Source organism: Anas acuta, chromosome 5, assembly GCF_963932015.1.
Source record: "Anas acuta chromosome 5, bAnaAcu1.1, whole genome shotgun sequence".
NCBI lineage: Eukaryota > Metazoa > Chordata > Aves > Anseriformes > Anatidae > Anas > Anas acuta.
Window position 1 is genome coordinate 12973633 of NC_088983.1, and position 280566 is coordinate 13254198.

A 280566-nucleotide genomic window follows, 5' to 3' on the forward strand; every position below is an offset into this window, starting at 1 on the left:
ATGAACAGGAGCAAGCCACACGCTGTGCCCACTTCCAGCTCCCCTCCCAGCCCTGCTGCCTGCCCTCGGGGTCCCCCTCACTGCTGTCCCCACGGGGACAGGAGCAGGACACCCCGCTGCCTGCCGCGCACACCTCAACCACAGCCTGTCACTGACAGGCATCCCCATTCCTGTGCTCCTTCCTCACATACACCTTACTCAGCCTGCCGGAGACAGGATGCTAAACTAGCTGGATTTTTATCACGTCTTCTTCTATTTTGCCTCCTGTGGGTCTCTGACATGTTTCTCAGTAGGAGTTTTCATCCCTGCTTTTTCCAGTGTGGTGCCTTTCCCGGGTTGTCCCGCAGCGTCTCCCGCAGGCCCATACCTCTCCGCAGTAGGAGGGAGAGGCTGTAATTCATAGCACACCTCACTTTGGTCCATCTGATGCAGAAATCATCTGCCAGGTACCCCCAAGGTCAGCTCACTTAGGTTTTCAAAAGGAATGACTTTGCTAAAAGGCCACGATCTGCAGGTTTTCCTTGGTCTTCCTGCGTCATTTCTCCTTGTGTGTGAGACTAGCTGATCAGAGATAGCAGGGAAGGGCTGTCAAAGCAACAACAGCACATGCTGGTGTGAGAGTTTTTATCTTTATTTCGTTTTTGTTTCGCAATGTAAATAGTTTTGAATGGCCTGATAGTGATAGAAGGACAGTGGAAAGTCAATGGTGAAGGAGAATTTAAGGGGCACCTATAGCACCTGGGACTCTTCTATATGCTGCTTTCCTGTGTGTATGCATGTCTGCCTAGCCCCCACTAGCAGCTTTGTGGCCACAGAAACATAGATCACCAAAAGCTTGAAAACCAGGCAGATAAAATAAATTGGACTGGCTTTGTGATGTGAGTGAGGCCAAGGAGAGGCCTGGCATGGCAGATGTCAGAAGATGACAGATTTTCTGTTGGGAAGCATAACTTCTCAAGGCAGACATGGCCAAAACCTCCCTGTGCTTTGGTTCCTTGGCCTGGAGTTGGGTGATATCAGTACAGCAGGTCCCTGGGGAGGCAGAAAGACCAGCTCAGGCAGGCTTGTAATAAACCCATGGAAGCCAGGCAGGAGCTCCTGGGCTTTCCTCAACCACTGAACCCCCTACTTCAGCCTGCAGGTACAAGGGCTGCTTCGTGGGCATGCCAGCGCTCTTCTGGCCTGGCATTGCATAGCACAGGTAATGAGTTAGGTGGTAACACCACATCACAACCTCTGAGAGCCACCAGGACTTGACAGTGCTCAAATGGTACAAAATGCCAGAAACTACAGTCACAACTGTCAGTACACAACTCGGTTGTATTTTGTTTTAATATTGTTTGGATATCTGTTAAATTTAATCTTAACATTGATTTTTCTTGAGTCAGTACTTCTTTCTTTGGTTTGAAGTAACTGCAACAACCCTGGAATGATATTCCCTTGTGTTTTGAGTACACATTTCCACTTTTTTTTTTTTTTAATCTGGAAATAGTCTAGTTGGTATATTCTCAAAGACCAACGCTATTATAACCTCTTTTTTTTGTTGTTTTATTTTTTTTTTTTTTGTTTTTGTTTTTGTTTTGTTTTGTTTTAAAAAAAAGCTAACATTCCTTCCCATTTGGTCGGGCAATATACATCATAATCTCATGATGTGAATAGCAATCACTGGGGAAGATATAGATGATCACAATAACAGCACCACCCCAAGAAAGTGCTAAGAAACTAAAGCTAGGTCATGAAACCCCATCTTTAAAGCCACTCAGTGAGCTTCCTGATGAAGTATTGATTTTCTGAGTTTCATTGATGATTTTTTTTTCAGAGTTATTCAGGAATAGATTGCAATTATTTGTAGGGTTCATTCATTTGAAAGCACCTTCAAAATACTTCTGATAGAAAATTTCTGCTTGTACCTCATCTGCAAGCAGCTCACGAGGTGTATTTAATAGGTGATAAAATATTTGGTGTTTTATATGTTTTGATGGGATAGAGAGACCATGCAATATAGTTCTCATCCCTGATTGCAAAAGGCACATTCCCAGAATGAAGCTTCTCCCGCAAATATAATTATCAGCTGATAATTCCCCTTCCATAAATACTCAACCTAGGAACGCAAAAATTACCTTACATTGCAGTCTTTAAAGATAAGCGTTAATTAAAAAATAAATAAACACTTCTGTTTTTATTTTAACATGCTTAAAAACAACAACAACAACAACAACTTTTGCTTGTATTCTAACATGTTTTCTGTACCCTGGAGAGAGGGACATGATACAAAGGCACTGCGCTGTTGGGTTTGCCCTCTGCCTGGCACCCGCATGCTGCACCAAGCAGGAGCAGCGCCTGTGCCCGCTGCCTGTGCCCGTCTGTCGCTTTCCTGCTGGGGACTGAACTGCCATCGCGTGGACGTTTTGCCAACTTGCACCTTCCCAGAAACAAAGAGCAAGAGCAGAAGAGAAGAAAGATAGGAACTGCTAAGTGGTGTGAAGCTACGAGGTGAATTCGAAACATTAATCGGACCTAGGATTCGTGCAAACTCCTCTTCCCTTTTGTTTGTCTTTTCGTAGCCATTCAGCTAGAAAATGTTTACTGCTCTCTCTCTCCAGGTCCATCACTGTACAGGCTGCCAGTGCGGACAGCAAGGAGAGGGCAGAGCAGAGGCTTCACTTGTGCTTGACAATACCGAGGCTGGTATCGTGTGGCAATCTCAATTTGCCAATAAATACATCTCTAAATAAAGAGCTTTTAAGTTTACCGCTAAATGCCTCCATCTGTTGTATGCCACTGGTTCAGTGCAGATGGTGATTAAATTAGTGCCACTCCTGGAGAATTTACAGTCTTTATAAACCCTCAGCCCCCTGCATTAAGGTCCATATGGAACTCATACAGGCCTGGGGCTCATGTAAGCAATGCACTTCACCCTTGTCCAGTGGAAATGCACATTTCAGGGCTGGTTTTACTAGGTGTTCCCTCCTTTCCTGGTCAGAAACATGGTCTGGGTGGAATCTGAGGACTGAGTGCTGTTTTGGGATTTTGGTCCTTCTGGCCATCTCTGCTGCACCTCAGGAAGCCTGCACACAGCACTGTGCCAGCACTCTTCAGCTAAGACTTGAGGATTTAGCTGTGCCCAAGGGGTCCCTAGGGCACATGGTAATGCAGAAATTAGGTAGGGGTGCAGGTTTTTGTACACAGGCAGAGAAAAATCAAAACATTTTGTTTAACTGAAGGCAAACAGCTTTCACCGTGTCTGCACACAGTGTGCCTTCACTTGCTTCTGACCGTCTCACATAGCTGCTGTATTGTGGCAAATAGTCATTTGGTTTTAGTAGTGCAAAAGCTAAAATTCTCTGCTCCAAGAATTGCAAAATTCAGTGAACAAAATTTATCTTCTCAAGCTTTTTTGCTACAGGATTGCAGCTCAATTTACCATTGAATCTGAAGAGCTTAGACAGAAAAATATTCTGTGTATCTTTGAACATGGCACTAGGATGCCACGGTGCCAGCAGACAGTTATCCGGCTCACTGCAGCACTGTCTGAAGGATATACCCAGATTTCAAAATATTCATTGAAATAAACTTCCCAAATCTATCTTGTTCTCCTGATAGTCAAATAGTAACACCTGATGTCCTTGTTTTTTACTGCTATTGTGACAGCCGATGTGAAAAATACGGAGGCAGATGAACTTACAGAGAGTAAGATCATATGGAACAAATATAGAGGAGAGAGATTTATATTAATTTCTCCCCCCCTTAAACAATCAGCAATTGCTTCTCTGACACTAGGCATTTACCATATACAGGGAGATAGTTGTGTTCGTCCATACATTGTCTCACTGGAAAAAATAGAATACATACTTTGATTTAATCATTTGGTTATTTTTATTATATAAAACTGCAATATTATAAGTAATACTTATTATGCATGACCTTATTTTAAATCCAGCTATTAATAAAATTAAGTCGCTTCTGTTAAAAATAATTACATAACTTTCTTTAGCAGATGTATATGTATATGCATATAATACGGATATAAAATGTAAAGCTGGAGGCCAAATTCTGCTGTTAGTTGCATCAGTGTCAATCATAATTAAATCTACACAAGCCAAAGCTAGTGAGGGTAGTGAAGGTTTTGGAAACTAACCCGTTATTTTAACCTAGTTATTAAGGAACCCAAATGGAAAAGTGACGTCAAGTCAATAACCACCAAATGGCCTTCTGTTTGCAGCCGGGACAATCGGCTCCCCACATGCAGGGTCCTGAGCCACAGACCCTGCTGGGGAAGACCAGAGCATCCTCGCTGCACACCAGGGCTGGGCTGGGGTAGGAACCCCCCTGCATCACCTTTGCAGTTCAGGAACTATCCCCATCCTCCTGTGCACAGCAAGGAGGAACCACTTGTCCCCCAAACTGTCCCTGCTGCTTCCTCCAGGAGCACCTTGTCTCTCCCTAAGGCATCTGTAAGTATCACATTGGAAAGCTGGGCACAGAAAAAGGGGATTCAGGTCTCGGTTTAAAGAACTTCTACGTACAAGCAATGAAACACCTTGAGGTCTGCAACAACTCTGGCATTTACCTAAAAACCACAGTAAAAGTAAGGGGAAAAAAATGAAAAGAAAGAAAAAGAAAAAGAAAAAGAAAAAGAAAAAGAAAAAGAAAAAGAAAAAGAAAAAGAAAAAGGAAAAGGAAAAGGAAAAGGAAAAGGAAAAGGAAAAGGAAAAGGAAAAGGAAAAGGAAAAGAAAAAAAGAAAAAAAGAACACTCTAAATATCACTGATACATTCACTACGCCCAAAAACAGGTGCACAAAAATCAAAGGATACCATCATTTTGCCTCCTCATGCTTTTGATCAGCTGCAAAGAGATTTTTATTTCTGCATCGTGCACCAAACGGATTATCAAAGGCCCACCAGGAAGGGTCCTGGACCACTGCTAACTGCTGACCCAGCCCAGGATCATGGGGGAAGTGTTTCCTGGAGCCTCCTTTATCAGCGTGACTGTAGGCAAAACAAATCCTGCTTTTCAGGGCCTGACACACACTTGTACTCCAGTCCTCTCTGGAGAGCCAGACTGAGTAATTTTTCTCTCTTTCTTAACACCAGAACCTTTTTTGTGAACAGTCACCCAAACTGTGCTGTCCAACAGATTACTGCCTGCTCCACCCAGCTTTTTGAAGTGCTGATTCTTCCCAAACCCAGCCAGATGGAGCTGTTTCCTGCCCAGGTGACAAAGCACCTTTGGGCCATGATGTCCTGGCTTTATCAGGAGAAAGCCTTTGGCTTTCTCATTCTGCTTGGGTGCATGGAAGTAAGGTCCCTGTGGGCAGTGCTGGACCTATCAAGGCAACCAGAGCCACCTCACTCAAGCAGGCAGGACAGGAAAACTCAGAAAAAATCATGTGTGTAATAAGGAAACTGAGTTACCCACAGAGATTTTGCCACAAATTAAGCTACCCTGGGCACAGGAGACAACTGAACATTTGCAGAACAAAACTTCAAGTGGGCTTAGGTCACCCAACATGGCCCATACAGCCCTTTGGGCCCTTTCACCCTGAGTGGCCTGCCACCCAGCTCACATATGTTGAGCTCAGTAGGACTGGAAGAGCAAACTGATCCTTCTCAGTCAATAAAATGTTCCAGCACAGAGTTAGCGAGTGATTGGCAAGGCTGTCAGTGCTGAATGAAGACAGCCCAAGGACTCAGGCGTTGCCACCAGTTAATGCCCCTGAGGTACAAGGTACTTGTCAGTGCTTACACCTGGCTGACCACTGAAGCTTCTTTTCCTTAGCAATGGTGTCTCCATTTGCTACGTTATTGTTAAGGAAGGATTGCAGTTTCCATCCTAACTGCTTCTCTGGCTGCATTAAATGGTTGCTGGAGGCAGCTCTACAGCTGCACCCGTGCCCCTGAGCAAAGTCTAGACGTGAGAAACCTTGGGAAAGTCATGTACAAGGCAGTGAGGTATCAACACGTGGGCTTGGGGCCTTATTTAACAGAGAAGAGTGTAGATTCTTAAATATTACATTTGGCATATAGCTGTTAGTTCCCAAGCAATGCTTGTGCACGCCTCATGCCAAGCTCGAGTGATTTTGGCCTAAAGGAAACGTCTGCACCACAGACGGCAACGCGGCACAGCAGTGCTTGGGCTGCAGGTAGGGTAGTGAAAAGAAACAGCTCAGCATGCTGCTCCTCTGCCTTGGAGGTGGAGAAAAAGCAGTGGCAAGGCTGTGCCTGCTCTGTTCCCACAGAGATACGATGGGCTCCCTACCTGATGCAGCCGTGCCAACGTGCCTCTTTCGCTTTGCACCAGGGTAAGGAAAAAAGCAGCTGCTCCAGACCCAGTCATGGAAGTGAATCAGGAGAGAAGGCAGTGAAAAATGTTACTATTTGGCAAAAGTCTGGGTTTGCCATGTAACACGTGGAGAAAAGCAGCTGCACTCTGGTAGCCAGCATTATTCTGGGCTATTTTAAGACCCTTACCTTGCATCAGCATCCAGGCTGGGACACCAGCGTGTTCAAATGTAGCAGGAGGGTTCATCAGTTTGTCTACAGCTCAATTCACCCGACATCCTGGTACATACATGTAAATGCATTTTGAAACGAAGAGAAATGCTACCTGTAAGCACCCTATTAACTGGCAGGTAGTATCTCAGGTATTTAAATGCAGATATATTTCTGCACTTTGAATAGTACAGGCTCATTATTTAAGTACCTGGGAAGCAGCCTGACAAATGGCAGGACTTAGAATAGATACATTTTAAGCTTGGAAGAGAGCACGATGATTGGAACCATCTTCCCAGCATCACATCAACGCACCGAGCTGGCAGGCACAGACCCTTGCATGCACACGTGTACTAAGCTGGCAGGCACTTGAGTGCTTTCCCCACTCGGTGTAGGCTAGGAGAAATGACAAGGGGGAGAAAACACATTCACAAGCCTCCTCTCTACCTCTGCCAACAAATATTTCCGCGGTGATGCCTGTGGCACAGGGTAACTCCAGCAGTAAGCACCAGGGGGACGCAGTCCTGCGCCTGCTGAGCCGCTGCGAGCGCCCTGCTGGATGCTGGGCGCCTTCATTGGCACCAGACCCCGAGCCACCAAGTGACCGTCACCTGGGGCGTGGTGGCAGTCAGACCTGCAAGCAGGAGGTGGCCTTCACTTCTGCTTGGGACATCCTCATGGGCTATAGGAGGCATGGGGAACAAAGAGTTAAGTCAGAAACACCATGTACCTGGAATTGTTGGTGAAATTCCTGCCTAATTGGTCTGTGGCAGACATCCCTGATTCATCTCAATTTTAAAATATCTTCTGTTACTCAGGACTTTTTTTTTTTTTTTTTTTTTTACCCACACATTTTTAAGCACTACTGTGATCATGAATTTCCTTAAAATCTCACAGCTAGAGCTAGCTGAAATTTGGCTAAGGAACCAAAAGAAATGAGGAACTCTGGAAAAGAAAGGTGTCTTTGCCTTCAGTTTTCTTCCAGCCCTCTAGTCCCATCAGCTAAATAGCTGCCAGCTCTTTTAATAGAATTTACAAAGGCCTCTCTTGTTTCCTGAACGTTTTGATGTGCTTGAAATGAATTTCTGCACTTTAAACAAATGCACTTGCACCTTCCCTGCAGTAGGAAAGGCCTGCTGGCTGGTTCCTGGCAGCGTTTGGGGGTTTTACAAAGAAGAGAATTATTATGCAAAAGGCACTTTATATGTCTCTTTTCCCCTTTAGACTTAATAAGAACTAGGGAAGCAGCATTAGTTTCCTGTTCATCTGCTTTGTATAGTGAAGGTAACTCTTTAATATCGAAAAGCATTTAATGAAATATGAAAAAGTTCAGGAAAAGCCATTTAAAACAATGTTATTTACCATACACATTACCATATACATCTATGTTCTGGGCTTAAGATGATACCGTCAACTTGAAAGTGGGGAATTGAAATATCCACAGGAAGAGCTTCTGATACCAGGTCTTGCTTATGGACTTTGCTGGATGCACTAGGCATTTTGCACTTGTTTCATTGTGTCTTCCTCATGTTTTTGTGTGAACGGTAAGAAAAAAACCTACCCCAATTACATCAGGAAAAAAATAATCAGGCAAAATCCTATCCAATGCAGACACCTCAAAAGATGAATCCATGTCTCCAGTCACTACACTGGTGAAAAACACATTTCAGACAAATTTTTTTGTTTGTTTGTTTTAGTTTTTAATATTCTTTCAAAAGGGGTACATGTTACAGGATTACTACCCCACAACATTGCATCTTCCACAACTGTGAAAACGGAATGCAAAAATCACATGGTTTCACAATGCTTGAGAAAGTGGAAAATGTATACAAAGTATCTTCAGGGTTGAATTGACTATCAATCCTCTTTGTGTACAGAAGACCAGATTTTCTTTTCCCTTAGACTATGGTAACCTGGAGAACTGTTTTCCAGGCAGTATGTTAGGATGTTACAACTTTTTCTGATTTACCTGACTGTTGCTTAGACATGGTTATCTTCAGTAATCCATAGGCTTACACCAACATTAAGCATTACAAAAGAACCATTTTCCTTTAAACTAGCACATGAAAAGTTAACAAAAAATTCTACTTTTGTATTCTGCAAAGAAAGGCACCGATTTATGCATACTTAGAAACCACCACTGAGAACTACAAACAGCAAAGCAAGGAGAACAATGCAAACACCTCCATAAGCAAAAGTGAAATATGGTCATTTGGGAATTTCTTTTTTGGCTAAACATTGTGAAGCATGGCTGGGCAATGCTGCATTTTGAAAGGTGAAAGGGCAAGAGAAAGGGCATCCTTTTTCTTATGTGTAATTGCTAAGGTTTGGATTTGTCTGCTTGGAAAAGACCCCACACAAATCTGTTAGTTGCCCACAACGCACTCTCGAGTCACCTCTTCGTCCTACTTTTTCTTTTCCTCCAAGGCAGATGCATGGGGATGAAGGTGAAGAAAACCCAAGATGACTTCAAACAGACGTGGCATCCCCCGGGCAGATCACACCCTCCTCAATGCTCATGCTGCTTTAGAGGGTTGGGCAAGAAGGGGACGTGCTCGTTGTCACTCAGCTGCCTTCTCCAGCTCCCATCACCAGTCTGACACCTCCTCCTGGCTGCACACCACACCGGCATCCTCCTCGTGGGAGCAGTTGTGCGTACCAACCTCGGCGTGGGCGCACTCCAGCAGCGTCTTCTCCTGCCCCGAGCACTGGACGTCATCCAGGAGGATACGAAGCGAGGTCCCTTCCCCAAATTCTGCCTTCTTGCTGGCCCTCACCACATGGGGGAAGCCCAGCTGGCGGCACACCACGGCAGCGGCCACCGAGCTCCAGCCATCGTCACACACTGTGCCCCACTCTCCGTCGATGTAGACCTCCACCCGGCCCCGGTTCCGTCCACGGCCACGGTGGTCCATCAGCCGCACGGCGCCGTTGCGGGGTTTCTTCTTCCTGCGCTGTCCCTTCCTTTCCCCCTTCCCAGGCTTGGGGGCCCTGGGGCTTGGTGCTGGGGTGGGGACCGGCATCCTGCTGTTGTTCACTGGGAGCACTGGGATTTGGTCCACTCGGTCCAGGGCTGGCGTGTGGGACGCTGCAGGGTCTGGCCAGCCTCTCCCCGGGGCCTCGGTTGTGGTCTTCAGTCGGGGACGTGGCGTTGGTGTTTTCACAATGAGTTCTGTTGGGGAATAACCCAGGAAATTATCAGTGTGACATTCGGAAGGTACTGCTTAAGGATCACGATACAAATACGGTGCTGATTTTTGACTGATTTAACTCCTCTCTTGGAATTTGCTTACTTGGTCCTGTTGAGAAGCAAAAGCGTTCCCTGTAAGCCAGTATTTCATCAGCTAGAGACGCCTGCTGCTTTTAGTTAGCGGAGATGACTGCACGGCTTAATGCCAATAAATAAGACTCTTCCAAGAAGGAAACATTACCCAATTTCCAAGCAGTCTACTGGCAAAACTTCAGGATGGACATTAAAGGGTCGGCGCTGGAGTTCCACAGCCAGAAGAGGAGTTCCCCACCGGACCCTTCTCCCCTGCTGAAAGCGCTGTAGAGAGACACACTGTTCCTGCCATTCTCCTCATTACTAATGACGGGATCATTACAAGAGCGAGCGCTCCGGCCTCCCCACTGTGCCAGATGCTTTATTCAAGGGGCTGAAATCGCGAACATTCAAAATCAATTCTCTCTGGTAACTGGAATGTGCAAAAAGAAGGGAGTTGCCAGGACAACACATAAAACAGGATTTGGGGTTGTTTTTTTCTTCCTTAAGAGAAAAAAAAAAAAGATCCTTGAACTCCAAAGAGCTGAAAATTCTTTACTGTCACAGTTTCCAGGCGTAACTGGACTTGCTTATTCACATATGCTCTATTTTTAGCTTAAAAACAAGTTTTAGCTTGTCAGAAGGAAGCAATTCAGAATTATTTGGAACAATAATCAATTGAGCTCTGACAGTGTCCATACATCTGCAAAGACATCACAACATTTGGATGATTTCCTAGATTTATCCATTCTCATTCATCATTTGTTTTGTAGAAGAGACAGGGAAAAATACAGTTGTCTTTTCCATGCTTAATATCCATTGCTCTCAAAAGACAAACCCATGCAGTGGTTTGGTTTTTGAAAGAGCCTCCCAAATAATGTTTTTTGGGGAAAAAAGGTATTGCTAGCATGAAAAGTTTTGCCTTCTCTGGAAGCTGAGGTTCTGAATGCAAGACATAAATGTGAAATCCTTACCTGTGCACACCTCGGGTGCTGGAATCTGATCTGGAAAAGCACTCCCAAATCCCAGAGCTCATAGAATGGTATGTAGCAAGTCTCTCAATCAAGTTGTTACCTTTATGTTACTCTTCAGTGGACTGTTTATTAAATACACTTTGCAACAAATTCATTCTTCCAGCTAATGCAAGCTGAGTGCTTTGCTTATTCTGTCACACTCACAGTAAACACTAACCAAACAGCAACATATTTACAGCTCTACCTCCTTGTTTTCATGCTTCTGAATCAAATTTTTCATGCTTAGTTTTCACCTGAATGTGAATTCAGTTCTTGAAAGGCTTAGCGGAATCTCTCCACTGCTTCTACATTACAATGTGATGAAAACTACCTTTTAAACAAAATCAAAAAGATTTAGTTATGTGTATAGTTTAAAAACCTGAACTTTGGACTTGCATAGAGAATAAAGCTTATGAAGAAACAGAGACAAAGCTGGCTGAACATGAAAAAAGTTAATAATGCTTGGAAACTGCATTCACAGCTTGCAAAGGAAAATGTTTCTACAGAGGTGCTGAGTGCTTGGGCATGTCAACAGTTAATAATTACCCTTAGATCTTGTTCCACCCTAAAGACTCAATCTTAAAAGGTGATGAGTGCCCTCATTCCTCTGTGAAGTCAAAGCTGTACAACTCATCAATGATTCAAATGCAGTGTAATGCGATTAATGTAATTAAAAATTAAATAAGAGGAGTCTGACATTAGAGTTCCTACAGTAACACTAACGTCATTACGAAGTTGTTAGAGAACTGGCTACGTACTTACACGTGTAAACAAAATGCATAGAGGAAAAGAAATGTAATGCTGCCTAATCTAATTTTGAGAACTTAATGGTGTATTTAATTCTTTGCATTTAACACAGCGCTTGGGTTGCTGCAGCTTCATCTACATCTTTGACTACTCCACTTTTAGCAGCACAATGCTTCATTCAGTATGAAGCAATCATGAAGCCCTGGAGGGTTTGGATAAGCCAAAAGTTCACCTGAATGGCTGATCACTCGAGTCTTTTGTGAGCATTTTCTCATCACATATTCTCCCTCTTACAACTAACAATGACTCAAACCTCGCCTTGCTCAATGAGCTATTTCCCAACCCTTTAGCCATAATATCCTTCATCTCCTCAAGTGTTCCTCACTTCCTGAAGGCACTGCAAAAATCATTTATCGCTGAAAAATGCCACAGAGCACCGGGTCTCGGTGCAGAAACAGTCATGGGGAAAGCGAGTTGTTGGTAATGAAACAGTTATTATGCAGCACAGAAAAGGGTAAGTGTACAAGGGCAAAAACTGCAGAGATTTCACATGGCTCGGAGAGGGGAAATACCTCCTGCCTCATGCCTTATTTGAACCAACTCCTCGGATTCAAACCAGCTGGCAAGAATTAATTTTGAGGATACTCTGAAGCCTGCAGTTCTGGGTGGTCTCCACACACAGGGAGAGTGCAAGCTTTGAGTTTATATTTACTGCCAGCTAACACACACCCATAATAACCAGCAACAATGACACTTACTCTCCTTTGGCACAAACTTTATGAGCTTGCTTTTTACTTTCACTGGCACAGGCTCAACTCGGCATTTTCCTGGTGGTGCTCTCCTGTGAAAAAAGGGACACATAGGGCGTACAATTAATTCCTTTCCAGTGGCATCATGAGCCTTTGCTTCCCATTGTTTTTCGATGAATGTAATGCTCACTGGAAAAAAAAATCTGTTTAAATGATCCAAGAAATCTCTTACAGTAGAAAACATAATTAAACAATCACATATCTCCATTGATCAAAGTCCAAATATTCACAAGTCAATGGAGTCCTCTGGCTGTGTTTTCACTTGCCATTGCTGAATCCATTAAGGAAATAAAACATTGGCAGGTCCCAGCAATCCAGAAAGAGATTAATCAGACTGAAACTAGAAATCACAAAACTAGACAGCGTATGTTGAACATCTGATACAAAGGTCATACTAACGCAACTTTTCCGGCTGTCTTCAGAGAAGCGAAATAACAGACTATTATTCATACACAAAGCCAAAACAAAATACTTTCCCTTTTATCACAGTCAATACAAGCGTGGAAAGCAGCCAGGTGGAGAATAAAGAGGTCTGTGATTTGTCACTGCTGATGACTTGCCATTTTAGTAGTACCAAAAATGCATTAGTTTCAAACAAGAACTCGAAGCGTCTCCTACAGAGGCTTTCTCTTAGAACCACACATTATTTTGACACAGATCTGTGTGCCATGGAATTACAGCTCACTTCTGAGAAGTTACATCCAGCTCGTAATCACTTTTTCCTATGAAGGTTGCTTGTTAATCTGTAGCTTCTTCAGAGGTTTTCAAACTGGTTCAAAAATGCATGATGCATGTGTTTGGAGGATATGACTCCTTTGTAATTAGGATTGTTTCCATTTGCATTTCTGTGGAAGGCAAAAAGTTCTTCTTGGTCGTGCCACAGGGATATTATATTCCTACTTTTATGAATTTCCCTGTGAATTCTTTCTTATTCATATTGCTACTGCCTACAGACTAAAGAAACTTCTTAAAATTGAACTTGCAACTGTCTTTTGACTTCTGCTTTCTTATTTTTGCAAAGGTTGTGTAATACAAGCCTCTTAATACACAGTTTACAGGAACTATTCCACTGTGTTAGCTAATGGAAAATGCTCCTGACAGAGGACGAGTCAGAGGAAAACAGGCAGCAGCGCTGGGGTCTGTTTCAGTTTGGGGTCCCTTTCCAACATAAAAATAGAACAGTGGTTTGGTTCAAGAGAATGCTCAGATAGCTAAAGCTGTAAATTTAATTCGTTTGAAAAAATAAAAACGAAGTCTTAAAAAGTCCCATCCTGCATGTCTAGCTAAAAATATTCTGGGGTTTGGCCAACAATAGTAATGTTTTAAAAACACCAACTTGGAAAAAACAGCTATAAGTCTTCCCGTAAAACACTGCTCTTCCCTGCCTTGTCCAGCCTTAGACACAAGCCCATGGGATCCCAAAAGTGTGACAATGGCCCGATTTCCTCGCCCAAGCCATTTTCCCTCCTAAAACACTCAACTAAGACTGTACTTTTTCGACATTCCTTTTTGTTGTCCTTCTGCTTTGTCTGAGCAAGCACAGCAGGGTCAGCTCTGGCTGCCTGGGCACAGGGTACCTGGATGCACAGCATCAAGGTTGGGCTTCGCAGCAGGAGCATCCCTTACCTGGAGGTGTCCACCACTTTGTACACCACTCCATGGGGAGCCGTGGCGCTCGGTACGCCAGTAGACATGAAGTAAAGTTCCCCTGGGAAAAAGATCACACACAGCCATGAAAACTCTCTGTGGAGCTTCTGTCCTGCACAGCACAAAGGCGCTCAGCATCACAGGTCATGGAGCATCAAGAAATGATGAGACTGACAAACAGGGGTCTGGCTACTGAGGCAAACAGTGCGGCTTTGCATTTGGGATTGTAATGAGTGTTCATCTGCATTGCAGTGGCAAAAAAAACACACTCAGTGAGATGGAACTTTTACATATTGCCTTGAAACTTATCTAAAGGGGGGCAAAGAAAGCTGGGGAAGGACAATCAGGGATTGTAGTGATGGTACAAGGGGTAATGGCTTTTAACTTAAAAGGGAGTAGGTTTAGATATTGGGAAGAAATTCTGTACTGTGAGGGTGGTGAGGCACTGGCACAGGCTGCCCAGAGAAGCTGTGGGTGCCCCATCCCTGGAGGTGTTCAAGGCCAGGCTGGATGGGGCTTTGGGCAGCCTGCTCTGGTGGGAGGTGTCCCTGCCCATGGCAGAGAGGGTGGAACTGGTGATCTTTAATGTCCCTTCCAACCCAAACCATTCCATGATTCTACGAAACATTATTTTGACAAATTTGCGCTGCATGTTTGGTGGAAAAATGTTTAGTGTGTCCTTTAGCTTCACTAATGTAAAACAGTAAAACCCTAAATTCCTTCTGTTGAAACAAAATGAAAGGAAATTAAGACTGTTCACACTCCTTTCTGCCTTTTTCAACGAAGCACTCCTTTGGGGTGAATTACAGGAGAACAAGATTTTGTTTTTGCTTTCTCACAAAATGAAATGTATCTCACAAGAAAGGCATTTGGATTTGTGACAGCTCTGTCAAGCTGCATGGGTAGGGCTCGACCTTCAGCCAAACAATTTCCATCACCATTTACTTGACGTATTTTCTCTTAACTGCATTTCCATCCCTCTCCTCCCACTGTGCAGCAGGGGCCAGGACAAGCAGTCCACTCCAACACTCTCCTTCCACATCCCAAGTTTCTCTTCTGGAAATTACCAGGCAGAAATATGGATGTGGGGTCCCTGAAGCATACAGGCTGTCACATGTGCACCCTGCAGACACAGCATGGTACCTGGGGTGTCCCTGACACGCTCAGCTGCCAGGGGATGGGGCTGTTGCCTTTCCAGTGGGTGTGCAATCAGCCAAAAATACAGGTGTCCCCACTATGTCAATACATCCACTGCTCTGGCTGGATTAACATTCATCAGTACAACAGCCTCAAAAATAAACATTTCTGTGAAGAAAAGCTTCCTAAAATAAACTGTGTGGTAAACCTGTAAAACCAGGCTGCCTGCACACCAAAGACGTGCTCACTGCAGGGAAAAAACTCACTCAACTGTTATTGACAAATTCCTTTCCATTATAACAAAACAAGCTCAAGGCAAAACTACCTCTGAGAACAGACTCCAGCCAAATATCCACCTGGCTCTAAAACACTCGTTTAAGCCATGTCATCCTGATTTTAGGGTGAGATATTCTTCTCATCACAGCACTGCAAAACAGCTGTACCTTCCATGAACACTGGCAATTAAAGAAAATGGATTTTAACTTGAAAAAAATTCCAAATTCAAACTTTTCAGCTAATACTGAATTTGGATGGTTTTAATTTCCATTGTAAAACAGGAAAGCACAATGCATGATTCCCCAACATCCACATGGGGAATGATCTGTACAACTGTATAGGAAAAACAGACATTTAAGAACTGGGCCATAACACACCAACTCTGCATTTTCCCAGCCACACCTGAAGCTACTTAGCAACAGAGCTTTCACTGCAGGGCTCATTCTCTCCCTGTCAGTCTGTCTGTCCACAGCCAGGAGCTGCACACTCTGCCTGCCCATCTCCAGTGCTCGGTAATTAACCATGTTGCTGTACAAAGGTAACAACCAGCAGGTTTCATCCCAGGACTGGCTTCTCAATGTTAGTTGAGAATTAAAACTTCCATTTAAAAATTACACTTTTCATAAATACACTGACTTTAGCATTAAGTATCTTATATGCCACTGAAATATATATATATATATCTGAAATACAATGTAAATATCTAAAACATTTAAAGGTTGGATGTGGTGCTTAGTGACATGGCTTAGTGGGTGATATTGGTGTTAGAGGGATGGTTGGGCCAGGTGATCTTGGAGGTCTTTTCCAACCTTAATGATTCTGTGATTTTTCAGCAGTTCCTTCCTGGAATGCAAAATGTTACAAATACAGCTATGTAAAGCTCCGCTGAGACTACATCTGTCAGTCCTACGCAGAGCAAAATCCCAAGTGACATTAAGAAAATATGCTCCTAAACAGCCCTTTGCAGATGCCTCATTCGAGATGTAACACAGAGCTTTCACTCTGTTGCACTTTGAGAGGCGCAAATATTCCAGGTCAGAATGAGCAAATTCCTAATTACTGCCCATTACATCTGCTTTCCTGCATCCATCAATGGATGGCCTCCATGGCCTCTTCTCAGGTGTTTCACTGCAAAGAGAAACTGTAAGCATGTCATTCAGGGTGAGATAAATTAAATGATTACCTGCTTCGTCTTCAGCAAAAGAGATGATGTACTGATAATAGTTATTGATAAGCCCAGGGAACATGCAGGTTTGTCCCGTCCCCATGCAGATTTCACTGTACTGCCACTCTCTGGTGGTACGATCCTCCTTCAAAGACATCAGGCGTCTGCAAAGGAAAAAAAAAATAAAAAATTAAAAAACTTGCACCAAACAACCAAGAGGATGATTTATGAACGTTAATTAGGAAAACTGAAAGGATGTTTAATGCTTTCTACCCACATTAGCTACAATATGAGCTGCAGCTCCTCTGAGAAATGAAAAGCAAAACAGATACATTAGACACACCCACAATACCTTCTCTTTCAGGGGCAGCACAAGCCCTTGAAATAGGGGAGAATTTAAGGGATTTTAATGGATTTTTTTTTTTAATATCTTTGGTGTCTGCAAATGTTGCATCAGAGATTTTTTGGGGGGGTTGTTGTTGTTTGGTTTATGTTTTTTTTTTTTCTTTGTCTGTTTTCAGGATGTATTTGTATGCATTTTTACACTATTTTCTATATTCTAAGTGAACACCATATCGTTGCCCCTTTATTTGTACTGACACAGTGTGAACCAGTGACATCAACAGCTGCTGGCACACGGAGATCACATTCCTGTAGAGCAACGTGGAGCAAAGGCTGTATAAAACGTGCCACGTGAGCCCCCTGCCATAAGCTGCCGGGCTCTGCACGCTGCTTGCAAGCAGCACGTAGCAGCAGGCCAGCAGTGGTCACGCAGCACCAGCACTTGCAAGCAGGTGTAGCACCACTGGAGGACTTCGGCTGGAGGTAACAGCTTAGTGTCAGAAATATTTACTTACCCGCTCATAAAATCACCAAATATGTACAGGCCATTCAGGTTTGGAGACTCACAACCTCGATAGACATAGCCTCCCGTAACAGATTTCCCCATTTTGTGTGGGTACGCATAGATTGGAAGCACGTCATCTGTCAAAGAGAAAACATCTGTGGTGTGCCTTGTGTTGCGTATGATGCAGACTGGTTGTTTCTGTAGATGGGTCTGAGACTAGCACAGTACCATTGGGTTCACCTGAGCACCTTTAATCAAATGAACTGCTGCTGGAGACAAACTTAGTTTGATTTTCTCTTTTCTTAAACAAATTTGATAGCCCCATCTAGCTGGGTGAGCTAACAAAGGACAAATCAGCTCAGGGAGACCAGTTGGAGTCCCACCTGCAATATGGGATGAATTCCTGATAAGCCCGAGTGCTTTCCACCAAAACCTGACCATTCATCTGAGCTCTTCTCCTCCACAACCAGGCTCTGTTAGTGCTGCTTCTGGCCAACCTCTAACCAGCCTGCCTGAGTCTGCAGGCTGCTTTCAGACACACTGCCTCTGTGCAGGAGATGCTTGCCCAATGCAGCTGGGTTTATGTGGTGAAAGGCAAGAAAAAAGAGACAGGTGACTCCAGACTGCAGGCACTGATGAAAGGATATGTCAGATGTCAGTGCGAATAGCTTGTGTTTCTCTCAAATGGGGGAGCTCAACCTGAAAGGGCCATCAAATATTTATGGTATGGCACAGGCAAAATGTAGCTCTGGAACATTCATTGCAAAATTAAGTTAAAACACAAGACAGAGGCAAAACAAAGGGAGATGACTTGATTTTGAGGGTGCTTCCTCTTTCCCCCTTTCCCCTTTTGAAACTCCTGGTAACAGGTATCTCCTCGTAGGGCCTACCCCTCCTTCCCCTCCTACCTCCCAGCCTTCCTCCCTGCCCCTGTGTCGGAAGCCTCAAGTCACAAACCTGGCAGCTGTGCACCAGGGGCACTTCATCTAAAGCAGGTGTTTCCTACGCTTACGCTGCACTTATCGCCGTACAGGGGTTGTGGCATTTCACTGTTCTCACAGAAGGGTCTCTAAAGACATCAGAAATTGTTCTGAATCCCCAGAGACCTCAGTAAAGCACTCACCATGAACGCTAGCGGAGGTGCTGTCACACAGAGAGCGCTAAATGGGCTCTCTGACAACTGCTTCAGCAGAGGGAGCGCAAAAAACCTGCTCTGTGCTCTCAAAAGTTTTATCAAAAAACACTTAAGTGCTCTCACTCTGCTTGCAGCTACGTTAATAAATGGAAGTAAGTGCAACAACATCACAGAGCACATCACAGAGAAAAAATCAGAATCTCAGACAGCACAAACCAGTGCCAGCCCTGTGGCCTCCCTGGATCTACACGGAGATGCTCCAGCACACGACGTGGTCTGGGCCTCACACACACACCAGCATTTAGCCAGCCAGCCAATACCTCGAACCCAAATTTGAAAAGTAAAAAATAAATTAAAATTTTCCTTTTTGGCATAGCTAAAAGGAATCCAAACACAATGTACATCCAGTTACCAGCAAAGCAGGCAGTGCACACAGAGTTTGGCCAGCTTACAGACTGCATTTGTTCTTCTTTTTCTCTAAGGTCACCACTTGTGAGCTACGGAGAAAAACAGAATTTCTCCAGATTTTCTTTGCTTCTGCAGTAAAGCTTATTTTATGTGGAAAAGATGAAATCATCCCTCAATATCACAGAATCACTAGGATATTTGACTAACTACATGTATTGCCCAGAAAAACAACAGCTAGCACATTTAATTTTTCTCCTAAATAAAAAAATGGCAACATTTGGACTTTCAGTATTTATCTGCAAGTCAGTTTCATTCTAGACTGAACCCATAAAGACCTACATCTCAAAAATGGATGTTTTCAACCAAGCAGTTAGGCTTTGAGGACAGGAATTAAAAATGAAGGTACAGAAAACTGCACAGTGTGAGATGTAGCTAATTTAGAGATAACTTATATTTACCCATTGAAGAATTGGTGCAAAGCTTTTTGTCATAACAGCTGAATCCTTCCCTTGCCCTCCAGCCGTAGTTTTTCCCTTTCTCCACGATGTCGATTTCTTCATATTTGTTCTGTCCTACATCCCCACAGAAGAGACGCCCTTTCCCTTCCTTCGTTTGAGGTTCACCCCTGTCAAAGGAGCAGCGCCACATATTTCTCACTCCATAGGCGTAGACTTCGGGGCGAGCCTGGGGGTCATCAATGAAAGGGTTGTCTGGAGGGATTCTGTACAGCGGCCCCCGGTCGTTATTGTTCACATCGATCCGCAGCACTTTGCCCAGCAGTGTTGATCTGTATCGGGAGAAGAAAGAAAATAAAGAAAGAAAGAAGGGAAATAAAACTAGACCTCAGTTTAAGGGGCATTTTCATTCAGAGATGGTTTTTAAAAGCCTTGGGTTTTGTTGTTTCTGTTTTGGAAAACACAAGTCCCTCCATGGGAGGTATGCACGTATATCAGTGTGGTGTTAGGGAAAAAGTAAGCCCAGGACAAAAAACACCCCCAGTTTTACCTCCCCCAATTCCTCTTCTCAACCTAAGGGCAACAGGGGAGACACGTGGAGCACACAAAGTTTTAGGGGCTCATACTTGTTCTGGGCGTTTCCAAAGGTCCCGAACGGATCCCCAGCCATGCCTCCATCTCCAGTAAATATATAGAGATAGCCATCATCGCCAAAGAGCAGCTCTCCTCCGTTGTGATTGGAAGCGGGTTCCTCGATTTCCAGGATTATCCTAATCGCAAACAGGAAGGAAGCATTACCTATTGCACGAGTCCTAAGCAAAGGGCACAGAAACATCTGCCCAGTTTGTCCTTGACACATGCAATCGGCTGCAGACCAGCTTTGACGTGTCCTCCTCCGTATCCATGTTGCTGAATCTTACTTGGGCACAACTGATTTTCCAACCTTATATAATTCCGACATATTTTCTGGATTACAGAAAAACCAAATCGTGTAATAAGGAAAATCTGGGAAAGTACATGGCAGGGTATACTTGTAATGATACTTTTCTTCTGATTCTTCCTTCCTCTTTATTAGGCTTTTTTTTTTTTTTTTTTTTTTTTTTTTTTCCTTTAGAAAAGGCATCTCAGCTCAAATCAGACTGCAATCTGCAAGGGAAAGGACTCCGGTCCATCTGTGCATCTGTACAGCATTTGGCATGATACTGACGTGACAGGCTCTTTCAAGGCGACCTAAGACTTTGCAAACCTTATGCAATAGTTAAATTGTTAAAAAGGGAAGAATCCTTAAAGGACAATTACATACACAGGACTCTGTGAACTTCCAGAACTGTTAAAAGCACTACCACCAACAGATCCGTGTCTTGACAAAGCAAAGGTTATTCAAAGCAGTGCCAACAACCTTTACCTTCATTTTAAAACCTAATCACCTCTTGCTTTTATATCTTTTGGTTGTTTTGTTTTATTCTTTTTTTTTTTATGCACCTAGCTTCTCTTTCTTACCAAGAAAAGAGTGAGATACATGAAAATATACATTTATAGAAAGGTAAAGCCAGGAATACATGCAGTGGAGGTTCCCAGGTGTAACAACTGAAGCTTATTTTATTCCACCTTCTAGAAAAGCCCAGATTTCATGCTGGTCTTTTATTTTTAATATCTGCAAAAACATATGACAATAATCACTTGCAACACCTCATCTTTGGTGAACTTTTCCCCTTTTGAAAGCACAGCTAGTTACAGCCCCGACCAGACTGTAAACTGTGGGAAGGAAGCCAGCCGTGTAATTATCCTGTCACCTGCTGCAAACTTTGCCACTCCTGACCGAGCACACGGGCTGCAGCCGGCAGAAGGAGCGAGGGAGGATCCCGTGTGATCAGAAATGTGGATTTCCCTCAACCTCCCGAAGAAGATGGAAAAAAAACAAAATGCATTGAGCAGGAACCTGCAGGCAAGCAGGCACAATGCACACAGAGCCTCAGCCCGCAGCTCCCTGGTGGACAGCATCTCAGGATGAAGTCAGTGGGAGCCGTGCCTGCACAAACACAGCAGGACCACAGCTTTCTAAACAAGACAGCTCATGGGTTTTGACATCTGCAGGTTTGAGCTGCTGACTGGCCATGTCTACAGGCCCTTCCTGAGAAGCACATCTACATTTTCGTTCCCTGTCATGTACAGTGCTACTTCCACTGAATTGCTACAACTGCTTCAGAAACCAGCACCCCCTTCTGTCATCAGCCTATCAGCATTTCTGAGCTAGAACCACCCACGGCTGAGTGACAAGAAAGCCCTAATACAGCCTGTGTAACAAAGTAAAATTCTTAAAATGAATGCTGTTCAAGGGCCTCTTCACATGGTGGTTCAGTCCTGTGGTTCTGCAACAAGTTATAAGCCCATAGACTGCCACAAACAAACCCCTAATTATCTCTGCATATTAATGTGGATCAACTGCAGGGTCAGACCCAAGCAAATAAATTTTCCAATCAAAATACTCTCAGTAACAGCATGGTGATTTGCATTTTATTTAATTTGCTATTAAATTTGTAATGTCATGGGGTCGAGCTCTCATTCAGATAAAGAAACACGAGGACAAATTCATCGCTGGTACAGTATCACCGAGTTTGTTTCCATCACTTTGGGAAACCTTTAGCACTGGAATGAATTGCACTCATGCTTTGCAGAAGTCCATTGTAAAGGATAATCAAGGTCCTCCTTACTAAATATATGTATTTATATGTAGTTACTATTTATATATTTATGTTTACTTACTATTTATATATTTATACATAAATAAAAAACAAAACAAAATTGACTAACTGTAAATAGCATTCAATCAAAGTTCAGTTAATGTTTCCGACACACTGAACTGAGAAACACGAATGTTTTATCCCTGAGCACTTGCAGTTCATCCATGGAGGAAGTGTTTTCCCCGTCTCAGTGTGCTAGGCATGGACTTGGGCTAACTTGGTAACAATCTGGAACACAAGAACAGTAACGAGCTAAATAAGTCTTATTCGTTAATAGTCCTTAAAAATGCACAAGCTGTCTTCTGAGATCTTAAATACATAAACGTGTGTACAATACCTTTCAGAACCATGGTCCAAAGTATTCATGTCACCGGGAGAAATTCTGAACTCACTGATTCGGATTCTCTCTTCATAACGAACTTCAACCGAATAGTAGACATACACTTTACCAGTAAATTTGAATTTAGGATGGAAGACAATACCTAGAAAACCTCTCTCGTCTCCTTCCCAAGGCGAGGTAAGCACGGCTTCACTGATGTTCAGAAAGGGCTTTTCGAGCCTGGACCGGTCGGGGAGGTAGGTCCACACCAGGCCGACCTGCTCAGCGATGAAGAACCTGTGGGTGCCGTCGTTGGCGTGCACCATCGCAACGGGGTTGCGCAGCCCGTTGGCCACCTCCATGAGGCAGAGCTGCAGACAGCCCTCCGCATCGGCCGTCACCAGCCCCAGGTTCTGGTTGAGGTTCTCGTTCGTCAGCAGGTGTGGGAAACAGTAGTCCGTGTCCTCCAGGGACAGGTAGCGGCAGAGCTTTGCCATGTTGTTCTCCAGCGCCACTAACTCCGGGTCTGACGAGAGGTAGCGAAAAATGGAGCGGCATTTTTGCCACACTTGCTGGCAGTAGTCTTGGCAAAGCCCCGGTATCGTCCGCACGGGGGTGGAGGGATCCTCGGCGTCATACAAGTGAGCTGCGTATGGAGAGCATTCCTAGAGGGGGAGAGAGAGAGCCTCGAGCCATTTTTGGACCAGATCTGAAACAGCTGAGCAGCAGCACTAATTGGAGAAATTTCTCCTTAATTACAACATATGTTGTGGCTTATTCGGAAAATATATTAACAGAGGAAAGGATCTTAGAAAGTGGGTTTATCTCAGCATTCACGGAAATGATCTTCGATATTCCTGGAGAAAGCTGGCTCCCATGTGCGGGTATTCATTTATTCCCACCATAGCACTAACAAAAACCAGTGATGACACTTATCTTGCTACATCACCCTAGTAGGCTGTACTGGGGAAAAGGAGACTTTTCTCAGAGAAAAGGAGAAAAGAAAAAGAGACAGTCCCAATCCACAGCCCCTGGGAATGGCTGCAGCACAACCCTAATTCAGAGAGCCTTGGAGATCCAGCTAAGGGCTGACTCAAGTCCATCTAGCTCGTGGTATTCTCCACTACAAAAACTCCTCCAGACAGACACATTTTCTTTCTTTGCCACTGCAACCCAGTACAACACTGTGTAAATTACAAACTGACCAAAGTGACTCGGTTCTGCTTTGCAAGGGCTTTTCCTTGCAATAAACATAAAATGTTTTCCAGTTTCAATGTATCTTCCCGACAGGCATCTCAGAAGTGCTCTCCAAATAATGTAACATGACTCAGTGGAGGCTTGGTTATTTTCATGGGGTAGATAAATAACTGAGTCAAGAAATGCAGTAAGAGAAACTATCCTTCCTGAATAAAGTCTGCACTTTTTAAGTCCTAGATGGCATTTCTTCTGAGCAAAACCAGCTTAGCTAAAACAAAAACAAAAGCTACAGGAGCTGCTTAATGCAGATTACAGCACTATTCAACAGCTGAAGATAAAACATCCAAGATACTGAAGTATTTAAATTAGCAGATCAGTGCACACAATATTTAATTTTTATTTTCCATTACATTCCACAATAAACTGAGAGGCCATATAACAGATCATTAGTGTACAGTAAGCTTTCCCCCTGTAATGTCAAGCCATTCATTGCAAAATGAAGGTTATTATGCCTTCAAATGAGCAGCAATTAATGTGGTAAAAAGAAGATTACGTGTGACACAAAACACTGAAATTACATACGCAGATGGGGTAATGGCACTCAGCTCCGTTACACGAGCCCAGAGGTGTGCCAGGGACAGAGAAGAGCTGCAGCATTTGCCAAGGCAGTTGTCATGGCTGAAAATTTGGCCTTAGAAAACCAATTTAAACAAGAGAATTGGGAGTGAGGAGTGGTCGCTTCCCTTTCTGCGTTTGAAGGTTTCCCACTCCGAGAGAGGAGGCACCCTGCTTGAGCACCAGGATGGGTCTGCTTCTCTGAAAACCTATTTCAAGGCAAGCAGCGAGCTCATGCCAGGCTTCAACAGCAGAATTCAGGATTGCACAGAGGTACGACCTCCCTGTCCCTTGGCCACTGCAGGTTGTTCGAGTACAAGAAGAAACACTTGTCAAAATAATTTGATTACATTTGAGAGAAATCATGAATTGTGTGCAGAAAGGGACAGAAGTGTGCTGAATAATTCACAGAAAACCAGAAAACCACTTACTAATTCAGGTATAGGCTATAAATTTTATATAGTGAATAAATGAAAGCAGAGTGTTCTGGAGCAATTGCGGTGCCTGGACTCCCATTTTGTGCTTGTGTGGGCAGAGGTGCAACCATTTGTAGCCACGTCTAGGGCTGGTGATGCACTGAGCTCATTAGAACATTTCAGTGAATCATTTTTTCCACACTGAAATACCTCACTGCTTCTGAACGAGTTTTCAACAGGCAGGTTTCTGACATACGCAGGAGACTTGCTTATCGTTTCCAGAGGCAGAAATATTGCTTAGCAGGCACTGCTAAATTCTCTTCTCCTTGCGAGTGGACTTTTGGCCACTGTTTGTTTCAGGAACACATTCAAAGTTTTTTTGCTTTCAGTACAACGTGAGATGAACTGAAAGTCAAACCTCTAGAAGCTCTTGTGGGAAAGGGTTGTCTTTTTCTCTTCACACTTTCAAAAACACAAGAGCTCCCTGCAAAATGCTAAGAGCAGGATTTCTGAAAAGCCACTTTGATCCCATCTGAGCACAGCAGACTAGACTCCACTGTCTGAATTAATTTCAGATTTACACTTGCACGGCACAGAGCTGCCACTATTCTGTCTCAGGGGCATTTTCATACACACGAGGCCACTGCTGATGATAGGGTCGGACGCTTTGCACCGCACAGACTGGGATCACCCTGTTACCGTACCTGGCCACAGAACACAACCCTGTGGAAACGCTCCCTGCGCGGGATGGCTGCCACAGAGGTTTCTAGGGCACATCCTCGGGCATCACTCTGCACCCATCAGCAGGACTGCTAACACCTGGCACATGCTACCGGGCTGCTGCAACCCAGCACAACGAAACCCCCGATGCCGTGAGCTGGGTGTAGCGAGGGGCACGCTTTGTACAGGCAGCTCCCCTCCTGGGTGTCTTCAGCAGCTCCAGAGAGGGTGCGGAGGCTCTGCGGGATGTACCTGCCCGCACCCCCAGCTCCCAGCTGCTCACGGCTTGGAGCAGAGCAACATCCTCAGACACCCACCAAGGGCCCAAAACCCCACCGAGCAAGCTGCTGGTGCACAGGTGCTCCTGGGGAGCACACCCCGGCGGATCCCCCGACCCTAGCGCACCCAGCCGTGGGCCAAGGCAGCTCCGCCTGGCTGCGGGCGCTGCTCCCCCTGTGCCCACGTCGCCCTGCGCTCAGGCACCCGGCGGCTCTGCCCACCTGAAGCCCCCCTGCGTGCCACAACCCCCCCGTGCAGCCGCAGCCCCCCGGTGCCGAGCAGCCGCCCCTCACCTGGCAGAGCAGCTCCTGCAGGTGCCCGGCGCAGGCGGCGTACGTGTGCCCGTCGAGGTGCGCGCTCAGGCGGTAGAAGCGCTGCAGCAGCTCCCGGTCCCGCCGCGGCTCGCAGCAGCCGAAGGCTCCGTAGCGGCGGCAGAAGGAGAGGCCCCGCGGCGGGCGGAACGGCGGCTTGAAGTCCAGGCACTGCGGGTGCGGCCGGGCCGGGCCCGGGCCCAGCGCCGCCGCCAGCAGCAGCGCCAGCGCCGCCCGCGCCCCGCGCAGCGCCCGCATCCCCCGGGCCGCCGCCGGGGCCCCCGCAGCGGCCGGGCAGCGCTCGGGAGCCTGGCCCGGCCCCGGCACGGCACGGCACGGCCCGCCCCGAGGGGCAGCGCCTGCCCGGGGCTTCCCCCGGCCCCGGCGGCTGCGGAAGGGGCTGCGGGGGGGGGAGGTGTGCGGAGGAGCCGGGGGTCTGGGTTTGCACCGCTGGAGTCGGAGACGCGAAGCCCTCGCTGCTTGGCCAGCGCTCCTGCGGCCTTCGGTGGTACGAGGGCTTTGCTCCTGCTCGGGCTGCTCTGGTGCAGCCCCTCGTGCGTGGCCCCGCCGGTGGATGTGCCCTGTGAGGATGCCCCTCGGCTCAGGACCGTGCCCGGCGTGTTGGCCGCATCACCCCAACACAGCCAGCGTGAAACTGCCAGCCCCCTTACCTCTCCCCTACCTCTCTGCTTCACGGCATGCCCCTTCGGCATGCTTACTCTTTGTTGCTTATTTTTTGCATCCCGTGTCATGTTTCACATTAGCAACCATTACAACCAAGTCACAAGTAGACACGTGTGGTTTGTTTTTTTTTTCACTGTTGTTTTTCACTGCACCTAGCCACAGTGGCCGGTGCATTTCAATATTAAGATGCAGACTGTCCATAACAGACAAAGAATGCCGAGTTCATGCTGACATGCTATTTTTGACTCCCGCTTTGAGACTAAAGGACTGCTGCACAGTGCATATGGGCTGTAAAATCACTGCATGGCTTGGAACATCCTGTCAGGAGACCATATGTGTTACAGCATTTAATAAGAGTTTGTTTTTCTCTCCATATGCTTATGTAACTGCTACTAAGGTCACTAAAAACTTTGCATATGTGCAGGCAACAAGAATACCTGATGATCGTACTTCAGAGTTCCCTACCTTTTTATTTTTGTCGTTAAAAATAACAAAAACCAAAAACAAATTAAAAAACACACTTTTTTCATGGATGACCTTGCTAAGCACACTGGAAAACAAATAAACGAGCCACTGCCCTTGAAAACTTTGCATACCGTGAACAAAGGCAGTTACGCAATCCCGTATTTCTGTAGAAACACCAGATATAAATGAAGCTCCTACTCATCCCAGATAATCTCTTATTCCCGTGGATAACGCTGGCTGTTGTCTCAGAGTTTGTGGTGATATTTAAACATCCCATTACAAAAATACCAAACACATCCTAACATTGTTAATTAACATTGTAAGATTAATACACAAAGAAGGGATTGCAGTAACCAAACATTTTCTGTGATAATGAGATTTATCCTATAGCCTCTTGATTTGCTATTATAGCCCCTGATTAGTTTGGCATCCATGCATTTCATTCAGAAATGAATGGAAAATGAAAGGCTGTGCATATTTAGCAGAGAGTTTTTGAACGATAAGAACCATAGATTTGATCTCCTCGTCACTGCGAGCTGGCATAAAACAGCTCCGGGAAGTCCTGGGTGTGCATTCACAACACACCCCCTGGAATTCCAGTGCTTTGTTGCGTACCCCAAAGTGCCACAATTCCCGGTGCCCTGTTTGTTCAGACAGGGCCATTTTTTGGCTTCCTCCCAAACTGGGGACCACAGAGCAATTCATCTGCAAGGCGCTGCTGAAATGGAGACTGGAGCTGCCTCAGCCTCAGTAATGAGCTAGTTCTGTCGAGGACGGCTGTATTTCAAATCGTATTGTGAGCTGTATTTCAAGGCTTCCCAGGTAGGATCACGGGCTGTGTTTGAGGAATGGTTGCTGTGGCAGATAGGAGCACACACACACCTCTAGCTTTTATTTCCAGCTCTGCCTGGGGGCTCACTGTGTGATCATTCCCAAGTTACTGTTTCTCTGCCTAGATTCTCCCAGTTGGAAAATGGCAATCTTTCACGGTGTAGTTTATTGATATTTTAAATTGCTGTTTTGTTATTTTTTATGAGTTCCCTCACTAAAGACAAAGCTCAGGAGTGGAACCACTGCCCTTGACCTGAAGTTCCAAATTTAAAAGATTGCCTGCCCTTGTTGTTACCTGGGAGCAGTAACATGTGTCTGTCCTCTGTGGAGCAATTACAGAATGGGTCTGGGCTTTGATTTAGGCACTGTTCACCAAGATCACAGGGCAGTTTGAGAACTGGCCACTCAGGAGGTTTCATATCAAAATAACTCATTTTTAATTTGGATAATTTGAACAATTGTCCTTGTGCTTAATGACCCAAATAAATCAATTGAATATTTTGTGCTGTATATCAGCTATTGAAAACATAGTGAGTTTTTTTTTTTGTTTTTTTTTTTTTTTTTGTTTTTTGTTTTTTTTTTTTTTTTTTTTTTTCTCATTTGATTTGTTTTTGTTTTGTTTTGTTCTGTTCTTGTTAAGGCATTGGATTACTCCTATTCCCTCTGAAGTCTCTTGGAGTTTTACCAATTGATTCTCAAAATCATCATTTGTATCGATGTATGAAATTGAAGCCAGGTATGGAAATGCAGAATTTGCTTGCAAACAACACAAGACAGAAGAAGTGTTGATCGGTTTGGGGTACTGAACCTGCAACCCTTAAGACAATTAAAGCAACCAATACTCACAGATACTCTGCAGCTCAAAAAACAGTCTCATATCCCTCAAGCTGAGCTCCTTGAATGTGCAATGAACAGATTTTTTCACTCGTTCTGCATACATTAGAATTTGTTAGCATTCATAGGACAGATTGCTTAGAAATGTGATTAAATTGCATTTGATCAATGACCAGGCTTTGACCCAGAGTCTGGAAACTCCACCTTCAAGTGCAGTTTGGGTCAAAAGCAAGGAGTTTAATGCAGTGAACCTTAACAGCCAAAGGACATTTCACTACCCAAGCCAACTGTGATCACTATGCCTGAAAGCATAGCAGTTGGGAATTAAACACAGAGCTATAAGTCTTTGTGGAGGAAATTAGGCTTTGCCTTCTCATTATGTGTCTGATCACTAAACCCTTCTGTTCCTCATTTGTTTTCTAAGTGTTTTGTTTTCCTTACTTGAGGAGATACTGAGAACAGATAAATATTATGAGAACAGCAGCAAAAAGATGTGTGTGCATGTAGATAACATAGCCCCAGACCCACAGATACACACAGATGAGAGCAAGGTAAAGCATTCCTTTCATAGAACAGGATCCACGCTAGGCAGTAATATAGTGACCTGACATGAGCGCTGCTTGTTCCAAAGGCTTTTAGCATTCTACATGAACAACACAAATAAAATACATTAAGTCTTTAGAAAGATGCTTAGAAGAATAGTTTTACAACACAGTCAAAACCAAATGGGCATCTCCTCATTTAAGCTGATTGTCAAGGAACACAGACATGTATTGGGCAGCAGCTGAAGCCCCGATGACTGCACCAGGCCTTCTGACACATTTTGGCATTAAGGCAGCACTTAACACAAAATCCTAAGGAGCCAGCCCAGTGCAGGCAAAATCACATGCTACATCAGGAGTACCATCAGAGGGTTCGATAAGCAGAAATCCTGCTGCCTCTAGACATCCTAGGAAGAGTCAGATGTGGAATGAAATGTTCTGCTGTAACATCGGAGACCTAATTTCTCCTGGTAATGGAACTATGAGTTCCTCATATCCTTTAATCCTGTTGTTATGAAGCACCTCCTACTGCTTTAGCCATACCCTCCGGTGCACATTCCTATGCCCTGTGTCATATGTCATCGGAAGTGTTTGTACAGAACACCAGGACAGCCCTGCATGTGGTGTAAATCAGCATAGCTCAACCACAGCTCTGCGCACGATAACCAGGATGCACACACAGACAGCGCACTGCTAAAAGTTTTCCCTTTCATCCTTATGCTTGTGTTGTACACAAGGAGGATGGAAATATCATCGTCATACAGCAACCAAATAACTCCTTTGCTTCTTTCGCTTCACAATTCGCTACCATAGGAATTCTAACGCAAGGGCCCTAAAGAGACCATATGGGTGGTAAGCGATTCTTATGTGTGGCACGTACCGAAAGAACGTATTTTCTTATCAGCTCGTGCACCAGCAGATCATGCAGAAATGATTTTTAAAAATTACTACTATTTTCCCTGCAGTAACAGAAACAGAACAATAAGTAGCAACCCTTGAATGATTTCTCTCTATCCTACAGTGCATGGATATTTTCCCCCTGTTTGGTCACAAGAGGAATAATAAAGCCATTAAAATGTACATTTCTTTTCAGAAAGTATTGTATTGATTTTATGTAACATCTGAACGCTTTGTGTTATATATTACATATAACCATATAATTTGTTTGTAACAAGAAACAGACCAAAAGACTTGCTCACTGAGTTGTACAAATGAGCCTTTCCTCATCAGTGATCCAAAACATTATAAAATTGCCTGCTTTTTAGTTTGCTCTGAGAGGTGAAAAAGCTCGCTTACAGAACCATATGCATTCCACAGAGAGGTAAGATGATTTTTTTTTGTAGATAGAGACTATACTGAAAAAGAAAGGTCCAGTTTGAATCCATGCTGTTGTTCCTGGATCATTCAGCCCCGTCAGTAGTCTGAAGATAACAACATTTTTTGATTAATAACCACGAAAATGTTACTTTTATGGAACAAAGCAAGCAGCAGCCAACTCTGCTGTTACTCCACCCTTATTGAAGGACATGGAGCTGTAAACAGGTTGTTCAGATATTTTCTAATAGCTGGAAATAGAAGGCACAGCCAATAAAAGCAAGCTCCAACTTGAAAAATTCTTCCCCCAGATAATCTGCATAGGAAGGTCTTGCAGCAAAAGGGAATAGATGCCATCCTAAAAACAGGGAGATGGGAAATTTACTAGTTCTGAACCCTTTCTGACTGAGCGAGGAAGGAGGTAACACTGCCAGTTATACCAAGCCTTCAGACATGCTTTTAATAAAAGACATATCTGGGGATCAAGCGACCTTTCAGGAAGGACAAAATGGGGGGGGGGAAAGAAGTTACATGAGTCTATGTGGATGACTTAGTAAGGTCTCTTCCAGAGGGACAGGGAGTATGCAAGTGCAGACAATGCACAGCTTAGGACCCCCAGAAAATCCTGACCCCCGTGGGCAGCTCCTGGGTTGCTGTGTCCCTTGCATGACTGGCCCAGCACTAGCAGGCTGCTAGTAACCACATTTTCATGGATTCCAATCAAGTACAGTGTCTTCATGAAATATGCAAGGAACAACATTTTCTGCTAAGGGAATATGCATATTGTCAGTCTATTTAGGGAAGTAGGGCATTTAAAGAAGGTCAAGGGTATCACACTTCTCCATCCAGTGATTTTGTGCCTTCTCTTTCACATTCTCTGGGTGAAGCTGAGAAGAAACACGTGATCATTTCACAAAGCAAAGGAGGACTTTGGCCAAGGGCTGCTATCTGCCACCATGGAATATCTTCAAGCCTCTCTCACAGTAATAGCAAGTAGTTTGGGGATGCTGCAGAGCTTGGCAGGTTGACTTCAGAGAGGCTTGTAGCCTCATACAGGACCTGCATAGGTGCCATGAATGCAGAATGAAAGGAATTCTGAGCAGATTCAGATTGCTTCCCCTATTACGGAGCGATATTACTGCGGACTGTTATATTTTCTGGTAGCCTAACTCTGGCTGAAGTTCATGACTAACAGTATTTTACAGAGTCCCAAGTGAGTTAGGTGCTGGCCTTCCAGCCATCTCAATGAGGACTCAGTGTCTGATGTGCTTCAGCATCTGGGAAATTCCCACTGGCTGTACATGTCTGTAAACCTGTGCAAATCCAGATCTCAACGCTTACTGACTTAAATCATAGAATCCTGAAAATAAAGAATTAGTTCCTAACTTTAAAAAGAAAAATAAATTTTAAAAAAGGCATTCAGACAGTTATTTTGCTGTTATCCAAAATTCTTGTATGCTGTATATCTGTTATGGTTTATGACTCGATCTGACATAGCTCAAAATGCTAAAATAGATGTGGCACTCACAAAGCAACTCAGCAACACAGCAGTGAAAGCAAAAAGTGGCAACTGCAGGGACAGTCCAAGATAGACACAAACTCTAGGTGTTGCACAGAATTGCACTGTAAATTAAGAGCTGTATTTATCTGATGTTTAAATCATGAGCAATTTTATCTAGTGCTGTAGCTTATGTGTGTTTAAAGTGATTTCCACCTTTGGCTCTTCCCTGGCCTCCCCCTTGGCTGCAGCATTTTCTGTGGGGACCTGAGGGGTGTCAGGGGCTGGTGGCCTCGGCTGTTGCAGGCAGGAGACAAAGCCCAGGAGCAAAGGCTTTCCCCAGCAGTGCCCTGCCACCTGCCCTGGGCACGTGGCACGGGGCAGCCACGGTCTGACACCTCCTGATACCCACAGCCCCCATGGCCAAGCCATCCCTACGAGGGGGAGGTGAAGCAAGGAGGTCTTGAACCAGCTGCAGAGAGTGTATGTCAAAATTAGCAGCCTGAATTACACCCAGAGATAACCGGGAGGTCACGGGATCGTGTTGCTATTCCTGGATGCCCTTGAGGCCTGCTGCAGCAAGCCCAGCCAGAGGCGAGCAGGGCCTGGTTCACCGTGCCAGTATCTGGGTCAGGGGCAGAAGGAAATCCCCTCAGAGCAACGTCAGCAGCGAGCCAGGCATCGCTGCTCCTGATGCTTTGGCTGCTCATCAGCTGCAGAGGATCTGGGGCTGCTTATAAACCCAGACCCTATTTCATGCAGCCCAGGCAATGCTCCATGAACAGCTGCCCCTTGACAGAACAGCTCCTCAGGGGCCCTCAGTTCTTCGCTGCCCCCACACACTTCCATGTGGGGAGCTGAGAAGGAGGCCTTGTAGGGTTGCTCCGAGTTCAAGGCTTGCCTTGGGGTGCTCTGGAGTGGGGTGTCTCCACACAGCACCTGAGGACATGGCTGGGCTGTTGGCATTACGGGAATATTGGGGCCACGCTGAGCTTTCCTGCATGCAGCTCCACTAGGTACAACCACTTCTGAAAGCAGTCTCATCCCCTTTGTAGAGGTGCCCAATGACACATAGCCCACTATTATTGGGTATTTTTGGTAGCTGATGTGGCAGAGCAAAAGAACTGGATCTAGGTCAAGTATAAGGTGTTTTTTTTTTTTTTTTTTTTTTTTTTCCCTGTTACACTGCTAGCCTCTTTATGCAACACGTGTATAGTGTCTTGGTCTCCTGTGGATCTAAATGCAGGTTTCACCTTGGATTCTTTGCCTCAATTCTCCTTCAGTATAATGTCTAAGGGCTGCTGCCATAAAAGAGCTGCCATGTGAGCTGTATCAAATTATATTTTACTAGCCTCCATTTCAGCTTGCTGAGGATGGGCAACTGCTTGTCCAGAGTGTTGTCCTCACAAGGTGGCAGCCACGGTGAGCCTTGCCCTACTCCATGCCTCTTTGTCAAATCAGGCAGCATTGGCGGCTGTCTTCTCTGGCAGCTCGAAGAAAAGATTTCCCAACTACCTCGGCTAAAGATCCCGTCTACAAGCAGAATGCTGCGTGCACATGTACTTCACGTCGCATGACTCCATCTCCTGGCAACCAGGGGTAAATAAAGCCAGGCGGTATTTGGAGGTCTTGGGATCACTTTTATGCTTTTCCCGTTACAAGGGGGGTGTGTCCCGTAGTTGTGACAGTGGCTTCCTAGGGACTTCTGTGAGCGCTCACCAGAGGGCTTGGACACCTTCACCGTGAGACCCTCGCTGGTCGGGACAGCCTGGTGCAGCCAGACCTCTTGCTGTGACAACTGCTGTACACGATCGGGGGTACTTGCCCCATACCTGCATGGCTTTCACCTTTGATGCTCTAAGGAAGGTTGGTTCTGGTCAGTGGTTAAGGGGCACCCTGGAAGTTGAAGATCTGGATTCAATTTCCTCATAACATGTCAACCATGTATTAAAGGTGCTTGCAACGTGCAAGGCAGGATCTTGGAGTACGTGGTCTAATTTCGGCATTTAGTCTCTCCTTGCCCCTGTTTCCATCAGTAAAATGCGGAGACAGCTACAGCACTCCAATAGTTTTCCACTGCAAACAATAAAGACACCCAGAATTTCTCTTTTCAATTTATCAAATAAAATCTAATTCATTTTGGAGAACGTCCAATAAGTCTTTAAAATACAAACAATAGTAATAAATACTGATAATAATGAAAATATAGAAACTAGTACTACAGATAGTGGTGACATGCAGCAGTTCACTAAAACTAGGCAAAAGGCTTCTAGAAATGGAAAAATTCCTCCTTTACTCCAATGACTCTTGCCCTTTAAAAAACAGCCAGATGAGACTCTTTCTACCCACAGGGCTCTCCTGCAGTGACAGCTACATTAACCTTTGCTGACAAGCACTTCTCTTTGCTTGTAAAATCAGCTTAGTGAGTGCAAAATTCTTCCAGACTTTAAAATGGTTACTATCAAATTGAGATACGCTACATGCAAAACAAAACAACCTCATGCCTTGCAATTACTCTTGTGTTGTTAGCACTGCTCTGAGATCACTTGATGTGCTAATACATGATGATGGCTGGGCATCTGTCTGTTTTGGCTAATACTGCAGAATTTATTTGAATGTAGGAGAAGTTTTTTTTTGCTGCATTTCTCTCCCTGGGCATTTTCATGTGCTTATCACCACATTGTCTGCACAATGAGCAGCACAACAGAGGAGCAGTAATATATGCTTGGATTATTTGTCTGTTGCTTTTAGAACAATGCTTCAAAATTACATGTAAAGCCAATCCACTCCCTCATGCACATGGGCGCACATGGGCACGGTCTCTTCCTGTCGTCCTATTTCCCCATATTAATTTCACGTCCTTCTTGCTTATGAGTCTGAGCTGTCCTTTATATGCGAGAAATTCCTCCCATGCAAGTGGGGCTCTTCTGGCTTTTTGGGATGCTCCTCCTGGCATGTCACAGCACCGAGCCTTTGAAACTGGGTCAGGGGAGCTTTTCCACCTTGTCAGAGCCAAGCTTTTTGCATTGCCTTGGGCAATTTAAAAGACTTTGTAACCCCATGGATTGAATATAAACCATGCGGCAGACACGATTTTGATGCAGTCAGTAATTTCCGATTCCATAATATTTCTGTGACATTTATAATTGCTGACCGGAAATCTCCAGGACTGGGAACGTATTATAAAATGCATGCCAGGCTCCCAGTCTACTCCATCCATCTCAAAAATATATCATGTCCAGGAGATTAGATCTCAGCAAGCTACAATAATATAATACTTTACTGAAAAGATAAAAAATGCTTGAAATTACCTTTTGGGTAATTGGCTAATTTTGCAGGATAAATACAATACATTTTTATACTGTCTTTCCTTTAAGGCTCCACTGCTAATCCATGACATTTATTGCAAAACTCCTACTGAGCTCAAAGACGCAAGCATGGCTTTTAAACTTGCCTTTTCCCATATTTGGTGGGTCTGGAAATGTCCAAGACAAATAAATGACTGCTAAAACATTAATGTGAAATATTGAATTGAGTGTGAGAAAGGAGCAAAAGGATGCAAAAGCATCAGGAAATGACTTAGCTGCAAGCACAAATGCAAATAAACTCAAGTTGCTTTTTTAATAGCTTCCAAGTTAAATTGTTATTATTTGCATTACTCTAGGATGTTGGACTCCTCGTCTTCTTTGTGGAGATGCAAAGTCAGCTGGAAAATCAGGCAAAGAATGCTGAGCTTCTAATAAGCTCGTTGTGTGCACTTACTATTAACAGGTGAAACTTTTGGAGCTGACCTGGTCTTCTTCGATGTGACAAAATTTAATTGTATAGCACAGCTCATTAGGAAAGAGGTCCATGAACTCTTGCTGAAACTGAGTACCTTGTGAAGTGTATTTAGGAAAATTTCCTTCATGGGTCTTAGTGGGAAAGTGATTTTCTTTCTCCTATATACCCACACAAAGGACTGCAACATCGTATTTAATGCAGGTATAGTTCCATTATTTTGACAATGAACAAGAAAAGGAATCCAAACCAAATACAGCTGTGAGAAATCAGACCTGCCAGCACAATCTGAGCCTGTGTAAGTCAATAGTAGAACAACCCCAGATTCATTTGGGCCAGGATTTCAGCCAGAATGCTTTGTCCCTGGAGACGTGGATTGCCATACCCCTGTAAAACATTACAGGCCAGGCCAGGCAGTGCTGGCAGGGACGTGCTGCAGGAACCTCTCCAGCCCAGCCAGCAGCTCTGCTGAATGAGCTGGTGGGGATGGGATGCAGGAACCACATCACCTGTCCCTGGGTCAGCGGGCGCTGGGAGGGGTGGGAGGTAACCCTTCCCAGGTGCTCAGGGCTGAGGTAGAAAAGGGAGCACCAGGGATGATAAATGGTTCCAGTTAACGAAATTAATAAGACTTTGAATGCCAACAAGTGTGATTTTTTTTCCTGGCCATTTAGCAACCTCACGGTAACAAAATGTCTGCTAGTGATCAGCTACAAGCTCTAAGGCTTCTTCCTAAACAGTGCATCCCTTTACTAGGAAGAGAGATTGCTTAAAATGAGTATTTTGCTCATGTCCTTCCTGGATACCTGTCTACTCCTTTCAAACTCAAAATAAACATCAGCTGTTCTGCTGCCAGACATTCCCAAGCCTCTTCTCTGTACCAATCCTGCGTAGGCTCTAAAGCCTTCTGGCTGAAGCTTAGCTTTATTTTATACTTTGTCAAATTTTGATTTTATTTTTTTTTTCATTCAGCACCGACAAATAAATCTGCTAATTGGCTCAGACAGCAATTACTTTGGGAATGTTTTTTATTTGGTTTTGGTTGGTTTGCACCTAAATTGCTACAAATAATAAAACACAATTTCAGTTTCTCAGCTTTGCCAGATGCTGATGTGTCTACTTCACAGCTTCAGTTTCAAATAAGACGAATCAAGGCATGTAAAGAAACCCCGGCATCAGAACAGTTCAGAAAGGGAACACAATTTAAAACTGTGGCCAGAATGTATGGATTATAAAGTCTGAAAGAGGATGGGGATACTACCTTTTTCTACACCTAAACACTTGAATTCACTTGTCCAATTTTGCTGGTTTAATTTCTATAACTCTTATGACTTTGACTATGCACAGTTTCTGGAAGTAAACTAACAAAGCCTTGATGGATAGTTGGGAAGAGGGGTAATTATTATTCCAATCTGATCTGAGATCTAAAAGAATTTCTAATTTATCTTATCAAGGTTTTCTGATGAGTAGTCATGAGGGAGATTTCAAAGGTCAGGAGAAATGAAATGCAGAATTAAATTCAAATTAATCAGAGGAAGACTCTAGACTGGCTTATAGCTACATCGGTAAACACCAGCTATGGGCTATATATCACCCAAAACACAGAAATATGACCCAGAACTGAATTGCACAGAAGTGAATATAGTGTAAAACATAGAAAAAAGCTCAGACCCTTGGTTGTAGGAGGAAAACACAGAGCAGATAGTGGGGAGCAACAAAGTGGTGAATGTGAATTCTGGGCATACCCGGCCAATCCACAGGATTCACCAGAGCAACCTGGAAGCTGCTTTAATTTAACCTTGCCAAGGTTTCAAGCTCAGGGACTTGAAATGTGAACTGCAGAAAGTTTGGAAAATTTTGGTCAGAAGTTTGTCTGGCATGTATAAGCTCTGGTAGATGTATTTGCTTTATTTAATCCATATGTTTGCCCATTAAATAATTCAGAAGATGTTATATTAAACAGACATCAGAGAAAACTGATGGAAGTGCATTTGCTGAAGCAAGAGCTTGTATAATGAGACATTCCATAAAAGAAGCTGGACTTTTAAAGTCAGAATGGATTAAGGGCATGAATTCACGTGTCCCATGAGAACTTATTACTTATAAACTCGAAGGACATTCAGAGACCTTCAGAAAGAAGCAGGTCTCACACCTGAGTTTAATTTTAATATCATTGCAGTTGCAAATAAATTGTTTTTACAGTTGTTTCAATATAACTGAAGAAGAATTTGTGTGATCACCCAATCAGCAGGACAGGTCTTTCATAAGGAATGAAATGAGGAATTTATTAGGGATTATTATATGTACTACTGAAGACAAAAAAGAAGAAAATAACCCAAGTAGCTATAAAAACTGTGCCTTTATTTTAAGACTACAGAAAAGATAATTTAAATTATGCCCAATACATTACTTTGAAAACACCAACCCCTACCTGTGCAGTTTTTGTAACATAATCAGCTTGGACACTGATAACAGCCTCATCAGATTCATGGCTGATTTCACATTTTCATACAGTAATAATTGTATTATTATCACTCTAACCACCATGTTGCCAAGGCTGCAGGAAAATGGTAATTTGACTCCAAATAACACCTTCAGTAGTGTGTAAAACAAAGAAACCCAAATTGGAAACTTTGCCATTAGTGCCCAGTTGCAGGTCAGGGTTTTGTTCAATATAACTGGCCCTGGGCGCAGTGAGCATGAGGACAAAAACAAGGCACAAGGGTGGCACAGGGCCTGTGTTGCCAGCACCATGTGCCCACCTGCCCTTTGGCATTTTGTTGCACCCCCTGTTTTGCAAACTGAGCATCAGTGTGCCTGTCTGTTGTAGTTCTGCACTATTCCTGTGTTGGACACGAGCTGTACAGGTGCATGCAAAATGTGATGTCTGCCCCTCGACTGCTTTTGCTCATCTCAGGGGCAGCAAATATCACCCATCCACCACACGTGCTGCCAAGGAGACATTTCTCTGCAACTCTTCAACAAGGTTTGACCGCTTGTACAGGCAGGTGAAAGAAGATGACTGATCTGAGGGCTGGATCTCACTTGACCATGCTGATGATGTACCATAGATAGGACACAGATTTCATGAGTTGTCCAGTTGTCACTAGTTGCCCATTTTTTGTGTGCGGTAACTGCTTTGTGTTGGGTTCATAGTCAAAGCCATGCAGGATCGTAAGGCTGGGTCTGAGAAAAGGAAATACTAAGCTCTCTGAAGCGCCAGTTTGCCCTCTCATCATACTTCTAGTATTAAATCATGATGGATGTAATTAGTTAACACAATGTTCTTCATTAGGAAGGTTTGAGCTCATTAATCAGCTGCAAACTAATTTCACTTTTTCTCACTTATGAATTTAAGATTCACTTAAGACTGGTAACGCTGTGACCGAAAGCAAGTCCCGCGCTTATTTAGGCAAAGGAATAGTTGAAGTGTGCTGAAGCCTCGGTCCTGTTCCTTGCTGTATCAGGCCTTCGGTGTTTCAGTTGTCAAAAGCAAAACTATAAAAGTTACAGTTCTGAGATTCTTGAACCTCTGGGTTTATTTTAATAAAAATATTAGCCTAGTATCTAAAGCACATTAATGATGTTGTGGGTAACCAGATTATCATCGAAAAAGTCCCCTTGGTCTGTGTTTCCGCTGGCCAGCTACCTACATACAGATCTGCCACCTCTTGCCTTGTCCAGTAAGGTCTTGGTGAGCAGGAACAGTTTTCCTAAGATGAAAGCAAGAGACCTGCAGTCTTTTTACTTTCTATAAAGAGCAAGAACAGCAATGAGTGTATGAAGCTGCTGAAAAGTATAGGCCTGGTATCTCCACAGGCTTAACTCTTCTGTTTCTCCCAGGGATACTGAAGGAAAGGGCAGTTTAGCATAAAATAAAAATTTTTTCCTCCCTCGTTGCACCTCACTCCAGGCTTGGACCATGCTTCTAGCCCATCCTGGTGACAAATTCATCTGTCCCCTTACCCATCAAATCACTGTCACGGGTGAGGCTGATAATTGGGTTCTCTTTGTGGTGTTGAGACATGGACATGGGTTAATGAGAAAGCTGACTGAGGCCACCAACCCAATTTACACCAGCTATTTAGCAGCTGTCAAGAGGTAAAACTGCCCGTCACTGCCTGTCTTGCCTGGGTTTGTACCAGTAACCCAGAGACAAGGGCTCATAGCTCATTACCGCAGTCCCTCGAGCCACCCGGTTCCCCAGCAGCAGGTGCCTTTTGCATTAGTGCCCAACAGAGGTGACCGTGTGCCCAAAACACTGTGCTGGAAGAAGTTTGTAAAGGTCCAACTGTCCCATATTACCAGCACCATCCTGCATCCCAGAAGCGCTGGGGCAGCCTGCCCAGGGACACGTGGCAGGTATGCTGGGGGGAAAAATGTCCCCTGTGTTGGCTCCTGCATCCCTTTGCATCCTAGTGCACTTCTGTATGGGAAAGGGGCTTCTTGCCTGCACTATGTCCTAATAAAACCACTACATGTGACCTTTTACAGCACCTGGGGGACAGGAGCACCAAATTACTGACAGGTATAAAATCTGTGCACGGCAGCCAAGCCTGCTCCCACTTACCCCCAGAGAGAAATCAGCTCACCTGGTGAAATTAAAAGCCAGGCTTACCTGGCTAATGTATCTGATTAGCATAAGGACTGCAAAGTAATCTGCCTCCGAGAAGATACATGTGAAGAATGAAGCACCAGCAGCCAAATGCACTACGGGTTTGGCTTCAATTTATTGTGAGTCTGATCCAGCTAGCACTCAGCAGCCAGGCCGTATTTACAAGCTCTGGAACAGCCTGCTGCTGGGGTAGAAACAGCAATAAATCATTACGTGAAGAAACAACACATCAAAATATCCCACGTGGCTTCCCCTCTGCCTTCCCTGTCTTTCTGGCGGTGCTGAGCCCTGCCCGGCCCAGCAGCGGGGAGGCGCAGGTAGGGCTGGTGCTGTGCCCAGCCCTCTGCAGGCCCCAGCTCACCCAAGGCAGGGTCTCCTCCCAGACCCGGTGGCTTTTCCAGCCCATCAGGTCAGGAAAGTCAGGAGAACAAAGGCACAGTTGTGTGGGAAGGGGGAAGGGGTGGCAGCCCACCTCGCCCCGGCAGTAAGCGGAGACCCTCTCTCAGGTGTTAAAGCTGGGCTTGAATCTCCTCTAAGAGCCAGCCAGTGATGTTGGTGGCAAGGTGTAACAGAACATGTCTCTGAGAGCTTCTTGTATTATTATAATTAATAATTATTATTAATTATTATTTAAATCTGCACAGCTGCTGCTTCTGTGGTCCCCAGGGCAGAGCAGGCTCCAGTTGCCCATGCAGATAGCAGTGAATTCAGGCAGGCTTCCTCCCCTCGTCCTCCCAAGGACAGCGGGGCCGTGCCTAGGAACTCTTTGCTCTCCCTTATCTGTGCAAGGGCAGCAGCAGCAGCCCTTCTGTACAGCAAACTGGGCAAGACGTCAGTGTGCTCAGATACTGAGGGGTAGGAGAGGGATCTGCATCTCCTGTGGTGTCAGACACTGCGAAGATGTGGTTCCTGGAGCGGCCGTCTGCAGACAGGCTGCAGGGATAAGCACACACCAAGAGCTCAAAGGGTCCCTGCCGTGCCCAGGTGGAGCAGGAGAGGGACGCTGATCCCTGCTGCCTGCTCCCCACCCCCAGGGCTGCTGCAGGGGATGCTTTTCTGCTACCCTGCAGTGGAGTTAGCTCTAAAGCAGATCTGCACCATTTACCACCACCACGACAGCATTTTCTCCTCTTGAGCCACTGGTTTACAGCTAGCTCAGCTTAGCAGCAGGCCAGTTACATCAGTGAGAGGAGGAGAGCAGAAGTCCACAGCCGCCAGCTGGAAGCACTAAGTGGGGTGGTCAGAGTCACCTGTAGGGCTGCTCCTCAAAGGTGATGCAGGTGGTGGTCCTGGTAACAGGGCAGACCTAAAGGATGTGGGGTTGAACCACAGGGAGCACATGGGTGTAATAAATTTGCTTTGATTTGTGCTGTACTATGCTCTGTTCACCTGGAACTTCAGTTTCCAGAGTTGTCAGTTCTTGGAAATTTTCCACTTCTAATGAAGGCAAAGCAGGGAATATGTCAAGTAAGTTTGAATTTGCAGGCATGACCGATCAATTCTGCCTGCGTTCAAAATTAACTTACAGCATGGCTTAAAGCAGTATCTGCAAAGTGGAACTCAAATTGGACCCCAAATTTGAATCCTCCTAAGCCTCAAGTTGGTCTGATCTGGAAATGATGGGAAGAGACTGAAAGTAAGAACATGGACACGGGGATCTTTGCTGCTCTGTCATTGTTCCTGACTCTGGCAGATTATCTCCATGCCATTAAAAATGATTAGAGCCCTAAGGCAATTCATTCTTCACTTTCCAAATTTTACTTCTGCAGCAAGGAGAAATTACCCAAACGATGATGTGAGCCTGCACGAGAGCACGGTTCAAAGCCCAACACTCCAGCCTGCCTCGATAAACAACCGCCTAGCTGAAAAAGAGCGGCGAATACAAAGGCGCAGCAACCTGCTGGCTCGAGGAAAAATGCAAACCAAACTGGCATTGTTGTGAGCTGCCGAGAGCGGGGAAGGCTGTGCCAAACGGCATCATGCGAGTGACAAGCGCGCAGGAAATTTAATAAAATGCAGTGCCATGCTGAAGAGCAGCAGTGGCAGGAGCAGCCATCATGCTGAACCTTGCAATCGCAATCCTATTACCCCACCGCCACCTGGGGCTTCCCTTGGCTCCGGTGCTGAGAGAGTGGCTTTCTTCCTCCCATTTGTATTCAAATAGCGTCCCCGTTTGTAACTGCATCCCTGTCCTATAGCAGGCGGTGGACGTGGGCAGAATACAGAAAGCCAGGCAGAATCACCTGCTCACCAAGACCTGCTGCGGCTGCCGACCGCAGATCAGGCTGGGGAGATTGATTTGCCCGAGCAACTGGGCATATCGACAGCGAGGAGCACCAGTTAAGAGGCTTAAAATTAGTCCTTCCTGCTCGGTTTGGGTTTGCAGACACACGTCACGTGCTGAGCAAGATGTGGGCATTCGCAAGGCTTCCCTTCCCTCAGCACCTCTAGCCTGCTGAGGCCCGAGGTGTCGGACACCAGGAGGGTCATTGGTCCTGAACAAGGGACAGAAAGGTTACAGTAGTACAGGAATCTGCAAATTATAGGGGATTTGTTATTTGCACAAGAAGAGGTGGATTGGAATGGTTCTTATCTGAATTTCAAGCACAATTTCCTGGAGGTCTTTGCATCCTAGAGCTGTCATTTTGTGCATTGCAAAGGTGAGGGGCCTTTGGAAAAACATGGGTCTGGCTTGGATTCAACCGTCCTCAGAAATACGGAGTCTTTGCTTCAGCACCAGCTCCATAAGCAGCTTAATCTCTAACCTTTGCTTCAGAAATAAAAGTTTTGGAAGTCAATAGTTATCAGGAATGGAAAGTGAGATGTAACCCCTGAAGACCTGTGACAGCAAATCAGTGACTTCAGCAACGTTTCTGTGTTAGAATAAGCACTGGGGAAGAATATGCTGTCCGTTTGTCTAATCTGGGTCCGGTTTCATTTCAAGTATCACACAAGGGTAACGTAATGGGGAACATGCTCAATCACAGTGAAATCCCAGTGTTTGTTACAAAATGTGGGGTGATGCAACACTGTTGTAGATCTTACTTGGAAAAAACAATCTCATTTTTTGCCGAATAAAGAAATTTGTGGAGGGTATTTTTTTGGTATGGGATGTATTAAAGCTGGATGTTGTCACTTATGACACTGTTCCTTTAACTTGCTCTGCTTGACACTATGAATTATTCAGATATCCCTATGATATATAGAAGTAGTGTCAGCATTTTAGGGCATGACTCTTCTTTCTCATCTGCTATAAAATCCCAGTGGCTTCAGTGAGCGATAAAAGAAGGCAAAATTAGGTCCTCAGCAAAGCTGTTGTCTTGCAAGCAGAAAATACACTTTACCACCGAGTGAAGGGTGCAGTACCAACAGGCCTCGCTTACTGCACAAAATTGGGTATTTGTATTTCCCTGGTCCGTCAGCACAGCTAAGGGGTCATTTGTTCATTTGATTCACAATGGAAATGAGAAAAAAGAGTGTAAAGAACACAGTGGATAGCGTAGCATAGTCTGTTTTCTCTCCTGCAGAACTGCTTAGGTTTCATCGACCTCATGCTGCTAATACCGACGGCCTCATTTGCTTGAATAGCGAGGTGTCTGCTTTGTAGCTGCCGGTGCCAGGCTCAGCGCAGAGCTGTGCTGGGGAAAAGCTGGATGGTGGTGGAGCAGAGTGGCAGTGGGGCACTCCAGAAGAGCCCAGGAGGTTGCTGTGTCCCCCAGATCACGGGGGAAACCCGCCAAGCTCTGAGGATGATCAGTCTCCAGTGTTCTCTAGGAACAGTGCTGATATTTTTCGATTCTTGTGTAAATTTTTCTCCTGTTTCTTTTTTATTTTAAACCACTGAAGACAAAGATCATTGAGTTGAAACCAGTCTGAATTCATTGCCATCCATGGAACAACACTCTGCCTCATCCAAAACACCTGCAAAGGGTTGTTAGAGTTGTAGGAAAAATACAAAGGTGGAGAGAAAAAAAAAAAAAGCTTGTAATTTGAATGTACTCTCAGCAAAGCAGTGTTTAAATCACCAGTGACTGAAATGATGTAGGTCTAAATCCCGAGAGCTTCCTGGGTTCTGTGCAGTCAGTGCGCATGAAAGACATCACTGAAAACTGCGAGTGTCGTGCTTCTGTCTCGCAAAACAGCCTCCTGCAAGCACCTCCAGGCTGTGGGGCCAAGTTCTGCCCCAGATCCCCCTTTGGTCAGCTCTGCATGTAACTCAGGGCAGACTTTGGCCTCCAGGATGTGCCCTGATGGCTTGGTAATGGAGGAGTGAGGTAAAACCTTAGCTTTCATTTCTCCCACATATTTGTTGGCTCACCTGTTTACAAAGGAGTATTTACAAAAGGAAAAGGTGTATCAAGCTATCTCTGGCCTTCTTCCCATGTTAGATAGGACTGCAAGTATTTTTGGAAGGGATGTAAATCTTAATGCTTCTGGGAAGAAGCCAAGCAGTACCAGATGGCAGAGAGGAGGAAACTCACCCTATGGGCAGGTTTTTCACAGTATTCTCAGAAGCATCTGGTATTGGCCACTGGCGGCAACAATACAGGGGCCAGTGCCTGATCCAGTCTACCTGCATCTGTATTCCTGCTATTTTCTGATTTCTTACATACTCGGGATGATAAGGAGAGCTTCGCTAATTTTTCGTTCCTGATACACGCTCAGTTTGAAGGTCTCAGTGGTGTTCCTCATTTTTTGGATAGGTGATGGCAGAGAAGGAGACTCAGCTGGTCAGCACGTTGCCTCAGCTCACAGGCACATGGCTGTTCTGGTGGTTCAAATGTTGTCAGAGGATTTTTTGTTTTTGTTTTTTCTTAATATTTGAAAGAATAGCTCTGATATCGTATGCAGCCTTCTGACTTCTCAATGAAGCTGGATCCTCATCATACTCAACTAGCAGTGAAAGTTTTGCTATAGCTATTATGTCTGCATTTGGGAAATGTCAATCACCTGCAACGCTCAGCTAGGAGCACCATAGATGTCTACTGCTTCTTAGGATTTAGATTCTGATCCTTTATCAACATAAAGATTAGGGGTGAGGTGAAAAAAAATTATTGTATTGCAGGAAATAGTTAGAAATTTCACTGAAAATGAAGTTTTAGTAAACACCATGGCTTAGGAGATTTTTATGGGCTTTTTTCACTTGATTTAAACATACTGTGTAGAGGCTACTGTTTATGCCTGTTAGAGGACCTGTTTTTCTGGCATGGCAAAGAGTTGCTGGTCACAATCGTAATTTTTCTCCAAATATCCTGAAGGCTTTGAAACAAGTTGTTTCATTTTTTAATTTTATAACAGTCGTTTCAGGGCACAGAATAGAAATGTTCTGTGGCCACGAGGAGAAACCCTCAGCAATACACACTGCTTTCATAAGCAGAGTGAATGAACTGGACGGCCCAGTTATATTGCCAGAAGCCAGAATCAGGGAGTGATGCAGAACCTTGTTGGAGGCTGCTCTCCTCGCAGCTCAGCCAGATGGGCGCATAGAGGGATGCAGACTTCTCATGGCAAGGTTCAGCTGATCTGCCCGGGTTATACAGTGAATCACTGGGAAAAGAAGGGAGAATGACGCATGACTGTCTGTCATGTAGCTGCTACTTGTACGAATGTCCTGGCTCAAAATACTGCTTAATCAGGCTAGGAACATGGTATCTGTCTTAATGGAAGAGATTAGAAGCGTTGCAAGTTTTTGTTATTGTACAGCTTTGTTGCACAAAACAGAACTTCCACTGTCGCAATCTGGATGGTATATTTCAAAACATTAATCAAGGATTAGTCCTTGGCACTGATTTATGAGAAAATACCAGTGCAGCGGAGGATTTATAACCCATGTAAATGATTCACGGAGTACACGTTTTATGAGACAGATCCTCAGCCTGTGTAAACTGGAGCAAGTCCTTGAAGCTCACATGGCGGCGTGGACGTCCTACGCTGCCTTGGGAAAGCAAAGCCACATGAGAGTCCCTGAGATTCATTCCTCCGTCAGATGTGGGGTTCCCACACCAGGGGAATGGGCTTTGGCAGAGCCACCCCTCTCCGGAGATGAAGCAGCAGCACAGACCTGAGCTTGAAGTCCTTTCTGTAATTCTTGTGTAGCCCTGTAGAGGGAATGCTTTGGTAAGGCTTAAATGCGGCTACGTATAGCTGTGTAGCATCAGGGCACGAATTCCTTCTTTGTGTCACCTGCTGAGTTCAGGAGTTACCATCAAGAGTAATTTTACCCGGTAGATTTTTTTTTCCCCTGAAATTCTTATCATGCTATAATTTGCTTTAAAATTTCGCCCCTGACTGAAGAGGGTGGAAGTGTCCACTTGACTTGATACAAGGGATGGGCTTTGATGATGTATTACATGGGCACGAAAAGCTTCAGGTGACACGCATATTAAACGTGCTTTTCACTTGCAGCTTGCGGAAGGCCCCACGGCCAAATGTACCGAAGGGAATCCGTAGCGTGTTGTTTACCAACTTCTGCACTTCATCTTAAATTGGCATGGGGAAATGGTAATTCACTCTGAACAACGCTGGGAAACTGGGTTTGTTAACTAAAAATAAAAAGCACAAGCCCATCAAAAATACTCCAGTGTTATGTATTATTCGTGTTGATTAAAAATCTGCCTGCAACTCAGCATTTGCTATTGATCATAAAACCGCACTGACTTAGTCCTTTCCCTCTGAGATATCACAACACTTGAAAAACCTCCCTCATCTCAACGCTCACCTCCACTATTCACGTGGATAACCTGGGCCACAGACACCCTCTGATGCTGCCAAGCTCTGCCCCTGGGCTCCAACACTCCTGCCTTTCCAAGCTGAAAGGATTTGCCTCTACTGCAACGCAACGCCCTTTTTTTCCGAAAGCACAGACATACCCACCGAGCACTGAAAGCAAGTCTTAATCATCACAGTGACTTCCTCTGTGGATATTAATAATCTCCCCGCTTCCTCTGAGGAGCCCCCCTGTCTGCTGGGCTCATTCTCCGCAGAGGTATCGGCAGAGCTCAAACCTCAAAAAGTGTCATGTGGAAAAAACAGCTTTTATCGGGAAAAAGATCAAGAAACGTGAGGGGCCAGGTACCTCCGTGGTGCAGCTGCACCTGTACTCACGGTGAGCACCGCCACCGGAGGCTTCTCCTGCCCTTGATGGCTGCTGTGAGGAAAAGCTTCCCCGAGCAGCCCCCGTCCTGCTCCTTCCCCCCAGCCCCTGCGGGATCCTCGAGGCAGATCACCGCCTGGGAGGGTCCGGGAGAAGCACTTTCCGCTTCCTGCAGGGAAGGATGTGATTAAAGCCGCATAAATAAGACTTGGCTTGGAAAACACTTGGGTGCCTTCTTGACGCGGTGCAGTCCTGAGGCACGGCAGCGTGCCCCGTTACGAGGGGTGTCACCTCCCAGCGGCCTGGCTGGGGTGGTGGGAGGCAGGAGGCACGACACGGCCTGGTTCTGCAGCTGGTTGGTGGTGGCCCCCCTGTGTGGGTACCCCCACATCTGGGACATGTCACAGGGAGGCAGGAGCAGACCTGCTCCAGGCCTGAGGGACCTGGGGAAAAGTCACCTCTCCAAGGCCCAAGGTGGTGCGCAGACACCTGCTGATTTCTGCATCCCAAGCGCTGACCCTGCCACAGCGGTGAATTCACAGCATGAAATCACACTTTTCTCCTTCATTTCCCAGGCAGGCAAGACAGCTCTTCAGCCACCTCACCCAGCTCCCAAATCTGTGGGGAGCAAACTCCTCCAAAGGCAGCAGGCAGGCCTCAGCGCTCACCTGCACGAGGGTATTTTGGTTCCTTCCTCCTCAGGGAATTACCTTGGTTTGTGTGTGCTAGGGGACCATTGTCTTCACATCTCCACGTCTGTAAGGCGTGTTACCAGTGGTTGACCACAGGCATATCTCACACAAAGTGACTGGTCCCAAGCTCCTGCTCCCTTTTTGTTAATAAAACTGCACTGGGAGAGGAGAAGGGCCAGGAGTGTCCATGGAGGGGATGAACTCCACCAGAAGAAGGGAAGTGCTGTTGTACTTCAGCAGGGAACTGGCACCTGTCCTAGTTTACCAAGGGTATGTCTGGGCTCACAAACCAACCAGCACAGACTCATGCAGAAGAAACAGCATCTGAGAAATGCAGCTTTACTTCGGCTTAGGAAGGCAACACCAAAAGGCAGAAGTCGCAGTGATGCTCCCTCCACACACAGGCCATCTGCTCTGTGTCCCACGCTCCAGCACTGGATTTGATGCTTCTTTATTGCTAGAGGGTGGCTTGGACCAGCTCTCGGTGCGGTCACAAATTTGAGGTTGCACTGAATTAACCCTGGAGTCAAATCGTTTACCAAGGCTCCTCGGGAACACAAAGCTGCCGATTCCCTGGGGCTTTCTGAGGATTCTCATGTGGGAAACAGCTGGCAGCACTGCCCTGTCCTGGTGCATCTTTCATTTCTACAACACGATGCCGGCCAAAAGCAGCTAACAGCGTATTCCAAGGAAAAGTGCATTAGAGTAAAAGTCAAGGGGATGTGATGCGAGGATATAGGAAATCTGCCTACGCGTCGCCTAGGGAATCCGCTCAGTGAACTTTCTGCACCCTTTCCCTGGTTCTGCCCGAAGCGACACGAGCACACCTGCACCCGGGCCACCAGAACCGGGGCAGATCTCAGCGGGGAACCGGTGCTGCCTCCGGGGGCTGAGGGCTCACGACGGCCCCGGGGTGCGGAGAGGAGGCCGAGGCTCAACCTGCAGCGTGGGGACCCGGGCACGAAGCCGGGCCGGGAGAGGGGACCGGGACCGGGACCGGGACCGGGCGGGCTCGTTTTCCTGCATGGCCAACCCCACCCTTCCCGGGCCTGCTATTTCCCGGGAAAAAAAAAAAAAATAAAATAAAATAAAAAGGGGGTGAAAAAAAAATAAAATAGGCGAACGGGGAGGAGAGGCGGCGCCGTCCCTTTGTACCTGCCCGCGGCCCCGGTAACCCGAGCCGGCGGCGGGGCGCGGCGCTCGGGGCCCGGCTCGGCACGGCCCGGCCCGGCCCTGCAGCCAATGGGGCACGGGGGGAGGGCGGCGCTCGCCTCCTCCTCCTCCTCCTCCTCCTCCTCCTCCTCCTCCTCCTCCTCCGCTCGGCTGGGGCAGGGCCGCGGCCGGCAGGAGGTGGGACCAGCCCCGGCGCTGCCGCCCGTCCCCTCCGTGCCCAGGGCCGAGCCGTTCCGGGAAGGCGCCGGCTCCCTCTGCGCTCCCTCGGCACCGCCGCACCGGCAGCAGCCGCCGCCACCGCGCCGGGCTCGGCCCCGCGGAGCTGCAGGGGGCGAACAAGTGGACGGAGCCCCCCGGGAACGGGGCCGGCCGCCGGGCTCGGTGCACCCGGGGTGAGTTGGGCGATCCCCTGCGGAGGCTAAGCCCGGGGGTGCCCGTTCCCCGCAGCCCCCTTGGGGGGGGGCGTCTTTTTTTTTTTTTTTTTTTTCATCATTTTTGTTTTCCCCTCCAATCTGGGTTGGTTTTTTATTATGGGATCTGCGGGGGAGAAGATCTTCCAGTCCGGCTTTGCTGTGCTTCCTTGTCCGGCTCTCCGTGGGGAACTATAATATTTCTTCCCCAGGATGCTGCAGTGAATCGTAGTCCCAGGAAATCAGGTGAACAAAAATAATCCGAATTACCCGAACCCCGTTTGTTACGTGTCGGAACGGACGCTGCTTGAGCACAGATGATGGCAAAAAATCCCCTCGAAGGGTCCAAGGAGGACCTGAGCAAAATTTCGGAGGAGGAGATGCTGAGGTGGAGCAAGGAGGAGCTGGTGAAAAGACTGAGGAAAGTGGAGAATGAAAAGATGAACTTAATGGTGGAACACGGCAACTTGATGAAGGACGTGAACCGGCGGCTGCAGCTCCACCTGCACGAGATCCGCGGGCTGAAGGAGGTCAACCAGAAGTTGCAGGACGACAACCAGGAGCTGCGGGAGCTCTGCTGCTTCCTGGACGACGACCGGCAGAAAGGCAAGAAGCTGTCGAGGGAATGGCAGCGCTTCGGGAGGCACACGGCCAGCGTGATGTGGAAGGAGGTGGGCATGTACCAGCAGAAGCTGAAGGACCTGGAGGCGAGGCAGGAGACCCTCCTGCGGGAGAACGTGGAGCTGAAGGAGATGGTGCTCATGCTGGACGAGGAGCGGAGCGGGGCCGGCTCGCGGAGCTCCATCGACAGCCAGGCCAGCCTGACCAACCTCAACGGCGGCTCGGCCACCAGGGACGTGGGGGACGGGAGCAGCACCTCCAGCACGGGCAGCGCGGGCAGCCCTGACCACCATCACCACCACCTCCACCACCACAAGGCCGGCGACAGCAAGGCCGGGGCCATGCGGAGGTCTATGGATGACCTGTCTGCGCCTCTCCACCACCGGAGCATCCCCAATGGTCTCAACGGTGAGCTTGTCCCCCTCCTCGTAGCCCTGCTGGTTGCAGGTGCTGCTGGTCCTGCCCTGTGCCCACCTCCTCTCAGCGTGCCTAGCCCCCTTGGCAAGGGTGTGAGGGATGCTGTGGTCCCTGCCATCCCCAGCCCTACCCATCCTTGGTGGCCCCAGGGTGCTCCGGCAGAGCAGCTGGGGGTGGTGGTGTGGGGAGGAGCACCCATGTGTATGTGGGGTGGTGGCGGTGGTCACAGGGCTCTGCGGTGCTTGCACCCAGCGTGGTGCCCCTGGGTTGTGTTACTGCTGTCTGGGGCTGAGGCTTGGAGGGTTTTTATCTGGAGGATTGGTGTGTTTTTTGCTTTTGCTCCCCCTCAAAAAAGCTGTCTGTGTTTTCAGAGTTAAATGCTGATTTTCCCATCCCTTCCTCCTCTGACTCTTCTCCTTTAAATATTCTGGGTTACGTGTGGCTTGTTTATCAGCTGTTTTGATGAGATTGATAAAAACCTAAACGAGATTTCGGAAGAAGCTGATTAAAGTCGAGGTCTGCTGCGTGGAGCATCACCTGTTAGCTTCATGGGCTCTTGGGCAGGCTGCCTGCCTATGGTGTGCCCACCGGTTTTGGAGAGCTGGAACTTGGCTTCCCCTTGTTCCCTTGCTTCTCTTCAGGAACCGGTTTGTTTGTAGAGAAGAGATTGCTCTCAAAGGGACGCTGCATTCACAATTTTGTTCAGCCCAGTCATTAAAGTTAGAAACAAGCTCCACTGTGAAATCATGCCAAACCTCCTCTGACAGTTTGTATGCAAGCAAAGTTTCTCCTGCTGATGAATAGTGGTCAGGCATTAAAATAATAATATTGGAATGTCTTTAAAATGGATTTTTGGGGACTCCTAGAAGGAGTAGTTTGGTCAGGAGGGTTTAACAGGAGTCAAACCAGGCATCAATCTGTTTAATTGTTGTGTACAAGACTCCTTTAAATGTACTTAATCCTCTTTTCCAAGAGGATTTCCCAGAGAGGTATTTTTGGGTTGGTATACACACAGCCCTCCTCCGAACACCAGGATGGAGCCTTGGAGGCTGGCTGCTACTGGTGCCACTTGGGGCTCGCTGGGCACAAGAGGCCACAGAGGGGCAGGACGCTGGGGAGGGGGCTGCTGGATGTGTTTGCCAGATCACCACCTTCAGTTCCCAGAGCTTTTGGTGGTCCTGGTGGGACCAGGGAGTGCTGGTCCTTGTTTTCGGTGATTTATGGGAAGTCCTGATGCTCCAGGAGGTCTGAGGGCACACGGCACTAATCAGCCTGGATTTCAAGTGGTATGTTTATCCACGAATTTGCCATGCTCAGTCCTGTTGCCGCAGCTGCGTGTTTCCACTCGCAGCTGGAGATGTTTCTGCCACCTCACCCATTAGACAGGGCTTGCTGGTTTAGAGGGTGATCCAGCCACCAGATGTTGCAGGATACGGCAAGCATCCTATTATTATTTTTTCCCCCTCTCTCTCTTCTAGAGTTGTGTAAATCAGAAGTATCTTGTTTGTAAACCTTCAGCTAGCTTCTGCTCCTGGTGTGATTTTATTTTCATAAAGCGTTGCCCTTCTCAGAGGCCCGGAGAGCACTTGGCAGATAGAGCGTGCTGTTATTGTTTTGGGACAGAAGGGCTTTGCAGCTCTGAGACCAAATCCCTTTTAGTTATCAAATACTTCCTTAGCTTTTAGTGACTTCTGTTTCAGGGTTGCCCAACTCAAGCTGTGGAAGATGTGAGAAGTACTGGAGCTGCCTCTTTACTGCCAACCTGTGTGGCTTCGTTTCTGAGGATGGCACAGATATGATCTGCACTTTCTAGACTAATAATCCCTGGAAAGATGCAAACAAGCCTGATCTCTCTTCTTAGGTAGTGAAGCTGTAAAATGACTTAAATAGTCATTCTTAGATAGCATCGGTATTCAGCAAGGCCATTTCCCTCAGCATGCCTTTGGAAGTGCCTGTGAATACATATGTAAATGCAAAGCTTCTCGGGCCTCTTTTTGACTGACAGAAAGGAGTCTGGTGGGGAGGCTTGCCTGGGACCAAGTGGCAATTCATTTAAGCCGGTGACAATGTGGAAGAGGAGGGACAGTGAATGTGGAGGAAAAAATCCAGCAAGTCAGGTCGGTGCAGGAGCTGTCACAGCAGCCTCTGCAGCACCAGCTCCCTTCCATTGCTCTTGGTGCTGACTCTGCTTTTGGTGCGTGAAGGTTAGATGTTAATCTTTTTATACTCTTTTCCTGATTATTTTTTTTTTTTTCTTGGGATAAAATGGAAAGAAGAGGAGAAAGAGTGGCCTTTTGTTTTTAGGTTACAGAATTCAGACTGGTTTGCTGTAATCTCCTTTCTTTAACACACTGGGTAACTACCTGGTGGATGAAGCAGCCTGGCCAGCACAACTGGTGCAGTGATGAACAGCCCTCCGGTACTTTATTACGGAGGAGGGAGGTGGATCTGAAACAGATGCAGGGCAGAACTTGGCATCTGTAGTAAGCAGAAGCCTTGGACAAGTGGTGAGAGCAAGAGATGGTGAGCCATTAGCTAGAGCACTTTTGGAAATTACAGAAAGCTGGGAAGTCCTGAAATGTGCTGCCGCTGGTAGTGATGTCAATTGGGCTTCATGCGGTGCCCGGCTTTTCCAGGTGTTTAGCAGACTGTGTCACCAGGTTAGTGCTTGTCTGAAGGAGTTGAGAATGGCAGCTGTTAAATGCTCCTGGGTTGACAGCTTTTTAATGAAATCTTAGCAAGCAAAGGTGAATTAAATATTTATTTTCTCTTCAACAATCCTTTGGAAGTGACTTGGTAAGCCAGGGCTTGATTTATTGGCCCCGGTGACCTGCCCCGATGTGAGGTGATGAACTTTAAACTCTAGGTTTGTAAGGTGAATTCAGTAGAAATGGTGCAAGTTAAAAACAAAAACAAACCCAAACCAATCTCTGATCCACCTTCTCTTGACTTTTCTGAGTCTATTTACTTTTATAAACCGGCTTTTTGGAAGCTGATACTTGGAACCTGATGACTAAATATCTGCTCATGGACGATAAGGTAATAAGCACAACTGATAGTACAGCAGTTAATGCTGGATGACATGCTCTTACACAGCTCCGGATATCCTGCTGAAAGCCAGGAGAACATGTGTTTAGTCTGAAGGTAAATGGTCTTTTCGTTCTCTGCTTCGTGGTGTGTGAGCTGGGAACCGTCGTGGCAGGGATAGGGGCACCTGCAGGCTGTGTGATGGGGTCTGGCCAGTTGCATCTGTGTTGAGCGATGTGCTGTAGTTCCAATGAATGTACCCACACATCCAGGGCAGGTATTGAAGTACAGTTGCTGTGCTGTGCTTGTGAGTGCTTTTGGCTTTACTTTGCATGCATGGCAGGTGTCTCTGTGGATGTACATAGTCTTTCTGGACTTCCAGCTGGGCGAGGCAGCCCAGTTGGAGCTATTGCTGTTGCTACTGCCTGGTTTCTGCCAGAATAAAATTTCCAAAAAAAAAAAAAAACAAAACACCAAACTGGAGGGGAAAAAAGAAAAGAAGATAGCCACGTTGTGTGATACTAACATGACCTGGGGGGAGGAATAAGCCTTCAGGTCCTGTGGGACATACCCTGGATTATAATGTGGGAACCTTGGGAGGAGGGACTCTATGCTCCCTGAAGCGGAGTAACGGCTTCCACTAATTTTAGCCTCCTCTCCATCTAACTAGAACAACTGTTTATCCAATAACAATTAGAGGACAGTTGGCTTTGGTGGGATTTATGTGTACATCTGGGAGAGACAGAGAGCTGACAAGAAGGAGTGAATGTGCCCTTGTTGCAAATGTAGAAGGACTTGGTCCTGCCTGCTGGTGGTTGCTCCGCACAAGTCAGTCCCGGTGGCTGGTGCGGTCCTGCAGGCAGGCAGCGTATGAGTTCTCCCAGTCTGGTGTAACGTTGCTGTGAGACAGACGAGGGTGAGCGCATGTTGTGGATTTCCTCGCCTGTGCTGTGAGCCTGGAGTGATACAGACTTGCTAGCTGTTGATGTGTCTGGGACAAAATCCAGTGCACGCTTACAAAGGTTTTGGGCTTTAATTTCCCTCCACCATCAAATGGCTTTTGTCAGCAGAACTTCTCGTTCACCTGCCACTGAAGCTGTTTGCTCTGAGTTCCCAAAATGTGCCAAGCTGTTTCCAGTGTCTCTTTGACTTCATTCCAGTTGAGTGAAATGTTTAGGTATTTTTTTATCAGCATGAATAGGTTTCTAAAAAGAAACGTTCTTAAAAATATCAACACTTGAAAAGTGGTCGGAGAGGTATGGAGGCAGGTGGTGGACACAGCAGATAGCCTGTCATAGCAGAGACATTAATCTATGGCCCATCACTGCTGTCTGCTCCAAGGGAAGAAGAATGGTCTCTCTGGGTGAGGGGGTGGGAAGAGCTCTAGTTCTATTGATTCCCACTTGTAAATGTCCACATATTTACCTAGAGGGTACGATATATTGCATTTAAAATGGTGGCAAAGAGAAATAGCCATTCCCTGTGGGTTGGTATTGATTGGATGTGTAGATACTCTGTACTTACTTCTCTTCTTTTTCACATACCCTTTAGGCCAAAGTCCTTTGTTTTTATTAGAGTATTCATAATCAATATACATATTACTTACTATGACGTATTAATGAGGCCTTTGAGATGAGAATATGCAGAAGCGAAGGATGAGGTTCATCTGATTTTAAATTGAGGTGTCTACAATATAGGCTGTAATATCTTTGTTTCCTTGGGCTTCCTTTATAGAACATGTGAAAGAAGAGATTTTGGTATCATGATTTATGTCACCTATGTCTATTTTAGAGGGTGAAGCATTGTACACTGTATGTGCTCTTTTTACTGATGGGAAGGAAACTTGGGTGGTAGTTCATATGGAGCCATCTAAAGTGAGGTGAAATCAACCGTATTGAAATATTGTGGTGACCATCTTGCACTCTTCCGGCACAGCTGTGTGAGCACTAATGAAAGACAGGAAATCACTTTTCCAGGTACCAGTCAGATGTCACCTCCTTGCAGTCCCCATACCACATGGGCACAACGGTCTGGGTTGGAGGAAGCTCTCTTCTCTACGATGGAGACACATCAGACCTCGATGGCTCCTGCCAAACTGTGAAGCAAAGTTTCATCTACTTGACCAATTCCTACCTCTGTGACATGAAGAGCACTCTTAGTCCTTCAAACATTACATTAACTTTTCATTTTCTGTATTTAGGATGTTAATATTTTTGGTATCACAGGCCACTACATACAGCTTCCTTGTGATTAAATAAGGAGACCCTCCCTGGGCTGATAGGCTAAATGTAAGACCTCTGTAGAAATACTTGTTTCCCTCTCTTCTGTGTTCACTGAGTTCTGCTAATAGGTTTTTAAATGCTGATGTTTCAGATGCTAAGGCTACAGCTTGAGTTTCCTGTAGCCAGCAGTCATTGGCCTCTCTACCAAGGGGCATCAGCTGGAGGCATCTTAGTCATTGTCCACTCCTGCCTTCCTGCTGGGGCATTAAGTGTGTGCCAACCCGCTAGGCTCTGAAACTTCGGGGTAGCTGGTGCCCATGAAAACAAGGCTCAAGAAACTTAAGGCACTCAAATTGGGCCATGTCTGGAAATATTCTGTATAGTAGTGCTTTTCAATTTTGTATTCCTCTTTCAATTTTCTAAAGAGATATCTTGTTCTCAGCTGTCCTGTTGAAGGAAAAAAAATGTATTGATTAAAAGGCAATTTTCTATGGGCCTTTGATGGAATTATCCACTTACTCTTGTCAAAAGCAATCAAAATAAGGGAAATAAATTGTGTTGGTTACATGTAAATGATTTGGTCCTCTGGAGGCATTTCATCAAATAAAGCTGAGGATTGAATTAAATGGTGATCTAATTAAGTGGCAGGCACGGGAACCCAAAATGCAGCCTTGACAGGTGTTGCACGTGGCATGTGAGAGGAGATGAGGGGTATGAGCAGTACTGCTGGGGAGGCTTCAGAGCTCAAGGGTCAACACTTGTGTGGGGACAAGGCCCGCCATGGAGGCCGCAGTGAGGAGGAGGAGGGCCCAGGCAAGAGCCTCCCTGGCAGGAGCTGGGCATCAGCCTTGCTTGTGGCTCTCACAGACGTGTCCACAGGATGGTCTGCCCATGTTGTCCCCTCAGGCCACTGCTACAGCATCCTTCTGTGTTTGGGCTGCCCTTTGCAGGAGCTCTGAGAGGGACAACAGCGGGTGGGTGAGGTGCTTATAGTGGCAAAAATGGTCGGTGTGTCGTGAGGTGAATGAAGAGAATTATTAGGCCATTTAAAATACCCTTAAAACTATTGATTCTGGGAATGCTGAAGCTCTTTCCACGCTCATCATGGCTGTAATATATATCCCACTGCAAAACACACGACACTGCTCACGTGGAGCAGGCAAGGTTGGGGGCCACGTATCCAGTTTTCCTGCGGATTATCAGTGACTGGCTAGGTTTGCTTCTGCATTCTGTATTTTTAACCTGACTTTTTGTCTGCAAGCCAGAATTCATCCTGCCCTGTCTCCAAATGTCATCATCCCCTTGTGGTTAACTTGCTGCAATTCATGAAACACTTGGCTGCCATAAATAGTTATGTGCAGAGGTTCCTCCGCACGCGGAGCGGACAGAAATTCGCAGGCAGCGCTGCTAGGCACTCGCACACTAACATGTCCACCAAGAGAAAGTTGACCCACTTCTGCGAATAGATAACTCCTGGCAGAAAAAGTAACACTGTCTCACAGAATCTGTCTTTCCCTTGCCTACTGAAATGTGAAGCAAAAAAAGCGAGCGAGCTCCATCTTCTGAATTAATGGCGGTGGAAGAATAGCACTCCCCATTGAAAGGAGAGCGTGTAGATCAGCCCTTGATCTGAGATAGGCTTAAAATGGCCACAATTCATTTGTGTTATTTTTTTTTTTTAATGTAATGAGTGCTTTTGTTAGTGAATGAGGTGTGTGGAGTTCAGGACTCAGCTGCTCTTAGGCATTAGGAAACATTTATCACCATGGCAATTGAAGGCTGCTGTACAGGTTATTTTGAACGCTTGCATGGTGACTCACATCTGGGCCGAGACCATTTGTGCCAGGTTACCTCAGTCCCTATGCATACAGGTTTATATATGCTCTTCCCTCCCTTCAGTTGCTTCTTGCCTTGGTGTTTACTCCTCTCCAAAAGCTCAGTACTTTGCCAACTTCTTTGCCAACCTCCGAGCAATGACACAAGGAGATATCCCGCTCTGGCGAAAGAGCACAATGTTCATACCTGCCGAAATGCAGGTTTTCTGAGAGTCCCCTCCTGAGAGCAGCTGGTCCATCCCTGCCTGCCCAGTTTCTGGGGGGCAGCAGTGGCCTTGGGGGGAGCCTCTCTGCTGGAGGCTGCCAGGTTAGCACCCTCAGCACCCTGGTCATGCCTTCCTTGTCCTGGTCAACTGTGCCCAATGCTCACCTTGTTAAGGATTCTCCTGCAAAGGGTCTTTGTGAAAGATTCTCCTTGGCAAAGTAGATTACAGGTTAATTTATTGGTGAGATTTGAGACTGGGAGACTCTAACGCACCATGTGCTACGTGCTGTCAGCGTTGCTGTTGTGCCGCTCGTCTTGGCAAGTGACTACAGACACTCCATTTCAGCGATCTCACACTCAGACTGAAGCAGTCCTGCATCTGATGTGAATTAAAACATTGTCTGGGCTAGGAGATAAGGGCTTCTCCTACCGGTTTGCCGGAGTGGATATCCCCTTTTTGTCTGCTGTGGGTACGGTGGGAGATGTCTGCGCTGTCTGGAGAGGAGGGAGCGCTAGCGATGAGTGCCAGGCTTATGGTATCAGGGCATTGCCCAGCTGTAAACTGCAGTTGAAGGGGTGACATGTTAGCTGTCTTGTGTAGTTGTGTCAGCCCAGGCTCGCTGGCAGATTTAGTTCAATCAAATCAGGAGTGCTCTGAAAAGCTCTTCAGCTCCATCCCCCAGCTCCATACAATGACACTCATGACTACATGCTGCTGCCTTTCCCCCCGTTTCATGCAAATGCTGGGGTTTCGTTCTCAAACAGAGAAATTGGTGGCATTTGGGTGCTTGTGGAAGGCAGAGGAAGTAGTATCAGGAGCAAATGAATGAAGGACTAGACACAAGAGTAGGTATCTTGCTCGTGTTTCAAGCTGTCTCTTGGGCAGTAGGATGATCCAGGGTTACCTATATTTGAGGGTTTGGCAGCCTTGTCTGACCTGTCCCTGCCTTCCTGGGGCGACAAAACGAAGACAAGTGATGCTGAGAACCCCTCGTTGGTATGGTGGGGAGAGCTGTGGTGTTGTCCTGTCCTCTTGCTGCAGAAGACAACATGGTGAGGAAGGGAGCAGACAAAAGGACAACTCAAAGTAGATCAATAAAAACAAACCATTATTTTAGAAAAGAGAAAAAGGAAAAGCAAGCCTTACAGCATTTCCAGTCCCCAAAGCTTAATATTTCTATGGAAACCATCGCAGCAGGCGGCTTGCTGTCAGTATCTTTATGTGATCTATTGGGGTTGACTAGATTTAACAACTGTTTGTCCTTTCCCCACATCTCCTACCTTGGATCATCCCAAGACAGGTTGCTGTGTATCACAAGTGCAAGGTTAAACCCCGCATTCCTGGTTTCTGGCTCTCCATTAAGTGCTAAGCAGTCTCTGGAGGATTTGCAGCCATCTTTCATGTGCAGTTTTTGACTTGCAAAGGTTCATTTCATTCACTCTATGACACGTATTGATAATGCCTTGTCCTATATATGCCACTCCTGTCACACTGTGCTCCTTGAAGGATGGCTGTGACTTTGTATTAGGCCGTGGACCACTTGGTAGTGTGGTACATCTCAGTGCCCTGTAAAGTTGCTACAGGGACAGTGCTTGACTTGAATAGAGTTAAGACTTAATACTTGCTTTAGTCTTCCATGCAAAGCAGATCTGTAATCTCCACAAGAGGACATAATCTGACCTACTTAGGTAACAGCCCGCATGATTTTTGTGTAGCCCCAGTTATATACATGCAGCTATTTACTATGGTCATGCTGATGTATTCACTGATTTCCTCCCATTTTTGTTTCTAGTGGGATCTACTAGAAATAGCTACAGGATAACCTACATAAAAGTCCACTCTTTTATTCTGGAGTAGGAGGATCAGATGCTAACAGAGTATCAATAATAAAAGAAAATGTTATTTTTGTTGATGCTGAATATTTTCCAGCTCCTAACAAAGGTATTACGAAAATCTTATTTTTATGTGCAATCTTAAAGCACTTTTTTGATGAATAGTTTTCTTTTGTCTTCCTGGTTTCCTTTTCTTATCTCCCTTACTGGGGTTTGCAGTCTCATATTTGTATGTTTCCCAGCAGCTGAATATAACTTCGATCTGTGCTTTGGATCTGCAGAGCTTTTAATCCCTTTCCACTGAGTTAAAAGCTTGTTTGCTGTTGAATGTGATACGTAGTTATAGGTTATATGATCTTCACCGGCGGCTCATGCATCACACAAAGATGGCATATTGTGAAAAACTCTGATAAAATATCCCCTTGTTCGTTTTCCTGATTGCAACTCAAACCCAGGCCGTGAGTGAGTCAATTGTGTGCTGCTGTGCAGTCTGCTGGCACACCTGTCCTTTGCTGTTACCTACACCTATGCACTTATTCTCTTTATTTCAATTTTGCAGTCTCTGTGATGTTTATATTTGAAGCTACAAACCAGTTGGATATTTCAGCCAGTGCAGCAGGCTTTCTGTTTTCCAATTCTGGAAACATTTGTGGTGTGATTTCCTCCTGGAGTTTTCCCTTTGCCTCCTCTTAACTGCTTGTTACACCTCCTGAAACATGGGGAGCGGTTTTTAAAGCCTGTACGATTATTCCTCTTCGTCCTGAAACACGATGGTGGATGCCTTGTTTGTGGAGAGCTTTTTTTTTTCTGGAGTGGTTGCATGGTCTACCTTGGAAAAAATCATTGCTTCTGGAGCTCTCAGTCTTCCAGGCCACGTGGATATAGCTGCATGCGTGTGAATAGATTCAACCATCTTCTAATTATTTTTTTTTTGTCTGGTAGTTTTGGTATAGGTATTTTCTTTCTGGATTCTAACCAGTTTATCAGTCTCCCAGTGCTTGTCTCCTGGCCTCCTGTAACAAAGTACAGTCCTCTTTTTATAAGGTCAGTTAAGATGGCATTGTTTTAGCTGTAAGCTTTAAAATAACAACAGAAGGATGGATGGTTTTGCAATTTCCAGTGCTAGACTGGCTCAGATTTGGTGCTCTTTCTCATTGCAACATGACTTTCTGATGTAGCCTTAGGTAAATCTCAGGTTCACCTTTTATAGCACCAGAACAATATATTTCCTTTATCTTCTCCAAGTAACCTGTAGGTCATTGGATCGCTTACAACGTGCTTGTACAGAGCTCAACAGATTTAGACCCTTACCTCAGATGGGCCTCTAACCATTGCTATGATACCAGTGATAACAAACAACGCAGGTTTTCAGTTATAGGGAGCTAGCAAGGAACAAACAGCCCATATAGCAACTAAAACTCCAGACATTTCTAATTCCCAGTTTTGGAGTTGCTTCAAATCCTGTTTTGACTTTACTGGATAAAAGTATTTTATATGTTGGTGTGCTTCTTTCTGCATTGTATCTACCCCGTGGGACAGCAGGCTGTCGGACTGCGGACAGTCTCCAGACAACTGTCAAAAATAGAAACTTGTCAAATAAGGGTTTCTATTCCCAAATGAGAAGACAAAGAGCAAAAAAGACAAAGAGCAGTGTTTTTGCCTCTGCACAGCAAGACCTAAGCGAGACAAGTGCAGAAAGATGATACTGCTTTCACTGCGGTATCAGGGCAACAGGCTACCTTGATACCTTTCAGAGAGTGGGGGCAGCATTTGTTGTATTTCAGCTCGTCCCGTCTGCATCGCCCTGTTTGGTATCATATTGTAGATGTGAATTTAAAATGCTGGCTGTCTGGCAGCGTGGTGCAGTTCCAGCTAAGGTGCAGGTCCACGGTCGAAGCAAATGGGCTCTTGTTGTGTTGCTCCGTGTTGCAGCAGAAAGCAGCCGCGTCTTTGCCATAATTGCTGAAGACACCTTGCCTATTTCCAATTAAATTCTTACCTGATCCCTTGATTGCACTATTTCTGACTCCACTAATTTGGTGACTCCTAATAAGCTCGGACTGAGAAGTCATCAAAGTCACTCTCGGGTGTGAACCCAGTGTTTCTTAACAACCTTTGGCTTTTGTTCCCATTTGCGGAGGGGAATTTGTAGGGAGGATCTATTTGTCAGCCTATCACCAAATCATTAGGAGGGTGACAAGACTGCAGTAACTCTTCCTAGGCAATTATGTATGAAAGATTGTCAGTATGAGTAGTATGGGAAGTTAAAAGCCTTAATTTTCATTTGGAATTGAAACCCTAATGACTTTCCACTCCCACAGATCATAAAGACCTTGTTTCAGCCTCAAGTTGACCAAAAAAAAAGAGGGGAGCTCTTTTATTGCAGATTTCTTTGTGGAGGATTTTTATGAAAAAGCAGATTTATGAGTCACTGTTCTTTGTATAAAAGATAATTACTGGAGTACGAACTTGAGAAAAGTGGCATTTTATGACTTCGCCGCTAGCCATGCAGCGTAAGCTTTGGCTTTCTCTCTTTTCAATTAGTTAAGTTAAACAGCATCTCGGTTCGAAAGGACTAATTACATTCCTGTTTGTTGTTTGCCTCATGCACTAAATGTTTTCTATATGTAAAGCCAAGCAGCAGCGGGGCGGGGAGGAAAGGATCGCCCAAATTAATGCCGTTTAATTATTTAAAATCATGGGTGCAGATCCTGTGGGGTTACGTGTATTGCGTTCAGTCACATCCATCAGTCACCTGCATCATAGTAAGGAAGAGAAACTGGATCACACAAATCCTTTTGTTAACCCTGGGAAGCATAATTAAGGTCTTTTGGAATTTTGTTCTTTAAAAGGATGTTCCTCTGAACAGCAACATTGTTTAAGCCACGCTTAAGTTTAAAGCTATGTGTTTACCGACTTTGGTGCATGTCTTCTTTTTTTTTCATTTTTCTATAAGTAAAGGGAGCATTTTGTAGAAAAATAGCAAATGCACAAAGTGAGGAAAAAGTGAGGAAAACATAATATTTAAAACACAGTATTTTGGGGAAAGGTTTGGAATTGGCCCAGTAAAAGGAATGTGATCTAGAGGGCAAAACTCCCTGAATGCGGTACATTTTACAGGTAAGGATGGCAATATTTGGATTTGACCTCCTCTTTTTAAATGGGAGGTTTCATACCTGGATGATTGCTCTGTCAAAAGACACACGTGGAGTGTGTGGCCCATCACAGGGAGCTGTGGAGGTGCCCATCTCCTGGGCCTGCTACAAGAGGGTAGAGAGCAGGAGGGCAGCTGGGGGCGAACTTCCACTGAGCCCAGGTGAGCTCCTTATTTCCTTGGTTCTGCAGCCCTTGTGCTGCGCTTGGTGGGGTAAATGTCCTCATGACGGGAGAGGAGTGGGCAGCAAGAATTGCCTGCCCAGCTCAGGGTGGAGTTGGAGGCCACTGGAAAGAGATGCAGCAGGTGCCTGAAGGAAGAGAAGGACTCCATGAGTGAGTGAATGAGTTACCCAAGATGTGGTTTGGGAGCTAGCTGTTATTTTTACCACTCAGTTTCATTCAGCTGGGTTGAACTCCCTCCAGCACAGCATTGATGATGATGCCTGGAGGTATAAAGGTTGTATTTTGATCAGCAAGTCAAGAGCAAGCCTACCACTAGTTATGAATACGCTTTCAGAATTGCAGGTGAAGGAGATCCTATAATAATAACAGGCAGAAAAAGTTGCTTGAAGGAATCAGTTCCCTGAGGAGGTGTAGACTTGGACCTCGCTCACCTTCCCATCTCAGCTTTTTAAAAATGTGCAAATGGATCCATTACCTGGGGTTTGAACCTGTTGAAATCCTGAGTGAACAAAATGCAAGATGTCAGGAGAACCGGTAATGATGGAGTTTCGGAAACACAAATGGTTCGGTTGAAGATGTGCGGTATAAATGAGAAAAAACGTGCGTGTGTGTCCTGTGCTCTCTGTAGTTGACCCAGTTGGTTATTCAGTGATGAAGTCTGATCTGTATGTTTCGAATGACAGATCTGGGTTCTGAAGTGCTTATGATTAGATTAAGACTGTGTAGTAAACCTTAATGGTGCATGAAGAGCTACTGCTGGATTTGCAGTAATACGGACTTTTCTGCCTTAGAACAGCATGAATAATACTTTATGGTTGTATAACTCCTTCCAGACAAGGAGTCTAGGAGTGCTTTGTAAACATTAATGAGTTTGGCCTCATAGCATATTTATAAGCCTGAGAAGTAGCATTATTGCCCTTTTTTACAGTTTGGATGTTGACTAGCCTAAGTATGCACAGAGCAGGCAACAGGGCTTTCATCTTCCGACCCTCAGTGTGGGCCTTATCTGCAGGACTCGGTAGGCTTCCTAAGCGTATCTGAGGCACGCTCAGAAATTAACTGCAGATTCAATCCAGCAAAAGGGTTGTTTTTCAAACCTCCGGGTATCCATTGTAGAGCAAAAAGCATTGTAATTATTCGACAGTAATTTCTTGCTTGCCTTTTCGTTCAACAGCGACAGAGGGAGAAGCTAATCCTCTACTGGAATGAAATCAGTTTGGGCTTTATGAATATCATTTCCTTCTCCAGAACAAAGAGGCTAAGCTAATGTGAATGAAAACTTGTGTTATCTTTACATGGGAGTTTCAGGTGGGTAAGGAATGTGAGGTCAGCCAGGACTGGGAGCGGATAATTGCCCGTGTCAAAGGGCAGTGACAGCGATGCCTGTGAAAATCGCCCTGCAAAGTAGGTGGGATCAAGCAGTGTGATGGGCATGCACAGATTTTTCTCTAGCAGCTTCTTCTGAAGTTCATCCCAGAATGTTCTCATTATTTGTACACGCTTATGTAGTGGGATGTTCTGCAATGTGAGCACGGTGCGGATTGTAGATAAATTTTATAAATGTTTTTCAGTGTGAATTTAGTGCCTAATGAAGTTACCAAAAAGATGGTTCTACAGGGAGAAGTCCCTCAATAGCTCTAAAATACACATATGCCAGAGAACTTTTCACAAGCTACGTCTGCAGTAAACTGTATTCCTGACCTGCAAAGATGCTCCAAGATCTCAGTGCTTTTGCAAGGACTGGAGACCAGTGAGGCTCCCAGCAAGAGTCTGTCAGGATCTAGCTTTGGAGGTGGTGATCTCTGTGATGTGGCCATGCAGCTGCTAACAGAGTTGCTTATTAGGATGAGCAGCATTTGTGGTATCAGTTGCCCAAGGTGAAGCTGTTTTTCCAGATCTGCGTTGGGTGGGCTGGTGCCTATTGTGGAAGTTCTGTGGTGAGGGCTGGAAATGAGAGAACATACCTGTGTTTTCTACAGACGTTTTATTAGAAGACTGGGGGCTTTCCTAGGAAGATTTACATGTGGTTGATTATCATTTTTTTGGCACGACGGAAACTGCAATAAGCTAGTTGGCACTTGAAAAAAGGTGCAGATCTTCTTTCTTTTCCAAAGTAACTGCCTTGTTTACTCTCTTTCCACATTCAGATCAGACTCATCTCAAATTTTGAGAGGTTATCACACTGAGGAATGCAATTTTTTGAGGCTTTGTACATCCAGTTAGAGAGATATTTATACCAAGGATGAATTTGGCTTGTGGTCTTGTGCTGTGCGGTTTAAGGCCACGAGGACATGAAGAGGGTTGTTTGATTTCCATCAAATTGGTGCTAAGCATACAAATAGCAACTGAGGTAATAAGCAAAAGAAAGGAATGATTTGAATTGTGCGATAACCTATGTTAGCTGAGAGATATTAGTATTCCCTTCTAGTGTGATATTCAGAGATATGGGAACTGCGCTGTGCTGTGTGCTCTGGTGCTGAAGCTGTGTTCTGTTTATTGCTGCACTTCAGAAGTGTATCTCACGCAGTTAAATGGCTTTAAAGCAGTTGGCTGTTGCATATGAATGGCCACTGTTTTTAGCTTGGTCTTGGTCTATCAAATGCTACACAGGCATGAGGTCTTTTTCCTTATCTTGCTACTTCTGGAACATGACCTGGCCTTAGCCCTTCAGCACAGAACAAAAGCTTTTGTGAAGCACTGTTGCCTCCTGGCTACAAGTAACAAACTTGGTGATGAGCAAGAGATTTTGGTAATGCAATGCACAGGGATGGAGATGCACAGGGTATTTCAGCATGTGACGTGGCATCCTTGCAGGGCTGGGAGCTGGAGCATCCTATAGAAAGGCTCTTAGTTGACTGTGCAGTGTTTAATCTTTCTAATACAACCCATAATGTGGAGTGAAAGATCTAGATAATGCAAGAAAACAGTTATTTATCTGGGATTAGCCTACATAAAACATTTACATTGAGCAGAAACTAGGCCAGAATAACATTCTTTTGTAAATGCTGGTGATGAACTGCAAACCAGTCCAAAGTTTTGTGAAATCAAAAGAGCCTCTGTGGTTCCTTCAGCGGACTTTGGACCTGGTTTGTGGGCTTAATGCTGTAGTCTATAGCAGTGTTTATGGTGCTAAAGGGGAAAGTATTGGTTAAAAAAAAAAAACAAAAAACAAAAAACAAAAAACAATCTCAGCCCCACCAAGCATCTGAGCGAGCATACCAAATAAGCAGAGTGAATTAATGCCGTATTTGTAACAAACTCTCAGGGTGGCTACTTAGCAGTGACTGCTCATGAAGAATAGCCTGCCGGCTTTTCTGGATCCCTGCTCTGCTAGCAGTGCATAAGACATTTTCCTGATGATTTATTGTGGTAGGAGCTACAGAGTAATCCTTGGTAAATAGATTTATACGTGTGACACTCTCCTGAATGGGAGATTTATACTTGCCTGTTCCACTGCTGCTTATTACCATATGATGTTTCATTGAATGCAATTATGTGTCTGCCTCTACTCTTTAAAGGTTAAGAAAGGTTTTGCAACATTACTATCTTCAGAGCCTCACAAGGAGGGTACTTTGCAGCGTAATGGATTGGGTTTGCAGTTGTTTTTGTCCCTGCTAGGCCTGGTTGTGTGCAGAAAGCTGGGCTGTGGCCAAGGGTAGCTTGAGTGTTAAGGCTCATGGTGCTGAAGGTGTTTGAGAAGTTGAGCTGAGCTTTGTCAGCTGCCTGGGCTCTGACAGTTCCTTGCACTGTACAGCCGACCTGGTCTTTGGCTCCTACAAAGTTGGGAAGGTCCTTGTAACTCCTGCAGGTCTTGTAGGACACGTAGGTGTCTCCTGTTGATGAATTTAGTTTCAAGTGTTCATTACATCAGCTGAAGGTCAGAACAGAGCACTGTCTGTGACATTAGGGGAACCATTTAGATTTTTATTAGGTAATATTTTTGACCTAATTTCTTTGGTGCAGATTCTACTATTTACTGCTACATTTTTTATTGGGAAATGTCAGCATTAAGATAAAATTATTTTGTTCCCCCTCTGCAAATCACTACGATGTAAAACCTTTTCAAAGCACTGGCTCAAAGCAATGGGATCCGCTGGGCGGTTTGCTTAGCATTAAGTATTTTGGGAGACACCCTGGCTGTGCTGAGGTCCGCAACAAAACCTCTGTTGGCTTTGGAAGGACTAGGATTTCACCTCTGATTTTCAGTTAGCCCGTAACTTTTCGTTCCTGGCCGATGCGTATCGCATCTTTAACGATTTTCATTTCGACGCGGCTTTTGCAAGCCATGTCCCCTTTTGTCCGCGGCCAGGCCCCGCATTGCTGCACGGCTGCGCTCCGAGGCCTCATTCATAAACCACCTCTCCCAACGCTGCTCTTTATCCCCTGTCCACGGATGCGAGAGAATCCCCAACAATAGCAGGGCTGAAACAAAAGCTGCCGTTGTCCGGGAGGCGCTGGGCGGGGGCTCGGAGGGGCCGGGGAGCCGGGACCATTGTGCCCCTAATTGGATTTGTGCTGACGGTGGGAGCGGGACCCGGAGCGGGACAAACCCGGCCGCGGTTAGCGGCAGATGACCTGTAAAGCCCGTGCTGTTGGGAGAGTCCTCGCAGAGTGCAAATGCACCAGGTTGCAACTTTATTGGTGATTAGGCCCAGAGATAAAGCTCAGCGCGATGCCTAATCTGTGCAGAGCCTAATTCCAGGCACCGAAGCCAGGGCTGCTGACACAAACACAAAGCAAGCGCCCGTTCTGCCTCCTAGCAGGGTCACTGCAGACAGCAAACCCTGCGGGCAGCTTCTGGGCAACCCTGGGGCAGTTCTGGAAAGGCTTTGCTGTGGGGGCAGGCACTGGGAGCTGGGCGTATGGCAGAGGGGAGAGTCATGCAGTCATTACCTTCAAACCTGATTTAACCTCTGTGTGGCTGATCAGAAGAACATTTGCAGTGAGCAAGGACTGGTCCTGCCTGGACAAAAACAGTCGAGGCTGCAGCCCAAAGCAGCTTGTAAAGCAGAGCACTTAGGGGGGGAACAGGCTCTCAGATATTTCCATTTTTCCACCTGAGGCTGTTCCTGGGTGCTCCAGAGCTACTCTGAGTCCTCCTCATGCTCCTTTAGATGAGGTTCTCCTCCCTGTGACCAGGTTAAAGAATCAGGTGAGTTTGGGCCGTGCTGGTTTATCCTTGCTGGGTGCTTTAGGCAGTGTCTGTGTGAATGGTGGTGGAAGATGTTGGAGGTTGTAAACAGATGAATCATCACAGGCCAAGGGTTAGCCTCCTACTTGCCGTGCCTTCAAGAAGAGCGTTGTAGTTACCCTGTCACTGGATTTCCTCCCAGCCTTGCTCTTTGAGGAGTTCTGGCCTCACGACGTGCTGCAAAGACCTGCTGCGTGCTGCCGGCCTTCGAGCATAACGTGGGAGCCTCCAGCTGGAGCATACGCAGGTCTCTTGGTTTGTGTCACTGATACCTGCACTGAAATGTTTGGCAGATCTGCTCTGCAAATCCGGACAAGCCCATGCAACCCTGCCTTTTAAATCCGTGGCTTGGAAACCTGCCTCCGAGAGCCACTGCAAACTTCCTGATCCGAGCTCCTTTGGGTGGCATCTGCCTCCTCCTCAGGCCCGCCTAGACAACCGCACCAACATGCTCTCGGTTTGCTAATGGCCATCCTCCTAGCGTTGCTGATGAGATGAGCTTTTCCTGACCTTTATTTGGACACGCTGGTATTAACCTAATCCCACCCAATCTCCGTAGTGACAAGGTGACCTTTTTTTTTTTTTATTATTTGAATCTTGTAAAATGATATTGCTGAAGTTCCTGCACCTCGCTGCCTTTGCCCCTTGCCTCCAGGCAAAACCCATTTGGGATTCCTGCTTCTCTAGTTTGTTTTTTGTCTTCTTAGCCCTTCTTAACTGTGTTGTGACTTGTATTTTGGAACACCTGGCTCTGTATTTGGGGGTAAAAAGGGCTGAGAAGCTTTGTCTGCTGTAAGAGAAGTAATGTGGGATAACCTTTACTCCCAGGAAGTGACAGACAACAGGCATTTCCTAGGAGGAACCAAAATCCCGTCCTTGTGGTGTTAAATCCTCCTGTTTGTTAAGAGGTAATTTGGAGATGTTGAATTCTTTGGTGGTCAGTGGAGACCTGGGGAGTGACCTGACGAGGCTGAGCTGCAGGTGAGCTCTTGGTAAGTCCCAGGTCAGGAGCCAAGGTACCAACCTCCCTTCAGCTCGGGGGTGTTTTCCCTTTCTTCACCCAGCCAGGGCTTGCTGTCTGTCTTTTGCCTCCAGAAATTTGGAGAGAAGCCATTGACTTCCCTTTCCGTTCAAGGCAGCCCTGCATTATCTTGTCCCCTCCTCTGGCTAGGAAGGTGTGAATCTGAGGAGCAAGTTTGTGGTGCTTTGAATGTATCTGGGACCAGGGCTGGGTTTTTGGGTCTGTGGGCAGCAAACCATGATGCACTCCACCTGTCTGGTGCCTGGTGGCAAAGCAGCATGGTCGGGGCCATTTGGCCATCATCCCTGCAGGGGTAAAAGGAATAGTATCCCTCCAACCTTGTGTTTCACACATTGCTTTCCCTCGGGGCAGGATTAAACTCAGTGCTGGGACAATTTGGAGGAGGAGAAGCAGGTGCTGCAGAGGAGAGCTCGCTCAGCCCGCGTCTCCGTTGCCTGTGTGCGGTGGGTGCCATGTGTGAAGGTTTCCTGGGCTGATGCAAACGCTGGCTTAGCACATCTGCTGCTTTCGCTTCCCACTCGCACCAGCTGCAGCACGCTTAGCTCCGCAGCAGCGCTAGTGCAGCAGAAGACACCTTCTGTGCCATACCCCCGTCTGCTGGAGCCAAGAAGAGTAAGGTTGAACCTAAAGCCTTAAAAGAAGCCTGAAGCCTTCTGCAGCAGCAGAACCAAGAACTTTCTCTCACAAAGTGAATGTGTGTGACTTGGGAAGAGACCAGGTGAGCAGCGTGTCCTTCACTTCCAGCTTGCACCTCCTTCCCGTGAAGGAGCCGTGGGCATTGCGATCTGCCTCTGTGTGCGGGGCTGCCCAGCCCCGTCCTGACCCTTGGAGCTCCTGGAGCAAGCCTTTGGGCCAGGGGAGTACTTTGTTCTTGAGTCTCCAGACAGCATGGCCTCAGTTACATAAATCCATGCCTATAGGCAGCTTCTTTGGGCTCATTATGATGCTAACTCAGTCGAATTCCTAATTAGAGACCAGTGGTTTTGTGTGGGGACTGGAAGGCAGCGTAGCTTTGGGGAGGAATCATCTGCAGAAAGCTGCTTTGGGATAGAGGCTGAACTGAGATGAGAATCTAAAAAAAGATGCCTGTAAAATAAAACAACAATTTTAAATGTGCATATAAAGCTGGTGTACCACTTCAGATCAGCCAGGGCATGGAACTGTGCTGTTTTACTGGCTGATGTTTTCATGCAACATTGAGAGAACTGTGTAAACACTGCCACGGATGAAAAGATGTCTCTGCCTCCAAATACTTCGGGAGGACAATTTCCAAGCCCAGTGTTATTTCTTTGGCTGAGATGAGAGGGCTCCTTCAGATCATTTGAATTAAGATTAACTAAAGACAGCTTTCAAAGAAACACCACAGAGAGAGAGAGAGAAAATCTAAAGCAAGCGTTGCCTGACCCTTCCATGTCTGGGAAGGAATCCCAGCAACATCCCTCTGGTCGTTCAGGCCTGGCTGTGCTCAGAGCAGGCAGAGCTATCATTTCAGCCCGTGCATGTTAATTTTCTAAAGTGGAAGAGGTGATCTACCCTCTCCCTGTGCTGTGCCCTACACGGGCCTTTGTGCATGTGCTTTTGTCTGGGCGTTGCTCTCCATCATTTCTCCAACGCACCTCTGGAGGCCTGGGATACAACAGTTAATGCCAGCGAGGCTGCTAAGTAATAGCTCTTCCAGGAAGGAAGTGAAGAATAATTTATGTAGAGGAAAACAGAGCAGGTATACAGGCAGCAGTAAAAATAGATAAGCTGTGATTTCATTAGCAGCTCAGCCAACTCCTGCGAGTCGCCTGGGATCTGAAATGCCGGTGCCCTGCCGTGAGAGCTGCCAGCACCTGGGCACAGGATGGCCAACACAGCCTGGGCTTCTTTGGGTCGAATGAAATGGCCTTCCAGCTACCCTGCAAAAGTCCCGTCCTTGACAGGGTTTCAGGAGGGAGAGGATGTTGTCCTCTAAGTGTGGTTTTGGCACGAGGGGCACTTCTGGAGTTTGTTTATAGTGGGAAGGGACTGTAAACCGTGACCTGCCTTTTGATGGGACTGATGTGCTCGTGCTTGTATAAATAAATCCATGCATTAGAGTACTTAATTATCTGCTGGACGCTCTCAGCTTGTGTTTGGCTAGCCTCCCTTTTGCATCTGAATGTAAATAAATACTGATGGAGTGGGTCTGGCTCCACCTGGGGCGTGGGGCTGAGCACCAGCCTGCGCTGCGGCGCTGCTCCTGTGAGCTCCTCAAATAAACAGAGACCTTCTCGAGGGCTACCGTGAGAACTCCCCCATCGCTAATTTTAAAAGTAACCTATAAATCAAAGTGTATCTCTCTCCTCCCTTTGGCATTCCACTTTTGACTGAGGTTTACTTTTGCGGTGTGCAGCTGAAATGTCAGCTTTTGATTGCCTCTTGCCTTCAGTCATTCAGATGTATTATTTAAGTGTAAATACATTCACAGGAGAAGCCGTATCCTGTGTCTAAGCTGTTAGGAAGCAGTCCCTGTTTATCTTGTCAAAGAAACTTCTTGCCCCTTCTGCAGGCTTCACCCAGCCCCTTTCTGCATTTCAGGCATGCAGAGCAGGAGATTCCCCAGCAGCGAAGCTCTCCAAAGCCTCTCAAGCAGGGAGGACATGAAAGCAAAGAAATACCAGCCGCATTCTTGTTGAGAAACAGACCACCTACACGATGGGGCACCTGGGCACGTAGGTCAGCAGTATATTTTCAGCAAGTGGATTACCTGTGACAGGGCTGCAGCTTGCGTTCCCATACCAAGGCATGTGCACCAGGGCCGGGCGGAGCACCGCGCTAAGGCACCCATGATCCCTTTTCTGCTCAAGTTTAGGCTGTAATTTTAAACCCTGGGAAAACATTTTTCCCTCTTTGAAGAGCCTTGTAATTCATCGGGAAGGTTTTTCTCCTCTGTTGTTCCTCTGGTGCCTGCGTCTCGATCGAATTGCAGGGAGCCCAGTTCCCCATGCCGAGGGGGTGGCCGCTGGGGATGGAGGGGGACGAACCCAGGGGATTGCTTTCCTTCGGGCTGGCTTCACCTCGTGGGGTGCCTGTGGGTGTGCAGAGGTTTTTTTCTAGGGACAGGAACGTGGCAGGCCCGTTTGACTTATTCGTGGCTCAAATTAGCTGAGGTTTCAGCTGAGGATTTTTGCAAATTCACAAATTGCGGTTATGTCAGGGAAGTACTAATTGCCTGCACTTTGCCTTTACCCTGCCTCACCTCTCAGCGTGCCTGCGCTCCCTCACTGAATAATATCCCACTTCTCTGGAAACGTAGTCAGATGCCAGCCTGTATTTCAATGGCAGAGTCATTACAGTAACAGTTCTTGGTGTCTTATGTACTGGCAGGTGTTACTGGCACAGGGGGAATCTGCACTTTAACAGATCCTTGGCTTAATAAAGAAGTGAAAACGATGCCTGGTTTCTTAGGATTTTTTTTTTCTTCTTTTTAAACGCTATCCCTGCTCTCTTGGGAACAATGCAAATTCTCTCTGAAGTGCCTGTGTTTGAATAGCACTGCCTTTTCAAAACACTGGCATGGGGGAGATCCGATAATGCAGACCAAGGTGGGAAACCTTGATAACTTGAACTGTTAACATAAAATGAAGAAGTAGTGCATTACATTAAAAGATAGGCTCCAAAGGTGCTTTTGTGTGGTGTGTGTGTGTGTGTGCTTTCTTTCCTTAAGGTGGGAGTTTGTGTGTTTGGTCACGACAGAGTTGGAATGGGGGGAGTTGAGCAGCAAATTTTTTGCTGCTGGAATTGTACGTGTGACAAATGCATGCTACTTGGCCACATATCCTCTTATAAATATTACAAATAAATGCTTTTACCTAGAAGTTAGCCTTGATGCCTGATGGTAGGAAGCCAGTCTTGAGAGTGGGATATCCGTTTGACTCTTTCTGTCTCTCTCCTGGCAGCAAACTGCTCACCAAACAGCGCTCCGCTCCTGGCGGGGTCAGGAAATCCCCCCCAGCTGCCTGGTGTGTGGCAGGCGGGATGCTTGCTGCTACAATAAAAACAAAACAGCAGAAAAAAACAACAAAACTAGAGCTTGGGCTGCTTCAAAGGCAAGACAGGACTTCACAGAAGGGATTCCTGGGAATCTGGCCTGAGAGTTGAAAACCAGAAGGGCAGCAGTGGTCCAGGGCTTCAGCTCCCTGCTGGGCCGGGGCTCTGCCCGTCCTGGCGCAGAGCTTTGCTGCTGTTTATTCAGTTGCTGCTTAATTAAAAGCTATGTTGGTTGCAGGCACATCATTATTTATTTATTTGTACTGGTGGAAGCTCTCTTCTTTAGGAAACATTGAGTTTCTGAAGGGGATGTGGTCTGGGTGCTGGAGGAGTGTGGTTGCCTCTCTAAATAACAACTTGTGGCATTACCGGCTCTCCGAGGGCCTCGCTCCCATCTCCTTGCTCGGGCTCACTCCGGTAATAATCTCACAGCTACAACAGCAAAAGTAATGTTGTTAAGCTCATATTAATTAATGATGAGCATCTCCTCCTAATGGAAAAGAGATACCAAGCAACGTCCTTGCCTGGGGAGGGAATACAAGTGCGTTTAGTGTGCTGTGCCCAGGATTCAAGTGCAGCGCCTGCCGTTTGCGTGCCAGCCTTGTTCCAGCTGCTGCAGGAAGGCCAAAGGGCCGACCCCAACACCGGTGTGATCCACTGAGATGTGTGCTTACATGCTTGTGCGTTCCCAAAAATGTGGTAAGCTGCTGTGTTTGTTTTTAGAGGGGTAGAGGGCTGCGGGTCCACTGATACCGCAGGGTTTGTGCCAAGCCCCGCAAGCCGGATGGCATCCAGCATTTGGTATTTCCGTGAGGCTGTCAGCAAGGATATCGAATTAAAATAACTCTAGATGGCATTCTGCTGTCTTAATGGCACCCAGGTAGTTGTGCATAATGCTCACGTTTTTTTCTGAGACAGACAACGATCTTCATATACCCTAGGATGAGCAGCACACAAGGACTCTTGCGTCGAGTGTGCCTTAATTAATACAAACGTTAACTGCTCTTACCAGCAGGTTACATTTAAATGTCAAACACCAGTTATTCATTGCCCGCCAGTAATTTTTCTTGCTTACGTATGTGTGAATTAAGCGTGTTTTGTAGCGGTGTGTTTCTCGAGGTCAGAACTAAAAATAGTGAGCACGCTTTGTTTGTCTTCCTCTGAGCGTCAGGACAAATCGGAGAGTGCGGGCGGCTTGCTGCCGGCTGGCGTTATGAACAGAAAAAAGGAGAGCTCTGCGGTGTTTGTGCGGTGGCATGGGATGTTCCTGGGTGCTGGAACTAGCAGGTTTTAAAGGGAATTTTACTTTTTGGTCAGCTCCTCCTTGTTTGTACAGGGCTACGTGTTTGTGCTTCCCATGGGGAGAGCTGTGAGTCAAGATACGCCAGCTTGCAGAGGGACGGAGACAAAGCGGGGTCGTTCAGTTCTCCTCCCACTTGTACTCTGCGCTGGACTTTTCATACCACCAAAAAGCAGCAAAGAGCTGGTTACCGGTCTTTGCATCTAAATAGCCCTTGTATGGAAATGAGGGGCATCCTGCGAGGGCTGCCATGACCTCAACTTTTGTTTCCCCTTGGCGGTGCTCGCTGCAGGCTGCCTGCTGCAGGATCTGCAAAGGGCAGGGCTGGCTGCCCCGTGGCCCAAGCTGCCCCAGCCCCTAGCACCGGTGGGGATGCTCAGAGGAGCCCTCATGCAGCCATCCTTGAAGCTATTTATCTGGAATGGGTGTTGCTTTTTTTTTTCTTCTGCTTTTTCTCTTTCCCATTCAGGAATACCTCAGTCACAACTCGTGCTGTTCTAGGAGGTGGGACGGGAGGTTTTCCTGTGGTGAAGGAGGTAGGAAGGGAAGCTTTTCTAAGAACCCACAAGGAGAGTGCCAAGGTGCTGCTTTCCAGTTTTGCTTTAAAGCTTCATACAACTGCTGCTGATCAGAGGACTGGTTCATGGGAATGCTCCCTGAGCCATAATTCTTACAGAGCAGCCTGCTCACGTGCTTGCTCATGGCTCTGTGTGAGCACCCCCACAAAAAGCAAGCTTGCTGTGCTGCAGATCCCACCCAACACAGAGGGTTATTTGTGGAGCTGCCCAGGGAGTCAGGTCTGCAGCACCTCGACCTACCGACCTGCTCGCTGCTGCAAGCTGAGCTGAGTTTGTTCTCATCCCAGCTGGATTTCCATAACCTGGCTATCGATGCTGTTCTGAGAAGGAGGTGTGGGGACTGAATAGACACTGCCAAGGCTTAGCGCTGGGAGCGGTGCTCTGCATCAAGCCTCGCTAAGGGAAAAAATGCCCAGATTCTGGGCTCTCTTTCAAAAAATCTGTTTACACCTCTTCACCACAGAGGAGCCCTTTCTGATCTTACTCTCTTCGTGGAAGAGGCCAGGCTGGGGTGAGCAGCAGCACGGGGAGAACTTCGACCTGGATTTTGCATACAGTGCCTGGTCTGGGGGAGGCTGCAGGGTGGGCAGGGCTGGCCTCTGCCCCCCGCGGCCCCCTGTGTCCTGCAGTGCTCTGTGCTCTGACCTGTGAAGTGGCCTTTGATTATTTTATTGCTTGGTTTAGGGCTGCTTCTGGAGCTGTCCTGAGCAATGTGTCTTTTGGGAGAGTTAGCCTGTGCTTTGATTAGGCAATCCCTGCTTTCAGCAATAAAGAGCCTTAATTCTGCTGCACCGAGGGTCTTGCAAGACAGACAGCAGAACTGGAAAAACAGATGTCGGAGGCAAGGGATGCACGTTGGGCTGCTCAGGTTCCTCAGTGCCAGGTAGGAAAGAGGAATTTCAGCCAGTGTTTCTGAGCCCTTTGCATTGCACGGCCCCATGTGACAACAGAAGGAAAAACATTCAAGACTTTTCTGCCATGTAATGAAAGAAATCAAGAGAAGCCCCCATACTGTCTGTCACCTCCAGGCTCATTGGAGATGCGCTGACACATTCCCCTGCCAGCCCAGGTTCCTGCTTTGAAGCGCCTCTGACTTTTATCTAATCTCTGCTAATGTAACCTGAGCGATAAGGGATGTTTTTATTTTCTCCATCCCTGCTCGTGATTTCTGGGAGGCTGGGGTTTGCTGTAAGTGTTTCATAAAAGCCCACAGCCATGGTTTTAAGCAGCAGCGCGTTTGTTAGGTACTTGAGTTGGGTGCCCTGGCTTCCTCCAAGTTTCTCTCAGTGCTGATCGTGCTGGCAGCACTCAATAAGTAGCAGTGATTCCCCACAGAGCAGATGGAGGTGCTTGCATGGTGCTCACGTGGAGGCAGTGAGCCAGCCTTGGAGGTTACCCACAGTGAGGTTTCCACTGGGTGCATTTAAACCTTGATCGATGCAGTCCTGTTTGCAGTACCCCACAGGAGAGCACGCATCAGATGTGGCCATGAAGCTCCAAATTTTGGACTTCCAGGGCTGCAAAAAGCCACGTGCAAGTCGCCAAAGCTGCCAAAAAGCGCAGGTGACATGCTGCAGGGTGGAGAGAAGGACTTCGGTGCCTGCCAGGCTCCGAAATGGTGTTTGCAGAGCCAAACGCGGGCTGCTCCCGTGCCAGAGGTGGGGGCACTGGCTGCACCCGCTGCCTGAGCCCTTCCTACGAGCCGAGCTGGCAAAACTGGTTCAAACACGCCGCCGCTGCTGCTAATCTGCTTAATGTCTTGACAAGTTGTAATAGCGCATAATCTGCTACTTCTTGTGGGAAACATCACTATTATCGGCGTCGGTTTTAAGTGTCTGGTCACGCTGCTGGAACTGAGAGAATTTAAGTCACAGAGCCGACCTGGTTCATTCAACCCGGCTGCGCTTAGTTTGTGTTCTTTTTTTAATTAAAAATAAGCCGTTATTCCCTCAGAAGGGTTGTACTGAAAAAAAAAAGACCCCAATCCTCAGGCTTTAGCTTTAGCTTATTTGAAGCCATGAGGTTTCTCCTCGTCATGTGTCCCCGTAGCTCATGGCAGTGGGACAGAGCTGATGTGGGCCAGGTGAGGATGCAAAACCAGGGCAGGGAAGGAACAGAGCAGCGCTAAATGAGCTGTGTTTTCACACGCTGTAAGGGCCAGAAGCTGCAGCAGTGGGAGCCTCCCAAGCTGTGTTCGGGCTCGTTACCGCAGCACCAGGTACAGCTCCGTGGGTTCGGTGCCTGCGCGGTGTTTGGGGCAAGCCGCGCAGTTGCTCCGTGCTCAGGCGTAGGTTTAGCTGCAGGAACATGCCTCACATCCCTGTGGCTTGTTCTCAGATGGCAAGAGAGATAGCTGTGGTGTGCGCACATGTACGCTTGTGCCATGGCATCTGTGCAAACAAGCGGCTCTTCTCAACTGCGCTGGCATCATTCGTGACGCAACTTCTGTGTGTTCAGACAAGGCTTTGGGCAGAAAACTGGCATTTTTTCTCCGGATCTGGCTGTCCCAGTGGAAGAAGTTGCTGTTCTCAGCAGCGTGGGACCAGCCCTTGCTGATTAGTGGCTTCACGGATCTGCCCATGGAGCGGATCCCAAATTGCGCAGATCAGCCGTGCTCACAGGTTGCCGGTTTAAATGCTTCAGCTGACTTGACCGAAGCCACTCAACCAAACTGCTGGGGCAGAAGGGGTGTTCTGGTGTGACGGGAGGAGCGGGCACCTTGTGCTTGTGTAAGTATGTATGTATGAAGTAAAAGTAAAGCATAAAGCAGCATCAGAAGAAGGCAAGAAGCAGCAAGCAGGGAAGATGATGATGAGGAACACCAGCAAGTGAGTCTAGAAGACAGGAAACTGTTAAAGGATCAAAGAAAATAAATACAAGGCAAAGGCTCAGGGTGTGTGAGGCAGCCTTGCCTGAGGATGCACTGCAGCCTCATAATGCCCCTTGCATCACTGGAGGTTTTGTCTGGGTAAGGGCTGCTTGGAGAGCTCTAAAGTAGAGATGAGCAATGCTGCTGCCATTTCTTCTCTGAAAGAATAGAGACTGCAGTGGATTTTCCTTGCCTGCATTTGAAAAACTGGCGAAGAAAAGCCTTTTTTAAAGCTTTGTGGTCTTTTTAATGCCTACAGAAGATCTATTTTTCCGTGTTCCATCTATTTGGAAAGATGTGGAAAGGTAGTGAGTAATGCCGAGCTCTCATCAGTGTGTGCGTGAGCTCCTCATATGACAGCTAATGAGACTGTTCCCAAAACTTCATGATTTATATGAGCATGGCTGTTAGGATCTGTCTTATGAATCGCTCGGAGATTTAAATAGCTTATGTTTTTTAGGAAATGGCTCTCCAAGCCTTAATAAACAGTATTTCATTGTCAGAACCGAAGAATGTCCAATTCCCTCTCCTGAGGGCCGTGTTTCAGCATATTGCTTCCTTATTTGTCTGCGATGTTCTGCTTCAGTGCCTCTGTCTCGCCATGGGGCAAAGAGCTGAAGTACGAGAGCCCCAGGGCCTTCAAAAAGAAATCTCTTGTAATAAAACTATATTGCTTTCACGCAAATGTGGAACCCAAAGCAAACTTCTGCTTCTTAACAGCCACTTAGAACAAGCTTTAATTTGATCTGGGAATCACTTCTTTTTCGAAGAAGCCAGTTCTGGCTTTCCTGCAGCAGAAAGCAGCCCCTCTCCTTGCTGTGGGGCCGAGCTGTCGGCTGCGGGGCTCGGGCTGAGTTAAAGGTCCCTTGGGGCCACCTGAGGCTTGGGAGAGTGCTGCGGTTGATGAATGCAGCCTCACCTGCCTCTGTGTGTGGGAACTGACCTTGCGCTCCCTGCTTTTACAGGGCCTGAGATAATGGGGCTGTAAACCCGTTAGGAGTCCGTAGGCACTTCCACAGGAGAAATAGCAATCAGGTGTGAGGTGTAAATAGAGGAGACCACGCACAGATCCCTGGTGTGGCCGTGAGGAGGGTGGGATGGGTGATCGCAGCCTGAGGTGGGGATGCTGTGCCATGGTGAGGACCGGTGCAGGATCAGGTGCACCTGGCACAATGAACCTCTGGCTAGAAAGCAGGAGGCAGCCCTGGCAAGGTCCCACCCGTCCTCATGTCTCTGCTGTCCCCACAATGTCCCAGTCACTTGGGGCTGAAGAACTGAGCTTTATTTTTGTGTCTGAACAGCAGCTCAGATGAGGCTTGTTGTCTGTGACTGGGCTTATAATGCAAATACCAAATACATAATAGCTACATTGAAGCGGAAGCTTGGTGCAGGATTAGTATTACTTTTTTAATATTTTGTGGGGTTTTGTTGCTAAGTAAGTGCTTATCAGCTGCACCTGACTGCTTGTCACACAGCGTGTACAGAGAGGAATCCTTGTGCGTTAGTAACATCTTTTTAGAGGTTTCTGAGATGAAGCTGTCTGGGCAGCTTTTTCACTTCAGAAATGCTCTGTTCAGTACTTTTGGGGTTGTTGTCTTCCACCGTTCTGCTGCTGTGAGACTCTAAGACTGGTGTTTAACGTGAGTTGGAGCTTTAAAACAGGCCAGAAGCTGCTCCTTGCTTCTGACCATCCAGGTGGTTTCCTCTGCTTTGGGGTGGAAGGAGGAAGTTTGAGCCTTTTACATTGGACAAACCTATTTGTTTTATTTTTCTCAGGTCAGTCCACCTGCTTTCATCTAGAAATAAGATGTCAGATCTGCAAATGGGTTTGGGGAGGTAGATAGAGAACAAGGACTCTGGTCTGGACTCAGATTTGGACTCTCAGCTGCAGTGACTCTTTGCCTTGCTGCTTGCTGCCATTTTCCCACTCCTTGTGCAGAGGCAGAAATAACCCAGTTCTGGGAGAGATCTAAGCACCTCGTACCTGTTGAAGGGCAATAGAGTTGCATACATAAATGCACTTTGAGAATGAGAGTGTTTTGAGCCTTGATGTTTTGGTGAGTTATTTGTCATATTGGTGGGGCAATGACCCCAGTGTCTCAGACATTAAGCAGGGACTGACCATTGCAGTAGGTGCAGGACAAATCGTAGAATCATAGAATATCCTGAGTTGGAAGGGACCCTTAAGGATCATCAAGTCCAACTCTTGACACCGCACAGGTCTACCCAAAAGTTCAGACCATGTGACTAAGTGCACAGTCCAATCTCTTCTTAAATTCAGACAGGCTCGGTGCAGTGACCACTTCCCTGGGGAGCCTGTTCCAGTGTGCAACCATCCTCTCTGTGAAGAACCCCCTCCTGATGTCAAGCCTAAATTTCCCCTGCCTCAGCTTAACCCTATTCCCGCGGGTCCTGTCACTGGTGTTAATGGAGAAAAGGTCTCCTGCCTCTCGACACCCCCTTACGAGGAAGTTGTAGACTGCGATGAGGTCTCCCCTCAGCCTCCTCTTCTCCAGGCTGAACAGGCCCAGTGCCCTCAGCTGTTCCTCGTACGTCTTCCCCTCCAGGCCTTTCACCATCTTCGTAGCCCTCCTCTGGACACTCTCCAACAGTTTCATGTCCTTAATGTGCAGCAAAGTTGTGCCTGCTCCAGAGCATTTCAAGTTAGAGGTTAGAGACACAGGTACCAAGTGGGACACGTCGTCACTACACGTTGCATCACCTGGCCCTTATCAGTGTTTCTCTAATGCCACTTTTGGGGGCGCAGCCAGCAGTTCTGCACTCCCGTTGTTTTTGTGATCATTTTTTCTCCAGCAATTCTCTGAAGTAAGTGATTCAGTAAACTGCAGATCTGGCAATCCCAGCCTCGGATCCTCTTGACCCTTTCAAAAATGGAACAAACATTGTCTGATGCTTTAAAACCTTCCTCCTGCAGGGCACTGTGGAAGGGAAGCTGAGCGTGTTTAGTTCTTGCAGAGCTGAGCTCTTAAATTGATAGTGCCTGTAGTTATATGTAGCTCTCGTGAAAGAAAATAAGAGAAACATCTTAAATCTTTAAACCTCTCAAGGCCATCCTTTCCTTGCCATACTGTGAGAAATGTGTAACTCCGTAATATCAGAAGGAATCCTACATGAATGTAGCCATGCCAAGATGTGCTTACAGATAAGCCATCTCGTACTGGGTGTGAGCCAGTGCCTGCCAGGGTCGCTCGTGGGGGTCTTTTAAGGCTACTGCCAGCTTTTTGTTAACATACCTGGCTTTTGAAAGCATTGCACGTGTTTCTGAGAGCCACAGAGTGATGCTGTAGTCGCTCTGTTCACACCGCATAGATCTCAAGGCTGATTAGCTTCTGTGCTGAAAGAGTTTTTCTAAAATAACAGCGGATGGCACGTATGTCTGACCAGATCTTTTGGAATGAACATGGGTTGTGCTTTCATTTTATTTCGGTTTGGTTTAACTAATGAGAAGCACAAGTAAATGTTGTTTGTTGCCTAGAGGGAGATCGTGAATGCGGATCATTAAGAAATGGGGTCAGATGAGGAAGAGAAAATATCACCGTCCCCAAACTGGAACTTGCAAAGCCATGCACTGTGCAGCGCCCCATGGAGCTGGAAATCTTCTGTCAATACTCATATGATTGCAATGGTCGGCAGTGCTGATAGCAGTGCCTGGCTTCAGGGGCTGTGCTATCCCCGCATGTCACAACCACTGTGCTTCACAAGGCTGGATTGCATTTACTCCCGGAGAGCTTGTCTGATTGCTCGCAGCACATAATGATTTGAAAACGAGTTTGTTTTTAGTAATAAACCTTTATGGCTCTTGCAAAGTGGGTCTCTACAGGCTGGTTAGGGCAGAGTCACAGCTCCAGTTGACCTCTGGTTTGGGAAGACTGCTGGTCTGCATGGAGATAAGATGAGGTTGTCAGGAAAAGGGGAAATTAAAGATTTTTCTCCCACTGGTTCTAAAACCCCACAGCTTGGCCAAGTATACTATTTTTTTTCCCCAATTCTGAAAAAATACTGAATCATTGTAGCTGTAAGTTATAGGAAATAGAATCCAAAGCATTAATTAGAATTCCGAGCCATATGGTCATGCGAATCCAGAGACCCCCACAACTGCATTTTCATATTTGATGTTTACACATTAAAATTCATCAGTTTGCAGCCAGAGTTGTCTTAGTTAATTTAACTAATACCATAACATTCCTGAGATGCATCATTACACCTCATCATGTAAATATAAACCAGGATGATTAGGGGAGAACCACTCGCTTCAAAGAATTAATATAGCTGAAAAATGGCTTACAATTTAGAAGGATTAAAATAAGACGCTAAATTTGTCTCCCTGTGCCCCCTTGCTAAAGCCAGGAGGACCTTTGTTGGTTTGCACAGTGTCTGATTTCTGTGTGTGTGTTTTAGCCAGTGCTTTGTTTGCTCTCATTTCAGTGCCACGGTGGTGGCTGCGTGTCTGAGGCAGCGGTACAGGCTCTGAGCAGTGGTGTTATGGAAGAGGTTGTTCAACTTGGTGTGTTGGCTGGGCAGCTAACCTCCAGAAACGGGTTTTCTCCTGTATGAGATGGGCACTGCCATGCATTGGCAGGAAGAAATGAGCCTTCTTCTAACGTCCCTGGGGAGACAGAGCGGGAAGGGAAGCAAATGGTTCCTCTGAAAAGCTGCTGGGGGCTCACCTGTGCTGCGGTGGTCGGTGAGCTGGCCTCTCTTGTCTTTGACAGGGAGTAGGGTGATGGTTGGACTGGATAATCATGGAGGTCCTTTCCAACCTTAATGATTCTATGAATTTATGATTCTTTGACCAGGAGCCTGGCTGGACACTCTGTGTTTGTGTCTGGCCTACAACATAGGGGGATGCCAGAGGCTTGAGGCTTCCCTCCTGCGTCCCTTTAACTGGAAACTGCCTTGAGGTGAAGTGGTTGAGTCACCATTCCTGGAGGTCTTTTAAAAGACATCTTTTAAAAGATTTAGAACTTAGTGATATGGTTTAGTGGAGGACCGTTAGTGTTAGGCCAGAGATTGGACTAGGTGATCTTGGAGGTTTCTTCCAACCTAGATGATTCTGTGATTCTGTAAGGTGGATGTGTGTTGCGGGGAGTTGGGTTCACGTGGCCGATACGTTCATGAAGTTTATACAAAGACCGGTTCTCCCACCTCTTTCCCCCCGGTGGTTAACTGTCATGTTTTGTGTCGTATATGTGTGTGTGGTGTAGGCACATACAAAGGGAGCAATACAGTACAAGGAGAGGCAATGTAGCCCTTGGGATTACAGCAGGCAGTTTGCAGGCTTGAGGTGGCCTGTAGGCCATGTTCGTAGGGATCTTCCCCCCGGTTTGCGTGTACCAGGTTGGGGCTGTGCTGGTGACACGCTGACCGAGGGACAGCAGTTCAGGAGGGCAATGGCAGTGCTCCAGGCTTGTGGGTGATCCTCTGCCAGGAGGATCATTTAGAAGTCTTGTCCTTGGGATCGAGACCAGCTGCTCTGGCCCTCTGCCCCCATGGGGGATCCCATGTGCAAGTTACGTGCCCTCCCAGCCGCCTCTTTGGCTGGTGGAAATTTGGGGCCTGCCTTCCACAGAGCAGCGGGCCTGTGGGAGGACGAGGATTAGAGTGAAATTGCAGATGTCAGGAACAGGCCTCAAAGCCACCGGCTGATTTGCAAATTGGTTATTGACTCGTGAAGCAGTGTTACTTATTGAGTAAGAGGCAATAGGATGTGAAAGAGTCTTCCAGGGGTCACCTAGCCCGGCTCTCTGCCCTAAGGCAAGACCAGCTTATCTAAATAGATGTTTTTGTAGCCTAGTCTTAAAAACCTCCACAGAGGGCAATGTCGTAACCTCACCAGGCAATGACTTACAGGGTGGCACTGTCATCCCTGCTTTTCCTAAGGCTTTTCCTAACCTTTCACCTAAACCTTCACCATTGCAATTTAGGTCTGGATTTGCCTTGTCTGATCTGCCATGGGAAGGGAGAACAGGTTATCCACTTCTTTCCAGCTACATGTCATGTATTTGAAAGGTAGTTATCACGCCTGTCCTCACTCTTCACTAGACTAAACAACCTAGTTCCTTCAGTCATTCTTTGTAGGTCATGTTTTCGGAGCTGCGGAGAAGCCTTGCTCTCCAGTGGACTGTCAAATCAATCCGCTTCCATTTTTGAAGCCGTATGCCCCGAACCAGCTGGTGGTGCAAGGGCAGTGCTACGCAGCAGGAGGAGCTGGTACAGGCCGTCTGCTGGTCACCGGGAGCTCAGGGTGTCAGCCTCTGCGGGCAATAACAAAGCTCCTCGAGCAAAGCATCGTAACCAACACGGGCACTTCGTGGCCTGGCCTCTGAGAGGCAGAAACCTCCTCAGTGCATGGGCTGGTGCCTTTGAGGTTCCCGTATCCAAGCATGTTGTCACAGTTTGCAGCCTGGGCCCAGTTTTATTGGCAAGGTACAGGAGGGACGTGCCTGTCGTGCCTGATGTACATGTGAGCATGTCCTTGCTTTTGTAGTCCTGACTTCGGCTTTCATTGCTGCCATCTCATCTATAAAGCAAAAATGCACAAAAAGGAGGCTGAGGGGAGGGAACAGAGTGCTTAATTTCTCCTCTTGGCTTGTGCAGAGAGTTACCTGAGTTTCCAGAGAGCGTCTCAAGCTTGGCTGCTTACAAACTTGGCAGGTTGCCATTGCTTTAAGAATTTTTTTTCTTTACTCCTAGTGTTTCAGCTGATTTCATAACAAATGCTTTGGGACTCTGCGTGCGTGTGTGGGAGCCATGTACAATGAAACCAAACCAAGGGACCATCCCCGTTTCCTTAGCGTGACACAGGTTGAGGAACCTCCTGCCTTCCACTCACGACTTATGCTTGGGCTCAAAATAGACCTTGCAGAAAGCAGTTGCATGCGAGCAGCCAGTTACCAGCATATGTTCTTCAGCAGCAAAGCTGCTCGTTCATCAGCCTCTCCTTCCCTGCTGTGCTCTGCTGGAAGGGACCTGTCCTCCCTGTGATAACCAGGACTTCCAGCAGCAGACAACCTCCTCCAGTCACACCTCTGGCAAAGGGACCTCAGCAAAGCAAGCCACCGAAACACGGCCAGCAGGTACGTCACACCAAGCTGCTCGCCCAAAGCACAGGATCGAGACAGCGTCCAGACGAGCAGGACCTGTGGCCAAGAAATGGCTGAAGGAGCCCTCCAGCCCATTTCCCAGGCCTCAGGCTCACACCCCCGTGCATTTTTCGCTCTGCTCGCTGACTGATGCAGCTTCTGTGCCTTCCCCTCCCCGAGCCCGTGGGCCCGCTGCCAGGCTCGGAGTTGTGCAAGCACTCAGCCTTGTGAGGCTGCCAGGTGGAGATGTTGCAAGAGAACACGGGGCTGGTTCCTGTTGCGTTTTGAGGCGATAATCCTAATTTCCCCCTTTTTCGCTATTGGCAACAGCTTTAATGGATGGAACATAATTACCCTGTGAAATAGATTTAATTTCCTACTAGGTCTTTTGTCTCTGCCAGGTAGTCTTAAAACTTCAGGGTTTTGGAGAGAGAATTTCATAACACATGACTGATCTTTCAACAATCCACGTGTGACCCTGGAGTGTTTTTACAGACTCTGTGTAGCTGTTGAATACAAATATTTTTTTTTACTTCCTCAGTATTTGCTAAACATTTAGGTCTTAATCATCTGCTGACTTTCCATTTCGAGCTGCACATGCCGACAAGCCAACTCTGCTCGTTTCCCTCGGGCCGTGCTCACGGGTTAAACAATAACCCGTTTGGGACATTCATTACTTGGGTGAAGCATCTCTTGGAGCTTGAAACCAAGGCTCTGCTCCAATACATGGCAAGATTTATGACCTGACAGATAAATTGGATTTAGCAGAGCTGAAGCTGTAATACAGTTGTATGGGAGTGCAGTGTCTGAATGTGGGTGCGGGGGCTAGATGGGGATCGGGTACCTTCTGAAAATGTGGGCTTTTCCTTTCCAGCCTCCCTTTCCTGCAAAACTTAGCTAGAGCAGTGAGGAAAAACAAAGCAGATAGGTTTGGAAAGGATCACTTCTGCCTGGCTGACTTCAGAAAGATGGGTAATTTTAAAACAACAGCATTATTTCTTTGAGGTTGAACTGACTCAGAACATTTCTTCTCCTGCTTCTCCCATCCTCAGGGTTAGATTTTATTTTGTTGCAAGTACAGGTCCAGCCTGAGCATGGGACCTACTATTTTGTTTTTATTTATTAATTTCTGGGGGAATCCTTGTGGAGAATTTGCCTGAGGCGTTAAAATCTTTGAGAAATGGACTGCACCCTAGGAAGGTTTTTTTTTTTCTCTTCTCCCTTGAAACACCTAGTACCTTAATAGGGAAAAAGCAGTAAGAAATTGTTGGCAGAGGAAGGAAAGGAGGACAGAAGATCAGCATGATCGTCCTGTTCTATCCAACACCCCACTGGGATTAAGGCTTTGGCCTGTGGTTGTTGGTTTGGGATGGAAGATGAGATACTATTGAAGTGCTGGGTGGAGGTGGATCCAGGCTGTGGAGCAAGCCAGTCCAACAGTGTAGATGCTACTGGGATTCATCTGGAGGGTCAGGCATGTACCTGGCTTTAAAATTTGTGTTCAGTTTGTTGCTGCTTAAGTAGGTCTGTCACTGGCTGGGAAGGCTTTTTGTATATTTTTGGGGTTTAACCACCCATTTTAGGGTATTCTCCCCAGAATAGAAGGGTACCACATCAGTATGACAATGGGAAGCTGATCTCCAGAGTCTCCTCAACACAGAAGAGATGTGGAAGGCTTCTTGGACGTGTTTGTGTGCTCCAGAGCATTCTTGGAGATGAGAGCCAGCCAAATGCTGCAACATCCTCGGAATTAAGGGATTTCTTCCTGGAAAAAAAAAAAAAGGGAAGGAGTGAGAGAAGTGTATCAGGGCAGCACAAAGCAGAGAGGTGACACAAAGCAGCTCTCCTTTGCTGTGCTTCGGAGCTCCACGTTGCCTCCAGGAGTCTCCAGCCATGCAGACTAACACGCGTTACATTAATATCGCCAATCCAAAGCTTAATTTGACGAAGGCTGCAAAGCGAAGCGGGTTGCGAAGGAGGGTCAACTTTCTCCTTATGAGCAGTCTTAATTAAAACGCTTCGGAGGGTGTGCCTGCTGCCTTGTCATGGAGTGTAACCCAGGGACGGACGCCTGTGGGAATGCAGGCTGCAGTGCTGGAACCGGGCGTAGCGCAAGCTCCTCGGGGGAAGATGTGCGTCAGGACTTGTCGGCTTGGCCGCGGCACCAGCCTGCTCTACGAGCTCGAGATCTGCCCGGCTTTGCCGTGCGGGGCCGCGGAGCCGTGCTCGTTTCTCCCTGCCCCACCTCCTGCAGGGAGCAGCTAGGTGCTTTGGGGTGGTGTAGGGTCGTCAGGGCGCCCGGGAGATTTCTTTACGTCCTGGATGTACACATCTCTTTGCAGAGGTGGTAGTGGTGGCAAATCCAGTCCCACAAATAGTGGTTGCAGGCTGTGGGAAGCGTGTGCCTGGACATTTTGTGGATGCAGACATTTTCTGGCGTTGTGGACTACAATCCATAGAAGCCCTGCTCATTCCTTTAAAAAAAAATGTTCATAATTGGTTGGTTCAAAATTCACCAGTACAGATCATTGCTTCCCGGCGGCAGCGTTTTATGCTTTTCATTGGCCATTGCTTACAGCATCAGTGGACAGCGCAAGGAGAAAATGTGCTCATTAGATATGAACTTAATTGAGAGTGACATGGCTGGGTATTAATATTAGTCTTGCCGCAGGCTTTTTCTTTCCTTTTTGTTTTTCTATTCACGCCAGTAGCTGCTGAGCACGTTACCCGTTTACCCAATTCCATAACAGCGCCGCCAATGAGAGCTGTAGATTTCCCCATTTCTTTCCAAACGTCCACGGAGCATCCAGAGCGCCTCTCCCAGACGAGAGCGGTGAGTGCAGCAGGGCAGGGCTCTGCCTCGCTCGGAGCACGAGGCCTCCCCTGCTCCTGCCGTGACCTTTTTTTGGTGATATTTCTGTTTGCAAGGAGCCTCGCGGGTTTTGACTTGGCATTTGTTTCGCTGGGGAGCGGTTTGGTGACATGAAGCCGACACAGATTTATTTGGGGTCCTTTCCCCGTGTGCTCCCACCTCTTTCCCCTCCCCCAGATGTGCCTGGGAGAAAGAGATAAATTAATTAGAGCAAATGGAAAGGGCCATTTCCAGCAGCACTGGCAAGGAGAGAGGCAGGCTGGGAAGCACCAGTGAGCACAGGGCTGTGCTTGGCGCAGGGGGTGGCGGCGATGTGTGGGCAGAGCGGGGTATGCTCCTTTCTGCTTCACGGCCTTCCCACATAAGGCAGGGTAAAGATGCTGGTTTTGGTAAACGAGCGTGTTTTAGGGCAGGTTCCCATTTTTTCAGGCTTTCCTCGCCCCTGTGCGTGCTGCTTGCAAGCCCTGTAAGAGAGGAGCCGGAGGCTGCTGGGGCCAGGCGTGGATGCTGGTTGTGGGATGATTTGTGGCTCCCCGGGCCGGGGCTCCACACGTTGCCCTGTGGTCCCTGCTGCTCGTGGCCAGGACGAACAATTAGCCCGAGCAGTTTGTCTCCCACGTCAGTGCCATCTGCGCGGGGAGCATTGTTCGCAGCACAAAAGGATGTGGAGGGGATGAGGGGTTACGTCTTTAAAAAAAAAAAAAGCAAACACACACAATGAAAGAGGCAGAAAGGATGCTGTCACCTGCCTCCAACTGAACGCAGGAGCGTTCGCATCGCTCCCTCCTGAAATGTTTGGTGTCACTTTTATCACCTGCAGCCGTGCCAGAGCTCTGTGGCGTGGCATTTATTGGGGGACGTGGCAATAGATCCAGTCATCCTGCTCGCTACTGATATGTCTTGTTTTGTTTATATATATTTTACAGTGTTCGGCCTGACGGTTTTGTCTCCTGAGTAATTAAGCTGAATTATTGAAGGCTCTGAAATTAACACTGCCGTTTTTAATAATTAAAATAAAGTAAATCTCAGCCTGTTTCACAAGTTAGCTTATTTCCTCATCCTGATTTTGAAGGTGTGTGTGAACTTGGTTGGAAGAATGCGGGCGCTCACATGGCTTGGTTTTAAATTTTTGTTTAACAAAAATATGGGGGAAAACCCTGGGCTTCGTGTAAGGTCTCCAAAACCATCCAGGCCTTCAGAGAAAACAGAGCAGCAGGAAGGGGGGAATTCAGTGTACGGGTAGGCACTGCTGGGAGGAGCCTTCCCTGCCCACAGCTCCAGGCAAATACATGGAAGGGAGAAAAAGAGTGTGGGATAGTATCCTAGAGCAGGGAAGGAGCTTTACAGATAGTTTATTTATTATTTTTTAAGTTGTAACAATGCCATCTTTTTCTGGCCCAATTATATCATGTGCTTGTATTAAAAAAAAAAAAAAATCTGCAAACATTTCGATTTCATTTTTTAAGCCAATACTGGATTTGACTATTTGCTGTGGATTTGAGAATATTCCTAGACTGATGTTAGGGAACCACAGGGTTGTGGAGCTTGGTCTGAGTAACTCCAGCGCTAAGAGTGAGGCTCTGCTCTTCCTTCTCTTGCTCTGGGCCAGTAGCGCTCAGCTCCTCATCTCTGCATGATTCAGGTTTATTTCTCCTGACAGGACTGCACACAACCTGGCACCTCCCGCTGTACGCCAGGTTTTACTCTTTCTTGCAGAGTCCAGGGCTGGAAGGGTGGGTTGTGACATCCCCATAAGGTGGCCAAAAGGGGACTGGGATGCTCTCGTCCCACCTGTGCTGCTGCCTTTTGGGGACGAGCATTTCCTGACAGCGAGGGAGAAGTGGGAAGCAGTGCAGTGGGTCAGAAGGTGACTGAGGCTGGGAGGGACCCCAGGAGCTCTCTAGTCCAACCTGCTGCTCCGAGCAGGCTTGGCCACAGGCAGGCTGCTCAGGGCTTTGTTCTCTTGGGTCTGGAAAAACCTCGAAGGCTCGAGACCTCACAATCACTCTGGGCAGCCCCACAACGCAGAACTGAAGGAACGAGGAAGCTCCAGAGGCCAGGCACCTTTCTGTGCCCCTGTGTGCGCATGGTGAGCTCTGAAGCCGCGGAGGGGACGGTTCCTTGCTCACACGTGGTTTACGAGAGCTGGAGAAGAGGAGGAGCGGCTCCAGCCCAGAGGAATTCTCCGGGCTTATCAGCGCACACCCAGCACTTCATACTGATAACACGTTGCCCTATTGCCTTGGGAACCCCAGGTGTTGTGGCAGCAGCTGCCTCCGCGTCTGCAGGCGGCAGGTGAGGGTTAGCAGGTGATGGAGAGCTTGGCGGTGCTGGCGGCTGTGGGGCTGGGGCCGAGGGTGTGGTTGGGGCTGAGGGGCTGTTTTATTGAGGGGAGAAGAGCGTGGGCACTGAGCTCCTGGCTCCCCTCGCTGCCACGGCTTCAACGAGACTTCAGTGCTGATCTCCAGGTTCCCGGCTGCACTCGCCGCGGAAGGGCTGCAGGATGTGGCTTCGTGTTGCGAAACGCCGGCAGCTCTTAGGCCTCAGCCCCAGCACCACATAAAAGGGAGTGTGGTTTAGGTGCTGGATTGGGCCTCGTGGGGCTGGCCGCAGACTTCTTGTGTAACCCTGGGCGAGTCCCTCAGCTCCCCGGTATCGCAGCTCCCGTCTGAAACGGGCCGGCAGGGCCGCTGCTCTCTCTGCCTTTAGTCGTAAGGGCTTGGCGCAGAGGTGGCTTCCTCGAGCACTGCAGGATGGGGCAGGGGACAGAAAGGGACCCTTCTGTGCTGGTCCTGCGGGAGAAGACCCTGCTGGCTGACCTCTCTGCAGCTCTGATGGTTTCGTTTTGGGTATGCAGAGCTGCCTTCCACCCTGTAGGAGCAGAAATGCCTGCTTATACGCTTTAGGGTCTGGTCGGCAGTGGGTGATGGGTAGCTCAGACCTGCCTGGAGGGGGTTTCAGCATCCTGCCTGGAGGATCTCTCAGGGCTGAGTTTGCAGAGTTCATGGGGAAAGGGGCTGACAGGAGGCACTGGAGGCGGCTGTGTTGTGGTCCCCATCTCTGGGGGGTTCCCAGATTTCTGTGCTCTTGCTTTGTTCATCGATGCCTATTTATCACCGACGAGCAGTTGCAAGAAAAGGAGACAAATAAATTAAAATCACCGTCCCTGGGGGTGTTCAAGGAAAGGTTGGGCCTGGCGCTTAGGGCCATGGTTTAGTGGGTTGATGTTGGTAGTAGGGGGATGGTTGGGCCAGGTGATCTTGAAGGTCTCTTCCAACCTTTATGACCCTGTGATTCTATGAAATAATAAATAACGCTGTTGCTAAAGCACCTGTGTGAAAGATTTTTAACTCTGTGTGCCCTCTGGCCCGTGTTCCCTCTTGTCTGGAACTATGGGCATAGAGAAAAGGGTGAAGTGAGAGGGGATCACTCGGGGCGAGTGTGCTGCTGGGGAATGCTCACAGGGCACCTCCCAGATCGTTTGCGAAGAAACTTTTGGGCATTCAGCTGTAGGGCTGGTACTTCAGAGAGCTCCTGCAGACGAAATACTTGGCAAACCCATTTTCACATCTCTGAAACTGTGGGAAGATATTTTTTTTTTAATTGGAAAATCTGGTTCAGCCTCTTCCTAATTTTCAGGAAAGACTGATGGAAGGATTATGACCAACCCTAATTTTGCAAATGAAGTAAGGAAGCAAAGCAAGCAGAACAAAACCACAGGGTAATGTGTCATCTCGGGGCCCGTCTTCATTCACTAGGCACACAGTTTAGCCGTAATGATGTGTGAACTTTTCTGCAAGTAAATGTTCCGGAGTTATGTTTTGCCAAAGGAAAGAAATCTCAGGAATACCAGATCTCATGATATCTCCCTGCTGTTTGGGGCATGCAAATTATGGGCGAGTTTCTAATGTGTTACGTTCCCACAAGCCTAAACTGAATCCTTAAGGAGAAGCCAGTGGGAAAGACGTTTCCCAAGACAGCAGAACTTTTTTTTTCCTAGCCTTTGCAAAGAGTTTTTTTTTTTTTTTTAAAGAACATCAATATTAGCTAACATTCTTCCTTGTAGGAACAAAACGGCCACCCCACAGAGCACCAGTGGCCTCCCCTGACCGGGACGGCTTGTGCTCACCCAACAGCCAAGAGGGGAGCAGGAGGAGGGTTGAGTTTTTGTTTTATGCTTCTGCTTCCTTGCCCTTGACGGTGTCCTTTATGGGCAGAAGCACAGCCGGTTGATTATACGTGCACATCGCTCTAATATCATTAATTATAATGCACAAAATGTTCCAGAAAGTCAACGGTGATGCAGTGACTGTGCTAAAACCCCTGTACTTCCCAGGGGCTTTGTGTGAGGGAGGCCCCACAGCTCTCCTGGTGGCCACAGATCCACCAGGGAGGCACATAGCACTGCAACAAGCTGCCAGTCATTACGTGCAAACCTGATCATGCTTCCAAAATGTTTTGTTATCATTTTCCTAACGTATTGTCTCTGAACCTGTGCTTCTGGTATCTGGATATTTGAGATCCTCTTTGAAAATGAAGACAATGGGAGTAGAGGATAAAAAAAAAAAAAAGAATGAATCTTGTGCATCTTTACCCTTTGTCCGCTGTCTTAATTAAAAGTAATTAGCGAGAGCAAAAGTGTTTGCACTTCGTTACATGGGAACTGCCTTTTCTGACCAAGGGACTGTGAGATGGTGAAGAAAATGCCGTGGAAGGCTGAGGCCAGCCTTGGGTCTGCTAAGCAGTGTCTGTCGTCTTCCCTTCTCCACCGGAGCTGTACTAATCTGCCTGAAAGCTCGCCTTCCCAGGGGCCTCCCGCCACTTGCCGTGCTGTGGCAGTGACCTGAAGGAGAGCCTGCTACTTGTGGTGCTTTGTAAAAACGCTGAAACCCAATTTTTTACCTAACAAAAACCCTCTGTTAAAGCAGTGGGTGAAGTGCTGCAGGGTCCTAAGCCAAGAAGAGCTTCTGCCCGTCATGCTCCTCCTGGACGTGCCTGGGTCTGCAGGTGGACCCTTGAAAGGCTGTCCCAGTGTCCCATACCTCCCTTCCCTAATTTCTAACCTAAATGTCTTCAGCTCTAGTCTGTGTTCATCTTTTCATCCCTTATGGCTGCTGAACGTTTTGCTTTCCCTGCCATCTCGTTGCCCTAGGCAAGTGGAGCTGGGTCCTGCAGGAGCACAAATCTGTCGATGCGAATCCTGGAGTTAGGGTATAATTACGCTCCTTTAATGCTCTTACCAGCACCTAACCTCACGGAACATGCTACGGGTGTCAGAAGCAGCCCTGCAGGATGACTCTCAACCCTCCAGTGTTTTAGAGAGAAATGGAGCCTCGTCTCCTGCTGAGCTTCCCTCCCGTTAATTCGTGCATGGTACACACGGCCGAGCCAAGGGGAGATCCGTAGGTGGGTGCTAGCTCAGTGTGCTGGAAGATAACCTTGTAGGAACGTGGTCAAGTACGCCTCAAAACTGCTGCCTGTGTGCTACATTCACAAGGAAATGCGTTTGAGTCAGTCTTGGCTCACCAGAAGGGTACTGCTGCTTCTCCGGCGTGCCAGCTTGCCCCGCAGCTCTCAGCTCGACTTGTGCCCGGGAACCTCCCAGGAAGATGAGCATTGGTGCCGAGGAGTACATGGGGTCTTGGACAGGACAGCCCGTGCCCCTCACAACCCTGCTGCCAGCCCCTGCTGAATGGGAATGGTGGGGAGATGAACGGGTGCCTGGAGTTTTTGGGGCTGGGAGGAGGACAATGCCCGTGGCCCTGCCGATGGCTTTGTGCTGCACAGCTGTGAGCCAGCAGAGCGTATGGACTCTGAGCATGGGCTTTTTTCATGGATTTTTGTATCCTTCCTCAGCTTGCTGAGCTGCTCAGCAGGAGCTGCAGCACGCTTTGACAGTCTCAGACTTGCGAACGGCTCCAAGCCGGCGGGTTTGTGATGTGGCACAGCTGGGCCGCGGGTACCCCGATGGAGCTGTGGGTGCTGTAACACACCCTGCTCTGCTTCGGCTCACCCCAGCATCCCGAGCTGGGGCAGGGGCCATCAGCTCCCATTTGGAGACAAACCCCTGGGTGCTGCCTTCTTTCACAGGAGGCTTTGGCTCCCTCGTGCTGGGCCTCATGCCAGGGGTGGGCCCCGGCTCCCCGTGCCCATCCCGTCTGCCTGTGGTTAGTGGCAAGTTTTAAATATAAGGTAGACGTCCAAGCTCCCAGGCTCTGGCTGCTCTCTGCCCTCCCCTGCCCCTCTCCTTGCCCTCCTGCCATCCCCCTTGCAGCTTTTCCCAGCTACAGGACCCCCAGCCAGCTCGGGTACTTTGGGCGGCACTTCTCTGCATCGAGGGAGTAAGCAGGAAGGAGAAACCCATTTCTTTTTGTGGTACTTGGTAAGGCGTTGTGCTGGAGGACTCATTTGTTAAAAGGGTCATGTAGGGTTAGGGAGGGTAAATTTGGGCCCCTGGGCGTGCTGCAGCTTGATGGGCACAAACTTTCTGCCCTGCTTGGGAGCATCTGTCGGAGATTTGTGGTGCTGCTGTATCAAAGGCTGGCACTGGCTACAGCAGCACCATCCGCGCTCGCTTTTCTCCTCCTTCTGGCAAGAAATTTGCTGGGAAGCCGTTTGTGTTATTTAACTAATGATGACTAATACCCGAGAGTGGCTGTCTGTGCAATGTGGGATCGTGCCCGTCTGAGGCCTCACCATTTCCCCTCTGGTTCCCGTGCCTGAGAACACAGCCTCTCCTAAAAGAGATAGAAATGAAGAACACTCCGCAGGAATCCTCTTCATTCCCTCATTCTGGCAGTGAATCATCCTGAAATTATGTTCTCTAAAAATGCCCATCTCGCTGTTAGCTGAGGCGATGCTGGAGCCTGGCTGATAAGTAGTTTTTGGGGAGAAGCAGCAAAGCTCTGGAGGCTTTTGTCTCCTCCGTGACTGCCCTCCTGTGCACCTGGGGAGATTTCTGTCCCAGCACCAGGGTGAGAGCCCAATGCTCAGCATTTTTCTGTCTTCACGGTCCCAGGGCTGCCAAAGGCTGGTCCAGGCTCCTGGTACCTGCTGAGCATCCCTGGGCTCCAGCTACTCCAGAAACCCAGCACTGGGCAAAGTGCAGGGAGCTCCTCGCAGGGTCCTGGGCAGCTCATCGTGATGGAGCAGCCTGCCAGGGCACCCCAAAACGGTGTTAATCACGCATCATGTGCAGCTGTTTGGGCTGAGCCCACCAGGGATGAAGTTTTTGCTTCGTGTTTGCCATTCTGGAGCATCACACATCGCTCTGCTTTGGAGGGCAAAGGTTGAATTTATTTATTTTGGCAAGCTGATTTTACCCAGTTGCCATCTTACTCGTTCCTCCCCATCACTTTTCAGGACAGTCCGTGCTTCCCTCCTGAAGAAGCCATTAGCTTGCATGCTCCCAACCAAAATGTTAGCTCAGCTGTAACAGATGGATGGATATGGGTATCATGTGGCAAGTTAATGAATAATATCTATCACCTAATTTCCCGAAAGTTGGCATGTAATGAGACTGGTGCCATGATTATTACCTCTGTAAATCATGACGTGAAGATGATGACAATCCCTCCTGCCCCAAGGAGAGGGGACAGCCAGGCAATGATGTACATTTAATTGCTGCGCGAGAGAGGCAATGTGTTAGGGAGCGTGCCATTGCCTCTGAGTTATCTGCCGCGGCACAGACGGTAGAGGAGATTAGTGCAGATTGGAGGGGAGGGAGGGCTCCTCGAGGTGGTGTGGGGGGGTTTGTGTGCGTGCTTCAGCCTGCGGCGGTGCTGGGAGCTGGCCCGGGGTGGGTTTGACCCCCAGGTTTGCTGCCTTGGTCTCTCAGATGGAAGAAACACTGAATGGACCTAGGAGGGGGATGATCCCGAAAAGCTTCTCCACCAAAGTATCACCCGTGTGAGCCTCCCTGGAGATGTTCCCTCTGCTTTTCTGGTGCGTGTTTGTGGTGGACGCTCCCTTGGACAGAGGGCTGGCGGCTGCCAAATGGGCGGCCTGAGCCTGGGGGGGTTAAAGCCGTGGAGCCTCTGCCCAAACCTCCCACCGCAGGAGATCTCTGTCCCTGGCCTCCTCCTGCCACAAACCGTGGCTGCCAGGCTGCTGGCAGTCGGCTGGTGCCCGTCTGCTTCCCATCAGCGGGAGGCACCCGTGTTTGCAGGGCCCTCCGGGTCTGCCTCGCTGTTGATCAATTGACTGAATGAGCCCTCCTTGTAAAAATAGGACTTTGCCGGGCTTTTAAGGTGTCGTTTATCAGGTGCTGTGCCGTGGCAGTTGGCGAGGAGCTGGCTGGCTCGGGAACAAGGCAGGCACTGCAGCCGACCTGTGGCCAGTAGCTGCTGATACTTCAACAAGTTGGTTTAATTTTTCTTTGTTCAACACTGCAGTGGTGTCTCTGAGGAGCTGCCCAGCGTCACGGACTGGCTGGGGGATGCTCCAGTCCTCCCCAGCCAGCTGAGGGGCAGAGGCGAGACCCACCTGCACACCAAAGCCCCCCTCGCCAGGGGTCCTGGCCAGCAGTGCTGGTAGCCAGGTTGCCACAGGAATTACAGCAAACACAACCTGTCAGTGATTTCCAGCATCGGAAGACGTTCTTTACCCTGCTGGGGAGCTGCTCACAGGTGAACGGGGGGGTGCTGCCCTGTGATTCCCCAAGGTAACAGCGATTTTCTGGGCGCATCTGGGCGGTGAACTGGCTGCTGCCAGCCTGAGCCCCTGCTCAGCCTGGCTGTCACTAAAGGCATTGGAGTGCTTAGGGAATTAGCGGTTGCATAAGCTGCCTGTCTCTGAGGGGGCTTTGCCGCCGTGCAATGCTCATTTAGGGTCAGGTAGAGCACGCAGCAGAGCAGGGGACACGAAAATTACAGATCTGTAGCTTGGAGCCTCGCGTGAAGCTCACGCACCCCGCAGGAGCACGCAGGTTGGGGAGTTTTTGCGCATCCTCCCTGGCTCCGTGGATTAACGTGGGACTGTGGGAAAGCTGCCAGGGCCGGGAGACAAATCCAGACTTTGTAAATCCTTTCATCTGCCGGGCGGATCCATACAATTGAGTATTACCCGGTTTATTATTGTTAGTTGATTACATCCCCGCCGGTCAGCGCACACGGGGCTGCGTGGCCGCGGGGTGGCAAGTGGTGTGGCAGGGCACGCTGTGCAGGAGGGCCTGACACTGCTTTCAGAGCACATCGGGGGAGAAGGGACAAATCCCCCCGCCCAAACAGCTCCCCAGGGTTTTCTTACACACCTTTGGGGGCTGAGCCTGCTGTGAGCGTGGCAGGATCGGGCCCCTGCTCTTCTGGCAGCGGGGTGAGCAGCCTCGGTGGGGACGTGAGTTGGTGAAGGTGGGGAGGCGATGTGTGGGGTGGGGCGAGCACCTGTAGCTGGGATTAACGGGGTGAAGTGAGGCGAAGGAGAAAGTCAGGAACGGTTTCCTCAGGGTGAAAGCTATCAGGCTGGGGCAGAGCTTCTCGAGGAAGGTCCTTGCTTACTCGGGTCATGTGAAAATGAGAATGGGAGGAAAATCTTGCTTTGGGGAGGAGATGGGCGACCTCAGCAGCTTCTGGGGGATGTGATGGGCTCTCCACAGGAACAGGGCATTTCTGGGAGCCAGTGTTTGCACTGCAGGTGGGGCAAGGCAGGGTCTTTTGCTGAGCGTTGGATTTGGGGGAGCTGAACGCTGATGTTTCTACCAAAGCAAGATGCCACCGGCATCAGGTGGCAGCAGGAGCTTGTCCCTGTGTAGGACAGAGCCCTGGCAGGCCTTGAAATGCTGCTCCCAACATTTGTTGCCCTTCTTTGCCTGGCTTGTGAGGAGGAAGGAGCGCATGGGATGTATCTCTCAGGAGTGGGAGCAACTGGGACATAGAATACTTTGGGAACTCCTGGGCTGGGTGACCTGAAGCATCTTTATCATTTTTATGAGTGCCGTTACCTTATCCATGTAATTTCCTTCCACATTCCTGGGCTTGAACCAGAACAACCCCCTTTGTCTGCAGGTGTAATGACTCATTTCCCTTCTCCACGCACTGTGCAGCCCCAGAAGGTAGTTACTGAAAGGATGCCTGCACTGGGTTGTCTTATTTTGTCTTTTATGTGAGTAACAAAGAGCTGTTTGTGGAAATAAGCTCATCCTCTCCCTCACCTGGTTCTCAGCTGGTGCTGGGAGGTGGGTGCAGGGCAGCGCCAGGCAGCCCTGTGCAGTGAGCAGAGGGGAGACGCCTGGGGCAACACGTGGGTTCAGGTGGTCAGGAAAGAAGGGTTTTGGATCTGGGTCCTCTTCTGTACCTGGGTCCCTTTCTGTGTCCCTTCGTGTTGCCTCTGCTCTGCCCTGCTCCGTGTCACAGAGCCCTGAGCCCTTTCTCTGACTCGTGGATGTGATGCCGCAGAGCAAGCAGGGCTCTGTGCTGCAGCTTACTGCTGAGAGCCCACGCTTCAAACCAAAATGCAGAATGTGTTTTCGAAGCCGAATGTGCAGAGGTGGCTCCTGTGGGTGCAGCTGGAGCGTCCGGGCCGAGGGCGAGGCGTGGAGGCAGCTCCTGGCCGCGCAGCGAGGTGAGCGTGAACCGGGAGCGTTCAGCCCAGTCCAAAGTGCTCCGGCGAGAGGCAATAAACCTGTTAATAAATAACAGCGAGAGCTGGCTGCGTTGCATGTTTGTAACTGCTGGAAGTGTCCTTGGGGGAAACGTATCCTCAGGTCGGCACGGTCCTTTTGCAAAGCTGTAGCGAGTTTGTTTGGCTTGTGGGATCAGAAAATCTCCTCTGATCACCCGACATCTGAATCACTCTGGGATTGATTTTATCATCCCCGGTGGACAAACGCCTGGGTTGTCTGGGTGGGATGTGCCCCACTCACGTTCCCTGTGCAGCGGGGTGGCTCAGCGTCCCCTCAAAAGGTTCGGTCCCAGGAAGGTCTGGCTGTGTAGGGCGCCTCCGAAAGCTCCTGGGTAGGGGTGGTGGCTGAGATGATAGCACAGCACAGTCATTGGGGAGATTTCTCTTTCTAAATGATCACTCCCACTTTTATTGTAGCGACGTTGCACCATTAACTTAGCTAAAACAGTTGTTATTTCCTATTGTCTCATCGCATCAGTGCAGCCCGGTGATACGCTTTAATCTCCTCCTCCATCTTGTTGCTGCTCCCTTAAGCATTTCCTAATAGCGTGATGTGTAAGGCATTGTCTAGCCTTTCTTTCTAGGCATTAATTATACGTTTCCTGTACTCAGATCCTTCAACTCCACCACGTGGCATCCTGTGCAGGTATCTGGGATCCCTGTTACGCTCAGTTTTGGGCTATAGCACATTTTTGGCTGGCCTACCACTGTTCCCAGCTGGCTCCGACAAACCATCCACCAGCGCCTTGCAGCCAACGCATTACACTTGACAGCCCCTTTCCTGTTTAATTTCCTCTTGCAAATTCCCCTCCAGCTGGCAGGAGAGGGCTGCAGGTAGGGAGAGGGGTAGGGAGGCTTTCCAAAAAGCGCATTTCCCTTCACCCGTGTGTGAGAACACAGGCAGCAGTCTGTGCTCCGTTTGTGGGATTTGATGGCAAAAAGGGCTGCTTTGTGCCCCCACTCCTGTTGCCCACCAGCACCTGCCTTGAGTCCCACCTCCGTGGTGTGTTTGGGCTAGCAGCCAAGCACCTTCCTTGTCACGTGTGGGTTTTTGTCCTGGTGACTTGTCTACTTCATCCCAAATGTGTCTGAACCCCAACGTCAAGCCCCTGTGCTGCAAGGGTCTTCACAGCCTGCTGGAAGGGGATGGGTTCCCCTGGTGCTCCAGCCTGCAGCAGGGATTTGTTTCTTGGCTGGGACCCCAAAAAACTCCAGGTCACTGCGAGGGACCAGCACATCAAAGCAGCTAATTGCAGAGCACACCTACATCCCAAACTGAACCAGGGCTGAATGTCGGGACCTGTGCCGGTGCCTTTCCTGCCTGGTGTGAGCCACTTTGCTCTCCAGCAGTGGTTATTTTTGGCAAATAGGACACGGAGCTGGGCTTCTTCCTGCAGCCTAGCCAGGTTCCATATCCTTGGCCATAGAAATTTGTGTCTCGTTGACACAGATGCACACAATCCCCAAGTCGAGAAGAGCTTAGTGTGCAGGGATTTATACGCTCTCCAGCAATTGCCTTAAGCCATAGGCTTGTGGCTATTTTAGGTTTTCTCTCTTTCTCTCCAAGGTTCTGACCAGAAATTTCATCCCCAGCTGAAAAATGCATGAAATTGGACGCGTTTCCATTAAAAACGCTCTCTTGATAAATCAGCATTTTCCATGAAAAACCACTTTCCCTAAGAAGTTCCCACTGGCTCCAGCCCCAGGTAGCATGGCAGGAGCAGGTGGCACCGTGAAACTACGCTGGGCAGGAGGAGGCTCCTGCCCTCTCCAGGCATGACCTGGGGAATTTCGGAGTTTTTAGGCTCTGCTGCTCATGGGGAGAGGCTGGGGCAGCCGATGCTGATGCTGATGGAGGGGCACAAGTGAGGAAGGTGGGAAAAGGCCCCGGGCGTGAGCCCACCTCCCAGCGGGGCTTCCTCGTCCTTCGCCCCTGTGCAACCCAACCAAAGCCCAGCCGGCCTCCGAACCAGCAACTTGTGCTGCTCGTTTGCTTCTTTTTTTTTTTTTTGTTTAATTAGCTCTCCCAGCGTTTCACCCCATCCGGCTTTTCTTCGGCTGTCACTCTCGCCCCTTCTCCTGGCTGGGCCCAGCAGCCGGCGTCAGCGCATTCCTGAGCACAGGGAGGTTGTGCTGCTGCTGCCCCTTCTGCGCCCCGAGGGCTTTGATCCCGCTCCAGCCCTTTCCCACCGAGGCATCACTTTTGAATGAGTTCCCGCTTTCAGCCTCCTCCTATGTGGCAGACAAAGGGGGCCGAGGAAGGAGGGGGGGAAGGCTGTTTACCCTCATCAGGAATGGTCGAGTGGCCGGAGTCAATGGAGCCGATTTTTCATTAACCTAATCGTTAGGTTTTCGCACCCCCGATTAATTTTTTCCCGTCGGTACTGTGTTGTTCGCATCTACGAGAGCTTTTTAATAGGGGGCTCCCCAAGAATCACGGGGGTATTTGAGGACTGGAAATTCGAGGTTAATTTCTCTCTGGGCTCGGTGGTAGAGGAGTTCTGAGTTTTAATTATCGCACAGCTCGGATTCCTGACGGTTGAGGAGTGCGTTGGAAAGGCCGGTGCCCATTGTGTGCGGCGGGTAATTATGCAGTCCTCTCCCGGGCGCGCTGGGTTTATTGTCCAGAAGAATCTTCCCAAGCAAAGGGGGGAGCAGATTTACAACCAGAAATGCATTTTCAGAGCCTGCAAAAGTTTCAATGTGATGTTTACAGGGAAAGACTGCTGCAAATATTTAAAATCTTTTGTATTTAAAAGCAAAACAAAAAAAACAAACAAAAAAACCAAACCAACACATTGATTTAGCTGATAATTGGCCTTTGCCATCTCAGGATGCTGAGGAAGCCGTTTTGTGAACTCAGGAGAGCCCTTCTGCAGCCGGGCTGCCTCGTGCTACCAGTTTCTAAGCTGAGTTCCTTCAAAGGCCACGGGAATTTCTGCACAAAACCTGCCGGCCCATTTGCATGTACAGCACTGAATGTAAGATTTACGGCCATCTGAAACCGGGCAGGGCTTCCTCCCGAGGAGGTAATGCTAATGTATCCAGGAGAAAATGCTTATGGATTCAAACAAACCTGAAATTTCAAAGCAAAACTCATTCACAAGAGCTGTATTTCACAAGGCTTTGGATTAACCTGATGTCTTCTGCACAGGCTTGGTGTGGTTAGGGGTTTGTCATAAAAATGGAGAAACTTCAGCAAAAGGCTGGTCAAAAATGATGAAGATTTAGCAACTGCAAGAACCCCCTGCATCTTTCCAAGGTGGTATCAAACCTGTGGGCATTTGTGGGGGTTCAGATCTTGGGGGCAAACATTTCTGTGGACATGGGCACGGCTGTCTGCGTAGTCTGCTTCAGACTTAATGTTGGCCTCCTGTAGGGTTATTGATTTCTGTGGAAAAGCTGGAAATCTTAAAGATGAGAGCTCTGTTTTTCAGGGGTACTAGCTCTGAGATCTCTAGCAGTGTTTTAAAACAGCCGAGTGTTTCCAGTATCACCTTCATATTGCACACATCCCACTGCTATCAGAGCCTGCTCTCTGTGTCCTTTCACCTTTCTTTGCCAGCTGCTGAGCACTGAGGTGAGAATTTCTGCAGGGGATGGGAAACCAAAATGCGTGGATGGTTTCAGGTTATTAGATCTAATATACCAGTCAAAGACTGTATTTTGTTTTTGCTTTCAAATAATTGTGGTTCTTGCTTTCTGGAATTTAAGTGAAATAGCCACGGATTTTCTCATGCATTACACGTACAGGATAGTCATGGGAACCAGGCCTGAAGCACTGCTGGGGTCACCTAACTCATTCCTTTCCCCAGGGCAGACTCAGGTGTGCCTAAACCGCTCCTGACAGATGTTTGCCTACCCTGTTCATGAAAGCCATCATCAATGGCAGTTCCATGACCTCCAGGGGCCATCTCTTCCAGCCCTTATGCATCCCTGCTGGCTTTTCCTGGGTGGACACAGAGAGCAATTATTTGCTTCATCTTTTTTTGACAGCCATTTACATACTTGAATCCGTTACTGTGTCTTTGTTCAGCTTCCCTTCTCCAGTCTGGGTTCCTTCAAGCTCTTCTGCCAGATGATGCTCTCTGCACTCTGATCCTCCTTACTTCTCTTCCCTGAACTCTTTCCAACTAGTCCACATGAGCCTTGAAGCGTGATGCCTAAACCTGGGTGCAGATCCCTGGTCAGGGTCACTAACAGCAGTGATGAAGGAGGATTATTTCCCCTGTTTACATACAGGGCTCTTGTTTCTGTGTCCCAGTGCGATCCCACGTCCTGCTTGGCACAGCGTGGCACCGATTCTTCTATGTGTTACAAACTGCGGGAGCCCCCAGGATCACTTTCCACAGAAGTGCTGTGCGTGAGGGGTTGAGGGATGCTGCCATGATATCAAGGCTTTGCCCAGAGCATGCTGGCTGTGTGACGGGCTCAGTCTTCGGATGATATTATACAGACAGGGATGGGGCTACTGCAGCAGTAGCCAGCATCAGGTGGGCAATCAGGCTGTGTTTTGGGTATGGAAAGGAGGAATTAGGTAACAGGACTGACACAGGAGGCAATACGTACAGCCTGTCCCCTTGGCTTCAGGGTTCTCCCCTTGGCCATCCCCTCATGGTGTTTTCTGGAGGCTGCAGCATCCATGGAGGTGCCCCAAAAGGAGGGTGCGGAGCAGAGCGGGCTCCTCTGCCCCAAGCAGTCACACCACCCCACAGGTTCTGGGTGGTTGGCAGCCACTAGCTTGGAGTTGTAGAAGCCACTAATCGGCTTCGGAGCTTTTTCTAACGGGGCCACGTGACCGTGTTACCAAGATTAAAGCAGCACGAGGAAGGAAAAGAGGCTTAAACAACTCAGGGTGCCTAGCAGGTCATTTTAACCTTTTCATAATCATTAAAGCTGCAGAATCCCATTAGCCGTGAGTGACTTGCAGCCCTGCTCCCTGAGCGAGCGCTGTTGACACAACTTGGTGCTCGCCTCCCTCTGTCCCCAAGGAGGGAGCTTGTAGGGCCTGAACTGCAAGGAAAAGGTCTGGCTGCTCCCTCCTGGGCACCAGGGATGTCCATTTACCACTGAGGAGCAATACCCGGGTCTGCCAACAGCGGGGGATTTAGCTCTCTAAAATTAGTCTCTCGTCACTCGTGGAAGGTCCTGCTTAGGCCAGACCATGGTAGCTCAGCCCTTGCCCATCTGTAGCAGTAGCAGGGAGGTACAGGATAAGGAAGATTAGGGTGATCTCTTAATTCACTGCCTTGGCACTGGTCAACAGGCAATGGCGTTACTCTGCTGGGACTGGTGATAGCAGAAGCTCTTGCAGTGTTGCAGCGAGGCTCTGACACGGGAAGCAAAGCCTTTTGGCTGGAGCTCAACATTGACAGTGGAAGGGTGGATCCCTCCGATCCACCTCCAGCTCGGATGCTGTCCTGCTTTCTCTAGAAGTGCCCTTTTCGTGCTCAGGCAGTCCTTCGCTGAGCACATATACGTGGTTGGACAGCAAATGGCTTCTTCGAGAGGCTGAGCAAAAAGTGAAATCTGCCTGGTGTCACGGAGCCGGGGTGGGTGCCGCACATCCTGCAGCACCTGGAACCGATCCAGGGAGCACCTGCACCCTCTGACAGCGAAGGCTTTTGTATGCACGGGGCAAGAGAGCTGCAGCTCATGGAAATCAGCCTTCCCCCGTTACATGTGCACCAGTCAAGACTGTCTGGCTGTGCATATATTGGACATTAATATTTCTAGCACCGTGTTTACTTATTGCATCTAATTACAGCCTGCCTGCTCTTGCTTGAAAGCTCGTTCTGAGGCTGAACCTCAAATAAACCCCACGCTGATTGTTCTCCGAGTGTTGTCCACAGCCAGGCATTAAAACACAACTTGTAAAGCAAACACAAATCTTTTACTAGCTTGTTTACCTTGAAAATCTCTGGAGGACAGAAGGAAAGATTTCCCCAGGAAGCCTGGACCAGCAGCAGTGGCCACTACTTGTGGCTTGGCTCATCCGTCATGCAGGCAAGGAGAACAGGTCGGAAATGTTGCTGAGCACTTTGGGGCTCGCTGCATCATTTTTTTTCCCTATGGGAAGACAGCAAAATGCTCTCCCTTTCTCCTGTGTAGGGATGTAAATAAAGTGAGACTGGAGGAAAGTACAATCTGTATCAGCAGGAGCAGAGGCTCTTCACGTTGTATGGGGGTGCGTTTGAGCCCTGCCTGCTCTTGCCCTCTGCCAGAGGTGAAGTAGCACCGGAGAAGCCACCCCACCAGCTGTCCCTCTGGGAGAAGGGGAAGTGCAGTGTCAGGCTACAGGATCGGAGATGTTTCACCACCCTCTCAGTTCTGTTTCCCTCTTCCTCCTTGCACTCTGTGCTGCTTTATTTACCCCTTCCCATTAAGCAGGTTTTACAGGTCGAGTGGGTTAGAGTGCTGGGATGCAGGAGATCTCCGCCGGCTCCTGCTTTGCTTTGAGGTGATAGCAGGGTGGCCCCGTGGAGGCTGTAATGTAAAGGTCACCAGGCAAAAAAAAATAGGAGATACCGGTCGGCACTTTCTGAAGAGACAAGACAGCTCTCTCCTGGCTGTGCTGCCATACCGAGCACACACATGCACACGCTCCTCCTTTCCTATCAGCCTTGTCCTAATGAAATCCCGATAAGATATCAGGAGCTCTTGAGCTCCTGGTGACAGTGGCAGCGGGCAGATGTTCAGTGCTGGAAGGTGCTGGCGTGGCTGGGAGACGAGCGGGGAGCAGCAAAAGCTGAAGTCAGAGCGACCTTATCAGCCTCGTCCAGGCTGGCTGGAGGCTGCTAAGCTCCCAGACAGGCCTAATGGGCTGGAACTGAGTTGGGAACGTGTGGGCATGGAAAACTTCAGAGCTCTTAGCTAGAGACTCGCTTGGAAACGTTAATTAAATAGCTCCAGTGGCATCTGTCCCATCCTGCCGGGGCAGCGCTGTGCAGCAGCACAGCCTTGCTGCCAGCACACATCCACTGCTGTGGGATGGTTAAAAACGTGTGTGGTAGGCTGAGACTGGATTTCTGTGTTTGGATTGACAATGCCCTTCTCTATTGTTTTGAATACTGGTTTAATACCTATTCTATACCTGAGACATCGTCTGCACCTTAAAAATATGGTCCTGGTATTTGTTTGGACTAAGGCAGTGTCCATTCAGTAAAAATCTGCTCAAAGTGGGCTGGGAGCCTGTGTCTGCCATATGCCCTGTTGTGGCTTATTCTCTGATTGCATCCCAAGGGAGACCCCAGATTGTGGCCAAGCTCCTGCTGGAGAGGTGTGGTGCTTGGGGTTAGCAGCAGCTGATATTTTGGACCCGAGAGCAGAGAAGGGGGTCACTGAGCTGCTTCACCTCACTGCTGGCTTCCTTCTTTTGGCTTTTACCTGCCTGTTGTCTGCAAACCTGCCCTCCCGTCCACTCACACACTGTCCCAGCTGTGGTTAGTGATGTTTTCAACAGGGACTAGCAGGGCTGGAGCCTGGGTGTCACGTCTGCTCAGGCAGGAGAACCACCTTTGTTCAGCGGGACAGGGGCTGGCGTGGGGACAGCAGCCAAGTCCCTTGGATGCCAGCAGCATCCTCCAGCTGCCAGAAGGGGAGGTTTAGCTTGGACATCAGGAGGAATTTCTTCATGGAACGGGTGGTCAAGCTTTGGGGAAGGCTGCCCAGGGCACTGGTGGAGTCCCCGTGCCTGGAGGTGTTTCAGAGATGTGTGGACGTGGCACCAAGGGGCATGTCAAGGGACGAGGGTTCAGCGATGGGACTCAGTAAGGCAGGCTAATAGTTGGACTTGATCTTGAAGGTCTTTTCCAACCTAGATGATTCTGTGGTTCTATGAATGGGGTTTTGCTGGTGAGAGCAGAAAGATGGGGGCTGCCTAGGAAAAATCAAGGGTTGGGGGCTTGTTCTCCTCTAAAAAGTTTCCTTCAATGGCAAGATATAAAAAGGTGTGGGTTTCATCTGCTTCCTAGCTGCTCTGAAAGAGCCCCGTTGCCTTAATAAATCAACTACTCTATGAGATGTAACCACTGGCCTATTTTTCAGCCTGCTTGTCTGAGTCAAGAAGCAAAACCAGCAGAGCAATAAGAATCTGAAATATTGTGCTGAAGAGCAGAGGTGTGATAACAAAACTGCCGACAGACAGCGAAGTGTTTTATTGAGCGCAGGTGAAGTTCTTTCTCTGAGATGATCTTTGATGGAAGAGGAGGAAGGAAAAATATCACCATCTCATCACAGGAGGGAGAACGAGGCAGCTGGCTGCAAGGTGTGAGCCGGGCAGAACATCGCTCAGTCCCACACCTTTCCTCCTCGGGTATGGGTTTGGGAGAAGCCCTTTAGGGTCGCTGCTTTTGATGAGGGGAGGAAGAATCTTGTTAGCAGGACACTGACAAAGCAGATATAGCCGTGCTTCGCTGTCGTGAGTCGTGCTTTGTAAATGTAGCTCCTGGGGAGAAAAGGCAGCAGGAGGAGTTCTGCATTGCCCACGCGGGGTGCAGGCCCTGTCCTGCTGCCACTGAGGCAGCTGGGAGTCAGCATCCTCCTCTCAGACTGCTACCCTAACCTTTTCTGGCCTCTCTGTTGTGAACTGTGCTAAGTAAAGGCATTACCTTCCTTCTCACGTCCATCTAAGCGCTGAAGTAAGGAAGGCCTCGTTATAAGCAGGTCTTAAATAAAGGTGGCTCGATGCCAGCTGTGTAGCTACGATGCAAGCCTCTGCTCCGCGTGCTCGTGGTTTTGAGAAATAACATACACGGAAATAAAAACATTTCCGTTGTTACTGTCAAAATAAATGTATAATTCATCTCACTTACCCCTCAGACAGATTTCTCTGAAATCTCAAATGAGGATCGGAAAGGCTCCAGTGTCTCCAAGTGTCTTTTAAAATGACATTGCTCTGTGCTCAGCAGGCTTAGGGATTGTTTTGATTGTTGAAACAGTTTCTAATTTATGCTTTAAAAAAGCTTCAGGAGCCAGGCAGTTCCCTGCTCCCTCAAAGGTCTTTTAGTTAAAACAAGGTAGAGCGATTTGTCTTGCCTCAATTTAGCAGTAATGAGTATTAAGTGGTTTATCTACGTGGAGAAAAGTTACTCAGCGAGATTACATCAAAGTTGAATTACACCCGATTCCAGATGGAGTGTATTTTTTAAGACGGTAAATCTTGAGAAGGGTGGATAATAACAGCAATGCTCCTTCGCGGGCTGGAATGTGACTCTTTTACCTCTCACGGAGATAATGTGAGGAGCTACGTCCAATTAGTTCTTCAAAGGCTTTATAGAGAAATGGGACTTGAGGTTTTACAGCTCTGCCAACAGTTTGGCTGGAAGCATTTATACAGCATAAGCGAGCCGTGGCTGATTGCGACAGCAGCACGATTTCCACCGGTGCTGCTTGTGGAGGTGGCAAGGTGGGGACCAGCCCCAGACTGGCTTTTGCTGCTGAAAGGTGCTCCTGGTGTGGTGGCTGGGTAGCACCCGGTCTGATGTGTGACAGGGAGGGTGGAGGTGAGAGGTGTGGGGTTTTGAGGGGAAATTCCTGCTGTCTGGCCTGCTAGGGGAGGTGTTGCTCATGCAGCAGCTGCCCGTGACCCTGAGGAGTGTGACAGGAGGAACACGTTGATCCCAGGTGGCACTGAGGGCCACAGCATCCTCCTGAAAAGCTGATCTGATGTATGCCCACCATCCTTGTCTGCTTCTGTGGTGACAGACAGAGCTGACTGATGTCTCGCCATGTCCGACCAGGCCGTTGGCCTTGCACCAGCAGGCGGGGGCAGACATAAAGCTGGTGCCACGCTGCTACGGGAGGTGCTGTGGTACGTCCCAGCACCCAGGCCTAGCAACCATGCTGCCAAGGAGAGTGCGTTCGTGCTGAGGGTGAAGCATTCCTCATGGCTGATGGCAGGCCTTGACAAGGTGGTGGGACCATCCATTTAATTCTTAATGAAGGGGATGAGGGGGTCCAAGCCGTCAGCATTCCAGCTCTGCTGCCTCTCCTGGGTGGGTCAGCGGGGCCATCCTCAGCCCACGGCTGTGGGGGAGGCAGGCAAGGGGGGAGACTCGCTGATAAGAGGAAGGTCAGAGGCAGAAAAATGTTGGGAATGTGTTTCTTGATCTAAAGTGGGAGAGACTCAGCCTGGGGTTCTGCTGCCGAGCCCTGGAGTGTTGCTGCCGGCTGTCAGGAGAGGTATGGGATTCTTTAAACCTGAGATCAAGGTGCAGATGGCTTGTGTGGCACCCACCTCAGCACCGGCAGGTCCAGAAGATGGAGAGCATTCATCTCTGAGGGCATGGTGAGGGTGGTGACGGCTCTGAGCATGGTTTCTCAGCCTTTGCTGGAGATAGAGCATCTTCTGCTGACAAAAGAGCTCATTTGCTTTTTTTTCCCTTGTATTTTACATTGCTGTGAAGTGTCTTTAGGCTGAGGTCAGATCTCAGATGTAGTCTGGGGTCGAACAGTGGTGTTTGAAGAATTCTAGCAAATCTCAAACAAGCTTTTCAGACTGGAGGTGGTTGTGGAGTGCACTGGTTCCTGGGGATGCAGGGGTTGCCCCCTCAACATGCCCACAGAATACCTTTTTCTTTGCAAGGATAGGAAATAAAGTAGAAAATTATTCTCTCCCCATTTACATTTCTTGGTCAACTATGGTCAATTTCCATGGTCAACCAGCCACTCACTTCTTGTCACTCCAAGGGCCTGAACACAACAGCTTCTGCGTCCCAACTGGACCATTTAACATTACATTCCTGTAGCTGTTAGCAATGCTGAAGCCACCACAAACACATGAGAAGGGTTGCTCGTGAGGCTCGGTCTCTCTCCTCCATTTTGGGCCAAGTACCCTGTGCTCCAGGTAGAGCTGCACAAAAGGGCCTCCTGCAGCTTCCCTGCCCACCATGGACAAGGGACTGGGAGAAGGGACTTGTCGGGCTCAGAAATAGTTCCCATAAGCTTTTGTTGATGTTGTTGCTGCCCTTTGTGCACAGCGTAGCGTGGTGGTCTGTATCTGGCACAATAAGAAGTAGTGATAAGAGAGTACAGAGGTGTGGGGGGCGCTGCGTGGAGCGGGCTCCCTGCTGTCCAGCTGCTAACAGGGGAAAGGTTGCTTAAAGGTTGATTATTCTGGAGCCTGTGTGTGACCTGCAACACGTCCTTAGCATTATCTAGCATTTTTGCACTTGTTTATGCAAGTGTTGCTGCCTGTGCCATGTACGCACGCAGAGGCTGTGCTCAGTCCAGAGGCAGGCGTGGGCTGAGCCTGTCCTTTGGCACCGCCGTGAATCCTTCCTTGGAGCTGCTTCGATTGCCTCAGTGCTACGAGATAAAAATCAGGAGCTGATGTATCAGGATTGCTGCTTTCCTTGGGTAAGGCACTTACCTCTGCTGCTGCCCTAGCAGCATGTGCTTGCTTCCTGCTGGGGCTGGAGCGCGGGTGGGGAAGGACACCTTATCTGAGCAGATCTGCAGATGGAGCCTGTTGTATCCAGCACACAAGCGGAAAAGGTGGAGTCCCAAGGTGTCTTCAGGCTGAGCCGGAGGCTGTTCTGGGAACTGGTTAGCCAAATGGGTGTTACCGGGCTGGATTTAGGGGTAAGTAAACAAAATGTAGTGGGTAGAGGAGGTGAAACTGTGCTCCATGAGCTTTAAGAATTCCCTGATCACCCTGATGGAGGGCAGGTTCATTACTAATTCAGCAAGTTCTTTAAGCTGGAGCTGAAATCTTGCTGACTTAAGCAGAGAGCTTTTGTGGCGTTATAGCCTACACATCTCTATATGCATGGCTGGATTCACAACACCGTTGTCATGAAGCCTTAGCTGGGAAGGTGAGGTGCTATGGATCGATCACATAACCTGCTTCGTTTGCCCTCCTTTCCTCTGATCTGAACTCCTCCTGGGTTTGAGCTGTTGTTGGGCAGATGGTTTGCGATCCCTGCAGCTGAAGGTGATGCTGTTGTGAACCTCACGGCCACTTAAACTGTTGGTGGAACTTGCATAGTTCCCTATGGTGTCACCTTTTTTTTTTTTTTTTATGAGGATTTATTTGGATTTCCTGGGTTTGCACAAAGTGCAATCAAAACAAAGAAGCGAACATGTTTTCTTTGACAGTGTGCGCACTTTAGCTGGGCACTTGACTCCAGTGGGTCCTGCTGTTTTTTTATGTGTGGTTTGGCTCTTGCCTATGGTAGCACTTTTCCAAGCATATTCCAATTTTTCTCTTGAACAGTCAGAGCACTCCAAGTGCTTAGCAGTAGCTTTTTTGCAAAACTACCCAGAGAGTCGCCAAGAAGCAGCAGTCAGGCTTGCGTTTGGCAGGAACTGGCACCGGGTAAGATAAGCTTCTTGGCGTGGTGCGAGCCTAAACCTTCCACATGTGCAGGTGCAGGCATTTGCGTGTGGAAAGCTGTAGCTGCTGGTGCCTGCTGGCCATGCCGGGGCTGAGCCCAGGGTGCCGGCAGGCAGCAACGCGCGGCGGCATCAGCGCAGTTGCATAACGCTCGCTTCCTCTGATTCATGCTCAGTGTGAAGTCCCGTGGCTGAATAGCGGCTTTCGCAGGCGCTCCATAATAAATGAAACGAGGGAAAATAGAATTCCATTTCACAGAGCCCTTTTAACAATGCAGAAACCATTCAGTTTCTTTTTTATTTTTTATTTTTTTTATTTCTTGTGCTAAAGCTGCAAAACTCGCTCCCTCTTGTCCTCCTGCTGCAACAATTTGCAGCCTCTGCTACCAAAATTACAAGTGGAAGGGAAATATTACAAACATCCAGATGGATAGAAGGAACTATTGCAAACTGTTAAGCTGTAATGAAAGTGGATAAAAGGTTTCCCCCAGGTTCCTTTAATTTCTTCTCTGTGAAATTTGCAAATGTGGTGTTTCAAAGTGCATTTCAAAACCAACCCCAAATGTTTTGGACAGCAGTAAGCCACCCACAGTGCTTGCTGGCAAATTATTTTCGGTGCCAGGTCTGCTATCTGGTGCTTCTGCCTTACTGTAGTGGTAAACTGGCCATTGACTTCCTCCAAGTCGAGTATCACCATTTTACGTGGGGTTACACTGTACTGTAATTTTCTGTTTAGGGTCACATGCTGCCACTAGAAAAAAGAGATCTCATGGGTGGGCATTTCTGTGGCACACTTCAGGCTGTGTGCGTGCTTCAGCTTGGTGGCCTGGCTGTATACCTCGTACCCTGATGCAGTGATGGCAGCTCCTGGCAGTGCTGTCCCTATTTGTGTGATTTTTTTCACTTGGTTTTGCAAGACAAAGGTGTGCCTTTGAGGGGGAGTAGTTTATTTGAATGTGAAAGGAAACATCTTGTTCTGTTGTTGAGTATTTTGGTGCATTTAGGTGAATAAGAATGTCTTTCAAAGCTACAAAATTACTTCCAGAAATTACAAAGCTCAGTCTTTCAGCTTCACTTCACTTCCTTTCTCCCCTTCTGCCCAACCTGGTGGCACTGATGGATTCACAGAAGATACTGCTTTGCTGAATCTCAGCTCTTTGGTGAAAAAACACTTTTAGCAGAAACCCTCCTTGTCCTTTACACTTGAGTTTTTAATACATTTATTTTCCCCATGCTTTCCACAGACAGGGGAAATATTTTGCTGTCTTACGTGTAAAACAAGAAATGTAAACATATTTTTTTCTTTTTTCCTAAAGATTCGTCTTCCAACTACATCAGGCAACTTGAAACAAAAGTGAAACTGCTGGAGGATGACAACAAGCTTCTCTCTCAGGTAGGTTTTTTATTCCCTCATGGGTATTAACGTTGCTGTTCCGCTCCTGTATAGCTGTGTTAGCCCACCTGAATTCAGTGGGGACTTCGTACAAGGGGAAGAGCATACTGGTACCAGCCCCCCACTACTGGAACTTGGTCTTGTTTTGTTATGCAACTTTTGCAGTAATGCTACCTCAAAATTACATATAGGGAAAAAAAGTAAACTCTGTTAATGTCCGTGTCTGTGTGTTCAGCAGAAATGTAGTTTGACGTGCATGAAGGATGGGTGGCAGGGGCTGGGGGGATGCTGGCACTGGGAGCAGCAGGACACGTGCTGTGCTTGCACGTTGACACCTCCGCGCAGGACGCAGTGGTGAAGAGAGGCTCCGGCATTGCCTGTGTCCTTGCTGCAGGATCTCGCTTGCCCTTTTACATTTGCTTTTATCTTGTTGAATGAGGAGGCTGTAGTAAAAGGGCGGCCTTGGGAGTAGTTTTGTGCTGGCTCCCTGCTTTTATTTGTGATCGCACTGAAAGCAGAACAGACGTCTTCAAAACTGGCACTTTTTGCTTGCATCTGTCCTTCAAAGTCTACTCCATGTGCTGCTGGGCTTTTGATCATTGCTCGTGCTTACCTATCTATATATAGGAATGTCAAGCAGCAAGAAGAAAACAATCCTTCAGTCAGATATGTCCCCTGGATCCCCCTTAAAACAGCACTCTGTGTGAAGAGGGGCAGCTCTTCAGAAAGCAGCAAAACACTGTCTAAAGCAGCGGAAGAGTTACCCTTTTTCTCCTGTTCTCTGCATCTTTTCCCTGTTACACTGTTCAGGCACTGAGTTTTCAGAATCCTTTTGTTCCAGGTTCTTCCAAAGTATAAGGACTAGAAGTAAAAAAGACAAAAAAAACAAACAAAAAAAAATCAAAAAAGTTTTTGTTATGTTTTATTTTGCATTTCACCGAGTCTGAAAATAGGTTGTTCTGGTATCTTCTGTTTTATTTCTAAAATATCCATGTTAAAAATAAAATCGAAAAGAAGGTTATGTGCTTACTGAGATTTCAATAAAATAATTCTGGTAAATATTTTTTTTATTGAAAACCGCTTTTTAACCAGACTGTGAGCTTTTTGTAAAATTGCCCCAAGTTTCAGGTATTCTTGTTGCTGTTGCGAGCCACGCGATTGGTAGCATGAAGCACAGAGTGCTGAACGGTTAAAACCCCCAGAGGACTCTCAACTCAACAGCTACCGAGTGGCTTCAAGTATTAATCAATTGCTAATTTAATTTTAAATCCCTCTGTCTTTCTCCCAGCCCATGCACTGGCTGGTGCTGGCTGAGGCCCCGAGACGATTCCATTGGAGATATTGATAAGCAGATGGGCTGTGCGTGCGCAGCTGCCAGGGACACGCAAGGGTTTGGGGACAGGCTCTGCTCGATGTGCCCTTGGCTGGGTTTTGTCCTGCTGTGGCCGAGCACGCCGCTCGGTCGCGTCTGCCTTCTGAGGTCAAAGAGAAGCGGTGGTAATTACTGGCTGGCTCAGCCCTTCTGCCTTTGCTCTGTCCCGGGTGTGAAGGCTGCGTGTTTTCTGCTGAGCACACAAGCTGTCTGCAATTGTCCTCACCTTTTGGGCTGTGTTACTACAAAGGTTTGGATCCAGGAAGGAGAGAAATTATCTTGAAATATCTCTGTGACCTGGAGAGGGCCAGGAGCCTCCCTAGCTGCAGGAGCTACCGGCCCCAGCCTGGCCCAGCCGCTCTGTGCAGTCCCTATGTGATGTCTTAACAGCCCTCCAAAAATACCAGGATCCAACCTATTTTAGATGGTGCTCAGGAAATACCTCTATTTTATCGTGAGCATTCAGACAGCTCTCCTTAGGGCAGCAGGTGAAATGTTGAAGCTGCGACTGTGTGAACTCCCTGGGAATCCTGAACCGCATTGCCTCCAAGCCTGCGATGCTACAGACCTGGTTCTGGAATTTTTCTCTTTTAATGCCTAATGTGAAATTCACCGGTTGTAATTTCATTTTCTACCAGAGTCCACAGACTATGGAAAAGAAGGGGCAGAAAAATGAGGAAAAGTCATATATGGACACACTCGCATGCATATGTACACGTTGTTCCCAGCACTTTCCTGGGGAAGTTTAATCCACTTACCGTGCTCTTTGTGCTTCATCTGATTGGAAGGTGTTTGGCTGTTGCCATGCGGATCTTGGGCTAAGACTCTAGGATCCTGGCAAACTTTCTCTTGTTGTTCAAGTTGCCAGGTGATCCTGGCACTTTGAACTCGGCAATGCCAAACTGGCTTGTCAACACCGAAGTCACATTTTAACTCAGCTTGGCTTCCTCCCGGGGAGTATTGACATTGCAATAATATTTGCAGTCTGGTGTCAAGGAGTTCTATCACCACCATGCTGAGGAGTGATGAAACCTGACGTCCCAAGTAACAAACAGTGCCTGTGCATTAAGGGATTAACAAATCAGTAGTGGTTATGGAAGTCTTCCTGGCTGCTTTCCAAGTGCTAAACATAGAGCTGAAATAGTGCTTCATCCGGAGAAACCCGAGAAGCCTGGTGCTGCAAATGATATTGTGAGCTTCACGGGAGGATTTATGTTGCAGCGGCTGGTGACACAATGCACCTCTGCTGGCTGGTGCATCCTGAGTGAGATTTGTTGCTTTATCTTCTCCGGCATCGTGGATGAGAGGCTAGGCCGAGACGTGATGAGTGGCTTCGTGCCGTGTTCAGACACAGAACCGAGGCAGCGCGGGGGTCTGTGGCGTGCACTTTTTCTTGTGCTTCCTGACATCTCCTTTTCCTCGAGCACGTTGGAGCGAAAGCTCAGCGGGAGATTGGAGAGCTCTCCAGCCCATGCTGAGGCTGCTGCCTTGTGTGTACGTGCTATCAGCAGCGCGAGTGCACCGTGATTCACGCTGCTTTCCTTCTGGTGACTCCTTTGGAGAGATTAATGGAGAGGGCTGCTCCTTCCTCGTGGGGCAGGAGGCGCCATCTCGTGAGCCACACTGCGCAGTGGGGGGAAAGTAAAGGGAGAAGTGGCTGTTATTTCTGATAGCCGCGTATGGGGTTCTTTGGTTTTGACTTCCTTTGCTTTCTAGGGAAGGAGATGTGTATTTCCAGTGGGGAAATGAGCTGCTTCTGAAACTGCTAACCCGTCAGCAACCGCAGCTCTTCCTGTTCTCCTTTATCAGAGGAGATACGACTCCGGTTTTCTGCCCGTCTTTGACTCAGGCTTACAGCACATAGTTTTGCTGTCACGGCTGTGTTATCTAGAAAGTGACGCTCTCGGTTGACATCGCTGTGCTGACAAAACCCCTGGCAGCAGTTCTGCCGACGCACGGCTTTTGTTGCCCTACTTTGTGCCGGTTGGAGAGATGCTGTAGCAAACACCGCTACCCAAAAGGCCCATCCGTGCTGGTAGCCACCTGTGCTGTAACCACAGTGGCAAGGACCCCACATTTCAGGTGGTTCCTCAGCGTCCTGGGGCTGACAGTGTCAACTTGTCTCACGAGTGCAACTGGTTTCTGTCCTCCACAAGCACAGGAGCAAGGGGAGAGGCTCATGCTGGGCTCCCGAGGAGCGTCAGGGACTGCTTGCAGCCTCACCGTGGCTGGCATTGTTACTTGGTAAGGTGTGGTGGAAATCCCTGGCTCCTCTCCAGCTTCCTTTTATAGGAGAGGTGCAATCCAGGTATGTTTCTGGTGTGTCGGCTTAATTGACAACTTTATTTTCCGAAGTTTTAGCTGAGGTGTAAAGAAGACGGACGTCAGCTCTCAGGAACGTTGGGTGTTGGCTTTGGAGAGCTTCACAGGCATTCCTATTATTGCCTGAAACTCTCCAGGGAAGAAGTGTGCTACCTTTTGCTGTGTGCATGGATTTAATCTGCAGCACATCGTGTGGGAGAAGTCCTGTTTCTTCTCTGCATCATTGTGGGGAGTGCACCGCAGAGCTGGTGTTAACCTCTCCTTTGCAGTCTGTGGTTCAGCAGGTGAGGGTGCTGTCCATGTTATTAAGATATAACCTGTGTGATGAGGGACCGGACTTGCTTTCTGTTCCTCTGAGCTGAAAGTGCCCAAGCAGAACATAAACCCTTTAAGCCAACTCACACTGCCCCTGAAACTAAAAATGAATTTGTAATTACACCCTTTTCTCTCAAAATCAGAGAAACCTGTGTTTAACAGCTTTGGGAGCTCCAAAGGTCGGTTCTGTTTAGTTTTGTAACTAATGCATGCGTTTTAGAGATAATAACAGTGATAAGCTTTTGGCCATAGCCCACCTTGTTTTACATTTTCAGATCATTCTGTACAGGGGCAAGCAAGGATCATGCACTTTTAACTAAACCCGAAATGTATAGGCTTCATGTGCTCATCTCTCCTGATAACAAAGTGCACCCTGTGCATTGCGTGCTGTCAGAACTTCTTTTGCCTCTGCTGAGCTTAGGCTGGCTTTTCCCTTTAGGGCAGGTGTGCATTTTCCTCCTCAGAGGTGCCCGGGGCGTGTTGCACACCTCATTCTCCAAAAGCTTTGAGGACAGCAGGCGTATCGGGCAGGCAGCGAGACTCCAAGCAACCGGACGTTGAACAATGAGGTCCCGAAGCACCTTCCAGGAAAAACTCCAGGAGCCCTTGTGCTGAGCAGGAATAGGAGAAATTCTTCTCTAGGGAGGGGACAACCCCTGGGAGTTATCAGGAACATCTGAGTAGTTAATTAAGTCGCCGCATAGACCAGTATGACCAGCGCTTCAGCGCCTGCCTGCCTGCTGATGGGGATTGAGAGGAGCACTGGGAAACACCAAAACATCTCGAAAATGGTGCTTAGACTTATTTTTAAGAAATTGTGGGCTTAGCCTGAGTTACAAGAAGACAGCAGCTGTACCTATAGTAAAATGACAGTAAATAGCACCTGAAAACGCTGCTGTTAAGATCGAGCTGTGGTTTTTGAACAAGGAGCTTCCATGGGTGCTGTGGGTGAAGGAGTCCACAAACTGCCCAAAGTTTTCTTAAGCAAACGTGCACTTGGCGCAAACATGCACCCAGCAAGCAATTTCTGGCATATTGTTCTGGAAACGAGGAGACAAAAGTGGAGCCCAGGATTTAGGAGAGCTGGGGAGCCATTAGCAGCACACAGCACAAAGTGCAGTTAGCGGGGTTGGGTCTCCTGAGGAAGGGAGGCTGGAGGAGAGGAAGGAATGGCACGCAGCTCCCCTGTTGTGCTGTTATCACCCTCGTGGGTGCCGAGCCTGCCATTACCAGCCCCTGCTTGTGCGCTTCTCTCTCAGCTCTCAGGGCTGGGATCAGGTGAGGATGCCAGGGCCTCTTTTTGAGCTGCAGGTCAGCAGGTTTGTGGCAGGGCCATTTCTTGTGCCGGCCGTGCTGCACGTGCTCGCCACAAGTGGAACGAGATCGCAAACCTGTCCCATTTCCTCACAGCCTGCCTGCTGTTTGTGTGTGAGGAGGAGAAGTGTAATTGCTTTAATTTAAGGAATCACAAGGGAAATAGGATTTTTTTTTGTAACAGACAGTGAGTCAGACATGAAAGCTTTCCAAATGCATTTAGTCTCTATTTAAATTCAGGATACTGAAGACCCAGGTTACTGTTTTACTGTTTTTATACGCTGTGCAAATGTTTAGCTGCGTACTAATTTTAATTAATCAAAAAGAACATACATACTTGGGTCTGCATCCAAATACTCATTTCAAGTCAATAACGGTGCTTTCTACAGAATTCCATGCATTTCAAGGTACAGCTCACACAGAACTGTGTTTTTTTGAGACCTTCTTTGCTGTGCTCTCCAAAATTTGATTTAAGCCTCTAATTGCATTGCGTCACTTGCATACATAAATGCAAGAAATTTTAACAGACCCCCTCCCCAATATAGCTTCCTTAGCTGTGGCAGCAGATGCTTCAAGAAAACATGGCATAAAAAAACAGTCTGTGAGTATGTTTCATTTCACCTCCCTCTTTTATGAATTAAAAAGATTGGATTGAATGACACGACTGATGTTCTATTAAATAAGTGGATTTGAGATTTAAGTGAATAATATTTATTTCTTGAATACAATGGTTTTCCCCCAAATTCAAGGTGTACATTTTTATAAAAGCAGTTTAAAGGCGTCTCAGACTTGCATCCAAAATACTTTCAAGTCTTTTGATACAGTGCAATTCATTCTGTTGACTTTGGACATTGGGGTCTTGGGCTGCTACCTATGAAAATAAATATTCTCCTGGTGTTTGCCTCCCATTCATGGGTAGGAGCACTTCTGAAAAGCAGAGTCAATGACAGAAAGGGACTTTTTCAACTTGTAATGAAGGCAGGATGATGCTCTGTGTGTTCTGGGGACTGTAAACTGTGGAAACAAGTGATTTTATGAGAACGTTCCTGGCACATAGAAATAGAGTTTCCCCAAACCTTTGAAATATAATTCAAGAAGTCCTGAATACAGAAGGCAAATACCAGATAGACAGAAACACACAGTGCTTATTGAATCTTCTGAAGGTAAGATTATCATATCATTTCTTGCAACTTAACTCAAAAATTTCAAAGGACTGGAGCCGGCTTTCAGTAGAAGAGTGTGAATATGAGTGAGCCGTGCACACACACAAAGATCTTCCATGCCCCATTTGTTTCTGTTGTGGGCGAGCAAGAACATTGGGTTTAATGAGGCTCAGTTCAACCTCCAGCTGTGAAATGCAGGATTAGTCATATCCTGTGCTTAACCAGCTTTGTAATAATTTCTCCAGATTCCACTTTTTTGTGTTTATGAGGACAGGGTCAGGAAAGAAGCTGTTAATTACAGTTAGATCAGGCTATGAAGTGGCATTATTTTGTGTCTTTACAATGTGTAGAGAGGTTCAAAGTACACAGCTTCTCAGCCATCAGTCAATCTGATAGACACTGAAAAGTGGTTTCAAAGACAAACAAAGCAATAGCTGCAGAGGCTGAAAAACAGACTTCTGCAAGAAGTTCAATGCCAGATTGAATGCCCAGCAAGCCAACCGTATCCTGGGCTGCATCAAAAGCAGCGTGGCCTGCAGGGTGAGGGAGGTGATTCTCCCTCGAGAGGGCCTTTAGGTTCCTGCCTTGAGCACTGCTTAAAGGAAGAGAGTAAACGCAGCAAAGTCCTCAGCCAGCTTGGTCCCAGTGTTAGCTAGGACCTAACCCTGTGGGGACCTTTTGTAATTTATGAGAAGGGGATTCAGGTCTTTGCCTTCCCAGCCCCCTCATTTTATGGGACGTGGGGAGTGACTTGAAGGGAACCCCATCTGCACTGCTTAGGCCAAGCTTCTGCGAGGGGGTGCGGTGGTTCCCTTTGGCCTCCTTGCCTGTAGCACAGAGAGGAAAATGAAAGGTGACTCCAGGGCATGCTCCAGTAAGTTCATTCACGTGTGTAATACTACATCCACATCTACATCTACTCGTCTGGTGGAACCGGGGCAGCATTCCTTAGCTTCTCCGTTGATTTTGCTAACGAAGAGACTGATTTTGCTGCTGATGAGCCATGGATGGGCTCCATTAGTTGGAGACTCCTGAACTTACTGCTTACAAGCCTCAGACCAGATGCGGGCTACACTGGATGTCAATGGTTATAGCTCCATTTGGCTTGTTAACTGTTGAGCTGCATTTCTGTTTGGGTTAGAGGCTGCAATAGTTGAATCTCAGCCGTGCCAGCCCATGCTCTCATTTGAGCAAAGCCTGCCAGTTGTGTGATTACAATTATGCACTGCAATTTAGTCTGAGCTGATTATCTGAGCCTCCCATGAGTTACGGGATTGATATTTCTTTGCTGGTCTAAAACAAGAGGAAAAAGATAGGGACATTGTTGAATATTAACAGCACCCTACAGCTCCCTACCTCGGCTGCTACCGAGAATGGAGAGGTTTGAAACTTGCTCTGCTTTTATTGCCTGTAGCCCACTGAGACAGTAATAAAAAGTATTTTTGTTCCAGTAGTGGTTTTACATGGCAAAATCTGTGAAGTCTCTTCCTGACTGTCTCCTGATATTTATTAAGCCCTTCCCAAAATGCTGTCTCCCCCAGTATTAGAGAATTCCAGTTTTCACTGTTGAAAGCAGATGAAATCTGCTGCTTTGCCCCTTCAACTTGCATGCATGCAGCTCATGGTATGAGGGGAAATTCAGAGCACAGCTGGGAGTGGGATGCTTGTTCTGGCACTTTGTTTGGGAATGGCTAGGATGCAGCCATGGCACGACGTGAGTGCATCCTCATGGATCTCTGCTGCTGCTCACGAGGGCTCTGCACCTTAATTCCTGGGCTGTACCATTTCAACTTCCACAAGAACAACTGGAAATGGCTTTACTGATGAAACTGGCTGAGGCTGCACTTGTGACCTGCTGGCTGGACACCAGAGAGGGAATTGGGAGGTTGGGGCATCGGAAGACCACTAAAGCCTTTGCCACCAGACGGAGAAACGATCCCTGGATGCTCTGTGTGTACAAGTGGGATATGAACCAGTGTAAAGGAATTTCATCTCTCCTGTTACAGAAACCTCGTATTATTGCATGATGGGGAAGATGTTAAATAGTTTTAATCTCATCCCTTATTTTTTTTTTCTTATTTGCAGCGTTCTTAAGAAATCAAATACATTGATTTTTTTACTGCACTCTCATGTGTGTAATTTCCAACTAGCCTGATAAACACTGTTGAAGCTAATGGGACTCTTCACGTGTACTTAAAGTCAGATGTGTGCTTTGCTGAGCTTATTTTTGCTTGAATGTCTGATAGTGATAACTGCAATTACTGAACCTTAATTCAATTATTAGCCAGCTTCACACAGTGAAATTGCATATCCCTCATCTTCCTGGTGCATGAGACCCTAAAACACTGGTTAATGAGATAAGGAGGAAATCTTTGTGCAAGGTCGTATGGTAGGGGATGGTCACCAGGGCACAGGTCTGCCTGAAAAGGTCACTAACATACAGTGGTGAGGCCATGAGAGACCTGGGCCACTGTCCTGATGCCTTGCCCACGTGCAAGGGCATAAAAAGAAGCAGTCCTGCAGGGCTGTGTGTGCCGTGCTGAGACCCATGGACAGCAAGGATGTGCAGGGTTTCATCCCCTGGTTTCTATTCATGTACCCTGCGTGAGGATCAGCAATAGTGTGCCCAGGTTTTTTGCTGACTTATTGCAGCATCTCATTCATATTACTGGAGTTGTGTTTCTGCTTTGCTTTATCTCTCCAATGTAAATTATTGCTTTGCTGGACTTAAGAGGTCTTGGGCCAGGTTTTTCCTACAGACTGGTTTGTTCTGATAGTAGTCTTCAGCTCTGTGCTATGGTAAAATATCTGCAGCTGTGAGCGAGCGTAAGATGATTGAACTTAGTCAGCTGTGCGTGGGGTCAGCGTGCTCAGGAGTGGGACAATAAGATGTTAATGGTTGTGCAGATAATAATGGGTTCTGCAAGACTTCATTCGTTAACGTGGGAAAAGGGGGGTTGAAGTTCAAATAGTAGCATTATCCTGTCAAATGTTGCATAAAAACAGTTTACTTTGGTCATCTGTGGTAAAGATAGAATTTATCTGGGATGATAAAATACCTTTATTTTGGCTTAGGCTTCTAAATGTATAATGTTCTTCTGTTCCCTTCCAGTTGGCTGACTGCAACAGCTTGCCACGAAATTTCAGTAAGGTAGAGAAAGCCAATGCATCCGCAAACAGCTTTTTGGATCTGGGGGCTGCCTTTCAATACTGGTGCTGGTTGTTCGGGGCTCTGATTGCTTCTTCTTTCACATGCTAATGTTAGCGATTTCCATTTTTTAATCGTCTGAATGTATTAAATATGCCTCTAATTATTTTTGATTTGAATCCTGTACTTGTGCAAAAGACATTTGTTAGTAAAATCTGGAGTTTTGACCAACTTCAAATCAAAGCCATTTACCTACACGAGGAGAAGTTGGTACTTCCAGCTAAATCGCTGCGGGACCAGCGTGTGTTTGGAATAAGAGGAAAAGATTTCAAGCTAAACTTTCCATTTAATTACCCGGTTGAAAACAATGGGTTGTTGAGCATCAAAATTGAAGCAGTTTCAATTACAGGAACAATTATGGTGTAGAAAATTGTTGCTGGTAGGGTTTAAGAATTTATACTGCAGCGACAGGCAAGTAATTCAGGTAATGGGCAGTACAGCAGTCTGTAAAGACGAAGGCACCCTAACCTGGTGAACTGAAACAAAACCTTCCTCCTTTTTCTCATCCCAAGTATATTTAATCAAAAACCTCAATCAAAAAGGCCTCAGCAGAGTTTTTTAATCCATCCAAGATTTATGGGGTAAAACTAGAATATGAAATAAGAATGACTTTTTTTTTTCCCATATAGACATTTTTTTCATAAAGAGAATTCCCCAAACTGTAAGCCCAAATCCTTCTGGGCCTACATGGTCAGTATGGGATGCCTTTGCCCTATTGTTAGGGACCAGTTTCATTGTGATGATAAAATTACAGGTGAAGGAAATCCTGTAAAAGATTGAAGTAACCGCTAAAAAATGGAAATTGCTTGTCTCTCTAAGGGCTGGGTGTCAGCGTGGCTTATTCATTTGCCCAAAGAAAATCTTCTGCACTGGTGTCAAAAAAGGTACCTTCTATTGCCAATACTGAGTTCATCACAATATTGCTTTACGTTTGGTTGTGCTTCATGTTAAGATACATCATTTCTTCTAAAGTTATGTTTATTAGGAGATAAAATGTTAATAACTTTAAGGTGTGTGATCTCTTGAACGTAGTGCCGGTGGGTCTATGTTGTAGGAAAACAAAGCTGATGATTGTAAAGCCTCCAAGTAGACTTCCCCCTGGGGAGGCTGCTATTGGTGACTCACGGGTGGTTGATCCTGCCCTTAATTCTGTATGTCTGTCCATACCTTCCTTGAGGGGCTCCTCAGAGGTAAACACAGAAGTGCTTACTGCTGGAAGAGGCTTTGTAGGAGTCCTGGCCTTTGGCTTGGTGCTTGGTTTTCTCCTGTGTGGCATGGGGATGAGGAGAGGAAGCTTTTGCATGGCTGGAGGTTACAAATGAGTTAAGAAGAGGCACGAGCAGCACCTCAGGAGCTCAGATGTCGTCCTTGGGTGCCAGCAGGGCTGTCCCTCAGGCTCCCACTGCACACCATCAGGATGTGGGTCTCCAGCAGCTCATCATCACATCTCTCCAGCCTCCGCAGGTGCCTGGGATGCGTGCAGGCACGGGATGCTCATGGGCAGACACCTGAGCTGCTGCAAAGTGACCCTGTAGTCCGGAGAGAGAAGGGAAGCTGTGAAGTAAAGGCTTTAATATTTCTGTAGGGCACAGAGTCAAACCAATCACTTATGATTCCCCCCCCCCCCTTTTTTTTTTAACCTCTGTTCAGCCTTCAGCTGTTACAATTTATGTGAAAGGAGAAAATAGTGTTTTCAATTAAAGGCTACTTATGTAACGACCCTGTTTTGAATGCTAATTCATGAATTACTGGAAGCTGACAGTGTCGCTTTTTAATTTTCCTCAGTCACTTCAGCACATAATTCTAATTGAAATCGTTCCTTTTTTTTGCTAATCTCTTTCATAAATACTGAAAATATCTGTCAAGTAAATTTCTGCCCCTTAGTGAATTTAACTTCTGTTGCGAACGGTCCGTTTTGTTAGATCAAAGTGCTTCAGAATTAAATGCCTGCCTTCTTTTTTCTCCCTTCCAGCAGAAGTAGCACCAAAGTGTAACAGAAAAGATAATTTGTCTGACTTGTCCGTAAGTTTTCAACGCTTTATCTTCACAGTTGGTTCAACATGGCCATAGCACTGATCTGACTTTACTGGACAGAAACAGAAAGGAAAATAAATGTTTCTTCATAGTACCTTGACCTTAAAATACCACAAACACCATCCATCTTCTTGTGTTATTTGTGTTATTTTCAAATTGAATCACTCAGCACATCAGGTCAAAAAGTCAGAGGCCACCATTTCTTCTCCCTGCTGGAAGAATGGAAAGCTTTGATAGGCACAAGTGTTTGCTGATTTTTTTTAAATGCGATCGTAGGACTTGTTAAGCACTGAGCCCTTAGTTTCTAACTAAAATATTTAAACGATAAATTGTTTTATATGGAAAATGCTTACCACTTTCTACCTATAGTAATCATCAAATTGCTTCCATTTTATCCAGTGACAGAAAGCTGGGTTTGCAGTCCATTTTTACAAAAAACAGTTTGTTGGTCCCATTCTTTTCTCACTGATACAGGTCGGTAAAACTCCCTTCCCTGCCAGGAGGAGCACGTTTAGGTCCATTTCTTTCATAACAGGGCTGACAAAGATCTCAGGCTTTGGTCCAACAGCAGTATATTCCGGGGTCAGCTCAAGTTCTGCCTAGCTGAAAAATGTAGTGATAAATGTCACGTCATTACTTGCAGATAATAAAGAGTTATTGTGTCTGGAGGACCACTGTGGGGCTGTCAGCCTGGCAGCATGCAGTGCAGGTTTGTGCTGAAGGCGAAGGCGTTTCATCAGCCGGTGAAGGGAGGCAACGACACGTAGAGCAGCACTGGGGTAGACCTGAGGGAGATTTCACATTGCTGCACTGCTGCGAAAGGCAGGAGATGTTTCTCTGTTTCCTTTCCATTTCATTTATTTATTTTATTTATTTTTTAACATTTGGATGAAACGAGTGTTTGAAGAAAATTCACAGTAAAAGAGCAAGAGCTACTCCAGAGTAGACAGTACCTAGTTGTTGGCTTTTGCTGGGGACAAGGGTATTTCAGGTTGTGCAAGTTGTAAATCTGAACAGGTTAAGAATGAATATGTCTCAGATCTCTCTGTTTCCCTTTCTTTCAATGTCCCTCATCTCTCTGCACCTCAGCCTAGAAGACATTCCCCCCAAGTTCAATCTCTTTAAGCACTCTCCCACGGCAAGTTTTAGTTCAGATGGAAATTATTTTGCTGATAAATTCCTTGGAACTCCAGAAATGTGAAGTGATTTTACCTGAAGGGTAATTTATTATAGACATGTTGCACATTAATTGAGATGATCTCCAACAATGATGATGAACAGAGATGATCAGCGATTGTACTTTTAAAATGCCATTCTGACTAGAAAAGCAATTTGGGATCCACTTACATCTCAGTAATGAAAATTGGGTAAGGTAATAAGAGATTTCATTTTGTGAGTGAATTGACAATGCAAATACCAGGATTTTTAATTTAGATTTAAGTGGAGTAATGGCTACTCATTCTGATGCATCATTAGTCATATTGCTTTTTAATGAGGGATTCACTTTCCTTTTCTGGTTAGCTCCAACGCTGATAGCCAAGCCCAGCAAATGTGTAAATGTTTAGGGAGGTCTGATGAATATGCACCACTACACCATTTTAATTTAAAAAAGGAAGGAAAAGCAATTTTCCTTCTACAGCAAAAAATGCACTTTTGGTTTTAGTGCAAGAAAAATAAATAGTGCAGAACTGTGATTGTTGGGCTGTTGTAAAAACTACTTAGAGTAAGATGTGATTTGCAACAAATTCTAGAAAGTGTAAAAGTAACACCGCAGTGAGTGGAGTGCTCGTGAAAGGGACTGGCTTTTCCTACCGACAGCAGTAGGAAAAAGAGGTTCTTTGGTCATCTCCAACACAGATACCGTATAAGTAATGGCAGATGATGATGATTCTTGATTCTACCAAGCCCACCCCATGCCCAGAATGTCTAATTCCTCTTCTGGATGTATCTCTGTCCCACATTTTTGTTTCTTAGATTTCTTTTCTTTCCTTTGTTTTGGGTTGTTCTCCCCTCCCCCCCTTTTTTTCTTTCTTTTCTTTAATTAAGGGCTTGTTTTGATGTTCGCTGAACTCAGTGGGAATCTTTCCATCAAATTGAATGCATTAGGTCAGATTCGTCAGCAGCAGTCACTGAAACAGCCTAACAATAGTTATGTCACACACAAGTGCACTGTCTTAAATGGGATTTGTTTAAAAAAAGCAATTGAACTAATCCATTATAAACACTTGTTAGAGCGGGGGTTTGACTGTGTCTGTGTATTTACCAACACAATTTGAACCAATTTAAGCCAAATTGAAATTAATGCAGACTCTTGCTCCAGGCTGGAGCATAGGTCAGTTAAATTAAATCAGTTTAAACCAGCGTATTTATAGCTGCTGTGGTGTTGTGCGTTGACCAGATGTAGCTCTGGTGTCCTTACTTCCTCTGATGGGCAAGGTGTTTTGACTTCTGTAAGGACAAGTTGTAGTGCCATGAAGCACATGCTATGTCCAACACGGGCCAGCCCATGAAGATTTTGGGGCTTAAGAGGACGAGTTTCTGGAGAACAGAAAGAACTGTCCACCTAATCTCTTTCTCATGCCCGTTTCTGCATGCCCAGTTCCCCGCACTGCCTGTGCCAGGGCAGAAGTCTGAAGCGATGTGGATGAATGTGGGGCTCTGAACATGGATGAAGTGCTCGTCCTTACGGATCACAGCCTTCAAGGAGGTCTCTGACTTTGGGGGGCTCCGGCACACAGCTCCAGCCTCAAATTTTGGCTGTGATCTTTTCTTCTGCTTTTCCCTTGCCTGTGCAAGGGCCCATTCATCACAGGTGGCAGGGGAGGGTCTGTCAGCTCCTGGACTGATGCTGAAGGAGTGGGTAGCAGAGGGTCGGGACCTCTCCGGGAGGTCTGCCCCCGGTACACGTACAGCAGGGAAGCAGCAGATGCACACAGCAGGGCAGTGGGAGCAGAACCAGCCAGGTTAAAATCCTTTCAGTGTAACCACCAACAGACCCCTGCACATCACAGGTCTGGGACAAGGCCAGGAGAACAAAGACCTTGTCATCATCTTCCATTCTGACCTTCCAACCATCCTCCAAAAGGATTTACGAAGGAGGCAGGAGCTCAGTTTTGTCACATTTTAGCTACAGAAGAAGAAATCTCCTTCTTCAAATCCTTCTGTTTCCAACTGCTGTGGAATGCAAACGAAATGTAGGCCGTGATCCTCTCCGATGCCACCTTGTAAATCCCAGGGAATCCCAGCAATCTGCTATGCTGAAGCCATTCCACCTCGCTCAACTCTGAGATACAACAGTTCCCAGCGTATGGGTGGTGCAGGACTAGCATCCATTTCTCGTGATGACTTTCTTGAAAACTGTCCCTCCCTTCACAGCTTGTAAAATGAAAGTCGATAGGCCGAGTGGGCCGGAATGGTTGTGAACACATGGGTCACACGGGATGCTGTTTCCTCCAGAACACAGCATTTTGAACTAAAACAAAGGCTGAACACGTGGCGACGAGAAAATGTTTCTGACACTGATGGAAAATGATGTATCCAGTCTGAAGGCACTCATTCTTCTCTGTAAAGCGGGAGCAAGGAACAGAAATGAACTCTCCGTATTTCTGAGATCTGTGTGCAGCCACACTCCCTGAAGCCTTGGTTATGGTCAGGCCTTTGGGGTCACTGAGGGTTTTTTTATATACAGTTGAGCTGATTTATGAGACTTCCCGTTAAATTTTATTGCACCAGTGGTTTTTCTTTGGTTCTTTTGAAGTGGAAAACATCGTTTCTGCGGCAGATGCAAGTCAGAAGCCTTAATGGAACATAAAAATCTAAAAGATCATGATTTTATAGCTTTAAAATGAAGGACAGTGCATTGCTTTATACTCTTAAAAATATGTAAAGTTAATGAGGATATTTATTGCTCATAAAAAGATATGATCTTCTCCCAGGCCCTTGATTCTGGCTACCTGTATATTGGCTTTTTATGGGTGTACTTTCATAAAGGAGGAACTCTTCTCTTTCTATGATTGTCCTGTTCTGGAATGACAGAGTGAGAGAATAAGTAACACGAGGCAGAAACTTTGTCCTGAGGAGATTAAGGCTTTCCTTACACCCAGTGCTGCTGCTTCCTTTGAGTGCTGAGGATTGATTACATTTATCTCCGTGGTTTGTCGAGTCTTATAGATTACCTCTATTTACACGCCGCTCTGTAAGGCTTGTGGGTGCACACTAATTGATAGCCAAATAGGAAACTGTTAATGCCACACACCTATTGCAAGCTGGAGTGAATTACACCAGCACTGTTTACAGACTCATTGCTGCCCACCTGCAGGTGATTGCAATAGCCGACATTGTTTGAAAAAGATCTAGAAAATGTCTCCTGGTGTCCTCATTTTACTAATTTGACCTTAATCTGGAGTCTCAAAACTGTTTTCATTTGCATCTTAATAAATGTTTTTAACTGACATGTAAGAACTCAGGTAAATGAAAAATGCCTTCTCGCTGTATCATTTAATGCAATAGACCTTGAGAGTTTAACTTCCAGCTGCTTGCAAATGCTTTCTCCAGGTGTGGGCATGGGAAAATCATTTTACTACTAATGGTCGCTTTAACTGCTGGTGCAGGGAGAAGTTACGGGAACGCTCACTGTGAAGAAGTGGTTGTGGGAAAAGCTAATCCAGCAGAAGGGGCACAACTTTCCTTCTCCTTGCTAATACAGACTGTCCTGTTTTCTGTCTTTGTCATTGCAGCAGTCCAGCACTGGGGATCTGAGGACTCTGAGGAAAGGGTTATCCCCGTACCACTCCGAGTCACAGCTGTCCTCCCTGCCGCAGTATCAAGATGCCCTGCAAAACGTAAGATCCCTTTCCTTGCCTATAAGACAAGAGCTGTAGCTTTCCTGGGAAGTGGGCAAAGACCAGGGGGCTGCACACAGAGATTAAGGGGGCAGCTCATTCCGAAACCAGTGGTGTACTAAATAAACCCAGCTGAAAGTTGCAGCTGTTTGAAGGAAGGGGAGCCCCTGGAAGCATTGTGCTTTACCTCCGAACATTTTGGATCATTAACTTCCCTGTGCAGGTTTTTGGCTAACTGACAGTCACTGTTGCACATATTTTAAAGCAGGGGTGAGCCTTGTTACACCTGCCGCTCCTTCTTCATAAATGCTCTTTATGCCTGTTGTCAAGAAGCCACTCTTGGGTGACGCAAGAAATGCTGTGCCAAGAGTCTGACAACGTGCAGTCAGGATTGCTGCAGTGATTAAGTTCTTAGGACTTTCGTTTCAGATTCTCCTGTAGCACAAATGAGGTTTATGTTTCCTGAGATCTGCCTGTGTTGCTCCTTCTCACATGACAGGATAATCGTGGTTAGAGGCAGAGAAGGCTCTTGCAAAAGACAAACGCATGCTGCTGCCGGGGCTCCTCCCTGTGGCCTCGCAGCACACGCTGACTGTCCTCCAGATGTTTGCCCAAGTGCCCGGGACACCACCTGTGCTGGTGACAATTGTACATTGGCTGCCTGCTTTTCTTCTCCGTGTTTAGCATTCCTTTTAGAGTTGTAAATGAGGTGGGGAGAGGAATAGTTTAAGAAAGATTACATAGATAAAACTCTACTCAGTGTGAAAGGAGAGCCCGGAATGAGTGGAGAACCTTCAGCCAAAACCAAAAACCAACACCGGGGAAAAAACCACGTACATGAAATGGAAGGCTGAACATCCTCTTCCTGGTTCCCCATGTAGCAGCCAGGAGACTTTACAAGGAGGGCACAGGGGGTTTGGCCTGGGAAATGCCTTCCCTGTAAATGTGCTTTGAGGCATTTTGCTTCACTTCCCTTGTATGAGGAGCCCGGGGGGGAGCCTGCTCTGCCTGCTCTGCTCTATTCCTACCAAAATCCCTTTGTTTTGGGGCTTGATAAGATACATTGTTTTTGTGATTAAAGAGAACAAGCACAAATCCCTGCAGATTTCTCTGAATTTCTCAGGCACCTCCCAGAAAGTGGGCATTTAGACATACCTGCCTTTTTCTGCAGCCTTTTTTGACAGAAGGTGTGAGTTTGTGTGAAATTGCTCCTCTGTGTGTGTACAGGCTTCATTTGGGTGAGCGATGGTGGACGATCGGTGTCGGCTCCGCGCCTGTCACATCTGTGCAGGGTTTCATCATTGTCTCTGTCCATGCAAGTATTTGGGAAGTTACTCAGCACATCCCTCACTGTCACTACGTTTGCACTCAGGCATCACTCCATTTCTCCCCGGCCCTGACGTACCTCAGTTAATGAAACCGTTTGTTTTCTTTAATGAACCCCGGATTATGGACAGCAGGGCGTGCTCAGGACACAGAATCAGATGACACTCACAGTTGCAGTCTGTGCAGACACTCTGGCTGTTCATGCAGGCAGACAATTACAGATTTGCTCTGAGGTGTGCAGCAGTCACCAAATATCCAGTAGAACAATACCAGAGGGGAGTTACCGACCTGCAGTGTTGTTTGTTGGCATTGCCTGAGGAGCCAGGATTGCCTGTTGATATGGTCTCACCTCTGGTTAGTGAGATGGAAATTATATTTCGCTAACACTGAGAATTTATAAGAAAAATGACAGTTTCAGGTAATTGGCAGTTGCAGGGGAAGAGCCCTGTCAGCATGGTTCTGTGAATCAGGACTGGGATCTCTGTCTGCCATCGTGGAGGGACTCTCCTCCTGTGAACACGCCGAGCTTCTTTTACCTCTCTGCACCTCCATTTTTGCCCCAGAGGAATTGGGTCACCCATCCCATAGCACGGCTTTCAGGCATTTCTTTACCACTAAGTTAAACGGCGCTAAGTGCTCCAGGATCCCCCGGGGATGCATACTGAGAGGCAGTATTTAATTTTTGGAACACTACAGCATTGCTGTGGAGCTGCTTCTCTGACAGGCTTTCTCCATCATTTATCTAGTGATGAATGAAGACTGGGAGGTGGGATCTCTCTCTGTAAAGTTACCTTACTCAGTGTTTAACCTGTTGTGCACAGCTAATAATTGCCGGGTATGACCCTGACATGGGGAGAAGGCACAGGGGACAAGGAAATTCCCCACCCACAGCAGCAAGGCTGCAATGTTGTTACGAATAGCCACATTTCAGCAGCTCATTTGCTAAGAGGTAGAATCTTCATTGCTGGTTTCTGGAGTGTTGGAGATCTCTAAGCAAAGCTGAGGATGAATGCTGGGGCTGGGGCACGGCCCACAGCTTGTGTCCCTGTTGTTTCTCCGTTCCTTTTGGTGTCTGCCTCTTGTTGGGTGCTGTGGCAGCCTGTGCAAGCTCCTAAGCTGCCTGGAGGAGCCGTTTATCCACGTTGGCACGAAACACTGTTAAAGGTGATCCAGCCTTTTACTAACAACTGGAGCTAGCCTGGCTGGCTTAGGCTTAAAACCTACAGCATTGGTGTGATTTGTAATAGGAACCCTGCCGCTGGTGGAAGTAACTGCAGAGGTCTGCAATGGAAATAAATGTTAGGGGATGGAAATGGGCACATGAAGCACCAGGAGGAACGCTGGAGCCAGGGATGCAGGAATGGCCTGTGCTGATAACCAGAGACAGAGGTGACAGCAAACAACTGGGTAAACACCAGGGGGTGTGTGGTTTGCATCAGGACCAGGAGCTCCGTGCTTTGATAAGGGCACGGCACAGCTGGCTCGTTGCTGGAAGACCCGATCCCTGATAAGGGGGGAATGGCGGCGGGGTTGCAGGGGATGTGCCATCGCGTCTGAACATCTGCCTGTTCTGGGGGAAGGCTGAGAGAAGGCACCCGAAAGGAGGGAGACAACAGGCAGCAGCTTCCTGGGTTTATGGTTTATGGGGGGTGAGCAAGCAGGGCTCTGAGATAAGGATCAGCCCATAATAACCACTGACTCGTGAAGGCTGTAAAAATTCTGTCCCAAAAAGTGCCATCAGTAAGAGGAATGCCAGAGCTGTCACTGGGACTCGCTGGCTGGTGGCCCTCTCCCCAGTGTCAGACCCGGTGACATGACCACACCACGGGGACATGCACCTTTGGGGGAGTGTGTTTGTGGGTGTGGGGGTGTGAGTGGTGTCACTTTAGGTTCAGATAAGTATTACCTTCCCCTTCTGTAAGGTTTTGTGTGGAGTTGCACTGCACCAGCTTTGGGTGTGATCCCTTGCTGAGGGACAGGAGCCCCTGCCATTGTGGGAGGATGGAGTTGGAGGAAGGCACCTGGGGTCATCCCAGGTCCTGAGCCCCGAGTCCCCAGGAAAAAGTGCCTACGGGTGTGCTTTCTGAGGGCTGAGCACAGCTCCCTCTTTTAGGAAGACAGAGATAGATGATGGTGCCATTGCCCATCCTAGCAGCCCCTGCTTTAAGTACCTCCTGAAGAAACGTGAGATTTGCTCCCTCCAGGTATCCAATCCTGTATCTCTCAGGAGTCTGCTTAAGACTGGAGGCCAGGCTGGGAAGAGACAGCACCTTTATCCTTCCTAGATCCAGCCCATAGCAAAACCTGGGAGGAAAGCGCAGGTGAGCAGGACAGGAGTGGTGCTGTAGCAGAGAGGTGGAGGCACTCAGTGGAGGTTTATCTCTGTGCCACTGCCTCCCATGGCATTTTTCTCCAGCGACTGTTTCCTCCAAAAAGCAAAGCCCAGGGGTGGGACTGAGCTCAGGCTGCCTGGCTGCAGCACCTCACATAAACTTGCCCCTGCTCCTCTGGTGTGCCTGGCTCCTGCCCTTTCTTTCCTGTCACCACCGGCCACGTTTTGTAGCTCTGCTTTGCAAAGGAGCTCGTGGGGAGCGTATTCCATTTACCATATGGCACGTACGTTCTGATAAAAACAAACCCAAATGTTTGTGGTGTGTAGGTGTAAAGAGAAGCCGTGAGATGGGGGGAAATGGATGCCGGGAGGCTCCCCGGCTGACGTGCCGGCTGTCTGCCGAGCCGGCGGCAGGGGCGGCGAGGGGAGGTGGTGTGAGGGCACGCGGCGCCTGAACCCGACCCACTGTCTTCTTCCAGCTGGAGCTACGGTGGTCTCGGTCCTCTCTGATATGAGGGTTAGGGCAGAGGAACAGCAAGAAAATGACTCAGTCTCTCTCCTTCAGCTCCCTGCAGGGGCATTGCCAGATTTATCCTGCACCAGCCTGGCAGCAGCAGAGAGCAGGGGGAGCGTGGCTGTGACCCAAGCCCGGTCCTGGCGGGGGGCACCCGGGGCAGGTTTGCTCATCCCTCCCGTGGCTCGTGTGGGAGTAAATCCATTCCCCTCCGGGAGGAGAGCTGGACTGGCTTCTTAGAGCCAGCTTGGCTTTTAAAACCAGGTTTGAAACAGCTAAAGATGACAGCTCCCATCGCGCCGGGGCTGGTGGCCAGCGGCAGCACCCGGAGGAGCCCTGTGGGTTTCGCTGCTCCCGCTGGGTGTGCCGGAGGAGAACACCCTGCCGGGGCCACCGATCGCCCTCCCCGGGCCAGGCTGCCTCTGTGGGCACGGGGGAACAATGGCAGGAGGCAGCTCCTTCCCGCTGGCACCGCCGCGCTGCTGCCGCCGAGCAGACAAAGGCAGAGATTCACAGCGGCCCTATTGCTGCTGCGGCAATAGGCTGCGGGAGGGAAAATAAAAATGAAAGGTCTGTGGGGGGAGAGGCAGAATTCGCAGCCCGGGGAGGGCCATTGTGAAACTTCAGAGCGTACTGCGAGTGGCTGAGAACAAGCCAATGCGTTTTGAAAGGCGGCCGCCCTTCGTCAGCCGCTGTTGTGGGGTCTCTGAGCAGTGGGTGGCTTTTTTGCCCCCAGCAGCCAACCAGCACAAAGTTGGGCAGTGACAAAGTTTGGGGATTTGATGAGCAAAATTGACGCTGACAGTCCTTATCCGTCATCCGCCAGTACAGGTAACTGCGGGAGGTGGGAACAATTGGTGTTCTGATGCTCTGCTCTTCATTCTCACCTTCACTGCCATGTGCATTAACTGTGGGGCCGTCAGTGGGTCTGGGCTAAATGAGGGGGCTCTGCAGACCCTCATGCCCAAAGACCTCGGAGCAGGCTGCTTCACCAGCAATGGAGCAGCCAAGCTGAGGTGGAGACCTTGGAGGGGGGTTGTGGCCATGGGGACAAGTGGCACCTGCACGCCGTCCTCTGCCCACCTGGCTGTTCCCAGCTGGGCCATCCCCAAAGCAGGGGATGTGCTTCAAAGGCAGGGAAGTCTTAAAAATACCCGCTGCTTCCTTCTGAAATCCAGTGTGCTTGATGTTCCTCTGGTGAGAGAGCCAGCACCTCTCCAAATAGTTGTGCTGACAGTGCCCCTGTGAGTCAGCTGCAGTTAGTGCACTCCGTCCGTGGGCGCAGCGTGGGCTCGTTCTGTCCAGAGCACTTCTCTTTGTTTCTGTCAGGTGGTTACGGGCTGAAAGTGCTCCCAATCTGTCACGTCAGTAATAATTTCGTAGCCTGGGGGGCAGCTGAAGCTGGCAGTGGTGCTTTTTGACGGCGTACACCAAAGGACAACTGCTCTCCCTTCGTACCCGCAGCCGGAGGAAGCTGCCTCAGCAGCTCGCAGGCACCGAGGAGTTTCCTAGGGTTGGAGCTGCACTGTTGGTGTGGGGCTGATAACAGACGCCCTTCCTGTTTGTAGATGCTGACCCAGCGGCAAACAACGCCCTGGCTTTGTTTATTCGGTCTCAGCAGGCCCTGAAAGCCTCCCTTCCCCTCGGTGCCCCTGCACAGCCCCTGCAGCGAGCGGGGTGCCCTGCCTGCCGGGAGGACAGCTCTTCTTTTGTCCTCGATGTTTGTGCTCAGAAAGCAACGAAGCAGTTAAATGGTTCCTCTGTTAATCAAAAGGGCCGTGTAAGCACTTTGGGTTGCTGAAGCAGATTTCTGTGAGCTTGGTGGAGGCCCCGAAGATGCACGCTGTCTGGCGGGATGGCTGCGCAGTGCAGGCACAGCCTGGCTCCCGTGCTGGTTATCCAGCGGTTAATTCATGGATTTGTACGTCTCCGTGACCAGCTGCTTTCCATGATTAAAGGGAGCAAATTAAGTCATGCTGAAGGAGATTAGCATCTGCAATAAAGTCCCTCCATTTGATAGGGGAGATGCTAATGGGAAGCACTGGTGACTCCTGCACTCAGTCCCGCTGGTGGCCAGGACCAGCAGGACGGTGCTGTGCTGGGGAGCTGGGTCTGTCTGCACTTGTCTCTGCTCACGTCTCTGGTGGCAGGGTGTCCCAGCAGTCAGTACAACACAGCCGACTAGGGATTTGGGAACACGGGACCACGCGGCCACTTACATGCACAAGGAGGGACTGCTTGGTTAGGACTGGATGCCAGCAGGCTTTCTGCACAGCAGGCACCTAATAATGGAAATAACCAAGTGTCGCCGTGCCTTCGGGTCATCTGCCAGGCAGCCTGGGCACGCAGCAGAGCCGGGCACTCCCTGGCTGTGGCGAGGGTGTCCTGTGCTCAGGCATACAGCACTTGGCAGCGTGGTTTGCAGAGGAACTGGCAGAGAAGACTTTCCATGTTCGGCCTGCCTCTGCCACCTGCGTCCCACGTGGCTGTGGGTGTGTTACCGCTGCCTCACTGCTTACCCGTCCCTCAGCGGTTCCCAATTTACAGAGCAGCGTGGGCACCTTGATTGATGTACAGCACCTGGATGGCGATGAGAGCTAGAGAAGGGCCCAACCTTAATTCCAACCTGGGTAAGTAGGCTGCACACAAAGCCACCGTGAGATAAATCTTCATGCCTGGGAATTTTATTGCGAGTTGTCTGGCAGGGCCTGCCTATAATGTAATTTTCCTTGTTCTGCCTCGGCAATAAAAACTTCTAATATGATTCCATTTAGCTGTAACACTGTCTGAGGTACGCCATTAGAACATTGCGGTGTGTTTAATCGCATTTGAACCCTAAACGTCTGCCTGTTTTTGGAAATCATGGACAAAAATTAAAAGAAGACAAGATGTGAGGTTCAGAAGCACTGATGTTTGCCCCACTTTGGGTCTCAGTGCCTGGGCTGTGGCTGCTGGTGAAGCAGTCAGCATGCCACTTTCCTCTGGGTTTTGAAACTTAGTTCTCTTTTTGCAGCCTTTCTGAAGAGCAGGAATAGCTCTCCTGGAGCTGAGATAGGAGAGGATGTCATTAAAGCACAGAATATAATTGAGGAGAAGGAGATTGAAAACTGATGTCAGGACCAAGGTCTTGTGTCTTTTCAGATCCCTGGAGGAATCAAGGAGAAATTGTTTATTGCAATTTCATTGTTCCTCTTTGAGATTTCCAAACCAAAACCTATAAAAGAACAGGCACCTGTCATCCCCAGTTAGACTCTTTTCTTCTTGGATCCCGGAGTATTCCCATTATTATTAAGAAACATTCATATTTTAAGCCTTATTTTGCCTCTGTGGAGGTGTGCCATTATCGGGAGTTCCCAGTGTGCGCAGTTACGCTCTTATTAATTTCGTTCCTCCAGATATGTAGGAAGAATGGAGCATCGACCGCGGGGCTTTTCAGCATCTGTGCTGGACCGCATCCCACGCAGCTAGACGGAGCCAGCTCGGCCTCATTAGGCAGCGTGGCCTGATGGCAGTGCCATCGTGCTCGATGCGCGGCAGCCGCAGATGTTCTCCAGCAGCGGCACTTCAGGCCTCTGCTCCTCATTTTTTTGGTGTCAGATTAAAAAGGATCTTTGGCCGTATTTGTAGCCTTTGGAGTTTCCTTCTGACACCAGAGCTGTTGCTTCGGTGATCCTCTTTGGGTTCTGGGGCTGCTTTTATCCAGTTTGTTTTCTGCTTTGGGCTGGAGGCTGCCACCAGGTCATGCGTAATTCCTAGCAGGCAAAGAACTGGAAGATTTACCTCCTGTGCACAGCATGTTGCTGGAAGGGTCCTCTGACGTGAGAGACTGCAGGGATCCTCCTCTCTTTTCTTAGCCTGTTAACGGTGCAGCTGCACTCTGCATCTCCTCACAGACGTCGGGCTTGAATCGCCAGCCCTGCAGGCTGGGCTCTGCTGGGAGGGCTCTGAGGGGGTCTCACATAGAAGTGTGCTTCTTTACCAGACCTGTGGTTGGGGCACTGGTGGGCTGGGGAGGGGGCTGGTGTGGGAATAACGAGCCCTTAGAGATGGCCACTTGTGGGCAGCCTTCTTTTGGCAGTGTCTCTGTGGCTGAAGCAGCAAGAGGTGCGCCCTGTAATTCTACTGAGGTGAGCACCTGAAGCCACAATGGAGATGTACCAAAGTCTTCTTTTTAAATAACAAATTCCTCGTATGGCTGGTGAGTTAAATGAGCTAACTTCCAGTTTCATCTCTGCTGCTTTAAACCTGGAGCAACTCCAAAGCTGCTTGAGGCCACAGAGAATAAGAAACTTTGCCTTTTGAAATGACTCAGCCTCTCATTAGGTGGCTCAGCTTCAGCAGAAGTAAACGAGAAAAACAGCCAAGATGGTATTTCTCAACAGCCTTGTTATAAATCTGTGGCGTCCTTCTCCACGAGTTCTGAGCTGTCTTTTAGTGCCGTTCATTTAAACAATTATGTGACATCTCAGCCACGTGTTGGGATGAGGAGCGAACTGTCTCTGAGCTACTGAACTCCCTGAGAGCCTAGCGAGTGGAAAAGCCCCCAACATCTGGTATAGAGAGTGCACGTCTGACAAAACCGAGCAGGGAGAAGAAATTGAGAGCGATGCGTGCCCCCAGACACTCTGTATCACTTTTTGCCTGTATGGACAATTCCTGCTCTGTAGGATGTGAGCAGATTAACCTTGCTATTACTGTCTGTCAGGGTGCTGAGTCAGGCGTGTTCCCATGGCTGTGGGAGTGTCAGCTCTGAGGAGCAGGAAGGGCACGGGCTGCTGGGTGCTGGAGGTCCTCAGGAGCCGAGGGAGAGTGCTGGGGTGCAACCGTGGTACTTCTTATCCAGTTTTCCAAATGTGTCTGCTATAGGCACGAGAAATCTCTTCCATCTGTGTGATTTCAGCTAGTGCCTTAATGCTGACTTCCTGAGATCTCTCCCCCTCCATCCTGCCCTTCTTCCAGTCTCCTATCTCTGATTCCCCCTCCCCTGAATTTCATCTCAGCTCTTTTCCTGCTGGATAAAATGCACATCCTTTCTCTTCCCGCTGCCTCCCTTCTCTCCCACTGCTGGCAGTTTTCCAGTTCAGCAACCTTGACCTTATCTCCAATTCCTTCCATTTCCTCCCCTTCAGCTAACACTATGGGTGAACTCTGCCCCTTTTCCTCTCCCCCATCCTCCAAAGGCCGGCCATGCATCCTGCTGGGTATGCTGTCATTCCTTGCCTTGCTCGCTCCAGCTCCCCTCTTTTCTGGCCTCCTTCACATTTGCCTCAGTGCAGGAAGCTGATAGGAGTTTGGCTAAAGCTTGTTTGCGAACCACACTGAAATCGGTGGGAACAAAGCCCCTGAACACCTGTAGAAAGTTATGTCTGCAAAGAGCATTCTTGAGGGGTGCACTTGTACAATCTAAGTGTAATGATAGATACGTATTAAGCTACCCTTGATGGTGTAGACTATTTCCTGGCCACACGTGGGTATTTTTACTTGATGCCCACAGCTGCAGAGAGCAGGGATATTGGTGAGATCCTTCCTTGCTCCCTTGCTTTCTTCTTGTGCCTCTTTGGCCTTTTGTGGTCGCAGTCTCCCATTTCAGCAGTGGGAAGGTCTCCGTGGCTTGCAGCACAGCAGATCTGCCATGTGTTTTTCTGTGCCCTCTCATGCAAGTCTCTTACATGGTTCTCTGTCACTGGTGACCATTGCACGCAGCCACATTCACGTCCATTTCAGTTTGCTGGCGGTTTTTTGTCTTCCACCCTAAAGAGGAAGGATCACACGTGCTTTAGAAATGAAGTCAGCTGGTACTGAGACGCTGATAGCAAGGTTTAGGTCTACCTCCTTCATTGCAGCCCCCATTCTTTAACATCACTTTTCTCATCCTGAGTCAAATCCTCTGCCCATGTTCACGTGGAGCTCAGCTGATTGCCCTCGCCAGATCTCAGCCACTTGTACCCGCAGGTCCCCAGCCCTTTGGCCATTTCCCTGTGATCCCACACATCCAGGGCATTGCCGTGCTCGCGGGATTGCTTTCCTCATGTTGGCGTGGTAATCAGTGCAGTGTGATCAAACTCTTTAGAAAGCTTTTCTCTCTAATCATCCCAGTTTCATTTGTATTCTGTAATAATTTCGAGAGCGATTACGAACACGGGAGTGCTTTGTAGCTTATTAGTTACCTCGCTTCTGCGAGGAGAAGCTGCTGCCACCTGTCATACAGGGGACCTTGTGTTCTGCTCTAGTTTTGTCAGAAAGATGCATTTAAAATGCTGTCAGCTGCAGGATCCAGCAGAATTCCTTTTCCTTTCTGGTTGCTCTCAGCTCAGAAGAGATATTGAATGTTAGACCTCTGCCTGGTATTTCCTGTGTTACTTCTAACGGGGGCTGTGGGGGAAGATCTTTGCCAAGCATAGCTCATGGCTACAAACTCCCAAATATTCTGCTTCCAGTTATCATAATCTTGGTCATTTATGGGAAGGAAGGCAGCTTTCATGCTCACATCAGGGCACTGCTGTGTGTATCGATGCCTGTGACCTCTGTGGGAGGCTGACTCTGCATTTAGCCGCCCTGAAAGAAATTTGTAACCCCTTTGTCAGCCCTAAGGCACAGCCGTAGACTGGCTGGGCTCAGTCCCTGGCACTCCCTCCCTCCCCAGCCTTTCCTGTGTAGCATTTTGGGGCTGGATGGGGTGGCTGAGGCCTTGTCCCCGTGTGGCCATACATCTCCAGCGAGCCGTGACCCGCTGCCAGCAGGTGCCAGGCCTGTGAGTGTCACTTGGTCTCCGTGCTTCATCAGCCCCTTAAATCTCCTTGGAGAGTTATTGTGGAGGTACGGAGTCTCATGTTCCCTTCTGTGGGATGCCTGCCTGTCGGAAGGGAAGTGTTGTGTCACCAGCAGCTCGGTGCAGGAAGCTCACTTGCTGGTAAATGGCTGTAGGTTTACGTGGGCTAAGCACAGACTGGCGCAGGCTCGTAAGGCTCCGTGCCCTTCACGCTGCCCTTGTCTGTGGCCTAATGGATCGGCCTGTCCTTTGCTTTATAGTAGGCACACAATTGCTTTCAGTAGCAAAAGTGGAAGGTTTGGAGGTGTGAGATGTGACGAGATGGCCCTGCGTTGGTCTGCCATCCCGGTGTGGATACAGTGGCAAGGTGGTGAGATGAGGCACAAAACACACAGTGTTCAAACCTGGAAAAGATGGTAATGGAGAGCCTCATGTCGCATGCGAAAGCATTCCTGCCATGGTGCTACAGACCGCTCTGCCATCCTAATTTGCTTTCACAGGCCCCAGCATAATCATGCTTTGTATTTCCTACGGGACGCGAAGACTAAATGCGGGTTTGGTCAATGGTTTCATTGTGGATTTCTCCCTGCACTACAAAGCAAATACAAAACTCTGGGGACAGGCAGGGTGCTTCCCATTGTGTCTCATATAATCCAAGAGGGGTGCCTTAAAAAGGAAAGCCCTATCAAACGTGCTTACAGGACTGTTTGGGCTGTAGAAATCTTTTGTAAAACGTAACTTTGGTATCTTTCCCAACGGGATCCTTCATGCAGGGGAACTGGCCAGCATTTTGGAAGGAAACCCAGCCAACATTAGGCTTGGACATCTGCTTGTTTTAAGGTTGCCTTCACAATTTTCTCTGTAGCCGAAGATTGGTACTTGATGTCATGTGAAAGCATTGCCAAAAACGCAATGATGTTACGCCAACTGTTTCTTTCATGTACGCAACTTCTTAGAAATGACCGCTCTATGCCGGAAAATCATCTTGTTTGCATTGCTGCCTTGGCTACAAGGATGAGCACCCTTTGATCTTGTCCTTGCACAGAGTTATCCTAAATGAGAAAAAATGTTTCCTGAACTAATTTAGCTTTAAACCAGGGTGATCTCCTGCCTGAATGCATCTAGTCTGAGTGGTGGTAAGCTTAAATGGCATTAAATCAAATTACTTTTGAAGTAGGGGTAGTGGTGTTTTTTGTCTTTGCAGGTGGCTGAAGGGGACTGAATCTGAGAGAAGCTAGTGGGTATTTTCTTCCTTCCTGCTAAATAATCCAAACATAATTAAAGCATGTCTTCTCTTCTTATTTAAACAGGGTCCAGCTCGCATGACATCTGATCTTGCATCTTCTCCTGCAGCAGGATATGTCCCCGTGGGTCAGAAACCAGAGGCTGTTGTGCATGCTATGAAGGTAAGGCTGCCTGCAGCGCAGTGCAACTAACTTGCAGAACTGGATGTTTGCTGTTCTCATGGAAATATGATGATTAGAAATAGAAAGTCAGTGCTGAGGCACATTATCAGTAATCAGCACCTGTATCGTGATGAACAATCATTTCTTCAAATAGAGTTAAGCAGGATCACACATGACTTTTTGGGTGGGAGACCTCCAACAGAAGCTGAAGGTGTTGGTTACCCTTCCTGTTCATCATTCTTGTGTGCACTGTGTCTCAGGGGTGACAGTGACAACAGAAGTGCTGCTTTTAAAATAGACACAAAAACTCAATTCCTACATATTTTTTGTTATTGAAAAGTTTGCAGCAGTCTTCAGAGGAGAAAGACTTTAAGTAAACACACAGCAAACCATGGCATCATACCCATGTAGATATCTGCATCATCAATCTGTATTAAAGTCATGACCTTCACCAACAAAAAACACAGGAAAAACACAAAAAACTAGCTGGGGTAAAGGAGAAAACTCACATTGTTATTTCATAGCAGTGAAATATTTTCTCAAGTCCTAGTGAGCATCCATTAGCAGGAAAAAAATACTGTAATAGCTTGCTGTTGTATGGTTGACTAGTTAAGCAAGTCTAAGTTATCTAAGAGACATGGGAACACAAATCCTTTGAAAAGTGCCATGGAGATGGCTGGGAAATCTATAAGTAAGTTAGGCTTAGGCTGGACTATACTGATGTGTAAGTGTACATGGATTTGTTAAAGCTGAAAATAAATGTATAAGCTTACAAAGATTTTGCCAAATCAAAGCAGGATTCACAGGAAACCCTCCAGATTCCCAGATGGCTGGTCTGGAGCTCAGAGCCCCGTGGCCATAGCCAGAAAAAAGGTCCAGCAGTGTCACTGCTTCACCAGCACTAGCTTAGGTTGGCCTAGACCCAGAGCCTGGTGCTAACAAAGCACTTCTCTTTGCACCCAATAGCAAAATAAATGCCACAGATGTTGCTCTTAGCAGAGATCTGCAGGTTCCATGATTTTTCTAGTTTTAAATTTTTTTCAGCTTACGTTTTTGCACCTGTCTGTTGGCTCCAGGACAGATGTGTCAGGTGGCAGTGGTAAAGCCAACAAGTGTTAGGAGAAGCAGTGGTGCAGCTGGCAGGAGGTCAGTTCCACTGGGCAGCTGCAAGATCCCCTGAGCTTATTAAGTTTCAGAAACACTGGATGACTGTTCCTCAAGCAGTTCATCTTCTGTGCACTTACATTGTGTGAGGAGTTATGAAAGGGAAGTTAAGTTTGGTTTGATTTGGATCAAATTTTAATTTAAATTATGAAAGATCCTTCAAGCTGAAAATCTTGATTTATTCAGCTTAAGTAAGGTTTTGTAAATCCCAATCATATAACTTCTTGGATCCTCAGAGAAGGGTGTCCAGCACCATTAAGGATTAAAACAATACCCTTGGTACACTTTTTAGTGCTTCCCAGAGGAGCCCTGGATATATGAGTGGTAGCTCAGTTTCCTACGTATATTTTTCCTGTGTTTTCCCAGTAAGTTTCTTCTTTGCTTGTTGTGAATGGTTCGGTGCTGTCAGAAAGCTGTGCTCCATCCTGGGCTATGCTGTGTGTCACTTTGGGGTGAAATTACTCCTGTATGAATATGCATAAGTATCTGCTAGGCTGACACCTTGCAGAACATTGCGAACGCACTTGACACCTTCATTTCTCCTACACTTTGTGCTGCCTTTCCTTCTTGCTCGTCACTAATCCAGTTTCTCTTGCATTTCCTCTAATCATCCAAGCCACCGATGCACTCCAGGCTACTGCTGTTGTTTTTAAACGTATGTGGCTTCCCTGACTGGGGTTCCTACCTTTCTGCTCCTGCTATTCATTGTATTTGGAGAGGGAAAATATTAAGCAGAGATGATAATTTTTTTAAGTCGAAAGATCAAATAGTTATAAATTGGTTATGAACACATTCTGGGGGGAAATTAAGTTTCTGTCTGCTTAAGAGGTTATGGGACCGAATTTCCAAGTAAGGGCAAGAAACGTAAATGGTTTAAAGCAGTGGTTTGATAAGCTTGTGGAAAGGATTGTAAAGTTAACAAGGAAGATTCTCGGAAACTGGAAATTGCATTTGGGATGTCTGGCACGAGGATGCATACAAAGGGGTTGGAAGGAAGTTGGATGCTTGGTTGTTTGCCCATATTATTAGTGCTAATTCTCTTCTTCAGAGCTTTGTTGATCACCAGGAAGGGCTGCAAGAAGCTCTCCTCTGAGATTTCGCAATTTGGCTGGTGGGGCATGTTTGTCTTTCTTCAAAACGCTGGAAACCGCCTCAGCTGGGGACAGGAAGCAGGTGGCACAGCAGCCACATCTCGCAGGGCACAACTGACCTCATGCGAAGTGTCCTGCTCATGGACTTAGGGTTAAAAACATTCTCAGATTTGAAGTGAGGAGGAAATCTTCCCGTAAGTCTGTGTGGCAGCAAGGGTCGAGGAGATTTTTATTTTCCATCCGGTGGCCCGTTTCCAAGAATCAGGTGGAAATGGAAAAGATGGAGGAAACTGGTTCTGGTCTCAACCTCACCTCCTCCCCCTTCATGTGACACAATAAAACTGCGGCTCTTGGTCTCCAGCCACAGATCTTAAACTGGGTGGAAGATAACGTGTTTTGGCCACGGCATGCTGCAGCAGATGGAGTAGGTCTTATCTGCACCCTGCAGAACCGGGCAGCTTTTTCAGTGCCAGCCCCTGCATGTGGAAAAGGGGATGCAGCTACTGGCCTAGCCCCTCGCCATGGTACAGCTCCTGACCTTCCCTTGAGGAGGAGAAGAGAGTAGCCTACAAAGGAGACTTTACACTTAGCCTGTCTGACATTGAATATTAGAAAAAGCTCTGCTCAGTCGTGTAATGACCCCTAGGCTTCTCGCATGGCTTTTTCCTGCAGCTGAACACTATGTGGATGAAGCGTTGCCCTTGGTTTAGCATTAAGTAAGTTCTTCCCTGAGCACGTTTAGGGGTTTTCTTTATTTTTGCTTCTGAAATAGTTTTTGCTTATTTGCACCTACTAAATAAGGAGCAAAATGACAGGTTGGCACTCCTAACAGCTGTTTTTGCTAACGAGAATAAAAGGTACATATGCTACATCTCAGTATCTCACTGAACATCAAAGCACTTTTCTTAGGAATTGAGCAAACCTGCTAAAGACGTGGGGAGATGAGGAGGAGACAAATATGAGAAAACAACATTTAGCCTATAATCCAACTCCTCCAGCAGCAGCATCTCTCTGATGGGCACAGAGCCATCAGGCAGACAGACAGTTGCTCCCACTGATGCCGAGTAAGGCAAGATTTAGCCCTGACAAAACTTAGGGAGAGTCCTAGTGGGACATACAGGCTGTTCCCTTGCCAAAGCACGACTGTGCACTCTGCCACGTTCCCTGGGGCCCTGTCCATTTGACTTATAAATCAATACAGTCAGGGAGGCTTGTACCCTTAGGCAAACATTCCTTAATCAGAGTGCTTCCTCTCACAGAAGTGCTTACCTCAACTTCCAAAGCCCCTTTCAAAGCCTTATTGCCATCACCCAGCCTGGTGCTGTTTGTTTGTTTGTGTTTTAAAGATGAATCGCGTGGGGGCAGAAGGGTAAGGCGGAGGGGCAGTGGATGTGATGGGCTGGGTGACTTGGAGGTGACACTGTCTTGGTCGCAGATGTCAGCGCAGAAAGGAAGGAGAGCTAAATATACCCGAGGTGTCCCTCGCAGCTTGCATAGCAGTGTGGAGGAAGCGAGACGAGTCAGCGTGCCCATCTGTAGCACGGCACAGCTCGTCTGCAGCAGCACCTTGGTGATGGGGAGGTTGTCTTCAAGAGGTGGTGAGCGTGGACTTCAGGAGGTGGAGTCCTCAGGCAGGAAAGCAGCATGAGGAGCCAGGGAGCATTGCCTGTCCCTTCCGCAGCCCCCTGATCTGGAGGGCACCCAGGGAGAGACAACGTAGTGCTGGGGTGTCTGCAGAGGGCCAAGAGCTGTCACTGAAGCTTAGTGAAGAGCAAAAAGGAGGGGATGGCCTGAGCCTGGTTACACTGCTCTGTTTTTCTGTATGCTCCTGGAGAGATGGCAGAATCAGAGGAGGATATAACCCAATTTCTTAGAAGCAAATTGAATCCTTGGTCTTTGAATTGTGGCTGGTGCCTTTAGCTGAGCCACAGAGGATTTCACAGCCTGGCTGTGTAAGCTGAGGAACACTGACCCGGCCCTTCCTAATTAGCTGAGGAGACACCTGGCAGGACTTGAGAATGGATCGGGCTGGGTCAGCACTCACAGATCCGCTCCTTCTTCTAGAGGGGATCGTGCTGGGAGCACACTGCTCTCCAGCAGGCCTTCCTGGGATAGGCTTCTGGGTTTGGTTTTAACCCTGGATCCCTGTTTCCCATACCCAAGATGCTGACACAGAAGTGGGCCCATGCCTGTTGTGAGGGAAGGTTTCAAGGTTAAACGAGACATTTCCACTGGAAGAAATGAGCCTCACCACCCCTTCACACCTCACGGGCAAGGGAATGCAGTTTTATTTTAAGTGGAAGTCATAGAAAACCAGTTTCTTATCCTCTGAGAGTCCTGCGCCTGCGAGATGGATGGCTGGTGGAAGCAGGCGCTGGAGCTGATGTGATCTTTAAGTGAGGTGAGCCACGGCTGCCCTTGACACTTGCCCTGCAGACACGGGCAGCTCTCAGCTGCGAGACAGCCACCGGCGGCGTGCCGCGCCGCGAGCTGCTGCTGCAGGCGGCTGCTGCCGCAGCACGGCGTCAGAGGCACGCCGGCTCCAGACGAGCAAGTTCGAAGTGCCAGTCCAGCTGGATCAATAATTAATTCCCTCCTCTTCAGCAAAAAAAAATAGCTGTTGTCTCTGTCAGCACATACATGCTTTTTGCATCTCTCTCGCCCTTCCTCTCCCCTTAAAAAGGGACGAGGCTATTTGGTGTTTGTGAGAGGATCGCTCCCAGATCTGTTGGTAAAAGGAGCTGGTGCATTTTGGAAGTAGGTTAAGGGCCTGAGGAGAATGACCTATTTTTGTACATAACGCAGTTGGAGTGCAGCAGGATTGCTGTGCCGAGCTAGACCAGGAGATAATCTGCTCTTGGATCCCGTTTCATGGAGCAGCCAGTGCCGTGTACCTCAGCACAGGGCGAAGCCCGTCCTCACTCCGTAGGTCCTGGGGAGGCTCACGGGCACAAACAAACCTACTGCAGAGCTTCGTGTGGGGCTGTATCACCGTGAGAAGGGACCATGAGCTATTTGGTGGTGGCACAGGGTGATTCGGGGATCTTCACCCCTGCACATGGGGATGGCCGCGTTCCTCCGCAGCAGCAGAGCCCTGGGGGAGCTATGCAGGTCAGGCGCACTTCTGCTCCCTGACGGGCCTGATGCAGCGCCTCGTGCTGTGAGGTCTCCTGAATGCAGGCAGAGGCTCTGGGCTGCACGAGGGGTGTTCCTGTGGATCAGTGCGAGTCCAGCTGGAAGCTGAGGCCGCCTTTCATCCCAGCCAGCCTCATCTCTCTAAATATCCACCTCATGGCCTGGAGGGTGCGTGCAGGGCCTTCCTCCGCTGCCTCCTGTGTCTGACCTGGAGAACACACCTCCAAGCATTATATAAACCACAGAGGTTAAATACCAGTCAGTTTTCCTGAAAAGAAACAGCACCATTTCCAAACATTGTCAACTCAAAAGCTAGTTTAAGAAAATAAGTCACAAGTGGGATGTTTCCACTGCCTTTTTATTTAGTGTCCTGGGCTTCTTTCCCCGTGGATTTACATGTCTTCCTGAGGGAAACATGGCCCCAGCTGCCAGGCCAGGTGGAGTCTGCAGGGCCCACAGACATCAGCACTGGGCTTGTTAGGCCTGGGGTGGCCTTGATGGAGCCATAACAAGGAAACTGGGTTCTTCCCAGGTCCAGGAATGGTCTCCTGGGGGGCCTGGCATGGCCTTGCAAGCCACGGAGTCTCCTCATGCACTATGGCTGCTGTGATCTGTGTTGGCTTTTAAATGTTGTGGCCTCAAGCTCCTTGAAAACATCCTGTGCCTTGGGCTGTGTGGATCAACCCGGGGTGCCCCACAAAGCCGGCTGAGCACCTTCGAGGGCTCCCTGCGGCGCTGCTGAGGCAGTGAGCTCTGGTGGTTGCCTTTCAGAAACGCGTTGGAGGATCTCCGAGCCTCCCCCACCCACTCTTCCAGGCTGCTGCTGTGCTTTAGCGGCCACGTTTCCTGTTTTTGCAGTGCTTTCCTCCTGTTACTATTGTGGGAAGAACCCCCCAGTCACAAGCAGGATGGAAAGGGAAGCCGGTGCCTCACTACTCCAGAGGCTCCCTGGGGCAGGGTGCTGCAGGCACCTACATGCCCCAGGCTCCCCTGTGGGCAGATCCTGTGTTCCTCAGCTTTTGTGCTGCCTGAAGTGTTTAACAGCAGGCAGGTTTTATGCTAAGGCTGTGGTTACAATGCTGGGAGTGGGGACACGTGTAGGGGATGTGCTTGCATCCAGCTTCTTGTTGGGAAAGGTGCCTACAGAGGACGGCAGTCAGCACGCAGGGGCCTGGGATGCTGGTTTCCCCCACTTCCATCCCCTTTGCATCCTGGCTGGATCCAGCTCTAAGAGGCACTGAGTGGGAGCTGGGCATGGGATCAGGATCTCTGGGTACCAGGTCTCTGTGATAACAGCCCAGTCCCTGCTCATGGTCACCAGGGTCTCTGAGGAACTGAGAAATTAAATGGGTTAAACACAGTTTTCAGCCAAAGGTGAGTGGAAAGGTACAGATTTCCATTTTCCTCTTCCCCAGGTGGCTAACCCTGTTAGACCTAAAACCCATGAGCTGCCCCCAGTTGCCCCATGACTGGAATTAATGGAAGGGAGTGGAGAAGCCTGCATGAGCAAGGGCGTTGGACCAGGTGACCTCCAGGGGTCCCTTCCAACCTAAACCATTCTGTGACGCTGTGAAGATGCTGAGCACACTGCTAGTTATTAGAGAAGCATAATGCTTTTGTTATATTGTTTTTTTATAGGTCCTTGAGGTCCACGAAAATTTGGACAGGCAAATGCAGGACAACTACGAAGAGGACCTGAGTGAAAAGGAGAAGGCGATTGTCCGTGAAATGTGCAATGTAATAATGCCTCTCAGTAATTCTAGCTCTGTCTTTTGTGTTCTTTTGTTGTAAGTGGAGGGGAGCACTGGTCTGCATACAAGCCCTGTTTGATACGAGATCTGCAGGCACAAGGGAAGGGTCGAGGCTCTGCTGACTGCTGCTTTCAGTGTCAGTAACCCGAACGCCTCATTCATGGCACCAAGCAGCCTTTGTTCAGCAGATGCTTCCTCTCTGCTGCCTTAAAGGGTGCAGGGTGGCTTTCCAGCTAACCACGAGCCCCACAAAGGGCTCTCCCTGCCTAGGCGAGTCCTGCTTGCAGCTGACTCCAACTGTACCCACAGGGGCTCGGTTTGGACTGAGCAGCAATCGGTTGCTGTGTTTACAGCCATGCAGCTTGAATGGGTTTGAGCCTAAACCATGAGGTATGACATCAGAGGGGGAGTCGTCTTGTTTGAAGCCACCGAGCAGCATTAGGATGTGTGGGGTTCATTTAGCACCCCTAACAGGTTTGGCAGCTGCACTGCAAACTGAGCTCACCACATGCTGTACAGTGAGCGGTCGTACCAAAAGGCAGCTTTGCAGCGTTTGCTGCTGTGCCACTGCCTCCTTCAAACCACCCTGGCTGTGTTTTGGCTTTGAACAAAGAGTTTGGGATTTCTGCGAGAACAGGGCTTGCGTGCAGACGGGGATTTGCTGTTTGACAGTAACAGCAGTTCTCACAGCAGGGAGGAGGATGCTCATGGAGCATTCTCTTTTAGAAGTCCGCACTGGAGGTCAGCCCAAGTGGCACCGTTTTGTGCCTCACAGCAGCAGAGAGGAGCCTAATCTTCCTTTTAAATTCTGAAATTGCTTGCAGCGGGGTCTTATCAAACTACTGTTTTATATGGTAAGTGCTACAGCATTCAGTATGGAAGGTTCTGCTGCTGTGTCTTGGTGACTGCATCTTTATGGACACAATGGGAAGCAGAAAGAACAAAGACAGCACGTTCCTGCATGCAAACAGCAGGAAAAATCTTAAAGGGAAAAGAAAAAAAAATGTCCTCAACCCTACAAAGGGGGTGCAAAGAACACAAGTGCGTCTTACAGAGCTAAATCCCTGCAAGAATCCTTGGCAAGGGCTGAGGCACGTCACTTGGGTTGTGGGATTCCTGTAAGCACAGCCAAGCATGGAGTAAATGGGGTCTGCTTTGGGGGATGTTTTGTCTCCTTACCACCGCATCTCCTTGTAGCCATGCAGGGGGAAAGGTAACACAACTTCATGCTCCCAGATGCTCCAGCAAATTTATGTTTGCCTGTCATCAGCTGTTTTTTTCTTTAAATATTATTTTTGTGTAGACTCAAGGCAGCTATAAAGGGCTTTGAAGTTTCTTATTTTTTAGAAATAGCCTCACTTACCCCAGTGGCCCTAGAGTGATAAAATGTATGTTTTTAAAAAATCATACATGTGTAATTTTAACTATTATCTCTTTTATTATCTTTTCTGCTCACGGTAACATCATTTCTGGAAGCATGACAGGGTTGACCTAACATTGAACTTAACTTCTGAACCTAGTGTATTTGTTTTATACTATTACCCCAGGCAGAAATGGTTCTAATTTCAAGAGAGGCTAATTAGAAAAATGCATCAATGCCTTTCCCATTCACATTGGTGCGTAGGTGCCATCCTGTGGCCCTGCCGAGAATTACAGCCCGGCTCCGGGAAATCCCTGATGCTGACTTGGAGCCAAATTCTGCACCTTATCTGGTTTTTAATTCTTGCTTTCTGACCCCACCCTTGTGTTTTTTCTTACAGGTTGTCTGGCGAAAGCTGGGTGATGCTGCGAGCTCCAAACCCTCCATCAGGCAACACCTTTCGGGAAACCAGTTCAAGGGGCCATTGTAGGAACGCTGCCCTGTTGGCTGTGATGCTGTGAAGACTAAAAGAGGCAGAGCTCACGGTTTCTGCCTGCCTGTTCTTTGGGAGTTGGGGTTGAGTTTCTTCAGGGTTTCCTTTTTTTGGCTTTTTTTGTAACTGTCAATAGTGTAAATACGGCAGCTAACAGCCTGATATCCAGGCTGTGGTGCTCTGAACTAATGTTCAAGGGGTAAGCACCCAGTAATGCCAGACTTGCATCATTTGTATCGTAGTTCAAACCCGCTTTGTTGTATGGTCTGTTTGTAGAGTTAACTAACCTGAGAGCATTTCTGAGAGGAACAAGAAGAACCCTTAACCCGTGGAAAAGTCACAGTTTTTATCACTCCTGTCCACCTACTTTTCAATGATTCATAGCTAGGTTAGTGGCTCCAGGCGGCACCGTTCTGGAACCTTCCAAGGAGAAAGCTATTTGAATTTGCCACCTTACAGGCTGCCAGGCTCCTGAACTGCTAACATTTTATTTTTTTTTGAGGTCCTTATTGCGAAGAACGAAATAGAACTGTTTTCACCAGGCACTGTGTGATATACCGAGTGGTGAGCTAAAACACCGGCACCGCTTGGTACCTTGTGCAGTGGTACTCCTCACAAGTGTACAGAAAAGCTTGAGACACTGTGTGAGCTGTTAATGAACTATTTTTTTCATGAACAAATGACACAAGATTTCTGCGGTTATAATGTGAATGAACTGAAATCACTTAGCCACACACCAGTATTCCCAGCAAAAATGGCAACACTTTTCCTGTAAAGCTTTTACTACTAAATAATTCAGCAGAAACTGCCGTCCTCACAGTGCTTATGACTTTCACAGTATCTTCAAGAGCAGCTCGTCTTTCACACACGGAAGATTTGGGTATTTTTTAATGTTTGTGCTGGATCCCTCACTTACATTGGTTACTGGCTAAGGTAACCAAACAACAACCTTGCAGAGCTGAATAAAACTCAATAAACACAGGCTGTCAGTTGAGACTACTTCCTGCCATTCAAGCTTCATTTTTGTTAATGAACCAAAACAAGTGGGTTTTTCCTTCTTCAAATGGCTGTATATAAAACAATGGGACATACTTTGCTATTGTGGAATAGCTGCTTGTATAGTTGTAAGAATTTGACCTCCCCCCTTTTTTTCCAAGTTGTCACAGCAGCTGTCCCTGTGTTCCATTCAATGTTCTTTCCCATCTTTCCCATTAGTCCAAGGAAGCTGAACTTGGTTATTAAATTCATTGGTGTAAAATAATGTTAAAGACAGATATGTGTAAAGATCAAAGCCTCCTCTTCAAATGTTGCATCAATTTTAGTGATTAGCTGGAAGATTTTGTGACCTCAAACACCATCATTTTGTTTTTGTTCTTTGTAAGACTCAGTCACGGCCACAGCTGAATTAGCTGGATAAGTTCTTCTTAATTTGTTTTACCAGCTGAGCGCTTGACGTGTCTTATCATATTAATATGGAGCACTGATATGATACCAAGAGGCCTGTGCTGCAAGATATGAATGAAATAGAGAATTGTTCCCATGGCATGTAGTGTAAGTAGCTGTGTGGGTAAAGATTTTGCAGTGTCAGAGCCTTTAATCTGTAACCAAAATCTGTAATCAAAAAATAGAGCCAGAATTCAACCAAAATACGTATCAGGCAGTAAGAACTATTTAATTATTCAGTGCAGACATTAAAATAAAAACATAAAAAACCAAGAACCTCCCCCAAAACACAGACACACTCACCCAGCAGGTCATTTCTGTTGTTCAGTCAGCAAATACTGAGCTAGCTAATTCAAGCTCTAGTATTCTATTTATATCCATTGTAGTCTGGAAAAATCCATTCTGGACAATGACTCTCCTTTAACGTACAGTATCTTCAGAGGCATCCCGATTTCCTCCTTTTTGTTTTTGTTTTGACCTCCAGTTTCTAGTCACCATTCATTGTTTTGTCCTCCTGCACAACTTATACCTTAGGATTTTCCTGCCAGGAGAGGTGATACGAACAGGAGGCATCACTCTTCCTTAACATGTAGTGTGTAACACGGGGTTATTTTTGCCTGTACTTGCTTGAAAACCCATTTTAATTTTCTTGGTATCTAATCTCTGGATTAAGCAGAGAATTCAATCATATTGGGAACAGGGTTAATTTACGTCAGTGAATTTTAACTAAAGCAACACAAACATGCCCGCACTTTCAGGGAGTTAATTGTGATGATGACGTGCTTGCTATCTTAGGAGTATATTAGCCTAGCAAGTCCTCTCAGCGAGACAAGAGCTGTGCTAATCAGATTACGAGCATTGCCAGCTATGTAATTCTCGTTCCAATATTCCCTGTATCAAATTTCTCTCAAAATCTATTCAATGACTTTAAGCAAAGCTTTTATTCCACCTGCAGAGCACATGCACAAAGGACAGCACTGTAATTGAGGTCCATTAGTGCTGCAGAGCCTAAAGAGCCAGTTCACGGGGTAGCCAGCAGTTCAGTTGAACAGCCTTGGAGTGCAGATTGGCTTTTTGATGATTCTGCTTGGCAGCATAGATCTTCAGTGCAAGATGTGCGTTGTTGCTCTTGCAGAAGAACATGACGGTGCTGTGTGTTGGGGTGTTATGGTTTGGGGTCTTTTTTGGCTTGCTACTCTTCATACTTAGCTCCCTTTGAGCTCTGAAGTGTCTTCCCAGATTAAAACGACGCTCAATGACTTTACAGGATGACTTGGGTGCTAAGCTTTCAGTTGGCTAAAAAGATGTTTTATGTGCATATTTACATTCACTTACCCACCTGCTGAGTCTTCAGTGAAAACTACCTGAGGAGCTGTGTACGTTAAGTTGGTGGGGAGCATCCCTTGCAATAGCAGCCATTGAATTGATCTGTTTGGGGCAAGTCCAAGGGAATTTCCTCAGGAGTGCAGCCCTGGGTTCTGCGATCCTCTGTCAGAGAAAGCATCCACTGATCACAAACGGACTTTGCTCGCTTAAGGGACGTAAAATCACACGCTTGGCTTTTGTTGGAGGGACAGATGTGAACGGCATTTCTGTGAGTTTCTGAAATGCTGTGGTGGAACCAGCTGCAGCTGGCTCCTCGCACCTCGGTGAGACTGCTGAGCACAACCTTGTTTGAGAATGGCACATTTTTATCCAAATATTAGGTATTAAAATAAACCAGTGTTAAAGTGACCTTTTATCTTTTTAGAAACTGTGGGGGAAGAGTACTACTGATCTTTTTCAAACGAAGTGCATGACTGTAAAGTGATAAATTGTATATTTTTCATAATGTGGGGAAAGTCTATTTGTGCTGCTTTAGAAATCAGTTTAAAGTTTGATTTCTGTTAAACCTGTGATCTTACAGCCCTGCTATATTTTCTGTATATGATTTACAAAGAACTGGAAAAGTTAGCACCTGCTGTTGTGTACATAGCAAAATTCTTTAGACCTTAGCACGCGTTTTTACCTATTATTGAACCACTCTGGCTTTTTTGGGGAGCGAAAGTATTAGTACAAATTTTTTTGATAATGTGTGTAAAACATTCATTTGAAATATTTTAGTAAAAATGAAGTAAGAGATTGATTGTGATAGTGTATACTTCTAGTTGAATAAAATAAAATACCTTCTTTTTAAATAAACTGATGAATAAGGCTTGGGAGACAACTGCTGAAGTATCTTGCAGTAAGTACCGTAGTTACGGATTCTGAACTGAAATGAAAAACCCGAGAGCCCTCTAAATTCAGAACCAATTTTATTTGGGTAGATGTGAATGAAGTTAGTCCCATTTATAACCAGGATTTACATCACAGTAGGTTGTTACATTCAGACTTTCACACTTAGAAAATATATATATTATGTACAGGAATTTGCAAATAGGTGTAAACATACAATACTTTTAAGATACCAGTACATTCCAAAACAAAAATATCAGCAAGGCAAACACCTCAAAATGATTCCAGTCAGCTAGCATTCAGAATCTCTCTTAAATAAAGTAGCTTTTATGCTCGAGATTGTGTTGTTTTTAATTATTACTGAAAAATGAAGTTCCTTATTATAGATGAAATTTCATGGTATCTGGCTATTTTGATACTCAAAAATAGGCACCGATTTCTAGAAGGAAATTTACTTCTTACTGATATAATTGAGCCAATATGGCTGGTTAACAATTTTGCTAGTACAAAGTAATCCAGTGCTGGAATAACTCAGACAATTTAAACTTAAGTCAAATGTATAAAGTTAGAATAGATACTGCAAAGCTGATTAAAACCTAGAAGCCTATGTAACTCACCATAAACAATACTGCAAACAGATAATCTAAATTCTCATTTCACGTCCTCATTTCTTCATCTAAATTATACAAATCACCCTCCTCATCTTTACAATGCCGGTTTTGCCTAGCTACTCCTGCCCGGGCAGCGTACGGGGGCATCGTGCAAATTACCTCCTGCTATCTCATCCAGGTAGCACGGCCGAGTCCCGCTACAGGGGGCATGCCGGGGGGTGGGATCGGAGGTGGCACGGGGGGCTGCCCACCCGGGGGAACAGTGGGTGGGGGGTAACTTGCTGGTGGCATGCCCAGCCCCGGAGGTGGGTGAGGGGGTACTGCGTGAGTCGGAGGCAGCCTGGGAGGTGGGAAATTGGGGTTGTATGTAGGGGGGGGCGGGTACCCGGGGGTAGGAGGGGGAATATTGGGGGGAGGGAACGAGGTGGGGGGCGGTGGGGGGACTGGCGGGGGCGGGTTGGGAGGATAGACGTGGGGATGGTAGGGTAGGTGAGCCGGTGGTCCGTAGGCTGGAGGCAAAGCTCCGTAAGTTGGTCCTTCTGTTTTCATCATCGACTGCAGGCTCTGATAGCCCTCCCCTGACATGTACGAATTGGTGGTAGACATCCCTGTAATGTAACTGGTGGGGGGCGGGGGCGGGGGGCGGTGAGGCAGAGGTGGAGGTTGGTGCACAGGGGCAGGATGAGCAGGGGGAGGAATCTGGACCTTTGGCATGTCTACTGAGTCCACGGTAGTAGATGGCTCTGCTTCTCCCATCGAAACTGCAGTTGTCAGAGGCGGCTTGCGCTCTGGAAGAGAAAATTTCATTATTTGTCTGAAGGAGAGCGGCAATTACTTCTGAATACTTCTGTATTCTCCTCCAGTTAACACATCAAAAGATAACAATTTTCTGTCTCTGAATGCTACATGGTACCCAATCAGGCCTTGTTACATCACTAGAAAAGAACCAAGCTGCAGAACAAAATTCAATTTTTTCCCACGCTAAAAGTTACATACATTTCCCTTACTACTATTTTCTTATCATTTAAATGCCGTTCTACACTCAGCAGAAACTGGCAGGCTGGATGGACAGAATCACTGCTAGCAGATTTTAAAATATCAGGGGACCCAAGACACCAAAAATCTTTTGATCAGAGCTTCAATCTTCTTTATTCTATGTCTCCCTTCTACCTGTTTTATACACCAGGCAGTGGCCTGGGATGATTCTCTGCATTTCACTTGCCTCCCATGTTGTGAAACATTTGAGAATACAGGCCGAAGTCTTGAGTTTTTAACAGAATATTTTCCCCTCTTAATACCAACTTTGTGAAGTAAGGAATTCTACAGGAGGAAGACTGACCTAATGGCAACACCTCTGTATCATCATATGGTCAGTATTAAAAAGTCCAAGCAAAAACATTCTGGGCACCTGACATCCAACTTGTAATAAATAACCATCTAAAATATTGTCCAGTTAAGAAAAGTCATTTAGAAGCAGATATATACAGAGCGGTCATTCCCAGTGACATGTAACAACCAAACTGGCAAAGCTAAACAGAATTGGAGATCATTAAGCCTTCTAGTACTTTTTTTTTTCCCCATTTGGTCAATAGACGTTCTTAGTTTTCAACTGCTATTTCCTCGAAGTCTGAAAAGCCAAGAGATGACCTCTAAAGGCTATTCTTCAAATGTGTGTTTATACAATAATGCGCTTGTATAAACAAATCTAAAATTTTCCTCTTAAAATAACAAAGGAAACAAGTTAGTTACCTGCTTAAGTAGGATTTAACTCATCTGAGCACTCATAATTTTAACACCAAAATTGCCTGCTAGGACACCTCCATAATTAGATGATGCAAAGTGGGTATGCTGGCTGTGGTACCTACAAATTCCAGAACTTGTAGCTCCTAAACTATAGCAGGCAGTAATTTCTCCATTTGCTCATTGCCAGTATCACTCTGGATTTAAGATGTACATTCAATATTTAACAACTGATGAAATGATGAATATGGTCTTCAGAAGAACTCCTTCATTCTTAATTAGTTTTTAACAAATGAGGAAAAAATGGTCCTACTATATTTCAGAGCACTTTTTCTCTTGCAATTCCACATTAGAAGCTGCCATCCTACAGTTACATTATGGACCATGCTCTGTAAAATATTTATGTCATATTTAAGGGTCAGTGGAAAGATAACTAATGCATCAACACGCTGGAAGCACATTTTTACAACAGTAGAGCTCATTTTACAAAGGCAAGGCATGTGTGCAGTGTTCAACTTCCCTGACAGACAAAATCCATTTCTGGACACAGCAAAGTGTCCTTACTCTGCTTACAGCAGTCCCCCTTACTATTTAGAAGTTACACACCTGCAGAATTTCTGTATCAAAAATATAATGTGAAGGACTTTTATAGGACAGTTGGAAGCTACATGGGTAGTAGTATGGCATCTGCCATCCATTTAAAGGACTTTTTCCTGCTAGTCAGTCACTCTTTGCCTGCTGGCAACATTTACCTTTATTCTTCCTGGCCTCTGAAAGTCAGAGCTTTGTTTTGCCCTCATCCACGTAGTATAGTCTTATTTCCATCATAGCGTTTTTGCTTCTGTCTGGAAAAGCTTGTGCTACTACAATGAAATTCCCTCTAGAGCTTATCTACCTAATGCTTTTACTTGCCAAGCTGATTAATCAAGGCAACAACCCCTCCCCCAAGGTCACAACTGTATGAATGAAAGATTAACTGCAAGGGTAAATTTGTTTTAGAAGATAAAAGCTTACCTGGAGGTGGGTGTGCAGGAGGTATTGGTGGATGTGAAGTTTCAATTTTAGGAATTTTAGATGGTGGTGGTGGTTCTGAAAAACATTTGGAAGTTCTTAATTAGCTATTGCTCTGCGGTATTTTCCAGAGCCCATATATAGTCCCATTCTAACAGTCACCATCCGTCATATTACTCTATGCAAAGTGCAGTGGAAACATTATACATTAGCCATGTTTAATAAAGAGAGCTAAAATCAAGACCCTTGTATAAATTAAGTGGCACCAGGCATCACACACCAGTCTTGCAAAAGAACATAGGCATACAAATTCAAGCTCCGTATTTTGTAACTGGAGACAAAGTGACCCAGTAACAGTATGACTGCACAGATGCACACGTACATTTTCTAGCAAAAAAAAATGAACTTTAAAAGAGTTAAATAAATCTCATGGGAGGCTGAACTGTTATGTTCTGCTAACATCAGGGAACATGTATCCAAAACTCAAAAGAAAATAAATAGAAACAAAAGAAAAAAGGCAGTTACACAGGAGAGAGTAGGGAGAAGAGAGAGTTCTCTGGAATCTGTCTGCAGAGCCTGAAAGGGAGAAGTGCCAAAACTACTTAGGAAAGGTTACAGAATTAATCCTAGCTGTCCTGAAATAAATTGCTCCAAAACAGCAGAAGAGAAGGAAAAATAAAAGCACGTCCATACCAAAAGATGTGACCCTGCAGTGAAACATCTCTTAAGTTAGACTGCGTATTGCTGTAAGATGCCTTTTACAACAGCCAGTTAAAATGTCACTGATTACCAACGGACTTATTAGTGCAGGCATTCAGTGGCACGGTACCTTCCATCGTTTCCATGTCCCACAGCTTGCTGAACTGAGCCCAATTAATGCATGGAGTTGTACACTGAGAGCTGCGTAGTTTAGCAAGATGTTTACTGAGTGTAAACTGTATTAAGGGATTCTCGGGGCACAGTTATACTCCATTTTTACAAGTTTTTAAGCTAGGAACATTTTACAAATCTTACAGTAGGCAATTAAAGATGCAGCATTAGTATCAAAATAGCTTAGAATTGCCAGGCCCATAAGCAAACAAAGCACATGTCAGTGAGTAACTTATTCTCCTGAAGACAGTAATTTTGCTTACATAAAATGAAAAAAGAAACTGTTAACATTTACCTGTTGTCTTTGTTTCTTCTTTTGGAGATACAGTCTGTTTTTAAAAAAAAAAAAAAGATGGAAACAAGTCAACTATTGCAATACAAAGCATTTTAAAATTTGAAAAAGGAAGCCAAACAGGAAACAACTGATAGCTTGCTGAAGAGCTTTTGTACAAATCTGACTAAACCAGAACCAATTTCCAACTCAGCAGCAGTATCTTTGTCCCTCTCCTAAAAGGAGTCATGGAAACCCATTATTTATTCTCCTATTTTTATTAGGAGGTTATTAATGCACAATCTCTTTAGCAAGATGTAGTGCAAACACTGAACAAAGTCAAACCACGTTGGGAAAGCCCAACTTATCTAGAAGAATGAAGACTGAAAAAAAAATTGAAGCTATTTTAGATTGAGGATTTCCTGTTGTTCTCATGGTTGAGTATTACATCCCATTTAATTTATTTAGCATCTGCTGCACGTACATCATGGTCCAGTGTATTACTTGCTGAGCTGAGAACAAGAGACTTGGCCTCTGTTCCCGATTCTGCTTTGACCTGTCATTTGACCTTTGTCAAAACCCCTGCAGGCCTTCACGCTTTATTTACCAGGATAGGACAGTGAAAATAGTGCTCTGTGTAATACACTTCGGAAGCCCTTAGATGGGAAGCTCTGTATAAAAGCCAAATATTATGCCAGGAACAAAGAAATGCACACTGAGCAAAACCCACAAAACCTCACATCATCCTTCTGATCACAAGTTGTTGGCTGGTTTCTTTTTTAACTTCACAGACAAGGGAATATGAGAAATCTTTCCAGCTTCCTTAGTCCAACTGAGATGAATAGTTAAAAAAAAAAAAAAAAAACAAAACTGAAAATCTGATCAAAGTATGTACAAATGTATTTAAAATTGGGATAAAAATAAGAAGGGTACGCTTCTACTGAATGGAAGTGTGTGCCTTTTAAATGAAAGGGTCTTTTATTACAGGGACTATTTGGGTCTAGTGGTTTTATCTTCCCCAGCTGTTGCTCAGTTCCCATCACTTCAGTTTCTGCAGGAAGAAGGGGCTGACATTTCACTCGAATTTGAACAATAAATTCCCCTTAACTGTGCTGGGTGTTCTCAGGACTTCTGCTGTCCAGTACAAAGGTACCTGAGGCCTGCTTAAGATCACCTTGTGGTCTTAAGCACCATTCATCTCCACTCATCATCTTAAGACCATTCATCTCCAGTCACCTTCTGGTTGCTTTCCAACTTTTTAAGGATAATCTTCATCTTTCCATTCCAAACATACACCACTTTCTCGGTGACTCTCATAGACTCGTTTGCTGCTTTCATTTTACTCAGCCAGCCTTTTCCCCATTTTCTAGCACTAAATTCCTTGTTTGCAAAACCGTGTGAAAATATCAAATATCCTTGCTCTTTCAAACAACTGCAAGTCCTCATTACTTACTGGCAGAATTTCCGATACATCAATTTGTGAAGTCAGTTGATTAATTCAAGTGGAAGCAATTTAGTTATTGTGCATTTGTGAACACAAAACGGTGTTCAGAAAACGTCACTGAGGTGCATCGCCAGTAATATGGAACAAGCAACTGCAGCCAAACACAAAATAGCTCATGGGACAAAAAAACAAAACTGAGTTTTTACCTTATGCTTAAAAAAAGTCAGGCAACAAAACCAAAGCCTATCACTTCTCTAATAATGGTAGTTGCTAAAATAGAAATGAGCTTTTTTTTTCTGTCTTTGTATCATATTGTAGTTTCTATTGCTCCAGCCACGACAACCCTGAGTCAAAATTACTGATTTATTAGCATGCTAATTATTATTTAATATTTTGTAAACAAGCTTAATCCACATAATAACAGAACTGTTCTTTTAGTGCTGTTTTTACATGCATTAAATTGTTACCACTAATAATTCTTAGTTTAATCAAACCAAATATACTGTCTCATGATTCATGAGTATATTTTTAGTGAAGTCAACTGAAAATTCAAGTGCTCTTCACCACCAGAGATGCAGAGGATGTGCAGATGCTTTAGACATCTGGTAAGGGCTTGTAAGTCAGAGGCCAATGCCTCAGCTGCTTTAAAGTATCTTGGCTCCGTAAAAGATAATGGAGTTATAGGAGTTCATGTAAATGGAAAATCTGGCCTCCAGGAACAAAGTATATTTATATTCTATACAAACTGGAGGAGAAGTCCTGCAAAGCGCTATTTATAGAAGGAGGCAAACATTTTTTAAAAGGTTTATGGCTCATCTAACCGAAGAATATCTTTGAAGCACCAAGTAAATATTTCAAACACTACACATCTTGTTCTCCCACATTGTTTTCTGGAGAAAGAATTAGTTCAGATCATCATATCTGCTTTTCTCAAATTTTGGTGTTTTGCAGGGGAAGAGCACAAACTCCTCTGAGTCACCCTTTATTTTGTATTTGTTCTGTATGTCTACACTGCATCAGACTTACCTTTTTATTTGTATTATTTGCTTCCTTAACTATCAGATGGTGCACCTAAAACTCTAAGAAAAGCTAAGAGGCTCTGATGGCTTGACGAGGGAGCATTGCTAAAGATCAACAGATACTGTTCGTGCAAAATGCATTGCTTTTTTTCTGAGAGATAATTCATTAACACATGGGATGAGGTATAATCACTAGTGCTGCACTCGTAGAGCTTTAGAACAGGCATTGCTAACAACTTTCAATCAGATGGAAACACACAGAAAAATCCTAACTGCTGTTTATGGTTTCTAACGTGCCAAACTGTCCTAGATGATTTTGTTGAATGAAAGGAGGAAAAGAGTTCCCTGCCCTACAGATCTGACAACCCAAGCAGAGCTTGTGATGATGGTAGAAAAAGCATGCAAATCAATACATACTGAAAACTGGGAAAGAGCTCCCCCAGTTTTCAAGCTTTTTATCCTGAGTAACTCTAAAGCAAGTATTCAGTTCACTAACTATATATTTCAGTGAACGTTTTTTCTTCCAGCAGCAGGCTGTATCTTGTGAAGACCACAGTTTTAGGAAGTCACTTTTCTCTTTTTTAGGAGGCTGCCATTATGAATATGCTTAATTCTTAAAATCCCAGTTCATTACATCATTTCTTACTTCCTTTTTTTTCCTCTTTATATCTGGTCTCTACTTTGGGCATGCAGTAGTTAAAATAAGTAGGAGCAAAAGCTGTAAAAGCTGGACAAAAGTGTATTTCCTCAATAGACTTCTTCCAATCAGTTTGCTTCTGAAAATACTCACTAGGTACATCAAGATTTGAGTAACACTTTACCAGTTTTTTGGATAACTTAGAAGTTAAACACAAAAACTGTAGATAAAAGTTTAAAAGCTTCGCTTGGCCTTGATGACTATAGAAAAGCACATGGGCAACTTCTGATATTATCCAATTGCTCATGAAGTTTCTTAATTTTAGTGGTGAAGTGGTAATAAAAAGTGACACTTCAATGCATGAAGTATTTAAGGGCTTCTATTCAATTATTTTGAAGGACTTTTTCTAAGAATTTTTTCATAGTTTTAGAATTTTTTTTCCCACATTATTAAAGACTTATTAAAGACCAAGAAATCCAATTAACGTCTTCATTGTGCATATTGCTACTTGAAGAGACCTTTCCTTAATTAAGCCTGCTCAATAGCAAAACCAACAGATTTTGATGGCACAGAACCATGAACCTTAGTAGTTCAGGCTGACTAGAAAGTCTGCTCAGTTGGTTTTGACCCAAGTGAAGTAAGAACGTACTATGCCATTCTGTCAACGGTGTTCTATACTAATGTACTTGCCATACAACCAACTGAAGTCCACCATAAAAAATTAACTACCAGGCTCATTCTTAAAGCAAACAAGTCTGCTGCACCACGGCCTTAAAATAAAAGGGACATCAGGTCAGATTGAAAACAAAATGCAAGTTAAAGTTCAAAGTTAAACTTACTGCTGGTCTTTTAATATTTCTAGGAGGGCTTGACTGGGGAGAGGGCTTTTTAGATTGTTGTGCTTGTGTTTGCTGCTGCTGCTGCTGTTGTTGCTGTGATGACTGTTGTGACTCTTTTTGCTGTTGAGTCTGTGATTGCTCTGAACCCTGTGCTTGCTGTGATTGCTGTACTGCAGGTGCCTGGGGAGTGGACTGAAGAGACGGTGGCTGCTGCAGCTGGTGAGGAGTATGATGAGGCATTTGCTGTTTTCCCTGGGAGTACAGGTCCAGGATCTGGTGACAGATGTCTTTAAAGATAAATAAATAAAATCCAATGATTACACACCCATAATGTACAAGTGAATATTTAATACACAATAATCAACTCAGCTTTTTGCTGGATATAAACTTCAGAAAAATTCATTGCAAATATTTGTTCTTATGACTACGGATTGCATTTTTTAAAAATGGACTATTTTTCAATTTATACTTGCATTTCTGATTTTCTTCTGCCTGTGCTGAACAATGTACAGTCGTACATGCACATTCTTGAGAAGAACAACTAAGTGTCTTGGTACTAGTACACTGCATGTCACGATCATGTGCCTAGAAAGCCAGTTAACAGCGTAGCAACAGGATAATAGCATAGCAAGAAAGTGAGTGAAAGAAGACTGTATGTTAAGACAGACACATTGAAATACACAGTCACTGGTCATAACCAACAGGGGTTCACGAGGGGCAAGTCATGTTTAACCAACTTAACTTCCTTTTACAACATGGTTACCCACCGGGATATTCAAAGATTCTATAGGCCAACCACAAGAGTTTCAGGAAACTAAGTAAATGACTTAAATTCTTCTTCCAACAGCTGAACCAAAGGAGGAAAAAACCTTTACAGAAGAGCTAAATGATTTTTTTATAGTAAGTTCAATCAAAAGCCTGGTTAGGGCATAGTACATATGCCCTAGGCTGCACATTCTACATGCTTATTTTGACTAAGACCCAGAAAGAAAGCAATTTTCATTTACCTATGATCCTAGATCAAACAGTTAAATATTCCTCTTTTAGTGGCAAGTGTTTCTCATACCTTCCAGAACATCCACAGGAACATCTTGGACAAACTGTTCCCACCATCGTCTGTACATCGGTTTTGATGTCCACTCCTGTATTTCAAACTTACACAATCGGCCTGCTAAGTACATAACTGCAACAGCTATGATCTCCGGTTCCCACTGCAGTGACAGGGTAGTGCAGAGGCTGGAATATTAAAAATAAATAAAAAAATAAATTCACAAGCCTGGAGATAATTCTGATTGTTGAAGTACAGAACTTTAATGTACAACAGCTAGAATTACCAAGGTACCCCCACACTTCAACTTCTCAGACAAACTTAATGGAGAAACTTAAAAACAGCCAAATCAAACAAAAAGTTTACAAAACTAAGCTGTTTCTGCACTAATGCTGTCATTAAACAAGGCAATTTTAGATACACATAATACAAAGGGCATGTGCTTGCTTCACATATGAACACAGTTTTGAGTTCAAAAATAGAAAACCTAACACTACATGGGAGTAGAGAGGTTGTTGAGGGGGAAGAGCCAGCATTATATTCCAGCGTGGGCAGATGCATTCCACTGCAGCCTCACCTCTGCTGTTAACTAAATACAGCATTCGTGTTCGTTGCTACTGAAGTGTGCTGTCACTGCATTTCAACTGGGTAGAGAATGATGCCCAAATTTGGATTTTAGAGTTTCCAAATGTTTTTCAATAAAATGTAGAGACATAAATATAAATAAATAAATAATAATTTTCATAAAAAGAAAAACTGCTAACACAAAATTGTAAAGCAACTTGTCAAGCAATCTGGATGCAAGTTTGAAATCAAGCTTTAAAAACTGCAAAAGGTTATTCACCAAATAGCCTTTAATAGAACTGGTGCTAAAATAACTGATAGTATTAGTATTATTGACATCTACTGAGTAAATTCATGTCATAGTAAAAGCTACTGCTTCCCTGTATTACAAAATTTGTTTTTCTCTTCTTCCTTTTCCCTCCATGGATTCCTGGCCTACTTCTGCAGTCATCCTAGATTCCATGCTCAATAGAATTACCATGGGAGAGACGTAAAGAAAAATGTAAAGAATACGTAGATCGAGAAATACCTCATCTATCCTCATTATGAGCTGAAAACATATAAACGCAAAGAAATGTCAGAAATATCTAAACCAAGAATAAAGCAAGCAACAGTAACTATTTAACTTTTAAAAGGTTTCCTAGCAGTACCTTACCTGTCATTGACAAATGTCCATGCCATTTGAACCAGTTTTTGAATTTTATTTTTGTCTCCTGAAAAACAGTAAGGAAAGTTGTAAAAAATAAAGTGATTAGAAAGGACAAATGGTTTGGAAAAGAATACTCTTGTTCTGTTAATGTAAATTAAGTGCCAAAAGTTAAGAACTGGCATTGCACCCTGTAATATTTTACCTTTGAGTTGTTTGGCATACTTGAGAAGAAATTGGTATGGATGTTCCACTTGCAAATCAAACTTTATTGTTTGTAGTAAGATTCTTTCAAGGACCATCACTTCTTCCTAGAGCACAAAACAAGGTAACCACAATATTATTCCTTTTTTCACTCACAAATATTTTACGCTGGTATAAAGTATGATTACAGAACATCTCCAGGCAAACATGTTTGTCTGCTTTTGCTTGATTAGGGTTTATCTCTGAGGAGAACAGAAACCTCTCCAAATTAAAGGCTATTTTAAACCCAAATATTCTCTGTATTTATTGTGGGCAGAAGGGTGGAAGTGATGTTTAGAATTCCTTTTCCTACATGGAACAAAGAACCAAAAGAGATACAGCATAAAAGTGTCAAATACACAGAACTACAACAACAAAAAAAAATACTCCCACCACATTTCTTCATGGAGTTTTATATCTTTCCTGCACTTATATGAGCCATTTGTAACAACTGCAAAAGAAGTTTAGTTTTACTAAGCCAGAAGCTCTAAACTCTAAACTTCTTAATACTTTAAAGATGATACTCTCTTATTTGACTTAGGATTTGCTGTTCTTAAAACCACATTAAAACTGCCAACTATGATTTAAATCTTGATAGCATTTCTAGATCCGTCCACAATGACTCAAGTTTAATTTCATTTGCAAAGTAACAACAGAATTCACATGAAATCAAACAAACTTTTTCTACCAACATTTACTGCAGTAAGCTCCCCAAACTACTTGTATTGGCAAGAATTATTTTCATAGTTACCTACCAGGTCACCCAAAAGAGCCATAAATGCATGTTGAATGTGCAATTTGGAACAACTGAAAATCAGTCACTGTTCTAAGGAATGTCACTTTGCTGGAGTATAATAGGATAAAATCTATTTCAACATGAGTTTTTTTTTTTATTTTTTTATTTTTTTATTTTTTACCTTTGGATCATCTCCAAACTGTCCAAACTGTACATCATTTAGCAAGCTACGGGCTGTTTTAATTATATCTTTACATTTCTTAGGGGTTTCTTCAACTTTTCCTGCCAGAAAGAGACAGCAGGCTCCTGTCACCTAAAAGAGAAAGTGCTTTCAAAGTTATCTGCATCTGGACATGCAATACAGTGTAGCACTGTTAAAGCACTGGCAGTTTCTATTAACAGATCCATAGAAGTTTCCCAGAAAAGACTTAATAAGCATATTAATTTTTAACATTATTACAGTGTTAATTTAATCTTTTCTTTCTCAAAGCAAAATACAGAATTTTGAGGACTGTCCATTTTACAGAACTTTATTTCACGGTTAGACACCCAAAGCAGAATTAGTCTTGTTTCAGCACTGTATTTTAAGCAGTTTTAGGATGGTAATTCCATTTTTTTTTTTCTTTTAGCCATACAACAGTACCAGAACTCTTGCCTCGTACTTCTAAAGAACAGTATCAGCAAGACGTAACCACACTGTCAATATAAATACATTTACAACCACAAATAAAATGTATAAATAAGCAGGCAGGTGCAGCATATTTAAAGCTGCGTTGATTAAAAGATAAAATGTTTGTTTTTCATCATCCAGAGTTGCAGCGAGCAGTAGTACCCAATCGACTTGTTACTTCAAACAGCCCATGGTTCGTGTAATCACAGTATTAAGCAATCAATATTGCAAATACTTACGTATCTCGGGAATTGTTTGAAGGAATGGAACATATAAAACCGATGGAAATAAATTATGCCGGTTGCTAGAGTATCATAGTGTCTGTGGTGCAGAATAAGGAATTTCAAACAAGCCATAAAATTTAAACCCAAGCATATACAACGGAAAAGATGCACCCTGCTATATCAAGTTCCTCATGTAGTTATCCATTCAGTGACCTGATAAAAAACACCGCAAGTAAAACAGTAGCTTTAGGAAAAAAGCTACAAACCCCCCTAAGACTGTGTAAATACTGTGATTCAACCCTGATAAAGCGGATACCTAAAGCATTTATTGGAAGCATGCAAAGCCCTGATCACCTCCATGCGTGGTCATCCACATGATAAACCACACCTGCTTCAAAAAAGGTCCAAAATGGTGGTAAGTACGTAAAGGAGCAGAAGAACAATCACTTTGCCTGAAAAATGTTACTGTGGAAAATGGTTACTAATTATTCACAACTACAAATGTAACAAAAATAGGAACCTGCTCTTCTCTTTAAGGAGAAATGTACAGTTTCATCTTCACCAGGTTAAACAAAGAAATTCTCGTAAACTCACGAGATTACAAGAAGTACCAAAAATGCAGGAAGTAAAGTTTAAGTGGCAGTCTGTGAGAAAGTGAGACAGCAGGGAGAAATTACTTAAATGTATACAGATCTGTAAATCTGAACCTAAACAACAACAACAACCAAAAAAAGAGACAAGGAGGGGAAAGGTGGGAATATACCAGAAGCTCCAGAGGCAAAACATGTAGAAGAATGAATGGAAAATTCAAGATTTGAGAAATTATGTAGATCCATGTGATAAGGGACCACATCTGGTTACAGCCAGAATATCCATAATTAGCAAGACTGTATCCCCTGACTTCTCTGTTGCCCAAGGGCTTGAGATGAAACCTTCACTATTCCAACAAATGGCTAAAAGCTACATAGAAACACATTACATCAAAAGTCATTTAAGCTCAAAAACATTTTTCATCACGATACAGAAACATTTGAACAACTAATTACATGTACAATGTTATTTCTTTTTTATTCTTAAAACCCCCATTCATCAATACATTTCATGCCACCATGAGTTTAAAGGATACAGCCCTAAACGTGTTCCGACATCGAATATGAATCTGGCCCCCTCCCTGCGGTACCGTGCCTCAGTAGCTGGATCAAGCCCCTCTAGCTGCGAAGGTGTATGCGCCAAGTCCTTCTTATCCCAGTACCAACATGGCTTTGTATGGTCCAGGTTTGCCAAGTTTACAGAAGGGCTGGAGTTTTCTTTGTTCTCCTTCATTTATTAAAACAGAATTGTTCTTGCTCGATAAATTTTCAGAAAAGAAGTCTCTGGCGAGTAGCTTCAGATCCTTTAAGAAAAGCAGAAAGGATTTCTTTAAAAATGAAGAGGATGTTTTTTCCACTGAAAGATAAGTCACATTTAACCTCGTCTTATCTTCCCCACATAGTGCAACCACAGTTCAAAAAAATAAAAATAGGTTATTTTTGCTATCACTTATTTAATAAAGAAACTTTGAGAATGCCTTACAAAAAAATATCTGCTAGTTGTCAACAGAACAGCTTTCCCTTACTTTGTCCACAAGATAAGGAAAAACAATCCAAGGACGGTAGCAGGAAGATTTGAAAAGTTGGGGTGGGGGCACAAAATCAGATCACTGTTCATAATTAGGACATGCACACATTAGGTCAGTCTGAACGGCAATTTAAACATCCAGCTGGGTTCCTGAATGTAACCGGATGGTAAGATGGCAGCAATCACCTTCAAAAAACTTTTTGAAGTGATCAGTACTTGAGTTACTTGAAGAAAAAACGGTACCAAATTACTGTTCTGTCACATACAGAGATTAACACAACTGTTGTGAGCCTGAATGTTAAGGCACCATCAAAAATCCCCTCTAAAATAAGGCGGCTGATTACAGGCAGCGTGTGCCATTTCCCTACGTTGATCAGCATTTCACGTATCTACAGTGACACCATGGTGCTCTGCAAACAGCTTCCTGCTATTTGCGCTATGAGTGATGTCCGGCCACGCCACAATTTAAGGAGAGAATGAACACTGTCTTGGCACTTTTATTTCTTTCAGGCACAAGTCTCTTTTTATCGTAACTCAATAAACTGTTCAGCCACTATGCACAAATTACCGTGCATGTAGTCACCGGCAAGGCTTCCAGTAAGAAATGCAGATTAAAATATGATGCAACAGACTTGCTCTAAGCAAAGCAGTCAGCGGAAGACCCGAGTGCAAGCTCGTTAAAATTAAGCTGTTTAATTTTCCAGAAGTCTTCCTTCTGAAAACGGATGAAAGATCACACAAACAGCCAAAAAGAAGTAAAAAAAAAAAAAAAAAAGTGCTGGTGTAATACATCTCTCTCCCTTAGCTTCAGGAAGTTTCTTTTTCAGAAGAGAGGAAACCACCTTGGTGCCAGGTCGGTTTGTGGAGGATCTTCATGTCCTGTGCTATCAGTGATAGATCAATGCAAACAGTGGGAGTTACAAGTAAATGAGTGATCAATACAACTGCTGTTATTAAGAAACAAGGAAATGATCAATACAATTTCTGCTATTTATAAATAAATGATCGATACAACTTTGGTTATTTATAAGTAAGCGAATAGCCAGTACAATCTCTATTATTTACAAATAAACGAATGATCTTGTTATCCATGAATAACCCAGCGCTCAGGATGATTTCTGTCACCTCTCAGCAGGCGAGCAGCCCCTCACAGCCCCCCCGGTCCCCCCTCACTCACCGACCGGCCGCGAGCTCTGCGACCTGCGAGGAAGGAGCCGTGCAGCGGTTCCCTTCCTTTGTAACGCCCCAAACGGCTCCAACCGCCCCCCGAGCCCCCCGAACCGCCCCGCACCCAGCGCCGGCCCCTCACGGCCCCTCACCGCCTCGTCCCGGCGCCCCGCCCGGCAGGAAGCCGCCGCCTCAGCGCCGCCCCGCGGTTCCCCTCAGGCCTCCCGGGAGTGCCCGGAGCCCCCTCCCCCGCCGCCGGGAGCGGCCGCCCAGAGCCGGCCCCTGGAGCCCCTACGGGCGGCGCGGCCTCGGCGCCCTGCGCGCCGCCATCTTGGGGAGCACGGCCTGGCCGCCCGGGCGGCAGCGCGGCGGTGGAGGGGCGGGGCGGCCTCAGCCCGCTGGCCAATGGGAGGAGGAGGGACTCCCCGCCACAGCCAATCGCGTGTCGCTCAGCCGCTGCGGAGCGCCAGGAGCAGGCGCGCTGCGGACCAATCGGAGAGGAGGAGGGGGATGATTGCGAGCCGCGTGAGCCAATAGGAAAGAGGAGGCGTGGGCTTAAGCCCCAGCCAATAGGAGGGGCGTGCGGGGGCGCCGCCGTGCCCTTTTTTAGGGCCGGCAGCGGCGGGGGGGCGGCTTGAGGCGCGGATTGGCTGCGGCGGGGGGCGTGGCCTCGGCTGGGCCAATGGCGAGCGCGGGCCGGGGCCGGAGGGGCGGGGCCGCGCCGCGCGCTGGGAGTGCGGGGCTGTGAGGCGGGGAGGGGGGGGGGGGGAGCTGGGCCGCCGCCTCCCCACCCGCGGGCAGCGGCGTCCGGGGCGCGGCGCTCGGCTCCGCTCGGCTCCCTTCGGCCGCGCTCGGCTCCGCTCGGGCTCGGCGGCGGTGCGGGAGGTAAGGCGGGGGCCGCGGCGCTGCCCTCACCCCCTCCCTGCCCCCCCCCTCCCTTCCCCTTCCCGGCCCTGTGGTGCCGGAGCCCCCCCCCCCCCCCCCACCTCAGGGCCCCGGGCCCAGCAAATGGCGCCCGCCTGCCCCGGGCCGCGCTGCTGCCGGCCTCGCCTCGCGCCCCAACGGCTGCTAACGGCTCCTAACGGCTGCCGGGCCCCGCGGCTGTCAGGGCTGGCTGCAGCCTTCCCTCACCAGCCGGCCCTCGCAGCCCCCTGCCGGCCCGGGGGGGTGCTCGGGCTCCGTGTCTGCTCCCTCCGCTGGGCTTGCTCCCGGGCACAAAGTTTCTCTGAAATAAAGTTAAAACGAAGCCGCTTTTCGCCCCTTTAAGCCCCCCACAAGCACCTGTCTCCTCAGGCGGCGGCTTCGCCCCGCGGCTTTTTGCTGCCCGTGTTAACCTAACCTCTTGTGTTTTCTGCTTTCAGTTGCAAGCTCCTTTCTTTTTGTTTTTTAAAGAAAAAAAACCAAAATCCTGCGTAGTGTTTTGAAGCTGATGTAGGTGAGTAAACAGCTGGAACATCCTGTGGGGCCGGTACCTGGTGTAAAATACCGAGCAGGAGTGTGAGCTGTGTGGTGGGCGCAGAGGCAGGGTGTGCCCCGAGCTGTGCTCACTTGGGTAACTTAATATGGTCGGGGCTCAAGCGTGTCAGCTTGTGCTTCAACAGGGCTTTGGGTATGTTTAGCTGGCTGGGCTGGCGTGCTGTTGAAAATACCTGCTTGGTATGGGGTGGCTAGGGTTGCATTTAGGGCCCTGGGGGAAGGAATCCGGGAAGGAGCCTGGAGCCTTGTGTAGTTTGTCTGGTACTGCTTCCAGTTTGAGGCGGCCTGGTCTGTACACTGAGCTCAGATCTCAGTCGTTGAATACACCTCTAACTTCAGTATCACATGTAATTTAGAAATAAAACATCTTGTTCCATAGAAAATGTACAGATTAATGACATTTTTACTGTCATAGATCTGTCTGCTGCATCTCAGATTTCAAGCTTTACCACAACTGTGCTCATTGTATAGTTAAACTGACATGCTGGGTTGTCTTCAACAAATGAGTGGGTTTAGTGGTTGCTCTTTGAAAGAAAGAGGCAATTTGAGAACTTCTGAAATCTTGGGGGCTCTGTATCTTTACTATCAGAGTGTCATGGCCTTTGGCACTCGTTAAAGGACGTGTCACAATGTCTGTGGCTTAAGCACCAAGCCTCTTCAGAGGCCTGTGCTGTTTGGTCTGTCTGTGTGCTGATGGCTGCAGTCAACCAGGGTGACTTGCTTCATTCTCAATTAGAAGCTATATTTTGATGAAATTAGCTTAATAAACAAGCAAAAACAGTACCCAATTTCATTAACTTGCTCAAAAGGAATTTGGGGAAGAAAAAAAATCTGTGGTAGTCCTTGGGAAGAGCTCAACTCAAGCAAAGCAATGAAATGGCAAAAGCCTATTGGCAAAGCAGTAGGGTTTAACAGTCTATTTACTTGCCTCTTTTCTCTGAAGAGTAAATATTTTTACTTTTCTGGTCAAATAGTTGTCTGAGGAGCTGGTTCAAAGGGGAGGCAATAGGACTATTAATCATTAAGAAAGAGCCTGAATTGTTTCCTGTGGCAGCCAGTAAGTTATCTTCCCTTGAAGATCGGTGAGGTGTTTATAGTACGAAGCATTCCTTCTGCATAAGAAAGCTCGTGGGGGGGAGGAGAGTGTGGAGATGTGAATGTGCAGTACTGTGGTTATTAGTATAATAGTTTGGAATTAGCAAGTTGATAAGCGGTAGTAGTTATGAAATACATGCTTAGATTTGAGATCTTGCTTTGGATTTAGCCACTCTTCTTTGTCCTTTAGCATTTTGCGTTACTTCTGAATTAAATATAAACTTCTGGTAACAAATTATTAATTTGAGGCAGCCTTGAATTTAATGTCTGACTAGCAACTGAAGTGAAACAAAACTCAATCTGACAGTACTGTGTCGTTCGTAGATCTAGGAGTATCTTTAGCTTCCCAGGTCAGAGTATTGTCACAGCGGTGTTATCTTTGATTCCAATTACACGACTAGATGCGTTAGGAATTTGTTTCCCAATAATTAGATGGATTTGTTGGAGTCAGTGTTCTTTGTAAGTGGATCAAATAAAGATTTAGCTAATTCTAGTAACTTCTTTTGCTATTACTCTGCAGAGTGGCTGCTTCCCTGTATCACAGTACTATTTGCATACCGTCATTCTTTTCTCAACCTGAAACCAAGAAGGGATTAATGAAGTCTGTTCTCTGCAGAGTAGATGCATGCAGTGTATACAACAGTGGTTCAACCTTCCCCCTTCTCTAGATACCATAGACTTGTGCTAACGTTGGCAAACCTGTGATTGTGCAGTTTTTCATAACAAACAAGGGATTATGACTTCAATTTTAGCCATCCTTTGCCAGTTAACTTATTAGAAACAATTCAGCTTCCTAGGCCTGGTTTCAGATATTTAATAATAATAATTTAACCAAGAATACGAAGTGTAAAATGGGAGAAAGGACCTCAAATCTAAATGAAGTATACCAGTTGTTGTTACCTTCAAGGTGCCCCACTAGTGTTGTATGGTTTTAGCCTGATGTATTTGGAGCCCTACTTTGAAGATGTTTGTGTTTTAGTAATTAAAAGACAAGTTCAGTGCCCAAGAGTGCTTTAACATTGCTTTACATTCTTGTACTTGCCCTTCGTCTGCCATAACCTTCTCTGCTCCCTTTTTCTGTTTTTAGCTGCTCTGCCCTACATTGGCTCATGCCTGCATCTCTTCCACCAAATGACTATTCCAGTTGTTCCATCTCTGCCTGTCCTTTACCCCGTACTGTTCAGCAATTCTTCTAATCTCTCTTCCGTTCTCTACTTTTTGAAGTAGAGGAGAATTAGCACTGAGGGCTTCCATTCAATTCTGAGATCTGCTACCAGGCCAGAGCAGCAGGCCTGTGAGCTGCAGGGAGAATTCCACCTGCCTTTGCAGCCCTGGGCTGAAGCATGCTGAGATGTGAGTGACTTGGTTTCAGGTCAGCTTTATCTCCGGTGAGTATAAGCAAACAGGTGCTTGCGAGCTCTGAAGCTGGCTGCATCCAGGTAGTACAACATAAGCAAAAGGAATATTTCTGAGACTGCAACTGCTGATGTCCTGTTCAATCAATATGGAATGTAACTTAGATCTCTTCTATTTTTCAGAAAGATTCTTGAGCTTGATGCTAAAGGCTGTTAAATGTTAGGGGATGACAGATGAGTATCTACTTACTGTCTTATTTTATTCTGCATGCTCCCGATATCTCTGAAGGAGGTAGCTCAGCTGTCATGGAAGTAATTGAACAGCAGTGCTTGAGCCACCAGACTTCTCAGGCAGTGTGTTAACATAGGCCAAAATTGTCTTTGTAGCTGAACATGGACTGTGAATTGTATCTGCACTGATGAGCTGCTTTGTGGTCATTTCTGCTAAGAGTGTCAGCTACCTGCACCAAACGGGGGAGTGTTTCTCTGGGTCTCTTGTGCCAGCAGGTGGCTTCTAGTCTTTTGTGTTGATTGATTTAGATTTTTTTTCTTGTGTATTTTTATATCTGTTTGGATCTCATAGACAATGATGGAGTTATGTAACTTAATAAAACTGAGTCACTTCCAAATGCTGCCTATATCTCTAAAATAGGGAATCTTCTGTCTTTAATGTTTTACCGTACTACTGACCAAAGTTTTCATGTGCTATTATTTTAATGGAGTGGGAAGAGGATGCAATATGTGGTTTTGTTTCATTTGAACCTGTATTAACAGCCCAGTGTCTCCTGTGTGCCAGCTTTTACTCCAGCTGACTGTACAATGATAAATTAAGGGGTTATGAGTTACCTCAGAGGGAGGCAGTGGCAACTAAGAGTGAGGTGCAGGCTGTTTCCTGCCCCTGCCAGACTTTCCTGGGGAGTGGATTAATTCTCCTTGGGACCACTCTTCAAGATATTTGCTTATCTTTAAATAAAGATTAAAGCTTAGATGTAGCTACATAACTTCAAGTACTGAGAGAAGGAGCTTCCAGGTTTAAAAATATTCTGAAAGTATTTCTAAAGAGAGCTTCTGAAAGACCTAGTTTTGGGACCTGCCTGTAAGGTGATTCAAATTCGGTGTTTTAGTATCTGCAGTTACTCTGTGAATGTGCATGTGAACTCTGCCCTGTTGCCCAGGTCAGCAGGGAGGATGGTAAACAGTATTTGTCCCCGTACTGACACCAGGGGTACACCACTAGTGACGGGCCTTCTGCTGGACTTTGTGCTGCATGGAATACCTAAGCCCTTCCGTCCTTCATCACCACATCCCCAGCCCTGCTCAGCAGCAGGCTTACACCTTGCCTAGTCTTCTCTTCCTTTTGCTGCTTGTTGCACCTGCAGAAGCCCTTCTTGTACTACATGTTCCTCGCCAGATTCAACGCCAGGTGGGCTTTGGCTTCCCTAACCTTGTCCCTGCATACTCGAACAGCATTTTGCTTCCTGCTGTTTCTATCTTGTCAGGAGCACCTGGTTTGTTTATGCAGGTCTCCTGCCATCTTTGCTACATTTGCGCATCCTGCCTGTAGAGATGAACCATTCCTGGGCACAGAGGAAGTGATCCTACAAAGTCTTACCTGTTTACTGTTATTAAAAATAGAGCAGTAACAGTATAGCTTTGTATCCTTCTGTTCTCGAGCTATTTCTCTTGGAAGAGGTGCAAGTAGTAAGCTGATAGAGCCTGTTTCATGAAACCAAGAACAGATGCCTGAGTTAGCAAACAGTTACCTCTTTGCATCAAATCTCTGACTCCAGGAAGCTAAGAAAGGTTTGTTGGAGAATTTGATGCTACATGTTTCTGAAGTGCAACAGACTGTAACTTACCATTTTGGAAACTATTGTTGCAAAGTAAGAGTTCTGTTTAGGCATATGGGTGGCTCTGATACTTTTTAAATCTGTACAGACAGCATTTCAGTGCTCGCATCAAAATGGTTCTGGTTTACTGCATTGATAGTCACCACACTTTATTCTGTTTTTAAAATTGCTTTTCTATCTGAGATAAAATGAATTGTCACCAATATATTCTTCTATTGACTATTGACAGAATTAAATAGAGATTATCAGTGTTTACAAATCTGGGCTTCTTAATTCTTTAAAACCGGTGATAAAATGCTCGCATCTTCTAGTCTTTGCTAGTGCCCTGCACCACCTATTTACAGGTTAACTTACTCAGTTCTGCCATTCAACCCTTGATATAAAAGCAATTCTTTAATACATCTGCATAGATTTTCTTGTTGAACATATTAGGAAATAGCTGTTGTTGTGTATTTAAAAGTCTGTGGCCTATTTGTCCTGTTCAGTTTTTAGTTCTCATATATGACACTGAATTTTCAAAATTGGCTCTCAGCCTTCTGGGTCAGTGCTCCATAGCCTTGCACAAGCTGTGTCACTGGGGTGGGCTGTGAGCTTCCAGGTGACATGGCTAGAGCTACTAGGATCAGGAACTTGATGAGACTGATACATTTCAACTGTTCTTGTGATATTCCATCACTGCCATCTCTAAACCAGCAGTGTTTTTATAACTCCTGCTGCTCACCATGAAGGATAATACTGTCTGGGTTTTGATATTTGTGGTATTAATGTTTGGAGGCTGTCGTACATGTATTTATGATCTTGCAGCTGGATAATCTTTCTGTGGAAGCTGCCTTCTCCAAATAGTGTGTCTCAGAAGGAAGCTCAGCTATGTATGGATGAATTCCATTCTTCAAGGACCTATGCTTGCTGGAGTATTATTTTTAGACTTGCGGAAAGTAGCTTGGGCTGGCTGGTGAAGAATGGAGGATGTCTGTCTGCTTTGGATGACCAGCAGAAACATTTAATCTTCCACTTTGCTATGCACAGTTGCATCGACAGCATATTAATATATTAACTCTCCTTGAAATAGAGAAGGATCCATTCCCTCTGGAGCTTGCTGCACCTGATTCTGTCAGTCAGGAGCAAATGGAACTGGTGTTGCCAGACCGATTGGAGAGGTTTTGTATGCTGACTCAGTGAAGAAGCTGATACAATCCCTGTAAGGTTTAGTTGCAGAAAATGACTGTTGGGTTGTCATGTGGTAGTCAGATCCAGATTAGTATCTGTTCTCTGCTCCTTTTTCTAAAAATCAGTGTTCAAATAGTAACTTCTCACTTTGTGCCCAGATGATGCTTGGGAATAATAGTGAGGTTTGTAAAATTGCAAGCTTTCTGTATCTAACTGCTCTATTGAAAAGTAAAAAATCAGTCCTGCTTTCAAGACAATGACGGATAATGTTGCAATTCTCTTTTGTCATTGTAGGATGCCTGGCTTGTACAACCTGTTTCTCTGGCTTATTAGATCTTTGATTCAGTGTCTCAATAGAAGAAATTGCCCAACTCTACTTTGAGTGTGGGCATTTGGAAGGCTGAACTGGAACAATAGCCTAATGTGATAACTGCTTGCTTTATTTTGCAGTGTTTTTATAATTGGTCTCTGGAAGTGGGTTGGAGGTGGGACTGTGAGGTTTTTTATAATGATATAAGTAGCCAGAGACTTACTCTGCAAACTCTAGTAACTAAACTGCTGTCATAGTCTAAAAGACAGTGAGTGTATGCCTACCTGAGGGTGGGAGGTTACTGTAGTGGTGCAAATTCAGTTTGTTCCACCGGAACTTTCTCTGCCAGAAAGTTCAGAAAGGTCAGATCAGATAAATAACACAAATCTGACTTGAACACTTTTGCACACTTCTGCTCTGACAATGTGTGACACCTTATCCGAAAGCACAGGGCACGAGCAGTCGGGCTTTGGAAAGTACTGCTGCTCCCAGAATGCGTTTTTCTCTGGTGGATAGAGAAACCAGTATCTCCTACAGCAAGCTGTCAGGAGTGGCTCCTGTATGAACATAGTGTTGGCACCAGTTCTGCCCTTTGTGCTTTTAGAGGAAGAATTCCTTGGTCACTTCCAGAGTGGATGTCATCTCTTGTCTAGTGACTTGCCGGACTAGTAGGTAAGTGCTGCTGGTGGAAGCAGCGAACCCTCTGGTACAAGAACTGGGAAGATGAACATTAGCACTAGCGCCCCTCTCATCAGGAGTCATGCTGCTGCTTTTTTTCCCCTTTGTTCGTGATCTTTCACTAGAAAAGGAACGTATTTTCATTCTAGGCTGAGGGAGCTAACCTTCATCTTGTAAGTGCTTCAGTTGTGGCTTGCTGGTTAATGCAATTCCAGTTCCAGGTCCTTTCCTGGACACAAATGGTGTTGTTCCTGGTATATGAGATTGGGCCCTAGCTATGGCAGCAGGACTGGAAGCTCGTTCCTGAGCTGTGGCTCCTTGCTTTGACCCATGCAGGTCTGAGATGAGATTGAAAGGTGCTGAAGCTCCAGAGGCCTGCAGTGGTTGTGGGTCCAGAATACTGGCATCTGTAGGTAGGATACCTATATGCTCTGTGCAGGAATGAGAAAGTCCCAGGAAAACAGGAATGTGGCTAGTGGGAAGTAACACTGAAGAGTCAATTTGCAGGGGTTGACGGTAAGAGATGCCCAGGCTCCCTAGACATTTGCAGGGGGACTATAGTTGGTTGCAGTTCCTTATCTGAACACTTTGGGATATTGCATGTAGGGTCTGATCAGCCCTGTTCTGGGTTTTAATGGATACCTTGCATGGGAGAGGGAGGGGAGGGTCAGTGACATGGCTGATGGTTTGTGTGGATGTAAGACAAGGTAGGGGAACAGATTTCTAGCAGGCAGGTTACATTAGTATGCTGTACTGATACAGTTATCCTGTGGAGAGATGGTGCTCAAACCCTCTCCTTTAATACAGAGAAGAGAGCTTTCTTCAGAAAGTGATGTGTGGCCTTCAAGGGAGCAATGTGTTTACTTTGCATGCCAAAATAAATGTTTAAACTATTTTTGCATTGGTCTGTGTTGTCACTTATATTTTTGTGTGTCTTTACAAAAACCCAAACAACGACAACAAAAGCCATGCTATCAAGCAGTTGGTACTACAACTATCCTTGTTTTGAATTGGGAGGATTAACATTTCTGAGCAGCTGGCAGCTGTTTACAGCACCTTGTTTGATAAAGTAATAACGTACAGTGACCGCATCTGAAAGCTCAGGAGTGAGGCCAAGTACACTTAATGCTGGTGCATCTTTCTTATGCCTGATAGCCCAGTAAATGCCTGTGTTGAAAGCTTTATTTCAAACCACTGTGGTGTTGCTAGGTTGAATTGACTTGGAGACTTTAAGGGTTCAAGTTGCCAACTATGAATGCCAGAAGATGAAAAGAGGCTTAGAGGAACCTGCTCCTTCACTTTTAAGGTCTAGGATAACTTCCAGTATTTCAGCTGAAGTTTCTAGTCTTGTCTTCTAGATTAGTCATGATTTTCCACACTAAATGGGTAGTAGACTTAAGGCAAGTGGGTTTGGAAGGCTTTCCAACTGCTATTAAACCATAAACTGCATCACTTATCAGGCATTTGTAGCAAAAGCTTCTCTTTGAAGTACATATTTGTAACATGCATGGCACTGAAGTGCTGTGGAAGTTCCTTTCCTAACTCTCACAACAGAGTTCTTTGGGGAATTAGAATGCTAAATGCTTGGTCTGCCATGGGTGTTCCCAAGGACACAAATTATATCTTCAAGTGTAGTTGCAACTTGGCTTGAGGGTTGCCAAATCTTCAGTGAGGGTTTTCCAGTTGAAGGAAAAAAAATCATTAGCCTGTGCTACCAGGCAAGCCTGTAATTATTTCAGGGGGGAAGCGTTTCCTTTGGGCTATTCAATGCTCTGGAAGTGCTGTGTTTGTCACTTGCATCCCAATAAATCTGCCTGCTGCAACAATTTGTTTACACTGTAGTAACCATTGCACCATTGTAACCATCCTACCCTATAAGCAGACTTATTTTCTTTAAACTGCACATGGATGCACGTGGAATAAGAGGTGGTAGTGCTGGTTGTTTATTTGCAGGAAAAAAACGTTGATTTTTTTTGTGACTGGCTGATGCCATTTCCTGCCAGCAGCAGGAGAGCAGCCAGATGTACTCTGGGTGTGAAGAAGTGCAGCAGGCCTTTGTGGAGGTGGAGCACTGTTCCAAATGCTTTTCCTCTACTACAACTCCATCCTCTTCCAAAATGGCCCCTGGTGTTTTTCAGAATCATACAAGGCATGTGAGATCACCTAACAGCAAGCACTCTGCCTGGCATTGATATTCCCCCATGTTCTAGAGAGGGTAAGAAATGGCACACAAATACCTGCTGGATTTTCCATACCATGAACTTGTTAACTCAAGCTTGTGCTGTGGCTCCTGGCTGAAGCCTGGAAGTCCTGTGCATTGGGTATGCATTGAATATACACTTCCCTGTCCGTTTGGATGTGTTTTGGGTTTTTTATGGTCTGATAGCAATCCTAAGCACTGCCAGCAGTTCTGTCTTTGAGCACACCTTTCATGAGATAATCTGCTTTGGAGAGAACCTTGATGAGACAGGTGTGCCTCACTTACCCAGAGGAAAATACAGCAGTTATTTTGAAACTGCCTAGATTGTGTTCTTTAAGAAAAGGGTATTCCGGGAAACTGCATAATAAAGCTATCTGAATTCAGATGCTAATAACTTCATGCACACAGGGGAGTGTCAACTCAGTGTCCAAAGAGAGGTCCTTAAACACTGTCATTCTGGCAGTGGTGCTGAAACATTCAGCCAATTGGAGATGTTACAGGATGTGGATGTATGTATAATGGAACTCATTCTGAAGACAGGCATTGCATATGCTGCAGTGTAATGTAAGACAGGTCCGAAAGCTTGTACTAACTTGTTTTACGCTGTGGTTATCACCTTTCCTTCCTACTTTCCGTTAGAGAGATTTGCAAGCTCTTTTATCACCATGTAAGATTTTAAGGAACGCGTTTGAGTAGGAAGCACGTATCCTTTGTGAATGAAAGGGAGATGGTATCTTTGTACAGTTACACTGTATCGCCTTCCTGCTTGGGTGAGAAACTTCAGTACCTGGATTAGTTCCATTAGAAGGGCCCAGAGCTGTGGCGAGTGCTTCAGAGCATCTGCTGCCTCTGCTCCCACTGGGGATGTGGTTGTCTCTGATGGTCCGACCTAAATGTCTGACAGGAGCAGCCTAGCATGCAATAGTAAGTTGTACTGGAGTTGCACTATGCGTAGAAAGCAGAGGGTAGACAAAGGTGTTAAAACAAAAAATAAACTGATATTTCTATACTGCGTAGAAATAATCAAGGGCCCTATTGCTGCTAAGTTGCTTGAGGGCATTCCACTTAGGAGGAGTTATTGTTGCAATTAAGTGGCAGTCCTTGGCATTAAGCATCTTCAGCTTTAAATCTCTTCCTTGGAGACAGTCCAGTTAATTGGAATATATGTTGTTGCTTAGTTTTCTATTATTCATGTGTCATTAACTATAAAGCAATTAAAGGACTTAAAAAAAAAAAAAAATCTATACAGTCATACCCAAGAACTTTTTACTGTTCAGCCAGACTCAGTTTCTTCTTCTATAGCTGCTATGTGAAACAGACAGTAATGTATAGTGACACATATCCAGTAAACATCCAGTCTTCCCTGTGTATACTAAAGAAAATTCTGTTATTTCAAAGAGGTGTTGTCTCTTTTTTGGTCATTAGAATTATTCTGAGTGACCAAAAAGCAGTTGCATTGAGACATGACCCATGTGAAATATAAATTCGGGCTCCAAAAGCAATTGCTATTAAAATGTATGTTTAGATACCATTGTTACATAGTCTTCAGATGCATCCAAGGCTCTGTGAAAATTTCAAAGCTTATCAGCTGTCTCAACCAGGGGCAGAACTGGTTTTAATTGTTTGCTTTGTGGCAAGGAAATGAGTGATACAGGCTGATACAGACTGTTTGATTGCACCTCTGTTACCATAGTGTTTTTAACTTCATGCCTTCACGGTAATCATCAACAACTGCTTTTCTTGCTATTGTCACTTAATCCAGTGGTGGGTAAAATACAAAAAAAGTGATAAAAGACCAAGGTTGTTTGACCAAGCCATCACTGATATTAAGGTTTATAGAAAGTAATTTTAGTGACTATCCTGTATTTACCCAGTGGAGTAAGTGCACTTACTGGTTGAGCTGTCTGATATGACACACACTAAAGTGACTTCTTGAGCATTGTTGTGCTGCAGTGGGAAGTAGAACAGGTTGTTAAACCATCACAGGAGCTGTTTTGGCAATTTATGGAATTTCTGGATTTATGGGACTTTTGAAAAAATCTGTTTAAACACAGTCAAAAGTAGCACATGTCTTAGCATACCACCATTTTAAATTAAACAGGGTAGTGTGTTATTTCCTGACAAACGTGTACAGGCTAGTACATTTACCTAATAAAATCAGTGTACCTTAATGACTCTGGCATAACTATGGCAATAGAGTTTTGGGGCAATAGTAACATTCTTGGTTTTGGTTTTGCTATACGTTTTGGAGAGTTTTCTTTTGTGAACATTAGGAGGATAGCTCCTGACAACAGCTAATCTCATTCTCTTTGTGGACCAATCCTTTATAAAGTTTATAAGGGGTTGCTTTTGGGATTGCATAGCGATAGCAAAAAGATCCTTGAGCACAGAGCATGTGAGAGGGTTTTCATAAATGATCAAGAAGTATTGGACATCGGGTTTTTGAAATATAAGTCAGCCATGTGACTGTCTTATGCCTTAGTAAACAGCCCAGCTGTAAAATGAAGTAAAACCAGTATCAAACAGTATCTTGCATGAAAAACAGATGCTCTGCATGAACTGGATTTTTTCTGAATAAGTACAAAAGCAACAGTGTTCTCTCACATTATTTTTTTATGTACTCAGTTGATGTTAACTGTTCTTAAAATAGTGACAAATTCATTTGCTGTAACTGTACTCAAACCCATCCTCTAGGAAGAGAAATAACACCTTAATTTGAAAGCATTAAGGATAGAGGCATATCTTGCAAATGATTTGTTTGCCACTAAGTTCTTTTCATTAGTGAAAACTTGAGATAAATTTTCAGTGTTGGTCTGATATTTCTTTTCTGTTTTGGTCTTGCTTGTTAAGTGTTTTTTGCTTGTTTTCCTATTTTATTCTTACTCGGTTACATTCAGTCCCAATACAAATGGGTCATGGCTAAATCAGGTCTTCAAAGGAAGATAAAACTGAAATTCTATATGAAATAGGAGAAGCTGACTTGGGTAATTTCACAACCTCACGGAGAAGGGAAGCTTGCTAAATTGCAGCTTAGACCACAAGAAGCTGGGCAAACGCACTGGAGAAAAATCCCTCTTTGTCGTGCTTTCCTCGGAGCTTCATAAGTACGTGCTCTTGGTGGCTGTTGAGGTTGTTCTTCCTGGGGTAAAAGACAGGGTCACTCTGGCCTGGCAGAAAAAATAAAAATGACAAAGATAAGGATGAAAATAAGAGTATAAAAAGAGGCAGAGCAACTTCTGTTTTTACTGTTCCCCCAGGGGATGGTGGATGCTGTTCAACGCTGTTCTTGATAGAGGCAGGAAGGTGGTAGGAGATGTGGCAACTGGTGTTTCATCAAGCTGTTGCCTCTATCTCGTAGATAGCTTGCTAGAAGAGAAGACTGAGGAAGAAGCCCTCTGATTTTATGGAGTGTTGAATCTGGGAATCTGGGGACCAGGCACTAGAAGAGGAGGGAAGAATGGCGAGCAGAATCTCATGGAACTGGAAGAAAACTGCTCTGTGGTGTAACCTATATGTGTGTGCGCCAGGGTCTGCCTCTTACTGCAGAACATACGTGTTTAGAGCTGTGCTCTGCTGCTGGAGGCAGCATGCTTGATGTGATCAGATGAAAAATCTAAGCATGGCAATCCCCCTATTTTATATAGGGAGAGCTTACAGTGTCTTGACCTGCAGGAAGGAATGGCATTTGAGGCCATGTGACAATACAGCATAAAGATTTATTAGGACTGATGAGAAGCAACACAGTCCACACTGAGTCCTTCTGGGACAGGAGAAGAACCCCAGGGCACTCTGTATTTGGGCTGTGCCTTGGATTGACTCAGAGTACAGTATCTAGCCATGAGTGCATCAAAGCTCTTGTAATGAAATATTGCAGGCTGTGGCCAAGGGAATTCTTGGGAAGCATAAATTTATACTGTATTCTAAGCAGAATGCAATCTTAAGTGGCATTTCTACCATCAATCTTTTTAGTGTTTTTTTGTAAGCTATTTTTGTTAGCGTTGTCATCAGCACTGTGGTAATATTTCAGATTCCCTTTTAAAAATGGGAGGGGGTAAGGCTGCCTTGCTATTAGTGCTTTCTAATCACAGGACGTCTTGCTTCCTGAAGAGCTTACAACTTAAATGAGAGGACAGAAGCATGTTGGAGGAAGTGTATACAGAGTGAATGGTACTGTATTTCACAGAGCTTTCGAGGCAGCTTTATAGAGGAAATGGAAGAAAAAAGAAAGGGCAGTGGTGGGAGGGAAGTAATAGCAAGAAGAGAAGTGATGGAGTACAGCAAAGTTGAGAGATTGAGAGCTGGGGGAAAAGGGACTGAAACTGTAACAGTCATTTATTTAGTGGGAACAACATCTAGATTAATACCTTGGGAGTGATGAGAGTGTTAATGTGGTTTCCAAGTGACATGATGTAGGTGGTTTTCACAAGCAAACGTAGTGTTCATTGTAAGTGTATAAACTGAATTTTTCTTAAAGATCACAGACATATCTTCCTCCACCCACACTGTTCTTACACTTCTTGATTTTGTGCTTTCTATTCGCTATGAAATGTGTTTATCTCTTTACCAGCAGGCAGAGATTCACGTTCAGAAAAGAACTTCAGCAGTGGAAGCAAAAGACCAAATTGCCATTAAATCTGGTCAAATTAAATGTAAAATTGTGTTCTCCTCCATACACGTTGGAGACCTCATACCAATTGCCTATAAGCTTGTCCCTTAAGCCCCTGGCTGCTCAGCATATGTTGATACAAGATGATGATACGCTTCCTTAACTGAAGTAGAGGGGAATATGACTTAGTCTAGGCAATCAAATTAGGAGAAAAACAAACCCTGCAAGCCTGGCTTGTGTACATCCTACTCATCTGTCCTCCCGCTCAGTGCAGCCAAGGAACATATCCCACAGCCACCTACCATCCTCACCTCTCGGTGCTCTTTGCATAGTTTGAGAATTCCTTCGTCTTCTCCTTGTCTGCCCTTGTCGCCCCGTGTCTGTCCTTCTAATACTGATTCCGGATTTGCCCCCCTCACCTTCTGTGCTGGTGTATGCCACGAAGATGCGTGGGGTGGGGACTGTTATATAATGAGGACATCATGTAATTAGCCTGGAGGAGGGTCTGAATCAAAGCAGATACAATGTTATGGTACTGCCTTAGAAATATACTGGGTCCTGGAAGCAAAGTTAAACTTGAACGGGCACCTCTTGCTGTGGGACTCCCAGACCTGGTGGTTATTTGTAAAAGCTCAGTGATTTTTTTTATTTATTTTTTTGAATAACTGGTTTGCTATCTTGTAAACTGAAAAGTGATAGCTGAAGCAAACAAGGCTTACGGGATTACATCAGTTCTGTCTGCTGGTCAGCTCTTTCCTCTTGGGAACCCATCAGCTTGTTGGGCATCTTCAGTCAAGTTTTGGAGTGGGAGAACTCAGCCATGAGCTGGTCAGCTTGCTAAAGGAAAGGCTGTGTTGAGAACAGGTTATCTGCTTGGCCTGTTTGCTAGGCAGTCAACATGTATGGTGATGTTTTTGCCTAGCATGTTTAGGTATATCCTGACCTGGAAAAGGTGATGTTGCCTCGCTAGAAAAAGAGGAGACTGAAAGCAGTGTGTCCATGAAGAGGCAAGGGAGGTAACTGAAAGCATCGCAGGGGGGCTGGGAAAGGCGGTATCTGAAAGCAGGAAGAATTCCACAGTTCTTGAAAACTGACACAGGTACATACTAAAAACTAATAGTGTTTGCCTAGCACACGGATGGTGCTCACTGTTGTTATATGGGTTGCAAGATTGTGTTTTTACCTGGTGACTGAGAGGGGAGTGTTTGTATGGCTCTTTATGATAGCCTTCTTGTGTATCAGAATTAACTGTGGCTTTGTTTACATAGGTGTTGCAATGAACAGCTTGGTCATGTGAATGTGAAAAGTTGGGAATTTTTTGTCAATGGTTAGCATAGAATACTTCTAGTATTATTTTTTTTCCTGAAGTACTGTCTGGGAAGATCCATATTTTTATCATCCATGCTTGGTATTGCTTCCATATGGGAAATGTGATCCTGTGATCAGGTCAAATTCTCAAATATCAGAAGTATTGGCTTTCTTAATGAGAACACTAAGCAGTACTTTTTAAATTATTTTTTTATCTTTTAATTTAAAAAGCAAGCAAACTTTTGGTATTTTCATACAGACCTCTCGTGGTTACCTTCTAAAGCTGTTAGGTGCACATTCTCACTCTAAAGCTGTAAGTCAAGGGGAGAATATTTTACAGCTCATTAAAATATTATTTGTGTGAGATGCGGAAACAAAAGTTCAGACTCTGACACAACACAACTGCTCTTTGACAGCAGTATTTGAAGGGGGAGATGGATCATTTTTGACAGCAGTATTAAAAGGGGTAGAAAGATCATTTACACCCTTCACTGCCAGTGTTTTGGCATGATCCTTCTTGCCAAGCCAGCTGATGCACTATATTTGGAAATGTGGCTGTGCTGTGTATTACCAAGCTTATTCATCATTGCTGTCAGCTTACTCTCCCTTTGCAGAATGCTTTCAGGAATTTTAAGCAGTGTTCATTTGAAAGGAAACATGGCATAGCACTTAAAAATGTTAACCAGAAGACAACCAGAAAAGCAAACTTGAAAAAAAGAAACAAAAGCAAAACAAAAAACATGCCTCACTGAAATGTAATATCACTGCTGCTTCAGATATTTATGAAGTTTTCAGCTCCTCTCGGTCCTGAAGGTTTTTGTTTTTCTCTGCCTGTTATGCAGCTATATTTTAGATAGCTGCTTCTGTTGTCATGCACATACTGGCAAACAGCCTGGCTTTTCATTGCTGTGTTGAGAAACAGGCTTATATTTCATTTTTCTGAAACATGGCTTTAATCATTAGCAAAAAGGTACTTCATTTTTGAAACTTTATTTCAAATTAAAAAATACACTTTTCTTAAGTTACAATTTTTTTTGGAAATCCAGGGATTTTTATGGAATTGCAATTGAAAATCTGTTTCATGAACTGTGTGATACAAATATAATTTTAAACACAAAAGGTAATTTCACAAAGAAATTACACTGTTTTCTCCATATTGTACCATATGTTATCAGGATAACTCAATTTGTTGGTTAGAAAATGGCAGGGAATATTGCTTAACTGAACTTTTTTTTGACACATGAAATTGGATTATGTTCTAGATTTTAAGAATATTTGATGAAATTTTCATACGTTTATTATATATATTACATTAAAATTACTATGTTATGTGACTTGTGCTAAGCAGCTCCCCTGGGTTGGTATTTGGAATATATTTTCTGGACAAATACACACATACCAGGAATTCCTTTCAGATGATGGCCTTTAGCAAACACCACATTTGTCAGATGCACTGGATTGTAAGTGGTTGTATTTGTCTCATGTAGCTGAGCGAGGAACGGAGATAAGTTATTTAGGAAGTGGAGTTCTATTTTCTGATCGGGGAATTGGATAAAAAGTGCAGTCTTAATCAAGGTAGATAATTACTTTAAAGGAAATAGTTTCAAAACAAGATATCTGAAGATGTCAGTGCTGTTTTTGCTTTTTTTTTGCGTGAGATAAATCTGCTGATTTAATCATGCATGCAGGATACAGAACTTGTTGTCTCTAGAAATTCTGATGACTAAGAAGCAGTAGTTGACACGAAATGCATCTATGGAGATGCATGCAGTGTTTTTGATGTACTAGTGACAATGCTTTTCTGCTTACAGTGCCATCAACCTAGTAAGTAGTGTTTGCTGACCTTATTTCCTATGGTATATTCACTGTGTGCTATCTGAGCTGTAGAAACTGAGACAGATCTTGCATTAGCCTCAAGTTTCTTAGTTTGTAATATACAAGAGTATATTTCAGCTAGAGGTTGCTTTTTGGTCTCTGAGACAATTCACCTGTGATAGTAATGCAGATACTTAACGGTTGTTCAAACTTATCTGTTCATTGTATTTTGGAAGCCAAAGTTCACATTCTCTAAAGTCAGCTTTATCTTTAAATTACTGGCAATGCTTTCACTGCAAAAATAGGTTCTAATTTCATGCTGAAAATCTTCAAAATATAGTGCTGACCATGTACAGTATTCGTACAGCTTCATATATTGGTGTATCATTGTTCTAATTCCATGGTGGCATTTCTTATGTTTTCATGTATAAAACTTGTTTTCTTTTTTTCTTCTGATGAAATCTACTGATAAGCATTTGTATACCAAGTAGATCTTTCCCTAAATAGAACTTCTGAGAATGTTTGCAGCATTCTGGTAGTTGTATACACAGGGCATTTTCTTAGGCTGCTTTCCATCAAATTATTGGCCAATAAACAATTTCTTATAGTTGAGAAAAATCCTTCCAAATCACTTCAGTTGATCAACTTATTTATCTTAGCATTTATGAGCATCTTCACTGGTATAAACTGTGTCATAATTTATAACTTGTAACATGGAATACACTGTTACACAATATGTTCATGTGGGTATCCTAATGAGCGTCACCTCCTGCATTCTTATGAGATGAAAACTAATCAAATCTTGTATCAGATAAACGGCTTGTGGCAGAGCAGTGCCTTTCTAGAGGACAATGTTCGTTTAAAAAAATGCTGAGGGATGTGACTGGTCAGGAAGTGATTTGCAAAGAATCTGAGATCTTTCCTGACCAGTCTGCACGTGAGGTCTTCTCATGGTAGAAGCTGCACTAGAAAAGTATATTATGCAACTCAAGTGGAACCGATAAAATGAAACAGCACGTGTGGGTTTGAGCCTCTGATACCTACTAGAGAGCTAAAAAAGCCTTTTTGTGCCTCAGGACTCCTTAGTCTCCATGTCCTAAGGGACAGTCTGTCTCACTCTTGTTTTGTGTCAAGAGGAAATAATTTGGTTTGTTTGTTGTCTTGTCAATTTGTCATTGCTGTAATTGGTAACAAGTCTGCTTGTTAATCTGTTTTAGTTGGAAGATGGGGAAGAAGAGCCGAGTAAAAACTCAGAAGTCAGGTACAGGAGCCACAGCGACAGTCTCTCCAAAGGAAATGTTGAATCTAATTAGTGAGCTATTACAAAGTAAGTTTCATTTTATGCCTCTTTGGGAGAAGGGATAGTGTACTGAACACTCACAGATGTTTTCTCTGGTTAGTGAAACCAGTGAATTCAATTCACTTCCTGTAAGTGGCCAAGCTGGCTATTTCAGCCTGCTTAAGATAGTATATTTTGTATCTCGTAGCATGTATCTCTTAGTAGATACAGTTACAGGTCTATTATCTGTACGTGTTGGCCACAGTGTATTTTGATAGCTTCTGGCTTTATGGCACAACTCAAGCATAAATACTGGGTGAGATTCGATTTCAAAAAAAGCTATTGTAGATTACTTGACATTGCAGCTTTGTCAAAAATGTTTTTCTTGTAAACCTCAAGAATTACACCATTTCTGTTGAACATTTGAACAGCACTTTGAACCAATATCAGAGTAGAGAAATTAATTGTGGAAAGCAGCAGTGCAAATCAATTCAACTGCACTGTTATTTTTGTCTTAAATAAAAATGTTTATTTTTATTCTTTGGAAGCCTTCTGTAGTGCTCAGTTCTAGTGTGTAGTCCAAAGGTTGTTTCACTTATTGAGGTTCTTGGAATTTGTCTGTTATTTCTACTAAGCATAAAAAGCAGAGCATAAATTCATATGATTATGTTAAACTACTGTTCACACTTGCTACTGTCACTGGTAACTGTCCTGAGCTACACTGTGGTTGAAACAGGACCAAATTTTTGGACACATTTAAATGTTGCCTTAGAAAAATTCAGGATTTTTCTTCAGCATTGCTCACAAAAGAGGAGACAAGGAGTTGGCAGAGCAATTTTGTGCTTGTGCTACAGTTGGCCTGTGCTTTGCTACCAAAAATAAAATATAGATCTAATTTTCTAAGCAAAGACAAGTATCAGCTGTTCTTTTTGTCAAGCTTCCATGTTTCGTTCAGTGGAAAGATTTTCAAATCAGTTGAACAAGGTAATCTTCAGCTGCCCACTTGGATTTATGCAGCTCAGATCCACATGCTGGCATTTAGAACATTGTCAGAGAGAGACTGTGGATTTAATCTAAAGCTAAATCTTGGCTAAGTGTCCCTTTGCTTGTCCTTCCTGTACGCATGCGTGTTTAAATGCTATATTAATTAGGTAGGTCAAATGTACATACTAGAAAATCTCTCATTTACTGAAGGTAAGCACAGTGCTGTTACTTGCTTTCTTTACAGTAAAGATAACAGCAAGCAGGCCAACGTAAATGGTGTTTTGTGGGGGTTATTGGAAACAGAATATTTTGTCTGTTTGCTTTATCTGTGAGAGTACTGAAAGCTCTGGTTCTTTGTATTTTTTTTCTTCCTAGCTTTTCAAACATTTGATATTTCTTATCTGAAAGAATGGAAGAATAGATGAAAGTAAAATAACTTCAGGAACGTTATACTGTGAAAACTTCAAAAGTCTCTAGTAATTACTTGCCGAAAACCAGGATGCTTATAACAGTGGACATGATAGTGTTTACTATGTAAACATGTTCAAAGGACTAGTACTAAGGTTCACTTGAAGTTACTGTGCAACCATGACCTTTTCTCTGATGTTAAAAAATATGTATATACATATATTATTAAAGAGAATATTTACATTTGGCTTTTTTTCCCAGAATGCAGCAGTCCTACCCCTGGTCCTGGTAAAGAATGGGAAGAATATGTGCAGATTCGTTCCCTTGTTGAGAAAATTCGCAAAAAGCAGAAAGGTAAATGTGAAAGACTACAAGATAATAGCCCACCTGAACTACCCTTAATTTGACAAAGTCTTGCTTCTGTTTACAGCTAAAGGAGATACTTTGTTGTTACTATATAAATATTATGCAATCCTATTATATTAGGATAAAAAACACTAGTTCTTCTGACATGCAGTTACTTTTTACACATTGAACTTTCTTAAATGTTCTCATGAGCATAACCAATGGCATTAACAATTTTAGTATTTGCATTTATGAAAGAATATGACAGATAAATGATTCTGTGATAATTTTGTCCTGTATTTAGAAAATTTAGAAAAAGACAGTTTGAGATTGTGGTGAGATGACAATCTGAAGGTCTGGAAATAAAATCCTTTGAGAATAATAGGCCTTTTTGATTTCTGATTCCATATTCTGCTTTTCTGTTCCGATAAATCTTAACATTTCAAACTGAATTTAGTAAATATTTTAGTCTGAACAACTACTGGACATGGAAACAGTTTTTGCATTCAAAATAGTGACATTAAATTATGACAAAATAAAATGTACAAAGTAAATTCATCAATTAACGTCTACCTGCTGTATATCAAGCACATGAATAAACTAAATAAATGCTTCTGGTATCATAGCTTATATGGAGTTTGTTGATTTTCCAAAGTTTAATATGTGCTTATTTTTCAGATGAGATCAATTTTCTTTCACTATGTTTTGCAACAACTCACTGATCAGTTGTTGGTACTATTTTCATATTAGTTTTGTTTTTATTTGGAGGTATGTTCTAAAAATATTTTCCATGTAACATTTAGTAAAACCAACCTCTTGAAAGTTATTTTTCTGCCAATAAAACAACTTTTTAATCTGGAAATACTTGAAAAGGTCTTAAAACAATTCTTTCTACTCTAATATTTATACAGTGAAGGCAAAAAGAGCTAGCCTGTATTTAAAATGGAGCTTGTGTTTTGTATTCTTGCTTGAAGAAGACTGTACTTAGAAGCCTGAAATGTCCTTTTGACACCTGTTTTTAATATCTATTGATGAATGCATAAAAATCTCACTTCATAAAAACTTGAAATCTCTGAATGTTAGTTACTACCAGAAGGCATTGAAAAATAAATAGTACTGTTTGAGTGACTGCATCCTGTAGCTGTGTAGAGGTGAACTTAGTTTATTATTTTGCTGTCCCACAACTTCCATAAACTTTTGGTACGTGTCCTGGTTTCTATGATGTAATACAAGTGTTACAGTAAAGGATATCCCAAGTTAACAAGAACAGAGTTGCCATTGAGGCTGTGCTCTTCACCATATCTCCAGCACCAGAAAGATAGAACCATCTATGGAAAAATACCTGCTGGCAGAAGTAGAATTTGTAGAACAGTATTATGCTAATAAGACACTTTTGTCTTGAAAGATGCAAAACCTACCAACCACAACACCGTATGACACACAAATGCCTTTTAATGTGCATTTTTGCATACACGGTGACTATGAATAGCATGGTGTCTTTCAAAACTATCTTTGAGTGGAACATAATTAAAACTACATGGTTTTCTAGATTAATATCAGCTTTAAACACTTAGGAAAAGAGATGTAAACTGTGGTTGGGACCTTTAAGATGTACAAATGAATGTATTGCCTAAAGTATCATACTTTGACTTCCTCAACTGGGTTGCAGAATGAACTAAAATGATCTTGATTGTAGAAAACTGAACTTGAAAATGGAGTATTTATGCTTTCTAAATTCTTTTGCTTGTTTGATTCATTACCAAAACTTTCAATAAAGCTGACTATTCAGTAATTTTCATTAGTACAGCTATATTTTGTTTGGTATGGAAATTGTTCCACAACAGTGACTAACTTATGCAACTAATCTTACTAGATGTGCCTTACTAGCCTTAGGTATAGATATATTTTACAGAAAATAATTCCATAAAATGAATATGAAATAAAGGAGAAATAGCAGCTTTGTTTAAAAGGAAACAAATTATGGCACAACACATTCTCATTGCATTGAAAATACTTCATCAATATATACCTTGTATACTGCATTATCAAAAAAATATAGCTTATGATAGTTGTGATGTCATGTTAACTGCAAATTTGATTGGTTTGGGGTTTTGGAATGCATGATTTTGAGGAAAATAGTCTCAGATACACTACTGCTACTTTTCCTAAAACTCTCCTCAAGACCATAAAATCACAGAATGGCTTGTGTTGGAAGGAACCTTAAACAGCACCCAACCCCACTGTTGTAGGCAGGGATGCCACCCATTAGATTGTGTTGGCCTTGAACGTCTCCATGGATGGGGCATCCACAACTTCTCAGGGCAACCTGTTCCAGCACCTCACCACCTTCCACAGTAAAGAATTTATTCCTGATGTCTAACCTAAATTTATCTTCTTTTAGTTTATGACCATTCCCCCTTGTCCTACCATTATCTACCCCAGCAAAGAGTTATTCATTGTTTCTGTAGGACCTCTTTAAGAATTGAAAGGCTGCTATAAGGTCTCCCAGAGCCTTCTCTTCCTCATATTGAGCCTTTTGTCCACCAGAACCCACAAGTCTCTCTTGACAGGGCTGCTGTCATGCTTCTCCCATGCCTAACCACAAGATGATATTTACTTCATAATATACACTTCACATGTAAGCCATTTCCTGGTTGCATATTGTCACTCATAAAATGGCCTGAACACCAGGGGTGTTTGGACACTTTTAATGCGATCTGACACTGGAGTTTGGATTGAAGAGAACTTAGAGGCAAAGAGGTATAGAAGGGATGACTGAGTATAGCTGGGAACCATAATGCATAAGTTCAAATCTGATGAAGGTTAAAGAGAAAGCTGAGGAAGTGAGTAAGACTTGTGATTTCACTGTAGGACCGCGTGCCTGTTGGAGAATCAGTGTCAAGAATTTGGAAGAGCTCTGTGATATCAGGAGGATGATCAGTTCTTAGTTATTTTAGCATATCCATATGCTATGTGAAAAAGCTAAGTGCCTTGTGCGTGAGAGGAGCTTGATATCTGCTTATCATTTTCAGGGCTTAGTTAATGAAATTTCAACATGCTCCTAAATGGGTTCTTGTATCTGTATTAGCACGTTGTGGTGATTGCATTTATTATTAATATTTAGCTGAGAAATATTTTCATTATCTTCTTATTTAAAAGAGAAAGAGGAGGGGTGTTTCATATTTCATCATAGTTCTATTTAGATGGTTGTGTTTTTAAGGTAAGCCAATTTTGCAGAGTATCTAATTTGATGAAGACTGGGTATAACACTTGTCTACTATCAAGTAATACTTAACAAAGACCAGTTCTCACTCAGCTTCTTCAAAGGATAACTGTTATAGGATAACACATACCTGTTTACATGTGCTTATATATTGATTTTTTTAATCTTTTTCCTCTTATTCCTGTGTCTTTAATACATTCTGTATATAGGTTTGTCTATTGTCTTTGATGGAAAAAGAGATGACTATTTCCCTGAATTGATAAAATGGGCAACTGAAAATGGAGCATCCACGGAGGGTTTTGAAATAGCTAACTTTGAGGAGGAGGGGTTTGGTTTGAAAGCAACAAGAGAGATAAAGGTAAGCATGTGAACATTTGACTAGATTAGAAAATGCTTGGAATGTAGTTGCAGAGCTATGAAATGTTCTTCTTCCCTTCCCCCTTTGTTGATGAAACTAAAACACTCCAAACTCTGTACTTGAGAAATAAAATTGAGTATTATTCTCACCAAATAATACTATGAATTTATTGGTCTTTTTCTCTCCTTGTTTTCCCATAATGTTTACCTAATTACCAGAATACTCTTACCCTGCTGATGTAGCCCTCTCACATTGATTTTTATAGCTGTCCTCTTCCACGTCCCAGTGCCTTCTAAAGCACTGGTCTTTTTGCTTCCTAGAGGTATTGTGGTACTTATTTTCTAGTGAATTTGGAGGAAAAGAAAACCAGAAAACCAAAATAAAACCTTGGTACTGAGTGTCTTACATTCTTTAGGTGAAGAATATAGATGTACGTAGTTTGCCAACAGGTAAGCATGTAAAGTTGTTCTTTACAGCTGTTTCCCATCTGTAAAAAGGAGATGGAAAGAGGCAATTGGCTACTGTAGAAAAAATGTTAAAAATTGAGCATGTTGTATTCATTCTAGGGCTTTAGTAGCATGTAGTTAATAGCGCTAGCACTGCCAGTTAATGAGAATCAAAATCCTGAACAGTTCTTCTAAAATCATAAGGGGCGATATGAAAATAGCTGTACTGGGAGAAAATATTTGATCAATAATTAATAGCAGTAAAATAGATGTTGTAGATCTGAGGTTGTGTGGGCCATCTACATGTTGGCAATCCCAAAGTGAAACACTGTTTTGTAATACAAATATCTTTGTTTTAAACTTTTTATAATGCAGATCTAGACACTTTGGTTACCACAATATGATATTTAACTTTCAGTGGAAGAGAAGGAAGAATTTTGATTCAAAATAATTTTTGATTTAAAAAGGAAAAACCCTGGAATTTAATGTTAATGTATGCTTAAGATGGTTGGCACATCAGATACATGCTAACTGACCCTCTATACTTTTTTTTTCTTTCTGTAGGCTGAAGAGTTGTTTCTGTGGGTTCCTAGAAGACTCTTGATGACAGTCGAGTCAGCTAAAAATTCAGTATTAGGTAAGAGCTTAAGGAAGTCCTTAACAAGAAGCTATGTATGGAATCATTCAGCGCTAGTTGTCTCTTTAGTTGATCAGCTGTACCACAGTACTTGCTTATCATCCTCACCATCAGGTTTGGAATACCTAGAAGCTTAAAGCATCAGTGGAAATAATTTAATTTTCCTCTTTTTCTGGCTGAGCACACTAGATATCTTCCAGATGCATGTGTTATTTTGAACACATAGCTCGTATAATGTACTATGCTGTTTATAAACTGGGAAGTGAGATGTTCTTAGACACAGAGTATTGCTCTAGTTTCTTCATGTCTTCCATCGTATAATTTATGAGGCGTTTACTCTATCAGATAACAAGCAGCATAATATAATGTGGGTGGCCAAATATTTTAGAAACCTGAAAACCTTTTTTTCTTATTTGAAAATTCTTACATGTTACATGTCACAATGTTCATTTAAACTGAATCTAGGGTGATACTTTCCACGGGCTGTTAATTTAGCACCTCACCTTTCTGGGTTAATTCAGGTTCCCTGTATTCTCAAGATCGAATTCTTCAAGCTATGGGCAATATAACATTGGCATTCCACTTACTTTGTGAGCGAGCCAACCCCAACTCTTTCTGGCTGCCCTACATCCAGACTCTCCCCAATGAATATGATACTCCACTCTATTTTGAAGAAGATGAAGTACAGTATCTTCAGTCAACTCAGGCCATACATGATGTTTTTAGTCAATATAAAAATACAGCTCGACAGTATGCCTATTTCTACAAAGTTATTCAGGTAAGGATCTTAAATGTAGCGTATGGTTTATGTTGTTCTCGTGATGATTATTGAGGAGGGTATAAAAACAGTGATGCTAAATAATAGAGAAAACTGTATTGCTCTTTAAAGGTTTGAATCATTAAAGCAATTTCCTGCTGCTTTTTTGAACTGCTGTTAAAATTTCACAGCTCAGTAGGCTTATGAATATATAAGAAAGTATTTAGCTGGTTGAGAGAAGTGATTACTGCCCTTTGTTTGGCATTGGTGAGGCTTTACCTGGAATACTGTATATTTTTGGGCCAACTAGTACAAGAGATGTTTACAAAGTGGAGCAAGTGTAGAGGAGGGCTACTAAGATGTCACTTACTTAAGCCCTTTATCTGTTAAGGAATACAGTGAGGGAGCTGGGGAAAGGGTGAAAAAGGGTGGTTCAATTATTGTTTTCAGTTTTTCCTACTGGTAGCCAGACTCCAGAAGTTTGCCTGTGGGGAAATTGGGATAGACGACCTCCAGAGATCTTGTACAACTTACGTGTCTTTGATTTCTTGGGGGAAAAAAATAGTTTTCAGTAAACAAAGCAAAATTATAATTGTTAATTGATGTAGAAAAGAACACTGCATATGTTGTGTTTTCAACGACTGTGGCTTAACTGTTGCTTTCTCTTCTATTTAATACAATTATTTTGATTGCTTTTAAATACATGAACTCGTATGATTACAATTTGAGTGTGGGGAGTCTTGAGACAGGCGAACTTCTCATCATTCTCTGAAGTAATGATTTAAATCGAGTTTCTAAGAGAACTGTTACTCTGACTTACATATAGACATAATTGATGTAGGTTACGTAAATGGTGATATGTTGTTGTCAAGGCTGTGCTCAATGCCCAACCCTCCAAAGCTTTTTGTGGCACAATTTACGTGAAAAATATGTAACTATGTGCTGAACCTCCACAAGCAGGTGGTCTAGATACAACTATTTAGGTCATAGGAGAGGTTAGAAGGCATAGAGCAATTCTTTTCTCCCTTAACATTATCATAGCTCCAAAACTTTATTGTTAACTTCTTAAAGTCAACAAAAGTTATATTATTCCGCTTAATGTTTCAAACACAGTCTCAAGTTACCAAGTATTGTGAGGGCATGAGGAATGGAGGAACACCTTTCACAACCTAAAGTCATTGATATAGTGGGTAAACACCAAGTAAGATTCTTTTCTTTGAGGCAAGGAGTATGGTAGAAACAGTGGCTTTATACCACGAAGGAAAAATAGTTCTTCCAAGTTTCACAGGAAAGGGTAACTTAGACAACTCTCCTCTTTTGCTGTGTGCCACACTTGATCTTCCAGTTCTTCGCTTTTTTCTCAAATTATATTGTCTGAGAAAAGAGAACTACTAAACTTTCTTACTACTAAACTTTCTTGTATCTTTTTATATTTCTTTACCCCTGAATAGCTGTACTGTTTTTAAAGCATTGTTAACATAATATTGTGTAACATTATCTAACTCTTCTAACTGCTATTCATGCTCTAGTAAAACTTATTCAGATAAGTACACTATTACTATGACTAGTTCCATCAATTTCATGACGCTAATAGCAGGATTAGTAAGTGTGAGAGGTTGTGCAGTTACAACGTTAATTAAGAAAAGCTGAAATACAGTTTTGCAGAGAAATGAGATCTGGAATGGTACACTGGATTTTGACTGTCCAGTGTTTCAGAACCTCTTCCCAATGATCGATGAATACATTTAAACTGATACTGAGGTGGTGCAAGCAGAACAGAAGAATGTTTACAGAATGCAGTAGCGTAACATCAGTTGAAGCATGTGATGTCTATTAAGTGAAAAGCAGCTTAAATGTTTGACAAAACATTTTGTGTCCATGAAAGCTTTGTCACAGAAAATCTGTTTAAGGACAGCAAATACATGCTATTTCTCTTATTGTGTCTTAAAGCTGATCAAAAATAATTTGTATAAAACATAAGCTAATGTCATCAAAGTAATGTCTCACTAAATAATTCATATTCAGCATCAAAAGCCATGCTGTAGAATGTTTGAGTAAGAAAAGAAAAGCAATTAGAAAAAAGATTTGAGCAAAGAAAATAATGTACATGAGATGACTTTGGGGTAGACCATCTTTAGAGCTCTGATGATGGCGATTTGTTGAACATGATAATGAGTGTGGAGTATTAAAAGCTTGTTTTGTTTTATATTAGCAACTACATGGAAACTAGTATGGTGTACCTCCTGGAAGACAATTTGTCAGCTGTGTGCCTTGGCAGCCAAGAAGGCAAAATCTATTGTGGGTTGCATTAAACACAGCATAACCAGCTGGTCAGAAGAGGTGATTCTCCCACTGTATTTAGTGTTGGTTCAGCCTCACTTGGAATATTGCAGTCAGTTCTGGGCTCCACAACTAAAGAAGGATTTTAAGATACTTGAATGTGTCCAGAGGAGGGCAGCAGAGCTGGTTAAAGAGCTGGTTACATCCTATGAAGAGTGACTGAGGACACTGAATTTGTTAAACTTGGAGAAAGGGAAGCTGAGGAGTGACCTCGTTGCTCTCTACAACTTCCTGAGGTGGGGAAATTGAGAGGGAGCTGCTCATCGTTTCTCCCTGATATCTAGAGCCAGGACACAAGGGAGTAGCTCAAAGCCATGCTGGGAAGGTTCAGGCTAGAAGTTAAGTAAAACTTCTTTGCCAAGTGGCTAGTTGGGCACAAAAACTGGCTTCCTGGAGAGGTGGTGGATGCCCTGTGCCTGTCTGCGTTTAAGGCATTTGGATAACGGTTTTCATGATATATTTAAGCTTTGGGTCAGCCCCAAAGTAGTTTGACAGTTGGATGAAATCTTTTTAGGTCCCTTCCAACTGAAGCTATTGTATTCTGGTATTGCCTAGGGTGATTTAGTTCAGTTTGATCTGCAGCAATGGGAAACCTTGGTGGGAATAGTGTTTAAATAAATGGTGCTCTTCTCTTTGAGCTTTATATTAGTACATCCAAGGAAGTGCTTAGTCCTGTATTGTTGTCTTTCATACGAATTGTGGAACATACAGTGTGAAATGTGAAACATTTGCTTGTGCTCCAAAAATCTAGACCAGATATTTTTGTCTCTTGACAAATACTTTTATTCCTTGTATAATGTAGTTATTGTTTCACACGGAACGTCAGTATGAACAGAGATCAGACTGATATAATTTGTATAAATGTATAATTTGCTGTATTTACTAGTTCTTTGGAAACTGAGTGGTAATAAGGTCTAGGTAAATTTTAGGTGTGTTCTGGTTTAGTTCCATGCTTCAGCACTGCTAGCTAGGTAACTAGTTTCAGCTGAAAGTTTCTTTACTGCTATTCAGTAAATGTCACATTAGGAAGATACAAACTTCATCTGGCTCCAGGAGTGTCAAGTGAACGGATTAGGTACTTGCTAATAATGCTTTTGATGAAACCTATGGAAGTTTTAAGACTTCTCAATCTTTGTTTCTGCTCTCAAAAATAAAAGCTTGTAAGTTTTGAAACACTGAAGAAAAAGTGCACATGAAAAAATGCCTCTTTGTTTTAGGAGAAAAAAGTATCATTTCTCATTATTCAGGAAAAAAAATGAATGAATTTTGGTATCATCTTGCATGCACTCATTATTTTATAAATAAACTTGACCTACAAAATATTAACACTAAGGGTAATGTTTTTAGGAAATTCATGAGCATATGGAAATGCAAAAAGAGGTGGGGAAAAAAATCATATAAATGAAAAGGCAAAGCAAAACCGTTTTCTTATGAAAGGCAGAGTACTCTGCAAGCTGTATGAAAGTGAATGTTAGATTTTTGTGTGACATTTCATTCACTACTACTACTGCATTAGAATAAGTATTTTAATGAAAGCTGACTCGTGATCAGGATTTTGATTCTGTTTCAGGTATGCAGACTAATATTTTTAACGTTTACAGATAACCTTTTTTTACATTACAGAAGTCTTGCATTTGCTTTCTTGAGAGCTCTTCTACTGCAGGAAGTAAAACAATTAGAGCCTTAAAACAAAAGATGCTTTTCTAATAAGTGGGGACACTGAAAAGGGGATTACTTTGTGAAATTAAAATATTTTAAATACTTTGCAGCGTTTTTATTCTGCAAATTGTTTCTAATGACTGGGGTAATAAAGGGGTTAAAAGTCACTTATTCAAATGCTTCATTTTCTTTCCATGTAGGATCTCTAGACTATTATTAAAATAATTTTGCCTCTGATACATGTGCAGATTTAAACATTGTTTGACAAGTGTTGGTCTGTTTTATTTCACTAGTTTCTTTGTAATGGTGGCTTTCTCAAAACACTGTAGTTCTCTTTCTCAGAGTGAGTAATCCAGATACACGTGAAGAACAGGCAGATTTATGCATTTCACAGCTGTTGCAAGCTAAACTGTAGTCTGGTTTGATAAGCAGAAACAGGTGTGATGTTGAGTAGACAAAAATAAACCCTTGAGCATGCTAGCCAGGATGTATAAACCACACTGACACTTTTCTTAATGTATGTAATTTGATAACTAAAAACATTTAAAAGTTCTTGCAGATGTACTTTAAAGGTGTGTTTGGCCTCTGCATTGCTATCAAAATACAGCAAGTGGTCAAAAGAGTACTTTCATCATAGAAGACCTGTAGTTTTAAGCTGTTTTTGTAGTTTGTTCCAAAGAAAAGTTTTGTAAACGGCAAGGCTTTCTTTTCCCTTGCAAGGTATGTATGTGACTTCCATCAGCATTTATGGGCATCGCATGCATACTGAAAGGTGAACAGAGCTCAAATGTTTGTGGCTTAACGCTAAAAAATTTTTGTACGCTGAAGTGTGGTATAATAAGCACAAGAGGGAGCCATATAGTTTACAGACATTCACAGCGAGCTTATATTCCTAAAGAAAATAAATGAAGTTTGAACCTTTTTAAAAAGAATATGTGGTGGTTTTCCTGTGTGATTTTCTTGCAGCTGCACTTGGGTGCCTGTTTGTAGTCTACCGAAGAGAAAATTTTGTAAATCAAAACAAGACATCAGGATGGGGAATGTTCTTAGAGCAGGTGAAGTGCCAGAATACTATTTAATTGTTTGGGACGCTAAGGGTATAGTAGAGGCTGTTATTAACTGCCTTACTAAAAGACAACTTTATGAGGATTTCAGTGAACTTTTAATATGCCTTAAGTGTTAATATGGTAAGTCTGAAATTGGCAGAGCCCTTTAACTGGCATGACTTCTGCTGTGGTAGCCAGCTGTAGTTTGGTAGTGTTTGTATATCTGCTTCTCATGCCCTGGGCTAGAGGATCAGTTTTGCAGGACTGTTAAGGATGGCAGTTCAGACAGTAATTTGGACAGTATTTTTAGGCTGTAGTCTCTGGACCATCGGGGTCTGCAGGTTTTTCTGAAGGGCACTAACAAGCTAGCTGTTTGTTTCAAACTGGTGTGGGTGAAATTGTAGTGGGTGTCTGCTACAGGCTGTCTGATCAGGAGAAGGAAAGGGATGAGACTTACAGATGAGACCCTCTACAGAAGTAGTCTTATGTTTGCAGGGCCTGGCCCTCGCGGGGGCCTTCAACCACTATGATACCTTAATATAGCAGGAGAATCACCTGCTTGGAGCGGCTGGCTATGCTGGGTTTAATGCAAAATGCAGGTTGTCCCCTCAGCTGCCAGGGCATGCTGCTGGCTTGTGCTGAGCCTGCTGCCCAGGAACATCCATGGGTCCCTTTCTGCCGAGCTGCTCCCCAGCCTGTGTCTGGGTCTGGCACTGCTCCCTCCCAGGTGTAGCATGTGGCATTTTCCTCTGGAAACTTCATGCTGTTGTTAATCGGCAGTGCTCCCATCTATCTTCCCTCCACAAGGCCTCTCATCCCTCCAGGGAGTCAGCAGCACCTCCCAGTTTAGTTTCATCTGCAGACTTGATAAGGATACATTCAACTCCTGCATCCAGATCACTGATAAAAACGCTGAACAGAGCCAGCCCCCGACCTGAGCCCTGGGGAAGCCTGCCAGTGAGTGGCCACCAGCCAGATGGGCACAGCACATCCTCAGCACATCCACAGCTGGGAGGGGTTTTGGAACACCAGGGGGTTGTGCTGCCATTCTGAGGGACTTGAACAGGCTGGAGGAATGGGCCGACAGGAACTTCATGAGCAATACATGAATGTGCCAAGGGCCAAGTTCAACATGAGCCAGCAATTTCTCTGCCACAGAGGGCTAATGGTATCCTGGGCTGCCCTAGGAGGAGTGTTTCCACCTCAGTGTGTATAAATGTTTGAAGGGAGGGTGCACAGAAGAGGGAGTCAGGCTCTTTTCAGTGGTGTCCAGGGGCAGGACAAGAGGCAATGGGCATGTGGACATCACATACCTGTGAACATCAGGAAATAATTTTTAATGTGAGGATGACAGACCATTAGCACAGGCTGCCCAGAGAGATTGTGGGATCTCCCTCCTTGCCTGGATATTGTCCTGGGCAGCCTGCTCCAGGTGGCTCTGCCTGAGCAGGGGGTAGGACCAGGTAACCTCCAGAGGTGCCTTCCAACTTCCACCATCCTGAGACTCTGAAGCTCAGCTTGGGCAAGTTGAAGGCCACAGCTTCTTTAGCTAATTGGTAGAGTTCGGGTGAGTGGAAGAATGCTGGAAATCCCTATTGCTCAAACCCACAGCTCATAAGCCATAACAGAACACTTTAGTTTGTAACAAAACCTCTTTATATCAAACATATAATATATAAACTTTACATTTGTTTGTAAAGAACTTGTAAAACTTTGTCTTTTAATAGCTATATCTAAAGTGAGAAGCGATGGTGAAGTCCAAGTGCTTGAAAATAACTGTCTTAAAGCATGACAGAGGTAAGAGATGTAGGATTCCATCTTGTAGATGGAATAAATTCAGTCATGTTTCAATTTTGTGTGCCTTCTTAACTTGTTAAACTGTTTTGATTAAAAGAAATGATAATGTAGCCAGGAAGCAGGTTTTCCTACTAACCTGTAAACTGAGATGCATACTGTGCATCATAGCAGTTGAAGTTAATGTTATGAGAAATGCCAGAGACAGGATCTTCTTTCCACAACTTAACTTTGCACAGAAGTAGCATAAAAATCAGTGAATAAAGAAGAATTGTCAATTAATAAAAATAAATCAGAATAAAACTGATTGGAGAAAGGAAGCACTTAAGTAATATTTTAACTAATTTAGTTCTTTTTCAATCAGTTCTAAGTTTCTTCACAGTGTTAATGAGCAAATGAGGAAATGCTTTTTTTGCCTCAGTGAAGCTACTGTTCTTCAAGAAGCTGGACGTGCCCCGTGAGTCGCACCTTTTTTTTTTTTTTTTTCCTTTTAATAGAATCTCTTTTTGTAATACAGCTGGGTAGTATCTGTAGCTTGTATTATACCAAGCATTTCACAGGAGCACTTGCTGACTGGGAACAGTTTTCTGAGCAGTATGTATTGACATTTGGACATATTGGCATTTGGACCTACTATATTGTAGGTCCACTGTGAATGCAACCCCTTGCAGTAATCTGTCCAGAGGTATTTTGATCTGTTTGTTTGCACTGTTGGACAGAACTTAATCTCCATGAGACTGCCGTCCCGTTTGCTCAGATACTAAATTTGATTTCTTATTCATATAAAATTTGGCTAATTGATTTAGCGTGACTGAACTCCAAAATGTAGTTAGTAGTTGTTGGGCACTGGAATATTTATTTTAGTAAGGAGGCTTTAAAGTAGTAAGTTCTAGATCTCAAAATAATATTTTAGCGTCTTTAAATCTGGTGTCACATTTGGCTCTTCAATATCGGGTATATTAGGCGAGATATCACATGTCTTGCTTATTTGTGACACCATTTTCTAAAGTTGTGATACTTTCAATATGACTTATGCCAGTCTTGCGTTATTTCTCTCTATTCTTTCCAATCTATACTATTCCAACAAGGGTATGCTTTTCCAGCAAGATACCACCATTTAACTTTCCTGTGCTAGGTAATGTTTGAGTTAAATGCAGGCAAGTGTATTGCCTTTTAGAACTCTCTATTCAAATGTTTGGAAATTGTTTTTTAGCTATAAATTGATATAATAGATACAGAATATTTGAATACTTCTAAAGAGTTAAACTAACGTGCAGTCAGAAGTAAATGTATTTGGAAGCAGAGTACAATTTTGATCATGGACCAGGTAGGTCTTCAGAACTCTGGTTTTCCCCTCACTTAATTTGTACTCATTGCCATACCAATCAAATAGCTTTTTTCAGAAGTAGTCTCAGTGTCAATGGAAAAGGAAAAAAAAAAAAAAAAAAAAAGGCACTTGCGAATTCTATATCTTTCCCTTTTGTTTACCTGTCTGCTATAAATGTCAGCTTTAGGAGAGATTTAAAATTTCATTGTGTGGGCAGTTACAGAGGTAAGATAGCACTGCTATTTATATTTGCTTTGTCCAAATTTCAGCAGCTGAGTTGTTCTGCTTGATCAATAATAAATCAATAGACAGTTAATGATGGAATATATTTATGCCTTTCTGTGTTTTTCCTCTCCGTAAGGGCCAAAATATTGTATTAATCTGTTTTGCTGGCAGCAAACTGAAGATTGACTATGCTTGTACTGTACCACTTAGCGTATCTACTGTAAGGTGGTTTGGGCTTTGCAAACATGGGCCAATTTCCTGTTTTCTTATTATTTCTGGTGTATCTCACCCCTGGCTATGATGGCAGTGACAGCAGTTCCTACGGCTTTGTTGAGCCATTCCTGTGGCCTCTCCTCGCCATCAGAGAAGCAGCTACATGCTTTGCTGGCTCGTGTGTGTCTGTCAGACAAATGAAGAGCTCAAGACCTTGTATGAGTAGGAGGTCTCCTTCCTCCTTCCCCCGTTCCTTCCTTGCCTCCCACTGGAACACGGCGACAGCTCTGGGCTTTGAGCCAGCCGGACACAGGAGGAGGTGTTTGGCTGTTGGGGCAGCGTTTGCTCCTCAAACAGCTGTTCCCTATTTCCTCCAAGGAAAAGGTGGCAGGCCATATGGAGGCATCCTGTGGTCCAGATTCAGCCCATGGGTGCCAGTTGGACCATGCTGGCCTAGATCGAAATTCAGGCACATCCTACTTGGTGTCTGTTATTTCTGACAGTTGGAATGTTTTAAATTTTGGACAAGGACAGACAAGATAAAACTGTCTTTCATTTGGAGGTGGATATCATCTTTCTTTGGACGTTCATTGTTAAATTAAAACCTCCTGATTAGATCTTAGTTTATATTCTGTATGGTTTGCATTCATTTACACTAGCCTAAATGCCCTCTTTCCTCTAGAGAAAGAGAGATGTACTTCAAAGTGTGTATGCCAGCACTAAGCAAAATTTGTTTCTGCACAGTTTAAACCACATTTGGGAGGAATAATACATTCTCTTGTTAGTCTTATGGTCTTTAAAGGCTTTATTCTTTTTTCTTTTTTTTTTTGAAGATAGGGTTCTCAACCACCCTCGTGGTTGAGAATGCAGATAAGCATCTGTTTTTACAGCCTATAGCATGGAGAGCTTTTTTGGTTTGTCTGTTTGCTTTTCTATTAGTTGCTTTTATTTTTATTTTTTAACTGAGTTGCACTTTCTGGGGCAGTTGAGTTTATCCCCAGAGATGTTGTCTGTGTCTTTTGTGAATGTGAGTGTCTCAGTAGACACCAAGAGATCATCACGCACTTAGAAGTATACTTTCTCATATAAAGTTTGTACTTATTGTGCAGATTTAATATTTTTCCTGATATAACAGCAGTTACAAATGTTCCATAAATTTAAAATATGATAACAAGCTGATGTTTCTTAGAATGGAATACTCAAAGGATGTATTCTTTAAGCACTGCAAAATTATACAGGGGACTTATCTTTGTTAAAATTAGTAATTTAACTAAATTACAAAGTGGATTATCCTCTTCAGTCAGACTCAGTGCTAATACTCCACACAGTAGGAGATTGATATGTTGCTAAGTAAGCCAAAGTTTATTTTCTTGTACGATCACTTGAATGTGAGTTGAAGAGGAAGTGATAAGTTTTTAGCTTTGCGTGTGTGCACCGCAGTCCCCATACATCTGGCTGCAGGACTCATCCTGCCCCATATGCAGTGTCACTCCTGCGGTGCAGTACCTCAGTTACAAGATGATCGTGATCCAAGCTTCCACCAAGTGGCACCCAGTAGGATTTGTCTGTAAACTTGAGGAGTTGATTCACAGGGAGCAGAGCGTTGGCCGTATTGTGTAATATCAACGCTTGTTAGGAAACTCTTTGGAAGGGGAGTGGTTGTGAACAGGAAGCAATGTCCATGTCTTCTTAAAGCACTTCATTTTAGGCTTTCCATACAGCACTTTATTTGTGGTTTGTGATTCCCTGAATTAATAGTGGGGTTTTGTGATGAATTTGTGCATGAAGCATCATCTTGCACTGAAGAGGAGTAAAGTAATCCTTGGACCTCAGGAGGAACCTGAAGAGTAAATGATATGTCCCAGCATGCAGGCAGAGTAAAGGGTTTCCTCACAAAGGTCTGTAGTTGTCTTAGTGTAGTTGCATGAAGAACTACTGACAAAATCCCTCAATCTGAGGCTCAACATCAACACAGAATTTGTATTTCATGAGTACATGAACCAAAGGAGATCGGACCTGGTGCATCCTTCTGTAATGTGAACAGGGACAGGGCAGCAGCTAGGGGGCTGCCTCATTGCAAAACATACCCAGTCTCAGCACTCATCCTTTCCTCCTTCATTCCTTCAGCCGCTCGTGGGGCTGCACTCAGCTCTAAATGATTTTGTGAGGAAAGGAAAAGGTACAGAAAACTTGGTCACTAGATTGTGTCATATCTGAGTGGCTTCTTTTCTGGGGAAAAGTAAATTCTGGATAAAGAAATATCCTGTAAACAGAATGATCAAGAAGTGCGCTTTAAAGAGAGTCACTTTCCCTCCTCCATTTAATAAAGGAGGTGACAGGTTTGCGGACAGGGTACTGGTTTGCAGTTGGTTGAAGATGCTTACTGCATACTCCATCAGCCAAAAGGTAATGTCCACTTTGCATATGGAGTGGGCTGTCAGTGATACAAGCTGTCTGTTATGCCACTGCTGTCTCATTGACTAAATGCAATCTTTGCAGGTAGAAGGTACAAAAAAAAAATGGATTGTGCAGTTAAATTCCATTGCACCAGGAGGAGTCATTCCAGTCTGCTTCCGCTACACGAATCCCATAATAGTGTGGAACAGTGCTTTCTTGTGTATATTGGCAGAAAGTAAATAAAAATTGCTGACATAAAGAATAAGCAAGAATGTTATTTAGATTTAATAAGTTTCAATTCTGTAGCACATCTTTAATTTTAAGATTAGGTTTTGTGAAGCAGGATGATCTGCCTTCCATTAGCAAACTCATGTAGCAACATACGTTTGTGGATGTAATTCCTTGTGCCTAATGAATCACGCTGTTTGAAAATTCCAAAGCATACCTTTGTAGTTATAAGATGTTATTACAAAGTAAAATCTTTGTTTTATTTCTCCTGTCCTGTATGGTGAACTGGCTTTCCCTCATTAGGTTAGGCAGCATATGTCCAATGGAAAAAGAGAATTCTTGTGTCCCTGTAGATCACTAGGATCCTCCATTCTGAATTCTTTATTTTACTTCGCTTTAGGGCAGTTAAAGCCTCAGCGGCTCCACAGAGAGGAGTTTCTCTTCAAGGCTGCTGCTTCAAAGGATTTCAAGAGCTAGGAAAGGGACAGTTACCAGCAAACGCTGACAGATCTTCCTGCTTCTGGCCTTGAAAGTGTGTGTGCGGTGTGTTTGTGTTTTCATACACCTACACATTGGCCTGAAACCATCAAGTAGCATCCAACAAGACTCATAACGAAATCTCCCCATGTTAATGAGTACATTGGAAAGAGGGGGGGGAGCTGCAAAGAGGGGGAGGAAAAAAATTGTTTGGTCAAAAGGAACAAACCCTTGGGCTTCATGTTCAAAGGAATGGAAGTTAACAAGGTGGAAGCTTAAGCTGGTTTTGGCTTTAAATTTGTTTCAAGTACCCTTAGTGTTTTGGGGGTTGGGGTTGCAGAGGTGGGGAGTGATGGCCTCAATATAATCCCAACACTTGGTATGATGCTTTCCCAAGATAGAAATGGAGCTCTCTCTACTTCAGCGGTACACAAGAGGTTTTTGAGAATATTGAAATCTGATTTAGTAATATTGATGCGGAGATGGCCCACTACTTTTCCTTGGACTTGTGAGTACTTGAAATATTCTTCACAGAAATCCAGCCATCTCTGCATCTACAAACACACTAAACCAACAAATGGGTCTGTCACAACCTGAGGCATGTGTATAGCGTTGAGTTAGAATGCAGAAAAATGGGACGCAAAGTGGTTTAAGCAAGGACTTTTTTTAGTTACATATTAGAGTGGAGTAGCAGGTGACTCAGATAGCCAGCTTACCTCAATTTAGAGATGTCTTTTCAAAAAAAAAAAAAAAAAAACCAACAACAACAACAAAAAAAACAAACCCACAACACTACCTTTGATCACATCCAGCAATTCATTTTTTTCTTACTCGGGGGATACAATGGTAATAATAGTACAAAGAAGTATGCTGTCCAACATGACATCACACCAAAATACGTTCTTCCCAGCACATCTAGTAGTGTACGTATGAACACAAATTTAACACTACGTAAACTCTAACTTTTACCCAGAAATTTTACTGCATGTTACAGTAATAGGACTTGTACTTTGCATCACTCAGTAAACAAGCAGATATTAAGCTTATTTTAATGGAAGTGCCTTTGTTGAGGGTAGGAGCTCTGATAAATGAGCTCTGGCATTTCATGACTGAATGGAGTGAGGAGTAGTAGCCTCTAATGGTCTGCTCATTCTTGTACAGGAGGCTAATGCCCTCGTAAGCTGCATAGCAGAAGTGATAGCTTCTCAGCTTGAAAGGCACCCACCCTTTCCACATCGAATCCTTCATCCTGTCCAAATAAAAATAAGTCTTCTCAAACGTGGAGGAGTGACCTAGCACCTAGGTTGAGATTTGAGAATCATTAATCTTGTAAAGTTTATCCAAAAACATGGTGAAGAAATAATTAGCGTGAAGGCGTCTCTGAGGGCATCAGGAGTTGCAGTTTCTTTCATGACACTGAACATGAGATGTGGGCCCTTGGATATCACTGCTTCCCAGAAAGGAAAATATTTAAAAGTCTTTTTTCTTGTTGTTGGGGATTTTTTTTCCTCCCTTTATCCGGTTGCCATACTGCGTAACTGGCTTCTAGTCTGATAGTGTTTTAGGTGACTAGAATAACAGTCTGTCTCTTTCCACAGTGGCTGCAGACAATCTGGCAGCAATCACTGTTACTTTTTAATATTTCTGGTTATTTTGAGATATCCTCCAAATGTCTCAAAGAAAGCTTGGAATGCTGAAAGGGAAGAAGCAATTTTTATTTTTTTATTTTTTTTAGGAATAGCAGCATCAGGAGGAAAATGAAATTCAGCATGCTACTATTTGTTTTTGCAGTGGTCATCACCCTGATTGCCAGCTCTGACAATATTTTCACAGAAAGGGTAACTAAATAGATGGTATTTGTTCTTTATAATAACTCTTTCAGTAGAATGTCAGGACCTGCATCTAAATGAATATATTCACATTTTCATGTTCCCATTTTTTATTTAAAGCTTTTCCCCTCCCAACTTTCTGAACTACTTCATACAGCTGTAATAAGTTAAAATTAGGGTTCATGTAGTGGATAATGTCACGTTTCATAGATAATATGTAGAGATCCAGCCGTGTAAACCTCTAAAAGCTAGATCTAATATTTTTTATGTATTAAGTGTTTGTTTAGCTTAAATACATCTATATCTTTTTTGATCAGCCTGAGCAATTTGCATGCTATGCAGCAGACATCTTCTATACTTTATTAAATATCTGTCAATTATAAATATCAAGGTTTTACATTAATGTCAAGATAGTACATCAAAAATTCATGGAATATGTGACTTTTTTCAAGGGTATTTAATACTTAATGCATTTGTGTCATTTTTCTTTCTAGATATATTGACAGGTTTTATTAAGTGTTTGTTAGGGAGATTTCATTTTTACCAAGGGACTATAAAGAGAAGCTGCATACTAAATCAATTTTTTAATCAGAATATTGTTCTTTTTTGTGTGTCTTCAGATTCTTGTAATCTATAGGGTTTTTAAGTTATGTACTAACATAGTCCAAGTCAGAAATCTAACGTGATCAAATATGCTGATCTTAGAGCATCTTAACTTTTAAATAGCTGCTAGTATATTGTACCACAGCGTGCTATAAATATGGTAATTATGTATGCCAGGATTTTATTATGGCTTGTGTTTTTTATTATAAGACCATTGATTTTATCCCTTATCATAATTTACTAGTGTTTTTTTTATGAATTATGTCTGGACTGTCCCAATATATGGGCAGTCCCCGAGTTTCGTGGACTTACAAAAGGGGAGGGATGCAGAGCATCTGGTGGCACCCAGAACGGGTGCCCATGGGCTGCGTGTTCAAATCGGGTCATTCCAGAAGGACTATTTATGTAAGTGAGCGATTAACCTCGGCACAATATGCAGTCGTGAGATGTCTTGAACAGAAAAATCATTCAATTAGATCTAATACGGATTTTGCCTTGGAGATGACTATCGGTATTTGCTCCGAGTCAGGGCTGAGCGTGTTGGCCGGTGCTCCCTGTGCAGCGTGACCAGGAGCTGCGTGTGCCTTGTGTTTGGTTGCTTTGAAGTAGAAATCACTTTTGCACTGTTGAGCCCTTTGTGGTCAGTCTGTAGTTAGTGCCTTTGTACTTTCGCTGCTTGTGAAGGGATTTTGTTTGAAAGTTCAGGGAGAGGGAGGAGAGCGGGAGCGGGCAGAGAGGAGGGTCCCTTTACGTGCCTGGGACCTCCTTAAAACCCTCATTTTAAACTTAAACTTTACGCCAAGACCTCCAAAATTCGCCGTATGGCAGCCCATACGTTATGCTAAGAGTATCAGACTGCGGCAGCGACCCCCGAGAGCCGGCTGTGTGGCCGCGGCCTGCCGCCCTTCAGCGGGCCGCGGCCGGGCGCCGTTCCGCCATTCGGCCGGCAGGGGGCAGGGGCAGCCCGCGCTGCCGGCCCGAGCCCAGCGGGGCCGCCGCTTGTGGCCGCGGCACCTTCCCGGGCAGGCCCCGAGCCCGGGGGCTTTCTACCGCCGCCTCCGGGGCTCGGGCAAACGCGAGGGCTTTAAAAATAATAATAATAATAAACGAGCGAGCGGCGGGTCTCATCCGCAGGGTTAACCGGGGGGCTGGAGGGAGAGCGGGCACCTGGGACCTGCCGCCCCGCTGGCAGCCTTTTGTCACGTATAATTTGCCTAAAATTGCGCGCTGGGCGCGAGCTTTTGTTTCCTAATTGATTTACGGTTTTGAGCCACTTTTACCTCATCCCCTACTGTCCTGCGCACGGTGCCAGCAAGTACATTACAGCGAGAGATGATAAATTACCGCGCACTTGTGATGCTAATGCCTCGCGAGGAGCAAGCCCTGCTACACGGAGCTTCTGGTTGGGGGTGTCAGAGACAGGGCTATGCAAAAAGGCATTTGTATCTTCTGAAGTAGCCGTTTGATCATTTCCTTCAATTTGTCTGGGAGACCTAATTGGACCTGGAGATTAAAATTTACGCGATTAGGGTTTGCCATTTTGTGACCTGGGACAAAATTCTAAAGCGTGCGTGCGTGGGCTGAAAGCTACCTGTATCTGTGAAACTTTAGATAAGTTAATTTGTCAGAAAAGTAACAGGCATTACAGCTTCTTACAGCCTTCTTCAAATCTAAGTATTTTGCATGTTAATGGAAACTACAGTATGCTTTCTCAAGTGCAATTGCTCCACTTTTAGAGCGGAGTGCGTGTAGATGGGTTGATGCAGGTAATCTGTTCTAATCTGATCTCATCTGTTTCTCACTAAAGCTATTCAAATTTTTTAATGTTTGATTTCTGAGGTGTAGCGCAACTCATACTGAATAAAGTGTTTAAAGGCATAGGGGAAGAAATGCAAATTTTGTCATTTTTTTATTGCATTTGTGAAACACGTTCCCAAGATCCTAACACAGGGGACATTGTGAGAGTTGGTGAAACCTAAATGTGTGCTTACTGTCTGATCTCTTTCTCTTGCCCTTTCACCAAGAGCTGTGTTTTGGTTTACCTTTGCATGCTCAGTCCACCTTAAATTTTTTATTTTTGTACGATGTCTGTGGGTTCCAGTCTTGAAATATGAAGAAACAGATTTATGGCGGCTGCTGGGCACAACAAATTAAGTTGACAGTGATGTATGAGAGCATAATAGCATGATGATCCCTCTGTAGCGCGGCTGGACGCCTCCTGCTTCATTTGGCTCTTGTTAGGATCTGTTAGGCAGCTAAATAATGAAATTCTGCTGACTGATTTCTGATTTCTGTTTTCTTTCTCTTTTCACCTTTTCTGAAACTTGCATTTCCCAGACCCATCCCAATGCCAGCAAACTGCCCTTAAAGGATTCTTTCACTTACGATGACTACAGGTTGGTCTGTCTCTTAATTCTTATTTTTTTTTTTTTTAGTGGATTGCGGGGCCTTGGAAATGCTTCATTGGTGGGAAAACCCTATTGTTATTGAAATGTTAAATGTAGGATTTGATACTAATATACTTAATGAAGAAGAAAGTGAAATAAATATGCAGATTTTAATAGTTACAAAGGAATAGTCATTATGAGCAGCTAATTTAGCCAACTGGCACACACAGTCTGAGATTAGTACGGTAATTTGTTGTTTTTTAAGAAAATCAGTCCATGTTGCAGGAGGTTTGTTTTTTGGGATTGGCGATTTTTTTATAACTTTATTTTTTTAAGAAGCTTTACCAACATGTAGTGGAAACTAATATTTACGGTGTCTGTTGAACTGGAGAGCTTAAGCTGTGCATGTGAAGCATGAGTGTCACTTGGAGATGCTGTGGGGGTGACATAATTAAGATAAAAATAAGAATAATTAAGATAGCAAGAGCTTTAATTCTGTTAAATGTTTAAAATAGCACAAATAAAAAGTGTTCATGAAGTATTAGAGGCTTCTGGGTAAATCTAAGAAACTGAGTTTTCCAGAGCATGCCTACTTCACTTACCAGGGTCACAGAGGAACATGCCAACTTGCATGTGAAATTGACTGAAATTTTCCAGATACAGAACCATGCTGCTGTTATGTTTCAAGTGGTGTTTGTATATCAGAACTATCCACAATTTTAACATGATTTTTAAAAAAAATAAGTAAACTTCAAGTTGACAGTATCTTTCTAAGCAATCTGGAGTCCTTCTGGAAAAATCTTTCTGACAGTCTAATTCTATATATTAAATACTTGCTAGTAGTGGAGTCTGGGGAGTTAAAAATTTCACTACGTTCTGGCCATACTACATATATTTATTGTGCTTTTTGAAAAAAGGAACAGCACCAGAAGAAAAAAATAATTTTTAAGATTTCTTCTTTCTCACATTTAATATTTTTGTCTGAAGCAAAATAAAATTGGAAATTCGGGAATGTATAGAAAGTATTGAAATATTAAGCTTTTCTGAGGATTCCTGTAGTTGAATAAGTACCTGGCATTTCATTTTCTTAACCTGCCTTAGGTTTTGAATTATATCGGTACTAAATTATCTTTTTTAAATTATTATTTTAACCTGGGTATCTGAGTTTTTTTTTTTCCATTTCTTTATTCTGATGAGTAGAAAATTTATAGATACTGAGCTAAGCTCCTGCACTGAAGAGAAGCACTTACCAAAATATGCTTGCATCACTAGATGACAGTGCCTTGCAGTTCAGGTAGTGTGTGAGCTCTTTAGGGAGCCAGAAGGAAAATGCCACCTGGCTCTTGCAAGAGCCTGCACATAGATAAGAACTACTGCTGCTGCGCAGTAGCTGTGAACTCTGAAGCCTGCAGAAATAGCTGACCCCAGGTCTGGGATATGTGGTGAGAGGTATGTGTGCAAAAAAAGGTTGGGGAAGTGCAAGGTGACATGAGAGGGGGTCCTGGTTGAGGTCTGGGAGGTGTGAAGATACGATTCTGTTGCAAAAAGTGCAGAAGAGGCGTGGGATCACAATCCTGATTTGGAAATTCAGGGTCTGTGTTCATGTCTTGGAATCCCTGGAGCTGCTGATTTATCCCATGTTACCTCTTGCTGTTACAAGTCGTTGTGTTGTGTAAGAAAACTAAGTTTGGAAACTCCTGGTGTAAATGACTGCTTCAGACTGGTTTGCAGGCAATCATATATTGATATTTCAGCATCGACCTCCTAATGTTTTTATTGTTTTTAATTTTTCTAGATGGGCAGTTTCCTCTGTTATGACACGACAGAACCAGATTCCAACAGAAGATGGTTCCAGAGTTACATTGGCACTAATACCTCTATGGGACATGTGTAATCATACTAATGGACTGGTAAGGTTTTCTTCAGTGTTGCTGAAAGGCTTATGGCTTAAGTATTAAGCCGTTCAACCAGCAGCAAACAGTTTAATAACGCTTTTCATTACACTTCTTAATACAGTTATTTCATCTTCCTGAATGGCCCTAGAAGACTAATAGCTGAAAGAAAGCTTTGTCAGTTTCTTAAATGTCTTATGGTAGCTTTTCAGTGACAATCTTCTTCATCTAAACAAAACTTTAGAAGTGATTGCATACTTGCATACAGTTGTGTGTTGTGTGCATATAATTTAAAAGTTTTCAGCTACATGATACTTTTTTTTCCAGACAAGCTTGAATATTTCTATTTTTCTGACTTGAAGTTTTGTTTCTGACGGGTCTGACAAAGATTCACAATACAAGGTAGATCTGTACTGAGAATATGAAAGCAGACAATGATGGAGGTTTCCTCTTGTAGCTACCACTAGGGAAAGTGGTTAGAAATTTGCAACTAAGAAATACTGCCTGCTCTTCTAAGCATGCCCAAAGAGCCTTGTTATGGAGACAGCAATGACAAGAACAAAGCCTAGTTCAACAAAAACAGTACATCTGTTACTACATCAAAGAAACAAAATGCAAAAATACTACTTTAGGGCATATTAAACATTTAAAAGGTGACATATGTATATAGAAAGTCAGACCTGCTGACGTTTTGTCTTAAGTGAGCTAGTTCAGAGGATGAGGTCTTGATTTCATTAACAGGCTAGTTAACGTTGAAGTGAGGAAATAAAAACCTGCAAGAGGATGGTTTTTCAGTGTTATTTAGGCAGTGTCATGTATGCTTCAAAATTTATAGCCTCAAATTGTATTTCCAGTAGATAATATCGCTTACTGTAAACAGAGAATGTGGCTATACTATTTCAAGTAATCTGTTCCTTTTGTGGGACAGTTGACCTGAGTGTTAGCACAACTGAAAAGGGTAGATTTAGATGAGATATTCAGAAGAAATTCTTTTCTCATAAGGTGGTGAGGCACTGGCACAGGTTGCCCAGAGAAGCTGTGAATGCCCCATCCCTGGAAGTTTTTAAGACCAGGCTGGATGGACAGGACTTTGGGCAGCGAGGTCTTGTGGGAGGTGTCCCTGCCCATGGCAGGGGGTTGGAACTGAATGGCCTTTAAAGGTTCCTTCCAACCCAATCCATTCTGTGACAACAGCATATGTTAATATTGTTAGTATAGGAAAACTTACTTTAAATGAACAAAACATAAAACAAGTTGTTTTTCTCTTTACGCTTACACTTAGATTTACACTTAGCTAATTTATTGTTACCATGACTGTACCAATAGCAGTAGCTAGGTTACAAAGTCGCATGTTTGGTTTATTTTTTCCCTTTGTATATTGTTCTTTAATGCTGATTCTTGCCTTTTACTATTTATTTTGCAATCTCAGCTTTGATTTCTTAACAAAACTTGTACAAGAGTCTCTGATACAAAGAAAATTGCTTAAAATTCAGAAATATATGTATCTCTGATATGTCTTAGCTGCAAGCATCAGTACTTCCTGTACCCTTTTCCTGCTGGGCTTCTCTTTCTGATGCTTTTGCAGAGACTTGCCTGTATTTATTAGACAACTCTTAATGAATGCCTTCAAAGTTGGGATTAAAGGGAAAGAGGAAGAGAATTAAGGTTCTGTGAGGGAAAAAATTAAGTAGCCCATATTAAAAGAGCATCTAGTTAAGTTGTTTTAATCATTCAAACTTCTATTTAAATTGATAAAGTAATTTTTATTTTTATTATGCTCTTTAACAATGGGTTTGATATGGAGCCAGCCTCTGGAGCCAAACCTGCTAGTGCAGTAGTATATCAGGGCTCTAAGCAATTTTTTATGCTTAAGTGTATCCTAAAGGAGGGGAGGGGGGGAGAGGAAGGAAGCTTAAATGATTTGTATGTATATACAAACTTTACTCATTTGTTTCATATTTCTACTCAAGCTACTTTGAAATGTCTGTAGGCTTAGGAAAGATAGACAACTGCAACATTAGCAGCTTTTCTCAGTCCGTTATCAAGCCTTTTTGTTGTGTGTTAATTTCATTGTATTATGAGAAATTTGGGGAAAAAAACTGCTAAGGTAACTGTAAGCTGTCTGTATCGTAGTTTATATTTTTAAGGAGTATTGTTACATAGTGGGATGAAGGTGGGTTCTGTGCTAATTGCAGCACATTCCTTCAAAATACGTGAAGTAAACAGTTTTCCATTATATAAAAGTAAGAAATGTGAGATGGTGTTGATGTGCCACTGTCTAGTCTCTTCCAAATGTACAGAAATGTTTCCTGAGTCAATCAGCTACTACATATTCCACTTCTTGCTGTATTCCACAGGGCCCCTTTGCCCAAGCTAGATAATAAAATGCTCTTTGGGTTTTAGCTGGAGCCAGGTCCATCCAGCTTTTTCTTCCTTCTGACAGTATTAATTAGATCAACCTACCTCTAAGAACTATATCAAAATGGTTGTCTTCATGCATTTCTCATTGTTATTCTTCAGTGGGATTGTATTTTGACAGTCAGAGGTTGATTACCAGTTCTGCCAGAGCTTTAAATAAGCTGCACTCTGCCTATTGGGCTGGGTCCATCCGTAATCACTGACCAAGCGGAGTACTGCATGCTTTATACACAACTTGCAATTCATGTATTGGTCTGCCTCAGAAATAAAACTGAAGGGATGTAATTTGTCAGCTATCATGTGGGAAGAGACGTAAACACCCTGTTAATTCTCTTACATGACTGCTATTAAAAGAAAGAAATATAAGTCTGGCATGACATTAAGCTTTATAGAAAAGCCTTTTAGAAGTGGTTTTTAAAACAAAAAACACATCCAAAAGATACAGAAGTTAAATAAGTCCCCCCAAAACTAGTGGTAGTCTAGTGAAGCATGCTTAAACTGACCAAATTCTTCTTTTAACATACTGTAGTTCTTCCAACCCTTGAAATTCTCCTTCTACACAGTTATTTCAAGAGACTGGAAGGAAGTTCTTATGTTCAAAAGTATTTCATTGACTTTACACTAAGAAAAATTCAGGACAGGTCAAGTGCTGTCAAGTTTCCTTTTCTTTGAATGCAAGTTGCAGTCTTTGAGAAGGTGACTGCTTTTGAACTTGGAAGGTACGTTTTGAGGGCAAATCCTCTAGCAGTTGCAACCTGCAGGTCAAAGTTGGATAACCTCCTGAACGATGGGTCTTAATTAGGAATTGTTCAGTCCAGCATAACGAATGTGCAGGAATTTGTGTTGAAATGTTACAGTCTGTCTTTTGCAGTGGACCGTATTGCACGACTCTAATGTTCTCTTCTGATCTCAACATACCACAAATCCTTTTAATAGGTCTTAAGTGGTGGCATCTGCGTGCAGTGCAGTTGTGCAAGTGTCCCACAGGGCCAGGCTGCCCTAGCTTGTGGCTGCCATTTTGGATTTGCTGCATCTGAGATGAGTTCCCTGTGGTCACTTTGAAAGCATTGTTTTGGCTTACGAATGCATCTTTGATTATGCAAGCAGCGTAAAACTATTAATATGTAAACCATCAGCCGGGCTCTCAAAATAACCCACCGAGTTCTATCTTTGGGTAAACTACATCCAAGAATGGGAATTATAGCTAAACTCAGATGTAAGTCAGCTTACAAAGAAGTATGTTTTCATTTAGAAAGGCTGAGGGAGAATCTTTGGCTTCTTCTAGGTTTTCCTCAGACACAGCATATTTTTCAGTAAGCTAGCTCTGTAAAGGCTAAATCCAGAATACCTACCATGAAAGTTGTTTTCTAATTGTGCAGCAGCTGACATTCCATCCTGTGGTTGCATCTGTGTCTACGTCTTCGATAATAATAATCAGTAAAAAGTAAAAAATAAAAAGTATTACGTTTTTAGGATAGTCTTACTTGGTGGTGTAAACACTCAGGTTTTGGAGAAGTACAGGTTTAAGAAAATTTGTCCTCTTCCACTGCCTACTACCATCTAAAAAGAAGTCCTTTTAGCATCTTAACAGTATTCCCTTTAGATAAAGGGGTCATTTGCAAATAAACTATAATTCTCTAAAATTGTACACCCTAAAGATCCACAGTTATCTAATCCAATTTTGTTGAGGGATCAAAAATGTGCTGGTAGTTGCAGGATAAAACACAGAATATATAACTGTCAGTGTCTTGCTCCTGTGGGCCCTTATGGGAGTGCCTGGAAGCTCGAGAACGTTATAACAAGCTTCTGGTTTTAACATGGGACTGTCTATGGAAGGTACTTTCATCAGAGCCTTCCATTTGCTTTGGGTAAGTTATTTCTTCCCTTAAACTTCTTTAATGCAGAGAATTTTAAAAAGGGGTTGCTCAGGAATCATAAAGCATTTATTACCAGGTGTTATATATTGGGTAGAGAAAGGAATGTATGCAGTTGCTATTGTCAATATATATTTCCAATAGGACAATGTTTTATCAGTGCCAGGGGAGATGGTTTAAAAATGCTAAAGGTGCTTTTGTTGCTCTTTGCTTGGATAGATCACTACAGGCTACAATTTAGAAGATGACCGATGTGAATGTGTCGCGCTTCAAGATTTCAAGGCTGGAGAACAGGTAGTGTGAAAAGTTATCTGCATAATAGTTGCTTAATGAAGTTCTGTGCTGAAATGTGTTGGAAAGTGAGGGATACTTTGATAAAGGTAGCGTGTACCAATACTTACATGGTAGATAGCTAGTCTCAAAAAACTTTGATTTGCTGTAACAGTTTTGCTAATCTGCTACTAGGAATTGCACAAAAAAGGACACTTGGTAACTTCCTGCAAAACTGTAATAGAAGACTGGTGTGGATTAAGTCCTGCTACATTTGAATCTTATTATGATTGGCTAATTCCATGTGAAAATACTGCCAAACTAAATAAGTGCATGGTTTTCAAAATAAAATATTTTCTGTCACTGAGCAGACTCTGATTTTAAGAGGTTATTGAATCCTTATATTTTAGAGAACTACTTGAAATATTTATTCACTGCTAAATGCATATACACAGACATTGAGTTTGGTGTTCTAGCTAAGATTAATAAAAGGCTCATATCCAAAGGACCAAAGATAAATATACTTTTAGACATCACTTTCTCTGCATTAACAGATTGTAGAGTCTGTCTGAAAATTTAGTTGTTTTACATTTCTTGTTAGCCTTTATTTAAGAAGAGGTTAGATGCAGTATACTTGTCAGTCATTTTACTTATGTTGCCATTACCATGCTTAATGAAAATGAGAAAGGGAGAAAAAATATAGTCCCTCCCTTGCATCTATGCATGAACACACACTTTTATCCTTAAAAACAAAAAAAGAAAGAAAAAGGAGCAAGAGAGGTTCTCACAAGATGCTTGGAACAATCCGGATTCCAGTATTCTGTTTAGAACTGCTAAGAAACAAGTACTGAATGTTAAAGCTAAATCTGTCAAGAGATGTGCTGAAGGTAGTGCTTCCAGGACTGTAGGAAATCTCTGATAGTTTTTCTGTGCTGTGTCAGCAGCCAGCATAAACTGTCAGTGTTGCTGCACTCTATTTTTCCTACTGCTTCTGCAATGGCAGTCAACATGGTCGAAAAAAAGACTCTTTTTCTCTGAAACGTCCTAAAATGTTTTGCTGCGGAGTCTCTGAGGTACTACCTTTAATGTATTATTTTGCCAGTCTTATGCTTCATAATCTTCTGGTTTTCATTTTTCTTATGTATTGCTACCATCTTTTTGAAGAAAGATCTATCTGAATTTTTTTTAAGTATTGCTTTCCAGAGGTATATTTATCCTCATTGCTATGCTGTGGTTCACAGTGATTGTCTGTTTTTTGTGTGGCTCTTAGAATTTGTTATGGTAGTCAAATATTTTCTGTTTTTTTTTCCGATACCAGTATGTTGAGTTAAAAGGGGTCCACGTTTTTTTTAGTAGTGATCCAATTTATAATTTTCCACAGCTGGCAATAGATGTGTTGTATAGCTGTTCTGGCTGCACTCTTCATTTCAATTATAGAGGCTTCCTCTATTTTCATTTTTGGTTTAGTGATTTTCCTTTGCTATTTATCTTTTTTTTTAAATTTCTGTGCCAACTTTAACTGTTATAAACATTGTTAAGGTGTGTTAATTATATAATGGTTTAGTCTTTTAATATACTATGAAGATATTACTTACAATTTCAGTAGGAAAAGTGAACTATCTCTGCTTTTACTGCTAAAAAGAAGACAGAAGTCCACAGAACCTATCAAATGCTGGCCTCGAATTCACCCTAATGAGCCTAATTCATTCTCATATGGCCTAATTTGCTTTCCTTTGTAAGAGAATACTGTCTGATATACATACGACAGTTTAATGTGAGATAGAGCACAGTAGTTTTAAACTGGACTCCTGAACTAATTGAGCTAGTGTTTCTTCTGATCATGCAACATTTCCTGTAATCTAATGGAGATTTGCACTGGCATTTCATCTCCTCTGGTTTTCCTATGCATTTTGTGGAAGGGCCTTGGTAACCTGACTTAGCCCCTACCTTAACATACGTAGGCAGGTCACTCATTCATTATCTGAGCGTTACCGTATAATGTTTACTATAATTAAATACAACGTTTAAGCATTTAGTGCTTAGGGCAAAGACTTCTAATCTAAAATTGAAAGCTAAGAAAGCAAATGGCATCACTAGTGTTGTTGAACCCTGAAGAGAACATCATCCTTTTCCTCTGTCAGCTAGCCAGGAATGGAAACTTTTCAGGTATCCAAAGCATTGCTGAATCCTAAAGTTAAGTACGGAGTTCTTTAAATGTTGAACTTTTTTTTCTGTTTGACATTTCCGTTATCAAACCATAGGCAAAAACATCCCCTTGATGCAGAAGAAAACTTGTTACTACTCAGACCACTTGTTCCATGTGCATAATGAAATAGCCTAGCTCTGAGTGAAAAACTATGTGAGCCTGTAAGGCTGTGGATGTGCACTTTGTCTACACCAATAGCTGTAAAATTTATTTTAAACAAATTTATCGTTGTGGTTGCAATCAAAGATTATTAACTATCTATAGGTGTTTCAAGAAAACTGGTTATAGGCATAGGAAATGTATCCCAGTTGGGGATATCTTCACCATAGGTAACAAAAGGAAAAACTTAATTGAATTTTGCCCTTTTTAAGCACCAAAGTTAATCAGATGCAAAAGCACCTGTAAGAAATGAGATTCTGCTTCTGCTATTCAGAGCTACCTGCTTTTTATTCGCTTTTGGTTAAACACTTTTTATAGGTTACATTTGGAAACTTATCTTTGTATATGAATTAAAGCACAAAAATAAATACTGGCTGAACACAGATCAGGTCTCTGTATGATATAGTTTGAAATATCCATATCTATTGGTAACATTAAAACCAAATCAAAGTTGTTCCATTCATTACTCTGTTGTGTGAGCATATGGGGAGGAAAAAATGTCCCCAGAAACACCAGTTCTTTTAATGGGTCTTCCTTGTCTCAAAATGCTTTTGGCCTTTAGAGGTGTAACATCTTTGAAAGCTTACTTCCAAATACAGGTATTTTATGAGACTGTGATGGAGAAGAAAAAAAAAAAGCATTTCTGTTTTATGTATGGCATGAGAACCTTTTCTCTCCTTTCTCTCTGTTACATGGCTATGTTTGCATCTACCTCTAAAGTTTATTGCCACTCTGTACAGCATTTGAACCAATACCAGAAAACAAAGCACATTTCTTTATATAATCAACTATACCTTGTACTCTGAAAAGTAACTCTTTCAGGAAATAACTTTCAAATTATGTCAGATTTGTGAGCTGATCTTAAGCTTTTTTTTCCTGTTCCTTCACTTCTCTTTTCATCCTTCTAGATTTACATTTTTTATGGCACTCGGTCAAACGCTGAATTTGTGATCCACAGTGGTTTTTTCTTTGATAATAATTCACATGACAGAGTGAAAATAAAGCTTGGCGTGAGTAAAAGTGACAGGCTGTATGCTATGAAGGCAGAGGTCTTAGCTCGTGCTGGTATCCCAACGTAAGTAAAACACAATGCAATGTTTTTTAAAAAACATTTATAATGTATATAGTGTCCAGTAGAGCATATATAAAGCTGTTCTGTGTTAGTTTTCTTAGGTCTAATATTTATCCTGTTTGTATAACGAATTAAAGTTATTGTAATAATATTTACAGAAGTTCTGAGCTATATTATCATCAAATTTGGACCATATATAAGGGGAAAAAGTCTTTGCTTTAATAACTATTTGAACAAAAACAGAGCAAGGATTAATTTGAAGCAATCTGTGGTTTTTCTTTCTTTCCTATCCCTTGCAGACATACTACGATGCTCAGTATGTGAACCACAGCATTTTCCTTTAGTCTTTTCAGTCCAGAGGGTACTGTTAGGAGCAGCAGACGTGAAACATTGCATTTTCATGAATTTATTATGAAAGCCGTATAAAAATCATTGTAAGTGTAAAATTGTAGAGATAATTGTTCTTTCCAGATACAGGTTAGAAAAACGTTTATTCAGTTTAAACTAGTTGCTTTTGTAACACTTCATTTGTTGTATTCTTTAAGGTCTTTTGAAATAAGTTCAAAGGTATGACAATAGAACTTGCATTTACTCTTCTTGTTTGCTTGTTTCTTCTGTTAGTTCTAGTGTTTTTGCCTTGCACTCCACTGAGCCTCCAATCTCTGCCCAGCTTCTGGCTTTCCTTAGGGTGTTTTGTATGAGTGAAGGTAAGATATTTGATAAAGATAATCCAATTCATGTTTTGTGGCTTTGTTTTTTTGTTTTTTATTATGCAGGAAAGTAGTAAACGTTAATATAAAACATTAAGCTAGAAATTCAGATGGGAAATATGTTGGAATTTAGATTGCAAACAGGTCTGTAAGCTAGTGAGAAACCCAATCTTTGGCCATGTGATATAAGGGAGTATTTTAGTAACATAGTCCTTTTTAGAACTCCTGAACAGGTGATCCAATTCTTATTTAATCTCTGAGGCTGTTGTGAACGAGTGACTTTTGTTTTAGAAATGGTTCGTGAAAGAACGTCATATGAGTTCTAGGGTGTTATTACACACTTAAGATCATACCAGATTAGCCTTTACTACCAGAATAATTCAGGTATGGAATTGGAATATTCTGTATTGTATGAGAAATACAGAAGAGATTTCAAAGCTGAGTGTTTAAAATATTTTTGGAAATTTATAATCCGAATTCAATTTATGTATTTACAAGTAGTCTTCATAACGTTTTTCTTACATTAGTGAGATTTATGGGAAGAATTTCATGGCAGTGAGGGAATTCTCTTGCAGGTAGGGATGCTGTGCAGATGATATGGATTTTAACACCAGTAGGAATATTGAAGTTGTTGTTTTCTGTGTGTGGTCTCTTCACTATCTTATATTTAAAAGACAAACAAACTTACCTTCTTGAGTGTCGTAATTTCACTGCATAGTGGTGTCCATCTTTTAGATCATACTAAGAAATTCAAGTAAAGAAACTTTAAGATCTTGATGAAAGGGTTAAGATGGTGATGAAGGTGAATTTCCTCATGGAGGAGAAAATATAGCTGGTGGACATCTTAACTGCATTTCTCAGATATGATTGTGCTTATTCATATGTTTTAAATGCTGTATAATAAAACTAATAAGATTATTGGGAAACTCCGTGCAGTTATTCTGTTAGCAGAAAGTTACTGACTTGTTAATTCTCCTGTAAGCAAGTGGATATTTAAATACATAGCAATCTATACGGCAGACTTCAGTCATAATTCTGCTGTTTGTGATGCATTTTACTTGAGGTTTGCAATAGCTGTTTTGCAGGAGTGAAATTGGATAATTAAAAAATTAATAAAATTTGTGTAATTCACGGAGCTGATTAAGCATTTTCTACTCCATATGAGGGTTTTTAATGGATGCCTTTTGACCAGCTATAGGTAGCTTCTGCTACTGAAACAGATTGCCAAAATGTTAGGAAAAAATAATTTAATTACTGTTTGTGTACTTTCTCTGCACTGTTACTTTTATTAACAAAATGTTCACTGAACTCTTTAAAGAGTTACTTCTATTTGTTTTATTTATTGGTTATTATACAAAACATCCTATCTCAGTGTCACAGAGTGACATTCTGTATAAGAAGCTAAAACACAGATCTTATTTCAGAGTGGAGGAGAGGGTCCTTTTTCTGCTTACCTCAAGACTTCTAATTGCCTGTGTGAGGAGAGTCCTAGAATTAATCAGCATATTTGGTGGTTCTTTTTTGAGGAAATTTGTTTCAAAGCTATACTATTGAAAATAAATCTTTCTACAATTTGTCAACCATCAAAGTGAATGATAGGATTGTTTTTAACAGATTGGTTTTATGCTTATTGCAGAAGAGCTGAAGGAACATTTGATAGGTGAGCATGCCATTGATAAAATCTTCACTCTGGGAAACTCTGAGTTTCCCATTAGCTGGGACAATGAAGTTAAACTTTGGACATTCCTAGAAGCCAGAGCATCCCTTCTTTTGAAAACCTATAAAACAACTGTGGAGGTAAAATTATTATTATATATAATTTAAATGTCTGAAATGTTTTGTATTATGATTGTAAGAAAAGATACTTTGTCCCCATCTCCTCTTTACAAACTTTCATCTGAACAGTAGTACATAATTCATTTTGCACTTTTTAAAGTGTAGAAACATATTTGCATTATCTAAGGAAAATCAAATAAGATTGCAAAAAAGAAAATTTTGTTAATGTAATTTTGTTAATGTAATTTTTCTTTGATTCTCCAAATAAAGGCTACTTGCTTTTTCTCTGCAAGTAAAATGGGGAATCAGTTTCAACTTGTCTGTCAGTAGTATTCTCCAAACTGCAAAGAAGCGTGCTACTACTGTAAGCATATTTTAAGTGAACCTATGTTTTGTATGTTTGTGAAGTCTCCTGACTTGTTATGCAGGCTGACCTATGTGGAGAAACGTTTGGCTTCTGTATGGATTTGTGATAAAGTTCACTGGGACTCCATGCAGGCCCCCTCATTCATATATGTCTGTTTGGATCAGCTTGAAGAAGCTACTGTCACTTACTGTTAAAGCATAGAGAGGAAAACTAAGGGATTTGCTGTTTTGTTGGTTGTTAGTAATAAAAACTTGCCTTTTCTTTTCTACCAGGATGATAAGTCTTTCTTGGAGACCCATGACCTTACTTCACATGCGATAATGGCTATCAAACTGCGCTTAGGTGAAAAAGAAATCTTGGAGAAAGCAGTAAAGAGTGCAGCTGCTAGCCGAGAGTACTATACCAAACAAATGGCAGATGGAGCTCCGCTTCCTAAATATGAAGAGAGCAACATTGCCTTGTTGGAGAACACTGTGGCAGACTCTAGACTCCCCATTGTCTTGAGAAACCTAGATGATGTGGAAGATCAAGGGGACTTAAAGATTGATGAAGCTATGGATGCGGAAGTCACAGAGAATGGGTTTGTAAATGGTGAAAACTCTCTATTTAATGGGACCAAATCAGAAAGTGAAAATCTAAATAAAGAGGAAAGCAACAGAGAGACTGAAGATGCCAAAGAATCTTCTTCAGAAAGTACTGATGAGGTTAAAGAATAGTCCTAAAATTTGACTTTCTTGTGAAATTAAATTAGCTGAAGTTTATGAACAGTGCATTTATGTTGGTGTGTTTCTTTGTTAACATTTCTCTTTCTGCAGAGAAAAATGTTTTTGCTGCTTTATATAAAAATGAATTTTTAAGTTATTTAAAAGATTTAGCATCCCTTTTCAATTAAGATTGCCATCTTGCTTTCAGGCAAAAACTGGGGAAAGAGGTGCCTTTGGAAGATTTTGCAGCCCTTTATTGAACCAAATGTATTTTCTTCCTGGGGAAGAATTAAGCTCTTCTATCTGCTGTGCTTTTGTTGTTCTGTCACTCTGACTACCGAAATTAAAAGCTTGCTCTGCCTCCTGCCAAGAAAAGCAGAAGGCAGGACTGACTCGGTATTGAGCATGAAGGTGGGAGAGCAGTACAGCAGAAAACTGGATAAGAGGATCAGAAACTTGGGAGACTGGAGGAAAGCCTGTTTAAAATCAGGTATGCCAGTCCAGAAAAAGGTAAGGTGGCAACCTTATGATTGGTAGTTATAAATGTTGACAAGAATCCAAATTGTATACACTTTGTGATCTCTGAAGATTTCAGTTTTCTTTGTCTCTTTTGTTTACTGTATAAGAATATCTCATCTTTCTTCTTCAGTCAGAGCTAGGCTGCTTCAATACAACATTCACCAACTTTTAAAGGCTGACTTTTTTTATTTCCAGGCGGTACCTTTTATTTACAAGGTTGGCAAGTGCTACTGGAGAGTTTGAAAGCAGATAGGCCAAGCCACAGCTTTAAACTGTACTGTTCGAAGTGAGGTTGCTTCCCAGCTTCTTCAGGTTTTCACAGTTAGCTAGGGATTTTCAAAGCTCCACTTTTGACTAAACCATTATTAAAAGGAAAATATGATTAATATTCCTGTCTGCTATTCCTTCATTTCTGTGTTGGACATAACATTGAATGTGACGTGGTTACCCAATCTTACTCAATCTTTTGCTTAAGATACTAATTGACACTGTTTTCCTGAAGGAAATGGCAGGTAGGCTAATGTATTTTTGGCCCAAGTCCAAACCAAAGCCAAGTCTGCAGTGTGCTTTGCCATTTAGATTGTGTCTCTGATGCACATTACTCGATACCTCCACAAGTTAATCAGGTCTACTTTGGTCACCCTCATACTATGTTATAACTTCTAGATGAAAACAGTACAATCCTACCACAGTGCAATATCAGAACCAGGATAATTCCAAGGCTTGACTTCGAAATTACCTGGGTACTGGGAGGAGTGGAGGGTGGAATATTTTTATTTTGTGAGTGAATGGAGAGGTATATAAAGTGATTTATTTCTTTCTCAATATTAAGGACATTGTCTTTTACCTTTTGTGTCCTTAAACTCAAGATAATGGAAAGAATGGACAAGCTTGGACAACTGTTGAAAGTTCAGCAAATGTTGCAACCTGTTCATCCAAGATCAGTTGCAGTGGAACGTCTTCTGGCATATTCATAATTTTATTAGATTTTGCTTCTTTTATACTGCAACTTGGAATATGTGTTTTTGCATATGTTTTTGGTGCAATGCACATAAGTAGTGACTTTCAGGTTGTCATAGCAGTTTTGGTGTTCAGCTAGGATCAGTCTGGGGAAAATAGAAAAAATAGTTTTTTAAAAAATATTTCACAGAATGGCATGTTGCCATTGCACCTTGGATATTGCTTCACCACTAACAAGATGCTGGACCAGTATTTTTGTAACTATATGCTGCCTTTGGTAGAATGTTATGAATTGTTGTCTTGACAGTTTAAATGTCATACAGAAGTCGTTACTTTTCAGTTTTTATTAGGACCAATATTCTATTTCTGCCAGCTACATTGCACAACATTGTAGTAGATACTATGATGAAATCTGAATTTAGCCTTCCCTGAAAATAACTGTAATCCAGAATTTACATGCTTTGATTGAATCTGATACACTGTATTTTGTTCCTTTATTTGCTGATATCTATGGCTTAGCAAAGCCTGTGGTCACCACAGGACAGAATGTGTGGGTTTTCTTGAATAAAATATAGTTCTACGATGTCTTCCCTAGTGAGTGTATTATACAAACAATCTCTACCTGCTGCTGACTGCTGTATGTTTCTGGGTGTGGGGAGAGAAATATCTGTGCAGGTGCACAGATGAAGGTTAAAGGAAAAATATCTGACCAAAAAAAAAAAAAGATTCTACTAAGCAGAAAGAGAGAAACTGGTCTATTAAGCACAGAGTCGAATTCTTACTCTTCGTATGTTAGTGTTATTTAGCAAAATGTTGCACACAATAAAAATAGTGAGTAATCTAATTTTGTAATTTGCATTTTTCCTCTATGCATGTAATGATTTCTCAGAAGCACTAACCTAAAACTTAAGCTTTTTGAAAACTGAGGTGGAAATGAAAAAAATTGGCACTGATGAGCCCTTATTACCATCTGTCATGAAAACAGACCTTTCAAAGCATTTTAAAGTTAACTTTCTTCATAATGTTTGGTTAAGAGGCTGTTCACACTAATCCCAGGCTAAATGCCAAATCTTGCTTCTGTTTAGCTATCTATATGAAGTGCTCATGCAAGAAAGACATCACATCACTTGGATTTCTCGGACTGTTCTCCAAAAACAAAACAGGAAAAAAAAAGCCTTTTGAATTTTACATGAGCCTACCTACTGATGAACTGTTTCCCTAACAACCTACAGCTTCTCAGGCTGTACCCTGTAGGACTGTATCCTTAGAGCCCTGCTGCTGAAGTCACAAAATGCATGAAATAGAGCAACAGCCTCCACTGAGTAACTGCTTGTGAAGTATATAAATGTAACCACAGACCAAGTGCTGTCACGAGTACACAAGCTGAAAGCCTCTTGGCTGTGGAGGTAGGTTGATTTAGGATCTTGGCTAAAATTAGTTTTGTTTAAGTACCTGGGCTAAAAGAAGCGTTCCTTCCTTTGGACAGTGTTAAAATGATGTATGCATAGAAGATCTGTGCAGCTCAACTACATACTTGAAGCTGATTCTCTTTTAGAGAGGAATAGCAATCAAAATCATGACACCTGTGTATTTCAAAGGTATGATGGAAGGTTTAGGTTACACACACTTTTTCTCTAGTTTGCATATTTAGAAACTAGTATCTGCTGCTGCCAGCACTGTCACCCTTATGTTATAGAAAGATGTGAAGAGATCAAGACATTGTAATTTAAAGCGTTTGTCTGACACGCCAAGGATGCTCCCCAAATCCACTGCTCTTTTCTGCTTTGTGGACTGAAAGCGAGTCTTTGCTGTTCCTCATACTCTGCTCCAAACAGGAGTGTTTAGGCAAAACATTGCTCTACCAAACACATCTGATGCAGCAACATCTGATCCTTTTTTCTAGACGACTTGTGGTCCATGTTGAAGTCAGATACAGTCACATGACTCTCACGTAGTCACCATCTGTCTTAATAGTTTCTAACATTCTTCCCCAAGCATCTTGCTTGCTGCACCAAGTGCAGCACGTAAGTTGGTGACTCACATAAAAGCTTCCTTAGCATTTCTCTGGTGTCTATGTCTGCTTACTAACACATGCAGCAAGCTTGGAAATCATGTGGAGGTTTCTTCATTTAAAATAAAATAAAAATCTCAATTGTACTTCTGAAAGAGAGGAAGAGGGGGAAAAAAACAACACACAAATGGTCCTGGATTCTTTTGGGTTTTGACTTTGCTTTGATTCACTGAAGAATTCAAGGTATCTCAAATCTGAATGAATGGCTGCTATAAAGGTAGTGTAAATGACATAAACTGGAGCTTTAGTAACAAAAGTAAGATCTATTCATGATGATTCATTTAGTGAAAAACACAAAACTGGTATTTTGCCAAATGCCATATTGTCTCCCCTATGATAACAAGCAGAAACAAAAACACCTGTTTTCCTTTTTACTCCATAGCCTTTTGCTGAACATGATGCACTCTACTATCCATACTTTTTGGATTATCTGTAACAGGCTTTGAAATATGCTCCAATAAGCTGTTTTGTGTAGTGGCATACATTGGGTTGTGTATGGTACTCATGTACTTCTAACCATTTTTGCCCTTTTACACTGGTTTTGGTCATTATCAGTTATCTTCAATTTCACTGTACATAGAAATCAAGCTTCACTTACAGATTAATTTAGTTTTTAGATGCATTAGGGTAGCAGCATGAACTGGACCTGACAGTTTATGAAACAATCAGGTTGGCAGTTGGTGTCTGCACTGTCCGGAGAGTGCCACGCACTCAGCACCAGAACAGATGGAAACCAGAGGGTGTTTTTGACTTCTGCCCTCATCTCTTGTGCCAGAAAGCCTTCCCAGCTGCAGCCAGGGCTATTTCTCATTATCAAGTTAAGCTAGATAAGGGAGGAGAATGAGGAGTTGTCCTTTCTTAATTAGGAAAACAAAGGCTGGACAACCCAATGCTAGCTAGTTTGTAGCAGAAGCCGTGGTTGCTGTCCTGAAGAATGATAAATTTTGGAATTATTTTGGTAAATGTTCAAGAAGACAGCATCTCCTATTAATCCTACAAGTACTGTGGGTTTTTAGGCAAGCCCTCCATTTCGCAATTTGACAAAGATTTCCCTTTCCCTGGGAACAGGTGAAAACATATGAATTCAACTGTTGTAATTCAAGCTGGCAGTGAAGAACAGCTGCAAGTGCCTGCCTGCCCTGCTGCGGGGCTGCGGTCACTGCACAACGTGCTCCACCAGAGCTGCTCAGCACCCGGGGGAGAGCAAAGGCGTGGAGGCATGGGGCGAAGCCACAGACAGCGATATTGCAATAGATCACAGTGTATTTGAGATGCTCACCCAAAATATTAACGTGTCTGGACCTGGAAACCTTTGTCCAGGTAATATTTCTACATATAGTGCTGCTTTATTATACAAAGGTGATCAAGTACAGAAGAGGCTTTTGAACTTCAGTCCTCACTGTTCCACATGAACCTTGTATTCCTTGTGCTATGAGATCTCCCCATGTCTTTTTTTTTTTTTTTTTTAATTTCTAATATTTAAAGATTTTTGCGTTTGTCCCTCGCAAGATACATTAACTTCCCACTTTTTGCCAAACACAATTATTTTGCAGTTGAATCCAGTTCAGGTTAAAATAAGTAATGCTGACCACCCCAACTTGTGCCTTTGAGCAGTTTGAATGAGTGGAACGGCTCTGTAGCCCTTTGAGACTTTGCTTTCCTTCTTCAGAAAGGTGTTTAAAATCTGCATGAGGATAGGGAATAAAAACTTGCAAGAGTGAGTAATGTTGATTTCCCAACTGAATCGCCATTACTTATGCACAGAGTGGGACACTGGCAGAACTGGATAACTGAACTTAAATGCATATTTAGTATTAAGCATATATTGTTCTTGAAAAATGGGCCAGGTTGACAGCACTGACCATGAGTCAAACATTTTTGTCCTTCAAACTTGTTTGTCCTCCAAACGGAGCGAGCAGGGCAAGGTTCCCTGCCCCATCCAACTGCTGCTCCTCTGCCATGACTGAGAGGAGCACAGTACCTTGTTGCACTTGTGGATGTTGCTGTCCACATACCCTCTGTGCTTTTTTTGCCACTTGGGGCTGGGCTGAGACCACCTATCCGTTCTGTAGGTGCGTTTGGACTTCATAGGAGAAATAATTCTGTCCCCCCTCACCCATCCACCCATGTACAAGTCTGCGGGTTTTGTGTTGTGCTGTTGTTTTACTTGGCTCCAAGCAAACAGAGTAATTTTTAATAAAATGTTTTATATATATATGTATTTTTTTCCCTTTGTGAGTGCAATTTGACTTAAACATTCTGCAGTTTATTGTCATATTGACAAAAAGTGACTGTGTTTCTCCTATGTAAGACAAATTTGGGAACTATGTAGGTGTCCTGCATGAGGCATATTTATTCCCTTTGCTTTATTCCTCGTTGGTTCACCACATTCAGTGCTGTTAGCAGCCAAGGCCTAATTTTAGCACTAATAAGTGGTGTTATATACAGATTTGTGGTCCAAAGGTATGAATAATGTGCTTTGAAACTGACTTTCCATGCTGAAGCAAGCATGCACAAACAGCCTCGTGTGAACTGCGAAGGAATTTTTAGATTAACTTGAATATCTGTGAGAGAGCCCCACTGCCTTGCAGCAATTAATTCAAGTGATTGGATGCTAGGAATGGTTTATTATAATTGCACACAGGTAGTAATTTATTAGGGTGGCTGTTTCTTTTGGCATATGTCAAGAAGGTCAGAGTTTAGACTTTTTTGGACATTAACCTAGTCTTTTGAAACTCTGAAGTTCCACTTTTTGGTCATTAATTTCATACATGCTGAGATTGTGACAATTAACCCACTTAATAAAGGTCAAGTTTCAATTTTTTCCAATTTCTGGAACACTTAACTTTATTTCTTCTTGAAAATGGGCAGATACAGAATGATAAATAGTTATTAAATGAGAACGAAGATGTAGTTCTGCTGTCAAGATAGTATCGAGCGGTTAGTAACAAAAGGGCCCAAGCTGCTTTGTATTTGAACTAGAAGGAATAGCATAAAACAGGCTACAGGAAAATGAAATAGGAAAGTATAGATCACAGCAAGTTGTTTAAAATGATTTCCACTGACATCCCTGTTAACTTACTCTGCCTTAGCTTCCAATTATGCAAATCCATAATTTGTCCCTGTAATTTTTTTCATGTATACATAAGATGTTTCCTACAGCTTTAAAGCAGCATCTAGCCACATCTGAAAGGCATAAACCAGCGAGGTGAAAAGAGAAAAGCGGTGGTGGTTTCCAATGACCAAAGCGTAGTTATACTGCATTTTATTAATACCTGGATTTCAGTGAGCCACAAGATTAGATAAATATAAACCTTTGCTTCTGTGTGGTGGCATCATTTCTTAAAGGGCACTTTTAAGCAAGCTATCACTTAAAAATTAGTACTGACATATTTTATAATTTCTGAAACCACTGGAAAGTACCCATCAAAAAGCATATTAATTTTAAATTGCACCATCCATAGGAAAATAAAGGTAGTCATTTTCTATGGTAATAAAATCAGTGCACCTTCAGTATTATGTCAATCATGAGTGATTTTTGAAAATCTATTTTTCATGCACATTTTCACCTGTTTTTAGGTATCAGCTAATGCTTCTGAAGTACTACCACAGAGGTCTTGTAAGTTGATGTTAAACATTTTAACACAGATGTGATCTGCAAATCTTTCAAAGAACAAGAATCTGTGTATTGAAAATAATGTTTCCTGCATAATATTTTTCATGAAGTAGTACAGGTACTGTTACCCAAACCATAGGAATGGAGATATCATTGTCATAAATTCTCAGTCTTGTTTTGTACAAAACAAAGTGCAGAGGGATGAAGTAGCTGGCACTATTAACATGTGTACCAATGTAATTACACAACATTCATTTTCTAATATCATCACTTGAATATCATCACTTCAGATTGAAAGAAATCTCTTCCCCTCCTCCCCCCCCCCAGGAAAAAAAAATAGTTTGGCTTTTGAACTTAAAATGCTGTAACGCAGTTTGACACTGACATGCCTTGTTTTTCATGTGAGAGGTCTAGCTGTTGCTTTAAAATCTCTTACTTTGTCCCCAGAGGTCTGGCCACACGCGTGTGCGCATGTGCGCGTGTTTGAGGTACTCAGTGCCCTTCTCCCATTGAGAGGAGTTATTAGCCTGTGCTAATGCTGTCTAAATGCTCACTGGTTAGTAGCAATACTTGTGGGACAGGTGATTTATAGCCACTTGATTCAAAGGATTTTCAGCTAAAGCTAAGTAATCATTTCAAATGATCAAATATCATCTGCCACAAGAAGCAAATACACGGCACAGTGATAGTTATCAAGCTTACTCTCAGCAAAGTATATTAATCTTTTCTTCAGATTTTACTTTTGGGAGTAGTAATATTCTCTGACAGAACATTTCAGTCATCTTAAGCTGGGTTTCGAGAAGCAGCAGCGCTTTTCCTCAAAGAAATGAGATCCAACAGGTAGAACTTCAGCCCCAAAACGATGTGCAGTCCTGAGGAGGGCCTCATCATTTTGCATCACAAGAAATTTGCTAGTGTTTTCGTCTTCTTTCTCTTTATTAAGACAGCTATTTTCATTGTCCATATTGGGCGACTATATAAAAATAGTTTGGTTTTGTATCTTGGCAGGATTAAATGAGAAGTATGTATGTCTTTTTTCATTTCCTTGAATATCAAAAGAAGACAAGCCTATTTAGGAACCAGAGTTTTATTGCTTAACATATATTTGCATCACGCAGTGAAGACATTCACTTTCATGGCACGTTTTCTCCCAATGGTTTCCAAATGCCTTGCAGCTCTTGCAAAGCTGAATTTTTGCAGTACTTTTCTGAGATGAAGGAGCGTTATTATGTTTTCTGACATGAATAAGGGGCTACAATAGGGTGCCAGAGCCTGAATCTGTGGTTCTGGTCACGAGAGATGCCTTTGTTAAAGGTTTTCAGGATCATGTGAAATAGTTTTGTGAACAAACTACAAGAGTATTTCTAGAAAAAAAAGGGAAAAAAAAAAAGCCTGCTACTTGTTTACAACAAATGTTTGCTACAATAAGCCGTACATCTTTAGGAATAGGAGATCATTAAGTATTGATTTTCTCCTTTGTCATGGATCAGGGGGAGAAAGTAAGGCTGTAACAGCAGTGCTTAGCCTCCCCTAAAGGCAGGTTGGCATTCGTTGGTGTAATTTAACTGTTCTGATCAAGACTTCTCTGGGGTCAGTGACAACAAATACAAATAAAGCATTAGCATGCGAAACACTGAAGAAAACACACGGATTCGGTCTGGTCATCCTGTTTCCAAGCAGATACAGAGAGTCAAATATAGCCAACAAAGTCAAGATGGAGTTTCTGTGCGAGTGAGCCCCTGAACACTATTTCGGTGTGATACTTACCTATGGCGTAATGGAAGGTGCTGCAGGGGAAGGCACAGCTGGTTGATTTAGTCACAAAAATGTTCTCTTAGGAAGGTATTGGTCTAAACTGCACTTATCTGTGGGAAAGAGTGAGTTTTAGCACATCTTTCTCACGTAGAAAACTTCTAAAACATTGGATCTGCCATAGCACCACTATTGTGGTGTTTCAAGGCTGACTTGTTAATGAAATAAAATTTGGGCAGTGAATAAAATTTGGGCAATGAAATAAAATTTCATTGCATTTCATGATAGAACTTCATGAAAAACACCAGCCAAGTTGAGCCCTGCTTTAGTAACAGACCTGCCTTAAAAGCTCACGTGTGACTAGCCCACAGAAAACCCATGTGGAGACAGCCCCTCTTTCAGTTCATTGCCAACAGAGACCACAAGAAAACCAAGCCTCATTCTTTGAAAAAGCTATTCACTTAAATTAAAAAAATAAGTAAATGAAACAAACATGCAAAAAAAAACCCCTCTGATTTGGTTTTCAAACCCATTAAGAGTTAACAAGATTTTAACAAATTTCAACTCATTTTTTTGAAATGTTGAACCAAATTCCCAGTGATCCATATCTTTCATGGGCATATTAGAATGGCTCCAGAGGAAGACCATGAAGATGATCAAGGGGCTGGAGCACCTCTTCTACGAAGACAGGCTGAGAGAGTTGGGGTTGTTCATCCTGGAGAAGAGAAAGCTCTGGGGACACCTTACAGCGGCCTGCCAGTACTGAAAGGGGGCTAGAGGAAAGCTGGGGAGGGACTGGGTCAGGGAGTGCAGTGACAGGACAAGGAGTTATGGCTTTAAACTAAAAGAGGGTAGATTTAGATTAGGTATTAGGAAGAAATTGTTTACTCAGAAGGTGGTGAGGTTGCCCAGAGAAGCTGTGGGTGCCCCATCCCTGGAAATGTTCAAGGCCAGACTGGATGGGGCTTTGGGCAACTTGGTCTGGTGAGAGGTGTCCCTGCCCATGGCAGGGGGTTGGAACTGGGTGATCTTTAAGGACCCTTCCAACTTAAACCATTCTATGATTCTATGATCTTAATTTTTATTATTTTTTTTTTCTCTTTGATTCAAATGGTCAAGAAATACTTTTGTTGCAATTTGAAGAACAAATTTGAATCTCGATGGAAAAGTTTTTGATCCAGCTCCAGTCCCACTTGCTTTTCTCTAAACAGAAGGACAAGGGGCTGTCTGAGGTAACCTGAAAGGCAGAAAACCTTGAACTGACATAGGTGATCCCTGACACTGTGTGCTATAGCAAACGAAACAAGAAACCCACTCAGGAGGAATCTGCAAAATCGAAACACTGAAAAATATTTATCTTAGTGCTTCAGATTTCTGCTAAAGGAAATAAATAAACAAAATTAAGAAGGTAATTAGCCTTCATCCCAAAGACTATAAGCAGATTCAAATTGAGGGGGGAAGGCACAAACTTATCCCATGGGCAGGTAATTACACAGTTGTCTAAGGAGATACATATAGGTTTTTGCATTGCTTTTGATACTTTTTCTATGCATGACAGAATGGAAGTTCAGTGGTCTGAGCTGGATTTCCTACATTCCTCATGAGACCAGTCAGACTGAGTCTTTGATAACAGACTCATCAGTTTGGCAATATGGAGCTTGAGGAAGTGTGCATAAGTTTCCCTCCTATTTTATTTTATTTGACAACCTTTTTTTTTTGAAGATCAGAGCACACTCACAGTTTTTATAGAACTCCTAAATCATTAAACTTACTGCATATATTTACAAATGACTTTTGTAGTCTGCTTCATTTTTTTCATATGTTGAGTTTATATCAGGTAAACTGCAATAAAAGCAGGCTCATGACTCCCATCTGATTTTTCATATACCCACGAACACTTCCTGGCAAACTGAGTAATCATCCACCAATTGAAATAACCATGAAGTAAGGTCCACATGCATTTCACCTTTCTGAACTTTTTGGTCTAGTTACAAATCAAAACAGAACACTTCAATGTTATACCAACCCCAGAAGAGTTTATTACAGCTGTCCATCACCTTCAGCCTTCACAGACTCCTAGAAAGTCCGACTGTTTTGGTCAGTTGACATTTGGCTATAGGACCTTGCCAGTTACTAATAAGGCGAGTGAGTACATAGAGCAAGTGACACGAGGGTTGGTTGAATAGTAACGAGTCAGTGGAAAACCAAACTTCAAATACAGAAATGTTCAGCCTAATAAGTCTAAGAATCTGAAGTGTGTCAATTTTACTGTTTGTTTAGGCTTGTTGTGTACTTTTTTTGTTTGTTTGTTTGTTTTTGTTTGTTTGTTTGGTTTGGTTTGTGTAACATCTTTTGCATTTTCAGGATCTCTAAAGACATCCATGCCCTTTCTGGTAAAGGGATAAATATGGTACTTATGGGAATGAGATCTCATTTTGTTCAATTTCAAACCAAATACGTGTGCTTTAGAGATCATGGGAAGTCTGTAAATGGATTTACTTCCCAGGCTAACAAACCAGCCATGGGACTGGGAGAGAACAGCTATTGTTTGAAGTCAGTGGTTACTGGAGTTCAATATGTGGGCACTCTGAGTGCCAGTTTTTTCCTTCACAAAGCATGATGGAATATTCTGGAGCAGGCATCCCGTGTTATAGTGCAATATCTCTATCTTTGCTGTCCCTCTTTCTACTTTCATGGATGCACAGAGAGAATATCCAGAATAGGCAGCAAAGATAAACGAATGGAGAGAGAGGAGCATGTGGTGTTTGAGACCAATCAGAAATGGAAGGCAGCTGAGAAGTAAGGTCAGATGCCTTTAGGAGTTTGGATGAAACTCCTGTTTGAAGCCCAGTTTAGGCATACATTTAAAGGAAAGAAGACAGGTGAGTTCCTCTGGGCAAGGTCTGTCTTTTTAAAACTCCAGAAAGCATCTGCTGTGCTACGAACATTGCTAATAGCAAATGAGTGGCACTGCATAGACCACGAAGCTCAGCTAAATTCTTGCTGCTACCAGCTGCAGAATGAGCAGTCTTTGCTGCACCATTCTCCAGACCTCTAAGTGGAGTTTTAGGCATTGTACCGTTTCTGTCTGGTTCAGATGGGTCATAAGAGAAGATTATTAGTAAATCTAAGAACTGAATCTCAGGTCAGAGTCTTAGACTCAGGCTCCAGATCAGTTCAGCCCACAGCAGAGAACAGCTGCCTCTTCTTCTGAAGTGCCTAACTCCAGGCATGACCAAGCCAAGCTCACAGGGTAGGTGCATCCCTGATTTCAACGCAAGTAGCATCACCCTTTTTTCTAAATAAAGGACATGATCATTTCCTGTGCCCTTTGATGTACTGGGAAAAAAAAAAAAAAAAAAAAAAAAAAAAAAGAACCCTAGTTCACAAGCAGCTCTGTTGAGTTTCTGGCTGCATCTCATAAGCCGGTGGCTGGTGCCATGTTCAGTGCACTATTTCTTAATTCTCTCTCTCCTTCACTTCATGCTTATCTCACTTTAGAGAGTGTGAAATTTTTCAGTTCATTATGTTCTGAACTGTTATTTAATTGAAGCCCCTAATGTTCAGTCAGTACACATTGCACACAGTCATTTAAAATATTCCAGCAGTGCACATTTTTTATAAGTGGCTCAATTGGAAGTGATCAAGGTTTGAGACTTCCAGCCTATAAAGGCTTCTGCTGTGGAAATGTGAAGTGCTGCTCTCAATAATTTCAAATTGCTTCCTAAGCAGGCCCTGTATTCTGACTGTCTTAAACTGTGGCATAATTTCTCAGCACGGTGTATGCCCAGAACCTCCACTTAATGTCTTGCACAGAAAGGAGCACATTGCAGGATTGTCTGAGCCCCCTAGCTGAGGAGTGTGGTGGGAAACCCTCCTCTCTAAATAAAGACATTACGTGGGAGAGTTTTGTTTCCTTCACCCCATCTTGTCCAGAAGTGCTGGAACGGTGATTGCCCTTTCTTCTGCATGGCGTGTGCCGTGGCTGCAGCTTTGTTCCCAGTTCCATGAGGTCGAGTATGCGACTGACACACGAGAGCCTCTGAATGGATTTGTTCCAGCAGAGCACTCTGAAACTCCAGGGTTGTAAGGAGTTGGGTACCCTAGAAGAAACTAATATGAGCAATGGCATTAAGGCTCTAGGAGTTATTGCTCAGATCCCAAGCAACTGCAGTTTCAGTGCAGGAGTAAAGCCGTGGTGAAGAGAAGGTACGACCCAGGGATTAGGTGCAGCAGGGCCACTATTTAAAGTTCATTCTGTCTGTATTACCTGTAATCTTCCTTTTCCCATAAACGGTGTGTTGATGACAAAAGGGACTGTGTCAGGGATGGTTGTCGCTCTTCCCAAGTCTGATTCTGCACAGCAAATGGAGAGAGAAAATGAAGCTCACCACCTCTTTTCTCCTGCTGCTCAGAGCAAAATGATACTCAGGTGTTATTAGCTGTCTGTTGAGGTGGGGTAGGCTAGTGACAGTGTTAGACAACACCGTGTACTACTCAGAGGAGAGTCTCCATCACTTTTCAGTGCTCAAATTTAAAGCTGAAGATGAGTCAGAGATTCCAGTTTTATTGAAAGTGCTCAGTAATCTATAGTAATGACCTAGTCCAACTGAAGAACAAGCACTCGTTAAAGGTCATTTATCTGAGCAGAGAAAAGTGTTCATTTTCCAAGTGCTGTCATCTTCTACTTTAATTAATATCAGTCGTGTATGCTGTTGGCAGTGGCTTCAAATAGTGTAGCATGGGAAGACCGGACTTCCAGTGACATTTTTAATGAAAAATTGTAAATCATCTCTCACAAGTGCTGTAATCGAGCTGTTCATTAGCTAACCCTGGATTGCAGAGGAACACCTATAGAAATAAGCCAAGCTCTGTGGATCCTGGATAATTTTGTAGGAATTAGAAGTCTTTCAGACACAGCTCAGTGAGTTGCTATCAGCTAGAAGCATGCCTGGGAAGGCCATTTTGTCTCCACACCATAGTCCAGAGAGCCAAAAAAAAAAAGAGAGACGAAGCACAGGGAGTTGGTATCTGCACTACTGATGCCTAATGGAAATATAGGACAAGTAGCTCAGGAACCTGCAGATTTGGGAAACCAGCCATCATGAAGATCCTTTTCTTGATCCTTTAAAGAGATTGATGAAAGCCCTGAAGAACAAGGCTTTTTTATCCTTTCTAGAATGCACAAGGAAAAAACACTCCAACTCTGGATTTATATCCTTAGGCTGGAAGGGATAATTAGATCACTGGCTCTTACCTCCTTTTTATTACAGTCCACTAAATTGCATCAGGTTACCTGGTGCATGTGGCTAACACAAAGGCAGCCAGTGTTGATGCAAAGACACGAAGAGATGGTGATTCCAGTGCTATTCTTGGCAACTTTTCTCAACTTTTGATCACTCTCACATTCATAAAAAATTATTTGCCTATTAATGTAAGTCCTAATGGTTAATTTTGTAGTGCTTTGTTTTGCTGGATGCAAAAGCTCCCTACAGTACCTGGAAATTTGCCTCTGTGAATATACTTCTATGAAATAATCAAGTTTACCTCCCAGGCTTCTTCTTTTGATCAGGCAGAGAATGCCTCCTATTGTAAGCTGTTTCCTCCAGCTTGAGAGTCATTTTGGGGTGTTCCTCTAATTTTTCAGCACTCTTCAAAGATTTCTCCATTGGAATATGTACTGGTGATTGTAACACCAAGGCTGTTTATAGCCTCACTAACGTTCTTAATTATCATTTACCTGATTCCTCAAAAGTTTTTCAATAGTCTTTGTCTTATTATGTCTTATTTCTTTGTCTTATGTCTCTTAGAGAGAGAGTTCTTCTCTCCCACTGAGCTCCTTGCTCACCATTTGAATCATTACCATCAATACAGTTCCCCTGTCCACAGGTGGAGCCTGCATTCTGATTTCTAGACATCTGGCTTTGGCTTCAGTTAAATTAAAAAGTTCTAAGTTTTCATGATCTCATTTTAGCAAACGGTTTGGTAAGTGATTGAGAGCTCCTTGATTATCTTCATTTATCATTCCTGTATTGTTATATCTTCTTCAATTCTTTTTCAGATGGATTTTCTTATTTCTATAAGTCCAGTGTTAGCTTTTTTTTTTAATGATGGTGATGCTAATGATGATGATTATTATTATTATGAATCTTTCCAAGTCTGTGTGTTGCATGCCATGTTCTGACAAGAAGCTCTATAGTCAAGTTTAATGTCTTGTGGAGTATTTTTACTTACGTAGATAAAAATAGGGACATGTTCTCCAGTACATTTTTTTGGAACGGAGATTGCTAAACTCCACACTTTTCACATTTAGTCATAATTTTAGAAAAACAACAGTACAGAACCAGTTGAGAAGTTTGCGAAGTTCAGCTCCAAATTCAGTTTTCTTGATAGCAGCTTGAATCAAAACTTGTCTCTCTAGGTACCTTCACTTTTCACAGAGGACCCAGGCTGTGCAGCGTGGGGGTTAATGGCTCTTCTTAAGTGTGCTCATACTCAGCAGTTAGTTTGCACAGTTAGTCACTAAGGGAGAACGTGGTCTCTTCTAGGTGGCTCCTGGTGGAGGTATCTCTTGGAAGTGGTCTGAAAATGAGCTTCTTTGCTCGGTCAAGCTGTCTCAGGGCAGAGATGTTACTGAGCTGTGTCAGAGCTATGTACATCCTTACCAGCAGCTGTGTGAGCCCTCGCAATGGAGCTGAGCAGTCAGACTCCCAAAGAACAATTACACCTCCAAACTGACCTGCAAATGTCAACATGTGTGCAGGTTGCACAGATGAAGGACTGATGGGTGTCAGGTCTTTGGTGACAGAGGATGGCTGGGTTAGAACTCATTGCATCCACCAGGAACCTGTGAAAGGGTGGCAGGAGCTGCTCATCCAAAACAGTTTCTGGAGGGAAGGACTGAAATTGCACTGCATAAGCAGTCCCTGGAGGAGTGGGAAACGGGCAAAGGAGAATAGGAAATCTCTGCTGAATGAGGAAAATCTTGAAATTCTCTGTTTTCTGTCAATGTTACAGAACATTTAGATGAATTTTAAACAAATGATTCATTGTATGTGTTTACTGAAAATAGCTTGGCGTAGATTATTATCCACCATGACTATCCATTTCCAACACTTTCTAATGGATTGTCAAGTATCACAAAAAGTGGGATTAGGCCCTGTCCACCACCATGGAAGCTGTGTCAAGCTCAGCACCTCCACATTTAGTTTCTCATTAACTCCAGTGGATGACCCCTGTGTAACTGCCTGACTTACTGTTTTGGAGCTCACCTGCAGAGAAGTCCATGGCCATGACAGACCTGAAGTCAAGCAAGCAAGAGTGGGATTTCTTCTCAGTGTGTTGCTGTCAAACCATGACAGTGTGAAGTGGAGGTGGAGTCCTGCCACTCTTCTCCATCCTATTGTTCAGGCAAATTTTCTTTCAATTCCTTCAGCATTTTCTTCCAGCCACAAATTTTGTACCTGCTGTCACAGATGCTGTAGTCTGTGTCCATCACACATCCCACACAGATTTCAAAATGCGAAGTATTTCCTGTTTTTACAGCCATGTAATCCATATTTTGGTGTGCACAAATGAATGTGAACTTGTAACAGCTTCTTGAGCCACTGAATATATGTTTTGCAAACAGCCAAGAAATAGAAAATATAATGCTAATTATTTGTGATCTAATGATGCTGGAGGCCACGGGCAGATTGGTGCCCCATCACACTAGAAACAAATTCCAAGGAGGCCATAGCCTAATAGCCTGTCTTTATTTTGTGTGAACATTACTTTCCTCTCTTTCAAATTCTAATGTCATGTTAGCTATTGAGAAGTGTAGAAGTCTGGAAGAGATTTTGAAATGAAAGATCACAACTCTTTCTGGTGTATATTCCCCATTAATATCCCAAACCATGCATGAACAAAATGAGTTAATAGTCTTCTGTTTACCACGAGGATCTATTTGTACTCAGAAACTTGCAGTAAAAATCTCAGTGACAGTTTTATATGGTGTTAAAAAAATATCTTGGAGGAAGATTGAACCTCATTTGTTTAGGATCAAGCAAAATCACTACTAGCACTCTGAGACGAAAATTGCTCCCTACTTTCCTCCAAAGCTTAAACCAAATGAATCCAGTCCTTTTTATTTTTTTCCCCAAGTTTAGAATAACTCTTTTTTTATTTTGACTTGAGTCCATTGTAACTACCTTGTGTCTGAGTCATAGAAGTCTTAGCATTTAATTACCTTGGAAAAGCTACTCTAATTCCCAGGATGGGTGGAATGCTTACTGTACCGAGGACGGGCAGAAACCTCTGTGCTGGTAAGTCTGGTTCCCTGAAGCTATTGGTTTTCATATTTATCTATAATCCCATTCATAAACTCATAAAGTTACAGTTTAAAACCAGTTATGTTTCTTGATCCCACTGCCTGTGCTTAGAAGTCGCTTCCCGAAGCCCTGTTTATGTGGATATGATGAGTCAGTTTCTTCTGCTGCTGAAAATGGGGTTCCTCTCCAAAACGCTAAGAACGCTTCAAGAGATATTGCTGTATGCATGCAACTCATTATGGAGGAGGCTGTCTTTATAGCAATAAGGGGAAAATATGGTCAAAAGGCAGTGAATGAAAGCATTGCACCAGCACACTGTAGTTACAGATGCAATGAAAGAAGAAATACTAACAAGCTCTGTGAACTGTGACGTTCCTGCACTGCCTTCAATTAAACCACTACTCTTTCTGCTATCACACAGCTTTGAGCATCAGCATTTGAGCTGATTTGTGTGGAGAAGGTTGCACTAAAATACAAATTTTTACACAGAGTGACAAGTTTGTATATTATTCCCTAGCAGAGACTTGTAAAATCCTTTTGGAAGCTATTCAGCATGGACATTCCTGATTTTCTAAATGTGCAGGTTTCAGTAGACTCTTCTGGTAATACAGTCTTGGGGAGTTTAAACATCTGTAAATGCTTGAATAGAGTCTAGGAAACAAGTTGCTCTGGGTCTTTGAGTAAAGTTTAAAAGACATGGTGCAGAAGCTCCAGTGAAGAGGCGACTGCCATGCGTGGAGGTGGTGCTGCCCTGGAGCAGGATGCAGACCTGACAGGCAGGTGGCCGAGCAATTTTGCTGCCCTGTCCTGTGACCTTGAGGAAGGTGCTCTCTGTCTTTGCTTTTATAAAGGACAGCATTTTAAGCTTCTGTGCTTTGAGATTAATAGACACTGTCCACAGGTTTCCTATAAGAACTGTGCTAATTTGATATCTGGGATGTGGCAGAGGCAAGCCCTGTTTAGTAATATGCTGATCACATCAGGAAAGAAACACTCTAGACCTCTGCAGTGTCTTCTTCTTGTGACTGGTGAGTTTAGGCTTAAGGCTATGGTGACATTTCATGAAATGAGTAAGAAATTACTCCGTTGAGCTGTGCCCTAAACTCCCTCCCACATTAAAATGGGCAGCAATGTTTGTAGCCAAGTGTGAATCATGGTGCAATGTACCACGACAAATCATGTCACTGCTGACAAAACACCACAGGGGCACTTTGCGCAGAGAAGGCACTACTCCTGCCTTTCAAGAATGCCATCTACCTACATTTCCAATCCAGTCCTGAAGAGCTGCACTTATCTGAGTCCCATGGTTAAATCCAGAGGTAGAAATGTTGGAAAGTGTGACCATGGTCAGGACTACTTCTGAGGAGCCATGCAGTGCTCCTCCAACACCAGTAACACCCCACTGTGGGGACAGGAACAAAAGTGGTGTTTCTAATCTTGGCACTTGCATTTATCTGAAAAGAATTAGCTGAAGGGAAAATAAACGCCTTCTATCCTTGCAAAGCTGGGAGGAAAGGGAAGTGCATCTAAGATTGTTGCAAATGAAACAGCAAGGCTCAGAGGAACAGGAGACCTCTGCTTGTGTGCGGCATTCCTCACTCCTGAGACAAGTTTATGAAGGAATGGAGTGTCTTTAATCATTTAATTTGGTTAATTTAAAACTACATATGCATAATTTATTTACAGAGAGGTAAAAACCTCTAATTCCTGCATTTATTATTGTAATGCACAGTATTAGAGTGATTTTTTTTTTCACTATTGCAATCTGCAAACTGTCTGAGAGCGTTAGTGTTCTACACATCATGCTTGAGCGAGTATGAGGGGCTTGAGACTCCAATTCACATATACTATCCTCCATAAATTATGCACACAACTTCCATTTATATACACAGGCGTTACAGAAATTATAATACAAATTAATTTACAGGGCTTTCATTCCCAGCCATTGTCTTATGCACCTTCTGTTGAAGGAAAAAAAAAAAAGTCTATTTCCCACTCCATACAATAAGGGGGATTCATTGTTTTAGGTGACACTGCAATAGTGTCTTGTGCTGCAGGAGCATTTAGCTCATTCACAGCAAAACCCAGGGAACCTGCCTTGTTGAAACTATCTCCAATTACTATTTATGCAACCTATTCATATAAGTGGGACACCTTTTCTGATTCCAGCTTATAGGAATTTAATTGCCAAGTTTGAGTCTTTGTCAGGATATATATCACTTTTCAAGGACTTCATGGATGGATAAAGAATTCAGTAAGGTCCAGATCTTTTAAAAGGCTTGCCAACTAATTCTGACCTTCTGGATGTGTAAAATGTGAGCCCTGGAAGACCTGGCTGAGGCAAAGAGAGAGAATTGATTCCAGAGCTGCCTCATTCCCAGGTAGCTTTAAATTATGTTCCAGTCTGACCCAGAAGGTTTCTCCAGCATAAGTACCACCCCTCTCACCTTTAGCTAGCTGAATTTTCCCTTGTTCTTTTTCTGACCTGGACTATACTTTGAGCAGCCAGCTTCACTGAAGGCATTGTGTGTCCACCATAATGCCTCTCATCACTAATTCACAGTCCCTTGGTGTGTACGAAAGCTTAAATTATTTCCTGCAGTGTGCATTAGCTTGCACACGTCTATGCGGAATTTCAACTTCCATCATGCTGTCTGGTCAAGTCTTTCTGGAACACGTCGTAGCTCCCTATAGTCTTGAGTAACCTAAAAAATTCTGTGTCATCCGGACATTTTGCTAATTCACTATTTACATACCTACTCCCAGGTCACTAAGGAACATCTCTTACTACCAACTTTGGGCTGGCAGGCATAAATTCTTAATGTGTATAGAAGCTGTGAGCCAATCTTGGGCTATTTTTTTAGTTTGATTTATTTGAAGTAGCTTTTAGTGGCTTATCAGTAGCTGCTGAAGGCAGTGAATTCTGTGGCAGTGTGTCAGGTTTTGATTTCTTGAGCTGAGTTGGCCACTGGCAACAGTGGGGCTCACTTTTTCTCCCCTGGACTAGAAGATAGCTCTTTCCTAAACCTGTGTGGGAGATGAGCTTCCCCCCTCCACCACACTTTTCCTGTGCAGGGAGGGTAACAACTCCCAGAGGTGTCAGCAGCTAGTCGTGGTGCAAAAGGAAAATGGTACAAGTAGATGTCTCTATCCTAGGAAACTGGGTTGACCTATTCCTCTGCCTGCAGCCAGCCCGCAGGAGGAAACAGGAGCTGACAGAGGCAGCCAGGAGTGTGCACAGGATCAGGAAGAAAGGCTGCAGGCCAGACCTGGCTGCTCTTAAGTCTCCCATTAAGGTTATCTCCCCTATCTCTGGCTGTGCAGTGGGGTTGTTATCAACTCACTCCTCAGAGTGGCTCCCTTTTTGCTCTCCCTGGAAATGCTGAAAACAACTTGGTGATGTGGCTCTTTATCCCAACAAGTTGGTCCTTAGGACTGATGGGAGATCTTGAGTATAGCAGGTGCAGTGTCTAATGGTGTCCCTTGGTGGGACACCCTTATCCTTTATGGGACATACCTGGTGCATCATGAATCTGAAGAGATTCATTCAACCCACTTCGTTCTGCACTTGCCATTGTAAATCAATCAATCAATAAATAAATAAATAAATAAGAAGGTTTGTAAATACTCTGTTTCATTCTAAGCCATATTGTCAATGCTTGAATTGATAAAGAGAGAGGTGCTGTGTGCTACTTGTCGCTTTGGACAGGGAGGAGGAGTTCTAGGCAATGTAAGTGATCTAGGAGGTAATGTCTGGTTTTAAAATTTCAGGAGATAGAATTTACAGAAGGGAAAGAAGCTCCTTTTCTCACTGTCCCTCACATATGATCTCATATGATCCAAAATCTTTGAGATCTGGCAAAGCTAACACCACACTGAAAAGGTCACTTCCAGTGTCTGCTGTGATTTTCAGCAGTAGTGAAGAGAAACAGGAGCTGTAGCCTGGCTATTTCCTCAAGAAATCACTTCCTGACTTCCTGGGCTGAATGTTTTTGTTAGAATCATTTTGCAAGGAAAAGCAAAAGCAAAAACAAACAAAAACCACAATCAAGGCCAGAGAAATATCTGACTCCCAGGCTGAGCAGGCTCTGGAAGCCACTGTTCTTCCCACAGCCCCTGCCTGAGTGCAGGAGGGAGGCCACAGAGCCGCACAGGTGCCTTTGCCCCCATCAGTGGTTCACACCATGGCAAGGGTCCAGCATCTCTCTCAGCCCAGGCCCTGGGATCCCCCCGGTCCTGCTGGTGGAACCAGCACCGTAAATCACCACTCAGCTCCATCCTTGCACCAGGTAAAGAAGCAGAGAAAAGGTCCAATTCCAGCTTGTCAACACTACTGCTTGGAGCTACATTTGTGTAGACTTCTTCCTTTGGAGTCAAACCTTTTGCATGTGGGTTGCACTGATGCAGAGTGTCTTTGCAGCAAGCTAATTAGCTCAGTTACCTCTGGGTGGGGGCCGTGCCACAGGTGCTGCGAAAGGCATCTGCTTCCCCCAGATCATGTCAGTCACCTGGTTCCCAGCTGGAGGCCCCTGAGGACGGCCCTGCCTTGGATTACCTCTCCCATGTCACCCCGCACCTCCTCGCCCTCTCCACCCTCCTCCCAGTCCTCCAGCCTTCCCTCTCTCCTCCCGCCCTCGGCCACCCTCCCGCTGCCTCGCCGCCCCTCCAGCCATCCTCGCTCCCTGTCTGCATTCCTCCCTGTCTGCCCTCTTTGCCTCAAACCACAACATCTAACAGACCCTGACACTGTGAGGATAGACCGGGGCCATCGCCCACAGCTCTCTGTGCTGGTCCCTGTCAGGCAGGAGGGCCCATTTCCCTCCCACTGCACTCGAGGTGGCTCGTAGCCCTCAGGAGGCCATGCTGGATTCCAGCAGCATGTGCCCCACAGAATTTTGTTTGGGGCTTGGGGATGGAGAGGAAGGGTAGGCAAATTGGGGGATGCCTTGTTAAAAAAGGGGAGGCCTTGGGTCTGCAGCTGAGTGGATGAGGCAGTGGGAAGGCGAGAGAGAGGCAGAAGCCCTGAGGTGCAGGGTGAGCTAGAGGCATTTTAAACCATGTGGTTTCGGAGCTGAGATTTCAGGTGCGAGTTCAGCCAACCAAAGCAAATCGCCCCCAGCACTGCCCTGCTGGTGTATGGAAATGCAGTCAGCCCCTGCCCAGGGCTAAGGAGCCCCAAAAGTCCCTCAGCTTCCCATGGCACCCTGCCCCTGCTTGCTTTGCACAGGGCTGCATGCCCTGCGGGGAGCCCCACCGCAGAGGGGTGGTGGTGCTGTGGGATCCCACCAGCCAGGGGCACCGCGGCTCTCCCCATCCCACTGCCCTGCAGAGCCCCCCGGGACCCAGGGTGGGTGTTCGCCCAGAGCTGGGGCTTTTGTAGCACTGGGGGTTTGTTACAGGAGGAGGAGTTTCTCCCTTGACATTTTCACAGCTCTGGAAGGAACAGGAGGGATTGATGACTCTGAGCAGAGCAAAGACAAAGAGGTGATCCTGCCCTACTGGGCTTTGATAAACCTAGGCAACCAGCCACCACTTGTTCTTACAATCCCTCACTCCCACATATGCACAAGAAACACTAGTATGGGGCTTTTTCAACATTAATGCATGCTTATTAACTGAAGTGCCTTTGTTTTCTATTAAAAATCTTGTTTCTAAACCTCTCCTTAAAACTCACCATATAGACACACACACATACTTATTTTTCTGTCAAAGACATCAGATCTGTAACATTTGAAGGGGAAAGAAAAGTACCATTTTAAGCTAAATTTATTTATTTTTTTTCTTTTCACCATTTTCTTTTACCAAATTGCTCTTTAGCTCTTAATTTCACAGACATTGTGCTCAGTTTCAATAGCCTGAGGAGGTCTGCTGAAATGCAGGAGTACGGTGTGATTGGGCAAGCCTTTTGCTAGCAAAAAGCTATTTTTTATTTATTTTTATTTTTTTTTTCTCAGAAGCACAGCATTTCAGCATTTGTACCTTGCAAACCTGACACTGGTACCGAGGCACAGATTTGTAAAGGTATTTTGGCATCTCCCTCCCAGCAAGTCAGACTCAGAGATTCGGCTTTTCCAGTGCGACAGTTTGCTCTTTTATCGGCTGAATTTTCCTCCCGTTGGAGGAATTTGACTTCTCTGGGAACAAAACCACAGATGCACAAGGCAAAATACTTTACAAATATCATCTGATTAGCTCTTGCAGATGCCTATCAGGAAAACTGGGCACTCTAATACATCTCTGAATAGGAGAACCCTATGGCTACCTGGTTGGACGCAGCTACATGCAGATAGACTGAAGCAAATGTGGCACAGCAGCTTGCTAACAGGGCTGCACTGCTCCCAACACCGCAGTGCTCTTTCAGTGCTAACTCAGTAATTATGCATCATGGACAGGCCTACTTTCCCCCCATCACTTCTGCATTTCGCTGTAACTTTTCAAAATGATTAAATGATTGAGATCTAGAAAGTTCAAGCTCCCCTCTTTTGTTCAGACTATTGCATGACGCTACTGTCCGATTTAGAGCCTTAGTAAAACTTCTTGTTCTTGCCACTGTCCTGTCTAGATGGCCACTGAGAACAGGACCCCGTTGTGCTAATTTCTGTGCAAGCACATAACGAGAGTCCTGGTAATGATGAATCCATGCTATAAATAAAAGAGACCCAGAGAGAGCTGGGACACAAAGGGGAGTGAACAACAAAGGAGCCGTGAGTATCAGGTCAGCGTCCGAGCGTCCTGCTCCCACTTGAAGCCAATCACCTGAATAGTTGTCACAAGGTGGAAGTCTGTCGGATGCTCAAACCACCAAGACCACCATGAGGTGGAGCTCAGCACCTGCGTGTGCTCATAGGGAGCACCAGGTCCAGGGGGCTCTGCTTGCTCTGCCTTGCAGGATGCTGCTGCTGATCAGCATCATTTCTGCCAAGCGCCTCCATGAAGGAACCTGAGACATTGTAGCTCCCCAGTTTTGTTCCAAGCACCCACCAAAACCCAGCAAACTGCTGGAATACAGTTGAAATGGCAGAATTCTGATGTGGTCAATTGATGCCCTCTTTCCTCAAACCCTAATATCTGTGTATCAATAAAATAAAAGGTTATAGTGCTGAATTGTTTGCATAGCTGGGGATGAAAGCAGACATACCATGGTATAGTTTCTTCTGAATTATTGATTGGGTGCTGTGATCAGAGCTGGGTTTAGCCTCTGCCCTTGGTCATCCCAAGTATACACCCCATGCCCTCACTCAAAGCATTAAACAGCCATGCCAAAGACGGGATCTTTGCATGACTGCCTCCAGATCCCAACACGTACCCATGTAGCCCCTATAATGGACAAGGACATGTATTATTAAGCAGCAGAAAGCACTTGTACAAGGCTGACGGCACACATGACTTATTTACACTGACCCAAAATAGCAGCACTTTAAGTGATACAAACACAGAAGACTTTAAAGTGCTCCATGGAGATTTGTGAATACAGGAGAACCCTTTGGCTAATCCTGAAACATTGTTTTCTTAAAAAGTCAGCTCATCCTCTTTCATGCACCTGCCATTACTTTCCTTACCTCAAAGTGACTTCCTTCATTTTTTCCTACATATTGGATTATTAGCAGCTCCCTTACTAACAATCCTCCCACTTTTGCAGGCAGATGAAACCTCTCAGAGCTGATGGCTCCTAAGGGCTTGGGAATACTCCCCTGCAGGCTTGCAGGGTGGAGAACTCGGTGGGGTTTTCCCTTTTAGCAGAGTTTTCTGATGAAAAGTGGCTTAAGAAGGCCCTGCTGCAGTTTTCCCACTGGCCAGGCTTGGCACAGGTTGTCCCTGTTGTCATTTGGTGCCTGCATGGGCACAGGAGCTGGGTGTCCAGTGTCCCTGGCAGGTTTGTGCCCGGGTGAGGAGGGATGTTGTGCCCGGGCTGGCTGGGGGAGGCTCCCGGGGGTGCACCAGGAGCATGGGGCGAGAGGCGAGAACCACTGAAACATTAAAATGTATGTGTGCGCAGGGAGGGGGGGACCTTAAAGATTATTTAACCGAAAAAAAAATCTCAAAGTCTGACTTATATGAAATTTAATTTAATTTATTTTTACACCAGCAGCTGTCAGTTCAAAGAACAAAAACAAAGTAGCCATCTGTGCTTAATTTCATAAATCTACTGTAGATTGTCACATGATAGTGGAACTTGGACAAAAACCTGTCACGTGATTGGGTCCGGTCCCTTTAAAGTCAGGCTTTCATACACAGGCTGGTTGTGCTGCAGCTATAGGCAGGGGGCCCGACCAAGCAGGCAGCAACCTGCCATGAACTGAGAGGGGTCAGCCCGAAAGAAATCTTCATTTCTATGTCTTGTCGCATCTCCCCCTCTTTTTGTGGCAAAAGTGAAGTTTTGTTTTGTTTTTAATTACATTTCCAGCATTCAAGCAAAGCCCAGTAACAGCCTATCCAGTGACAGCAATGCCTGGAACGTGAAATAATTCCCCTTGCATGGGAGCTGCAATCCCATGGGCAAAGCAGGGTGCCATGGCACTGCTGCCATCAGTTGTGTGGGGACACAGGCTGCCTACAGTGCCAGGCAGGCTCTTCTTTCATCACAAGTCCTTCCTCAACTCTTCACCAAGAGAAAAGGAGCTCATTTTGCACCGCCATAGATCACAGGTGCATTACAGAACTGAAAAGAAATTGAATTTTTTTAGCCATTAGAGAGTCAGGGCCAGTAGGGAAAGTCAGAGTGTGTTTACTCTCTAAATTCATATTACTAAGAAAGTGCAAGGGAGAGAGATCAGAGGGGGTGTAATTAAAATACAGATCAAAAAGTCGCATTTTTCAATTTGCCATGTGAAAAAAAAAATAACAATCAGCTTGTCATATTCTCATTAAATACCAGATGGTTGAGCATGAGTAATAGATCTCTGGCTGACAGAAATCTGCAAACTCTTTTCTTTGGAGAGTTTTTAACTTAAGCAATCCGACCATATCGAATAGTCAATAATACTCTCAAGGTGAATGTATTTGTTTAGCATTTGTGTGCGTGTGTTTGTGCGTGCAGGATCGTACGTGCGTGTGGGGTGGAAACAGCAGCAAAGCCTCAGAGAAAGTCAAATTAATTCTTAACATGTAATTTTATCTGCCTAGCACTGAGGCTCTTTTTCTCTCTCTCTCTCTCTCTCTCTCACACACACACACACACACACACACACACACACACATGAGTTTCCTGAGGTTTTAATGCTTTCCACCTTCTCCGGGGTAATTAAGTGATGGCCACACCTATGCTGAAAGGGAAAGGCCGCAGCTCCTCTACCCCAGCAGCTACATAACCATAAATCAGGGTGTTGTGCTCGTGCCGAGCCCTGCAGATCAATAGCTTCCTTGCAGCACTGCCGTCCCCCTCTGGCAGGGCAAGCCAGCAGCTGCCAGAGGAACTCCAGCAGAAGTTTGACCATGATTTCCTAATTTCTCTGCTTTCTCTCTACTAGCATTGTGTTATGGTAATGCTAACAAGGTCCAGTTGTAGACCAGCACTGTGACGCTACAAACAAGACACTCATTTCCTCAGTGTACAGCACGAGACAAGGCTTGGGCATGGCGAGGTGAGGAAGCCCAGAACCACCACCAGGTGTTCATTGAGCCCCAGCACCATCAGCACCGGTGGTCTTCTGAGCTGAGCCTTTATATAGCTGCACTGCCAGCACAAAGACACATCCGACTGCTGCCTTACCAGACCTCAGCCACTTGTGGGGCTTGAGATCAGCACGTCCAAGTGACTGGGAGCCCTGAAAGGCCGGTGTAATAAATGAAAGATTTAAGCCTGGCAGCAACACTTGGGATTTCAAAGAAATCTGGGTTGTGTGCAGAGGCAGCAGCCATTTTCCTCTTGCCTGCTCCAGCCTGTTGCGGAAGCAAACACGCACTGATGTCTCTCTTGGACACCTCACACTTTTTTTTTTTTTTCCTTTCTTTCTTCCTCTCTCCTTTCTTGCTGATGTTTTCCCTTAATCTAAAAGAAGTCATTTTGAATGAAAGTAGATGATCTGGTCCTTGTATATGGAAAAACAGCAATTACTGGCAAAGAGCAACAGTCTTTGTGGTAGGAGTGTGGTAGCTTTATTCTCCTGCAAGTTTGGGCTGGACTGCTACTTAGAGTAATAGGCATTAATGCCAGAAGAGAGCTTGTGAGTTTTTTTGGCCTACTCTTTTTGCCAGTGCGGGATTTTTCCCTACGGGATATTGTAACCGAGCTTTAATTAAAAAAATTAGAAGGCATTAAAGCAGCACAAAGTAATAGCCTCCTTCGGTGTACCTCACATTACCAACCAACCTGTTAGACTCAGACCTTCCTCATTCAACCTACTGGTACATCTGTGTTCTTGGCAGATCCGGATCTCACAACACAGTGTTGTTCAGGGATACCTAGAAGTGGTATAGCTGCATTAGCACAATAAATTAGCATGGGTAGAGCACCATGCTAATAAGTCTGGATTGCTTCTCGTCCTCAAGCTAGTTCTTTTAGAGCTAACTCACTTAACGCTGTAATGTGCAGTGCAGATGTACCCATGTGCTACCCTGGTCTTTGGAAAAGACATTGGTATCATGGGGAGCTCAGAAAATCCAGGTGCAGTGGGAACAGCGGAGAAGTTGAAATCTCGGGCTTTTTCCCCCTCAAGACTTTGAGTTAATCAAAATAGTGGGCTTTTTGTTGTTGCTGTTGTTGTTGTTTTCCACTGAAATGAAGCTCCTAGGATGAAATCTTGGCACCACTGAAATCAGTAGAAGTTTTGCCACCAACTACAGCAGGTCTAAAACTTGATCTCCTGTTTATTTTCCAGTCAGAGTGAATGTGTTTTTCTAGTGATAATAGGCTAGTCTCTCAAAACTGTTGATTTCTTCTTACATTCCATAAGGTTTGCCAGTTTCACAACATTTTCCTTATGCGCTTTTCATGTTTTTTAGCTAATACCAGCATATATTACTGCCTGAATCACCTTTTTTGGGAATTGCCATCTTATCACACCAGCCTTACTTTTCAGCTGTTACTTTTTCAGCAGTTCATCCCCCGTCTCCTCTTTTTCTCGTGGCATGACAAGACTGTCAGAGGCACATGTAATCACTTGCTTTCTTGATCTTGGGCTTTAATGATTAGCTTAAGGAGTCTCATATGCTCCTGTCATGCCTATTGCTACCTCTGTCAACTTTATGTTCAACACAGCAGACTTCGATCACGCCTAGAGACAAGGTCTGCAGCACCTGCTCTTAAAAGAAAGGGAAAGACAGATCTTCTGTTCATATAGATAGACTAAGTAATGGAGCCATGGCTAACTAATCCACCCAGAGTTTTCATGCAGATTTTGAGCCTATGCTTCCCTAATTCGATAGGATTTCTGAACATAAGATATTTGGATCTCAGCTGTAGAAGTCAGCAGTGATTTCTGGTGGCTTCCAGTCCAGTTTATTTTGTGACCTGTGCACTCTCTGTCCAGTGGACCATGTCCTACCTTCTGTCTACAGGTAATGTGTTTTTGTGGAACTGCTCAGGAGCCCCTTCCATTAGTTTGTCATTAGGATGACATGTCCAGCCACCAATTATCCGATATATGTAGCTATGGAGGCACAAATCAGGTGAAGGTTTCCATAGACATTTAGCCCATCCGTCAGCTGTTTCATATCTCAGGACCTCGGGACCAAGGTCAGAGCCTTGGGCAGAGCTGGTATTTGCAGTGCCTGCCACCAGAACAAAGGAAGCCTTTAAGCTGGTTTTACCACCTTATCAAACCTCTGTGGGTGAGGCAGGAGAGAACAAACTAGTTTTCAGGACCACAGAGGTATACAAATCTGAGGGTAAGCAGATATACATATAGGTGTCTGATGACTCGTCTGATATACTTGATTAGTGAGAAAGGACGCTTTTGAGGTTAAGGCCCTGGATAGGATTCAGGAAATCTGGATTCAGTTCCCAGCCCCACCATAGATTGCCTGTGGCATCTTGAAGAGGTCTTTTTGATTCCCTGTACCTCAGTTCTCCGTGTGTAAAAAGGGGGCACAAGCCCTTCTAGCTGCTAGCTTTTCTCTGCCTTTTAGACAGACCATATTCCCATACCCCATGCGGGCCCTCATCTTGCTCGGGATCTCTTGATACCATCAGCATGTGAATCACAGCGCTCAAGGGAAGAGAATGATGTATACTTAATACACATATGTACAATGATTAACGGTTCCAGAAATATCAGCAAAGTATCAGAAGTTGACCACTCTGGGAACAACAATAGTCTTATTGGCATCTGTCTCTGGCAATCTCAAACTGTTAGCTGAAATTTGAAGCAAACCAGAGCTGAGTATTTTATTTCATGGTTCACTGGACAGCCAAGTATTTAACCACCTCAATTTTCCTTCTTTTGTGCCAATGCATTTCCAGGTCCTCCTTGCTGTGAATTCTGAATAACAGAATTGAAATAAAAAGAGAGGGAGACAAAACTCCCTGGACAAAACAGAAGTAGTGGGCAGAAACCTTATTTCTACTTTTTTCACTGGTCAAATTAATCATATTTATTACATGAATCATGGTCTTATCAGTCATATGAGTCACATAATATTCCTTGCTAGATGGGCCTAAGGTACTGAACACTAGAGAAGTTTGTTGTGATAATTTCACCTTGTCCTGTTAGATCTGAATTTTCCTCTTGCTTGTTGAATTCCAAATACAGCCAGCCCCAGTCACTAGGGTCCCTACACTCTACAGTAACTGAAAATAAACAGTATTTTTATTTGCAATAACATTAACATTAATGAATGAAAATCTCCAGAGATGCCCCATTGTGTGCTCTCTTGGTTGGTTCAGTGGTCTTTCTATCCTTTTAATCCCTTCCAGGATATTAGTCAGAGATCCTGCTTTGGAGTTCTAGTTTGCAATGTCTCACTTTAAGGCTGTTGTAAGGCACTCTCTGGAGAGTCTTTTCTTGGCAAAGTCTTGTAGCAGCAGGCTTTGTAGGCAGACTTCGTTCATTACGTAACCTTTTCCTCTTGATAGGGCATCTGTAGTACCGGAGGGAGGAGGATGCCTGATGCAGACAGGTTTCATCCTCCCACCCTATTTTCATGTCCATGTATTTTCTCCTCTTTAAGAGGACTCTAATACTTCCCCTTGCTACTGAAAGTAGGTGGAAGAACAGCCAGTCTTTCCTATCCTTGGCAAAACATTTCTCTGGTGCCGTTACTTATTGTGGAGCAGCGAGCACAGCCGCCCTTACTGTTGCAGTGTCCCAGGAGAAGGAGCAGTGCTCCAGCTAGAATTCCTGGGCAGACATTCGCTGAAAGCATCAATAAGTAACAATCATCTGTGAAAACAGAGGTTTTCACAAACCAAAACATGGTTTGATCCAAGGGTAGCATATTTATGCCCAATATTCAGGTGAGGTTGCCTTGCTCAAATTGCCCCACAGGGAGCACTGAGATTTTTAGAGCTAGTGACATGAGCACCTGCAAGGGATGTTCTGGGTACAGCTGGCTGTATGGTGATCACCTGCTGGCAGGCTCTGAGCATGCTTAGCAGGGTGGGCAATGCCTTAAGGTCTTCTGGGAACCAGTCCTTTGAAAATGCACAGCCTTCTCAGTCCATCTCCAAGGCAGCAGCGATTTGAACTTGGGTCTCTCACATCCTGGGGAAATATCCTGTCCTCTGGCCTTACAGAGAGAAAGGTGGGAGAGTCAGGTTTGGTTTATAATTGAATGCAGGTTTTTAATTAGCTATGCCAAAGTAGATCAGATTCATCGGAGGTTATTAAGAACATCCTGCTCCCAAATACTTGACAAGGTGGTGGTGAGGCCACTCTTCTCAGTGGGAGACCAAAGTTCAAATCTCTGTTGTCTAATCAGGTGTGTGGGTGAGGAGACAGGAGGAAGACTTGAAAGCAGACTTCTTGCCTCTCATGTGGCTAAGGGAAACATATGAGGGCGATGACTATTAGTTGTTTTTTAAGATTTTTCTTATCTTCGGGAAAGGATTTACAGCCAGGAGTCCCAAAGACATAGGTCCTACCTTCTCTTACAGTAGTAGCTATTTGACTGCCTCTGCTTAGTTGCCTCACTGATAAATACTTCACACCACAGGCCTCTTGTAGGTATTTCTTACCATTCAGCCTCAGCAGCTGCTTATTCTCCACTCCAGCTTCTTTAATCCCATCCTCAGGAAATGTTCCCTGCCCCTAACCTGCCGCCATGGGATATCTCTGTCTATAACCCGGGGCTGAGGATTCCTACTACGCACTGGGGTTTGTGGAAGTTAGGTATTGAAGAAGTGGAAATGTTTTTTTCCTCTTTTGGTGTGAGATTTCCTCTTACCTCAACTATGAATGTGTTGCATACAGAGGAAATCAGTACTTCTGGCCTAAGCATGCACACAGTCAATCAGGACTTGTGATCTAGACATAGAAGTCTTTGTCTCAAATTCTCTGTGAGCAGTTCCCTCTGGCTAAACCTGTAAGTTTAAGGTCTTTGTGCTGTTATACTGAGCCTATTTTAACTGTTCCACCATGTATGGGACATGAAGGGAGCTGTTGAGGTAGAGGTAGCCAGTGCTCCTACTGGTACACAACTCTGGCTTTACAAATCAAAAAAAGTTTTCAATTACCAGTAGTTATAACTGGTCAGGGATAAATATATTTATTGAAGTTTATTCTTCTTAATGAACAAGTTGGTTTTGTATGGGAAGTTTCTAAAATCTTTTCCTTCATCATTGAAATTTTTACTTTTCTCTCTTACAGTTAAATTACATCTACTTCAGCAGAAAGTACCCCAGTTCCCACATATTTTAATCTCCACTTTCACTCCTGTGAGAGGAAGTAGAAGTGGTCAGCAGTAAAGCATTGAAAAATGACAAGGTTGTGCTGTTTTTTTAGACCTACAACTCTCTAACACCCGTTTGTACTTGACAAATAGAATTTTCCACATTCTGTAAGACTTTATTTCACTGTTCTCATGATTCTAGGCACTCTTTCTCTACCCTGGGCATTTCAGTCAGAAGACAGAGGAGGAGGTAAGTGTTTCTCTCTGCTTCAGGACAGAGACCCCCTTCTCCCTTAGCTAAATCAAGAGTTAAAACAACACCCTCCAGTCACAGACTCCCCCCCGAAAACCCAGGCCCATCCCTCACTAGTCACACTGAGTCTTAAAACTCTCTCCCTCCAGGAGGCATTTTCACTGATGGTGTGACAAACCTTCAGATTCAGGTTTAGCAGTGGCAGTCCCTGATGTCCCAGGTCCTGGCACTCAGAGAATCTCATGTGTGTACTTCCCATTTTTACTTGTGTCAAAAGTTCAGGATTTCTGCCTCTTGCCAAAGGCGGTCCACAAGTTTTTTTCACCTTTCCATTTATGTGGTACCATTTTTCACAGTGCCCAGCTGCAGCTGGATATCATACACCAACTAACCCTTTAAATGACATATTTCTGAACTCTTTCTTGGATCCCATAGCTTGTGTTAGGAAGCCCAGCACAGCTTCGTTTTGTGGGCTCCCATTCTGCAGGTCTTCAGGTTAACCTTTCTATCTTTAATCAAAAAAGATGATGTCAACAGGAATCATATTGTAGGCTTTCCTGGTGCTGATTGTAACCTTTATTGTTGGTTAATTGACAAAAGTGCTAAAAGTCTGTTTCAGAATTTCTATTTCATAAAAATGTCTCCTTTGTTGAAGTATCAATTAGCAGTCTTGGTTCAAAGTTTATTTCTCTTGCATGCAGCCATTTATTCAGTAATAATTGTCTCAATTCTGACATTAAATACTGTAATTCCTCCTGCTATGTTTAAAACCACTTCCAAAGACTTCTAAGTTTTATTTCCTTCCCATTTTCTACAGAAATAGCCTGAGTTTGTTCATGCTTAGGAAGATTAATAAAGCTATAGAGTAGATTGTGAAATTCACCCCAAACCAAAATACAATGAGCTCCATTCCAAGACCTCCTGCAGGCTCCATTTCTTTAATTAAATATATGCCAAGGCTCCTCTCCATGAAGTAAATATATAAAACTGAATATTTGAGTGTAATTATAAGCGAGTGTATTTTGACATTTCTTCACTGCAAATCTTGTAACCTTTATTAAGGGGATTCTGGCTGAACGGATTTCTGCTTAAGATATATTTAGCAAACGACAACAAAACTCAATTCCTACATGAAATCATGGGCAAGATAGAGATAGATCATAGGTGGTGTGAGTAAACGAAGCTTGATTTTGGCCCTCCTGTCACTTCACCTTTGGGACCAGAGGATAGCATGCAGAGGCAGTGTGTGCTATGGGGAGGAAGGCTGGCACTGAGCCTCCAGGAGAGGCTGGGAGGCACTGTGGAAGGCAGTGGGGAAGGCTGCTTGGCTGCTCGGTGGTGGAAAAAAGGAACCAGTGACAAATGAGCCTGCTCCTACACCATGCCTCAGGTTGGGGCCAGGGTGGTGCTGACATCGCATTTTTATTTTGGTATACTGAGCCTGCCCGGTATTTTCCTAAAGCTGCTTCTGGATGTCAGGGATAAGGAGAAGGAAACCTTTCTGTGAGAGATGCAAGAGGGGAGGCAGCGAGGGGTTAAAGCGGAGGTGGGGTTTTCATCCTGGAGTGGATAACTGCAAGATGCAAATGTGGCCTGGGGCAGCAGGAGCTCCTGCAGCCACTGCTGCAGCTGCTGGCATGTAGGCATGTTAATGTGGGAAACCCCTGCGATAGGGGAAACGTCCTGGCAAAGGTGCCAAGATATCTGCTTGAGCCAGGAGCCAGCAGTACGCCCGGAGCTTGGCTATCATTTTGAGCAAACCCAGCAGTTTTTGGGAGCTGCTGAAGGCTAGTGGATCTTTGCAAACTATCCACATGGTTCTGCCTTGGGTGTAACCTTGAACTTTACTTAAACTGGGGTTCTGTCCTGGAAACACAGCCTGACACACGCTGCACTTTATGTACTAATAAAGCCAAGCCTGTTCAAACCCGCTTACCTGACAGCAGGCTGCTAGATGAAAGCAGGGTTGGTTCACTTATCATCCAGAAATAGAGAGCTCCAGAAATTTTTCTTACACAGCATAGAAGTTTCCAACTTTTTTTTTTTTTTTTAATGGTAATCATCCTGCCATGGGAACGAAAGACAGCAGGATAAAACTTGAGCTTGCCATTCTTAGCTGGCCAAAACAGAAGTTCTGTCTGCATAACTCCAACTTTCCCTTCGAGTACATGTGTTGAAACTTTGCCATGGATATTTTTCTGCCATCTAAGGAAAACTATTAGATGATCCATATATAAGAGGGTCTCTGACATCAATTGGTAATGGATACTGCACACTAAAAAGACCCAGTCTGAACAGCTCCTGCCCTGCACAAACCCTAAGCCTGCTCGGCCTGACCTTCTGTGACTTTTCTTGCCTGCAGAATAACTTCTGAAATTTTTAGCATTCCTACAATTGTAACATCTGGGCCTCATTGTTCTATACCTTGGAAAAAAAAAAAAAAAAAAAAAAAGGAGGGGAGGGGGGAGAAGCAGGCAATGACAAACACACTTTGTATTCACATACTCTTTCACCTGGTTTTCTACATGTTTTGAATCAAAATGCTGAAGCGTAAATTTCTGCTTGTCATTTCTGGCTTCCCTCCTGTTGGGCAGCCCTCGAAGCACGAGATAGAGATAACCTGGCATGGTGATTTTGTGCTTACTGCACTGGGGTGATCTTTTGTGTTAGGCAGCCATACAGAAGAGGCATTCATTCAAAATATGCTGAATAATTTTTGGCAGTCTATTAAAAATATCAAATTATCACTGGTGTCTGCGCTGTGCTTTCACTACTTCCTTTCAGAGATCTACAAGAGTTTCTCTCTTGTATATCACTGACCTGTAAGTTAAACACATTAACAGGCCCTGGGTAATTTGAAGAAAATCATCTTCCTGTGCTTGTTGCAAGAAGTTCCACAGCTGAAAAAAAATAAAAATAAATAAAACAAGATCCATAACATGTTACTCTTTCCCAAACATTTGTTTTTGTATCAGCTACTGACTTTACCATGCTACACAGTGTGTAGGAAATGCCATAAATAACTTGTAAAGCTTGAAAGGTCAGAGGTCATAATATCAATTTGAATGGACAAAAGCATTAGCAGAGCTATGTGTGTGTCTTGGGGCTGGGAAGGGCGAGATTGAAAGGTGCAGTCATAGACTCATTAACTTAAGGAGTGCAGTGCTGCTTTGTTGTAATAATTTGATAGAGCGCTTGGAAACAAGCAAAAGATCAGTTTGTGTTTGGAAAGGAATAATTCAGCCTCATGTGGATGCCTTTTATTTTTAGAGAAATGTGTCTCCCTCAGACCCTTGTGAAAATAAATCGTGTGGAGCAGAGGGACATTGCCTGCATGCGGAATCAACTATTTGCCAAATGTTTTCTTTGTTTAAAATATGCACTTGCTAGACTGAAGCCCAAACTGCAAAGTTCAAACCAACACTCAAATTCTAAACAGCGCAGACTTTAAAGTCACTGAAGTCCAACTGGGAATTACGGCACTACAAGCAGTCCTGGAGTTAAATTTCTACACCAGCCTTTGCTTACAAAATATCAGAAGAGGTGCAAGTGCTACCACCTGTTTCCTTCTGCCTCACTCCCAGTTTTTGCAACAGCTCAGCGGTTAGTGCACTCCGCCAGGATGGGGATGACCCAAGTTCAGCTTCCTGAGAGATGGAAAAGCATTTGTACCCCCAGATCCTCAGGGTATCCTCGGGAGGGACTCCTTCAGTCGGTCCTGTGAAAGGTGAAAAACCACCAGATGCTAGATGTAAAACAAACAAATAAATAAATAAATAAAAGAGGAACTGGAAAAAAAGAGTTGGTTTCCAAGCCTTCCTCTAGGAAAAGCTTCCTCGGTGCAAAATACTAATGCAGGGGTTGGAGTGAAGAGCTGGGACTCACATTTCTTGTCTCAGAGAAACACCTAGAACCTTGCTAAGAGCCAGGTCCATGTGCTGTGTCCCTGCATGGCTCTGTCAGCACAAAGGATTAATGCAGGCAGGGCAGGGCAGCTACTGAGAGCTCGGAGTGGGGACGAGGTGATGGGGAAGGCTGGTGGGGAGATGGAGCAGAGAAGGGACATCTCCATCAGCACAGGAGGGCTGCTCTTTCAAATGCTGTGTGAGGCACCTTAGGCCACCAGACAGAAGAGGGGGGGGGGAATTCGTGCCCTGATATTCTCCACCCACTCAGTCTTGGAGGCACGTCTAAGGTCACTTACTGCATAACCCCATTGATCAGGGGCCATAATCAGTGACAACCTTTGGGGGAATTTGGGGTTGCCAGATACGTGGGTGTAATTGATTTGGTTTAATTATCTGTGAAGATCTTTGCAGACAAGAATCTATTTGGTGAAGTGGAAGGTTTCTTTCAATCCAAATTTTACTGTGAATGAAGCACAGCCCAGGATAACTAGGGATAACAGTGCCAGTATATGAAAACAGAAGATTTATCACTTAAATTCTGACAGCGTGGGGCTCAAATCTCCAGACTAGTTCAAGAAGTTGTTTCTTAATGGTATTAAGGTGATACTAGTGAGCTTTGGCCATCTAAATACACCCAGGTCTTTAGCCCAAAGTGACTGGGCTGTCCCATGAACAAGGTTCAGACCTTTCAGCAGGGAAATGTCCTGTGCAAGACTCATGCTTCCTCTGTGGTCTCTGGTAGTCCCTAAAAGAAAAATCTGCATCACTGTGGCTTGATTTAAATATGCAAGCGGAGCTTGGCTTCTTCCATCTTTTTGTAATTAATGCACAAAGTACCCACCTCTTGGCAGTATCTCCGGGGTGGTGTGTGGCACACCAGGTCTCAGTCCACCTGGGCACCAGAGCCACCAAAGTGGACAGTAATGGGAAAAAAGAATGGAAGGATGCTGTGCTCCAAGATGAAGTGACCTGAAGAGAAAGGCCTGATGTGCCCATCTGGGGTGGCAGCCACTGAGAGACCCCAGTGAACGTCCTGGGGGAAGAAGCTCCACAAACGGAGTCCCCACCGAGGAGGTTCAAACAGCAAATCGAGTGCAGCAAAACTGTACAGTTAAAAAAAAAAGAAATAAAAAAGATAGTTTTCATGTTCCATAAGGCTATGATTATGTGATATACATATTTTTGTTCGAGATCAAAGCGTTGTTTTTAATAGTTAAATATTCACAGATGCAAATGAGCCTCGATTTGCATAAAGTGATAATTATGTTATTCATTAGGACTTGGTAAATGCTGTGTTCAAATTCCACGATCATTTTGCTTTAGGGTGACCGAGAAACAAGTTTATGAGTTTGAGGGGAAACCTATTGTGAAACTAAATGGCGGAGCCTATTTTCGCCGAGCAGCCGGGATGATTTACCTACCTCCTACGTTCTCGGCGCGGCGTGTCCAGTCTAGCCCATTATATCAGCTCCCGTCTGTGGGGAGGGAGGCCCAGGGCTGCTGTCCCTGCAAGGTCATCCGTCACTGCCAGACGGGGAGGGGGAGCTGTCACTCTCCCCGTGTAATTGTGCCTTCCCAGCTGCACCGCCTGCCTTCCCTGGGCCCCTGCTCCGGGTGCTGTGGGAGAGCCCCATCTTCCCTCCCCGCCGCGCTCGCACACCTTCCCCTGGGTCAGGGGGAACAATGGAGCAGGGAGGACAGGGCAAGCCTGCTCCGAGCTGCAGACACTTGATAAATGGGTGGGCAGGCGGCAAGTGACAATATGCAGACAAGTGATATCATTTGCAAATGGATTCAGCAAGGGAAGCAGGAATACAGAGAGGGGGGAAGACAAAGTCAGGGGCATGGAAAAGGTTTCTCCTTAACCCTTTCGGGAGGGTGGGAAATACGATAGCCAGGCTCTCTGGGAAAAAAAAAAAAAAGTGTTGGGAATACTGTTTTTCGGTTCTTCCTCTCTGTGAGAGCAAAACACCCCACCAGGAAGCCACGTGACACTAATTGCCTTCTGAAAAACCACATTTTTAATATCTGTACCGAGGGCCTTCTCTCCAGATGCATAGATATGGGCATCTTTGGATTTACCTGAGATTCACCTTACCGAATTCTTCCTTTGGAGAGATTCCTATCTCCTTCTTCAGAAGCTGCGATGGGTTCCTCAGAATAGTGACCAGGTGCTCGGGCTGCGTACACACCCTGGTAATGGCATCACCCCATGTGGTGATGCAGCAAAGGGGTCTTGGTGAGCCAGCATCCTGCTGGTACCCATGTGCCACTGGCAGGCCAACAGGGACAGCATGGGGTCAGGACTGCCTCAGGCACAGAGGGCTTTGTGGGAGGAAGTCACCTAGCCAGAAAAGTTGGCAAAGAGAAGAGAGAGGTGCTGTGTACGTTTTAGATATTCATGTATGCAAATACTTTGTAACGGTCATGAGAATAAATCACCTCCTCTCCATCACACCCGTTCAAAACTATTGTACAAGAAACACTGTGGCTGTGGTCATCCAGCAAGCTGAATCCAAAAAGGAACTGAACAACCTACTAAACTGTAGGACCATTTTTTCTTATCATTACAGAACTGTTTTGTATATTCCCCGGTAGCTGACAATCTCCACCTTTCTTGTGTGCATGCATTTTTTCTGCCCCCAATCACACCTGAAGTCTGGACACATTTTATACCCATTGGCTTCATGCTATTTGCTTCCAATGAACATAGGCTGTGTTTGCACACTGGAAGATTTTCTTTCCTGTCTCACAGTCCTGCATGTGCCTGTGGGGCTGACTCTGTGCTGCTGAGCTCAGGCTATCTTGGTGCATGCCAAGGAGGTCAGGCATCTGCCTGGAGAACATGGTTGGGGATAGCTGATGGGACCGAGCACGTTGGGACTGTGGTGGTGGTGCTATGGTGGTGACAGCAGCACCTCTGCAGATTTCTAGGACCACTAAGCAGCTCAAGCTTTCTGTTCATGAATGGGGTATGGGCTGTGTCACCTGCAGTCACAGACTGGGTGCAGCCAGAGCCATGAAAAAATTTTGAGGGTTTGGTTTGTTCCTTCTGTTGAAGATGTTTTTGGGAGCTGGTAACAGCTGGACAGACCTTGTGGGATGCTCCTTAGCTGTTTTGAGGTGTTTGGGGCATGGTCACCCAAGCTACAGCAGACAGCAGCCCCCTGCTCTTAGGCAGATACCGGCGCTTTGAAGCAAATCCTGGTACGATGAACTAGATCAGGGTGCAATTCTTCCCTGGTGATGTCTGGAGCCAGGCTCTGCACTGCAATAAAGGCTCCCAGAGTGCAGTACTTGTGATACATCCTCCCCTCCATGTCTCCTGCCACTCTTGAGCACAGCGTGAACTTTGAAGTAACGCCTTTAGCCCTTTTCCCTGCAAAGAAATGTCATCTTTCTCTCTCTCCCTCTTCACTTGCTGGATATCAGCTATATTTACCATTTTATAGTTATTCTATTTAAAAGCACTAAAAATACAGATCAAATACCCAGATCATCCATTAACTGCCTCATTATCCTATTGAATGAAGACTCTTTCTGACTTTTACTGTGGACACGGCCAGGATGTATTAGAACTTGTCTGTCATTAATAACTTCACACACACACACAAATCTAAATGGTCAATTAATGGCCACATCTGCCTTAATGTTACTTATTAACTTGTATTTCCTATAACATCCACTAATGCTTTTGGAACCTATTTCACTTAATTCCTGCCTTCTCTTCTGTTCTTTGGCCCTGCATTAATACTGTATTTCTTTCAGAGCCTCTCTCATTGTAAGGAGGATGGACACGATGACCTGATAGCCTTTCCCATCTCTAATTTCTGTATGCACACTTCCCTCATTATGACACTCCTGCACAATAAAAGACAGATGATCAGGTTTAGCATCTGAAAAAAACGTCCTTTCCCTATCCATCTTGCTGTGCTGTTGGCCCTGATTTAGCCTGCCTAGCTATGCATCTGTTGCTCCTCAGGACAGGGAGAGCCCAAAGATGGGAGAAGGTCATTAAGGGTCGTACAGACTCCATCATTAGAAACAAAGTCACACATCTCCTTTCTTATCTGATGCTGGCCTTTTTTTTTCTTTTTTTCCTAGGAGACTTTTACATTGGCCGGAGAAACCAAAGATATGGGTTTTAGCCTTCTTAGGTCAAGCACTGGCTTTCTGGCAATAAATAGCAGGTCTTTCACTTAAGTCTTTCTGTGCCAGATCACTCAATTGCCAGTGGAAATCCTCACTTCTTATGCACATTGCTTCAGTGCTGTGGACATGAATTTAAAGTTGCTTCTTCTACATGTCAATGTCTGGCATTAGTCAAAAAATAAAAAGGAGGTCAGTCTCATGGCCGAAGTTTCAGAGCAGCATTTCAGACAGTTGGATTTCCTGTGCTTTTTTTTTTTCTTCTTTTTTTTTTCTTCTTTTTTTTTCCTTGTCACAGGAAGAAATAAAAAAAAAAAAAAGTAGATTTTTCTGTGCCTCAGTTTCCTTATCTGACTATCAAGGTTGCAAATTTTGCAGAATTAAATTTCTTCTTCTTTGCAAGATATGTGAAAACCTCACTTGGCTGCTTCCTGTTTCATATTATCTGCACTTGGGGGTGAGCTTGGGCTTGTTCTGAACCATCCTGGAAATCCTCGTTATGACAGTTTTGCTTGATCTTGAATGTGAGTGGCCTTTCATTTCACCTGAGGTGACTGAAAAGGAGCTGAAGAGCAGCTCAACAAACAAAAAAACTACAAGGTAAGAAATCTGTAGTCAGAGCAAAAGTGAAAATGCCAAATTTGGAATTACAATAAATACCAGCAGATTCTTATGCTGGCTGTTGTTTTCTGCACTGGTCCTTTGGAAAAGCTCCTGAGCCAAGAGGAGCAATGGACACCTTGTCTGGGTGTCCCTGAGGACCCGAGCTACAACTCGCTAAGCAGTCCTGTGCACCTCTGCCTATGAGATAATCCTAGGTATTGGTCCAGGACTCTAATTTTGGGGACTGCCAAGTCCTTTCAAAGGGATGACTTCCAGTTCCTCTAAAATCATTCTTAACATAAGGCAAATGTTAAGGTAAATGCAAAGAAGGCTGCTTTTAATGCAATCCAAATTTAACAGCATAGTTACTCAATTTCAAGACAGGTGGATAGAAATAGAAAAACATAATTATAACTATCTATATGTTAGATCACCCAAGAGGTGTCTTTCTCTGTTTCATCCAGCTAGCAAGCTGTCAGATGCTTATGCAATCTCTTGGCACAGCCCTTCCTTACATAGAACTGTAGTCTCAGGCTGAGCTTTCAGATTTAGGAACAGGTTTATCTTTACAACCCCCAACCTTCCCTGAGGATCCATTCTGAATCTGATATCTATGCAGGATAAATGTTCCCTGCTGCCTGCCAGAGCAGGGGATCAGCCCTCAGCATATGACTGCTTTATACACTGAGACCGACATTTCATGTAACCACCTATACTTTATTCAGCCTTACTGCTACAAAGAGAGAAACGAGAATAGTGTGCATAGTGCTTTCCAATTTCTCATCAAGATTAGACATGATGATAAGTAACCACTTCGGAGTGATAGTAGGTGTTAGTTGGGGTGAATGAACCTTAGGCTGGGCTCTGAGGCATTCTGAGCAAGGAATTTCAGTGCTCTGGAGATTACTGAGTAATGATAAAGAGGCACACATTCCTGAACTCATCCTTTTATTTTGTATCTATTTAATTTTAATCTTAATTTATTATAAACAGGGGGAAAAAGCATATTCAAACCTCCACAAAGGGAGAAGGTTCTGGTTTTAATATTAAAATATGTCATTTGCAATAACCTTTATGGCTTTGTCATATACTCTCAATAAATGACTTCTCAGATTGATTAAAGACCTTAGCTTTGCTTCACATGTTAATCAATCTCACCAGCCAATTAGGGCTTTGGTGCTAGAGAGCAACAAAGATCATCTCTTAGCTATATATGGCAGCATTTATTGTGCAAGCCAAACCTTTATGACCTAATACTGGTAGAGGAACTCATGACAGTTTATGGGAAAAGAACATCAAAGAAATGCAAGATTATTCATGCTGATACTTAATGAATAGATATACAGAAGCTGTGTTTCAGAAGGGTAAGAGCTAAATGCAGAATTGGCTTTCCAGTGCTGAAGCAGATTTGGTGCTTAAGGTTAGCAGACTCATACTTCTAAGCCACTCCATGCTCCTCTTTCCATTTATGACTTGGAGCATGTCAATTAAATTTGCTTCAATTTCCCTACCTGTGAAATGGGAATAAAAATACCTGGCTTTCTAACTGGGTGAGCAGAAAATGAGCAAGCTCATGTTGGAATTAAATCAAAACAAGACATCAATACCAATGATATTACGGTTTCCCACCCCAACAAATTATCTGGAAATGAATTTGGAGCAACAAGAGCAGAACTACATTGAGCTTGCAGGTCACTGCTTCCTGGCGCTGCCTGCAGTGAGCATGGTAGGCTATGTAATGAGCAGGGGAAGCTGCTGTCCATTTTCTGCATGTCTCTACAGTTGACCTGCTTAGTGGCTTTTCTAGCAGAGAGGCCACCAGCCAGACATGGAAAATCAACACTTGTTGTGTCAGTTCAGCTCAGTGCTGAGGCACACTGATGTGCCTGAGTTATACATGAATAAACAGATGACTTCAGCCACCAGGGTTACAAGCCCCTGCATTTTTCAGATGATTTTAACTCACTCTAGACATAAAGAAAAATCCTGCCCTGAGCTGTGATTAGGAGCCCTAGCAAGAGTTGTCTTTTTGTTAAGTGTGTGTGCCCTGGTCCTTTCACAGTGGGTTGCCATGTCCTGATTGGAATCTCTGCCTATTAGTGTAATTTGAATAACTAACTACTAATAAATAAAGTTGTAAAGCAATAACAAAAATTGAAAATAATTCTAAATGTCACAAAAGGTCTTTTGCATTTTCTGTGGTGAATATTTATTCCAAAACACTTTGGTATCAAAGGTATTGCAAAGTGCTTTATTTCACAGAATATACATTTGAAAGTGTTGAAAGATCAGATTCCTAGAATTCATCTAATCTTGAGCTGGATGCTAACAACATGTTAGTACTAGACTGAGGGCATTATCTGAGTTCCATGTATAGCCTGAATTCCAGACGAGACTGAAGCCAATTTTATTTATGTTTGGTCTTGGTATAATATCTTTCCGTCATTCAATTGTCTAGGTATAAACACTGCAGGAAAGTTACTTTGAAATGAATGTCTGTGTGTCAGGGGCTAGCAAGCTAATAGCATAATTACTTTTGTAGTCTTTATTAGTTGAAATGCTTATTAGAAAGGTTACTTTTTATCCAATGAAAGATGACAAGCTGGGTTTGATTGAGCACTGTTTGTTGTTTTAATATTGTTAGCTGTGTGAATGGGTTAACACACTTCTCATCTTCCAGAAGCTGAAGGCTATGAGAAATCCCAGGGGTAGCCACTCCTCAGCCCACATTTGCTGCCTTTGCCAAGAAAAGATCCCATAAGATTTCCCCCCTCCATCACTTAAGGGTTGTGATGATTTTTAATGTCACTGCCTAGATGGCCTGGAGATTTTTATCTATTGCACTTACAGGTCACCTTAATATTATCTCACTCAGAGGGGGGAAAAAGTTTCTAGTGGGATAATATTAAGTTATACAGCATGACACAAGGTCAGACTGTGAGAGACAAGAATATATGAATAAAGCCAGTGGCCATGAGAGTCACCAGTGTGAAGAAAAAAAAAAGAGAAAGAAAAAAGAAAGAAAGAAAGAAAGAAAGAAAGAAAGAAAGAAAGAAAGAAAGAGAGAGAGAGAAAGAAAAGAGAGAAAGAACAGAATGAGGAACAAAGAGAGGAAAAGTGCAAGTGGAGGAAAAATGAAGACAGAAGGGGGGAAAGAAAGAGAAAAGATTAAAATGGAAAAAGAAAGAATCAGGGTCAGAGTGGGTAATGTAAAGTCATCCTTCTTATCCCAATCAGCTGTACACTGCATGCTCTCAGTGGCCATGTTCATACTGAATTAGCTCCAGACTGTTTCTTTTCTCTGGGACTCCATCTTTGTGAAAATACATCATCAGTACAACTCCATCCTGAAGGCATATTACACTAATGCATCATTATTGCGATGGCTGACTGATGATGCGCTAGTGTCATACATCACCAGAGCTGTGCCTTGCTCTGATGAAGTGTTGGCGTGATACATAATAAGGGAGAAGCACACAGGTCCCAGTTTTAACCACTCCAGAGATGTGAACGACCCAGAATTAAAGCTGAAGCCTTGGACAAGGGCAGCCGGGAAAAGCGAGCATCCCTGAGTCCAGCAGCATACCAAACCTCATGAGAAAACCTGCGCTAACTTCGTGTTGCATTAGTGGAAGTGCCTGGAAGGCTGCCAAAATCCATCTGCTAGGCTTGGACTACAGTCGTGAATGCCATAGCAAGATGGTAGTGGTGAGAGGCAGCTACCACGAGCCAAAGAAGGCATAGAGCGATACACCACTCCAACCCTGTCTGTGAAGGGAAAATCACGGCTTGGATGATGTGCTGATCCACAGAAAGTTAAGGGGTAGTGGGGCGGAGAGGATGATGCTAGAAAGTGCTGCTACCTCTTACCATGTGTAGGGCTGCACCTTCAAGCTGAGGACCCCTCCTCCCCAGAGCACTCACTCACTTTCCTTCCTTCTTTCCCTCCCCATAACACTCATTTTGCTTCTGTGCCCCCCACAGAAGCCAGTGGCTGTCTGTATGGATGGACTTGCAGAATCAGGCCCTGGCAAGTGGGAAGCTGCACCACCTTATTGCTAACCTGACTTTGTTTTGGGAAGGGGGTGGTGGAAGAATGGAAACTTGGCTGAATGGCAGCCTGAAACTTGGCATGAATATTGAGACTGGGAAAAACATAAAACAATCATTTCTCGATACCCACACACATACACTCTTCCTGTCCTGCTAAGAGTTTGCCCAACCATACTCAAAATCCCAGCCAATTGTTTTGTACACATCTATCTCAACGTTTCCTTCCAATACAGCTAATGCACTGGCCTCACTCTCCAAATCAGATTCTGGCCCTCCCTCTGCTTGTGGCTTTCCATTGTCCTGGAGCAACTTCTGTCTGTGTGCCTCACTTCACCACCAGGCAGAGAGGGACCAGTGGCACAACCCCCCTTTAGGCTCAAAGTCTTGTATGGCTCTGCACAAGTTCCCTGTTTCAGATTGTTTCTTACAAGGTGAGTCTGAAATAAGGTCCTTCCCTCCCAGAGACTGGGTCCCTTGCCTCACCAGTTGTGATTGCCTTGAGGATAAGCTTATCAGTGCCCCAGCCATTGGCAATCACTGTTTCGTGAGCTGGATTCCTCTCAGCCTTGTTCCATGTTGTCACCTGCGTGACAGCCGGCCTAGAGTGCATCTGCAGGAGCTCTGTTGTTCAGAATGGAAATACTCCAGATCTACACCCACATTGCTCAGAGCTGAATTGGCTCCAGTGGTGCTAACCAAAGATGCTTTTTACCAAATACCTTAGAAATGTAAACTGTCAAAAATTAGAAAAGGCCTCAACTCAGCATATCAAGGTATCATTTTTCCCTCAGTCTTGCAAAATTGCTGTGCACCTGCCATACTTCATGTATCTTTTAATGGACTTAATATCCTGCTTTTTCACAAGGGAAATAATCCCATCACAAGGCTGCAACTATATTAAGGAGCATTGGTTTGCTGTGTTCATCATATAAATACCAAATTGGGCTGTGTGCACGGAGTCTGACATTTAAGAATGAATGTGCTGCAGCAAGAATATCTGAGGCTTTGTAAGAATGAATGAATTTTGGCAGCATTGAACAATAGTTTTGCTTTTAAAGCCTGATTCCTTGCAAGTCAATGCTGGTTGTAAGATCTTCTAATGTATTCCTCTGTAAATTCACTTCTAATGCAGCAGGCTCCAGAGAAGGTCTCTGGAAGATTAGTTTCAGATCTTTAAGAGATTCTTCAACAATTGGGGTTCACAGTCTGGAGGAATGATGGACTGAAAAAGCTTTCACTGCAAAATCACAAGTGTGTATGCAAATGTGTGCTCATGGTGCTGATTCTTTACAAACTAATCATCGTCTCTGGGTTTCTAATGACTAATTTATAATTCCTGTTTGGCAATAACCAGAAGCAGGAGTTGCTGTCAGAGGGTCAAAAATAACAGGACTAACAAATAACTGCCACAGGATACATTGAGGGAAACCAGACCATGAAAGGTTCATCCCCTGCCTGTTGAAGGTGGTGGAGACAGACTTGGCCAACAGCTATGTCCTTGCCTACCCTGCCTAAACATGACAAAGCTCTGTTCAAAGCTAATCACGAGCCTGAAATAAAATTAAAAAAAAAGTGACAGTTCAGTTCAGGTAAGCACTCCGAGGTACAGATGGCTCTGTGGGCTGTCCAAGTAACTTTGGCCTGCAACAACAGGAACTGCAAAATTAATCTGAAAATATCTATTGCTTTTCTGCTTTTTATCCTGTCAGAAGTGCTGTAAGAACAGTTGTTTCTCAGATGACTTTGCAGCACTGAGACTCACTCAGTTTACAGCTTTGCCCCTGCAGCGCGGGTCAGGTTCAGGAGAGAGATTCAGAAAAAATAATTAAAAGACAATTACGAGACAAGACCCAAACACCAGGCACGGGGTGGTGATGCCCTCAGGGACAGACAAAGCAGGTGGCAGAATAGGGGGCAGACAGGAAAGTGATAAAAGTTCCTGTGTTGCACTCATACATTTGCTTGGATTTAGGGTTTGTTAGAGCCAACAGTTCATGCTGCTATTTGCCCATGTACTAGGACAGAGAAGAACACTTAGAGCTCTGCAACTTTTTGATATCTACTTCATAGCTTGAATCTGTCTCCAGCAATATAAGAAGAAGCCGCAGGGAAGGTGCCTGAAGTTAGCCTCTGAAGAGGTCAAGAGGCTTGTACTGCCTTCGTATCAACCAGAAACATCTATGGGGAAATCAATAATGCAACTTCTTTCCTTTGGATTTAATTAAAGAAACATTTCACACTGCAATTTGAAAGCAAGCACACAAACCAGAAACCCATTGGCTTTCTCTTACAGCTACTATCTCCCCAGTGCACTGGAAAGTGAGGGGGAGGAATCATTCTCACATAACACGTAGAGAACAATTTTTTAATGTCTTAATTATTTCCCATGTGCACAAAGCTTTTCAGTCCTATTGTTTCTTTTCACAATCTGTTTGGGGTCATTGGTAAGCAGATCACTTTGCCCACCCAGAAGACTGTGAAACTCCAGGGAAAGCTAGAGAACTGCATGTATGTTTGCTGGCCCAAGGTTACCACTCATGATGTTTACAGTCTCCCCCATGTCCTTTGAGTAATCAATTTATAATATGCAGTCTGAGTCTAGTTAAAAGCCCAGTGAAGACAATGCAGTTGGTATAAAACTCTGCAGCAGCGCACTGATTATCAAAAATACACGATGTCCTCCATGATCTTTGGTTTTCTACTGGCTAAACATCAAGGCAATAGTCAAGTCTTAGATATTTTCTCAAATTATTTCTCCTCCCCAAATCCAGACTATCATTTCAACCTCCTAGCCAGTTTTTATACTGGCCAACAACTGAGCCCTGGGATCCCTGGTTTATGCTGTTGTAAGACTGAAACTGGGCTGAGCAAGACCATGGAAGATAGAGCCACCATCATAAGCTAGAGGGTCCTCTGCTGCCAGGGCACCATACAACTCTTTGCTGTCCTCTTACCAGCATAAGAAGGAAAAGATTCTGGAGTTACAAAACAATAGAACAAACCCATTTAATTCTGGAGCAAATTGACCCTGAGAGATGTTAGTCACAACTTTAATACACTTCTATTTACATCCATGGAAAGTAGAAATGGTCAAAGCCTAAATTTTTCTGTATTTCAAATATAGAAATTAATGTAACTCATCACACTTCTAACACTGACACTGCACCATGTAGGTTCAATCCAGTCCTAGTGGAGCACTTTGTGCTTAGCAGTGTGCATTTCCTTTCCACCTGCATTTAACGTATGAGCTGAGTTGCAGTCATAGAACTCAAATTCTTGCAATTAAATTTCAGTCGGTCTCTGCAGGACAACTTTGTGTATAAGCTATGTTTTAAGATATTCCAAGTATACATTTATTCCAAATGGAGGTAAATAAGTGAGTGACACTATGGTGTAGGTGGGATTTGTGAAAAAAGACATCAACTGTGGAATATCTTCTGGAAAAAGAAACACATTAATCTTCGAGGTGCTTATTTATAGTATACACACAAAGATATATATATCAGCAAGGGGTTATTCAATCACATGTAAGTTAACCTCCCGTTCAGTAAAAGACTTTCTCAAGGAATAGAATAAGCAATTGAGCCTCCAGAATACGCAAATGAAATTCCAGTTTTACTACTTTGACAATTCTGAATCAGTATTTATTCATAGCAATTCCTAAATTGTCACCAACTGCATTTTTGCACCGAAGTTCTATGCAATTGAAGATGTCCATTATGCCTCCCACCCTTATTTGCAAACCACACTGAAGCAGAAGTCTTCCTCCTGTTGAAATTTCTGCTGGTCTGGAGCTGGGACAGAGAGTTCATGCAACTTGTCACTCCTAAAGTTTTTCACCCCTGCTCCCCAAAAGCAGGACCCCAAGCACCCAAAGTGACACAAGCTTGAATCAATCTTGGTCTTGATTAAAGACCAACCATTTTTAATTTGTAGAAGAGGAAGTAGATCTTTTTTTCCCCCAGTTTAACAGGAACAGGAGTTTGGTAGGAAAGCATAACAGGTGAAGCTGAGAGCTATCTAAATATAGTTGCCTTCACAGTGGGAAATAAATTATTTTTTTGACAAATTCTTTGACAAATTCATCCTGGGATTGGAATTACTCTTGGAGATGAGAACAAGGAAAGCAAAGCTGTGACTTTTAATCATTAGAAGTGTTGCTGTACTCTTATAGGCAGCATCTGCTTCTGAATTGGCCTAGCTGAGACCTGTGGTCACCTTGGGGTCTTGGGTCTCTGCCTCATCCAGACTTGGTATGACTAAGTTCATCAGATGTTGTGCCAAGCTCAGTCACTGGTGCAGGCTGTAAGTGCAGAAGCTCTAACATGCAAGGTTGCACAGCTAGTCCTTAGTTGTACAGATTGGAGTCTGCATGGCTACAAATGAGGGCTGTAAATCACCACAAGATCTTGCCAGATTTCTTGAGGAAGGCTCAATTTATTAATGAAATGAGCATTGTTAAAAACATTTTGCAGTAAACACTTGTCAGGCTGGGGGGAAAATAATGTTCTAAAATCTCAGTTTCTTTTGTTTCTTAGTCAGTAACGGCAGGATGTATCATGAAAGCTAAATTTCTTGGGCAGGTGGAGACAAATTTTCAAGGGGGTCCTAGGGAATCTGAGCTTCCCTCATCAAGCAAGTACTGGGCACTTTCTGAAGCTGTGGAGATGATTGCAGCTGTGCATGTTCCTGGGGAGAATGACAAAAAGTTGGATCTCCAGTTTAATGGCACAAGATGGGGGGTGGGGGAACAACAGAACATATGGGAAAACTGTCACTCTCATCCCTTAGCGGTATCATCTAATAACATGAAATTCTCCCCAGGACTCTTGGGGTTAGGATTTATAACATGGCAGAAATGCCTTTCCTAACCAAAGGTAATGTGGAAACCTGCTAAGGTATTTGGGAGGTCATTCCAAACAGAGAAGCTGAACAAAAAAGCTGCAGGCATCCCTGGGATGGGAGAGTACAGGTGTTTCAGGCAGCTCTGCCAGTAGTTCAAAACAGGAAGAAGAAAATACTATATATTTTTTTGGAACATATCGGAAGAACACGAGTTTGTAAAATATATTTACCCACACCGGTATTTAGCCAGGGCTAAGGAGAGAGTACTTTTGACAACCATATGTGGTCAATATTTCGCAGAAAGCCCCAGGTCAGCGGTCTCTGAGCAGGCGAATGGACTTCCAGCCTGGCCCCTGGGGAGCTCTTCTCTTCTTCACCGGGTGCTTCCGAGATGAAATGCCTCCGCAGCGTTTAACCACGTACTGAGCACATACATCTAACATCCCAACAGCTCCTAGCACACCTGTGCAGCCTGAGGTGACTACATAAAAGAAGCTAATAAAGCAGTACTTACATTTCATTCATTTTATTCACCGGCTCGAGATTTCATGGATGGAACGAAGCACAGCTGGCCTTTGGATGTTAAATATGCTTCATAAGCCAACACCGGTTCAGCACACAGGCAGAAGCCTTCTCGTCTCGTGGCTCTCCACAGGCAATAGAGAGGAAGTATGTTGGCACTCTCACAGCTGGCAGTGGGGCTGGCACCGGAGAGCTGTAAATACTGTGTAGGCATGATGGTGCAGGCTGCCAGGGTGAGAGCAGGTCATCATGCCTCGAGGGGCTCCTAGCCACCCGCACAAAGGCAGGATGAACAGCTCTTTGCTCATTTTTAACCCAGGGAAAGGGCAAAGGGGAGGGTGGGTGACTGAGACTTAGAGGCAGGGCTGACCTGAGAGGGGCAGATGCTGCTGGGAGAGGAGGTGCACCTCAGGAGGCCTGGGGACTTTTTCACCTCACCAGAGGAAGGAGCTGCCTGTAGTTGTGACCAGGCTTACCCCCATTTGGTACCAAAATCAGTGTCCAGATACCCAGACCTATGAGCCGAGTACATAGACCTTTCCAAAATCAGCCATAAACATTGTGAATAGCTGGTACCTGAGTACAGCTGAGAGGTGGCAGCCAAAAGTGTCTTACCAAATGTCCTACCTGACCTAAAGTTTCTTTCTCAAAATCATATTTCTCCCAGGAGAATATCCTTACACCTCCCTCTAATCATGTGAATAGCCAGTCTGCAGCCTGGAGTTTTTCTTCAGGCAATCCTACCTGAGCAGGGTCCAAACAGAAGGAAAAGCAAATCCAACAGCAGCTAATATGCCAGGCAATAACCATATTTCACTGAAAGCAGCCCATGATGTTTTTCTTTCTAGGTAATAACTATCAGTTTTAGCAGAGCCCTGTAGTCCTTTGATGGTGCATGAAAAACTGATAAACGAATGAATAGAAATCCAGCCTCTATGTGCAAAAACAGTGCATCTGAAATAAATAAATAATCAATCAAACAAACATACAAATAAATAAATGGACAGTGACACTCAAAAGAGCTCACGCTGAAGATTTTGGCTCTGCCTTTCAACTGCCCCCAAGGCTAAGGATGCTCAGAAGTAGGATTTCAGCTTTGGCTTCTCGTACGCCAAGGAGCCATGTGAAAATTTTGAAAGTAAATTGCTTAAATTGAGATTTTATGAGCCAGAAGTTTAATTTATCCCCTCTCTTCTCTCTCTCTCTCTCTCTCTCTTTTTTTTTTTTTCTGAAAGGGTAAGGTATGAACCTTCTCTTAAGGCTTGCACTATCAAATGGCATCCTAATTTCAGTACTATCTCCAGTTCCTTAAGTCATGTTTTCACCACATTTACACACAGGCATTGCCCAGTGATTTAGTATAATTTACCATATGGCAGTAGAGGAGCAAATTAAGCTCTAATTTTTTGTTAGGAAACATTTTTTCAGGCAATGTTGGAAACTTTCATCAGCTTGTCTTCATGGTAAACTACCAAAGTAAGCCTACCCCAATTAAACATACATACGTATATATTAATACTTGCAGAAGTCACCATCATCTTTAAAAATGATTTTAAAAGCCCTTGGTACCTCCAAGTTCTAACACTACAAGTATTTTCCCCAGGGCACTTGATTACAGTAGAATTGTCTTTTCGATTTGCAGAACTCAGAAAAGTCAGAAGATGGCAGCAGTTCATTCATGCTTTAAACGATCCCTAAATCTCATGAACACAGCAGCTCTTCCTTAAAGTTGCTCATGTTATGCAACCATCTAAGAATATAGATTTATAATCTACCAAGCAAAATCATTTTGCTTACCTAGATTCTAGTGTCATCAAAGCTCTTATTTCTGGTATTATTTTTTTTTCCTTGTCATTAAAGCAGTGGAGAAATTTTCAGGGAACAAGGAAAAGAATATTGTAATGGAAAGAGTTTTTAGATGATTTCATTTATTTCCAAACATATATTTTCAGGATCTCTAAAATTTTCCTTTGTTTTTACTTCTACTTTATACAAATTCCACAAAAATGTGATTTTGATATCTGCAAATATCAGTAGATGTTAAAAGGAATATTTTTTTCCCCTCTTTTACAGTAGAATGTTTTTCTCCTGCTTGATGCTAATCTACATACCTCATCATTTTCACACTATCAGCAGTGGGCTCTTGTCTCTCCAAAGATTCAATAGTGTTAATGTTGCAGTAATGACCTATATTACTAAATTTTCTCTACCTTGAGAAAATATATCACAGTACATTTAAAGTATGACATGAAGTCTTAGCATAAATAATTAAACAAAATTACAGCCATCAAAAAACAAAGCAGGCCAGAGCCAAGCTGCCTCGGAAGAAATCTAGGGTAACTCCATTCCTGCCAGAGGAATTATTCCCAACTGACACCAGCTTAAGGGATGCAGAATCTGGCATCCTAGCTTTTGTAATACAACCTCCTTGTCATTGTGTGTTCACTTATTCACTTAATTCATAAAATTCAATCAATCGCAATGGGCCACCCAGCCACTAGAGTGAAGAAAAGAAAATCTATTGTATATGATATTTCTTTGATCAACTACGTCTGAAAGTACGTTTCCCCCTCCTGCCCCCCAGCAGAAGAATGCATCAGAGACTGGGGCTGACATTGTGGTGCTGGGATCTGATATCTCCCTCCAGCCTCATTTGTATTGCTTTATTGACATGTTAATGACAAAGTACTTCCCCAGGTCCTATGAAGTACAGAACAAGTCAGAGAAATTAGAATAATACCTAGTACTAATTAGAACCCAGGTATCTGCCTGACATGCTCGCTTGTTGTATTTAGCAGCTTCAGATACTTGTATGTTGATTGATTGCCTGCTTGCTTGCTTGATTGATAGAGAGGCTCCACTGAGCTCATAGACACACACACACGAAGGAAGCTTTTGATGTCAATACGAACAAAGATAATGATAGACTTACAAACAATGCCAAATGCTGAGTCTATGAATTAAGCATAATGCAAACAGAAAATGTGCCCAGCACTGTTCTAAGAGCAAAGAGACTAGAAGGAAGATGTGTTGTGTATGACTGAACCTTATAGCTACAGGCAAAATTGTACTGTCAGGAAGATTTGCAGGTGATGCTTCTGATTGTCTGAAGAACTCTGTACATAAGCAGGGCAATGGAAATTAATCCAAATCCTTCCTTCCCAGCTCCACAAACACTCTTTTGGAAATGGGCTTCTAGAGCTGGTCAGCTCTGGAAGAAAAGTGTTTATCCAGAAAGGAATCAGATTGATTTTCTGTATGTGAAGATCACAGACATGCTTCTCTACTGCCATTAGGGCATTAACTGATGCACGGCATGCAAAGGACAGAAAAGACCAGTAAAACATTGAACTAGAGGGCTTCAGACTCTTCTCCACATCTTTCCCCCATCTGCCCACAAATAAAAATATTTAACAACAAACAGAAAACACAAAAACTTTAAGGGGCACCTTGATCCTCGGATGCTGCTGAGCCCATCTTTCTCTGCTGCCTTTGATCTGTACTCCCCTCCTCTGTTCTGCACAGTGACAAATGCACTGCACACAGGGCACAGAGTGCAGCACAGCAGGACAGATCCTTTTAGCTGGAGCTGTGCAAAATGTTCATAGCAGAGCCCCAAATCACAAGAAACTCGCCTGGCTTCAGGTTTCATCACAAACTTGGAACTCAGACCACGTTTGTCAAAAGGTTACTGAGATTTGCTAGCCCTTTGAGAAATTTCTCTCTTTCTTTCCCTTGTGCTCTCCTTTTCTCTCTTTCTCTCTCTAATCTGCCTGAATTTCTAAAGCCATTTCCACAGTATTTAGGAGATAGGAGGACTCACAGGTATGGATTAAAAAACCTGCCAAAAGAACTCTCTCATGGTGTCAATTCAAAACTAGGTGAAAGTAGGTGATTCAATTCCAGAAAAAAACAAAACAAAACAAACAAACAAAAAAACCCAACAACACACAACTAACATACTCTCAGTTCCTGCACATTTATGAGCCACAGACTCAGTTCATCAATGTTTTGAGCATCTTCCTTGAAAGTGTCTCAGTAATGCCAATGCTTATTATAGTGTTAGGGACAAAGTTGGATATTTTGAATGCCAAAAGTAAAAATGACATATGGGTGTGTAATTTCTTTGCAGACCATACTGAAATGAATGCCTGTGAAATGAAATCATAGCATTGCATACAGCTTTTTCTTTCAGTACTGTGTTTGCAGGTACCATGGAGCACCAAAAGTTTGTATCACCTTGCTCTTATACTGTCTCTTAATAAAAGTTCTCACATCACGTTGCAAAGATTATCTGAGTAATTAATTG

At 44.4% G+C, this 280566-nt stretch overlaps 4 protein-coding genes and 1 long non-coding RNA gene across 10 annotated transcripts; 3 read left to right on the forward strand and 2 right to left on the reverse strand.

Annotated features, from left to right (window-relative positions):
• Positions 1-7821: 7821 nt before the first annotated feature.
• On the reverse strand, positions 7822-26351 carry HHIPL1 (HHIP like 1). Its single transcript, XM_068682789.1, has 9 exons — positions 25975-26351; positions 22473-23119; positions 20021-20164; positions 19398-19726; positions 17407-17533; positions 16568-16713; positions 13951-14032; positions 12274-12356; positions 7822-9665 (listed from the first exon to the last, which is right to left on the reverse strand). The coding sequence occupies exons 1-9, from the start codon at positions 26248-26250 to the stop codon at positions 9082-9084; spliced, it is 2418 nt and encodes an 805-aa protein (XP_068538890.1). The 5' UTR covers positions 26251-26351; the 3' UTR covers positions 7822-9081.
• Positions 26352-41862: 15511 nt separating this feature from the next.
• Positions 41863-42615, forward strand: LOC137856907 (uncharacterized). Its single transcript, XR_011096866.1, has 2 exons — positions 41863-42191; positions 42325-42615. It is a non-coding gene; the product is annotated as an uncharacterized lncRNA (long non-coding RNA).
• A 7025-nt stretch (positions 42616-49640) lies between these two features.
• On the forward strand, positions 49641-154271 carry CCDC85C (coiled-coil domain containing 85C). Of its 4 annotated transcripts, none has more exons than XM_068682796.1 (8): positions 49643-49905; positions 50136-50952; positions 112661-112737; positions 122336-122374; positions 129202-129306; positions 141558-141653; positions 148682-148780; positions 150555-154271. In XM_068682796.1, exons 2-8 carry the CDS (start codon positions 50241-50243, stop codon positions 150642-150644), a joined length of 1218 nt encoding a protein of 405 aa, XP_068538897.1. In that variant the 5' UTR covers positions 49643-49905; positions 50136-50240; the 3' UTR covers positions 150645-154271. The 4 variants fall into 4 exon arrangements, with proteins under 4 accessions (XP_068538899.1, XP_068538897.1, XP_068538896.1 ...); XM_068682795.1 differs by having other exon boundaries at positions 49644-49905; positions 50065-50952; XM_068682797.1 differs by lacking the exon at positions 122336-122374 and having other exon boundaries at positions 49644-50952.
• A 96-nt stretch (positions 154272-154367) lies between these two features.
• CCNK (cyclin K) lies at positions 154368-170041 on the reverse strand. Of its 2 annotated transcripts, none has more exons than XM_068682793.1 (11): positions 169814-170041; positions 168004-168270; positions 166893-166974; positions 166165-166296; positions 165210-165315; positions 165014-165071; positions 163813-163982; positions 162747-163033; positions 158832-158865; positions 157670-157744; positions 154368-155703 (listed from the first exon to the last, which is right to left on the reverse strand). In XM_068682793.1, exons 2-11 carry the CDS (start codon positions 168198-168200, stop codon positions 155081-155083), a joined length of 1764 nt encoding a protein of 587 aa, XP_068538894.1. In that variant the 5' UTR covers positions 168201-168270; positions 169814-170041; the 3' UTR covers positions 154368-155080. The 2 variants fall into 2 exon arrangements, with proteins under 2 accessions (XP_068538894.1, XP_068538895.1); XM_068682794.1 differs by lacking the exon at positions 169814-170041 and adding an exon at positions 169672-169794.
• Positions 170042-170400: 359 nt separating this feature from the next.
• On the forward strand, positions 170401-227993 carry SETD3 (SET domain containing 3, actin N3(tau)-histidine methyltransferase). Of its 2 annotated transcripts, XM_068682790.1 has the most exons (14): positions 170401-170546; positions 171023-171096; positions 188739-188848; positions 190454-190546; positions 193970-194118; positions 195129-195201; positions 195723-195979; positions 212434-212492; positions 214279-214393; positions 218887-218961; positions 222211-222377; positions 222996-223081; positions 224721-224881; positions 225500-227993. In XM_068682790.1, exons 3-14 carry the CDS (start codon positions 188746-188748, stop codon positions 225941-225943), a joined length of 1782 nt encoding a protein of 593 aa, XP_068538891.1. In that variant the 5' UTR covers positions 170401-170546; positions 171023-171096; positions 188739-188745; the 3' UTR covers positions 225944-227993. The 2 variants fall into 2 exon arrangements, with proteins under 2 accessions (XP_068538891.1, XP_068538892.1); XM_068682791.1 differs by lacking the exon at positions 171023-171096 and having other exon boundaries at positions 170403-170546.
• Positions 227994-280566: the final 52573 nt, after the last annotated feature.

Bases quoted from the DNA above. Each gene is read 5' to 3' on its own strand.
- CCNK (XM_068682793.1), bottom strand. From the start codon at position 168,200: ATGAAGGAGAACAAAGAAAACTCCAGCCCTTCTGTAAACTTGGCAAAC. The intron at 163,983-165,013 runs GTAAGGTACTGC...TTAATATTCCAG, and splicing joins TGGACATTTGTCAATGACAG to CCTCTGCACTACCCTGTCAC. The intron at 155,704-157,669 runs GTAAGCTTTTAT...TTTCTCTTCCAG, and splicing joins TCCTGCACACCCACCTCCAG to AGCGCAAGCCGCCTCTGACA.
- SETD3 (XM_068682790.1), top strand. From the start codon at position 188,746: ATGGGGAAGAAGAGCCGAGTAAAAACTCAGAAGTCAGGTACAGGAGCC. The intron at 218,962-222,210 runs GTAGTGTGAAAA...TCATCCTTCTAG, and splicing joins ATTTCAAGGCTGGAGAACAG to ATTTACATTTTTTATGGCAC. The intron at 224,882-225,499 runs GTAAAATTATTA...CTTTTCTACCAG, and splicing joins CCTATAAAACAACTGTGGAG to GATGATAAGTCTTTCTTGGA.
- HHIPL1 (XM_068682789.1), bottom strand. From the start codon at position 26,250: ATGCGGGCGCTGCGCGGGGCGCGGGCGGCGCTGGCGCTGCTGCTGGCG. The intron at 16,714-17,406 runs GTAAGTAAATAT...TTTCCTTTGCAG, and splicing joins TTTGGTGATTTTATGAGCGG to ACGCCTGATGTCTTTGAAGG. The intron at 9,666-12,273 runs GTAAGTGTCATT...ATTCCCCAACAG, and splicing joins AAAGTTTGTGCCAAAGGAGA to AACTCATTGTGAAAACACCA.
- CCDC85C (XM_068682796.1), top strand. From the start codon at position 50,241: ATGATGGCAAAAAATCCCCTCGAAGGGTCCAAGGAGGACCTGAGCAAA. The intron at 129,307-141,557 runs GTAAGATCCCTT...TTATTTAAACAG, and splicing joins ATCAAGATGCCCTGCAAAAC to GGTCCAGCTCGCATGACATC. The intron at 148,781-150,554 runs GTAATAATGCCT...TTTTTCTTACAG, and splicing joins TTGTCCGTGAAATGTGCAAT to GTTGTCTGGCGAAAGCTGGG.